General features: G+C 42.0%; 6 protein-coding genes across 14 annotated transcripts in view; 1 reads left to right on the forward strand and 5 right to left on the reverse strand.

Annotated features, from left to right (window-relative positions):
* Nucleotides 1–2699: 2699 nt before the first annotated feature.
* Nucleotides 2700–57743, forward strand: PPP4R1 (protein phosphatase 4 regulatory subunit 1). Of its 5 annotated transcripts, none has more exons than XM_032181542.1 (20): nt 2700–2759; nt 2954–2998; nt 15166–15301; nt 22649–22755; nt 32576–32718; nt 34173–34319; nt 35896–36003; nt 36760–36825; nt 37699–37857; nt 38817–38947; nt 40451–40971; nt 46053–46228; nt 49565–49660; nt 50930–51115; nt 52416–52577; nt 53108–53208; nt 54217–54337; nt 54432–54566; nt 55549–55690; nt 56697–57743. In XM_032181542.1, the coding sequence occupies exons 1-20, from the start codon at nt 2753–2755 to the stop codon at nt 56858–56860; spliced, it is 2853 nt and encodes a 950-aa protein (XP_032037433.1). In that variant the 5' UTR covers nt 2700–2752; the 3' UTR covers nt 56861–57743. The 5 variants fall into 5 exon arrangements, with proteins under 5 accessions (XP_032037433.1, XP_032037435.1, XP_032037431.1 ...); XM_032181544.1 differs by having other exon boundaries at nt 15217–15301; XM_032181540.1 differs by lacking the exons at nt 2700–2759; nt 2954–2998 and adding an exon at nt 3192–3268.
* A 3462-nt stretch (nt 57744–61205) lies between these two features.
* Nucleotides 61206–89603, reverse strand: RALBP1 (ralA binding protein 1). Of its 2 annotated transcripts, none has more exons than XM_032181761.1 (10): nt 89523–89603; nt 75678–75971; nt 68724–69182; nt 66744–67093; nt 65619–65780; nt 65240–65371; nt 64563–64670; nt 63764–63885; nt 63228–63351; nt 61206–62962 (listed from the first exon to the last, which is right to left on the reverse strand). In XM_032181761.1, exons 2-10 carry the CDS (start codon nt 75919–75921, stop codon nt 62699–62701), a joined length of 1965 nt encoding a protein of 654 aa, XP_032037652.1. In that variant the 5' UTR covers nt 75922–75971; nt 89523–89603; the 3' UTR covers nt 61206–62698. The 2 variants fall into 2 exon arrangements, with proteins under 2 accessions (XP_032037652.1, XP_032037653.1); XM_032181762.1 differs by having other exon boundaries at nt 89489–89597.
* Nucleotides 89604–92468: 2865 nt separating this feature from the next.
* Nucleotides 92469–109070, reverse strand: TWSG1 (twisted gastrulation BMP signaling modulator 1). Its single transcript, XM_032182602.1, has 5 exons — nt 109013–109070; nt 108000–108202; nt 103666–103765; nt 99901–100167; nt 92469–94466 (listed from the first exon to the last, which is right to left on the reverse strand). Exons 2-5 carry the CDS (start codon nt 108126–108128, stop codon nt 94285–94287), a joined length of 678 nt encoding a protein of 225 aa, XP_032038493.1. The 5' UTR covers nt 108129–108202; nt 109013–109070; the 3' UTR covers nt 92469–94284.
* Nucleotides 109071–111904: 2834 nt separating this feature from the next.
* On the reverse strand, nt 111905–175488 carry ANKRD12 (ankyrin repeat domain 12). 4 transcript variants are annotated; one of them, XM_032180754.1, is made up of 12 exons: nt 175466–175488; nt 154359–154496; nt 146343–146490; nt 136802–136948; nt 135433–135630; nt 132526–132668; nt 131068–131215; nt 124237–128915; nt 118043–118141; nt 115836–115979; nt 112845–112940; nt 111905–112436 (listed from the first exon to the last, which is right to left on the reverse strand). In XM_032180754.1, the coding sequence occupies exons 2-12, from the start codon at nt 154443–154445 to the stop codon at nt 112251–112253; spliced, it is 6075 nt and encodes a 2024-aa protein (XP_032036645.1). In that variant the 5' UTR covers nt 154446–154496; nt 175466–175488; the 3' UTR covers nt 111905–112250. The 4 variants fall into 4 exon arrangements, with proteins under 4 accessions (XP_032036645.1, XP_032036643.1, XP_032036644.1 ...); XM_032180752.1 differs by lacking the exon at nt 175466–175488 and adding an exon at nt 174315–174477; XM_032180753.1 differs by lacking the exon at nt 175466–175488 and adding an exon at nt 168444–168742.
* A 2414-nt stretch (nt 175489–177902) lies between these two features.
* On the reverse strand, nt 177903–191453 carry NDUFV2 (NADH:ubiquinone oxidoreductase core subunit V2). Its single transcript, XM_032182543.1, has 8 exons — nt 191334–191453; nt 189807–189872; nt 186320–186382; nt 186115–186231; nt 184302–184470; nt 182736–182845; nt 179688–179764; nt 177903–178837 (listed from the first exon to the last, which is right to left on the reverse strand). Exons 1-8 carry the CDS (start codon nt 191373–191375, stop codon nt 178744–178746), a joined length of 738 nt encoding a protein of 245 aa, XP_032038434.1. The 5' UTR covers nt 191376–191453; the 3' UTR covers nt 177903–178743.
* Nucleotides 191454–282026: 90573 nt separating this feature from the next.
* Nucleotides 282027–288358, reverse strand: part of MTCL1 (microtubule crosslinking factor 1) — a 103277-nt gene continuing 96945 nt past the window's right edge. Inside the window, exon 16 of the mRNA XM_032181120.1 lies at nt 282027–282413. Within this exon, the coding sequence (XP_032037011.1) occupies nt 282204–282413 (210 nt within the window). The 3' untranslated portion in view covers nt 282027–282203. The remainder of the gene's footprint in view (nt 282414–288358) is intronic.

Genomic DNA, 288358 nt, shown 5'->3' on the forward strand with positions numbered 1-288358 from the left:
ATACAGATAGCAATACAGGTGTCTTCTGTCCCATGCAAATAATCTTGCCAAGCAGTTTTCCGTCTGTGTCTTTGCATCCATAGCTTTGGCGTCTGTCCCTTATAAGTGTGTTTTTCCATGAGATGCAGTGTGTGAACGTGAGTTTATCCGTTTCTTAAATTCTGTATTTTCCAGCGCCTGTACAGGTACTCAGCTGGGTTATGAGAACTCCAGCACAGATCTGTTAGAACATTTTGGCAGGTGCTGTAGAGTTTGTTCCTTAACACGTCTCGTCTAATAAAACAAGCCTGCTACGAAAAATTTCTTGTATAATTAGGTAGCTTATTTTTGAATGACAGTTCAGCACTGTCGGAAAGAGTGGGCTTGTCACACACTTCCAGTGTCTCTGCCTGCCTGCTTTGTGACCCGTGGCAGGCAATCTTATGATGGCCTTGAACTTTGATCAGGCCCCTAAAGAGTGCCAGGGAATTCACAGGTCTCCTGAGGCCGAGAAGTTTAGAAACATCTGGTTACTTATTCATTAAGTGGGATTTTACATTGCATAGTAGCTTGAAGCTAAATCAAAGTGATTTTTCTCCATGTGCATGTCACTGTATGAGCCAAAGGTTTTGCCACAGCGTTTGTGTTCACAGACAAGAGACCTTTCGCCATGACTGCTAGCAGTGGTACCAGGACCAAGAGCATCTGAGGAGCTGTCTAATATTCTAGGGCTAACTTGTACCAAAAAAAAATTGCCATTCTTGAACAGTTGCAATTTGTCTTGCAAGGTTAAATCACTCTGATCCTTGTTATCTGTGCTATTTACATCCTACACACTCCTGCCTACGGAGAAAATCACTAATCACTGCTTGAGAAGATCACATGCGTATAGGAAGAACCAAAATTAATTTATAGGAATTTATGTTAAGTATGATCTCTTGCAATCATTTACCTTGCTTTCTTGCATAAATTGTGCACTGACGATGATTAAAACTATTAATATACTCTTAAGAGCAGTAATTCCGACGTATTCCAAATTATAAACCCAGTTGCAGCATATGTATCTCATTCAGTTTGATTTCTCATTCTGGCAATAACAGTCAAGTCAGTTTTGCTGCGCTCAGACCACTGCGACCTAGTGTGCATTAGCACCTTTTTATAGAGCTGGAAAGAGAAACCAAAGCCCTTGATTCTTTCTGTAAAACTAAGCACGTAGCATTTTGAGGCTATTGCTGTTGACTTCAGAGGACGCAAAACTGAGCCTTGGCTGTGGTGAAGAATGTGAAGCAGAGAGGAAAGAAACCTCCTTGAAAATAACTTGCAGTAATAAGAGATAATACAAATTTGGTCTTCAAGCATGGTCTGTTTTTTTTGCTCTAGGTCTACTGCTATTGCATCCAGCATTACTAACTATTTGCACTGTCAAATATTTCCCCTGAATCTTCTCTTTGATTATTCTGGCAGAGAATAGCACAGTTCATGTAACATGCTCATCGTGGATTTCTTTGATTTACTCAGATTTTGAGGTCATATATCTGAATAAAAGCAAGTGTTGCATGATCAGTACCTAGTAGGCCCGAGTGATTTCTCTAAAGATTGAACGTGTATGAAACAGGGCAGAGCTTGTACTAGAGGAGTGCATGGAAAGAGATGTTTGCACTTTAAAATATTGCACATTTTCAGCCACAAAGGCATAAAAAAAGGAAAAACTCTTTGAGATTTATTCCTTATGTGACTTAAAAAAAAAAAAAAAAAAAAAAAAAGAAAGCAGCAGTATGATGTTAAAAAACAGCTTACGAGGCGAGGCGTGCTGTCAAACATTAAGTTAAAAACTGAGCAACCAAAACCGCATCCTATTTGGAAAAACTGGACAAAAATAACCTATTTTGCTCTTTCGCGCAGGAACAACACCGCTGATTATTACAGAGATAAAAATAAGACTGGGGAACGGATAAGACTCCCTGGTAACACTGGTATCTATAATGTTTTTTTTTTTTTCTTTATCGAGTGTTGTGGGTATTAAGTAATTAGAGCGTTTGTTTTATCCAACATTTTTCAGCTTCCCGTGTACAGTGGAAAAAGCGTCCAAATGGTTGGGAGTAGCAACAGACGCCAGCGCTGACTGCGAGGCACAGCCAGCAAATGTGGAAAAATGAGGGATACCTTTACGTGTACGTGCAACTAAACTTTTATAAAGTGAAGCAGCAGCAGCGTAGGGAAGCTGGTGTGATTTTAAGCGAGGGGGGCAGCTCAGCGAGGCGCAGCGCACCCGGGGAGGGTGCCTGCGAGCACGGCCACCTCCTGGGGACATTCCCTCTGGGTGACCTCACAGCGGCTGGAGCAGGGACTGGTGCGGAACCGACCCTTCCCTCCAGGCGACCCCCTGAAGCCCCAAAGCCGGGATTTGGCTACCCCAACCCCCTTCAGAGGGACCGGGGAGCGAGATCTGCGGCGTCCCAGGTGAGCGGGCAGGGCCGGGCGTGAGGCAGGGCGAGGGGCGGGGAGCGCGGCGAGGCCGCCCGGCTGCGAGGCGGGCGGGGGCAGCGTGTCCGGCACAGACCCCTCCTCCCCGCCGCCTGCCTCCGCCCGCCCGCCCGCAACGCTCTCCGGGGGACGCGGGGAGAAGCCGCCGAGGCCCGGACCGAGCGCCGGGGCCGCCCCTTTTCTTCTTCTCCTTCCTCCTCCTCCTCCTCTTCCTCCTCCTCCTCCTCCCGCCGCCGCCGAGCCCCGCTGCCTTCCATGTAGCGCGGCGCCCCGCGGGGGCTGCAGCAAGATGGCGGGTAGGGAGCGCCCCCCTCCCCCTTTCCGCCGCCTCCTCCTTCCTCCTCCTCCTCCTCCTCTTCCTCCTCCTCCTCCTCCGCTCTCCCGTGCGGGTGCGGGGGGCTGCGGGGTGGGGTCGGCACGGAGGGAAGGAAGGGAAGGAGGGAGGCACAGTGTGCGTGTGTATGGGCTGATGGTGTGCGTGTCCCCGCAGATCTGTCGCTGCTCCAGGAGGACCTGCAGGAGGAGATCGACGGATGTGAGTGGGGACGGGGATGGGATGGAGGGGACGGGATGGGGAGGGGAAGGGAGGGGAAGGGAAGCCGCGGGGCTGCTGCCGGGCGAGGAAGTCGCTTCAAATGTGGATGCCCGGGGTGCATTGTGGGAGGAGGAGGAGGAGGAGGAGGAGGAGGAAAAGAGGAGGAGGAAGAGGAGGAGGAGGAGGAGGAGAGGCCATGCTCGGCGCTGCCCATGAAGCACGGCCGGGGCTGCGCGGGGCTCCGCAGGGCTCCCCCGCGGCAGCGCCGGGGTGCGTGGGGCGCCCGTTGGCGGCGGGTAACGGGCGGCGGGGGGCGCCCGCAGGGGCTGAGGAGGAGGAGGAGGAGGGATGAAGGAGGAGGAGGAGGAAGGAGAGAGGGGGTCAGGGTGGTGGTGGGGGTCGCCCCGCACGCCCATGGCCTCGCCTGGGCAGCCCCGAGGCGAGGAAGGCGGTGGGGGGGTGGGTTGGGATCCCCCCACCCCGCCCCATGTCTGTGGGAGAAGGGGCGGTGTGAGGGGTGGTGTGAGGCGCTGTGTGAGGCACAGGACCCAATTCTGGCTCCAAATATGAGCTCGGAGGTGCCAGGTGCTGCTGTGCATAACGTTACCCAGGTGAGGCGGCGTCTCTCGGCGGGGCCAGCGCCCAGGCAGCGTTGGCAGCACGACGAGCATCAGGTAGGGAGCGAAAATGGAGGCAGCAGCCCTCTCTGAGGCGGCTCCTGACGTAGGATCCTGCCTGGCAGCCCACAGCGGGTGAGCAGACCCTTGCCACCGTCTGGAGGTGCGTGTCTGCTGCACAGCATGCTCACGAGGAGGCCAGGCTGCGGGAGAAACCCCCCCTTCTTTTTGTTGCTTTTGGTTTTTTTTGGCTTCATTTGTATTTCTGGGGGTGTTATTTTAGCTTATCAGAGCCCAACCGAACGTTTTACATCTCCTTCTCTCAGTTTTGGGATGTGATGTATGAAAGCTTTTTGTTGCGTGTTGCCTCACACAAAGAGAGAGCCTTTTTTGCCAGGCTTCGTTTTTTTTTGTTTGCTTTTGCTCGGACTGAGAGCAGAGCTCTTTGGAAACTTTCTGTGATTACAGGAGGACTTCCTCAGAAGTGGTACGCTTTGAAAAGCCAGTGCCTTCTGAAACGTCTACTTAGGTTATGATTTTTCGTGACTGTAAGACAGGAGTTGGAGGAGGATATGACTGTAGTCATCGGAGGGATGATTCTGAATCTATGGTTTCCCTGGTGGTGGTTTGAATGTTATGATCTTGCCTTTAAAAAGGGAGAAATTATATATGCTGGGATCTATATGACTCAGTCCAGATGAGAGCATTCTGAAGGCAAGAGCCAGAGAAGTCTAAAAACTTGCAACCTCATTAAAAATGACTGAGGTTTTGATGGAAGCAGATAAAAGTCAATAGCTCGATATTTCAGTGTTTTACTTAAACGCGAGAGGAATCGGTATGAATCAATGTGCGCTGTCTGGGCATAAGTCAGTCACGCGATGTCTTTTATGGCTCTTAATTTCATGTGGTTTTGCTCTTGTGAGGTGGGCGTGAGCTACCAAAAAATGATGATACAGAGCAGGGAGACTGTACGTCCCTAGGGACAGTTTTTGTACTTGTTTGAAATAACCAGATCTTGTACCCGTGTACAACAGGTCTCAAGCGATTTGTGAAGGTTTTTGCAAGTGATGCATTATCTGGGATTACATTTCATGGTTGCAGGGATTAAAAAGACAGTTTCAAAACAAAAAAAAAAAAAAAACAGAAATACCACAAAAAGCCACAATTTTTGCCTGGCATTACCAGACCTGAACCCCACCCTACAGGACCTTGCTGTAAATATTTCAAATGGTTACAGCTCTTCTGAGCAGAGGAGTTAGAAACTGGTTGAGAGGTGTATTCCTGCATGCTAGAATGCAACTGTGAGAAAATTGGGAGTGCTGGCAGCTTTTACGCGTGTGTGATTCTGGCAGCTGTGCTCCTGCTATGAAACGTGCTGCACAAGGAGAAAGAAGTGAATTGTGTGAGAAGGCTGAGATGAGGCCAGCTGATAGACTGTTGAGAAAAGCCAACTGTGTAATTTCAGTCCTTGTGCTTCTGACTGATCTGGTATCCACCGACAGCGAAACGTCCGTGACGTTCACTGGAAAAAGCCAGGAGGAGTGATACAAAAAGTAAGACTAGATACGTGTGTAAAGATCTGGACTGGGCATCTGAAGCTGGGATCCACTTAGGCCCACGCCTTGGTGTGCTTCAGGAGGTTGGGCCTTCAGTTGTAGCTCATCTGCAGGTCCAGGTTTGATGCTGAATCACAAAAGTGTATATTTTATGGTGATAATTCCTAAGGTGAGTCACCGTTTTCTAATGCAGTAAGAGCATTACAGGAAATAAGGACGTGGAATCAATAAGGTAACTAATAGATAGCTTTTATTGGTCGGGTTGTAAAACAGTAGGAGAAAGTCCCGGAGCTGAGCAAACAACAATAAGCAGTTGGTGCTACAAGTAATAAACTAGGCATCTGTACAGCTTCTCAGAGCTGGCAACAGCTATTTTATGGTCTTGGTGTTTAAGGCCTGTAAAACAAAGTATTTTACCAGAAAAGTGGCATTTAATGAACAACTTGTACCACTCTACCTTTTGTGCCACCCCTCGGTTCTTGTGCCTGTTCACTGCATGCTGATTGACCTGGACTAGCAAACAATAAATTATCTTTATCTTTGCAGTGCTGTTTCAATGGTTGCTCGTAAAAGAAAGTTTACCTTTTCCTAAAGAGGGCTTGATAAATATTTAAGTTCACTGTAACTTTTTCCTAGATATCAGTAGAGAGTAGTGATCTGCTTTTGGGGTTGGGGAAGATCTTCAGGGTGCATGCGGAAAGCATCTATTTAGAAATTGCCGTTTGTTTATTTGTTTAAGAGGTCAGAGATTAAACAGGAGCTCTTATAAGAAAGGCTTTTAGAGAGCGGCTGACAAACCAGCTGGATTGACTTTTAAATAATTAATTTTGGCTGTGGTTTGCTTTTCTATTTTGAAAGCTTCGTATTTTCTGCTCTCGGTTGCTTGGTAACCACGGGAAAGCTCAGATTTTTATTTTTCAGGTGAACGCGTGCTTCACACCTGACAGGACATTACCCAGATGATTCCTTGAAGTAGTTGCAGAGCTTGACAAATGGTATTTCAGTGCTTGAATTCCAGCTGATATTTTGTGTCTGTCCAGGTAGCTCCTGATGTTAAAGGCTATGATAGTAATTAAAGAGATCCTGTTTCTCCCGTGGTCAGCCAGTGGCTTTTCCTTGTTTGAGAGTTTGAAGATTAAAACAAAAAACCTCAGTGGATGTATTCTAGCAGGATGTACAGAAGGTTATAAAAGAAATTTACTTCCTAAATGTAAGTTCTTACTGTGAAAAGCAGCTTTGCTCTTAACTATAGTCGTCATCGTGTCCTGCCCCCGCCCGGTTGGTAACATTTGGTTGCATTTTGTCTGTGTGGAGGTGAGCCTAACAGAAATCCTAGCGTGATATCCATGAAGGTAAAAAAAAAAGGAGGGAAAAGAAATCCATAATGGTAAGAGGGTGAAAACTCAGAGTGGAAGCCTGCAAGAAGATTCCCCATCCCATCTGGCCACTATGCAGAATAAGATAGCAGCTCAGTTTCAGCTGGGCAGTTACACTACTTGAACTATCAGTTTTGGTTTTCCATTGGAAATCTTGTACAGTACATGCAGAGACGTCTGGAAATTTGGCTTTTGTTCAAATACCTGTTTGAGGCATTCAAAATAGGAAGTGTAGCAAGCTAAGTGGAGATCAGGAAAGAAAATAACCACGACCAATGATCGAAAAGTAAACGAGGAGTGTAGAATTACTTATTTTTGCTGATAAACAAAAAAAGCCTTTATGATTCCTCCCAGATGTATTCTACCTCCCTCCCTTCCCTATGGATGCTTCTGAAGATTGAACTGATCAGTCCAGCTAGATGCAATCAAACGTACCGTGATGCTTGCTCCTTTCAGTCTGCTCATCGATGTGTGCAGGCTGCGTGCTCTGAAAAAGAGAGCTATCTGTAACCAGGATTCAGGTTGTGAAACAGGATAGCTCGATTTCATTCAGGATTTTAATTGTGATTTAAATCGAGGGAGGGGAGAGATTCTGATTTAATAACTTTAATAACTGGTTTTACTATTTTGCCTTTTTTTTTTTTTTTTTTTTGGAAAAAGTTCATTCTCACTGATAACTGACAGCTACGTTTACATACAGCTTTTGGACTTTTGACAATCACAAGTCTTACATGCGTGCTTGGGTGATTTAGGAGCCTAACATCCAGATGCTGAAGCTTGACCATTTGTCATGTTGGCAAACAGTGATAGTTAGCGTTATCTGTACAGATAGTGTCCACGTGATTTAAAAATAAAGGGACTGATATTTTAAAATGTAATTTAGACAGGCTATAACTTTTAAACAAGGCTTTATAGCTAAATATATATATGTGTGCGTATATATAAACTTGTTTTCCTTACTATTAGACTTTAGCATTAAGATGGTATCTTTTTGTTAAATTTTAACACTAGCTTCATTAACTGTAAAAACTAATTGGATTTTACTGGTGGATAGAGCAGTCCTAAAGATTTTTTTTTTAAAAAAGGGTCCAGTAACTTTAATCTAGTAGATCTCTGCTTTTGGTATCTAGTTCTTTTTTCAGTGATTGGAAAAGGAGGGCAGGTCTTTTTAGCCTTTTCTCCCAGTGAATGAATGAACCAGTTATTTAGCTGAGCTGAAGAAAATGCTCTTTGTGCATCTGCAGATGTCAAAAGCTGGTTTATCACTGGCGTTTTCATGTTCCAGGTAATCAGCAAATCATCTGGCATTAGCAGTGAGTTTGTGTTGGTTGAATGCTTTTAATTAAATTATTCTATTAGACTTCGGGTCGTGCAGAAGTATCTTCCCAAACAGGAGCTTATTTCCGTGTGAAGTATTTAATTTCAATAGCATTTTTTATTTTTTTCGGCAATACTTAAAGTCAAAAGATATTTTTTTTTCCAATTAAATAGGTCTGCCTTTCCCTGTGGTGTCAAATCACAGTTTGACACCGTGTTTTAGCTCTTGTTCCCTTGCAGTGAATTGAGTATTGTGTACTGAGACACCGTGCTATGTTAAAATTCACCTTTGCTTTCTCGCAGCCGTACATGGTACCAATGTGATGGTCAAATGCTGTGCTGCCATACTGGCCTCTTGGTCTCGTCAGAGACAGCTCTGGTGAAGGAGCACCAAGATATTTGGAGTTAGTGGGCTGGCGTTTCAGTAGCATGCCACCCGTAATCTCTGCACTGCAAAAATTAACAGCAATTAATGGCAGACATGCTGTAGTGCTCGGGATCAATTCTCTGGCGTGACTGAGGTTCTGGTCAATTGGGAATCTAATAATCAGTTTTCAACGCTAATGAAGCGTACTTGTTCAGTCTCTTTTTCCCCGGAGGTCATGCTTTAATTCTCCTGACTCCTCGGTTCATTTCTTTGTCTTTTAACTGACCCTCACAGAAACTGGGAGACTCAGGTGCTTGGCTGTGTCCCTATGGAATTAGAGTTGTGGGGGTCTCAGGTGGGTAATAGGTAGTCTCTCTTTCTTGAGAAACCTCTTAGGATCCTAGAGAGGAGCTGATGATTTGAGGAAAGGGTTGTGCTTGAATTGATACAGGCTAATGAACCTTCCTCGTGCAGCTGCACGTTTTCTCCATTACCCCTAGCAGAAGATTGAAGGAGAGGTAATTTTCCAGGCTTTCAGCTTCCCAAGGTCAGTAGCATCACTTTTGATGTGGAAATACGTTTTTCACCAGCCACCTTTTATGTTCCTGGCTCTGGCAGAAATCCTCGGTCAAGGTTGCCAGCTCCTGTTTTTTTTTTTTTTTTCCTTTTGATTTTCTCCTAGGGCTACAGGTATTCTCCGCCTCTTCCCTTCCTCTCCCACTTGGAGAAAAAGGGGAAGGAGGGGAGAGAGTCAGGACAGAGATGAAAGTTACCAAAACCTTAAGATAACGTGAAACCTCGGCGTTCGTGCAGTTCGTTCTGCTGACCTGTTGTGGAGGTGGCCGACTGCAGCGTGTTGAAGATGAAATGCCTCTTTCCTCTGTGTGGCTTTTGCTGCTGAGACTCTCCCGCTGTATGGGCAGAAAGTTTTCATTCGAAGAGCAGCTGCTGCAAGAGGTGGCTTGGGCAGGAGCTGAACTGGCTGAAACGGCAGCCTCTGCTGCGAGAGCTGGAGTAACAATTCTGTTTTCAGAAGGCTGAGCCAGGAACAGCTTCTCCTGAAGGAACCAGGGAGGACAGCAGGGCATCTCTGCCTGCTTCGGAAGGTATAGCAGGAGAAAAATCAGCATGGCTTTCAGGACAACTGCACTAAGAGTTGAAAGCATGGTTTGTTTGGTTTTTCCTACTATCTTGAAGGCAAAGGAAAATGAAAGGTAAATAGCACAAAAAATGTGCTGTTCCAGGATACAATTTTCATAATAGCTAGAAATATGAAGAAATGAAAATGTCGTTCTGTAGGAACCCTAATGCAGCCTGTTGGAATGTTTTTCTCTAATAAACAAGCCTGCTTAGGTATTTTTTTTTTTCCTTGTCGCCATGGTGCCTAAATAGCTCCCAAATCTTTGAATGTAAGCGAGACCACCTTTTCCTTCCTCTCCGGCCTGCAGGACAAATAGCTTGATGTATCCGTGGGGATACTTCATGTGTGTTTGCTTGTGTGTGTGTGTTATTAGAGGAAACGGCTTCTGATAACGTTGAATTTAACATCCATGGTTGTTCTTACTTTTTCTGTGAGTCCAACACGTTCAGTGCTACTTCATCTTTTCCCCTTGACCAACTTTACACTTTGGGCACAAACAGGAAAAGTGTGAGGAGCTGCAGAAACAAGAGGAGTGTGAGGAGTCGCAGAAAGAATTTCCTCCTGTGAGTGCTCAGGAAACACTCAGGCTTATCCCAGCGCCCGTCTTGAATTCTGTCAAAAAATAAAAGTCTGCAGAGCAGTTAAGTGGAGAGAGAAGGACAGCTAGGAAGTTCAAGTGGTTGATGCTGCAGAGTTGCATTTTACGGACTGTGGATGTGGACTTTGCTGCTTTTGGCCCAAGTAAGCACGTTTGAGATACTGTGCTCGAACCAGCAACATAACTGCACAGAGGAGCAGTGCTTGAGCCGAGTGGAGCACTTGGGTTTGTAGCTGATGTGCTATAACGCAGTGTCACGTCATGGCAGAGCTAGCACAAGCCTTTAAGCTTCAGCATTTGAGCTTCAGCTGCTTGCTTTGGAATGCTCTCCTGTCCAAGCTTAAAACACAGTTCGAGCTCGATGGTTTCGTGTGTAACAGCTGCCCAGCTAGGGGCAGAACGTGAGTGTGGCTCCAGGCACAGTCAATGTGGGCATCCTATAGGACCAGGCAGAGCATCTTGGTGGAAGGGGGCTTCTTTCCACAACGCCACAAGACTCAAATAGTCGTGCAGACGATCAAAAACCCCAGAAGCAGCAGCGGGACACGTTCAGAGGGCGGATACCTTTGACTGTAAGGCACTCGGAGCGGAGGAAAAAAAGTGCCTTAGAGTAAGTTCCTGCTTGCACTGTCTTTGACTTCGCTCCAGCCTCCTTCCAGGAGCCTTAATTGCAGGCAGTGCAAACAGCAAGGGACACGGATACCATGGGGATGGGTGTGACGTGTTCCCTGCAGGAAACTGGTGGACGAAATATAAACTGCTGATTGTTTTAGCTGGTAGCTTGGATGTCCTCTTTGTTTCAGTTTCCTGCGGACTAGCTCTTGTTGCAGGTCTGGCCGTTAACCGGTAGAAGGTCCATTTTGCTACTGTGCTGCGTAAGGAGTAGTGGGCAAGAAGAGACGGAGCTTTCGTTCCTTCAGTTGGAGCAGATCAGGATTTGCAGTGCTGTCTGCGTGCGCCTTGAAGAGACAAACCTGTTTGTAGCTGCACCTGTCCTTGGTGCTTTTAAAGGATTTTGTATCACCCCTCATTTTCTCTTCTGTTTGACGAGAAAGGCAACTCCTTTGGCGTACCTGATAACTGTCTTTTTTTATTTTTGAAGGCTTTTGCTAGACGAAAATATTCCCTTAGTCTGTTATGTCTTAGTGGCTCCTTTGTATTTGCTGTGCACGGGTTCTGTGTGCAAACAGCTGCTGATTTGGATTCCTGCATCTTTCTTTCATCTGCTAAATGCTCCCCTCCTGAAGCCTGCAGTCAGGTCTGATTCTAACGGGTTTGATCTGTGCGTCAAGCTGTTCGCAGCCTTTACTATGAAAGTACTGATGTGGGAAGCCTTGCTGGTAGCACGGCAACTTGGGATGAGAGCTGCTTTGCGCTTCCCCCTCGTCTTCCTTGCTTCTGCCTCTCTCCCCTTTCTCTCCCACCACCGAGCCTGGAGTGCAGACAGGGGGGTGTGTGCATACAGGTGAGATTTAACACAAACGGGGCAGGAGCTGAAGTGGGGATAACGCTTTGTGCTTCACAGCAGAGTTGGGGTGAGAGACAGAAAAGGGGAAGTGTGGTTCTTATTTCTACTAATAGGTGGCCAGACAGAAATCTCCAGTTACCACCTGCACATCCTTTCTATACTTCCACTCACTTGTCTTGTATTTTGCCAAGTGTAATCACTCGCTGTTCAAACTTGTATTTCTCTCTTACAGTGTTTACAAAATCAGGGTAAACTTGTGGCACCTTACTTGCATTTTCAGCCTCTGAAATCTACTGTCTGCTTTTCTGCTGTAGTATCTCATGGACAAGGCAGCTCCCGCGTTCTGCGATCAGCAGTGAGTAGTATCAGGCAGGTGAGGTGGTGGAACTTGGCGTTACACACACCTTTTATGATATCTATTTCGTTGCTCAGCTCAGAGAAATAAAGAACTGCTCCTATTCAGAATGCCTCTCTGCTCATTGCTGACTTTCTGTGCACAAATGGAGGCCGTGTTCGTGCCATGGAGCCCATAGCAGATGCAGAAGAATACACGTGACCTTGCTACTGAACAGTCCGTGGTAGAAAGTCATTCGTGTATTATTAAATATAAAAAAAAAAAAGCAGTGATTATTTTTTCAAACGTGATCTTTTGTGCCTGCCTGTGAAGACATGACATGAACAAGACCTTTGTGAACGATCTTAAGAAGATGAGACTTAGAGTAGAAAAATGAGCTCCCTTGAAAATTGGCCTGCAGGCAACAGTTTTATAGGGGGCTGAGCTGTAAATGGACTTCGCTGTGTTGCACGTAACTTCTCAGCCAAACTTGTCACTGGTTGACTAAGCGCAATCTGTCTCAGCAAGATGGCTTTGTAGTGTTAGTTAATAACTGGGGCAAATAATTGTTGTATCCCTGCCATAAAACAGAGAACTTAAGGCAGGTGTGTGTCTTTATATATTCTTAGTGTGGTGTGGACGAGATACAAGACAGAGACAGGCCTGAAAAACTTGCACAAAAGAGTCAAACAAATGATGGGGCAGGAAAACAAAGGCAGAGAGGGGAATTACATGGCTTGTGTCACACATGTCAGTGACAGCCAGATACTAAAACAAAATTCAGTGCTTCTCTTGTTACTTTGTACTGCCTTGTGTTTCATGGTGGTAGCGTAGAGTTTTGAAGAATGGAGAATTTCCAGAATGGCGAAGTTTGCAAACTCCGAAGTACAAACCCAGGGCATCTAGATAAATGAATGCATCTATTAATTTTGCACTGCTTGGCTCGTGTGGACAGAAAGTAGTGGCACTGCGATTGCTTTTCATGCTGTTGGCTGGTGAGTGTTCCTCACCCCACCACCACTAGCGACTTCGAGTTAATGGGAGAGGATGTTTTTATAGAAACCCCTAATTTCCTAGGGGTTCCCTTCTCTGCCCTGTTGGTGTTGGTGTTGCTTTTACCAGGATGCTGCCATTTGAACGAGCTCTCCGGCTAAAAGCTGAGGTGCTGGGGCTGAGTAGTGGTGCTCACTATCAGTAGCAGAGGCAGATCTACAGACTTTAATCTAGGAATGTAAGATCCTGTTACAAAATTAATTTCACTTGAATATTTGAGTGATATTGTCCCCACCAGTTGATTATTTTTGGAGTTTAGAAATCAACGTGAGTGCAGTGGATTAGCCAGCTAGTGAAGGTAATGACTGTAGTGATTAAAAATAAATAGTGCAGCTCATTTCTTGGGATGAGGACTGTGCATCTAACTTAATTCATGTATGGGTGCTGCAGAATGAGTTCATAGCTTCAAAAGCATGTCTTATATCAGCCCTGTGAAAGCAGGACCTCTCCTACAGCAGTAAGACAAGTCGGTGTGAGAAAGGTGTGTGTGCAGAGGTGTCTTGGCGTACATACTAACACAGGAAAACCTCTGGTTTCGGTTGAATTCGTGGGTTGAATTTGATTCTGTGAAAGGCTGTAACCTGCTTCTTGTTAACTTACCTAATCCGAACTTGCTTTGTATGTTTTTACCTTCCCTCACCTTTTCCTGAGAAAATAAAACCGGGTCTCGAGGAGGAGAGGAGAGAAACCAACCAACCAAAACAAACCCAGCAACACCCAGAAAACAAAATAAACCCACAAACCCGAACCCTTGTGCCTCGGTCCCCTAAGGTCTGGGCAAACAGAAGTTCAAACAGTTGTGTAAACCCCGGGTTGCTAAGTGCTTGCCCTTCCTGCTGCAACAGCTTTATGCAACTGACCTTTCTTCAAGCCTTCCTCCTCCTCCTCCCCCCGCGGTGTGTTCCCCTCTACCTTGGGCATATCCGAGAGCACTAGTTTGTCTCCCAGAATTGCTCTTCCAGCTGCTTTGGGCTCTCTCTACATGTTTTTTTCCTTGCTACTCTCTGATTCCTCTTGTGCCCTGCTCTTTTTCCCATCGCTTCTTTGCTTGCTCTCAAGGATTTGCATGTGCTGCCAGCAACTGCAGGATTTGGACCTTCACCCAGGCATAGGATTTATTTATGACCACTTAAACGATATCACTGTTTCTCTACCGAGAAGATGGAGAATTAATTTGCTGGTAAACGGATGCTATTAATTCAGTGTAGGTGTGAAAATATTACTCCTGTAGAGACCTTTGGTTGTTAATTCTTTTAGCATTTGAAATATGATGAGGAAGACATTCAGAAATCAGTAGCTGCTTAGGTATTTGGGATGTCGAATATTGAGGTTAATGATGCCATGTCTGATAATCAATATACTATAGCTGTATGGAAGGGAAGACGTGAGTAATCTTTTTCTCCACAGATTTTACTTTTTTCAAAAAAAATCATCATTAGACTTCAAGATCAGTTGACCTATCTATGTTTGCCAGTTTTCAAAAGGCTTTTCAGATAAAAGCCCAAAGAATAAGTTGTAGCATACTGCAGTGTCGCATTTTCAGGGGTGAAGCTGGTGACCTGGGATAGCCCTTGCACATAAGCAATTGCATTTGCCGTTCTTGCAAATAAGTTGTTGCGTTTGCAGGCTGGGTTTGTTATCAGTCTGCGGAGTCGCGTAGCTTAGAGGGCATACGGAAACTAAAAAAAGGTGGTAGTTCAAGTCCTAAGACTTCAAGCAGCTTCGCAGAGCAGGGCTGGACCCCTTTTCCAGTTCGTTGTGGTTTCTGTTCATGTGAAGTTGTCTTCTGACAAGCTGGTTAGTAATTGTGCCGTAGGTGAACTGTACCTGGTTTTTATTTGGTAGTCAGATAACAGCAATGCGCCTGAACTTTTTAACATGCTTAATTTAAAAAAAAAAAAGATTTTTTTTTTTTGTTGTTGTGCTAGATGTTGCGTTACCTCTGGACTAATTGCACCTATGATTTTAGTCTGTGTATGTTCAAAAAGCTGATTTTAGAATTAGCTAAAAGTCACTTACCTGATTCTGTATACATATATATATATATAGTATAAATGTCAGATTAAAATAGCATGAGCCTCATGTGTTTAGTGAAATGTCATGGTTGGGAATTTAGAGACAATACCTAAAAACTGGATTAAATGAATTTTGAGTAAATGACTTTTGTATAGGAAAGGCTTCCTGGGGGCCGGGGAAAGGCGGGGGAAATGATTTAGTGCAGCTAGTAAATATATTGTCATCAGAGCCTTGCCTAGACTTGTGTATTTCAGCCCAACAACAGACATCATTTTAGTGTTAAACTACTGTGATTATAAGGAGTATTTCTGATGTCTCTGATAGTTGGTGTGGATGACTACAGCTCAGAGTCTGATGTGATTATTATACCTTCAGCCCTGGACTTTGTCTCACAAGATGAAATGTTGACGCCTTTGGGAAGACTGGACAAGTACGCTGCAAGTGAGAACATATTCAACAGGTATGCTTTTTAAATGTCTGCCTAACAGTGTGCAAACTATTAATCTGATTCAAATCTGACAAGTTATTTTGCATGAAATACAAATAATTATTAAATATATATATATATATTTAAGAATTCTTCACTTTCCACTCCTCCTTTTGTTTGCTGATGCTTCCTCTACTTACAGCTAGCAAAATGTTCTTCATAACAGAAACTTACCCATTAATATTGTAGTTAACTTACCCGTTAATGTTGTAGTCTGCATTTATCCACTTTTATTTCGGTAATGCCACTGAGCTAATCGCTTCACTTAAAAGCACAGGTATTGTAGAATACTTCACAGGCCTGCGCCCACACACAGTTCTATTGGAGGAAGAAATTCAAACCCAACATTTAATTGTAACTGTAAACAGATCACGGAAATGTGTAAAACTACTTTTTCTGGTGTTTTATTTTAACATAGTTTTGTTTGGTCTCCAAATACATCTTTAATAAAACCTGCTTGCTTTTACGTTGAATTCTCTGGTTTAGTAGCATACGGAAGATAAATCTGTGATCAACCACCCTGTGGACTAGCCTCTCAATTTTTGTTGTTTGTGGTCCCTTCTGTATGATTTAGCCACATGCTTCAGTCGTGAAATATGCTTAAAATTCCATACTGCATACATGAACATATCCCAGTTTGGAAGGTTGGTTTATTTTCCTTCTTACTTAACTGAAGCTAAGAAGTGTATTACGGTTTCTCTTACAGCCTGCAGAAATCTGTCTGTATAAATTAGTTCTGAAATGACCAATTTTAAAGTTTTTGTTTGTTTTCCTGAAATTCAAAGTTTGTAGCATTTTAGAATTTGAGGTGAAGTCAGTAACTTGCCACCCAGCAGGGTGGGTGTTGTTTGTTCAAATTTTGTGGGGAGGGAGGGACGAGGAGACAGCTTTTAGATTTATAGGTATTTCATTGTGACAGTCACCTAATAAAAGCCTGTGGAGTGGAGAATGAACTTGGAAATTCAAGTTATGTGAAACTTGAGTTTTCATCAAGAATAGGAGTCCTAATGTTTTACTGGGATGTGGGGCATGCAAAAACTTGAAGTCTTTCAATGCTGCTGCTCACCTTTAAGCATCCTGTGCTTACCTCTGTCTTTCTGCAGGGGAAAGTGGGTGGAGAAACTGTAATTTTCTCTGTTTTTTGTTTTGTTATAAGTGTCTTGCTTAATCCTAGCTGTCTTTGTTAGGCCTAGGTGTGTTATGTAGCATAAGAAAATATAGGAAATAGCATATGGTAGTCATTAGTGATAAGACTAAGTAGCAGTTCAACTTGAATGAGTGAAGTATTACAGACAGGTTATGATGACTTAGCATCAGTCAGGAAATATGGGAGAGATTTTTGCTCACTGAGGTGAATTGGAGCATTTCATAGGCAGAAGATTGGAATAAACAGCTTAATTATAAATTAGTTTCTGTCTTATTGAAATGGTGTAATCACATCCAATTACTTTATGTTCAGATTCACTTATATTATGATTAAGTTAATAAAACTAAGTTCCTGTGACCTTGAACCTACATTTGTGTTCAGGCTTCAAATAGTAGATTCCCAAACCCTTGAAACTCAATCATTGAGCCTAAGTAAATTTGAATAAGGTTTTTTCTTTAATTAAATGGATGAGTTTATATACAGAAAAATATATCTTTACATGTCATTTTAAAGTATTTTTTTCTTTTTGCATTGTTTTTATTTCCATTTTCTATCTGGTTCGTCATCTGCTTCTGTATCACATTTACGGTGATGATTATATTGAATAAATTGAAATTATTTTTACTGATTACTACAGAAGCCTAGTCTTTGGGTGGATTCCTGGAGCACTTGCAATTTCTTAGTTGGTTTCTGAAGGTCAAAGGTAGTTCCTCTGAAATGGAAATTGATCTGTCTGGATCCTAAGAATTATTAGCAGATAAGACTTGAATTTGTAAAGAGGAATTGCCTCTTTATTTAAATATATTTAGCTCCTGGTGGGATGAACTGGAAAAGGAATATAAGCTAGGTTAGGGAATCCTTTACCAGCTTTCCAAATGGCAGGAGTGGTTGCTGTAATAATTTTTAGCATATTGTGGTCTGCATCCTCACTCTTTGTACGGGTTTTCTGAAGCTTTATTGTCATTAACTTGTTTCTGCTCATCATTAAGAAGGCTCAAAGTGCACAACAGTCATTAGCAGGTCTATCTGAATGGCAAGATAGTACCTGAACAACAGACCCATTCCTTTTGATCAGCTTACTTGCTGAGGAATTGCTGTTGCCCTTTCTCTCTGTGGCGTATGGGCTGCTGCAGTGGAAGTTAACATCCCAGCCAGACCCGGTACATTCTTCAAACCAAAGTGGATCTTGGTGGCAGACTTCCATTCATCAGTACGACCAGCCCGGGCTATCAGTGAGGATATTTAAAGTTACCTTCTTGCCACAGTGCTCTGTTTTCTGAAGTACTTCTTCACTTTTCCCTTAGAAAATAGTACTTAAGAAGTTGCAGAAGAGTCCTCTTGTGTACCAGTGTAGGAGTTCCAGCAGAGCCTACCTACTGGCCAGACTTTCTCAGCTGTGAGAAAACCTCATCCATCCATCCATTAGAAGAATCCACCTTGTGACTGAATAGGGAGGTCTGGAAATGCTCTACCCGTCTCTTCTCTGTAGACATCCTCTTCTTTGGATGAGGCTCATTTAGGTCCCAGAACTGGTGATAGTGACTTCAGGATGTTTTAGGATGATTTCCGGTTGTCTGCTTTTTTACCAATTCTATTAATACCTGATATTTTTTGAAATATTAGGTCTTTTTTTTTTTTCTCCTTTTATTAGTAGTTTAATTTCAAAAAATAGTTTAATTTCAAAATAGTGGTAGAGCAGCACTCAGTGGTAACTGAAGATATATTAGATCTCAAAGAGGGATTATGCGTAGGTGTGCTTGCTCATGTACAGTTTATCAGTAGCACTTCTGCTGTCTACAGTATAGGTGAGGATCTGCCCTAAAGCAGTCTGGGTGATTTGTCTCTTTTTGCCTTCATGGCACAGGTATATTATTTTTGATATAGCCTGTGGAAAGTAGTCTTCCTACTTTCTGGACTCCAGATGGACTTTAACATGGCTTTTTGATTCCTGACTCCAAAAGCACAGTATCCAGTTTGCTTTGACATTTCTGTGATTCTGGAGCCAATCTCGAAATTTGTAGAATATATGCTCTACTGTGGAGTGAGGCTTTTCAGGAACTGAGAAGTCCATTTCTTCCCAAAGAATTAAGGGTAAGGATGAATTTTTAGAAATCAGTGTCTCAGGGCCTTAAGAAATGTTGATTGTTGAGAAACACTATCAAGACCTTCCATGAGTTTCAGAAATTACCTTGCCTTATTTTCGTTTAGATCAGATTATAGCCAACAAGCTGATTCAGAGTTTGGTTATCCAAAGCTACCCCATCTCTTTTTCCTCACCACACTCCCTTTCCCTCTGTCTGTGCAGCCTAGCCTGGTGTAACCTTTCTGTTTTCTGTTTATTTGGTGAGTACTGACAATAAGGAAATGCATGGCTTTTGCATAAGTTTTCAAGTGCCATTCATTCTGACTAGGATGTTTCTCAAGGAACTTGTCATTTAGGATAAATCAGGTTATTTTTTATAATTTCTACCATCTCTTCCCTGCGTACTGATGTTTCAGTCCTTCTGATCCCACTGTATGTCACAAAATAAAATGTAGTAAAAATGAAACAACCCCCAAAACACAGAATTGCAGATACATACATACCAAATTAAAATTACTCAAATTTAGCTTAGAAGTGTACATTAAAGTTATACAAGCAAAACTATTACACGTCATAATTTTCCCTAAACGCTAAAAGTAGTCTTCATTACTCCTGATATTTATAATAACAAAGGGAGCATGTACCTCTGTGCATTTAGCCTTTCTCCTTAAGAAAGGTGTAAAGATGTTCATTTTGAAATTGGCATTTGATTCAGAATAACTTCTGAGATAGTTCTGGGAAAAAAGTGTCATGCTAAGCTACTACCACAGATACTCATGTAAATATAAGAGGTCCTCAATTCTTAGCTTAGAACTTGTCTGAAAACAGGCAAAGAAATATTTTTCTTCTTCTCTCACTCTTTCTGTCTTTTATTTTTTTGGTAAGGTTGGTAAGGAATTCTTGCTGGCTAAATGCACCCCTTCATGCAGATGAACTCTGTAACTTAAATTTTCATGGTGTAAATTTAGTAAGGGGCTAATAATGATTGGTACACAGCAATTACATCAGTCCCAGTACTGATTCCAAATAAGGGCAGTGTATAAAAGGGGTTTGAATGAGCCATGCAAAGGTATTTATAGCTCTTCTTGGACTGTATCACTGTATATCCCAATTATGTCCCTGTGCGCAGTTTTTGAAATGTCTGTGCCATGCAAGTGGTCGTAAATAAAGGCAGGGAGTTTGTAATCTATCCACATTTTCTTCTGCTAGTCACGGTGAAGTAGAGCCTATGAATATCCTAAGTGCAAGTCCATCGGTTTTTCTAGTGTTTTTTGAGCTCTCCTTGTGCATGCTGATTTAAAAACAACAACAACAACGAACAACAACAACAAAAAAACCTTGAACAGGTAAAGTTGAACTTCACAAATTATCTTGCTTCTCTTGAGCATTGAGCCTGTTCACTTACTTTTGTTTTCATATCCATGTCTAGCTCAGACAAGTCATCCTTCAGAGCTCTGTTACAATTTCACCAACGCTCACCTGGCAGCTGTTGGCAGGCATGTGCTATGCTACTATCCATGAATAGTTCATTCTGCTGTAAGCTTTTTGTAGCTAGCCCACCAGTGTTTGCATGAGCAGAAGGATTAGGCTGCTCGGGCACTGGGGCCCTTTCCTTACTCTCTACTCTCCAGCTTGTGGCAAATGTGAGGTAGATTTAGCTCTGTCTCCCCTGTTTGTGCTTTGAAAGCACCTGGAGAATTTGGACAGATTGTTGGGGGTGGTGGCAGAACTAAGAGCCCCTGATGTTTTAGGGGACCTGAGTGAACATCGTCTCCCAGAGCACTGGGCAGATGGAGGTAGAGATTACCCTGTCATTAGAGGCTGCTTATACCAAGCTGTGTTTTCTACAAATAAGCCTAACTTGCCCTGTTGCCTTCTCTTGTAATGCTTTTTAGCAGAATCTGCTAAAAGCAAAAGTAAATGCATTGATTCCTGTACGAGCAAAGGAGAGAAGTATCGCAATATCTTCTACCTTCAGTACATGAGAAAAGTTGATTGTCTCTTTGAGTGGATTTAACAAGAAGTCATTTCTATTTCAGGTTAAGTTTTGTGTTTTCATCTCTTCTTTAGCAGAAGGTTTGTGGCCTTCAGTGTACAGGGTGGTTTATTCAACACAATTTATACCTCTTCTGTGTCACCAGGGTAAAAGGTTATCAACAGGATGCTTGATTTGGAAGCATGTTGCTCTAAAACTCAGTTCTGTCTCCAAGCCCAGCTGGGAACAGTGTCTGGGGTGTGTGTTTTTGTTCGATTGTGCCAGGAGTTGCTGACCACCATCTCTTACAGCTACATGTGGCATCTGTCCGCCCTCCAGTCACTGTTCCTGTGTCTACATCAGTAGGCTGAAAATCCCAACCCGGTGGATCGGCTGTCACGTCTCTTTTGCTTTTCAAGGTTATGCGTAATGTGTAGGAGAGACAGGCATCCAGGCAGGCTGGTGCATGAAATACGCTTCATATGTTCCTCTTCTCTTTTCAGAGCTGTCCAGCCCTTTAAAAGACCAAGCCAACCCTGCTTCTAGGTTAGTCTGTTTCCCTCCATTAGGATTTTGATAGCTGAGCTTGCGACTGAAAATCAAGATCCCTGCCTAGAGACATTGCGCTTTTACCATGTTGAAGAGCAAGGAAAAGGAAATCTGTTAAAGGCAAAGAGCGTTTTTTGAGCTTGTTTGGTTTAGAGGATTTTGTTCATCTGTGTGTCAAAACAGTTTAATTTAAAAGAGTTCTGCAAGTGGCCAGTGTCAAACACTTTAAATTACTGATTTTTCAGCTTGAGAAAACTTAAATATTTACTTGACGTGGGGAATTCATGAAAGCCTACTGCGTTTCTCCGATGGCGTAGGACTGTGAAGTTCTCAGGCTCCCCTTGTAAGCTAAGAATCCAACCATCTGTTTGTTACCAGCTTGTGGCAACCGCTCACAGCCACCACTTGTTGTGAACACGACCACGTTTATTTATGTTTCCGTCCTTGTTTACAGCACTGCTGTTTGTCAACAGTCCTTATATCCAGGCTGCACCCTAACAGTGGTTCTGTCAGTCAGTCCTGGAAATATCTGGCACTTGACCCCTGCTGCTGCTTTAGCGTTTTGATAAATTGCTCAGGGGCAGTGCAGGAGGTAGCAGCACGTTGGGCAGGGCTCCTTGGCCCATTCTGCTGTTGGGATTATCCTGCTAGCTCTCTGAGCTGATGTTCTCCAGCCACGTTGCCCCAAAGGGGGAAGAACAGAGTCAAGATGGCCATATGTCATGACAGGCTGTTGTTGAGAAGGGTTGCTCACTACACTGTCAGCTGCTTTGGTTAAAAACTTAGGGTTTGGAGCTCTCTGACTGATGCCTAGGACTTTGTAACATAGGCTACAACGGATTGGTAGGGGAGAAAAAACCACATTTGACTGCATCTTGTCACTGAGAAGTTAACCCTTAGAAAAAATCCTCATGAAGTAATAGTAACTGAGGTGATTCTGACTCTTTTCCTGTTTCCCTAATATTTCATTTGCTGCTTTGCTTAACCTGTGTCCCAGGTGTATGTGGGCTTGCGTGTGTGTTCTTTTTATTAGCACAGGATGTGCCCACTGCTCGCTCTATCATTTGAATGAAGCTCAGCCTTTAAATGTCATCACTGGTATGGAAATCTTCAGCTTAAAGTTTTCACACTTTAGTTATAAAAATAAGTTCGTAATTACGACTGAAACTGTTCTGACAATGGTGGTGTTGTCATGCTTTGTATGAATCAAGTGAGGGAATTCGGAGGTGAGGATGGAAGGCTGACACTGGCTCCTAACTTCCCACGCTCCTCTTTGCTCACTTGGCAGATGGTTTCCCATTGCTTAAAGTTGTGGCTGGTTTCTCTTACTCTTGTAAGCTGAAGAGAGATTTTTTTTAATGTTACATTTAAAGTAAACAGTTCTTCAGGGTTATGCTGAATATTGGAATTGATAATTCCCAAAGCAGGGCTAACTAAACTTACTGAATTAAAAGTGAACTTACGCAGAATTTTATTGTTTAAGAAACATGCACAACTTTTTGATTTGGCTGTGTTTCTGGGCTCAAATAATTCTATATTTTTTTTTATTTTTTTCTTGTAAACTAGGCAAATGGTGGCTCGAAGTTTGCTGGACACTTTGAAGGAAGTCAGTGATGATGAGAGAGATTGCATTGCTGTGTTGGAGAGAATCAGCAGATTAGCTGATGATTCAGGTAAGTAGCATTACATATTTTACTGGGTTAATGAGGGAATATCAGATTTGCTCAAGTTGGACCAAAATCTCTTCATCAATATTCAAATTAGGTTTCTACAGAGTGTAATAATGCCATAAAATTGTATTTTCCTCAACCACCTCTCCCCTCCCCTTCCCCCAAGACAACATTTTTCCTTACTATTTTCCTTGACAAAATTAAGTCCCTTCAAGGTGTGTGACTACCACTTTCCATCAGTATAATTTAAAAGAATTTTTATGTATTTTGGCTACTCAGCAGATCTACATGGTTATTTTAGATTTGTAGATAAAGAAAATTTCCTTGCTTTGAAAAGGATCTTGCAAAGCATCTGTGCAAAACTCCCATTATTTTTTATAGAATTTGAGTGCTGAAGTTGTTCTTTTGGTCCCTTTCGGGCAACCAGTGGTGAAGATGAGAGGCAGCAGGAACTGGTAGGCAAGATGCAGATAAAAGTAGTGAGTAAGAAGGAGATGTGCTTCTACTCATGAATTTCTTGAGACTGCTGGGTGTTTGGAATAAAATGTAGAAGTAGGAGAATAATGAAAAACAAATGTGAGAGGAAGGAGGAGCTCTTTAAAGAGGGCTGTCCTGGGGAAAGGGTTGAGGGGAAGAATGGTGTGGACAGAGCTGCAATGAAATCCAAGGCTGAAGATTCTCTGGAAAGAATTAAAGGATTTGACTGGAACAGTGCTGATATGGTTGAAGCACCAGAAGAAAGAAACAAAAGGCTTTAGCAACAAAGCATCAGAGAAATGCATTTGTCATTGGTGAATGCTATGAAGAAATAGAAAAAACTTTTTGTTAAATTTAGTAAAAGATTAAAATTTGTTCCTTTTGTTTAAGGTGTGTTAGTTCTTCTCCCTTCCAGAATTGCATAGCGCAATGCTTTCCAAAGGTAAAAGAAGTACTCTGCAAGATCCTACTGTTCTCAGTTGAAATGCACATTTTTACTTTTGTGAGCTAATGTCCTTGTTTAGCCAGGAAAAACAGCCTGTCATAAGCATTACCTAATTGTATTGACTACTTCTCCAACAGTTCTTGAAGAGGAAGAAAAAGTCACTATTCATTTCGAATGAAATGGTTTTAATCATGAACAGGGGCATGCAACTGTTCCAGAGTGCTTAGCTAGCTAAGCTCTGCTTCTCTACACATTTTGTGTGGTGTTCTTAACAGCTTTGAGCACCAGGAACTTGCTGAAGTTTCATTTCGGCCTTGGAAATAAGACAGATGTATGGAGGAGAAAATGACTTCATGCAGCAACTTCATAGCCTTAGGCTTTTCCTAGGTGATCAACCAAGTGTGTCAAAGTCAGGCTTGTTTAGGTAGAAATGTAATGATTGCCAAGAATTGAGCTCGAATCAATTTGTTGCCTTTAACAGGGGTGGAGTACATTTTTAGTCAGGGTTGATACTTTCCCAGCGTCAGTAAAAGCAGCATTTCAGGCTTTTCCTGCGTTGTAGAGGTTGTCTTAGCTCTGCCAAACTAGTAGCGCTGGATTCTGCAGCTGCTCCACAAATTAAATTTCTGCAAACTTAGCTGTGAGTTTCACGCCTCGAGCAGTTGCAGTGTTGGACTTGGTATATTTCTGTACCGGGGTGATTAGAATAACCTTACGTCTCTAACCATACCAAAATTCGTTAGGAAACTAGATCTGCTTTGTAGCCTTATAATGTGTGTTCTTTCATACTATTTAAACGGCAGCGTAGTGGGGTTGTTTTGTTTTGTTAAGGTTGCTATTAATAGAATTGTTTTTCATTTTTCTCATATCTGACGCTTTTTTTTCCATAATTTTTCCTACTTGCTTTGTAAAACATAGAAAATAGCTGAATTTGGAAGAAGAAAACATAATATCAGCCGTGCATTTTGACTTGCTTGGTTTGAGCTGTATGTAATATGGTCAGGGCCATCCTGGAGTCAAATCATGTTTAAATACATAAATAAAAAACTGCTGGGAATTCAGCCTAAACTGTGTGCAGGTCTTCTCATTTCTGATGGCAAACAGGCTAGTAAGTATCAGCTAACTTGGGGGAGTGTTTTCTTGTCAAATCAAGTCAGAGAAAGTATGACACTTCTTGTTTTTTGACAGTAGTTGATATATTAAGGTTTGAATTGAAGAATGCAGCTGGGATATACAATATCCATGCTGTCTTTGTACTGCTGGTGTTATCTAAAACACTGTGAAGATATCTAAGCAGTCCTTTGCCCTATTAATACCTTGTAACTTCTGAAGTCCTGTTGCTGGGCTGATGTTTTTCAGACACGTTCTTTGCTCCTCTGCCTGAAAAATGTTTCCTCCTGTTTTTGGACGAGTTGGGACTACAATAAGACAGCTGTTTCGTGTTGTGTTTGAGGGAAAGAGAATTTCAAAACTAATTATTGTTATTGTTGTACTGTGATAACGCTGTATGAATCTAAATGACATCGTTGTTGTGCTAAACACTGCATTCATGTGAAATAAAAATCTTCACTAGAAGATCTGCATTCAAATATGTGATTGCAGGAGGGAAAGAACAAAAATCCATGAGATGTATGTGTCAGTATGATATTAATATCATGCTGACACATCTTGATACACCAATCCCTATACAAGCCTATCTTGATAAACCAATGGGCTAGCCGTGATGTAAAGTTTTGAGGGATCGTGACAAAGGCAAAATATCAGCTAAAGCTACTTATAAGAAAACATGATGATAAAAAATTGTCAGGTATCTTTTGGTAGGAAGTCGTTTTCAAGTGGTCTTGTTAGCATCACTAATTTATGGAAGTTTCTTAATTGGGTGTGGAGGAAGAGAAGTAAGTATTGCCTATTGAATAGTGTTTGTGTCTACCGTTGTGTAGTTACACGTACAAATTGTATGAAGTGGGTCTCTTCCTGGCAGGGTATTTTGGATGTTTTCTAACGGAGGGATTCCACACTGTGGCTTTGCAGCTTCGTGTTAGATCACTAGTATCCACTTGAGACAATGCTGAAAATGAGGCGCTGCCAGCTTTGGTGTGCTGAGGGAACGCAGGAATTGCTGTGCCCTAGCATCATACCCTGCTGTAAGTGGCATCAAAAAATACTTATTTCACTGGAGGAAAAGCATCAGTGACAGTTTAGGAATAATCTGCTGCTTCCAACCCCTCTACTTGCCAAATAACCTTTTTCTTCCCTATGATCTTTGGTAGTGAGTTACCTAGCATAGTTCCAGCTGTGCTGGGAAGGTGATACCTTATATTTCTTTGAAATCTACTGTTTAATCACATTGTAATTCCTCTCTTTCTTTAGGGTTGCTAGGTATTGCTTCTCACTTAAGTGTTCTTATGGTGTCTTTGAACCCATGCAGGCTTGGTGATTGGCAAATGTGATTTTATTCCTCAAGAAACCCTTTCTAGTGTTAGGAACAGCTGGGCTGTCTTCATTCTCAAGTGTAGACTAGTCACAGACTTAACATGAGTTTGAACAAGGCCCTTATGTCTTTTTCACTTGTATGAATTTGTATTCATTTCTTTTTATACCAGCCTGTGAATGGATTGTATAATGCAGGGCTTCATTGCTGCGTGCACAAGTACCATTAGCTTGCTTTGAAAGTTAGCCTCGGCCAGAATTGAAACATTCTTGGCATTTTGCTTCGTGTGACTGCAGTGCTGTGCACCAAAAGCTTCCCGTCTTTTGCAAGGGTTCTTTTAGAGGGAAAGCCTGGGTCTTCATTTTTAAAAATGGATGTGGTATTTGAGTGTCCTGGGAAATAAATACACACAGGTATTCTAAAGAAATGCTGCAAAAAGAAAGTGACTTTCTGGAGGAGTTGTACTTATTTGCTTGAATGTAACCAACTAGAAACTTTTCTCCTGAATAAAAATAGTCTTTTTTTTCTTTTTTCCTGCATAGAATCAGTTGTGGATGCAGTTTGCAGAGCACCCTGAGTTTTAGAAACAATTATTAGCCTAATTGGTCATTAAGCTTCGAAGCTGTGTAATCAGCCTTAATGTGGATGGCCTTGCAACCTTAATTACTTAATAGCGTGTTTAACCTGTGTTAGCAACACCATTCAAATCAAATTGCAGTTGTTACAGTGAGAGGTGCCAACAAAGTCTGTCTGACAGCACATAGTACGGCACTGTGTTCAACGAGATCTTAACATTTATGAAATATCAGTGGGAGCAGGGAGTTCCCTTTCCCTGCTGTCAGCAGCTACCCTCATACCTCTTCCCCCACCTCCTGCTACATGAGTTTTTCCCTTCTGCTGCTGCAATCCTTTTTCATCTCCCTGTGCTTCTAATTGATGACTAATGGGGACTTTCCTCTCGCTCGTTAGTTACTGTGCTTCACTCCTGGTCTGTCAGTCAGTAATGAAATTGATTTCTAGTTAGTAAAAGAAAATAACCTGACTAGCGAAGCAGCACGCAAATCGGACACATCAGTCTGTCTGATGGACCCTGAAGCTAAAAGGATGGGCTCTGGGCACACAGTGGATTTTCACTTGTCTAGGTTTTCTTTTGTCTTCAAAAAAAAAAAAATGGTAAGAAAGGTGGAGGGATATATGAAATAGGAAATGAGAGAAATCGAAAAGAGCAATGTAGTTAATGCTAGAAGAAGAAAAGAGGGGGAAGGAAACTTGTATTTGGGAACAAAGAGGGTGAAGTTTGAATTGGTAAACTGCAGAATTTATTTAATTTAAAGCTTATTTTTGACCATGCAAATGACTCTTTCCATTACTATCTAAAATGATGTTGATAGATTTTCATCTCCAGGATGTTGTGGACTTCATACTCTGGCTGAATACATCAAGTGAGCATCTGTACAGGGGGATGGGTATGAAGGTGTTTTCCACATGGCTTGTTTCTCTCTACTACATGCAAATCAATATTTTCATTTGGTCTTTCACCAAAAGATTTTTTTAAAGAATGAATGTGTAAATGGAAAGCTATGAATTCACACGTTTCTTTCTTACTCACAACCCTCTATCTATGAAAATAAATATTAATACTGAGGTATACTTAAAACATGAATCATAGCTGTCAGTTGAGGCAGCCTTAACATCACCAAGTCGTTTTGTGTTGGTAGCAACACAAAAACATCACAGCTCCTCACAGATGCAGGGGAAATTGGTCATTTTGGGATAACCAAAGCTTTGCAGAATTTCTTCCAAATGCTGTATGTGTTGCAGAATAACCGATTGTGAAATAAGTCTAATTGTGAGTTGGCTCTGGAATAATGACTTCATTTTAAAATAACTGTTCTGGAGCAATTAGTCTGCAGTAATCCCCTTTTCATTTCCAGTATGCAGCTCTAACCATGGTGCTTCACTTCCTCATAGCTGAAGAATACAGTAAGCATTGCACATTTATATAGGAAATTTGAGGGAGGTAGAACTGTATCATTTTATTATGGCAACTTCTTTATGAAGTTATTCCACAAACAGAAGAAACAGAAGTTTATTTTCACTTCTTCTGTCATTCTTTTGGATTGATTTCTAAAACTCAGTTCAGTAATTCTGTGTCTAGAGAATACAAGGGAGCTGACAGAATGAAATAAAGTGCTAATGAATGAGAAAAACGATTGAGTTTGCTCCTGAAATCTAATCTGGTGTTAATGTTTCTTTCCAATTTTTCTTTGTTTTGACAAGTTGCAGGGTTTTTTCAGTAGCCTGCTACTTTAAGGCATAGGCTTGTACCTTCAGGAGATAGGATTTTTAAATGTGCTTTTCAAACTTACTCTTCCAAATGGAAATAGTTATGTTCTGAGCAAATGGTGTGGAGAACCTAATCGTACATGGTAATTTTCCAGAGTGCTTAGAATAGAAACTTTTAATCTTGACATGAAGTGAAATTCTGCATCCAGATTTGGTTTGGATTTTGTGAAAGCCTGGTCCTGACTCTGTGCAGTGTAAAAAAAATAAAAACAAATAAAAATTATGTATATATAATAATATATGAAATACAGATGTGTTCCCCAGCTGGATAAGCTTCTAATTTAAGAAGCGTCATGTAATAATTCTGTTTGATACTTCCACAGTTCATTTGCTGTGTTGATGACCGAGGCATAAACTACTGAGAAGTTAAAACTAAAATGGCAGGCACTGTTTTGAAGCCTGCTGACGGGCCTTAGAAGCTGCAGCCCAGCAAAGCTGAGGAATGAATTACAGGAATGACAAAGTGCAGGATCTTTAGTAGAAGTCTTTGGCATTGAGTTGTGTTTCCTAAAGACCCAAGCAACAGCAAGAAAAAAAATTGCTCAGCTGTAACCTTGTCAGACTGCAAGATTAGACGCTATTCAGTACACACTGGAACATATGCTGCAGTGTTTGGAAGAATTGAGGTCTTATCTAAATTGGGAAGCTTACAGTTCAGGTTCTTGCACAGCAGCAGTAACTCTCTGGAGCAGCACAGAGCCTTTTTGGTAGTGGATGACAGCGTTGCTTTACAGAGCCAGCGAGGCACAGTGCAGGTTTGTTTGCTGGTTTTAATTGAGCTTACTAAGATGTCAGAGCCACGTACGTAAAAATTAGGAGATGTACGAACCAAGGTGCCTTTACAGTCCTAATTCATTCCTGGGCATGAATTTTTCACGTCTTTAATTGTACCATCCCAGCTGTTTTACAAGAGTGCTTCATAAAGAAATTTGTGAAGTCATTTCCACAGCAAAACCAGTCGGTTTAGGGAAAAGGAAGCGTTGTTGTGATGCTGTCAGTGGGCACGTAAACTGCAGAGGTATCAAAGTCAAAGCAGCCTGCCCATTGTGAGTGCCTGGTGTCTGGAGCTTCAGACGTGGCTCTGGGTACGCTTCATGTGGAGCTCTTGTTGGGTTTGATTGCAGCAGTAGCCTTTATCCAGCAGTGAAGCCAGAGTTTAAGGCTCCAACTGAATGAAGTAGCGTGCAATTACTGCGTGAAGGGTTTGGCTTAAGCATTTCACACAGCTTCGTGCTGGACAAAGGAGCAAATCAAGCTCCTCTGAAGTATTTTGCTGCTCCTGCTCTATTCAGATAATAGTGTCGCAGTAAGTAGTCCCTATGCCCTCTTTTACTCTCTTCTTGCTTCTGTCATCAGAAAGTTCTGCTGCTTGACAGAGATGTGATTGCAGAGGGAAACCAATCCAAGTGCCAGTTCTTTCTGTTTAATCATCCTCGTGTGGTGGGGCAAGAGCTGTGTCAGCCAGATCAGCCCCTTGATAGGGCTTGTTGGCTGGCTGCATTGGCATAATGGAAGGGCCAGCTGCAAGGTTGGGGTTTGGGAGGGTGGGAACCGCCTGAAGCAAATTCAGGAAGAGTTTAAGAAGCGCTGCTGCCAAACACGAAGCCTCAGCTGAATTTCTCCTCCTCTTTCCCACTCCTCTTCCCAACCACCCCTATCCCCCTGGTAAGTATCAGTCATCTTCCTTTTGCCACAGGGAGCGAGGCAGGGGTCCGATGAAGTGAGAAGGAGATCCTAGTGATAAGTGTTGTGACACAAGCCTGGTGTACCCTTAGATCACATCCTGGACGTGTTTTGAAGTAGCAGCCTTATGAGAAAGGTGGGAGGAAATCCCTCCAGCCCTGGCGCTGGGCCCTGCTTCCAGTTTCTTGTCCAAAGTAAAGCTAGGCCTTATCTGACGAAGGGAACAGAATTCAACGTAGGAAGAAATCAGATGGTCTTGCCGAGTTCAGTCTTGAAAACAGCTGATCTGCTTTTGGTTTTTCCTGGGAAAACCTCATCCAGTGAAGATCGGCAGCTTATGGTGTCCTGTGTGCTAATAAATCTTTGGTGAATTTTTGTAAGGAAGTGAAAGATGAGGTACTATGTATTAGGCAACTTTAAAGCTAGGAGGTGCTGCAAGCTTCCAAAATAAAACTAAACAGAAATGAGGAAAAAAACAGACTGAAGATGGTAACTTTTTATTTTCAAAGCTTTTTAGAAAAATAATAATAATCCTTTTAGCAAGAATTAGTATTTCCTTCCCTTATGTTAATGTGATACATAGGGTTTTTTTTTTTTTTTTCTTTCAAAAATTAATGATCTCATTAAAGATTATATGCAGGTGCTTAGTTTGGTTAACTGTTATGTTTAATGTTAACAAACACTGTTCAAACTGAAATCCAAATCTTCTGGTATCCGTTCATTTTCATTATTTCAGGTTTACTAAAACTTGCATGTAGTTTGAGTAGTATTTTTCAAGATCTGGCTTCTTCAGTACCAACTTATGTGTGTATACATACGTGTATTGCTTATGGAGTTCAACCTACACGTGTTTCAGAACAACTGAAATTAAATAAGAAAGCATTTGTCATATATGTTCTTATTTTATTGTTTTAGGAAGAGAAACAAAGCAGACTGGGAGACTTTTTCTTTATTATCATGAACAGCAAACCTATTCAGTATTGATTTGTCTGGGATTTCATTTTGTATTTTGAACTTTGTCAGGAGGTCATAAACTTTACAGAGCTTTTTTTTTTGTATTTTTTTTCTATAGGAAAAATAATTTAAGTCTATAGTCAAAGAAATGGAGCAAACAGACATTTGGTAACTTTGTGTGGTATGATTCTGTTCTCGTCCTCAGTGAAGAGACTACACAAAGCATGGTACTTGCTTTGTCTTTGTTCTGTTTTATTCAGTCTTAAGCTGTCACTTCTAACTAATGCTCGAGAAAGCTAAGAGCTGCATGCATTAGCCATGTTAAATACAAATCACATGTTCCTATTTAGCAAAAGGTTATGGTTTTAATGTTTCATGTTAATTCCAGGTGTATCCTAGGAAATATGGTTTTGTCACGCCATTGAGTTTTACCTGGACAATTGCTTAGTAAAAATATAGTAAGGCACATGTATCCCATGAACAGTATAATTTTCAGTATTTTTAAAATATTATAAATCAGTTTATTTTCACTTGAGAGTAATTGATGGGTTTTCAGTATGTGTTCTTGTAGGTAATCAGTTCTCTAGCAGTAACCACAGATGTAAACAAATTTTGAAAGGAGAGAAATACTTAGTACTTAGGTCTGAAATGATTTTATTTTATTTGTGTGGATAAGTGGACTATTAGGCATGTGGTAATGCCCTACTTCTTCAATTGAATATGTTCTTTTAATGCTCAGTTGGAATTTAATCCATATTTAATTTTTCTTCTTGTTTTTCCTCTCATTCCCCAAATAGACGAGCCCGTTCTGCAGGGATTAGGACTCATTCAAGCAGTGCAGCGTTTTCTTAATTGAAAAAGTAAATTAAGTATTCTTGAACCAGTCACCAACTCTGATGGAAAACTTACCTAAAAGGTTTAAGAAACAAATGGAAGGACTCAGGACCATTTCTATGCGACACGAATCGGTAGACTTAAAAAGCATAGAATGAAAAAAGCATCTGTGGTTGTGGCTGGTTATCCTGCTTAGTGAATCTTTCCCACATGAAAGGCTGCAGCCAGGACAGTTCGAAACCAGTTCGTTTCTTCCCATAGTGGTAGCAGTGTTGGGATAACTTAGCATCTGCATAGCAGTTTTCTTGGAAGCAGGTGATGCTTGTAGGGAATTTGGATGGATTCTGATACTCAGTCTTTGATAACTTCCTCTTTTGTGTCTGTGTTGTTGGTGGTGTCTTATTTATTTATTGTAATTGATAATATGGGCCAAGGCTAAATATTTTGTAGAAGTTAGGAGTACAGAGTGTATTTGTGCCTGGTTGTGCAAGAAGATGGTGCTTATTGAAATGACACTCACTGTAAAGACACTGAAATGAGCACTTGAGAATGCAGTTTGTATGTACAGAACTGTGAAAAGGCTTATCCTGGCAATATCTGGCAGTATGTTAACATTTACAATGCCTTTTTTGGTTTTATTTTGACCCTGACAGAGCCTACAGTGCGGGCAGAACTGATGGAACAGGTGCCTCATATTGCTATGTTTTGTCAGGAAAATAGACCTTCAATCCCATATGCTTTTTCCAAATACTTGCTACCTATTGTGGTACGGTACCTTGCAGACCAGAACAACCAGGTAAGTGTCTTGTAAAAACAGTTTATAAGCTCCTTTACGTAATTCTGTTGTGAGGTTTTTCAACTTAGCTTATTTAGGATCATATAAATGGGTCATATTTTTAAGTGAAAAAGGTTTTGAATGACTTGAAGTACATGGTACTCTGAAATCATTAAGAAAACTTTGAATATTTTTCACTTAATGTGATCTCTTCTGATCTTGGGGCTTTCATATGGTATTATGTTCTTACGGACAAAATCAAACAGTCATTTTTCTAAGCTAACATAATTAAATTCTGGCAAAAAGGGAATTTAATAGTTACAAAAAAGCTGACTTCTTGTTGTAATTCAATTTTTTAAGCACTGTTACGTACTTTCATATCCAGTTCTTTGTATAATAATCCAGTAATTGCTGTTTTATAAGCTGAATTTGCACAGAACTTTGTGTGGTTTTTATGTCTTCATGTATGAATTATCTCATCTAAACTTTTCTGTAGGATTCTCCAAGTCATTCTAGAGTCAATCCTAGCTGGAGTTTTATCTCAAGTAATTTAGAACTCTGAGCTTTAGTCATTTTTTTTTTTAACTTTTGCCAGGTTTTCCATAATTAAAAGTAGGTATCAAAACCAGGCATAATGCTTTTCTACTGATACACGTGACCTTGTGTTTGCAAGTATTAAGTTCATGTAGTATAAATGAGCTTTCAATTTATCTGGATTGTTCCAGTTGACTCCAGCAATTTCTGAATCATCTCCAAACTTTTTATCAGTAACTTTGGATTTTTTTTTTCCCCAAATGATAGCAAATGCATGATGTTACGTTTGTCAGTGCTAGGTAGACAGATACTGAAGAGCACTGACGACTAATTCCCCTAGAAACAGTTATATTGAGTAATTATTATCTCCATCAAATTACTTTTTGAGTGTCAGTAGTTAACTACGTATGAAGTCCAATTAGTAGTGGTCATCCTATTTTTGTACTTTTTTTTTTTTTTTTTGCTAGATGGAACAAAACAGAATTGACTCTAGGAATTTAAAGCATGGTCAAAATAAATGCAGTTATTTATTGTCAATCAAACTCAGTAATCTCAGAAAAAAGAGGATTTGTTTAATGAACCTCATGCCGTAGAACTCTGTTACTCCCAATTAGCTATGCTGCTTCTCCTCTAGGGCTTTTTTTTTTTTTTTTTTTTGGCATGGCAGTCATGACTTTTGGGAAATACGTAGGCGGACACTCTTATAATAGCATTGCATTAGTATATAATAAGCTGGCATTCTTGGATCTGATGTTTTGTTTCAAACACAAAGTGTTTGCAAAAGCTTTTTTGGAACACTTGGCTCCTCTCTCTGAGTCCCACAAAGAGTAGGTGTGTAGCAGTGGGTATGTACAACTCCCAAAATACTAGAACACGTTTTAAAAAAAAAAAAGCCAAACCTCTTTAAACTCCTTGGTTTGATTTTTGTCGTCTTCTGTCAGGTAAGAAAAACAAGCCAGGCAGCATTGTTAGTTCTGCTGGAACAAGAACTCATAGAGAGATATGATGTGGAGACCAAAGTATGCCCTGTTCTGATAGATCTGACAGCTCCAGACAGCAATGATGATGTGAAGACAGAAGCCGTGGCTGTAAGTAACAGCAGCGTTGAACTATACAGCATAGCATTTGCTTGAATGGTTGGTGTTGCAGTGATGCTGCCATGTTTCCAAAGATGCACGTCAATGTGGTGGGAGAGAGAAAAATTTACATTTCTATCCGTAACTAATCCATAACTTTTTTTCCATGCTGTCTTACACAAGTCAAGCTTAAACTTGATAGCTTGTATATGCTATGAAGAAAAACCCAACTGGACAAGCTGAGGAGCAATTTTATTGACTCCTAAAGCATCTGCTATTGATGGTTTCTGTTTTTTTTTGCAGGTTTCTTTTATGGAGATTTAAATTGCATATGTGGAAAATTTCCACCAGTGGAAAATGTTTAATCCTTGAATTCTTTTGGTCTTTATATTTGCTCTTTTTATTGATTTTTTTTTTTTTTTTTTTGATCAGACAAAATAAAAAGCATTTGAATTGACTTCTTTTTTGTTTGTTTTTGCATTGGATACAACCTTGATAATTAAGAATTCCTGTGTGCCAAATTAAAATAGAAAGCAAATTAATAATTCATAAAGGAGAAAGGGCAGAGGCTGTGTGTGCAAATGCTTCTGTTTAATTATTTTAGTTTGTGTTGATGTTTTTTGCTGGATGAATTTTTTGTTCTGAGTGGATAAGAGAAACCTCATTAATATTTTACTGTCATAATGTGGCTGGACTACTAAACTGGCTGGGTATTTGACACCAAATTTACAATACTTTCGTGATGAAGCTTGCAAATCTGTAAGGGAATAGAATTCAAAGCAGAGATTGCTTTACCCATCTTTGTTGTTTTGAAGATACTGAAACTTGAGAAAGGTTTCTGTACTAAACTAAGTATTTATTAGTATAAAAAATGAATTTAAGTAGGTATGCTGATATGACTAGGGAAGTTAAAATTCTTCTAGACTACCTTCTTTTAAAAAAAATTGTAAAAATCAGAATGAAAGAACAAGGTAAAGCTGGTATGATATGATTCTTTGTATGATATATTTGGTATGGTATGATACATTTCTTTGGTATGATACAATTTTTCTCAGTAATTTTATGTTAAGGAATTAGAGGTAACCAATATCAACTACTGTAATTAATTTTAAAATCATACAGGAGATGTAGAAGTCATTTAACCATATTAATTGTCAATACTTTTATGTTAACTGTCAAAATTCCTCAGGTACTGGAATAGTGAAAGTGTTGTAGTTATTGATTTATTTGTTTTTGACTTTATAATTCAGTTTGGAAAAAAACACATGTAATTTCTGAGAGCTCACTTATTTTAATTGGTTTTCATTCTGATTTAACTCATTGAAAGGCCAATGTCTCCTACAACTGCATTGCATTATAGCAGGGAGAAGGTTAAAAAAGAAAAAGATAAAAGGAAGGGGGGAAAAAAAAAAGCTTTTTTGTAGGAGTGGCCAAACCTTTTCAATTCAAGAGCTAGATTTCTTCCAATATTTTTCACAATTCTCAGTTTTCTGTATCAGAATAAAAAGTAAATGTAAAAAGGCTCTGCTTAACTGACACGGAATTGTCTTGTGCAGTCATTCCTAATTATTGTCTGTCTTGCCACTAGATAATGTGCAAAATGGCCTCCATGGTGGGAAAAGACATCACGGAACGGCTTGTTCTTCCCAGGTTTTGTGAGATGTGCTGTGACTGCAGAATGTTTCATGTTCGTAAGGTACGAATTATCAGCATCTAGTCTGGTTTATCTGTGAAAGGAGTGTCATCAACTTGGGACTTGCCTTTGTCTAAATGACATTGTCCTGCTAGATTTCATTTGTGACATTTGTAAGTGAAAGCTATGAGGTTTTTTTGTAGCTTGTCTTTCCACAGATTGTGTATTTGACACTTGAGTTTTTTTTTTTCCAGAGTACTTACTTTTATTATCAGAAACAAAGAAAGAAGCCGTATGTCCTTATGATTGTGCAGGTAGCCATGAAAATGTGACCCAGCTGTACCTGATAAAGCATCAGCTACCTGAGCTCATAGCTTTGTACTTAGAATTAAAGATGCTCATTAAGATGAAGCAAACCAGTATTTTATCATGGAACTTAGGTGCTGAGGCTGTGTTTTGGTTTCACCCTGCCATCGTATAACTTCTTTTTTTTTTTTTTTTTTTTTTTTTATAATTGCTTGGGGTGTTTCATCTGACAGCACTTTGAACATATTTAATCTTCCTTCGCTTTCACTTAAGTTTTGGGGTGCTCCTTTAATGATTTTTAAAAGGCTGATTAAAGTTGAAGATTTTTTATTATTTTATTATTTTTATTTATTATCATTATGATTTTTAAACTGTAGAAATTGATGGATTGGGGAAGTGGCTGATTTTGAGTTAGCACCAAAACTGCTTTTATGGTTTTAAAAGCTGTTTAGGCTTTTAATGCTGTATTAAAACAATTGTTTTAGTAGTTATCTCTTTCATTTTGTCTGCAAGGTATGTGCAGCCAACTTTGGAGATATCTGCAGTGTGGTTGGGCAGCAAGCCACTGAAGAAATGCTGGTAAGCCACCATCTCTGAAAGGTTTTTTCTTTTTAATAAGAGTCCATAGTGGAGTTAGACAAGGTATACAGAAGGACAACTGAAATTATTAGGAAACTGCTATGTTTCCATGGTAAGGAGAGACTAAAATGCTGTTAAACTCTTAGTTTAACTGATAGGATGTTTTGACTGAGGTTTGCAAAATCTTTGAAGACTGTTACCATGAATACAGACCTCTTACTTGCCAAATCACACAGTCTAGAGCTTAGGGGTACTAAACCTAGAGGGGTATTAAACCTAGGGGAAGGGTTTAAAACTGACCAAAGAAAATACTTCAGGTTGTAAAGACAGAGTACCACCTAATTCAAAAAGGCAAGAAGTAGGCAGGAGTGTGTCTGCTAATGTCCATAATGCAATGAGAGATTGAGAAAATGAGACCTAGTCTGATCCTCAGGAGGTTTCTTATTTTCTTATAGTATTTGCTGCATTTTCCTTAGGTACTGTGTGATTCAAGCCATTTGATAATGGAGTATCTTTGCTCAGATTTACATCCTACGTGCTTCTTAAGTAGGGACGTAAATTGATTTCTTTTGCACAGATGCTGTCTTAGTGATACGTGTCAAGAATTTGGATTGGAGTATTAAAAAAAAAAGTGGTTATTAGTATGTCAAAGCAATATCATGTAGCTAGACTGTTCTTAAAAATGTCAGGAATCTCTTTCCATAATGAAAAACGCTGTTTTGCGTGTTCTTTGTCATGTGAAGTTAGTTAAGCTAATGCATCTGCTGAGTATGAGGGCAGAGAACTTGATGAAGGAAGTGGATAGGAAAAAAGAACCCACTTTGAAAGAAATATTGTCTGCTAAGACTTGCAAACTTGCTATGTCCTGAACAGTTGCCAAGGTTTTTCCAGCTCTGCTCTGATAACGTGTGGGGAGTTCGAAAAGCCTGCGCTGAATGCTTCATGGCTGTTTCTTGTGCAACATCACAAGAAGTCCGACGGACGAAGTTGTCAACCCTTTTTATTAATTTGATTAGTGACCCTTCACGATGGGTAAGAACTGCTTTTTATTTCTTGAATAACTGTTACGGTTTAAGGTTTTTACTGTGGTATTCCGTGTGTAACTTCTCCCGATAGGTATGGATACCACAGGTTTCACACATCTTGAGCAATTCTTGTTGGAATGCTTAGTTTATCAATAGGCATAAAGATTTCCTCACATTTCCACTGTATGTAAGAAAAATTATGTCACTAGGACAGCTTTTCTTAGCCACAGAACTACCTGTGACTTCACGTTGCTAAAAATCATCAACAGATCTAAAAAACTAGATGCTATTTATCGATATTTCTCAGGTCCCTATCACCATCTCCTTTTTGTCCTCAAGGTCTACTCTTCAAACATTCAGGTTGTTGAGCAGACTACTTCTAAAGAGCCAAAAGTGAACTTTTACAAGCTGTGTTTAAAAAAAAAAAAAAATCATGCAAGGTGTGGCCCAGCAGAATTAATCTAATAATAGATATGAACATAGATAGGATCAGTGGTGGGAGGGGAAGAATAAATAGCAGGAGAAAGGAGAGGAGCAAATGAAGGATGTAATGAACTAGAAAGGGAAAAAAATACTAAGCTTGTCATCAGTAAAATTCATGATACTGAAATGTGTGTTTGCCACACCACAACTCTTTCCTTCCAGGTCATTAAAATTCTTAACTGAGCTTTCAAATTCATACTTCTGATATTTAAATAATTTCTTTGGTTGTGGGGAATGGGCCTGTCAACATACAGTTATTTGTGATTTAAATGTTTTTATGCTGGTTTTTCTTAACATTTTTCACCTGTCAGTCTAGATATACAGCTGGCTTGCTTTTCTAGAAAAGAGCCTCTGCTGTTGCTTTCCTTCAAAGACCTACAACCCTTAGGTCCTCCTAACAGTGATCTCTTAGGTTTTGTAGGACAGCACTATTTATAAAACTTTTTTTTTTTTTTTTTTTTTTTCTTGGACCCTTTCCACTAGGTCCGTCAAGCTGCTTTTCAATCTCTGGGGCCTTTCATATCAACTTTTGCCAATCCATCCAGCAGTGGTCAGTATTTTAAAGAAGAAGATGGTAAAAACCCAGAGGACCATGGTTCTTCACAGGAAAACAGGTAAAGAATTTCCTAAATCTACAGATTATTTTTTTTTTCTCCTTGTTTTTCTTCTATGTGAACTGCAAGTTCAGAAAGTTAACTTTCCTGCATAAATCTTGGAAAAATTGGGAACTTCTCATCTTACTGAGCAGAATTTTCAGTTATTTACAAAAATACGGAATTATTCATTAATTTAGGATGCCTGCAAATACCTTACAGTACACTATGATGAAGTAACTGACCTGGTAGAGGAGGGGAGAGCAGTGGATATCGTCTACGTAGAATTCAGTGAGGTTTTTTGACACCATCTTCCATAAGATCCTCACAGAGAAGCTGTTGTTGACTTATGGGGCTGGATGGGTGGACAGTGAGGTGGATTTAAAATTGGCTGGAGAGCCAGGATCAGGGGCTGGTGATGAGTGGCATGAAGTTTAGTTAGAGGTAACTATCAGTGTGCCCCAGGGGATCAATACTGGGTCCAGTTCTGTTCAACATCTTCAGTAATGATCTGGATGACCGGGCAAGGTGCACCCTCGGTGAGTTTGCAGGTGACATAAAACTGGGAGGAGCAGCTGAGACACCAGAGGGTTGTGCTGCCATCCAGAGGGATCTTGAAAGGCTGGAGAAACGGGCTGGCAGGAATTTTGTGAAGTTGAGCAAGGGAAGTGCACAGTCTAGCACTTGGAGAACAACCCCAGGCACCAGCACGTGGTGTGAGCTGCCTGGCTGGAAGGCAGCTCTGGAAAGCAGAAAAGGTCCTGGGGGTCCTAGTGGACACCAAATTGAACGTGAATCAGCGTGCCCTCATGGTAAAGAAGTCTAATGGTATCCTGGGCTGCATTTAAGAATGCTTCTGGCAGGTCAAGGAAGGATCATCCTTGCCATCTACTCCTCAATGGTAAGGATGTATCTGAAGTGCTGTGCTCAGTTCTCGCAAACCTGACAAAGACTGAGCAACTGGAGGAAGTCCAGCAAAGGGCTGGAGGATGATGGACTGGAGCATCTATCCTGTCAGGGCAGGATAAACAGAGCTGGGACTGTTCAGCTTACAGATGAGAAGGCTCGGGAGGGGATGTTATTCATGTATAATACCTGAAGAGAAGGTATAAAGATGGTGAAGCCAGACTCTTTTCTGTGGTGCCCAGTGCCAGGACAAGAGGCAGTGGGCACAGATTGGAGCCCAGCTTCCCTCTGAACATCAGGAAGCATTTCTGTGCTGTGAGCACGACTGAGCACTGAGACAGGTTGTCGAGAGAGGCTGAGGAGCTTTCCTCCTTGGATTTCTTCAAAACCTTTCTGAATGTGGCCAAGGTGTCACTGCTTGAGCAAGGGGCTTGGACCAGATGACCTCCTGAAGTCCCTTCTAATCTCAACCATTATCCTTTGGTTCTGTGATGAATTTTGCTATGCTGTGAGTAAATCTCATGTGATAAATAACAGGCTGATAGTATTTTTATAAATTTTCAAAAAGTTTGCAACAAGTTTATTTTTTTTAAATAGTCTGTTTGCTTTGTCACTCAGCAGTGAACAAATCAGAACCCCAGAAGATGTCACAGCAGAGGATGAGCACAACAGAGCAGGGGATCTGTCTTCACGCGTCGATAGCGATGATTTTGCAAGAAAACTTGAAAATGCTGTGGGAGATCAAAACGCAGTGGCGAATCACTCCCAGCGGGAAAGCGATTTCCAGGCGGAGTCACCCTTTCATTGCACTTCATCCTCAGAACCGTGCGGGGAAATGGCAGACGAGAACGAGCGAAGTTCTCATCGCTGTACAGCAGGACTGCGGGAGGCCGGGCGAAGCTCACAGGAAACCTCTCTTTCAGAGCAGGAACTGTACAACTCCTTTCATTTCTGGAGGACTCCACTTCCCGAGATAGATATTGACTTTGAGCTTCAGCAGACCTCCGAGATAATACTCGATAGAGAAATTCAGGAACTCACGATGCCAGTGTCTCCAAACATTCCTATGGCAACAAGGAAAGAGCTGGAAGAAATGATAGAAAATTTGGAACCCCACATAGACGACCCAGACGTAAAAGGTATTGTAAAGATACTGAAGCATTTTTAGTGTTTGGAGATGTGTATGTGTGTTGTGTTAGCAGTTTGGGCTTGAACCTTGTCTCAGAGTCAGCAGAGCTACTTTCTCCTTGTCCTTGAAGAACTCATTTCTATTTTGATTTAAGTGGGAGAAGCGATGATGTACCAAAAGGGAACTTGCATTTGTGTAAAAATATTTCAAGGTAGCATAATCCCTTCCATAAACTGAATACACCTAGCACTATAAAATTTTAACTGCCTGTTTTGACAGTGCAATCAAATAGATGGCTCAGCGGTATAAGCTGTAGGTTGTGATATGATTTTGTAATTAGCACGCATGCAAAAACAAAGCAGATAAAGGTTTTTTGCAATACCAAAATACGAGAAACTTGACTTTCATTTTATGAGTTGCCTATTTTGTTCTTAATGAATCAGTCTCATCCATTTTTCTGTAAGATCTTGATTATTGCAGTCTCATGTTGTCTACTTCAGCGTGCCAAGTGGAAAATTGATCCAAGATGAGTTTTTTGAAGTGAACACACATCTTGCATTTTAAAAGCTTGACTGGCTGGTACGGTATCGCCTCAGAGATGCCTCCTGGGCTAAAACGATGTGGCTGTTTCACGCCTACCTCCTGGAGATAGGTGTCCTTGGAACTCATATGCTGAATAAATCTTAAGGCACGTCAACTTTGAGGGTTACAGCTAGAAAAATCCAGAGGACTGAGGAAGAAAGCAAATGGTTCTGAAGCTGAAGAATCCCTAGAGGAAAGCATGCATCTATACAAGAAAAAGTAGGAAGGAAAAAGGGGGGGAAGTTTGGAGTGGGGAAAACCAGATGTTTTAGAACAAGCTGTTACTGCTTTGAACTGCTTTTTATTCTGTTAGTTGGGTGATACGCTAAGAATATGATTCAGATCCACTTTGGGTTACTTCTGGCTGATCTATTGTAAAATCAGCAGATTTTAAAAAAAAAAAAAAAAAAAAAAGCTTTTTAAAACTTTAAGAATGCTGTGGGCAGTCTGTCTTTCAAAGGAACGAGGAAAAATAATCAGCCTTACTGATGATCTCAGTCTTTAAATAACCCGTCTCTGAAGCCCGCTGTTAAAACTCTCACACATCTCTGTCCAGTCACAAAACACACCTTAAACAGTTTTCATTAAGGTTGATGTAGGCAACGTGTTGTGTATCCAGACTTGTGTTACGGGGTTGTTTCTGTCGAGTGTTCTCACGTCTTGTCCCAGAGCCTTGTTTTGTAGCTCTTTTTTTGCCCCTCTGCCGAGAGGTGTTCTGTCTAGCTGCTGACCTGTGCTGGTGCATTTCAGGAGAAGGAAACTAGATTGTCAACACCATGAGTGCCAAGTGCCCACGAGTTTAGGAAGGCTTTGAACTGGGGTCACCAGGGCCATTTATTCTGGTTTGTTTCTTTGTTTTGGCCTGAATTACTCAGTGACCCTTCAGAACCGCTGACTTGGTCGAGGCTGTGTACTAAAGCCCCATGAAACACAACTTGAACACCTTGCACTCAGTGCAGAGCTGCTTGGTTCACTTCTTTCCCTCGCATGTGCTCTCATAATTTCGTCCAAATACTTCAGAAGCCAGAACTTCACAACACGCCTGTTTTGACTGGGTAGCGTTGCTTTTAATTTTACACTGCAGTTTTAATTTAGCAGTGCGTTGAGGCATAAAAAATGAGACCAAAACTGATAGAATGAGCACTGAAACACTGAAGCATACATAAAGCGATGGGTGTCCAGACCCGAATCTGTTAGTAGCTGACTTAATGCCCATGATTTGGGACTTACACTCTGCATACTGTGGTAACGGGGGGGTGGACAAGAAGTTTGGAGCCCTGCCCCTGCCTCCTTGCTTCTGGCAGTACAAGGAGGAATACTTCTATCGTAATCATCTGAGGCTGTTTTTGCAAAGCAGTGCTTTAAATATTCAGTCTGAAGTTTATCTCAATTTGTTATCCTCGTGGCAATATTACAAAATTTCTTAATTTCACAGGTTACTGTCATCTTCAGCATCACTTGTCCTCCAAGTGTTTGCCAAACAGTCCCGGTCCCAAGTGTCGCTTAGGGTTTGTATGTTTTTCCTCTGAGACCAGCCACTGCTTTTTTATGAGCTTTGTGCAGTGAGGCGGCTGGTTCTTGACAGCAAAGACTGAGCATGCAGTGAATTTCCTCTTCCCTTCCCCCTGACTTCAGTCTGTCTGTCTCTTTTCTCCCTGCATACCCAGCCACAGGAACCACTGGACATTTGCACTTGAATCCCTTCCTCCATACACGTTTCCCCTCCTGCTTCCCTTTTTCTTTTTCATTTCCCTTTATTTCCCTTTCTTCCTATATTCCACGTTCCCCTCTACTTCACACCTCGCCCCTGTACGTTGTGTAGAGGTGCTGCTTTCTCACCTGCTTGCACCTTCGTGGGGGAAGGCCTGAGAAAGAAATACTTAGAAATACTCGTGTCTTCTCATGAAACATCAGGAGAAACATACAACAGCAGTGCAGTATATTGGAAGGGGCAGAAACTCCTGAGGAGCAGAGAGTGTAATAAAGCCAGGTAAAAAAGGATTTCTGAATTCAAAGGTTGTGCCAGTTGTTTTAGGATGTGGGTGCAGTAACCAAGAGTAAAAAGTTCCTTGCTAAAAAATGCCTGAACCTGAAGTCAAAGGAAAAAATAATTAATTAGAGGATGGTTTAAGTTCCAGTGAATGCTGACTGTCTTAGCAGTGCAAACTCTTTGTGAAAGAAGGGGAGGAGAAGCGGCCCCTGCAGTGAGAAGGGGGTGTGATACCACAATGAGGGGATGTGCCCCAGCAGAGAAGACAGCTCATCAGGATGCTCTTGAGTTTCAGGATCTTCAAGGCCTGGAGCCTTGCAAACATGAGCACATATTCACACAAGCAGTCTCTGTTTCTTGTCCTGCTTTACTCCACCATTTCCTAGTCTTATGTGGATTTGGCTTTTTTTTTGGCTAGGACCTTAAGACATTTATGGATTTCAGGTAATTCACTTTCCAGTGAATTGGCAGCCTTGGAGTTGCCCTGGGTGTGACAGGACCTACGGAGGAGCATTCAAAAAAAACAGGGAGGCATTTGGTGCCTTCCACACATACTCAGGGTTTAAGCAGTTTGTGGTGTCCAGTCAAGGTAAGGCTTTCTTTACTTTTAACTGAAAATGAGAGGAGGATATTTCTTTTCTTTTTTTCTTGAACTTGTCCTTTGTGAAAGAAGCCTTCATGAAAAATGCCTCCTCGATGTGTGGCAGGATAGAATTCCATTTAATTTTCTTGTTTGGTTTCTCTAAATGAGAATAAACTAGCAATCTGGCTGGCCTTAGCAAAGGCTCTGAAATGTTCACCTGTTTTGGTTGGTGGATTTTGGGGTTTTGCTTTCTGTATGTGACGTTTTTTTTCTCATTTGATTTGTTTTGGAGAAATTTACTGACCTTGATCCCGTTCGCTCTCATGGACCCTGAGGTTCTGAGGATTATTGTCAGTGAAGTAACACTCGAATAGAGAAGTTGGAGCAAGCTTTTGTTAATCTTAAGACTTATACTGTGAAATTCCCAATGCTATGCTGTGATTATACATAAAAGATGTATTATTATGTTAGGAAATGGTTTCTTTTTTTTTTTTTTTTTTTGTGGAATTATTACTGTGATGTTGGCTTCATTTTCTAAGCATCTAATTTGCCCTAAGTTTTTCCTGTTGAGGTCAATTAGAGTAATTTTAGGGAAAGAAAATCTTCCAGATATTTTAGAAACTTGACCCAGCTCTGGAGCAGGCATTGCATATCGAAAGGAATCATCTTTGCTTCTGCTTGTCAGACCTCACCTAGACTCACCAGTCAACCAGCTGAGTGTTTTACAATTTTTCCTAGCTGAGATTGTGTCGAGTTACAACTCAAGAAATGCCTTCTATCTACAGATGAGCCCAACTTTTTGACTAATTCTTGTTGGTAACTATCAAAAAAACTGGAGGAAGAGATTCTGTAACTTGGTCTGGCGAAGTGAGATTGGACACGAGCGTGTTGTTTGTCATTTAATGAGCGTAGCCTTTAAGAAACCTTAGGAAAGCCATTTGTCTGCTGAGCAGAGCTGCTGGACGGCTGGGTAAATGTAATGGCTCGGGAGGTGGAGGAAAAGAAGACAACATAAATCAATCTGCACTGAACTTTGTGCTGCTTGCAGGGAAGGTTGCTCGTGATACCGATCCGCTTCAGTCAGGCTATACCCAAGGAGCATTGCTCAACAGAAGTTGTGGGTTTTTTTATCTTATTTTTTTTTAAATTAGCAGGAAGCAGAGGGTTGGAAAGCAGCGGAGTCTCAGAACTGCTGGATCTCTTTCAAAAGAGTGGATGGCAGAGGAAGAAGTGCTATCACATCCTTTGATGAGAGGACATCAAGCAGTGCAGCCTGCCTTAGTGGTGTGGAGGGCGCAAGGAGTATAAAGGGTCCTGCACAGTTTCTGGGGTCTAGGGCCTCCCTACATAGATCCAGCTGGCATTGCTATGGGAACTTGAGAATTCAGTGGTCAGAGAGAGAGAAAAAGACAGTCTCTTAGAACCGAAATCTGCAGCTCCTTTCAGTATGAATAAACCTGTTCTCAACCTTTGTCTCAATTACTTTTCCCTCTCTTATCCCCAGTTCCCACAAAGTACCCTACACCTATGTTGGTATTCATGTGCTGTTCTGTCCCAAAGACTTCACCTTTAATATGGACTAAGATTCTTACTGCTCCTGCTGCAACAGCAGTTTCCTGCTCCTGGGGTTTTTGGTTGGTTGTTTTAGTTTTGTTTTCTTTTTTTTTTTTTCTTTTTGCTTTAAAGACACAATTTTACAGAACTGTACTGTTGTTTTTCCTGAGGAAAAGAATGGAGCATTTATCAACCTTGTCTTTTACGTTACGTGTCCCCAGAGCAGGACTTACTATCGGTCAAGGATCTTGAATTCGTTGCCTGTGTAGCTCTTCAGCCATTCTTCAAGTTATTAGTCAATGTCTAAAAGTTGCTTTGTGGCCTTCCTAAAAGCTTATTGCAGCTCAGCCCCTCATGTTTTCTTTTTTTTCCTATGCTGCAGCACAAGTGGAGGTGTTGTCTGCTGCACTCAGAGCATCCAGTCTGGATCCTCAGGAAGAGACGACGGGCAGCGTGGGCAAGGGAACAGAGTCCCAGGCTGAGCTAACCATCAGTGACCAACAGAACTTTAAACCTATCCTGGGTGATATCGTGCCTTTAATCGGTGACGCTGTTGAGGTAAGATGCGTGCTTTGTGCTTCTGGTTTTTTCCCCACTCGGATTTCCAGGGCTCCAGTAATAGGGCTGGATTCTCTATTTGTGCAGGAATTGCAGTCAAAAGCTTCCTCCTTTGGCTGGTGTGATGTTTGGTTTTGTTGGCTGGTATTGAAACGCCAGCTACTAAAATAAAAATGAGTCGCTTGGGGGATTTTTATTTTTCCTGGGTTTGTGTTTATCCAGATAAATTCTTGAAATTGTTTCCATTAACATCTTTGTTGTGACTATCATAATTTAAGATGTTTTAATACTACTGCAGCTTATTACTGTGCAAGTGCCTTGCTTAAAACAGAGTCCTGCTTGACAGTAAGTGAATGTGCCCACTGCATTGCCCTCCCTTGCTCCTTCTTTTTTTTTGTGGTGTGCAGAAAGAGGTAGGTTGTTTCCACGCTCCTTGGAGAAGGGTTTTATGGTAGTTTAGAGAAGTTCAGGACCTGAAATGTGGGATGTTGTGTGGATGGTGGAAAGAGAAACTATTCTAGCAACTAGAAAACTTTTGAAGTTTTTTTTGGTTGTTCTTGCACCTCTTTCTTCACCATTCTGCCACTGTCCCCTGCCTGCCTGAAGTCTGTGGTATTTGATACTACTACTCTTAATTTTCTGTTACCTACAGTGTCAAAAACACTACGTCAAAAACAACTGGTCACTGCAAGTAGTTCTGCAACTTGTAATTAAATAGAAAGCAATGGTTCCCAAATACAATTTCCATTATCTACAACAAGTGATTTGTTGAACCGTGTTGCGTAAATGGCATGTGCAGATGACATTTTGATAAGTGTCCGTGAGAAGTCCAGGAGCTGACGTCAGCCCAGTGCAGACTTTTTCTGCCCTCTTTAATTAGAGCAGTGTTTCTAGATGATAATTAACGTTTCATCTAAGCTGTTGGACCATAGAGCCCAAAAACATTTGGTGAGTGGAGGAACGTTGTGTTTGTTTGGGTACTGCTCTGTATACACAGTCATAATGTAATGCTACAAACCTGTTGTGTCCTTTTTTTAAACCAAAAGCACACGCCCCAAATCCTGATACCCTGCTTGATGTGTTTCTTTATCACTGCATCCTTTGTAGTCAATTTTTTAATATTAACCTGGAAAAGGACAGCGTGAATGAATCTTGTCCTTCTGATTTTGCGGAATAATGAGGGTAGTCTTTGTTCAGAGGGACCTGTGCTTGCATTTTAGTGCTTTACAGAGCAGGGTGCTGACAGAAAGCGTAAGAACGTGTCACGTTTTTGGTATACGTTGTTTTCACATGCTTCAATTTTGCTCTTTGAAAGGACGCTCGTGATCTGCCAGTTCCTTGTTTGTTTCTGGCCCTGAACCAAGTGCTCATTTTACAAGTGAAGGGATGTCACAGAGGTGACCTAGAATTTGGGCATCAAGCTGTGATCTGTTGGGCGAGTGGCCTGTTGCCTCTGGCAGTGAAGAGAGCTCTGATTTTCGCAGGTGGCTGAGGTCTTTTTGTTGTTGCTTCGTTTTGATTTTTATTTTGTTTTAGGTCTCGGTGCAGCGAAGAATCGGTAGGGGAACTGAACTGGGAGCTTTAGAAAAATCAGGCTAGAGTATTCTATATTTGAAAGCAGCCTTCACAGTTCTGCACACAAAGCAAAATCAAACTGCTTGTCCTCCTCCAGCTGTATAGGCTCCTGAGTGAGTTAGAGCTAAATCTTAGAGATTCTCTATTTAAATGAAAAAAAAAGATATAATGAAGATAGCATATAAGGCTTTGGAACATAAATGTAACGTGTTGGTTGAGCGTGAGGTTCCTCCTTTCATTTTTTTCTTAAGAACAGCCATTTTAGTTTTCTTTAGGTTGTCTGCTCTCTGTAAGATTTCAGAGGATGAGCGTGGGCATCCCCTCTTTTTGGTTGAAGGCAGAGGGAGCAAGAGGAGGCGAATAAAGAGATAGGAAACTCGAATACAATCAGCCCATCTCTGTCGGGCTCACGTACCTCCCTCGAAGAAGAGGGTGGGTGCCACGAGGAGGCTGGGGGCTCCAATCTGGACCCCTGGGACTGGCCCCTGCTCTCTGTGTGTTGGCTTTCTGCCCTGACTGTTGGCATCTCGGAGGTGGTTGCTCACCAGTTTGGGATGCAGAAAGCTTAAGACTAAACCCTGCTACATTCTCATGTCCTGGCTCTGCACTCTTCAATTCAGTGTGTGCAGGTAACACGGAGGAAATAGAGGTTAAATTGCACCTGCAGGAACAGAGGTGATGCTGAAAATCAGTGCTTGGATGAAAGCAGGTCATGGATGAGGAAAAAGCAAGTGTGTGAAGTCAAAGCAAGGAAGGCAGGTGGTATCCTGGGTGCTTTTTTTGAAGATGCTTATAGTTTTTTTGAAAGGTCTTGTTATCAAACAGATCTGAACAGCTCGCAGAGCTGGCATGCTTTTGGAGCTTATACTGACCTGAGAGCTCACCCTGCGGTGTTTATAGATAATCTGGATCATACCGGGCACAAAGGTCTTTGCCCTGTTCTACCAGACAGCAGCCTGAGCTGCGTTTCAAATATTCTTCTCATACTTCTTGAAATTCACAAGCTGATGATGCAAAGCTCACTGCATTTGGAGGACTCCACTGATCCAGAAAGTGACACAGCTGATCATAGCACATCAAACCTTTGCATCATATTCCAGTTCTGAAACAGACCTGGAGCCTTCGTCTTTATCTTTGAGGCACAGATATGCACCCAGGATGCTCGAGTGATTGCCAAAAAAAACCAATTTGCTTAAAAAAAAACAACTGCTGAGAGGTTTGAAGACTGGTGCCAACAGCCATTGTCCACTCGGGCACTGCTTTATAAGGTGAAGCTCATCTGTGGAGATGATTATAGAGTAATCACCTCCAGGAAAGGAGCAACAGCGTCATCAGTTTCCACTCCTGTGTGTAAGAGTGGCTTTATTTTGACCTTTTCCTAGCACAAATGCAAAGCACCAAATCCAACAAAATCCACTACAGATGTTTTCTCGTTTTCCCTTCGGGGAAGAAGCAATGTGACCCACATGTTGTTTACATTTTCCTTAATGCAGTTTCAAAGGTACTCCTCTCCTGTGATTTTTCCTTCCTTCAGAACCAAAATGGAGCAGATTAGGAGGAGTCCTTGTTTGAAATTTAAAGCAGAAAGATTTATCTAATAAGACTTTTGATTTCAGGCTGCATCAAAATTGGACTTGATAGTAAAACATGCATTTCTTTAATCTAAGACAAAGACCCTGAGCTGAGGGTAGCAGTGCCTGATGTTGACGGTTTTGTTTTAATCCTTAAATGTATTTCTGTGATTTTGTCTGTTTGTAATAGAACATGGATTCCACACTTCACTATATCCATAATGACTCGGATTTGAGCACCAATAGTAGTTTCAGTCCTGATGAAGAACGAAAATCCAAAGTACAGGTAAATGACTGGGATTTCTGTTTTTCCTGCATATGTCAGAGTAGTAGGATTTTTAAATAAATGCGGAGACTTCTTTTATGCTGTCAGTCTGAGGCAGTCAGTCTCATTAAGTCATTTTGTATGTAATTTCTCTAAAATATGGCAAACCTCTCAAGTAAGTAATTTAAAAATACTCAGTGTTTCCAGAGATAATGGCTTAATTTGGCAGTTGCTTCTGTTTTAATTAAGTATAAGAGATGACAGTGGTTTTTTTGATGCAAGAACTAACTATCGTAGGCTTCCAGGTTCTGGTTTTGTTGGGTTTCTTTTTCTGTGGGAGCCGTTCTGTCACGGAAATTAGGTTATTGAGGAAACGAGGTTTTTTTGTTAAATGTTTGGAGTGGAACCACCCTCACCCCGTGACAAGCTTTTTGAAGAGAAGGTGTGAAAGCGTTTCATTAAACTCAAGCTGTCTCTGTCATTTTTTTCTGAGGGAATTTTTGTTGTTCTGGAGTTCAGTATAACGTGCAACACCCCGCACACCGCGACTCTTTGAGTGGGAGCCTCAGTCGCTCCGGCTGCTGCTGGGAGCTGAGCTGCTCAGCAGCTGCGTGCTAGGGAAATGCTCCTGGGCAGAGTCAGTGCCTGAGATGAAGTGACAACAGCTGAAGCAAAGACGGGGGTGAAAACAACACAGAGGCTTTCAAAAAAGTTCATTTCAGATGCTTTAATCTCCTCGGTGGAGAGAAAGATGGGTCTTCATCAGGGTTCTCTGCCTCTGGAGAAACCTTTTCCTTCATGGTGACTATACTCTGTCTCCCAGTTCCTCCCAGCCATAGGATTTTAATTTGTGTTTCTCCTCTTCCCCCAAAAGACAAGCTTTTGAGAGGAACAGCAAAACAATTTTTGAGCTCTTCTGCTCATTTTACGGATGAGTTAAAATAGGCAATTTGTACAGCCTGTGAGACTGAGTGTTTGTGGAAAGGTAAAATGTAGTCTCTTCAACCTCCTGCTTTGCTGAAGTAGACAGTGATCCACCCACCACTCATCTGTTCTGTCGGTCTGTATATTTTCTGATAGGCCCCAGGCATGTCATCATTTCTTGGGAACTTTTTTGGTGGAACGTTGTACGAAATATAAAAACTTCTGCGTTCTTATTAAGAGCCTTCAGTGAAATAATTCTCTACAGTTGTGGAAAAAATGTTCTGCTGATGGTGTTCCTGGAATCTCAATCAACTTTGGAGGTTGTGTTGAAAATGATACCAACTCTCTACCCTTCTCTTGCTGTAGGATGTTGTACCTCAGGCCTTGCTGGATCAGTATTTATCCATGACCGATCCATCTCGCGCACAAACAGTTGATACTGAGATCGCCAAACACTGTGCCTACAGCCTGCCAGGCGTGGCGCTGACATTGGGCAGGCAGAACTGGCACTGCTTGAAAGACACCTATGAGACTCTGGCGTCTGACATGCAGGTAAGCTCAAAATCTGAAAAAAAGAATAACAGGAATTTTTAGGATCATCTCTCTTGTTTAGTGGGCGTTGGTTGCTTTGCTTTTTATGTGGAGCTCCCCGTTGCTAACGTTAGGTGTTCATATAATGAGCTAAAGTATAACTGGGGGTGTGTGGTGCTCGGGCAACAAGGAAATGGGGCAGTTGGAGTGCATTGGTGGAGCTGGATCTCTGTTGGAAACGTGAGGAAAGGTCTTGGATCTCTTCTGCTTGCTTGAGATCTCACGGCAGTGCTTGTGATTCTCCTCGGTCTGAGAATCCGGGCTGTGGGGCTGTGCGTGAGCAGCCATGTGCCCGTGCGGGCATGTCTGGAGCTCGGTGAGTCAGCCTCACGCCAGGATCTGGTGGCCTTTTGATGCTGCATCCAGTTAGTCATAAGGGGGATAGCATCACTATCACAACGCAGCGTCGCTGGTTTAAAAACAAAGGCTGGAAATAGCAGCATTTTCCTTGTCAGGTGGTGAGGAGGTGGCTTTGTGCATTTTACTGTTTTGCAGTTGTTTCCCAGTCCTCCGTTCCTTCCTTTTTTGGAGATTGTCTCTTTCTTTGAGGCATTCTCAGACTACTTCACCTCTTTTGAACTTGCTGCTTGCGATGTCAGAGCAGCAATTCTCGGTGATACGTAGTGAGTAATTTTATACATGGCTATTGCTCATATTTTCCTAACTGTTCTGCAGCCTTTAAAAGCAACCAGCTAATAAATTAAAAACATACATAAAAATAAATTACTCTCTTTTCAAAACTGTTCAGTTTCATTGCCACTCTCATCTGGGTTAAGACTGAGTCACCAAATCCAGGTAAAAGGATAGTACCCATAATAATTGGAAGGTGCTAAAGAAGAGATGTTACTTAATGGCACAACTAGATGCTTTTAAAAATTATAACATGGAGCTTTCACTCAACAAATTGAGTGAAAATCAACTTACCAGTCCTTGGACTCCTGGGCACTCTCTGTGGGTGAATCTTTACCTATTAGGGAAGCTAAAAGATGCCAGCAGAAGTAGCGTGGGCTATATTTTTTGTTCTGTTTTGTAAGTTACACAAGTAAAAGAATGGTAGCGTGGGACTGATTTAAGCAAAAAGATTTGAGACGAAGAATTTCGAGATAATTCAGGTGCAGGAAACAAGACTATCATTTGTCTTGGATTTGTAAATACTCTCTCTTAAGTCCAGCAAAGATGCTGACTGTCAGTTTGAAATAGAACATACCAGATGATCCATAGATGAAAATTATTTATCAATTTATTCATTTCTTTATTTCAGTGGAAAGTTCGGCGGACGCTAGCATTTTCCATCCATGAACTTGCCGTCATCCTTGGAGACCAGCTTACAGCTGGAGATTTAGTTCCTGTGTTCAATGGCTTTTTAAAAGACCTAGATGAAGTCAGGATAGGTGTGCTTAAACACTTGCATGACTTCCTGAAGGTACGTCTGTGTCCATCTTTGGTCCAATGAAATAATTTTTGTGTGTGCCTGCTGTTTAACATAACACCAGTATAACTCTCGATGGGAACCCAGTCAGGTATCTGTTGAATGCTGGGGTGTATTTAGCATCCGCATCACAAATCTTCTGCATTCTTTTCTGTTTATTCAATGCACAGGTGCTAGGGGACTCAGTTAAATTTCTTTTTGCTACCTCTAAGCTCTCTGCAGCAACTGAATTCTCAAACTTTTCTGTAAAAAGTTTTTAAAACCTTAAAATATCACTACTTTACCACTTACCCGTCTTGGTTCCTAGAGTACGAGTAGAGATGAGATCAGATTTTGCTTTCATAATGCCCCATGCGATTTTACTGACTTAAGCATGATAGAGCTCAGCCCAGAAAGCAACACCATTGCTGAAGATTAATTATTTTGAATCAAAACAAGTGGTTCATGACTTGTATTTTAAAGCTCTTGTGCCTGGTGGTTCGTAAGCTCCATTTCTCAATACAAACTTACATTTCCTGTTACAGCTCCTTCATCTCGACAAAAGACGAGAGTATCTTTATCAGCTCCAGGAATTCCTAGTGACTGATAACAGCAGGAACTGGCGTTTCCGTGCAGAGCTGGCTGAGTACGTGGTTTTCTGGCTGCTTGTTTTTATTATTGGGGGTATTTACACATTTTAAAATGATAAAACTAATGGAAAAATGACACTTTTAAGACATTTATTTTTACTTCATGTAAGCTGACTTCGGTTTTTCATGGAACTGGTAGGTGGAATCTTATGGGAGGCATCTCTGAAGGGTGAGGTTGCTCAGGAAAGCTGAGAGATTTTTAAGAACAGCGTCCTGCAAATGAAAGGATGGTCCATCTCGGTGCTCAGAAATAAAGAGATTTATCAGGAGCCCAGCTGGGCTAAGAAGGGAACCCATAACTCATCTTGAAAACAAAAAGAGATTATCCGGGAGGTGAAGGCAGCAACAGGGTGCAAAGGAGGCATTTAGAAACGTAGCCCAGGCATGTGGCGTGATATTAGGAAAGCCACAGCTCATCTAGAGCTGAGGCTTGCAAGGGCTGTCTGGGGAAATGAGAGTTTCTACAGCTATGTGAGCAATGAAAGAGTAAAGGAAAGGAAAATAGAGCTGTGGCTGAAGAATGTGGGTGGTTTAGTGATGGGAGATGCAGAGAAGGCTGAGGTACTGTGTTCTGCACCTCAGTCTTCACTCAGAAGGTTTCCCAGGCCTCTGTGCTTAGAGTAGGACTCGGCGGTGGTTCATGATACATCCATGTCTAGAGGGGCTGCAGCTGAGCGTGCTGACGGAGCTGGCCCATGTCCCAGCAGGGCTGTTTGCCATCATCGTGGAAAGATGGTAGAGTTTAGGGCAGCTCACCAGGAACTCCTTGAGGTTCTGTCCAGCCTGAAGTTTCTTAGGATCCCACAGTTTGCTTGACGAAACAGGAGTGTGTTGACAGTGTTTATTACAGTAGCGTTCTTGAGTAGGAATGATGAAATGAGCACACTGTAATGACTCATCACAGGGTCTTCTGAATTCAATCTTGAACATATAAATGACTCTTTTTGCAGTTAAAGTTGTCATTATTCTAATATTCCCTGCCTGGTGGTTCTTCCGTCCTGCAGGCAGCTGATCTTGCTTCTAGACCTGTACAGTGCCAGAGACATCTATGACTACTTGCGACCTATCGCGTTCAGCCTCTGTGCAGATAAAGTGTCTTCTGTCCGCTGGATTTCGTACAAGCTGGTAAAGTAACCTGAGGAAATTCGGGATTTCAGACTTCTGAGAGCTGGTGGTCAGAAATAAACTTTATTTTTTCCTTCCTTCCCATTTCTCCTAGGTTAGTGAAATGGTAAAAAAGCTGTACATGGCTTCAACATCAACCTTTGTGGTAGATCTCATGAACGAACTTGTTGAAAAGTTCTGTAGATGCCGCAAATGGTCTGGTCGGCAGACTTTTGTCTTCATCTGCCAGGTGAAATGTCATTGCTTTTTTTTATTGGAGGAGGGATTATTTTTAATGCATTAATAATAATACGATTATTATTTTGATGGGAAGAATTATGGGGGATGAGCACCTGGAACTCTTTAAGATGTCTGACAACTTTTTTCATGAATGTTTGAGAACTTGTTGCCAAGGAAATGGATTTGATGGCTGCATCCTTAAGCACTGCCCCATAGATGAGCAAGCATGCATCTTCAGCTTAGCTGTCGGCCTCAGGTTGTCAGATCTGATATTGGATGTAAAACCAAGTCATTAAAATAATGCCTGAGTTGGGAAGCTGCTTTGTTACTCAGCGTGAAGTGAGATTTTATAATATGCTTCAGCAGCTGGACACCCTTTTGCATTATCATTCAGAAATCAAGTGCTCGGAGCTGCTTGTACCTCTGTAGCCAGCTAGTGTAGGTTGGTCAAAACCAAAGTATTCTCTGCAAAATAAGTAGAAAGAAATGATGAAATGTAGAGGCTGTAGCAGAGGTGCTGTCCGTGAGCCAGCATGACTGGTGCTTAAGTAGGGCAGTGCTTTGAAGCGTTTGGAGAAATGTGAGCGTTGAGCTTATTTAGAGAAGCATGTTTGGATACAGTGGATGTTTATTGAGACAAACTGTTCTTGCCTTAATATGACACCTAGTTACAACGAAGACAAAATTCGTGTTAAAAGATAAGGCAGGAAGCCTTTGACTTTTTTTCTCCTGCTTTCAAATGTTAGAGATTGAAAATGAGTTACTAGACTTGATACAAAATAAAATGAGCCTCTAACGAAGCCTGAATTTCCTCAGCCCTAATATGCTGCATCGTTTATGACTTGGTGCTGTACCACATTTTAAAACCTAGTGAATACTCCATACTGTATTCATGCTAGGAAAGTAATAAGATCTGTCAGCTCTGGTTATGTGTTGGGATTTTATCTTCACGGTGCTGAAATCTAATGAAATTGCCTCTGTCTCCTTGCCAGACTATCAGCGAAGATGACTGCCTGCCCATGGACCAGTTTGCTGTGCATCTGTTGCCACACTTGCTACACTTGGCATCTGACAGGGTTCCAAATGTTCGAGTCCTGCTTGCAAAAACATTAAAGCAAACGCTTTTAGAGAAAGGTTAGTGGTCAGAAACAGTTGCAGTGGGCTGACTGCTTAGCTTTTTGTCGCTTCCCTTCCCTATGCTCAGCTGGGAAAGAAGCAGCAGCGTGAGATGTGGGTCAGACGAGCTTTTACAGCCTGTTTGGTGTGGGGTGCTGCCTTGGCTGAGATAAAATCATAAACCTTGTTGTGTTAACAGAGCCACTGTTCCATAAATCTGGAAAGTAAAGAGTTCATGCTCATATGCCAGCTTTTTTTTTTTTTTCTTGCACTATTTTCCCTGAATGAGCTAGTTTGTAGGGGGTGATCAGGGTACAGTGAGTATGTGTGAACTGTGAAGCGTATAAGGATAAAGAAGAAAAATCCTTCCATACAAACCTGGCATCTGTTTTTTCACTGGGGTAGAAGAGATGGCTGCTGTTTGCTTTACATTTTATGGTAGCAGTGAGAAGAAAGTTTCCCTGGAGTGCCTTCATTTGCAGGCTTTGCTTAGGAGAGGCTCCTCAGTGCACAGCAGATGCCAGAGGAGTCAGCAGTGCTCAGATTCCAAAGCACCGCAATGGAAAATAGCATTAGAAATGTTGTGCCATTTTGTAGAGCAGCTACGTTTACACTTGAAATGCTTTGTTTCGGGTCACTTCCTTCCTCAAAACATACACCAGCTCGAGGACTGCCATTGCTAGCACGGAAAACTTTTGGAAATATGGCAGTGGTATGAAATAAAATGCAAAATGTTTAAGATACTGGACAATGCAAAGGATGCATACTCCGAACTGGGCTGTTGCTAGCTGTCACGTGTGTGCTGGAGGCTCTGAGTAATCATATGTAGACAGCTACCGTGGATCAGCTGATGCGCAGTGATTTGTTATCCTCTGTTAACCGTGCCAAGGCTGTCACCATTCTTGCTGTTATCGTGTAGTTTTGGTGGTTGTCCTCAGTATTTTTGTGTTCCCCTCCTGGATCCTACAACTCCGTTCTGTATCTGTCTCTTCCTCCTATAAGTCTTGCGCGTTTTCTCTTCCAGAGTATTTTCTAAATTCTGCCAACTCGCATCAAGAGGCCGTGGAGCAAACAATTATGGCGCTTCAGATGGACGACGACAGTGATGTCAAGTATTTCGCAAGCATACACCCTGCCAGTACCAAAATCGCAGATGATGCTATGAGCACTGCTTCATCAACGTATTAAAAACTTCCTGAATGTTGCTATAATTAAAAAAAAAAATAATAATAATAATTGAAACAAACTATCCTCATGCTTCTAAAATGGTTGATATAGGACAACCTCTTTGGAAGGAGAGTTTTCTTGCCAGACTTAACAGGTGGATGTTATCTAAACCTGATACCAGGGATTTTAAGTCAAGAAAAAGTAAACGTAATTATGTCAGCTTGACTGTAGAAAAACACTGCTCAGAGGATTATTTTTGCCACCGAAGCCTTAAATCTTCTGTCTTCCTGAACAAATGAAACTTGAATTGGCAGATCATTTTCATTGTAGAAAGGATGGGATTTCCAGACACCTGCATTGTTTCTCCTGAGGAGTTAACTTAGCAAGTATTTTCTATAGCAACTGATAGCTGAAATGGCTGGAAAGGCAAATTTATGCCAGGATGTAAGACCTCCAGTATTAGCGCTCAGAGTTTTTATCGTTCAAGGACTTGATCTGTGTGCAGCTGGGCACACCCTTAAGTGGGAATAGCTTTGATGTGTGTAAATGGGGAAGGTAGAAATTTGGATTTCTCTTAAGGGCTCAGTGCTAACACTAAACTAGAATTTGATTTTAATCCTTAAATGCAGCATATTGCTGTACCCATTAGCAGAAAACTTTGCTGAGTACCTGTGTCCTAATTATTTTCATGCTGGTCATGACCTAAAGGAAATTTATTAGCACATATACTTTAAGTCAGGTATTTTTAACTTGATCATGATCAGCTCTGAGGTGCAACGTTTTTCTTCATTTACTGTACATATCTGTGAGCCTCCTTGGAGTGCTGCAGTCTTTAATCATGTTGTTTAAAGCTGTTGTGATACAAGTTGTTCTCTACTTGTCCAAATAAAATTTATTAATAAGATTGAAAGCAATCTTGTGACCTTTTTAAGACATTAAAAGAATAAGTTTGAAATTCGTGTCCTTTTTTTCTTCTGGTTCTCTGTGCTTTGATGAACGTGGTGGGGAAAAGGGATTGCGTTAGGATTGTGAAGGGATCTGTATTCGGAGATGGCGTGGATGCACTTCGGTGTGTCATTGAGGTTTTGCTAGGTTCTCTTTCCAGGGTCCCCGTTTCTCTTGGGAACCTGCCCCTCCAGTGTGCAATGGCACCTCTGGGTTGCTGAAGCGAATCCAAACATCCGCCTCAGCCCTGACTGATGGGAAGCCGTAAGCCCCAGCTGCCCTTAACCTGTGTTCAGTCCTGTGGCTGCTTTTCTTTTCCCTCGTTTGAAATGACTGATGCAGTGCCTGCTTCTGTGTCTTCTGTGTCGCCTTCCCTCTGGCCTGTGGAACCTGCGAGTGGCAGCGGGTTGTCGGAAAGCTGTGACCTTCAGGCAGGAGGAGTCCTGAGCTCTCCCTGCTGCCATACAGAGAGCAACTGGGAATAAGTAACCACTCCTCTCCCAGGCCAGGTGATTCCCATTTCAGAAATATGCGCTGAAGTCCCATCAACTTCCCCGTTTTTTTGGGGGGAACATAAATCCCTCCCTGTCTTTCCTCAGTGTAAAGGCAATTGAGTTGGTGCTGGGTCGTGGGTATTTTTTGAGGTGAATGGGATCGGCTGTTTGGTCAGAGCAGAGCATCCTTCATGTAATCCTGTAATTGTGAGCAGAGCCTAGCATTCATGGGAGGAGTTTTTTGGGACTTCAGGTGAAATCCTAGTGTTTGGAGTTAGGAAGTGTGTCCCAGCCTTGTTCTGCTGCTGTACTAATGCAGTGTTCCACTAACCCAGTAAAATGAATCTGATGCTTTTAGGTAGTTTCTATTATTTAGAATTAAGATGCCTTCAGTGTTTGAAACAGTAAGATTGGTCTTGCAGATGCTTTCTGAGGGGAATCCTGAGGGTTTTCCTAAGGCAAAGCCCCGTGTTTTCAGCTGCAGCCTGCCTTAACTCCCCTGACTTGTAGCAAACAAAGATCATCTGCATGGACAAAGAGGAAAAAGCTGTCCTTCCCCTCTTCCCGGCACCCAACATGTCATTTATCCCTCTGCTTTTCTGCTTTGTTTGGTGATTCCCAGGAAGTGAAGGGGAAGGAAGGACTTGCCTTATTCTCCGAGCTGCCCCAGAGCACTCAATCTGCAGCTGGGGGGCTTAACTCTTTGCTTAACTCCGACAGGGAGTTTTCTCAGGCGAGCAATGCCAGAAATGTCAGACGTCCCTGAGGGTGTGGGGGCTTGGGGAAATGGAGATCTCACTTTGGAGCGGTGAAAAAGGAGCTGCCTCTTTTTCTGTGTGGGGCAGCGTCTGGGAAGGCTGCCAGAGATGCTGTGACACTCCCTCTTGTGCGTGCTTCTCCTCGAGAAAGCCTGGAGCTGCGTGGCTGCGTGCGATCCTTTGCTGCTCGGTGTGTCTGAGCAGACACGGGGGGAGCTCCCACGTTGTCATCTGCTGCTCCGGGGTTGCCCAAAGCAGTGCCGCAGTTCTGCCCATGCCAAGTCAGTCTTTAACTGGGAAACAATGAGAATTGTTCGTCAAAGTCTTGGCTCGCTCATCTTGGAGTATTTTTGCTGGGAAATATTTTTTTTTCCCCTATGTCCTGGTTGCAGCAGTGTCTGCATTTCTCCCACACGCCGTGTTTCACAGCGGGGTCCCTGTCCTCTGTTGTGCCCTCCCCAGAGACCCGTAAGGATTTGGAGGGCGTTTCGCCACCGCGCTTCTTTGCAGATTTCACGCCAATAAAACCGGTAAATGCGTAGAACCATCCAGAGGGGGGTTTGCTTTTAACCTAGTCACGACTGATGCCTGCAAATAATTTCTTTTTTCCTATTTTCAATGTCCCCAGTGGCTTTTGCACAAATTCCTGGCCCCCTGGGTATGATCCTGCTTTCATGAGGACTGCAGAGCAGCCGGTTTGATTTCAGCCCCGCTGAAATAAATGTTTGTGTGGGTTCAGCAGCCTCGGTCAGAGACCAGGGAACCCCCTGGGCAGGCGTAGGTCTGGTGGTGATGGTTTTTGCATCAGGTTAATCTGATCGAGCTCCCTTGGTTGTTTGTTACCTGTGTGTTGTTGCTGGCCCCTTCTGTCTGCAGTCCTCAGAGGTCAGGCGCAGGGGTGGCTGATCCCAAAGGGGCAGGGCCAGAGGGAAGTCCAGGCTGTGGCTCGGGATGGATGTTTTGGTCGGGGCTCTTCCTGCCAGCAAGGCTTCCTTTTGTTCCCTTGGCCTTTGTTAGGGAAAACTTGGTTTAATGCTCGTGTTCTCCAGACTAATTTCAGCCTAATTTCACCTCCCTTTTGTTAGGATGAGGAGTCTGAGACTGGAAGGTGGCTAAAAACTGAGGCTGTTCTCACATGGGTTCTCTCTGACACTGATGTCAAAGGCTTTTCTTCCTGCCTATGCTGGCATTCAGGCAACACACAAAATGCATTTAAAGTGATTAACCTCTTGTTTGGATGCAGAGTTGGGCTAGCCTACCAATCGACCACCTTAAATATATCAAACTATGACAAGACAGCTCATTTAGCATGCGTGATGTCAGCTCCTCCCTTCCCTTTCCTCTCCTGGTGCTGATTAAACTCCACTGTGAGGTAGCAAAGGTAAGCAAACAGATTTGGAAATGTCTTACAGCTCTGCCATCGTAACCAGCCTGCTTTGAGTGCTGTGACCTCTTTCTGCTGAGATAGAGCCATGTGGCTGCACGTGAGGGACTTCAAAAGCCTGCAGGTGCTTCTGAATGCCAGTTGTTAAAAGTGGAGGTACCGAGTGTGTTTTTAAGTGTTTTACCAAGAGCAGAAGAGATGCAGTGTTTGAACGTCAAGAGAAACTCCAGTTGTCTTCCATCACTCCAGGTTTCTCTCCTCTCCCAAGTCCAGCAGTGCTGCGGGAGGTGCTCTTCAGAGCACGGCAGCCTGGGTCTCTTGGTAAGAAGGCACCTTGGAGGGGTAAGGCAGCCTCAAAAACATCACCTGAGCACCCTCAGCTCCTCACCTGCTGTTCATTAGACAAGTACCTGGAGATAATTTGAAAGAAAATTTTGAAGAAACGTTTCAGCTGTTTGGAAACTAAACTTCTGCTCACAGCTGCTGTGTGCCTGCAGAAGCAGCAATTCCACCTGTGTCAGATCTGACTGGTGAAGGCAGCAGGAACAAGCACAGCTGGTCTTGTGCTGGAAGTAATGACATGAGTAAAATGGAATGAATCTCTAATAATCTTTAATTTGATCAAATTGAACTTGATTTTCAGCTTAATTGTGGAAATTGTCTATGAAATTTGATTGTGGACAATGTTCTCATGTTCGTATCAGGTGCAGGGAGCTATCCAGGAAGGGTGACTTGTTTGCTTTAGAAAAATGTATTACACCTTACGAAGCAGATAAACTAGAAACTTCTTTCAAATGGCTGTTGAATTTATTTGCTTGATAAATACAATCCTAACAAAATAAAAGTTAACCAATATTAAGAGATTTTTCTGAAGAACATTAGAAAAATCCATGACAATTCAATAGGAATTAGTGTGAAATAAACAACAAAAAAAAAGTTTAAATATTGCCAGCAAATATAAAATGTATGTAACGAAGGCAAGGGAGAATGCTTTAGTTTACATTTGTCATCTGACCACATTTTTCTGTGTTTATAAACTTTTTTCCCCAAATTTTAAAAAAATACTATGCCGTTTTCTCTAACATATCAAAGCATTATTTGTACAAAATCAAATCATGGCCAATGATTCACAACAGTGCAATAGATACAGAATATAACCACATCCGACAGGTGCCGAAAATAAATACCCAGATTTAAAAAACACGCCAGGCTCTCTGCACGCTGTGGAGCTTGCTGTCTGTCCTCGCCATGACGGACGCGTCTCATGAGCATCTGCAACATCGAATGGCCCTGAAGTGCCGCCTGGCCGGAGGCTTTAGGGGGGTGGAGGCAGTGAAACAGCCAAACCGAAAGCAAGTCCCAGGGTGGTGGGGGTTAAACAACAAAAAGAGGCTCTCGCTGAACCCTCGCTGCCTCCAGCAAGCACAAGTGCAGCTGGAAGTAGGTATTGCTTGGTTGGGCAGGTTTCCCTGTTACTGCCTAAAGCATCCGTCAGTGGCTCACTCCGAGGGACCGGGACACGAAATGGGTTAAAAGAAAGCTGTTGGCTAAAGGGCAGCAGCAGGAGCACGGCCTATCCTACACAGGTACGATGAGGGCTGGTTTATAAATGAGCAAATGGGGTAACTACGCTGCTAAAAGAGGTGAGCGGCTCTCACTGAACGGTTCATCATACAGAGACATAAATAACACCTGTAAAGTTTTACATTTATTCAGTACATCTTAAAACAAAAGAGAAATTTAAGGGCATGTTAGGTAAACATGATACCCCCCCAGTCTCCCAACTTTTCAGCCAACCCAGAATAAATTTAAAGCTCCCGTGTATATAATCTGCATCAGAAAGGTATCAAAGGCACAAGCAAGAAGTGACTAGGTTAATAAGCAGAAATGATGGTGAATGAGAATGAGCAGATTCACAAGGCAAATAATAAGTGTGGGTGGGTTTTTGTTCAGTTACTGAAAACGAGATCTTCTGTTCTGCTCTGATGAATGTAAATAATGGTTTTGGTTTAAAATAAAACTGTTACTGAATTATTTTAAATCACCTGAAGGAAACCAGTCTTGAAATAATCTGATACTAACTGGAAAACTCTTCTGGCCTTTCTCAACTCACCTGAGTCTGATGAGTAGAAGCCACAAGTGCTGGAGACAAAAGTCTCCAGGGCTTAAAAGAAGTTTCTTTACATAATGTACACAGCCAGCAATAATTGTGCAGTTTGACTCAAGTTACAGTAATTTGCACAGTTCAGTTGATTTTAAGAACCTCCAAGGAGCCTGATCAAATGGGAGTTTCTTTCCTGTCTTTACTGGGTGATGGCTTGACTTGCTGCTCCTTGCTTGCTTTTGGCTGCTCTTTGGCTGCTTTTGTCTCCAGGACACTGTCTCTGGGCTGCTGAGAAACACCCCCGCGTTTTTCCGCCTCTTCTTCTTCCTGCACCTGCTGCTCTGATTTCGCTCGCTGCAGCAGCCGCAGCTGCACGCGCAGTTCGATGATGGCCTCTCGCTCCTCGTGAATTGCTTGGTTCAGGTGATTGTTCTTTATCTTTTCGGGAAAGAAAACAAACGTCAGCGCTCCTTAAACACAACTGCTGCAGCCTGGGGAGGCCAGTAAGCGTTGCACAATGAAGCTTTGCTGCTAACCCAGACAGCAGCGTGGCCTCGCACGCAGCAGTGAGTTAAAAACAGCGCATGTGGGTTTCATGCCGAGGCATGACCGACACAACACAATCTATTAGCAGTGCAGGCACCTCTCCACAGCAAGTCACCAATGAGGAGAGCACCCGTCAATACTAAGCTTCGAGTCTTACCTCCAACTCCTCGTTCTGCCGCTGCAAATCTTCCAGGATGACCTGCAGCTCCTCCTCATCTTCGCTCTCACTCTCGCTCTCGGAAGAATATTCCTCTGTTTCGCTTCGGCCGTGCTGCTGGCGACTGGAAGAGCAAGGACACGCCCAGATTGAAACGCTTCCTCAAGTTTGCCAGAACGGTAGCAAATTAAAAAGGTTAATTTATGGCTAGCAAATAATCTACAATGGTTTTAAAAACAAAATCAGAATTTGGTTTAAAATCCTAATTTAACAAATCAGTGATTTCCTGTGGGGGAGGTTTTCTTGGTGCAAACGCCTCGTTCTCTTTGTATTGTCACTGCGTTGTTATATTAACAGAAAATATCTGGACAGGTGCAAAGATGGGAGGTTTCAATAAAAGGAAGAGGCTTTCAAACGCACTGGTGTGCACAGGGTGATCTTTTCAGTGTGGCTCAGAGTATTGTTTCAGGAGAGCACACGTGCACATCAGCGTGCGTGCCTGGCTGGGGATCTGAGCCGAGCAGTCTGCCTTTTACCTTTGTATTTCTGCTATTTCTGCGCGGAGGCGATCGATCTCTTCCTTCTCCGAGGCAATTTGTCTCCGCAGAAACTGCTCCATGGCCAGCAGTTCTTCTTGCTCCGTTAAGATCTCGTTCTCCTGCAATGATCAGTTAGTTCACTCAGAGCCTTGCCTTTATGCTCTGTGGGAGCACAGGCAGGGGCTGCTCCGCTGCTGTGCCCTGGGAAGCGCTGAGATAGGCAGTTCTGGAACCACCTCCAGGAGAGGTGCTCAGCCTGCCTGCTTTGAACTGAGTCACCTGGACCTCAAGCCAAATCCAAGTTCCAAACCATCACTGCCTGCTCTGATTCCTCAAGGTGATCGCTGCACTGAATAGTTGTGGCGACGATGCACCAAGTCCTGGCATGTTTGGCTGTTTCCTTAAATCACAGGGGAAAGCTCTGGATAACTAGAAAAACTAAATTCTAACAGATGGCTTTGAAGATGGATATAAAGAGGAAAGTGCAGAAGAGAGAAGATCAAAGCAACTGCAGGCAGAGGCAGGCAAAGAAGCCAGAAGAGTTGCCTTATTTCCTTTGATCAGCAGTAAAATCATTAACAGTACTACAGCTGGTTAGATTTGGAGTGCTTTCTAAACACGTAACCAACACAGCCTGCTTTTGTTGTTGCAGCAGCTCCTTTCTGCCCTTAACAACAGAGCCCAGCTCCAGGCTCACTCTGGCAGGTAGCATTCTTCCCCTACTTTATTTAGACTTAGTACCTGAAAGACACAGAACAAGAAAATACCAGCAGACAGATCCGTGCTTGCCATCTACCTGTGCAAGTAGAATATTTATCACTTCTTCATTCTCATTCATTTCTTCTTTGGAGACATCCTCCTTTGAAAGGCTAGCAATTTCTTGTGCAATCTTTGTTTCACACTCCTGCCAGAGAAAAACACAGTTTTCAAAAGTCACTATTTACTGTTTTAAGCATGTAATGACTCCATGCTCTGTCGCACGTTGGTTTTAGTCATTCACTGTTTTACAAACGGCTGGAGGGTCACGGTACTGTTCCTCAGCCTTTTAAGAACTAAGATGAAAAAGCCTGCATGGAAAAGACTGAAAGGCGGTTTGATCTGACTGGGTTGCCTTTGCACGTTATCAAAATTTAGGGAATGCTCAGACATTTTGTTCTGAGTCATATGAATTGTAAGAGTTTCAAGTAAGAAAACTTGAATGCACAGCAGGAAATCATACTGAAACCCCTCGGTGGCACCCATGCTTTCTAAATCCACATTACTGCCCCCAGCATCCTGACCTGTACCAGAACCATCTCACAGCATTTTCAACTGTAAGATGAAACAGTAATGCCGAATGATGCTACCCAATAAACAGGGGTAAACAGTGAAAAACCTATAGCCATGGAACTTGGGAGGAATGGATGTTGTTAAAAATACCCTGACATAATTTTCATCTGTGATTTACATTTGGCCAATAAATAGGTTACCCACCTGCCTCTTAGCTTCTCTCAGTTTCCTCTTAAGAGCTGTTAAAATTCTTTGCACCTCCCAGAGTCTCTCTTCTTTGGATAAGTCTTTTATCCCTGCTTGCAAGTCTCGGTGTAAACAGTTCAGTAGGAACTCCTAGAAATATCGTCAAAGCAATTACGTGTCTGTAAGTATATCACAGCAGGGCAGAATGGGAAAAAAATAGTTCTGGCTTCATGACAAAAGGCTTGGAGTTCTGCTTTTCAAAGCATTACATGTGGTAACCCGCACAGGACAACTGTGATATAACCACAAAGTGCATTATTATATGCTTATAAGAATCTATCTTTGTCCTGGACTTGCCACATTCAGTAGAAACAAGAACACTGAAGTAATCACCAACCTGGCGTCTGATTTCTTCTTTGATGCTTTCTTGTGTTTCTGGCAGTGCCGGCATGGTTGCCATATTTGACCAACGGAGAGGTTTTGTCACCTGTTTTAGGGTCACGTTCCCAAAGAACTCTTGGACATGTGTAAAAAATACATAGAGGACACGGTTGCTGATCTGCAAAGAAAGGTCAGGGCGGTTAACAACACTGGTTAAGGTGATTTCTGCACATCACCTCTATCTGTGAGGCGTAACATCTTTCTCCAGAAATGCAACAGCCTTTAGTATCTGTTTCTGTAGTCTTGGTTTGCACAAAAACATTACAAGCTGGGTTAAAAATTCTACTTTAGATGGCCCAGTACTGGCCTCAAGGAATCGCTAGGCTGTCTCTTATCTTTGCAGCCGAGGTGTTTTCATGCTAAGCTTGACATGTTCACGTCTCACCCTGCCACAATTATTTCCATCACTTATATTCATATAGAATTTAAGTTATACAGAAATGAATTCATTTTTTCTTCTTGACCACATAATGGAAGTTAGTGATAGCAAGAGGTAAGAGGGGAACACCAACCATACTGTGCTATGGCTGGCCACCTTCTCTCCCCTCCCAAAACCTCTAAGTATTTTCTACAACTTCATTCTCCGATGATTTAAAATAGTAGATAAAAAAGTAGTTGAAAGGAGCTATTCCTTGCTTTAACATGAGGCAGAAGCAAATACGGATTCTGATACGACCTCATCCAATAAAATTTAAAAGTTTATCCTGAAAGAACTAGAATTGTCACTACCTGTATTTTAATTGCTAAAATCTACTTCACAATAAAGCGTGATTGGGCCTGCACCATTTTACATTAATTGTTGCTGCTTTTGTTACCTAGAAAATGACTGGCCCAGCAAAACAGCAGAGAATAACACCCAGCCCTTTTGCTGCTGGGCCGCCACCTCGACTCTTAATAAAAAAGCAAAGCTTTTCTGAAGCGTGGTTTTTCTTCTAGAAGCCCCACACCCCGTGCCACATTCCCATTGTGGACAGGACTGATTCTGAGCTGCGTTTAATTCTCTGCAAGAGAATTCCTACAGAGAAGGCTTTTTTGGGGCTGACGTTCTGCCCTAACGCTCGCTGTGTGCTGCTGCACATACCTGGACAGTAGGGCTGAGCACTATGGAAATATTCTGGATGTTCATCTTTGTTTCCAGCTCCTTTGCAATGACGTGGTCCATATGCACAACCAGCCACGAGATGAGGAGGTGGTTACACTCTGGCAGCTCTTTCAGCAGCCTCTGGCACTCCTGAACCTTCTCAGCTTCTGTGCTCTTGCCACAAGCGTCCTCGAAGCGGGGCATTAGCTCTTTGGTAAGCAAGTTTTCAGGCAGTTCTCGTAGGTATTGTTTCAGCAAGCTGGCTACAGTATTGGGCTCGTATTCTTCCAGGTTGGGAGATTCTTCTCGATCGTAGGCTGCTTTTAGCTCGTCGACTTTTGATTTTATTCCTTAAAATATTTAGATCAAGAATTAAGAGAAATCTTCAACCGTAAACATGCAATAGTTAGAACGGTCTTTTTTTTTTTGAGATGCACCTCTCCTTACAAATTAAATTAATTGAGGAATACCTCCAGAAGTTATCTACATGTGGCACAGTTAAAATCATGACTTGAAATTACCTGATTGATGCATCTGAAAGCAATGAGCTCTCCTGAGAAGCTAACCCAGAGCATTTCTGATGTTCTGACTTAGAACTGAAGTCAGCAGATGCCCTTGCATCAAGGAACATGAAATACACAAGGAAGGGTAGGGGAATGTAAAAACAATCATTTATCTGACTTCTTCCAGGCTGCTCAGTTCCACAGCCCTAAGCCAGTTAGCAAATACGGCCTTATCAACTCCAACACCATGTAACGGGTTCTACCTATCGGTGTTTTTATAGCTCAGTGATACTCACATCTTCCAAAAGTCAGACAAGTTTCGTTCTGAAAGCTCAAATGCTCACCTGACTTTCACTGACTTAACGCACTGCCATGGCTTGGCTCATATCAGGAAACAAAGCTAGGTGCAGCTAGCCCATGGCTAATGCCAGGTGAATTGTGCTCTGTTTCACGCCCAAATAAGTTGTCACAACTGCTAAGCCACTGCAATCGTCTTTCTGAGCTCTCTAAACAATCTTACCCACACCAGAGGGTGCTATTGCACTGGAGAACTCGTAGGAAGCGCAAATGTCAAAAACGCCTTACAGCAAACAAACCTTCCGTGAAAATTCCCAACACATCATGCCTTGAAAAAAAAAACACACAGACAGGCTGTTCCAACAGGCAATACCAAGAAACTGCTTAAACCACCGTGGCATTTATGCACCCCTACCAAATACCACACAAATCAGCAGCATACAGGCAGCTTAATGAAGCCTTGAAAAATTGTTTGATTGCTGCTTTGCAGTGCTGGATCGTAACTTGTTTCCAAAGCTTCTCCTCGAGTTCCTTTTCTCACTAAACTTTCCCCTAAACGTTCACACGGAAGTACTTACATGAGATTGAGGGCATGGGGAGTTCACAAAGGGCCTGTTTTGTTTAACGTGGCTAAAACTGATTGCGATTTATGTAAGCTGCTGTTACACAACTGCCGTGGTTAATTACCCTGGCTGTGGCTAAGGCTAAATGCCGAAACTCGCATTTTCTGCCTATTAGTGGCTCTGCACGAACAAAAGGAGTTTTTATGAAAAAAAAAAATACAACGGAAAAAACAACACTGGGAAGCTTAAGTAATGAAAAGGCTACTTCTCTTCTCTGCCCTTCCCATCAATTAGCAGAGTAATTCTTAATGCAGAAGTAAAAAATAAAAATTATGTACAAGCTTGCCAACCCAGTGAGCTTTATTCATAATCACCATCCTCTCAGGAAAGGCCCAAAGCCGCGTATTTTTACGGCCATTAGCGGTACCCTCGTGTTAGCAACTTCTCTGCTATTGCAGCCCGACGGGTGTGCTGAGCCGGAGCTACCTGATTATCTTTGAGATAGCTGAAATCTGTACCAAGACACTATAAGCAGTGTCTCGAGGTGCTGGAAGTGGTAAAAACAACGCGAAACGTGCAAGACCTTAACCGTCTGCACGGCCGCGTGCCCGCAGTACCTGACACTCGGTAGATGCCTTCGCACTTCATGCCGTACTTCTCGACGTAGTCTATACATTCACGGAACACGGCCGGCAGGCGGATGCCATCGTACATCATGGTCCTGTCCACCGCGTCAGACAAAGGAATGCCAAACACAGGCCTGTGACTGGGCACATCCACTTGAGGTATCTCTGGCTCCTGAATTGGCTTCTTCTTTTTCTTCTTCTCCTTCCACTGTTTTACGACGTCCGCTGCGGTTAAGTCTTTTGACTTCTTCTCTTTATGCTTGTCTTCCTTATGCTTGTCTTCCTTGTGTTTTTCATCTTTGGGTTTCTCTTTTATTTTAAAATCCTTTTCCTTCTTTTTGGAAAAGCTGGGCTTCTTGAAGACGTGTATTCCCTTGGACCGCTTCAACTTGGAAGGGCTTTCAGCCTCGTCACCGGAGCTGTCCTCCTGAAAGGCAGCGTAACCTTCGGCTGGTAGGAAAGGGGGGCAAGAGGAAAAGCAAGAGGACAGCTGTGAGTTTGTTCTCTTTCCAGACTTATAACTAGGAGAGAAAGGTAATATATAAGAAGGAGGGAGCAGTTATGTGTTAAAGCAGTGCCTGCCTGACTCTTCAAGATGGTTTTCTACAGCTGTTACACAATTAAGTGGACAAAGACTAAATGAAGGTCGCAGTTGCATCAAAGGAGCCTCAGGGCTCCTGAACAATCTAAACAATTAATGCTTCGTGTACTTACTCATAATGGCAATGTCCATCCTAAGGGCTAGCTTCCCATCTAATAGTCAAGGAAATGCAAAATAAAAACAACTGTCTGGCAACTTCTCTACGGTCCTGTAAGCAACAGTATAAGAGTCGCTGTTAAGGATAGGCCACCACACGCACGGAAGGCTAACAACAGACTTCAGACCAAACTACACGTCAGCCCCAACCCCGCTCCAAAGCGTTACGCATTTGCAGATGAGCACGAAATTCATGAAATTTCAGCCTCCAAAAAAAAAAAAAGGAAAAAAAAAAAGGAAGAAGTCCAAGCAAACTTACTTTTCCGCAGGGAGGATAAAACAACTGCAGTACCACTAGCACAATACCTGCCGGTGAAGCCGTGTGTTTGCCTTAACAAGTGTGTGGGAGAGCTTCAAACGAGTCCTTGGGCAGAAGGCACTGTCTCAGCAGCAAAACACCAGGCGTCATTTAAAGCACGGGCACCGGGGCTTTTACTAATTCCGCCTCTGCAGCTGGCCCTGCCTAGCCTCCAGGCAAGAACGAGGAAATCTTTCAAGGTAGATTATGACAACAAAAAAAACAACCAACCCACCCCAACAACAAGCACGACCTAAACCAACCTACAAACCGGAGCCACTTCCAATCAACGACTTGTGATTTTACATACACAGAGCCCCGTGTGGGGAAGGCAAGCCTGAAACCTGTTCAATGAAGAGACATTTTACCCGTCTCTAACACGGGACTACCATCAAAGAATTACAGCTGTTTGACCAACTTTCTCATCCTGGACTCTTCCCCAGGCCTACCGAACACACGTGCTTCCAGGGAAGAAATTTCCTGTCCAAGTGAATTTTTAATATAAAAAATATAAAAATGCAAATGTTAACTGGAGAACGACCAGCAGCCAGGCCTCATCTTCCTACTTTACTGGCTGTACCATCGCTGACTCTTTTTGTAAACTAAAAACTGGAATGGGAAAGGAGTACAGACTCCAGTCCCACTGTGATAAGGAGAGAACTGCTGAGAACATCACCGCTAGGTTTTGTAAGATTGAGATGGGGCTGGCACTGAGAGTAAGACAAGGTTCACAGATGTCATTCCCCAGCAGAAAGCTAAATCTTCACCAGACAGAGCCCCAGACTTCCCAGTGGCTCCCCCAGCAGATCAGTGTGACCACTACTGGCACATTCTCAGCACCAGCAGAGGGAATCACGCTCAGAGGCTGATGTCAGCAGCAGGCAAAGTGCCCCTGTCGCCTCTTTCCACGCTTGGTGTCGCAACGCAGGCCTTCTAGGGCTCTGCCAGATCTTTGGTAATGTAACACCAGCAACGGCCGTTCCTGAAACTGGTATTTCTTGACTTTGCGAGAAGACAAGAAGCAGCAAGTCACAGACATAACCAGTCTACCCCAATCTGTCCCAGCAACGTAAGTTTGGAAATACGTACTGAGTACAGATTCACCGGGAATCTCTCACCCATACCATCAGGGGGCTTCTACATCCTTCAGAGCAGGCTGACTCCGCTTAGAAATAACCACAGTTCTGGTAATAAAATCACTCCAGCTGCTTCATCAGAGATGCATTTTCTTCTGTATAAATTTATGTTGTTTACCAAAAGCACTCGATAAATAAGAACAATTACCTATCACTGGTGAATGATTTCTGCTCACTGTTTACTCAAGACCCTCGGCACTAACAGCCTGCATCTCCCACCACCCTGTAATATGTGCCAGAGATGTTTTCCTGCACTTACAGGGGATAAGTATCAATTTAATAAATACTCCACTGCCACAAATGTAACGGCTGGGCTACCTGCAGCTCCGTGCTCCAGCATTGTTAGAACTGCCACAGATGTGTTACTGAGTGCTTATACTGTGCATGATGTTGCAAGTATAGCTTTTGGCTTACTGAAAATAATGAAAATCTCTTCAAAATACATTAAAAGACTCAGTGTTACTCTGGTAGAATCTGATTTACAGAACTAAAAGCTTTGTCATGCAGTAAGGCCACTGCAGAAGTGCAACACTGCAAACCTACTGTAAGACAGATTTTGTGCATCAGGTTTCGGATGAGTTTCACATCATTTGTACTTCTCTATCTTATTTTGGTTCCCTGGGGATCTGCATGCCTCTGCAGTTAGCTCACTAGAAGAAAACACGGACTGTTTTTACACACAGAAGATCAGTGGGTGAAATGTGACTACAAAGGCCAACGAGCAATGTTAGTATCGGTTATTTATTCCGTTTGTCAGAGGCTTTGCCACCAACTTGTACACCCTTTCTAAATAAAATAAGAAGGACACACAAGCATAATGACTTTCAATTATATCGCGTTGCTTTTAATTCACGTTCAGCTCAGCAATAAAATCCGATCACTCCCAAACAAGTTCTGCACTCACATTGCTTCGTTTCCCCTTGCAAGGAGAGCAAACGAAGTTTGCCCTCATGTGCATCACAGGCAGAAAATTCCAGTGATGTCTTATTCTGTAGACCTGGGAACTGCCTTCAGAGCTGCTCAACACATGAAATCAATAAAAATAATGTTTTCTTTCCAATGGCAGCCGCTCGGTTATTGTGCAAGATGACAATGGCCTCCTCACAATTTCTAACAGCCCTCTCTCTGAAGGGTTGGTCTCCGCTGCTAGGACTCATTTCCATCAGCATTTTGCACAGAACGGAAGGATCGTAAGCACAGAGACAACTCATCATCTCAGGGCTTTATCTGGAACAGCTGGGAATACCATGAGCGCTTTTGTGTGGCTGCCAGACAGCCACACTACTGATACATTCCCGAGCAGAAAGCAGTTAGGAGAAAAATCCCACAGGATGATGACAGGCTCCTGTCTTCTAGCTGTTGGTGCCCGTCAAAAAGAGCTGCAGATTCCTAGGACCCCACACAAGATAGAAACTCCGGAGAAGAAGATAAAGGTTAGCACACAGCTGGGGACCAAGCAGTGTTCAGAGCAGGTCCCCAAGTCAGTAGCAGGAGTATTTATGTTCTCATCTACATCCCCCAAAACATGGGGAACCTTCCCCAGGACATTAGGGATTCAGACTTCAAAAAGACTGCCTGAAAAATTCAGAAGATATTGTTATCCCTTCACAAGACAGTTTAGTTTACAGTCTAACCAATTCTCTATTTTCTAAAGAAATATTTAAAGAAAATGTTAACAAATAAAAAAAAAATCCTAGCTCCATACTGAACCCACCCTGCCCAGTGGTAAGCTACAGCTCTTTCTTCATAAGTATTTCTTACAATCTTTTGTAAGGAATTGCATCTTTTATGCATTTTTTTTTTTTTTTTTTTAAATCAACACATGATTACTGAAAGGAGGTTAAATATTTATTTTGTAACATCAGTTCTTCTGGTCACTGTCTCATAAAAACCATTCCTGCTTCAATAACAATCTGGTTTTGCTCTCATGCTGCACAAGTTCTTGCATGATGCACAAGGGTTGTTTTGAGCCAGGAAACAGATTCAAATTAAAACTATCCCCATAAAAAGAAAATACATTTTAACCCCTTAAGTCACCTAAAATAACTCTACAGCTGACCTCCACTCTGGCTACCACAGAGGAGTGGGGAATAGAAACTGCAGGCACATGAAAACCAATACGCCATTTCATTTTTTTTTTTTTAAACCATTTCCAAAACATCTTTAGCATTTTTTCTTAGAGTAGTTGCTGTGTTTTATTAGGTTATTGCCACTAACATTAAAAATATCAAATCACTATATTATCCATATAGAATAAGTGATCCCTTGCAAGCATACTTTTTTTTTTTTTTTCAATACATAACACTACTGAAGTAAGGAGTACCTTGCTCCTCCTGCAGGTAAGATTTATCTGAAAAACTCACCCAAATAACCATGGGGTATCTGTCCTTCCCTCTCCATATACCCTCCTGTTCTTAAAGCATTACTGAAATTTATACTTAAGACTATTAAAAAAAATACCTCCACATCTTTGTAGGATTAAACTTGCATACAGTTTCAGGAGTTTGGATGACAACGTCATTGATTCAGTAATATTTTAATTTCAATACACATTCACTCTGTCATCACGTAGTATAAACACTTGTATTTTTTTCTCAATGAAATGTTCGATTGTGTTTGTTTAAATCCCAAATTACTTGACCACAGCAGGCTGTGTATTGCCTAAATGTCAAAGCATGGGGCGAGAAAAGCTACCAGAGGAAAGAAACAATCTGAGTGCATGCAACAGAATAAGGTGGAATCGAAAGTACAGAAGGAATAACAAGAGCCTAAGCTGGAAGGGGAATTCATGAAATCAGCCACGTTAAGCAACCGTAAAGAACCCTTGTTCCCTTACATAAGTGGAATGCCTCCTCAGAGTACATTTACAGAAACGTCCATGTTTGGATTGCATGAGAGATACCGAAAGCTTTCTAGTTAACTTACTCTTGTATCTGACTGGCAATTATAGGACTTGTGTACAATAGGGCTAAGATGTGCTGAATGTGTTTCATATTACAGCTGCAAGAGATAATTTGATTCTTCCTGCAGTTTGCATTTTTGTGGTTTTGATGATTTTTCCCATCTTTCAAGCTTCAAAAATGCTTTACATCAGCTACACAATGCGTTATAATCTCTTGTGGAAGAAAGCAGTTACTTTGCTAATGTGCACAGACCCGCATTTACTTGCTAAAGAAGCATTTTTCCTCCTCATTCTTCAGTTTGCCTATAGGCATGAGACATGCCGAATTACACCACAAGGAAACCCACTCTGTGTAATGCTGACCTCTAACAATTCTAAATTTAGAGGCATCTCATTGAGAATTATAAAAGAAAGCTGATGTGCGAAGAAGACAAAAAAACAGCTAATGGCTTTATTTTAGACCCATCCAATACAGTTTTTTTTTCTACCACCAATTCAGTATTAGCATTAGGTTAATGTCATTTACAAGAGGAAAAAAAACCACAAAGGTATCAGTTTTCTCAAGTACCAACTTAAACTGCTAGTTTTAACTAAAGAATAACATATTTTTGAGTTACAGTATCCTTTGGGCACACAGCCATTAGTTAGTAACAATAGCCCTCCAAAACTGTGTCAGAAGCAACAATTCCTGCATTCCTGGAAATTGTTTTGATTTATAGTGCTGTGGCAGCAAATTCTTCACGAGTTATTATTTAAATATGTGCGTGCTTGTTACAAATAGTCACTATCTTCATTCTAACATGCCAGAATATTGCCTGCTGTCTCACTGGTTTTGATCTTCCAAATTGCACTTTTAGGAAGCAGCAAGGTGCAACGGCATCCAGAGCATCCTGCCTTCTGAGACACGGGCAATGCAGAACACGAATATTATTTTGAAACTCTGTTTAAACAAATAAATCACTGAAATTCAGGCCGTGATACTTGGGTTTTAGAGGGTTGGACAGTAGGGATCTTTCGGACACAGAGTGCTCAGCGTCAGCTCAGTATTTCTAAGTGCTTTGTTCTTTCAGATTATGTAGGAAAATTATAGGAAAAAAAAAAAAGCAATTTCACGTTTCCAAAATTTTCTACACCACTCAAAGTCGGGAATGAAGATTTCTCTTCCGTTACTCTGGGTGGTTGGGTGGGGGTATTTCCCTTAAAGGAAAGTTTCCAGTTTGGATACAGGTACACTGACAAAGACCAACTCTTACAGTCTTTTACTTTCTTTCAACCCTTACTCTGCCAGTTCCTAATCCGATGCTGGCTTGCACGTTTTTGAATTCTTCCATAATACCTAGGTAATACTGGAGGACACCACATGGTTAGACTAAACTAAGAAGCTAAAGGAAAAAGGACCCATTTTATGACTCTTGTCATAAGATGTAAAATTCAGGTCAAACTTACAGCTCTATTTCAGCTAGTGTTTCAGCTAAAATGTCAAACGGCACATATTTCGAAATCCACTTCAAAATCTCTACTTAGGATCAGAGCAGATAATGAGGTAAGAACCCCGTGCCAGGCAATTACTAACACTTTGTTAAAGATGTTGGATAAACATGTTTATTGGTAATTCTGGCATGTGCTTGGCACCTGTGCCCATATAATCCTTTATGTGGTTAGGGGATTTTTTGGAAGAGAAACAGGTATTGCATACAAAGTCTGTTTGAGTAAGCTCACTTCCTTCACAGTTAAACAGGTTTAAGGAAAAAGAAACAACAGCAAACCAGTGGGAACACTGAGCAATTTTGAGAAAGAAAGAAAGAGAGAAAGAGAAATGGGAAGCATGAAATAAGCCAAGTTGCCTACTCACTTCTTTTTTCTTTCTTCTTAAATTTTCCTTTCTTCTTCCCATGCTCCTTTTCATCATCAGATACTATATCTGGAGGCTCATGCAAGCTGTCATGAGGTGGCGAGGGCTCACCGGTGCGGTACAACCCCGGGAATTTTGTAGGACTGATTTCTTCAGAGCTGGGAGTACGAGCAAGACCCCCGCTGTGTTCTACCCGACGGTGTTCACTGGGGCTGCTAGTGGGAGGCAGGAAGCACTCGGTCATTCTGATTCCCTGATATCCAAGTGAAAGCTTCTGCTACCTGTCCATCACACCTGGAGCAGGGAAAAGAAAAAGAAAAAACATCACAATTTGAAGCAATGCTTTTCAAACACCTTGTTTAGAACTCCGTCCAGAAAATATTACAGACAGCATTTGCAATGAACACTGAAAGGGACGTCACGAGGCAGGAATATAACAGCAGGTCCTAAGCTCAGTGTTTGCAGAACCTGCCCATTAACTCCTAAGCCATGTTAACAGAGTAAGAGAACTGCTATTTCGGCCACCTCTGCTTAATATGTAATGTTTTACACAGTATAAAGTCTGTATTTTTACATTTGAAGCAACTCTTACAGAACGCAGAGGCAGTTTGCATGCTGATTGTTAACGTTTATTATGAACTAGTCAGCTAACTTTAAATTTGTTACATAAAATAGGGTTGTCTGGAAGCTTGGGGTGTTTGCGAGCACTGCAGCTGCATGAAGATCATTTTCATCTTTCCCAGGCATATTTTATAGATGCAAATAAGAACTTGCTTAGCTTGTTGCAGTAAGACAGAAAAAAAGAGTCTTGAAGTCAAATCCATCTTCAGATCATGCTAATGCAAAGTAAAGAAGGTAAAACAAGAACAATCAAGTTTTTTAATCATCTACAGCAATCTCAACTTCAAGTTTGAAGAAGTTTTATATTGGGTCATCAGCACCCAGATGCTGGTATGTTGTTTGCTTGGGAGCTGTAGCAAAATAAAAACCAAAAAGCAAAAAATATTTCCATCCATGCAGCTGGATGACAGCTCAAGTCACGGTCAGACACTAACTCTCATCTAGCTCACGTCTGTGCTGCTGTTTAAAGGAGTGCTTAAATCTACTGGAAGACAAACAGAAGGGAGAACGATGATTTTTAAAGCTCCATCAGCTCCATGACCCGGCTGTCTCTGCAGCCATGCAAACGTCACGGCAACTGACAAAGTCATCGAGGTGGCTGTGGGGCCGCTGCCCCAGAAAACAGAATTAAAGCACGTTACGATTGCGCACCAGGGCACACCAGACCTACCTCCACGAGTATTTGAGGTACAACAACAGCACATCCAGATGTAATAGCTCTGGCTTCTGCCCTAGCCATCAGCCTCTAAAGCACTCATGCTGTTTAATGCAGATAGGGAGATCACAAGGAAGGACAAAGTAGCCAAGACTTTGCTAAGCTAGACAAATGATCACGGATACTCAGTATTTTATGAAATCCTCATTCAGGGAAACAAAAGATACCCACTGGCTAAGCAGGAACTCAACATCCAGGTCCCTAAAGCTTTAGGCTAAGGAGATATCCAAAAAAAGGTCAATATTTGCATTTACAGAAGCACATTCACTACCACCAGCAGCATGGTCATACCTCACCTGAGTATGGAAACGAGCAGTACACGTCCTACGCATCACCTCTCTCATTGCATTCACCAAAAAAACACAACCTCAAAAGCTGCTGAGCAGCAGACACCATATCAACAGTAACTGATGGAATGAAATTAGAAAGACTACACATCATTTCTTCTAGTGAACAGGATGCCCCTGAGCCTCTGGTCTATGTCTAGAGTGGGCAAGACAGGTAAGCGTGAAGAGGGAAAGGATAAGGTCGCTGTGAAGGATGGAAAGAGCAACCTGGAAAAGTGGTGCCTCGCTTCTAGCCTCCAGCACATTACACAACACCCTACAGCAGCGTTTTACTCAGCTGCTCAGCTCCTGGGGTCTTATTTACAGACTGGGAGAATACAGAAAACAACACTGAATTGTGTTTTGCCGGGTTAATAATCTTAAACGTATCCAGCTAAGTGGCGGTGGTGGTTGTTTTTTTTTTTCTTCCATTATTTTTAAACCCCCATCCTTCAGTTCTCTGCAGGCAGACCAGAGCAAGAAATTCATGACGTGAAACAAAGTAGCTCGCTGCAGGAGAGCACTCAGGGAGTGCTTATGGAAGGAGCAGCTCCTCAGCTGCGGATTTGAATAGGGCACAGCGAGACACGGGACTGGGAAGGGAAACGAAATATTCATGAGATCTTTTATACTGCTCATTCTTTATTCTAGAGACACTAAGAGAAAGAAGAAGGGTCCTGCTGGGAGGATCCTCTCTCCGCCGTGACCCTTTCTTCCCGGCCTGTTAGTGCGTCAGTGCTCTGAAGCCACCCGACCCCTCTCTGAGCAGCTCAGGGCTGTGGTACAGCTCCATCACCCGCACCGCACTTCGTTCTCTGCATTTTCCCTGTCCTTTCCAGCTTTGTTTTCTTTACCGCCCGCTGCTAGTGCTGCCACGGCTCCAGCCTGATTTCTGTTTCATCCTCAGCAGGTCACACACAACATGCTTCGGCCTCTGTGACCCGCTCCTTGCTCAGGCTCACGTTTGCTCCTCCCTTGTTCTTTATTCCGTCGGTTCCTCCCCTCCAGCTGCACGCTGCTTGCTTCCAGATGCGCCTGCTCAGACCTACCTATCTCCTCTTCAGTTCTCCCAAAAACAAGGTTCAGGGAAAGTCCTCCTGCCCAACGTGGAGCTGAGCATGCAGAATAACTGTGTCACAAAAATTGGCAGCAACACATTAAAGAGGCCCTGTTTGAAGGACCAAACTCACAGCCCTCTTTTATTCGGTACAAAAGGCTCCTTTATTTCTGTTTCGCACTGAGCCTCTATTAGGATTTTAGGCCTCATAACAAATTGCAACAGCTGAAGTGAATTGAAGCAGGTGACTGCAGGCACAGATGCTGCTTCGTAAAACCGCTGAGCAGAGTAAGGGACACTGGGAATTCTGCTGCAGGAATTACACAAGACCACAGCTGAAGTGTGGAGGACGTCCCCAGGTCACCCCACTTGGCCACACACTGAAAATCCGGATGTCCCACTGAAAATAGCCCCAGCAGAGGACGGAGGCAGAGTGGGAACCCGCTGTCTTCACTCCGCGAGAGCAGGGTCCAGACCACAGCCGTGTTTCTCATCATTGGTGTTCAGCCCAAAACACCTGGCCACACGTGAAGAAGTGATGTTACTCAAAGACACGAGGACGCTGCTCTGGGGGGAAATCACCCCAGTAACAACCACAGCTCCACTTTGGAAAGCAGTGAGACGGAAGAGGAAAGGAGAAAAACTACCAGCTGTGGCCTACGCACGTCAGAGCGCTTCAGAAACTCTGAGTGGTGCTCCCTGATACGACGGCTGGTGAAAAAAGATGACTTGGAGGTGAGAAGACAGAGTCTGAAGCAAGTTACTTACTGAGACTACACAACACCTGAGACGTGGCTAAGTTCTGCACCTAGCTCAGGCTGCTGCAAAGCCGTGGGCCTTCCAGGATGGCACAGCTTAGGAGGCCCCAAATGAGTCATCTTGTATCTCCAGCTATCTGTCAGCTACAGCAACAGCTTGGGCAAAGAGCAACATTTCTACTTGCTCTTTTAGTCACCCACCAGTCCCCAGGTGCACCAACAGCGCCCCTTTCTCGGCTGAACAGGGCAATGTGAGCACGGGAAGAGAAAGCCAAGTGCATCAAGCAGACGAGCAAAGCAAGTTTACAACTTCACCAGTCAGAGCAGTCACACAAACAGCATGAAGTAACCCTCGTGAGCCATTCACTTTCCAGAACTGGCACTAATTAAAGCTTCAGTGTACTAATTTCTCGTTCCATGGTGTAGCCCCACAGCTTCCAGGCTCAACCCTTCTCCTTTAGTTTCTCCATTCCCTCTCCAGCAGCCCCGTTCCTCCACCACCAGCCCTGTCCCTCTCCTCTCTCACAACCTCCTTCTCACCACCAAGACCCGCACAACTTCGGTTTCACCATTCCTCCTCTCCACACCCAGTGCTTCATCTAATCTCACTTCTTGGCTGTTCGCCGTTTCCTAGCTTTTCCCTTCCCACCTCCTGTTTCTTCCACGTTCAGTCCTGCTTAGGGCTTCTGAGAAGTACACTCCAGCCACAAGCAAGGAAATTTTGGGAGTTCATGTCCTGCCAGACTTCGGTTTCCCCTCTACAACACAAATAGCATTAACAAGGTTAGCCTGATTACTGAAACACTTTTTCATTACAGAAAAGGGATTTTCTTCCCTGCTAGCTTAATTCTCAGAAGTAGCTTGAAGGATTTGGTTAGTGCTTTTTAGATTTTTGAACACCAACTACTGGTATCACTCACTCACACTCCAGTCCCTCCACTCAGCCAGCTTGAAGACAGCAGTTCGTGCGGTGGAGCCAGTCTGAAAAAAACAAGCAAAACCAAAAATAACCCCCCGACCGGCTGGACTGAATGTACTAAAAATGCTACTCAAAAAAGCGAATTCTAATCAACTGAGCGAAGAAAAAAATGAAGCAGATTAGAAGCTGACAGAATTGGCATCGAATACTTTATGGACGTGCTGCTCCAGCTGCATGCATTTAAGTCCATGGGGCCCGATGGGATTCATCCCAGGGTCCTCAGAGAGCTGGCTGGTGTCACTGCAAGACCTCTCTCAATTATTTTTCAATGGTCTGGGGAATGCGGAGAGGTCCCGGTTGAGTGGAAGCTGGCAAACGCTGTTCCAATTTGCAAGAAGGGCAAGAAAGAAGACCCTGTTAATTACAGGCCTGTCAGTCTCACTTCAGTGCCTGGTAAAATTACGGAGAAGATTATTCTGGGAGTTACTGAAAAACACCTGAAAGGCAATGTGGTCATTGGTCACAGCCAACGTGGGTTCATGAGGGGAAAGTCCTGTCTAACGAACTTAATTTGCTCTAATGACAAGGTCACCCACCTAGCTGACTAAGGGAAGGCAGCTGATATCTGTTGGGATTTCAGCAAAGCTTTCAATGCTGTTTCTCATGGTACCCTTCAGGACAGAATGACCAGCATACAGACAGACAGAAACATAACGTGGTGGGTGAACAACGGGCTGACAGCTCCAGCTCAAGGGGTTACAGGAAATGGGGTTACATCAGGCTGGCAGCCAGACACTAACAGGGTTCCACAGGGCTCCATTTCAGGGTCAGTTCCCTTCAGCATTTTCATAAATCACGTGGACGCAGAACTATAAGATACACTGAATATGTTTGAGAACAACATTAAATTGTGAGGAGCAATTGACTCCATTGAGGGTAGAGAGGCCTTGCAGAGAGATCTGGACAAATCAGAGGCAGGGCAATCACCAATAATATGGAGTTCAACAAGAAAAAGTGCCGGATTCTGCACCTGGAGGGGAAAACGCATGAGGAGCAGCTGAGGTCCCTTGGTTTGCTCAGCCCCGAGCAGAGCAGGCTGAGGGGAGGCCTCATGGCGGCCTGCAGCTCCCTCACGAGGGGAGTGGAGGGGCAGGCGCTGAGCTCTGCTCTCTGGGGACAGCGACAGGACCCGAGGGGACGGCATGGAGCTGGGACAGGGGAGGGTCAGGATGGGGGTTAGGGAAAGGGTCTGCACCCAGAGGGTGGTCGGGCACTGCGACAGGCTCCCCAGGGATGTGGTAAGGGCAAATAGCCTGCAGAGTTCAAGAAGTGTTTGGACAACACTCTCAGACATAGGGTCTGGTTTTTGGGTGGTCCTTTGTGGAGCCAGGAGTTGGACTCGATGGTCCTTGTGGGTCCCTTGCAGCTCAGGATACTCTGTGATTTCAGTTTCAAGCATTTCTGAGATCATTTCTAGAGCACCTACAGACTGAGCAGGGTGGATCACGCAATGGAAAACCAGAACCCAGTTTTCCCAACAGGCCAGAACTCCGCACCCTCAGTTCTGTCACACAACTCAAAAACCTAAGGCTATGTATGGCCCAGAGTCTAAATCCAACCCTCCCGCCCCCCTTTCTTAAACACTGCAGATGACAAGCGTCAACAGCAAGTATGACAGACACTTTGCTTTGGCTTTAACCCTGGTAACAAGCCTGGGACATGCCTATTCACCAGAAATACGCAATAGCACTCTGGTACGGCTGCAACAACAGCGATTTGCCTGGCAAAAACAGCAACAGCAACGCGATAGCGCCCCGAGGCCCCTGCCAGCAGCTGTGTGGAGCCCTGGGAACCCCCTCAGCTCACACACAGGCAGACCCCACCACCACTGCACGTGCACCACCACCTTTCTTACCCATGCCAATCACTCCCTGACAGAGTCCCTCCCCAGCTTTCCTGTAGGCTCCTTTTAGGTACTGGCAGCCCAGGGTAGGGTTGGCTTCTCGGGCTGCTGGCACACGCTGCCAGCTCACGTTGAGCTTCTCATCCACCACCACCCCCAGGTCCTTCTCCTCAGGGCTGCTCTCAATCCATTCTCCACCCAGCCTCTATTTGTGCTTGGGATTGCCCCAGTCCAGGCGCAGGACCTTGCACTTGGCCTTGTTGAACTCCATGAGGCTCGCACAGGCCCCTCTCCAGCCTGTCCAGGTCCCTCTGGACGGCATCCTCGCCCTCCTGCATGTCAGCCACACCACTCAGCCTGGTGTCATCGGCAAACTCGCTGAGGGTGCACTCGCTCCCGCTGTCCCCTGTCACCGACAGAGATGTTAAATAATAATCCTTTAACTGGCAGGCCAGCGTTAATGTTTGTCTTACCGTTGAATGAATATTCAGCTCTGAGGCCTATCACTCCCAGAAACAAGCATTTCCTAAAAATAAAAGTAACACCATACCAACCTTTTGTGTTAAAACTGTAAAAAGTAAGTTTCCTGAGCCTTACATTCCATTTTTGCCACCATGTATTGAACACAAGAAGAGTTCTATAAATTACAAGCTGTCACTTGAACTGACAACTCCATAACCTAACGAGAAACTAAAAACAGCTTTACTTGGATGCCTTCAAAATGTGACACATGACACAGATGATCAGTTCCTATAGATGATTTTTTTCGCCTTGATCCAATATAATTCAAGCAAATCACATCCAACTTCTGGTGAACATTAAAAAAGAACCATGGTGGTTGCTCATTCTGTAGCAGCAGAAAGGAAAAGCAAAGAAAGATTTCGATGCAGCGACACTGGTTGTATAACAGCTTCTCTGATCATTTTTTAAAACTATTTACTCATTACTTTACCAAAGATGTTGCAGAGAAAGAGTCCTGCGTAGTAGCAAGGTAACACCAGTGGCTCCTGACCCAGACACCAAAGTTAAAAAATCTCCGATCTGCCTTCACCAGGCATTGCATTACCCCCGTATCCACTACAGATGGGGTTGTATTCAAATGTTTTCCCAACCTAACTGGAATGGATAGCTTGAGATTTTTCTGCACTCCCAGCAGAGCAGTTTTAGCAAAACCTTATTTTCTAAAGCAGTTTTATCCACCAACATTTTTTTTTTTTGCTGGTATAGCTCATTGCATTTGGAGATCTGCACTGAGTCACGCCAACAAAGCAATTGTTTCATCGATCCATGTTACATCCACAGGAGCGCAAGCTGCTGAAGTAGAGGCCGATGCCTTTCACACAGATCCTATATGTAAAAGGAAATGATCTTTTTTAATTAGTTTGGTTTAGGAGTTTCTCCACAAAAAAACAGGACCACACAATCTCCTCTTTTCAAGCATATTCCCATTAATGCCAGCGTCAGCTCTTCATCACGACCACGTGAAGCATTTAGCCTTTACGTAAACTTAAGTTTTGTCATTTTGTTCAGTATCCTAGCTAGAGTTGGGCCTGATGAATTCTGTTTTGCACCTCTGCCCCAGATCTGCCCACCACCCAAGAGGAGAGTCAATTTAAATACGTATAAGCTCAGCAGATTGTTCCTTCTGATTAACATCACCACCTCCAGGGCAGAGATGTTGCAAAGTGCCGGGCAAGGTGTGACACCCGCGGTGTGGGGCAGCACCGGGGCTCTGCACTACCTGTAGGGCCAACAGCCAGTGGCAGGGACCAAACTCCACGGAGGGAAACTGGGAAGGTGCCTTGGGCCCGTTTCCCACTGCTCAAACAGCTGCCGTAGCCTGCAATACCCACAAGTCTTCATAGCCAGGCAGCCTTACAAGAAAAGGCATACGAAACACCATCTTTCTACAAAAACATAGAGGCATCTTTAGAATTTCAGGTTAAATTCACATGCATTTGCTAAAACCAGCTTCCGAGTATCATTAAAAACAAAAAACCAAAACACATTACCCCACAAAATGCACAACAACTGCTGTTTTCAACTTGATTACTAAATATAATAGAAATGAACGGAGTAACAACACAAGCAGACGCTAAAACAGGGCACGTGCCACCTCTGGCCAAGAAGTTCATCATTGCACAGCACAGAACAAGGTCTGAGTGCCCTCCCACACCTGCTGCGTAGCCCTGCCTACACAACAAGAGCCGTGTTACTTTAAATAAAATTAGTGTAGGGACTCTAATGGAAACCCTGGTGTACACAGGCTAAAATAGTGTCATCCTCTCCCCACCTCTAAAAGAAAATAAAACTGCCTCAGCTTGTATGAGGCATTTTTAAGCGTGGTAAAATCCTTGCTGTTTAGGGCTAAAAAATACCTAACGTAAACTACCTGTGAAAAACACAGATCTGAAACTGACTGCTTCAGTGACACACACTAGCTCTAAGCTTCATCGATGTACAGTTGTGGATGTGTTGGATGCTTTCAAAGTCTGGCTGAAATAGCATATTAAAAACTTACTTGTGAAAGAAGAACTTAGAGAGAACCGGTGACCAAGATAAAGCTGAACCATGACAGAGAAAGGTAAGCCAGGCCGCCATAAAACTGTCAGCACAAAAAGACTCCTGAAGGGAACAACAGATGCAACTTTTTTTTTTTTTGATAGAGGATTTTGGCACATTCAAAGATAAGCTTGCAACAGTCGTTGCCAGAAAATTAGTTCTTTTTAATTATCTTTGTTGTAGAACTTGATTTCAATCTACGCCTACATGTGACAGTCACATTAACGCACGGAGCCATCTTGACAACAAAAATCCCAACTGCATATATGCAGCAGTTCCTCCTTCACCTGGAAAGCTGAGTTTCGGTTCTTTTAAAGTCATTTTCAGAACAAGACATAAAAACCCACTTGATCACATGAGCTAAATACGTTTTGGAGAAGTGCAAACCAAAATTTCAGGATTAAAACTTCAGAAGCATGACCTGTGAAAAATCTTTTCGTTTAAGATTAACTGTCTTACATTTCTAGTCCATTCAATCAATTAAGATATCCTGTCAAATATGAAAAGCTCTTTATACTGTCTGAAAAAGCATCATTTCTGAAGAAGCCTCAAGTGAAAATTAAAGAGGAGGGTATGAGAAAATACTTTTCCACATTCAATTAAAAAAAAAAAAGAAGATATTTTAGCCTTTATACAGACTGGTATTGTGCTTTTATATAAGTTTGTTCACAATATTAAAACTACAAACACAGTAAAATATCTGCAAGTTTACCATGTTAGATCAGGCAACATTACCGAATACACTAACGTAAGTGAAAGCTGCGTATTGGAAAGAGGAAAAAATAGTCATGCAGTTCCATAGTGACAGGGTAGAAAAACACTACTAACACCATGAAGTAAGGGAGTTTTGTTGCTGCCATGTTTACCTTTGGAATTTGCATTTTGCATTCGATGCACTTCTTGCTAATAAAAACCAGTGAAAATTTGTTTCCATTGCAACATCCGAAAAAATGTTGCTCCCTGACTGGTGATGTGAATTTATGTTTAAAACGCACCTGGACAGGCTAGAAGCACAAAGAGAGCAATAAGCCTAATTACCAGGGTAAGTTAAATATTAAATTTCACAAGTTATTATTAAAATATATATATATATTAAAATTATAGCTTCTAACGTGAGGTGCAACTTCCATTTTAAAAAGTTAGATATGGTTTTAAAGAGAAGTGATGCTCTTGCAGAAATCTTACTACAATTTTTGAGAGAAAGACAAGCTGCAATTTCTGTCAGTCTGATAGCTTTTTCCCAAGGTGCCAAGTTAACAGTACTGCTATCATATATGGTGGTTTTAAAAACCCTTTTTCCAGCTCAAGTTATGGTTGCACCACAGCTCGATGTTCAGGCCCAAGAGCTCCTTCCTGCCAGATGTCTTTTTTCTAGCGAGAAGCTCAGTTATTCTTAATACAAAAGCCAAGGGAAGCAGTCAAAGCTGTAAAACAGGAACTGAATTTTGTTATCAACTTCATCTAGATCATATACACAGAAATGTGACATTTTTCAGACAATGCAGGACAAAAATATACAGATAAAATGCATTTTTGTTTCATAGCTACATGAATTAAGTGAGTAGTGTTTCACTGACTGCTATCAAATGTACAAAAGAGCAACATGAGACCAGATTTACTTGGCTTAAAATCGTTTTCAGTTTGCTCCAAAGTTGTGCCCGCTCTGCACTCCTCTGCAGCAGCTGCCTGGCCCCGTCCCTCCTCACACAAGCAGCCAGCGCTCATCCCTTTCTTCCCTTGTACGCCTCCAGAGACCAAACCAGCCAGTCCAAAAAGCTCAGCTCCTTGCGAGCAAGGTGAATAAAGGCAGCAATGTGGAAATGAGAAAGCTGCTGCTGCTACTTCCAAAGCTGCCCCTTCCGTTGCACTGAAGCAGAGGGCAGCAGACACTTGTACAAGAACACCTTTCCCCACAAGTTAGAATTGTGAATCTTAACACACTGAGGTGAGGGCTTCCCCAGCTTTGGTAGCGAGCTGGGGACTGCCCACGAGGTGATACCAAGAGCTGTAATCCTTCTTTTGAAGAAATTGCAGAGCTGAATCAATCACTTAAGGTCCACATGCTTTCCTAGCACTTAAAGGAAACGCACAGATGACAAACTATTAAGGGTGCACCAATGAGGATGAAGTGACTTCCTTAAATTATTATAATAATATAATACTAACAGAATAATGACACAATTAATTCCATACTTAGAAGACTACTTCGCTTGATTATTTAAAACTAAACATTTTCTCTACCAACGCTAACTACGTTACCTACCACAATCATCTGAACTATTCTAATTATTCAGACTGATATTATTATTGCTTTAGCAACTGGTAAGAACCAGTTTCTTTCTTCACTATTTCTCTCTTTATTATTTTAAAATTCAGTAAGCAATTAGTGCTATTTTTTATTCACAATCTTATGTCAAGCTGCTTCTGGAAGAAACTGCAACTCACTCAAGATGATAACTGCTTATCATCTGTATTTTTCTCTGCTTGGTATTACAGAAGCTATGCAAGAAAAAAAACAACAACCACGTTCTCTATTTAAATACACCTTACTTACGTACCAAAGGAAACACTACTGGCCGTGAGCTGATTGCTCCTGAACATTGCGATCTCGTGTCTTTGAATTGGCAGATCTCAGTCTCGCACACATACTTTGAATATATAGATAAGATAAGAAAAACCAAAGCTGCTGCTTTTTTGATTCACACGGAATAATAAACGACACCTAGAACTCCTATTACGTCTCCCAAAGCTTTTTGTAGGACACGTTTTGTTTAGCTGTTAACTTCGGTTTGTATCTCCCCAATAAATTACACCACCCCCCGAAGTCGCTCTACTTTTTCTTCATCTTTTTCACAAAAGCTTCCATGCTAGTTCAAAACTGTCACGATACTTTACAAAACCTAACCCAACGATGCTTCCTGGTGCACTATCTCCTTGTAACAAAAGAGAGGAGTCTCTCGTTTCTCTGGATACCTTCCAGCTGAGCTCTGCACACGCCTCTGTGCTGGCTCTGGCTCCCCTCAGGTCCCGAGGTGGTTGTACATCCCTCCAGACACCGCCCCAGGGACGCCCCTCTCACCGCCACACGCCTGGGGATCCAGCCTAAGCACCAGCCTCTTGCAGGTCACTCCCAGCCCAACGACATGCTCGGCTGATCCCGTTGTCGTTGGCTTGGTTTTTTAAAGCAACAACTTGCAAATTACAGTCCGCGAGACACTGGTAAGTTGAAGAAAGCTGACGAATTCTTTAGGTGAAAATCTGAAGCCGACATATGGCAAACCAGGACTATTTTTAAGGGTTGTGAGTCATTCACTGATTCAAAATAATCAGATGCGCTAGTTCAGAGAAAAGCTTAGCAGATTATACCAAACATACAATTAAATGGAGATAAATGTCATACTACACTTTATTTTGACATTTTGAGGCCAGCTACATGACACCAAGCTTTACAGAAAGAACCTAAATTTGCATTTGTTGGTATTTACTGCTAGACAACAGCATCTTCCCTTTTTTCTCCCAAATAGCTTGTCAGAAATAGCGGCGTGTGCTGAAAAAACATTCTAAGCCTTGCTGTAAGAAAATACAGCCGAAACATTTTAGGGACGTGCCTAAAAGACACACGTGAGATCAGAACCCCGAAGTGCTAGGTGCACACGTGCACCAGTTGAGCTTCACCTGCCCCTATGCAGCATACAGAAACGGAAACAAGGCACCCTATTGAAGAAACCTTTCCCCTGTACAGCCATAACTGCGTAACGGCTTCTACAGCGAAATCGTTACTTTTGGAGAAAAATAGCATCTCCTCTATCCCCCCAAAGCACCTTCATTCACGATGGAATAATGCCAGAACGACAGTGGATTAGACCTCTGAGGCAGCTACTCCCACCTTCGGTTTCATATATGAGAATATTAGGGAACACAGCTGATTTTCCCAGTCAGAACCGAGAACCCTAGCACAGACAGCTCCAAGCTCCCTGCTTCTCCTTAACAAATAGCCTCCTTCCAACCTAGTTACCTGAACACTGCAGCAGGGCTGTTTGCTAAATTTCAAGCACCCCGAGTAGCAAACACTCAAACCCCATGACAGCTTGCAAGCTTTTTTTTCCCCATTTCACTTCTCTGTAGGGGAGAGCCCCTCAAGAGCACGTGCTGCACTGACTGTACAAGACGATGAGAAGCGATCTGAAGGAAGCCTACACCATGTTTCATCAGCAACCGTGTGTAACAGCATAAAAAAATCTATTCGAAGGGACCTCTCCCCAGTTTTTTTAAGCTCGGTGATGAATGTGAATCGTTACAATCCTGGATCGTATCCCCCAGGGCCTTACTATCGCCCTTAGAAGGGTGTATGACAGGTGGAGAGTCCCAGTGAGCTGCTCACAGAAAGGCTTGGGTTGGAGGGGCGCTTAACGACCGGTTGGCTCCAACCTCGCTTTCCAGGTGAGAAACAGTCATAGGGGATGCTGCCACAGCTGCCTCCCTGCGCTGGAAGGCAAAGATCCACACAAACCCACCTCTTTTACGCGACTTCCCCAAAGACCTCTGCCTATCATTACTCCATTTAACGAGAAAACCACCAACCCCTGGACACCCAGGGGAGGGCCACGCACAACATATTCAGGGACAGATCCCCTACAGCCTGGCTTCCCCTCACACAAGCACCCCGCAAGCTGCCCCCCCAGCCCCCCACACCCCCTCAGGGCTCCCCCACCCCAAACCCGGGCACTGAGCAGCACCAGGGGCACCCCCGACCCCACCAGCACCCCCCTCATCCCCCTCACCCTCCCCACCCCCCCACAGTCCCATGCCGCCCCCCCCCTTCCCGAGGACGCCTCATGAGGCGCTGCCCCCCCCCTCCCCCCCCTCAGCAGCCGTTAACGGCCGGGGGGGGGCTCGCGCCGCCCATTACCCCCCTCCCAGCCCCAAAAGCGGCTTCCTCAGCGGGGTTACCGGCGGTAGCGGGGCTCCCCCCGCGGGCACTGACCGTCGGGGTCCCGCTCGCCGGCGCTGCGGCTCCGCCTGCGGTGCCCATCCCGGCCCCGGCCCCGGCCCCAGCCCGAGCCCGCAAGGACGCCTGAGGAGCGGCGCGAGCTCGCCCGCCGCGCGCATGCGCGGGGAGCCCCCCTCTCGACGGGTTGCGGGGAGCTGCGCATGCGCCGCATAGGGGAGGGGGCTGAGGGGCGGTGAGGTCCCGCGCGCGGTGCGCAATGGGTGTTGTAGTTCCACGGGAAGGGGTGCCGGAAGGGGAGGTGGAGCGCGGCTTCCGGCCGCCGGACTACAACTCCCAGCGGGCTTTGCGGTCGCCTCATGCCCACCGCTCTTCTGTGGAGGGGAAATTTTTTTTATTTTTACAAATAAACGTGTCCGTTAGTGACGGTTACAGCGGAGCCCGCTGTGATTTAACGCCCCTTAACGTCTGTAAAGGCACAAGCACCCAGCACACGGGGCACAGCCCGACACAGCCCCGGGGGCGCTGCCCCCTGGTCCTCCTGTGTGGCAGGGGGAGCCGCCTCCCTGCGCTCCACCTCCTAAAACACAGTTCATAATGATATAACCTGGGTATAACATTAAAAATTGGGTTAAATTGGGGCATAAATTGCCGTTTGGCAGGACGTGAGGTGACGGAGAGGCGCCCCGTGCCAAGACCCGTCGCCAGCTGGGCGCACATCCTGTTTACGGAGACATTTGGGGCAATTTTACCTTCTTCGCCTCCTAACGCGAGTTTCTGTCCCGTTAGGCACCTGCGGGTCTTGAACCCTTTTCAGGATTGCTGGCCCACAAGGGGATCTGCCTCAGTACGAAGCGCCCCGGCTCGTTCCCGCTGCTGGAGCCCCCGGAGCATGAACATGGTGGCAGCGTGCCACCCACTCCCTTCAGCCGCTCGAGGCTCAGTGCCGCTCAGTCCCTGTCAAAGGGGCGCTTTGTGCGGCCTCCTGGGGTAGTGGAAGAGGTCCCCCGCAGGAATTGGTGCTATTCAGTGGGCAGCACAAAGGGGAGGGCTGTAAACGCTCCGATTAGCGCTGGAGAGCACGGGGATGTTGTCCCCGCAATATTACATACTATTATTACATAACCACGCGGCTTCCAGTTCTCCTCCTCCCTTCCCCGAGAAACGCTTTACCACCAAATTACCTTCTGGTTTATTTAACTTCACATCGCAGTTAATGCTCTGGGGGATTTCCGTCGGGGAAAGGCTGGACTGCTCCTGGCAGCAGAAGAGAGGGAGGTTACTTGGGTGACATCCGAAGGCCTCCGGGATGATCGCCTGTGAGGAGCTCCGCTTGAAGCCACAGTCGCCAGAGGCTCTCAGCTCTGAAGAATAAGCATTATCAGCGGCTGTTGCCAGCACAAGTTTGCACACAATGGGCCCATCAAGCTAATGAACACGGAACGAGCCCTCTCCCATTTTTTGATGAAGACAAACAAGAGATTGTGAGCAGAGCTTAGAAGACCAATTTCCTGCCATGTGAAATACATTTGGCTGACTCCTGACTTTACAAAACTCGTTGTGGTCTGAAGCCTGCTTACACAGACAGAGGCACGTTCTGACCCTACACACCCTGCATTTACTCCTCCTAAACTCGTACCGTTTTAAGGACAAAGTCAAGCAGAGATGGCAAGCTCTCTGCTTTGAAATTTGTCTTGCTGTTGCATGTGAGCCTCTTATGTGTAACGAAATAATAATGGAGATACAGAAAGCATTTTTGTCAGGAAAAAAAAATGGGAGAAAAAAAGCACAGTTGTGTAAATGAGTAATTCCCTGCCATTTTCTCTCAGTTGAAATACCTCTTCAAGAAAGCCAGCTCAATGGTTGAGGTTGTCTGTTTATTAGTGAAAGCTAATAACTTCTTCTGATCGTCAGTCTAAAGTAGCCCCTCAGAAGCCATTTTAATATCTCAGCTTCTAAGTTTGTCCAAAATTAGAAAATAACGCTCCTTTGAACAAGATGGCTCCTGCCAAATATGATCAGCTCAATAGTTAAAGCATGTTCAGTAGTTCACTGGCACTCGGTCTATGTGGTTGGATCTGCTGGTACCATAGATGAACTCCCCAGGAAATAAAGTGCTGTGAAGTCATTTTTTGCTTACACAACTAAAAGAGCTGTGCACACAATGGAAAGTACCAGATAACTTCCAGAAATCAATTCCACGTCATGACCAAAGGCCAAAGCAAGTACACTCATTTTAGTGCAGAAACCATCCATCTTCCTTCCTTGACTAGCCACATAATTGAATTGAGAGCTGAACTTGGTATCGTCATGAAACACCCGGTCCTTCAGAGGTGAAGAAAAACTGGCAGAACTTGAAAAAAGGGCCTGCGCTCCCCATGGCCTCCGTTTCTCCCAGTCCTGACTGCACCACGACTTAGTTTCAGTGGGGAGAGGGAGAGATGAAAAATGTTCTCTCAAAACCCTCGACGAGGGTGGGTGCCTGTACAACTCCCTTGAGAGTTTTGGAGGTACACTATTTTAAAGTCTTTGCACTCATTCAGATTAGTAACTTTCATACTGTGCTTCCTGGTAACATTCACCTTGACAAAACCACGAGAATGAAAACACAAGAAACAGTAATGTCTTTTTATTAAAATACCTCTTAAAACACTCATCGTAATAAAATACATTTGCTATTGCTGTATGACATTAGCATACACGCAACGCTTACAGCAAACTCTAGACAGCATTAAGAATTACAAAAATAAGGCAAGCCCCAGAAAGTGTGCATCCTCACTACCTACTCTCAGGCCATTACACAGACTGATCTATTTACAATTTTATGCTGTTCCCCCAGGGTTTCCCAGACACGTGTTAGGCAAGTCTCCTCCACCCTCGCTGTTTCTTTGACTTGACCTCAGTGAAATCCTGGTGATGTGAGTGGAGTCGGTGTCCCAGATCCACGACAGCATGTGCCTACCCAGAAACATCAGCCCTGTGTTTTTTTTTTTTTTCCTCTCATGGAAGATTCTGAACTATGATAGCGTTTCAAATAATTTAACATTTTGAAGTCTTAAACATGCTAGCGACCTGCAGGAATGTTTACTACGTGCCTTCTGAATTGGTGAAGAACAACGCATCGTCCTCCAGCCAGAAGCGGGCACAGCTGCTCCTAACATATTCCTTCTCTCATTCATTTTAAGGAAATCGGGAAAAAGAAAAGATAACATGAATCGTCAGATATGCAGAGATCAACTCCTTCATTACAAGCTAGGTTCTTCTATTCATATCTACGACTTTTTATCACTTAATTGCAAGTTTAAAGTATGCCGGTACTCCGTTATCTACTAGTTCAAAACAAACTGTCATCTTTCAAGTACTTCTTTACAGCTGGAAAAGAGACTGAAGAAAGTAACGTTATTTCACAAGAGTTATTTATATATTGGCTTGTTGAAAGAGCTGTATGAAAAAACCACCCAGGCAACCTTTTAGTAAAATAAATGTAAAATGACTGCTTTCATTTGTACACGGTACAGATACACAGGAGTGACTAGAAAACAGTGGAATCCCTCTGGACTGAGGTTAGTGAGAGAAACAGGACTAGCCAAATTCTTCGTGTGTGCATATAGATATATGCATATATGCATTAAAAAAAAACAAACAAGGAGTTAAAAAATACACCATTATAAATACCAGAAGCTGATCCTTAACTACTCACGCACTTTATTCCTGTACTCAGTACCATTATCAGTGGAGACTTCATTGGGTCCTAACAATCGCCATGTAACACATTACAATTTTTTTTACAGACACGGACAAGGTTCTGTACCAGAACACCCTCACTTTGCCTTTGAGGACACATCTTCATTGACAACATCTCATGGAAAAAAAAAAGAATTAAGTTTTGGAATAAATATTCAGAGCAAACTAAATGTGAACGCGTCTGCTGCCAACTGCTCAACCGTAGCACCTGCTAGTTCACGCTGTTTCGTTCTTCTTTATTCATTTAGTCATTAAATTCATAATGAACTTTCATGTTCCCTTTGCTGCACTGAATGTTCAGAAATTAAGCGACCCTAGAGAACAGTGCAAAAAGAGGGAGATGCAACTGCACCTAACGTATTCAAGAAAAGACTGAAAAGATTTTTTTTCAGTTCCCAACGTACTGAAAAGTGCAGGGCAAACGAAACTTGTAGAAGTGTCCCATACAGTGTTGTGTTGGGCAGCCCTTCTAAGAAGCTAGGATTTTATCCACGACAGCCCACATTTTGAATTTGAAGGGAAAGCATTACTTATTCTTCAAATACCGTTTTCACAATAGAAGGCTACGCTCAGAAACTGGAGGGTAATAAGGTTTGAAAACAAAAACCTAAAGAACTCTCCCTCTTCAACTCAGTATCCATTTAATTACTTGTTGAACTCAGACGATGGGAATCTCATTACCACGTGCTTAAGGTTTCCCTACTCTAACTACTAGCTCTAGTATTACATCCTGAAAACCAATACAGTCGATAGTTTCAAATCAGAGGAAAACAAAATCAGAACAGCAAGGATGAGCACGGCTGTACCATTCAAACAGAAACAAAGAAAAATAAACTTAAAACGTAATGTCGAAACATCTACAAGTTAGCCTTGCTTGAATTAAAAAACAAAAAAAAGGAAAAAAGTTTCAAATTTTATACATCTTTTTTTCAACCAGCTACATTTAGTTGCAACCAGTAGGCACTCCACCACAAGGCAGTGTTTTCCAATCCCCAGCTCGGAACTGCGAGGGATTCCTTTGGCCTCCATAGTACTGCATTTCACTTTTCCTGCTTCAAAACATACAGTTCATGCATTTTACAGTTTTGCTGCCGTAGTCGATGCATTCCGGCCCGATACACTCACAGCAGGCGTTGTGAAACCATCGGTACTTGGACGCTCCCATGGACTCGCAGGAGATCTTGCACTGATGTATTGACATGCAGTCATCAAAATACACCACAGTACACATGTGCTCTACACCAAGAGGGGGAAAAAACGGTTTTAAAGGTCTTAAAGTACTTTAAAAGGTCAGTTAAAAATTAATTACACATATAGATTTCGAGGTAGGAGTGCAATCATCATGACTGTGAGGCATAAAGGAAAAAAAAGGGTGATAGGGAAAGCAGAGAGAGGAGGCAGAGACCCTAGGGGAGTGAGATCTGTCAATTCTAAGTTCTCAGTGTCTGCAACTCAGCCCGTTGTCTGCTAGGATGAGCTATGCCGAAATACGTTATCACAAAATACTTACATTTCAGAGAAGTTATTTTAAAAACATCAAACCCCACTCATTTAAGTATAAGCATTTTCTCCTCGTCCCCCTGGTTCAACACTGTTCTCACACCACATTTAATCAGTGCGTCTAGAGCCACGGAGTCTCATTTTCCTCAGCTGAAACAGCACACTCTTTTAATTATTATCTTCAGCAGCACCAGTTTTACTACGACGATTAGGAAATCCTCTCTGCCTTGTTGTCTAAGCGCTCTCTTTGTTGTTCAGTTGCTTGTAAGGCCCTGAAGTTTGGCGGTGTAACCCAAAACCGGAGCTGAGGCTTTTACCACAGCTCCAAAACAAAAAGCAGCCCTCCACGGCCGGCTTCCAAGTCCCCGAGCTGATGGCTCCCTCCAACTTTTCTCTCTGCTGAGCGTGTGATTACCCCACAGATAGCTCTTCATCCTCCAAAGGATCTTGACTGCACCACATTTATCCCCAGGACTTGTGAGCTGGGAGCGTCAGGAAGCTTTCTAGCCTCCTTCTGCTTAAAGTGTGTGGATCCAGAAGAAACATACTGCCCTACACCCCAGGTGGATTAGGAAAATGTGATCCAAACGGACATAATAAATCAGACCGTGTTGGTTTCGTTGTTGTTTTCCTTTTTTTATAGTGATTATGGAGAAGAGGAAGCAACCAAAGGATGCCAGGCGCGATGCAGCTGTTAACCACAGCTTTCATGCTGCCAGCCCACTGAAAGCAAGGGAGTGTTGGCTGCTTTGTTCAGGCTCTGAGCTGACAACCTTCTCGCAGGCACCACGCGCAAAGCGAGAGGCATAGGAGCCTTGAGGAGGAATCACAGAGCCACAGCCGAAGCAGTTCTCGGCTCCCAGGAAAGCTGTGCTGTGAGTAAAGCTGCAGTTATTCAAGAAATCTCAGAGAACTTGAAGTACTGCTGGGAATGTCAACAAAAAACGCAGTGGCTGCCTAAGTCCCGTCCCGTTCTTGGCACTTCTCTTTCTACAGCCCTTGAAAATAAAGCCCAGCAGGCACCCTTGTACACCAAACAGTGCCAGGACACCGGGGCAGCCCCATTTCTGTCCCCCTCACTGCTCACGGGAGGTGCTCAGGCATCAAATGGAGGCCCAGAGCTCCTGCCACAGGCGCTCCTAAATCTTCCTGGATTAGCTGGGATTAGAAGAGTTCAGTAGGAAAGGACCTACAAAGATCTCCGAGCCCGACCGCCTGCCCACGTCAGGGCTAACCAAAACTTAGGGCATATTACCCAGGGCATTATCCAAATCTCTCGCTGCGAAATCAGCTTTGGAGGCGCCACCTCCACCTGACTGCCCCTAATCTCCGGACTGGCTGCAGAAGGCACAGCCTCTCGTGGCTGAACAGCAGCAGAACAACCTTGGAAAAAAAAGCTGGAATACGTAATTTTTAGGCTGCAAAAATCAACGACACCCAACTACCCCTGGCTGAAGTTGCCGTCTCCTGCTCCGTGCGACGCAGCCCACGCGTGCTCTGCATCGGTGGCTCAGGACATAGGCACAGCCTGTGGAAAAAGCAGGCTGTAACCCAAAGAGCAGAGCACACGGAGCTACACGCAGCTGCATCTCCCTGCTCCTCCTCAGCAGAGCCGGTGTTTCCACACAGATGCCGAATTTCGGAAAGAGCTCCTCATGCCAAGCATGAAATCCCTCTTTACAGGCTGCAGAAACAGGGTCGTAAAAAAATAACTTCGACCAACCAAAAGTGCTGGCTCAGTGGGGATCTGGGGGAGTATTTAAATTGCTGAACAAACCTCATTAGGCAGGCACTGCTGCCTCCCTGGGCGTAGATAAAAGGGATGGATGGGGAAGGGGAAGGAGAGTGGCAGGAGGCTGCCAGCTACCAAGCTCTTTTTTGCCATATCACCTGTTAGAAGTCAAAAAACCAACAAAAGCAGCATTTTTTTAGTATCTTCTTGGCACAGCTACAGAGGCCGATGCCCTTTACGGCCCTGCCAGACTTTCTTTACCTGGCTGGCACTTGCAGGAAGCCCGGGCCCAGAGCTGCCGCCCTGCGCCGTGTCACCGAGCAGTTTGAGTCGGAAACCCTCAAACTACAAAGCAGATTTTGTTTCATCGGCTGCCAAAAGATTATCTGACTTCCCCCTCTCCCTCCTGCCAACATCCTGTCATCATCTGCGGCGCTTCGGCTCGTTCAACCATCCGAACCCGCTGCTCAGAGCTCCGAGGGCATCAGCTAAAAGCAAAGCCAAAAGGAAGAAGAAGAAAGCTCAAATGCAACCCCAGATTCATAACCACGGCGAGCAGTGGCTCCAACGCCTGAAGCCACCGATACAAAGAGCTCCACCTTCACCGGAGGAGAGGGAAGGCACTCGTTAGGGTAATAATAATAATAGGGGAAGCTCGAGGTGGTGGCTGTGGTAGGCTGGGGCAGGGCAGGGATGCTTTACGTCCCGCTGCATCCCCCCTTGGCGCTGATCCGCAGCCTTCCTCCTTCTTTTCCTCCTCCTCCTCCTCCTCCCAGGCCCGGCGGCTCCCCACCGCCAGGCACAAAGGCCTTTGGTTCCCCAAAAGCCGGCGCTGCTTTTCCTGGCAGCCGCCCAGGGGCTGCAGAGAGCAAGTCTGGTGGCCCACAGCAGCTTCGCGCCGATCCCCGCGCGAGGGCAGGCTGAAATTAAAATCAGAGGCGAGGGGTATTTATAGGCCGAGCCTCTCCAAATTTGGGGATGTTTTCCAGAGGGCAACGCGCAGCCTGCTGTCCCCTTCCCAAAACCTTCATCTCTCCCTTGACAGGCAACAAAAGAAGAGGGGCTGCTGGCAGCCCACCACGCTGGAGCAAAGCACGCACGGCTCCGCAGAAGCAGCCCAAAATAGCGAGGGAGAAAACAGAAAGCATCTGTGTTCCCGCTCACAGGGGGGATTTTTTTTCAAAGCCCCGAATGCCACGGCCTTAAAGACGACCGCCATCCGGAAGGCATCTCCATCTGCAGGATCTGCCGCCAGGACTAGCAGCGCGTCTGGCAAGCAGGGAAGGGCACGGGGGCCGTCTGCAGTTTCTTCTGCTGCAGGCGAAATTTGTGTTTACTGCGACTGAGCAGGCGGCCCCGCGTGCACACAGCCCCGTCCTCTCCCACAGCGCTTCTTCTTCTCCCACCTGCTGGCTTGTTAAACCACAGCGACGCGATTGTGGGACTCGGCTCCGCATGGGAAGCAGCCGCCAGGCTCCTGCAACTTCCTGGGCTCCCTCCCTCCTTCTAACCAGGCTCTCGGGCACTTCACCTCCTACCCCTCCACCTTTCAGTCATTGCTTCCCCCGGCAACTCAGCCAAAACGTTTTAGGAACAGGGTGACGTATTTAAAAGCGTAAGAAATTGAAAGCCATTTTCTACCTTTTCCTATTCTTCACTGATCCCGAAGATGGAGGAGGCAGAGCCAGAGGTTACAGAAATGGCTCTGACATTTATTTCTCTTCTAAGTGTCTCCTGAAGCCCCAAAACCAGAGGTATTTGGTAGCTATTTCCAAATATAACTGCTGGTTTCGGAACGCCATCCTTCCAGTGGAAGCTCTCCCAGCCTCATCTCTACCAGGTCCTTAGCAAAAGAGACGAAGGAGACTTTTGACTGCGAAAAAAAATTGCAGTTACGTATTTTCTGTGCTGTTAAACTCAGAACTCCTCCACACCCTCGAGATGCAATCCCGATTCCAAGTTTAATCCAAAGCTATCATTAGCCCGTCCTGCTGGTGCGGGAGGAAAGGACTGTTGGGGAACGGCCATCCGGCTGCTCTACCTAAGTACAGCGGGCTACATTCAAGGTTGTTCCAAGCACAGTTTTTTTTTTTTTCCCAAGTATAATTTACCTCCTGAAATACTGTCGTGTTTGCACACATGGCTTTTTGTGGCTTGCCATTTAACGTGGCTTTCTGCACCGCTCTCAGAATGGTGACCAAGCGTTTTAATAACGTCAAAGGCTCACAAATGAGATGTTTGCTGACCATCTGGCTTCCCGGTTCTGGAATTAATTTCTTTTTCTACCGTGCCTTAACCAAAGGAAGTTAGAAAAGTTGCCATTACGGTTCCGTTTAATCAATAGCAGGCCTGCTCGGAGACATAACTAGGTCAAAGGTTCACGATGGCATGGAAAAGCAGCGCGTCCATCAGTATCTTGCCTTGATAAGATAAAAGAGCCATCACAACAGCGACACGTGGGGTTACTAGTACTTAAAAGTGTGTGTTGGGAAGGAAGCGAAGCATTAATTACACTACAATAAAACAAATCAGATGCTCTTTTCCCCTGTTAAGCAGCAATCTTACTGAGAACTGTTTATGAGAGTCTTTTAAGTCTGATATCATGATTTGCACGAAAAAGTATTTCAGGTTTGGTATAGAAACCGAGAGGCACTGAGAATTTTTCTTATCCCACTGCTGTCATGCCTCAAACTTCTCATCTTTTACCCTCTCACCCAGCACACAATACTCTAGAGCATGTCCTCCAAACTGAAGGTGGAAATATATATTAAATGTATATATAAATAAATATAATGACATATACATATATATAAAATAAGGGCAGGAAGTCCTTACATAAGTTGAAAACCTGCCACCCCCAAAGTACTTATTTTTAAAATTCTCTGTTAAATCCCTCCTCACCTTGCCAATCTTACTCAGGTTTACTATAAATGCTGGATTTTCCACAAACCTGAGTTCAAGTTATGCCAGCTCAGACCTAAAGGAGTAAACACCCAGCCCAGGTGCCGTGGTTTGTGGCACGTTGCTTCCTCAGGCTCTGAAGCCACGCATTTCAGTCGCCTAGCGCTGCACTGACATGGTGAGGAGGGTTCAATTTTGGTCTGTCCCGTCTCCTAAGCTCCAGGTGTCTGCTTCAGAGGACATAACCTGCTGGTGCCCGTGAAATTATCTGAACAAACTGCCTCATGCCACAGGAGGAGCTACAGGGGTGACAAACTCGCATCGTTCAGTGTGTCCTAAGACCCTCGGTCACTTTAACACCATCCTCCAGGTTCCTCAGTGCTTTTGCTTCACTCTTTCTTATGTCATGTTCAGAATTAGCCTCAACTTTTCAGGTATGTTATATGGGAAAAGCAGCAGCTAGCACCGAGCAGCACAGAAGATGCCCTGAGAAAGCTCCTGGAAGCGCCAGGAGTTTCAGACCCTCTGCTCATTTACCTTTGTCGCTAGAGTAAGGTGCGTGGACGTTGTTGCTCGGCACAGAGACGTTCTGATGCTGCGGCTGGTTGACTGTTTCTAAAAAGGAAACGAGGTTCTCGTGGTGCGACAGTTCTTCTGCAACGGGGAAGGAAACAATATTCCAGTTCAGCTGGGTATCCCCTTCCGTCAGCGCCCGGAACAGCGAAGGGATCGGTTCGTGCAGCTCCTCTACAGTGCTCTTGGACGTTGGCGGCGTGTCGCTGTAATTGCGAGGGTTGCACATGCCTGCAGAGGAACGAGAGAGCGAGTTACACAAAAAAAAACACGCCTGCGACCTGTGAGATCCAAGAGAAAAGAAAAAAACCTCTTTTTCACTTCTCTTTCCGTGCTCTAGCATTACACATCAGACCACGAGGAGTTCAGCGGAAGGTTTGTTCCCCCTGGGAAAGGAGACAAAGCGCGGCGTAATCGATAGCGGCACGAATCTGGACTGGAAGCTCCCAGCTGAACCCAGATAGCATCTCGACAAGGCCGGAGGTACACGAAACTTTTGATCATGATTCAAGTATTCGATCTCCTTTGCTTCAGCAGCGTACTAGATCTTACTAGTCACCTGCCAGGGGTGCAAAGATCAGTATCAGGAGCGAGCAGGAGTCTGAATTACTTCACCTGCTTAGCCACGGCTGAGGTGTTCCTGGCTTTTCTACTTAGTTGGAGGGATCGCTACAGGCAAAAACGTTTATTTCCAGCCTACCTCTTCCACATTTTTCTCCATCTCCTGGGGAATCTTTTTTGAAGCCTATTGTCCACCTCTGCAATCCTCTTTGACAGTTCCTACAGAAAGGTTTTGTGATGTGCAATGCAGGGGCCAGTTTTTCATTAACCATTTACGCACTGTTTACTACCAGCAAGGAAACTGCGGGGTACCTTCGTCTCATCAAAACCTTGAAACCTCCAAAACTGAAAATAAAAGTTGTATCTGCAGAGGTATTTAAACCCAGAAGCCATAAAATACTATCAGAAGTCACCTGGCAAGAGACAGAGAAATCTATTTTCCTCACATACATCTGGGTATCATTTTGGGTAGTTTCACAGATACAGTTTTAGCCAGCTACAGCTGCAGAGCAAACCAGTCCTTCACTACTCTTCTTTCAAAGCCATGTGGGATGTACATGTTTGAAGTCCACCTGCCCCACACGCTCAGAAAAGCATCTCTTGCCCCATAGACTCATCAGGAGTCCAGCTTGAGAACTCATGTTTAACCAGAACCTTACACAAAACCACAATCTTTTCAATTTCAGTCGGCGTATTTCCCTCATGGACAAGGAGCAAAGTTTGCCTGTCACAATTTCAGCGTGAGGTCTGACAAGACTCAGGCGTGCTGTCAGCATTACCAGCAACATCTAGCAACAGGAACAGCACCTGACAGGCAACTTCTGTAGAAAGGTGAGCCAAGCACTGGAAAAAAAGGAAAAGCCTCTTCCAAAGAACATCGGGTCACACTAAAAAACAATTCCACTTAAGCCAGCTTCCCACTGTGAAGGCTTTATTTTTGCTACCCCTCATCAAACAACTTGTTATTCGCAGATGTTCCTGGACTCCGTGCTTGAACTAAGCATTTACACCACTGCATTATCACTTTTTAGGGAACCCTTGGAATATTCACAATCAACTTGTAATAAGGAAAGCCCACACAAAATTTAATGAGGAAGGAATCGACGTGGCACAGACCCGTCAAGAGACACTGCTGTGAAATGGAAACCAACGAGCTTTTCCAGAAGCCACCTCTGTCAAGTTAGACTTGAAGGTGGGTTTCACTGATAAGAAGGACACATGGGGAGGAAAAAAAGCATAAAAGCAGGAAGAATGTTTATCAAATGATTGCAGTTTGTGTGTGTATCAATCCAATAAGAAGATACAATCTTATAATGAACCAAGAAACCACTGCTCATGCCATGGGTAATTGCTCATTCCACAAAGATCCTTCCTCTTACCATTTGTTACGGTGTTTTAACGTGTAATTACAGTACGGTAGCTTTGGTTAAAATGAAAATAAAGAGCTGATCTTACGAGCAACTGGGAAGGAACAAACATGTCCACATTACTGCTTTGGAAGGCAATGATTTATGACAAAATACAGTAACTGGATTTTAAAACATAACTGAGACACTATGCTAGAGCTAGGTCTCTTGTCATGGAAGGAAATGCAGATGTGTTCCACTGTAAAAATAAAATAAATAAAATATTCGTGCCAATTTAGGTACTTTCCTTTCTTTCCTGCCTTCCTCTTACCCAACTCTCTCAGTACAGACTGTTACTGAAAATCCAAGTTCCGGACGAGCATCACAGCTCCCCCGGGGATTTCAGCCAGCCACAGAGCTGTACCCTGCGTTCCCTGCTTGGGCACGGATGCAAAGATGCAGAAATGGACTGCAGAAACAAGGGAAGCAAGAATGCCAGGGAAACCTCTCACCCCCACCCTATGTTCAAGGGAAGCATAATTCCTGCTGAGCAGGACCACGCCACGCAGCCAACGAGTTTGGAAGCAGCAGCAGAACCATCAGGAGATGTTTTTGGCTACCCAGTGATGGGAAACGGAAACTAAAGCCTTGCTAACTTCTCTCCTGGATAACACTACAGGAAACAGCAGCGGAACAGGGAGTAACCTGTGGATTTGGAAACAAAAATCCCCATGTGTAGACTTTTTTTTCTTCTTCACAATCCCAATAGCTAGGTTCTTCCTCCTCCTGCAGTACCTCTGCATGCCGAGCCTTGCTTCCTACAGCAGATGATGCATTGTTCTGGAGGAGGGAAGCCACCTCCTCTCCTCCCCACCCTCACGACTGAGCATGACCACAGTGCTCTTTGGTATTTCATTACAAAAAGCAAGAAGACATTGGAAGGGCAAAAGGGATGGGGAAAAAAAAAAAAAAAGAATATATATCACTTTTTAGTGAGCCCATTAAAAGATTTCAGCTCAAATAAAAAAAAAAAAAAACAAATTCAAGACCTCCTAAATTTATAGCCAGCACAGTTGCAGGGGCTGAAAATACTTTGTGCCATTGGGGAGAATGAGGTTAAGGATGGGAGTGTGCCACACCGCTGCTTATTGCAGGACAGAAAAGCACAAGTAAGCGAGTGAGAACCAAGCAAGAAGCAATTTTGTCATATTCACATCGTGATGGAATGGGAGAAGCAGAGAACAGTAAAAAAAGAGCACTTTGAAGCTCATCATCCTCATGGACTCTGAGAAGAGCCAGCAGGCAGAGAAGCTGAGCTCAGGTACAGCAGTCAGGATGCATCCCCCTCGTGGGAGCCAGATGGATTGTGAACAGCAGGAGACTTGCAGCAACCACAGAAGGATGAAGCTCTCAGCACATTGAAAACCCAAGGCAGAACAAGAACATGCCCTCCTTCAGCAGGGGCAGCTTTCACTTGCAGAAACCTTGGGGCTCTGAACACAATCTGCTACTAATAATGCTGTTCTTGTCAGGGCTGTCATCTACCACAGCACAATGCCTCTCTCTCACCTTCCAGAAAGAGCTCTTTTGGCAAACAGAAGAGCGATCAAAGAGTTGGGCCATGCATATTTACGACTAATCCCAAGGATTCACAGGGGAACTCAGAGCTAAAATTGTCCCTGCGTGGTACCTGTCGGTCCACCTCACAGTCAGAAACCTCCCTGCAGTGTCCAACCCCACGAAGCAGGTGCTGTGTGGTGGCAGCGAGATGACAAATTGACAAAAAGTCTGTGTTTTAGAGGCAAAACAAATGCAAACTTACCAACGCAGTCACAGCACTCGTCCCAAAGCGTGCCGAGGCAGAGCATGCACTCCTTGCAGCAGGAACAGTTCCCTTCCCCTGGGCGGCACTGACACAGCTCCTGAAAAACACATCAGCGTGTTACACCACAGCAAACCCAGACGTGAAATGCCAGCAGGGCACAACAATTCCTCCTCCAGCTCAAACTAAAAGAGCTCAGGACACTCACAGAGTGAGTAAATGGTGAAACACTTGTAGCCAAAGCAGCAATCTGAGTTTACAAAAGGATCTTTTGTGAGTTTTTTTTTTTAAAGATTAAATTCTAAACAGAGACCTGAAGTAAGCTAACAAGCATTTAAAAGAGAAAAACTCCTATTCATGGGAAGCTGTGTTTGCTTTTTTGTGCCTGAACCTACAAGTTCTTTGAACGCTTTTCCCTCTTCCAGAGGAAATTCAAAAAAGGATGTTTCTTTATATATAAATAGCGTGCAGGAGTTATAATTTAGCTAAAAAAGGAAGTTACCATAAGCAGTGCACATACTTGGAGGACGTGCAAGCCTGCCATCACACCTATCCCTGGATGCTGAGAGGAACTTACTCGGTTAAGTCAGCTGGACAAAACCATTTTGTGCATCCCTGGATGCTTGCTACGCCTTGCTCTCCATCTGCAGGGCCAGTAACTGTATGGGAATTTGTTATCCCGGGTCCAGCTGATTCGCTTTTTGCTCTGAAGGAAACAACCTTCTCCCTCCTCCTGCAAAATGACACCCTGGGCACTTCAAAGCCTTCAGCAGTCTCCAGAAAGTCGAGCAGTGTGCACGTGTGTTTTTCTGTAATCACAAAGGCCTGGAAGCAAGAAGACAACCCCCGTTTTCGTATTACCCAAACCTGAAGGCAGAGGTTTAGCAGCCCCGCTGAAGGCGTGCACTGGAAGCGTGGAAACATCCTCCACGTCCAGAGGAAATCTAAAAACCAGGCGGTGTGCTTCCTCTGGCTCACAAGCACGTAGCAGCAGTTCCAGTTCGGCCAAAAGACGGCGGCTAGCGGGCGACAATCCACGGGCTTGGATTACCCTGGGCAAAACCTCACTTTTTAAACAAAAATCCCTCATTCCGGTATCATTCTCTTTGCTTCACTGCAGCTTAAGAATTACAAATCTTAAAGACAGCAAAAAGACCAAATGCCCAAACTACTCTGTTCTGCCCGATGCTGAGAAGCTATTGCCTGGGTAGTTTAATCAGAAGTGTTTGCACTTTGGGGGGATCGAGCGTGAGCTCTCTGTCCACATGCGTTCCTGCGATGCGCAGCCTTAAGCCTTCTTTTATTTACAGAGTGGAAAAGTACCAAGGCTTCTGACTTCTTCACTCTCCAAGTTTACTCATGTCACCTATTACTACGCTGTTTCCAAGCGAAGGATGGAAAACAGGCTCATTAAGGAGATATCCAAAGTTTTCCACAAGAGGAGCCGCCACAGCCTCCGAAAGATGACTTATGTGAATGAATGACGCATTTCTAAAATATTTATCTTACAGCTCAACAAACAGATTGTGTCAGCCTCCGGAATAAAAAAGCCTGCATAGAGCAACTTTTAAAACCAGCCCCGAGTAGAGTACGGTTAGATGGGCCAGAGAGGAATATTAATATGTATTAATGTTGAAATAAAGCTATGTATTTGTGCTTCAACAATACAACCAGGCAAACAACCTCACACTCATTAAAGACGTTGCAACACCAGCGAGCCAGCGTGTGGGAGGAGGTAATTCTCCATAAACCATTAAATGCAACATTATGAATCAAAGACAGAGAAATCACCGAATTCAAGCTGTTTCAGCTCTAAAGACTAGCACCGTGAGAGCCTAAGAGAAGAGTATTGTTACAGAACCAAGTCTAACCTTAAATTCTGTACTTGCAATAAGAAAAAAAATCATCTTGGTGTCCATGTGTCCGGACCACCTATCTTACCGACCTTATTTTTACAGGGAGGGCTCACGAACACTGCGATTTTTAAAAATTTAACTCTGGTTTGCTTCTTTGTGTTAGTTCGGAGGAGGAAGATGGAAGAAGTGGCAGCCGTGCTGGTCTTCCACGGGCGGTCTCCGTGTGTTTTTCCATAGGCACCTTCCTCGCACGGAGATGATTTCCTTGCACCCCTCCTGGGCTCCTCCGACTGACTCACCCCCTGGACACCCGCACAGGACACATCTCTGGCAAAAAAATGCTTGCACGGGCCGGGGGCGAAGCGGAGCCGAGGAGGAACGCTCCCTGTCGATAGCCGGGGGTGGCGAGGCGTCAGTGGAAGAAAGCATTACTCATGAGCGGGGCTGGCAGCCGCCCAGCCCCAACAGCCCAAGGTGCACCAGAGAACCTATTTTGCTGGGCAAGAAATAAGCCTCCCAGCCTAAAAATATGGCACTGCCTAAGAAGCAGATATGTTTGTACAATCGAGATATTTCTGTTCCGCAGAGCAAATAAAAGATTATTATTATTATTATTTTTTAACATCTGCATTTTTTCAAAGCTTTCTTGAAGCGACACAGGCTATTTTCTCGGCGCGGTGAGAAACAGGACCTGAAGGCATTGGCAGCCTCTTTGCAAACTGGAGGGGGGAGCAAAAGAAAAAGAGCTAACGTGTTTTTTCTTTTTTTTTTTTCCTTTTTTTTTTTTTTTTTTTTCCTAGAACAGTTAATAACAGCAAATCTCCTGGAAGCAAACCAGCCGGAATAATGCTGTTAACCCAACTGTGTTACGTACTACGGCTACAGAACGCGGGCCGGCAGCAAGCTTTAGATACGTCAGCCCCGAAGCGGAAAGGGGGTGTTTATTTCATACCATGGGGCAGAAAAAGAAAAAAAAACAAGTCTTGGAAACGCTGAGGAGTTTGGGCCTGAGATTCCCAGGAGGTGAAGACCCTGAGGAAGGGAGATTTTAAGGAGAATGAGGGGCAGAGCCTCGCGCTCCACTTCATTAACCGGAGGGATCTGCAAGATCCTGGAATGCAGGCACGGGGCACAGCCAGGGTCAGCTGCCTACCTGGGAAACGAGGCAACAGCCACCCTAATCCTAATCCTAGCCCCAACCCCAACCCTAATCCCAACCCCAAGCCCCAGTCGCTGGGGCCCAGGAAGGAGCTGCATCCAAAGCCTTGGAGGGAACCAACTTTGTGGTCCCTCCCTGCCTACGCTCTCCTAGGTCCCACCCGCAGCTCCTCCACCAGCTGCAGGGAGCTGCAAAGTTTCCGCGCAGGCTAAGCTGATGTGGAGAGGTGCCTCCAGCTATTTTCTTGCAGATCTTTGCTTACAGAAAACAAAAAAGCACAACACGAAAGCACCAGCGAAGCCAGGGCCCTCCAGACGCAAGCCGCAAGCCGAATGCGTGCAAGCTGTTGATCTCATGCTCCATCCTGGACCTAACAAAATAAATATTTATGTAGGGACCACCCTTTACGCAGAGCAGCTCGCGAGGAGTGGCCGTGAGGACTGTGCTGACTTCTAGCAACGCTGGCAAGAAATATTTACGTTAACCGTGTGCTTTTCAGGGCGCTTTTTCTTCTGCCTCCCCGCTCCGCTCAGCCAGGCACAGCCCCGCGTCCTGCCTGCAGCTGGCAAACGCCACGTCCTGCTTGCTCCCCTCTCGGCTGCAAGCCGTGGCTCGTGCCAAGCTGGGAGGGTTGTGAAAATAGGACAGGGAACCGCGCGATGCGACAGTCGAGCGAGCCCCCTTACTTTGGGCAGGCTTCACGCCTGGAGCTGGCATGAAAAAACACAAGGGAAGGATGGCTGGCACATCTACACAAACACCAGCACTGTCTTCAAGGAGAAAGTCAAAAGTTCCTCTCTCGCCCACACATTTAACAACTCTGTAGACAATGGCTGAGCTAGAAGAAGCAGCATTTTTTTTTTACTATCCTTATTTATTTTTAATTTAAAGCGACGGCGGTGTAGAAGCCACAAAGAAGGTGGTTCAGCCAACAGCCAGACTTCATTCTGCTGGGTGCGCTTGTGAATCTGGCAACTATTTTTATGCACAAACCAGATAAATAACATTTATACAGAATGAAGAAGTGCACATGGAGATGCTTCATGCCACCTCCGCATCGTTTTTCAGACGGTAATTGTATATTTACAGTATGATTTACTAGCATATGGTATCTGTGCTCTCTGCTTTTCCTTTCCCAGTCTACCAAGGGGTACTAAGAAATGCTTTAAAGAAGCTGGAGCTGACCATATGAAGGCTGGACTCGTGTTTAACACCCACCGCCCCCTCGTTCACCTCACGGGCCCATTCTTAGGTAGCCCTGCCTGCTAATCCAGCATCGCTAACGAAGAGGCAAGGCACCGAAAACCTACCGCCCCTACCTGGATGAGGCATTTGCTGACATCGCTGGCGCACAGGGCCTTGTTGCAGCCGGCGGCCGGCTGGGCCCACAGCAGGAGCAGCAGCAGCAGCGCCGTGGCCGTGGGCGCCGCCACGTGCCGGGGCCTCATGGTGCCGAGAGGGCAACCTCGAAGGGCTGCTGGAGACGATGGTCAAATCTCAATTCCTCTCCCCCTCGCCGTTCCTGGAAAGAAAAGGAGATTAAATATGGCATTTTTGGCAGCGTAAGGGAGGTCGGAGCCCTCCTCCCCAAGGATCAAACTTCTTCATCCGGAGCTTTCTGCTGTGGCGAGGCTGGGGCGAGCGGCCCCGAGCTCGCCCTGCACCCCATAAGCAGCAACAAGGAAAAAAAAAAAAAATTAAAATTAAAAAAAAGGGGAAATCCCGACGGGGACACCCATAGGGCTGGCAGATAGCCCCGGGTGACCACAGCGGAGCCAAACCGGTGTCACCCCCAATTCAGCCGCCGCTGCCGGGGGCACGCAGGAAGCTGTTAAGTTTTATTTTCGGGCTGAAAAATAAAAATAAATAAATAAATAAAATAAATAAATAAATAAGAGTTAAACGGGGCTAAAAAAAAAAAAGCCCCAAGCCCCACGGTGCCGATCCCGGAGGCTTGGCAGCGCGGCGCGGCGCTCCCCATGGGCGCTGCAGGTGGCCGGAGCGGAGCAGCGGCGAAGCGAACCCGAAGAAAAAGGACCAAAAAAAAAAAACAAAACACACACACACAAAAAAAAAAAAAAAAAAAAAAAAAAAAAAAACAAAAAATAAAAACACACAAAAAAAAGCCAAAAAGCCGGGACCGGGACGCGCCGGGCTCTCGGCGAGGCCGCATTGTTCTCACAGTGGGGAGGGGGGGGAGAAAAAACCCCGGGCCGGGCCGCCTCCCTCCGGCTGCCGGGGCACCAAGGCCCCGCTCGGCTCCCCCGGCTTCTCCCCGAGCCCCCCCCGGCCCCTCTCCGCCTTCCCCCGGGGTCCCCGGGGCTCCCCTCACCGCTCGGCGGCGCCGCGGGCCGGGGGCAGCCCCCGCGCTCCAGCGGCGGCGGCTCCGGCAGGGACGGCGCGGATGGGCCCGGCCCGGCCCGGCCCGGCCCTCGCTCGGCCGCGGGCGGCCCCGCCTCGGGGAGCCGCCGGGACCCGCCCTCCGAGCGCAACCGGGGCGGGTTTGGGGCTGAGGGGAGCCGACGAGGAGCCGGGGAGGGGTTTTTTGGGGGGTGCTCGGAGGAACAAAGGGGTCGGGAGCCGGGCGGGCGGCAGCCGCTAGGGGCGGCGCGGGGAGCAGGTGGAGGAGGAGGAGGAGGAGAGGGGTAGGGGGATGAAGGCTCCGCGGGGCTGTGAGGTGGCATCTGCGGGCAGCCCTCGGGGGGGGGGAATGGAGCTGCCAAGTCGTGCCCCGCCCGCTGGCTGCTGCTCGGAAATAAAGCTGGAGACGAGGGGATCTGAGCCCCAAAACGGCCACGTGGCGCTGCTTCACCCCCCCAGGTGCCCAGTCCCAAAAAAACCAAGCTCGGTCCCTGGAAGCCAGGGACCAAAAAAAAAACAAAACAGGAGAAACCCAACAACCCCCCTCAAGGCTTCCAGGAGGCAGCCTGGCTCTTTGGAGGGGATCACGGCCTTCTCCCCAGCCGTGATTTGCCTCAGCCCTCCCGGCTCGCATGGCGTGGTGGAAATGCTGGAGGCACGCGCTGGGTGTCCTCACGCAGTGTAAACGTGCACAAACGGGGCTGGAACACAATCCGGATTCACACCGGGGAAGGTGGGAGCATTGTCCCTGGGACTGTGACGCTTGAGGCTACCCCGTGGGCAAGGCAACGTTTACTGATTGGTATCAAAACATAACCTGTTGTGTGACACCAATACCAGCAAGGCATCTCCCCGTGTTAAGGCTATGCCTGAGAAAAATCCATCTGCGGATCTCCATATAAGTTGTACAGTCAAAATAATTTTAATTCATCCAAGAACGTGCTGAAACTCCCAGAGCACTGTGAACAGCTTGAAGCCTTGCCCCTGCTCAGCCCTCCTGGACCCGCTCGCTGCCTGTGCAAGCTGTGGCTCCGCTCGATTCCCCCATCCCAACTCCACATCCACCCCATCACCTCCTCCAAACCCTCCTCCAAACTTTTTGTCACTCACTTCTTGCCTAACACACCCAGCACTCCCACAACCCAATGCAGCTGCTCTGTTCTTCACGATGCATTCACATCCCATACTCCAAGAGACCTATAGTAGGTTTTCCCACTTCCAGATTTGTACGTTTACTTTTTATTACTCTGTGAATAAGCTGATGGAAATAAACTCACACCCATTTACTAGTTGCAGTTTTATCAGTTTTTCCTGTCTTTTTCAGCAGGTGACAACCCAGATTTCTGTGTCATTTTAAAAACTCATCCGAAAGCAGCTGTGAAAATTTGACTTTCAGAATAATGCTGTTTGCATTTTCCTTACTCTGCTTTCAATTCTCTGTGACATCAGGTAGGCAGTCCCATATAAAAGCACAAACAACTCCTTCCTCCAATACCTAGCAAATTAAAAGTCAGGGAAAAAAAAAAAAAGCACAGGGCAGGAATTACATATGAATGTATGCTTAATCCAGTTTTACTGTGCTTGAGTTACTGTCACTATTCTTGACTTGAACTCGCACCGATGTGCATACAGGAAGGAGTCCGCTGTCCGTGTAGTCTCTCATTCAATGCTCAGTTTGCTCTCCATCACCACAAAGGTACCTGGGCATAAACACATACGTAAGGAGTGAGTGTTCTTTCACCTGGTATTTAAAAGTCAGTTCAAACCAAGTGCTGTAATCTCTTTTCCAGGTAACTGCCTCTCTTGCAAAAGCCCCATTTCTTTCAAAATGAATTTCACAGACACCAGATCCCAAGCATTCTTGAATAATTTATGGACTAGACGGTAACAAATCTTTTTCATGAATATCTATAACCTTCTCATAGTAAATAATTAACTAACCACTCACGGTTCTAAGGATTAAAAAAAAAAAAAGCATAAAATTTTGGTTTTGGTTGAGCCTCCCTACATACATGCTATAACAGGAATGATGACATTTCATAATAATCAAATGTTACAATATTAAGAAGAAATTCCAACTAGTAACATGACCAATAAAATTTATTAAACATTGTATTTACACATATTTACATATCCTTCCATAGATTATTAAAATAGACAATATACAATTTAAGAATTTTCATTCAAAGGCATTTTGTTGGAAAAAATAGGCTCTATTACGAGACCACCATATAAGAGAATTTTTTTTTTTGTTGTGTTTTTGTTGTTTTTGTTTTACACAAAAATATTTTCAGCATAGTAAGTCATAGGTATGGCATTACAACAGCAGACTAATATGAAATATGTTTTTTGTAAATGCTACAGTTGTTTAGGTATCAGTTACTGAAGTAAAGGAGTTACGGGTTCTGTGAAGCATGCAATACAGTTCAGTTTCAATTCTTTTACAGTTATGGTGATGAAACAATCAGCTCAACTCAAACACATGCCATATTAAAAAGAACTGCCAACCAGGAACACACTACACTTAATAAAAACAACAACTTTGGTCCAATAAAACATTAGACAAAAACAGTTTTACAGTTAAAATATCTATATTATACAGGTTTGAACATTAATTACAAGACTATTTACATTTGCACAATATGTATAAAATAAATTATTTAAAAATGAAGACAATATTACATCTTTTTTTTTCCCCAAAAAAGAAAACTGTACAGTAATTTACAAAATATAATAAGATTAATAGACTATTTTCCTCCAAGTCATATATTGTCTTCCACAGGCTTTTTCATCATTTTTCTGTGGGAGTTCAACTGTTACTGAAATTTCATTATACAAAGCTTTATAGCAGATTTTAGGTATCTTTTTTTTTTTTTTTTTTTTGGTGGCTGTTTTTGTTATTAACAGCTTCCAGCGCTGTTAACTCACCATGTTTCGTCATCTTTTTCAGCAGTAAGCTCAAAAGCTGTAAGCATTTTTAAAATACAGATAATGGTATTTACTGGGAAACTGACTTCAAAATTAGCATCCGTCTTCTGTATTGCGAACAAGACCCCACACAACGTTTTTCTGAAGGAATACCCAAATTATTAAGAAAGGCAGTATTCCACAGAATTAAGTGCCCCGTCTTAAACAAACAAACAAAACCTTGTGTATCACTGCACCTCAGTCTCTAGTTTTCCATGGGAAGAGCCAGAAGATACGAGTTGTCATATTGGTGTCAGTTCAAAGTCGTCATTAACATCAACAAGAGGAACATAAAACTCTTGAATTTCATAAATGCTGATAGACTTGTAAGTAGCAGGATCAAGTTCTTGCAGTTTAAGCTGCCACTCCAGTCTTTGTACTGCGTTTAAAGCTGCTGCTTCATGCTGCTGCCTCATCAAAAGGCACGTCTATTTTGAAGTTAGAAAAAAAATATTTCAATATTTGAAAAAAAAAAAAAACACAAAACAAACATATTGCAACAAAATTTTAAGAACAGAAAAGAGATCTATGAGCCTCTTTGGTGGTAATAACTGCCCCACTACATATTTAATAAATCACAGATTATTCTCTGAAGTTATATGGCTACAAAGGTGGGTTTTGTTGTTGTTGTTGTTGTTTTCTTTTTTTAATACTACTAGACCTTCATTCATGTTGCCCTTAACACATTTACAGTAACTTACAATTTTGCAAATATATACAAATATATATATAAATCTATGGTTTCTTAATATAGTTATTAATCTCATCTTTATAGTTTGTAGTGACATTAGAGGCACTTTTTTCCCCTAAAGATATGGAGAGATGAAGATGCATACCTTTAATTTGTCAAACTTATCGTCAACGTCCTGTAACCACGACATAAACTGTCTCGCATTGAATCGATCCCTCACTGATGTTTTGCTGTCATCAGCCTGCCAAAAACAAACAAAAACAAAGGGTAAGTTATTTGATAATTCATCTTAGACATGCTTTAAAAACATAAAAGCATACTCTGTGGGAGCTTCATAAACAGTGTTTCAGATGGAAAAATAAACTCCAAGTCAGAGAATCAAGGTTTGTATGTACATGAGAGCAGATACGCTGACCACCAATCTCACTGTCAGCCAGCTACTCACTAAAAAAGGTTATTCCCAGATTCCTCCCAGCTAAAGCTTTCCTCTATTTTTAAAATTAGAGTAGGAGGCTTCAAGATTTATGCCTTCAAGTCTTAATCAGTACAAGGCAGATCTTCCACAAAAATTGCTATCTCTTTTCTCGTTCCTTTGAAAATTCAGTAACAAATTAAATGAATGTCCCCTAGGGGAAAAACAAAACATTAATCAAGGAAAACTTGAGCAATCTGACTTCACTGGCTGCACAAGTATTCAAAAGCAATTTAAAACAAAAAGTTACCACAAAAATCTGCAAAAGGGGATTTAAAAAATGTCTTATTTGTCCTGCCCAATGAAATCTTTCAATACTTCAAAAAAACTATTTCATAAGAATCTGGAATATCACGTTCATCCATTGTAAGAAACTAGATATTGCACAGCTAGTCCTAAAGCCAGACTATGTCAGTTTAACATTTAAATAACCATCACTAAACAGCACAAGCTCCTGTTACATTTTTAGAAAAGAAAGCCACCTCTTTTGCAAGAGTACATGGACTGCAGTAATGGGCAAGAACAGGGGGAAAAATGCAGACGCTGAGATCTCCAGAAAACAGCTGTCTGAGATTTCAGATGTTCCTCAAGGGAAACCTGACTGGAACAGAAAGAGCCCTCAGCAACACTGGTCTTGTGGTCCCACACTGTTCAGGTGAGCTGTACCCAGCTAACAGTCTGATCTCCTCAAACTTGCGCCTTTTTCCTCCCCCATCTTTGGTCTGGTGCATATGAGTACAAGGAACAGTTCTCAAGGTCTGCATGAGATTAGAAGCTGCAAAGGCAAGCCCTGAAACATCAAGAAATCTCACAGACACAGCTCCCAGACAGTCACGTTCCTACAAAATAAACCAGATCTTTGCTTACAGATCTTTCCCAACTATTTGCTCAAATAAAAGTTGAGTTAGAAATGTTTCTTCATCGTAGAACAAGAGTTGCTAGATGGGTAGCAGGAAAGCATCAGAATGAATTACAAGGGAATGATTTCTTATCTGTTTATATTCTTCCAGTGAAGATTTGAATTAACACATCGATTTCAAGCTGGCAGCTTCACACATTGTCTTCACTGATAATTAAAAATAGATTTAATACTTTGGTGAACATTATGTGCAGTATTTTCATTTTCTGAGAAAAATTAGCACAGAGGTAAGGAAAGGCATTTTACTACTATTACTACCATTACTGCATGAGGATAGTCAAAACAGCAGCAGCATGGTGAAAAAAACTTCTCCCCCTATAAAGATCCTTTTGTCTTATATAATGATCCTATATTTGAATCACATTTAAAATCAATTGAAAAATGTTAATAATAAAAAATGCAGGTATATGTGGAACACAAACGCATCTCAAGTTCTAAGCACTAATAGTAATAGCCTCTGAATTGGGGCAAAAAAATGATTCTGAAGTTCAGAACTAACAATGACTGTATTTTGACTGTTAGGAAAAGAGAAAATTCTCTTTAGAAGATGATGACTTAAAAATTTGTCGGTATAAGGCTTAAAATGGGAGAAAAATACAGCTTCCATAAAAGTGGTATTTTCTGCTGAATCACCTTCTTGTCCGCAGCTCGTTTTTTAAAGATGGAAAAAATGTAATGACACAGATTGAGGAAACGTTGAAACCTGTAATAAATGTGTAAGGGGTTCCAGGTCTCAAGTAAAATTCCACATGTCAGAAGTGTAGGTGTTTCATTTAAAAATGCCCACCATTCAGTACCTCAAAACTTTTATTACCTCTATAAAAGCCAATTTCTTCCTTGCATTACATGCTTCTCAGTCACCGAAACAGGTACTGAATGCAGTTTCCACTGCTGTTAGTAGAACCATTCACAGAATACTGACACCATGAAATCATATTCCCTTTGAAACATGGCTGTGGTAAACTTCTGAGTGGTAGCCCACACAAGTTATGCAGATATCTTTTTTTTTTTTTTTATCTTTTAAGCATAGCGCTCCCCTTATCGTTTAACCAGAAACTAAATACTAACACTGAAGGTGTAAACAACATGGAGCATGTAATATGGAGCTTGAGATGATTTTGAAAAGACCCTACTTTTATCTTGTAGTGTTCTCCATTTCACTGCTGGTCTTTTTTTTCTTTTCTTTTTTTTTTTTTTTTTTCATATAGAACAGTTCTAACGCCTGCCTTACAGAGAAGAAGAAAACCTTACACGAGTGTCTCCACAGACTATTTCCAAATCTTTCAAACCAGTCTCACACATTGCTTTTGTCACTAGTCCAGAGAACTGGGATGCAGCAGTCTTATTTTCTGACATTTTTTTGTTTTGCTTAAGATGTATTTGTGAGCTTCCAAAACAGGTTCTATTTGCAATTTAAATTTGACTTCATAAAAAAGAACAACAAACAAACAGCAGTCATGTTCCTATTTTATCTTTCACATCATTTGTGGAGGTGAAAGAAAAACAGACACAGTACAAAACAGAAAACCAAGAAAACCAGTGTACATACCTGTGCCCTCTTGTTATTGCACACCTGACTTGGTGTGCAATATGAGGCCTGATCGAAATAACCTACAACATGCAAAGTCTTGATCCCAAGGAAATCAATGACAACTTCAGTATGGGAACAGAATTCTCTCCGAACGCTCAATTTGAGTCAGACTAGAAAGGTTTTTTGTTTGAAAATCTGAAATGTATCTCTTTACCTGAGCATCCAGAGGCACATTATACACCTCGGCATCCAGCAGAACAGTGCAGGCACTGAATGGTAGTGTTTGATTAGCTAGAGTTCTTGCTGCTCGATAATGAACACGTAGAACTTCTTGCTCATTAGAAACAATAAGCTTTTCCTAATTGAAAAATGCAAAAGGATATAAATACATGGTGATATATTTGATATAAATTAAGTATTTCAGTTTGATTCATAAAAACATCTATGCATTTAAACATTTCTCTTTAAGGCTTACAATTCTGAGAGGTGTGAGAGGTGGACTGACAGGGAAAGGGGTAGCTGTTTATCCAATCAACTCCAAAATTCCAGTTTATTGATGCAAAGAATGTTCCCTGCATCTCAGAACTGGAAACATTCCCTCCTCCCACACTGCTGGGTGAATGCTATGCCCGTATTTTCCACTCAGTGCTGATGAAGCAAGTTGTAGTTGATGAAGGTGAAGGATGAAAGGTTGAGGCACAGGACTGGGTTATAGGTTTGCAAATCTCAACTGTATGAAGAATTTTACACATAGTCAGGTCAGGTACCAAGGTCAAGCAATATCCTTTGCAGATTTTTTATTTTTTATTTTGTTGTTTTTAATTAATAAAACAACATGCAGAACTCCCTAAGTTCATAGCTAGACAAAGTTTCTTGTCTCAGTTCAGGAAAGAATGTGCCTCAGCCTATCTTGACATACAGTTGTATAAAAGTGGATTCTATCTGAAGAGCAGTTTATTTGAGCAGAATAAAGTATTTTGTATTTAAGACATAAAGGAATTTACTGCTCTGCAACATAATGGCTCTAATTTTTTATCAAAATAAAACACAGTGGATGAAAAAAAATAAGCCCAGAAAACAGCACCTTTCCTTCATTTGGTCACAAGTATTTCCTTTCAGAAGTCAAGTCAGAACTTGAACCATATTGACATTCTTTGTGCTTGTTATTTTTTACCTAGCTTTACACTGTAATACCAAATTCAAGTAGAACGTCCTCCCTTGACTGGTTTGGTAATCCACATTAAAATTGACATAATCAAAAAACCCTACATTGTGTTTTAATGAGCCAGCTGCTTGTGTAAACTGTGTGAAAACCCTTAATACGCAGTCCGCATGAAAAAGGGGCCCTGCCTGTGTCCACAAGCAGTGTGGCCCACAATACTGACCAGACACCTAAACCTAGGCTGCCTGGACAACACGAAGAATATTCTTAAACTAGGGATATTGTCTCAATTTCTGTGTTTAAATTCAGTGAAGCCTACACATGGTGTTCTAAAATAATTTTAGACAGTCTATGGAAGCAGAATATTGCAAACGGTGTTTTAGTCAGAACTTAGGAGAATTGCTCCACCTCCAGGGGACTGGAGCACCTCTCCTATGAAGAGAGGCTGAGGGAGTTGGGGTTGTTTGTCCTGGAGAAGAGATGGCTCCAGGGAGACCTCATAGGCCTATAAGTTCCTAAAGGCCTTCTATAGGCCTTCCAGTACCTCTCAGGCCTATAGAAGAGCTGGGGAGGCTCTGTCAGGGAGTGCAGTGAAAGGCCAAGGGGGAAAGGCTTTAAACTAAAAGAGGGCAGCTTTAGATTACATATTTGGAAGAAGTTCAGCACCCAGAGGGTGGTGAGGCACTGGCACAGGCTGCCCAGTGAAGCTGTGGGTGCCCCATCCCTGGAGGTGCTCAAGGCCAGGCTAGATGGCGTTTTGGGCAACCTGGGCTGGTGGGAAGTGTCCCTGCCCATGGCTGCGGGGTTGGAAATGGGTGATCTTTAAGGTCCCTTCCAACCCAAACCATTCTGTGATTCTGTGATTCTAACTGTGTCTTCTACCAATACAGAATTTACTGTTGCTTAAATTCTTTTAACTGAGTGACTTTGGTTCTGAAGTCTGCAACGATTATTAGCCTTCACAACTAGAGGCTACTCTACTTCTTCCCCTAGGGAAAAATCCGAGACACATCTTAGAGCAGTAAAGAGGAAAAAGCTGCTGTCTTACTGACTTGAGTATTCTGGTAACAGTTGTCCAAACTATCCCATAATACTGAACTAGTTTTATTTATTTATGTATTTACAAGTTGCTCCAATTCACAGATTTGGTTAGAAGGCAGTTTAGTTCTAAAACACTGTTAAATTGAGCAAAACCGTGTATCTATTGAAAAAAAAAACCCCGAGGTTGGGAAATAAAAAAATAACTGCTTTATTCTTACCCTTTCAATACTGTGCTGTAAGCGTAGCTTCATCCTTACAACCTCCTGTTGTTTAAACAGTTCCTTAAGAGGGTCCGATAGCGAGGGAGGTGGTGTAATCTATGGAAAAAGTTTCATAAATAGTAGAGTGAATATATATTTAATGTATGTTTAACATCGCCTTGAGCAACTTGAGCATTTACTAAAAAAGCACAAGGTTATTTTTTTTAAAGGGAAAATGAGTTTTGTACATGCCATTAATTATATGACATCAATCCATTTGCAATAAAAGGTTTTAAGGTTTCTTTACCATGAAGTTAATGAACCTAGCTGAAATCGCATTTCAAACCACTGAATGCTTTTAACCTACCATTGGAAGCATGTAACCTTTCTTTAAAAGACTTGTACATTAGAAGATATGCAACATACAACTTTCTTTCAATTTTAAAGACATTTTAAAGTACCATTATTCATTTTGAAAAAAATACAGATGCAAATACAGATACAAATACAATACAGATCCCTCAACTGTCAAAAAATAAGAAATGCATCATGAAAACATAGATGTTACTAGTTACTTTACATGTTGTATTATAAGTGTCAATCTCGCATCTATACTCTCCAGTAACAAAGTGATTTATTGTTTGGAAGATTATTTCAGGACAATTTTTCTCCCAGCTGGAAGTTAACCAAGGTTTTTGGAATTAAAGAACACATTGGTTAACTAACTGTGGTGTATTCTTCACATCATTATGTAGTATAAAATTAGATGCAACTCCATGTTTCAAACCTCTGAACGACACACACTTCACTTCTCTCTTAATGAAAACTCCCCAGCTCTCAAAACACTGAGTTTATGGCATGTGCTGTTTTATTATGCAAGTCATCAGTTTTTAAAAAAAACACAAGAACAAAACAAAACACATGCACACATAAAAAAACACACCTATGGCACTCATCTGTCTTAGTTATAGTGGATTTCATTATGTTTGAGTTTAGCATGAGGTATTTTGCAGTCTAGATTTGCCTGGAAACTTTGTATTTATGGCACGCTATAACATTGCTGCCTTATTTTTTCAGTAAAATAAGACAAGATGCTCCTAACTATACCATATCTTGCAAAGATCTCTCAGAAAGCTCAGTGCCTTTGTTAATAGAAAAGCATACAGCACAAGCAAAATAAACAATCTGTCAATAAATGTTGATTTTATGCAGCTAATTTATCCAGAAACAAAAATGTCAGAGTTGACAAGCATCCATATCAGCTGAACAATTTAGAATTGTACTAACAAATGTTTTTCTTTTAAATTCACATACCATGTAATTTTGCAACATGGTAGAAAATAACTGGAAAGGACTGGATTATTTAGACAGTGAACTTGTATGCACTTTATTTAAATATAAAAGAAAACTCTCACCTCTGTAAAGCTGCTATTGCACAACAGCTTTTAATAAAAGCGTTTTTCAGATCCCAGAACTGTTTTATTAGATTACTGATTGGCCACATGTGTATTTTCTAACCAGTATTTATAAAAGAAAATGAAAGTTTCATGCCACCTAGTAGCTAGCAAGTTTTCAGTAGCCAATCTCACGAAGATCCATGGCACAATAAAGTCATTTCAAGCAGCAGGTGGCACCCTAAAACCATAAATCAAAAGGCACTGAAGTTTAGCTCTTGCTGACAGATTTCTTTTGCAACTCAGGATGTTGATTAACTATGCCTTGACTCTGTTTCAAAATCGAAATTTCATTTCCTTGTAGGACACAAATGTGCATTCTAGAGATCCAACCATGCTAGAAGAACCATGCCACCAGGCTGAGGGCTTCTGAATTGCAATAATTGTGGCCTTCCAATGAAGGTTGAACCCCAAACACTCCCTGCAAACTCTCAGCAACTCTGTGTAAACACTACGAGCAGTATGAAAAGCAACGAGAGATGTTTACGATCCCAGAGATTACTACAGCCTCTGGATAAATTTCTAAACACTTGACTCCAGTAAGCCTTACCTTGTCTTCCAAAACATAAAGCTCAGTACAGGACTGAGTTTCTTTCCTGTAATCCCTCCAAATAATTTCTCCCCCTCTTTTTGGAAAGACTGGAAGAAAGCCTCAGATCCCCAGATTCTGCAATCTGAATTCCAGTAGTCTGACACCACCTACTGGAAATCCCAGATTGTGAACTGACGCCGGATTTGGACAGAGGAAATGAACTTTCTGGCCTCAAAGGAAACTGAAGTAAAAGGTTTCAAGGGAACCTGAGGACAGCCAGAGGAGTCTCACTGATCCTCTGCTCAGAGAGGCCGCCAGTAAGAAGACAACCAGAAGTGTGCAGGGAAAAGATGACCACATATGTTGGCACTGCAAGAAGAGAGCATGAAACAGGATGCCACAAGGAAAAAGTGACCTCAGTTTCTTGTATAACCCAAGTAAATGATCAGACCAGTTTCTTAAGGGGCCCAGGCTCCACACAGACCACCGGTGGACAGATGACCCCTTTATTCTCACACGCTCTCTAATCCTAGGCTGAGCAGCTACCAAAGGAATCTGGGCAGCATCCAGCCCTTCACCTCTTTGCTCCACAGCACTAGCAGGCAGACACCTGAACGGTTTTGTTTGGTAGCAGCTAGGGATCAAGACATACCTGCAACACCTTCAACACATGACAATAAATTACAAAAGTTTCTTGCATGCTTTGCGTCCTTCTTAACGACTGCCACAGGATTAATTCTGTAAACCTTCAGTTCTCATTTGTGGCTGCTACGAGAAAATCTGCTAGCTGAAGTGCTGCTCTAACACAAACACAAAATTTCCAAGATTATTTGCATACAGCTCTCTCCATCTCTATCTCTCCTGCCAACTGGCCTGCCCTGTTGCTGTTCCATCTCATTTATTTAGGAAGCAAGCTTCTGGTAACATCACTAAAATTAGCTTTACCACTTAAGTTTCTACAGCAATGCCAGGGAGACTGGACAGAATCCCTTTTATTAGAAACATATCTGCTAGATAGCCAGGGAAACCTGGAAATGAATAACCCTGGCACCTCTTCTCAGGAGGCAGTAGAGATAAAGGTGACTGAACCCCACTGAACACACCAACGTAGGACATCATAGTGAAACAGGATTTAAATTTAGTCTTAGAAGATTCAGATTTGTTTCCTTCTATTTTGAACTAACCCGATATCACCTCTCCTATACTTCACATTTGCACTGCTAAGAGGGAAGCCACAATTCACATGTGACTGTCATTACAGCCTTAGGTGATATGGGTCATAAATTGCGGTATATAAACAAGGTAGTGGAAATCAAACTTGAACACACCATCTCATGCTTCCCACCTACAGGATGTTTGAAGTTCATCAAGATACACAGCAGTGTGTCATTAAAATTCCAAGGCAGAGAACGGTACGTTACACAAACTGCTCTGAGTCTCAGAGCTAAATATGTTGTCTTCATGCAGACATTCACACAGTGATACCTAAAATACAGGAATGCTTTAAGAACAAGTATCTGTCTTCCCGTAGTCTATGTATGAGTGAGGCAGGAATGAGGTTAACAGAGAATCACCTAAGGAAAAATACAGAAACAATCCCAACAGAAGGGTCATTTTACTGTTGCACGTTACATTATGCATATAATAATGCATAATAACACGTGCAGATGACTCCAAACTGGGAGGAGTGGCTGATACACCAGAAGGTTGTGCTGCCATCCAGAGGGACCTGGACAGGCTGGAGAAATGGGCTGGCAGGAACCTGATGAGGATCAAGAAGGGGAAGAGCCAAGTCCTGCACCTGGGGAGGAACAACCCCAGGCACCAGCACGTGCTGGGGCACCCAGCTGGGAAGCAGCCTGACCAAAAAGGACCTGGGAGTCCTGGTAGACACCAAGTTGAGCATGAGCTCACCTTGCTGCTAAGAAGGCCAGAGGTGTCCTGGGCTGCATTAGGCCGCAGTGGGGTGTGGGGTCCAGTTCTGGGGCCAAATGAAAAGACGTTTTAATCCAAAATGTCTATTCCTACAAGTGACAGTAATTAAATAAAAGAAGCATTTAGATGATGAAACAAAATGAAAATGCTTAAAATATCTTCAGCATTTTTTCCTTATGTTCCTAACAATAGGAAGTAAAAAGCTTCACCCGTTCTTAATGCCTGAAGGGAAGAAACAGCCCAGAAATCTAAACCAGATAAAAATCACTAAATGCAATCCTTCAAGTATACAAATCACATTTTTGTTAACCTGTTAAAAAGAAAAACCTTTTAAAATTAATTAAAAGCCATGAGAATGGGGAGCATGTGTTCACCTCTGATATTTACTGGACATAACCCGAGAAATTGGGCTACACAACCGCCTAAATTTATCCTCATGAACTACAGGATCCCTATTAGACACATCAAGAGACAGGAAGGGAAGAATGAGGTTGTTCTAAATACCAAGTCATCACCCTCCCTTTTTTCTAGTGCCATTTATGACAGGGAAATGAGCTCCATTGCCCAGGTAGAAGATGGATCATGGAAAAATGTAAGCTGCATTTCTTCACTTTCCAATTATCCCAAATTAAGCACTGAAGTTTGGTGCCAGAACACTCAGTTGTAGCTTGGAAACAGCAGCTGCTAGTCAAGTACATGCTATAAAAAATAAATCTTTGCCTCTGGTGATAAAGATATACTCCTGTGGCTGCAACAGCTACTTAGAAAGTTTTCTAGGCCAAGGACGGTCTGGTACGTTGTAACAAAACTCATCATACATTCTAGTTTGTTAGAGACCAAGTAAAATGGTCATCTTACCCACATATTCCCTCAGATTATAATGAGCTTCCTAATTTCAAAAAACTCTGGTCACCACCAGATGAGACGGAACTCAAGGTTAGAGTATGTACATACATCCTCTCTCAGGAAGATGGAGGGCATGGGGGACAAAATCAGAGGAGACATCTTACATGGAGATTATGACTACTTCTGGAATGAAGCACAAGCTTTAAAATGTACTTTTATGTATGAAATTTGTGTTCATTGCTTGATCAGAAATAATCTTCAACTCAATTGGAGAAAGCTCTACAGCATCTCAAGTAGGAGCAAGTTATCTTCACTGAACCAACACAGTAACACTATGCCATTCAGAAATAGAGACTGAAGACTGGATGCTTAGACTGTGCACATGAGATTTCAGATCTACAAAGAAGCTCAGGCATTTTTGCCATTAGAGGATTAGGATAGTCTCCTCATTGCTCCTAAACTCAGATTTCTCCTTAACTTGACACAGTAATGGGCATACAACCAAATCCTACTGAATTCTGACATTATCAAGCTGCTGTATGTCAGCCAAACAACTATTCTGGGAAATCAAACACACGGTCTCAGCCTATTTCAGCTATTAAGTGTGTCAGCTTAAACCATTCAAATGGGTTTAAGCTAGTATGCTTTACCTCAGAACTAGACAAGTTTAAGTGTAGTCACAGTCAGTTAAAGAGCATCAGATAACAGATGGAAAACTAGAAAACTTCCTTCTACTCCCAGGAGTAACAATACTCGAAGGCGGCTAGCAAAAAACCCTCAATGCACAATGTGCTGGGTCCTTCCTCTTCCCCCACCTACACGCAGTATCAGGTCTGCTGAGGAGCAAGGAAAGGAAGTTTGAGTCGAACGCTACCAGGATTATGCTGACTTCAAAGTAGAGCCCAGCAGTTCCAGGTTATTGTCAGATACCTTGAGGGGCACCTCCACAGCAAACGGAGGTATTAACTGCACTTCTGTGCAGGCAATTCTGTGCTGCCTTGCACACAGGAGTCCCAAATTATAAGCATCTTCTCTGCTGTCATAAGGAATATGCCCATGCCAGAGCCACTGAGAGCTTAGAACTGAATATTTTTTAACCAGATTATTTCCAGCAGACATTTGGAGAAGCTCTAAACAACTGACCTTACAACTTACTTTTGAAATGGTAGTTTCTACAGTAATAAACACTTTGAAATATATTTGTTTGCCTCTCACAGATTTCATGCATGATGGTTTGTATTGTAATGACTTTGACTCTACTGTTTGTATTTCCACCAAATGGGGCTTTTAAATACGACATTACTAGTCAATGTTAATTTGACATATTTCAACCTTATTTTCTGCACAAGTATTCAGAAGCGAGTTAGGAAATACATGCAAGTTACAAAAATAAAACCAAAACATGCCTTTCCTTGTACTGCATAATTAAAGACCACGTTACTTACAGTTGGAATGCAGATCTTGCTCAAGGGATTGCCGTCCAGTAGATACGATCCATTGAAGGTCACATATTCATCATAATATTGAGGTGCCTGAGGAATAACACTGCACAGTAATTTACGCTTCTCTTCTATCTTCTTCCTTATGTGCAAGTACTCAAAATATGGATTTGCTCTCTCAGAACTGTATGGCTGAATCTCTTCAAGTTTCAAAGAATCAACAATAGCTGCCAGCGACTGCTGGGTTTTCTCTTTAGCTTGCAGTAAAGAAGGGTTCACTTGCACAGGCTGAGGCACACGAGACACCTTTCTTTTACGTGGATGATGTACCTGAGCATCTTCATCTTCAGTTAACCTAATCCTTCCTTTCAGAGATGCTGATGAGTCAGTCTCTTTTTCTAATGTCTGCATGCAGCTGACAGGATTCTGCTTGCCCTGGTTTGCAAGCAAATTTGCTCTGTTTCTCGTGATTCTTTGAGGTACTTCTTGCTGTTCCACCTTCTGATCCTCAGCAATTTCTTCTTCTAGTTTAACTATTTGGCTGTATTTATGCACCTCTTCCTGTATAATCTGTTGTGAACTACTTTCCAAGTTGGATAAAGGGTACTGTGGTGGATCATCTGTCAACACATCATCTCTGTCTTCAGTGCAGGGTTTTTTATTAGCCGATTCGTTCCCAATTCCTGACATTCCTGAACTTAGTTCACAGAGATCGGTGTCAGCTTTATTATTAACAACATGTAATGAAACCAAATTTTCTTGCTGTCCTTTTTCATTTCTAATGTCTGCAATATCTGCTGTGTTACCATCTGCTTCAATCTGAGCATTCTTGCAAACAACTTTATTGAATGCATACAAATTTACATTTAATTGTGAACTGCCATCACATTCAGGACTATCTTTTTCTAACAATACCACAGGTAAATCATTCACCCTTTCACAGCTCTGTGAAGTAGCTTTCACAGAGCTCTCAGAATATACAGCAATAGGTGCATCAGGCTTCTTACTGTTTGAGGGGAAGAAACTGTTTTCCATCTCTCTGGTACTACTAGCATCTGTACTCAAAGCAGAAGATGCAGCTTGAACTACACTTTGTTGTTGTACAAATAATGAATCTTGACTGCTATTGCCTGGTAAAGAAATGTGTTTAGACATATCTGGGAGTGGCTGAATAGGTAAAGAACAAGGCGACTGTGAAGGAAAAAATGATGCAGATTCTTGAGAACCGGAATTTCCCTTGCTTTCAGCATGCTGAGGCAAAAATTCAGATACTTTTTGTTCTTTTAAAGTCCTGTTTTCAGAACTGTGCATTGCTATAACACTATTAGTATCTTGCTCTGATACACTGTAACCTGAGCTGTTATACTCACTGTTTAATGAATTAAGTCTGTCAAAAGGCACATCCCACGGTTTGGCTGGCTGAGTCACACCACTTTGACTACATGGCTCTAAATGCGTATTGCGTTCTTCTGAAGGGCTCATCTGAACAACATTTTTAATGGTACTCGTGCCCACTGTTACCTGCTTGTTGCTACCAGTTCCAGCTGGGGATGACTGCAAACCAGACATACTGCACTGAAAGTCTCTCTCGGGCACGCTACATGGTAGTTCTGGTTTAGGAGAAGCGCTCGCGTATGTCTGAATCGACAGTTGAGGGTTCTGGTTATTTTCTTCTGCTATTCGAGGCTGTCTGCTGTGTTCAGGCACAGCAGCGGGCATGCTGCATCTTCGAACCTCTACGACAGGTCTACACTCATTTAAAACCAGTTTGACATCTTCAACAGATGCCGATCTAATGTATGCTGGTGGGAGCCTGTTTGCGAAAGGCGGCTTAATCCGATCTGGCAACTCGGTAACGCCATCGGTCTCTCTTTCAAGAAGGGCTGGTGATTTGGCACTTGCCAAAAACGGCGATTGTGAAAAAGACATTTGGGATTCAGAACCTTCTAGCATGACATCTGAATCATATTCAATTACAGGCCTCGGTGTAGTTACTGTTGTATGGCAAGAATCCTCAGAGCTCGCAACTGAAACCAAGGACACCGATCTGGAGCTCAGGCCCATCTTCTCACTTTCTGATTTGGGGGATTTATTCAAATTATCTAAAACCAACAAAGGCCTTATGACATTTACATTTCTTGTATCTACTGACTGGGACCTACTACTTGTAGCGTCTTTCTGCTGTTTTTCCTTTGTGCAAACATCTGGCAGCTCTGAGCTTTTTGAACGAATCAGTTCTTTGCTTTTCACTTCAGCTAATGACTGTTTGGGTTTTTCTTTCATCTTGTTGAGTTCTAAACAAGTGCGGTTTCTTAAGCGCTCCTTCTCTTTCTGTTTTATTTTTTCTTTGTGTTTTCTATGCCACTGCTCTATTTCCAGATCTTTAAGGCTAAGCATTCTTTCAAAACTAGTCTGCATTAAATCATCATTGACTAATCTTTTCTCTTTAGGCCGAGCATCCTTTGGTGCAGGAGATGGTTTAGGCTTAAGTTTCTCATGTTCAAGTTTTAGCTTATGTAAACCACTTTGATGCAGTTTATCTTTATGTTTGTCTCTCTCTTTGTATCTGTCTATGTCTTTATCTTTTTTATCCTTCTCTCTACCGTCTGGAGTTTTCAACAAATCGTCTTTTGGTTTTTCTTTCAAAGACGACAATTTGTCATGCGTTGTTTTGTTACCTTCTGTAATACTACATCTTCTTTCTTCTTGCACGTGTTTTGAGTTTGCCACTGCTGAGCTCTCTTTGTCTTTGGATTTGTCTTTTTTTTCAGATTCCTTTTCTTTGTCTTTAGTTCTATTTTTTTCTGACTTACTATATTCAGATTCCTTTTCAGACTGTTTCACTTTTCTTTCAATGCAGTGTTTTTCTTTGCTGTCAGCCAAATGTTTTTCTTTATCAACTTTTTCTTTGTCGTGCTTCTTATCAGCCTTTTCTTTATTTTTTTCTTTGTCATCAGTTTTTTTAAGAGTAGCTGTGCTTTTAATTTTATCATTTTCCTTATGGCATCTTTCGGCTTGCTGGAAATTGGGCTTTTCCTTTCCTTTCTCTACAGTTTCATTTACTTCTGCTTTCTCTGTCTTGTATTCATGTCTTACTTTTTTCTCTTTTTCTGCATTTTTTCTTTCCATCTTGTCAGCATCTTTTTCTTTGGCTGAGGTTCGCTTTTCAGTCCTTTCTTTATTTTCCTTTAAATTCTTTTCTTGCTTTTCAGTATCTGTTTCCTTTTCTATTAAGTGCATGCTGATCACCTCATCTTTAACACTAAGGCAGAACAATTCCATTTCTTTATCTGCAAGCGTAATTTCCTTTTCTTCTTTTGTATCTTTTATTTTTTCATCCTTAAGAAACCTCTCGTTTTCCTTTTTGCTCTTCTCTTTCTCTCTTTCTTCTCTAGCATTTCTCTCCTTGTGGAACTGTCTCTCCTTAGCTAACTTGTCTTCTTTTGACACAGCTTTTTCCAACTTTGATTTTCTGTCTGAAGAAAGAGATTCATGTTCTATATTTAACAACACATCATCAGTTTCATCACTTTTGAAAAAGTTCTCTTTCCAAAATTCTCTGTCAAACTCAATACTTCTTTGGACTTCTTTATCTTTGTGTTTATGTTTTTCCTTTTCCCCATCCTGCTCCTTCTTGTGCTTGTCCTTTTCTCGTTCTTTGTGCTTTAATTTATGCTTTTTAAATGCTTTACCTTCCTTGTCAATCTTTCTCAGGGTATACTCTGAGTTCTCAAACGTTGGGCTATTATCTTCATCTTTAATTTTAGGACTAGATTTTTCACCAAATTCTAACTGAAAATCTTTCTGATGATGCTTGCTTTTTTCTTTATGCTTGCAAGATTTGCCACTAGAACTTTCTACCAGATAGTCAGAATCCGTGCTGTGATCATACCGAACTAATTCGGATTGCAATGTTATTTCAGAGCCTCCTGGTGATAAGCAAGTTTTGGTGTTTTCTTGCTTTAATGCTGTTGCTTGCTTTTCACTTAATCCACAGGGATGCTTAGGAGATTTGCCAGCAGTAATGTGAAATAGGTGTAAAGAAGAATCTTCTTTTGGGCTGAAAGACTTCTTAAAAGTTTCTTCCTCTCTAGTTTTATCTAAAGAATCTAAGACAGAAGCAGCTATATTTGTTACTCTAGCATTTTCTTTTTCTTGCTTTAGTTCTTGATTCTCTTTATTTTTACTCTGATTTTTTACTTTCCTTTTAACTTTGCCTTTTTGTTTGTGTTCATTTGTAACAATATATTCCTTCTTCACTCTTACATCAGAATTTGATGTCTCTGAAATAGAGCAAGGAGAGACTATCTTCTTGTCCTGAAGTATTTCTTCATCTGAACTTTCAGAACTTGAATACAAAACTCTAGATGGTTTCTGTTTCTTGTTTTTAAGTGATTTCGAGATGACAACTTTTTCCTGTTTCACAAGTAAGTTGTTCTTTTCAACTTCAGGCTCATCCTCTTTCCTTACGTCTTTTCTAAGAATATGTCTGTCATCAATCATTTTTTTCATTTCATCTTCATCATCATCTTTAAACTCATACTCATCATGAGCAGATGGAAGTGGTGCCTTACTAGGGACCGTTTGTGTTTGTTTGCTTTCGTTGGCTACAGAGTCTTTCTCTACTTCTGAATCAACGTTCCCCTCTACACTGGAAGGATTTACAGATGGAGCTTCTTCAGATTCTAGATTGAGAAAAACAGAAATTAGTTAAATGTTAATTGGACATTTTTCTACTTCAGTTCAGGACAAAAATGGAAATTTTATAGAAAAATATATAAAAAGAATATCATTAGGAACATGATCTATTCAAAAAAGTGACCACCATTGCTGCTGTTCTTGTCACATAATAATTGATCCTCACAGAAACCAAACCAAAACATACCAAGATTTTAAATCGCATAGTTCCTACCAATATGCTCAAATATCTTAAAACATGCTCTTAAATCCATTAACTTTTTTGTATGAAGCAAGATTCTTAGTGTTTTTTTTTCTATAAGATTATGAATTTTTCCAAGTAAATATGAAAATAAAGACTGAAGAGTGATAGACATACAGAATTTTTAGCAACAGAAGTCATGTCAGACCATTAATTCATGAGTTTCAGTACATTTTGTAAAAGCATTAATCTTATTTTAATCTCCATTTGTATCCCTAAGAGGTCTACCATATGAACAAAAGGGTAACGAAACAAGACATCAGTCATAGTGCTAAATAACTGAAAGAAGAAAACACCCTCGAAATACATAATACACTTTCTTACTAGAATTAGGCTTTTCAAGCAAAATCGAGAGAAACCCATTAGCTCCTCACACTTCACAGGTGTCACCCAGGTACATAAAGACATTGATTACCGTTCATATCCCAATCTAATACAAGCAACTCTTTAAATTTAGCAAACCTCATCTATTATGTGCAGTGCCTGCAAAACCTTTTTCTCAAGGGCATCCTTCAGCGATGATTCATTCCCAGAGGAATTCATCAGCTCTCATGCTCTCTAACAACTAAACCACGTTCTCCTCCACATGAACTATTTCAGTCAAAGTACCTTGTTTCAACAGTTGATGAGTTTAATTCTTAAAAGACAAAGAACTGCTGGTGTAAAGAAATTACCTTATGAATCTTTAAACACGTGATGCAGACAGCCTCAAGTAGGCTCTGCTATAATTCTCTACAACTGATCTCTGCTATACGAGTGCACAGTGTGAAGCAAGTATGATGTCCTGGGCATCCTGACTTGCAAGTCAGGAGCACAAATCTCTCAACTGTTCCTCAAGTTAAACTTTACACAACATATGCAGTGTTATCATTAACTGATCACGTGAAAATTTAGAACTCAAAAATCTTTTAGAAATCTTTCTGGATGTATTGCTTCCAGAAAGATAAGGTCCCAAGCCAAGCCTCTCCAGCTGAATCTATCCATTTGTTTTTTTAAAATAATTGAATTCAGTAACATTTAGTACTATGTCTAGAGAATTCACATACCAAATAAGAAGCAACAAATGAGTTTGAAATAATAGCATAAGGAAATAATGAAGCAGTTTCAATGCATTAGAATTTTGAAAGAAGTAAAAAAAAAACATTCTGCTGCAAAATTCTCCCTCATTTCCCATAGCATCCTCTGTGAACCAACTGCCAGTAAGCAATGGTTAAGAAGAATATCTTGCTAGGAAGCTTCTCAGCTGCTTTGTATTTTACACAGTACCAATAAAATAGAACCTTGCAGTCACCATTATTTTCTGCATTATCTTCAGCATCCAGAATATATTGCTACTTCACGCTATCAATTTTTTATTCCTCCCTCCCCATCTCTAATATGTATGTGTCATCCTCCTCCTGTCTTTAGCTCTGATCACTCTTTGCAGATTGTTTGTGCCTTCCCTTTACCCTTTTCCTATAAAGCAGTTGCTGCTTCTTTCTTCCTTCTCCTTATATATATCTCTTAGATCGCAATTCTTCCACTGAGGATATGAAGTGACTTCAGGGGATATTTTTCCCCAAGGAGACCTCTCAGGAACCTCCTTGTATTCTAGTAAATACAATATTTTCCTCTGTATTTTTTCTCTGATATAACCACCACGCTGAGGTAAGGTTGATTTGGATGGTGGAAAGGGATTAATGAAGAAAGATGGAGATAAAGACAAAAAAAAATGGAGAAATCAATTCAACGGAAAAATTTGAAAATCACTTCTAAAACTTAAAGTAGAAAACAACCTTAAAAATTGCACTTGCTACTTACAGCAATTCTTCCTAGCTAACACTATGCAAAAGATTAAAAACACCTAATTTCAGATGAATTGATGCACTTTAATTATGCAGTGAAATGCCTACTTTTACCTGAGCAGCTGTCCTCATCATCAGAGATAGGCACTTCTCTTTTCAATAGCATTTCCAGCTCTTCAGTTTCAGCGACATCAACAGGTCTCTCCCCATGCTTATTGGCTTGAAATGGATTTCCGCCATGTCGAAGCAACAACTTCACAATCTACAGCATTAAATAGAAGAACTTTGAGGTTTTCTACAACATTAATTTACCAGTATAAAAACCTTCCATTGGACAGAAAAGGCAGATCATGTGCCACATAATTCCAAACACCTGTCTCTGAAGTTGATACCACAAAGCAAGACTTCAACAACTGAAATGTAAAATCCAAGTATGTAATATGCTTGTTAAAAGAGCTTATGGGGAAGACTAAAGAAAGTTGTCCGTGATCACACAGATACAATATCATCATAAAGAACAGCAACACTGACATTTTTCTCACTGTTCTGGCATCAATTTGTACCATTTACCTGGTTCCTCACCTACCAAGCTCTCTAATCCTGTGCACTCAGTTCACCTCCTTGCTCCAAGTTTTATAGCATTTAACTATTTAACAAACAGGAAAGGTTTCTCAAGCAGCAGTATTATTGGTTTGCATAGCATTTCAGAAAAGCCCTGTTGGAGATTTAAGTGTCACTGGAGGAACAAACTACTCCCCATACCCAACTGTTACCATACTGTGAAATCACCAATGTCTGTCATCATGGCCAGAAGTGTTAAAAGGCAACGATAACACAGCCACTGCATTTTCATGACAGTATCCAGTATCAGTTACTTTTTTTTTTTTTTTTTGTCCTGCATGCTAAGAATGGGGAAATCCAGCAGACAGTGACATGTTCACAAGAAACTTCAAACTTTTCTGATACATGTTACTGAGATGGTCACAGATATATATACCAAGACCAGATAAGCATTGACATTCTGTTCTCCAGACCTCTACTACAATTCTATGAGCACTCCACCTAAAGACCACTTCCGTTTTGATACCCGTAACAAACCATTACTAAACACTTAGCGGAAATTTCACAGATTATTGTGTATATGAATAACACAATTATTCATATAATAACATCACAATAGACAATATCAATTATTATACTGTACAATACTGATTATATATTCTGTAATAAACATAAAATACAAGTATTATATGAGAGAGAGTTTGGAGACATTTTCTTATTGAGAATTCTATACAGTACAAGTCTTAAAGTTCATTAAAATGTGTATTTATTTAAAATAATGGGAAATTTTAAATATTTAAGAAGCAGATGCTAGCACAAGGCATCTTGCAATAGCATTACAGTGAAGAGCAAGATGTAACAAAGCAAAACAAAAAAAATTAAGATGTCCCTAGAACAGCAGAAGCAGCATTATAAAACCCTGAGAGACCGATCCAGACAGTTAGGATTTGTTGTAATGACTGAGTATTTCAAACAACTTAGATACTTCCCCTGCTCTCACAGCACACTCACATTTCTATGCCCACTGCTAGCAGAATCATGAAGTGGAGTATCATCATCCAAGCCCTGCGTGTTCACGTCAGCTCCTGCTGCTATCAGGACTTTAGCAACATCATAGTAACCAACATTGCAAGCTTCATGCAGTGGTGTCCAACCTGTAAGGAAGAGTGGTCAGTGTAAGTTTGAAAGGTCAAAGTTTTGTTTGTTTGTTTGTTTTTGGTTTGGTTTTCCACTGTACTATCAATCTATGGCCTTGAAACATTTCAATACACATTCATACACCAGTTCAGAGGAAAGTAATGCCATCTGTTTAATGAATACGTGCTTTACCAATCCTGGCCCTCGCAGCAATAAGTTATAAATTTTACCATGAATACACTGAACAGAGAAATCAATAATCAAATAAATGAAAAACCTGGCATAAAATCCCCCGAGTAAACATGTTAGAAATTCTTTTACTAATACATATTAGATTGCATTATTAGGTATATATAAATAACATCATCATATATAGAAACAGATTACCAATCATACTATTGGGAAATATGGAAATTGCTACAACCAGTGTACATTTAGAGCCATTGAACATGTACCAAGTATCAGTAATAACATTCAGCAACTATTAGTCAAGATAGAAAGCTGTTAACAAATACTGGCAGGGAACTTCCTCCAGATACTTCTTAGAATATTAGTCCTTCTTAGCAATTTTGATTTCACATTGATAATCTCAAGCTCACTGCTCATTTTTTTGCAGCAGAGTCTCAAGTGAAGATGATGAGAAATCCAAACCCACACATACTACATTCCATACCTCAATCTCCTCTTCCCAACTGGATGCATCCCATCATAGCTATCCTGAACTTCCAGGCTATTTTTGATGACTTTCCAAAGACTAGCTCTGGAAAAGGATTCAACTTCTGTCTTAAATAACCGGTGCAGGTCTGGAAGAGTTTACTCACTATACTCCACATTTCGTAAGTAATGGTCTTGTACCTCTGTTCAGAAACCCATGATTTATCCAATACTTCACCAAGGAAATCCCTCATTTTCATCTCTTACTGAGATGTTCTTATTGAACTTCTGACCTTCCACTTGTTTAAAAAATAAAACTGACAGTAGCAGCAAAAAAACAAACAAACAAAAAAGCAACTTCTAACTTACTCTGTAGCAAAACACTTCCTATTATTTGTAAATTAATTTTTTTTTCTCCCATCATCATGTGGATCATTCACTTCCAGCACTGCCTGGCTACCACCTTCTTCTTTCCATTTTCTTGTCATCTGCCCCTTTCCCACTATCCCACAGTGAAAACACTGTTCTGCTTCCAGCCCTTTGATCCCTGCCTTCTTCCCCCTAACAATGACATACTTAATTTTCTCCATAATTCATTCTTCCCCGTGTTTTACTGCTTTGCCTTTCTATCCTATCAAAACGTCCAGCCGGCCAACACTAGTCCTGGCTTGCTCTCAACATCTGTTTCCTTTACTCCTGTTCTCACACAGCAGTATTGTTCTGGCAGATACCCCATGAGCAGGGTTACTTCCTCCATTACTAATTCATTTTCTCCTCCTTTAGTTCTGCCAGCTTCTTAGCTAAAAAACTCTAATTCTCTAAACTTCACTGCATCCTAAATTCATACTTTTTGTCCAATCGTGACTCACTTCTCAAATCCTCCCCCTTTTCTTTACTTCTTCCTTTGCACAGTATTTTGAAGCTCAGCCACCTCTGCTTCTCCCTTTGGATTACCAATGGAAATTATCTCATTTGATCCCAAACACCTCGTCAAGAGTTCTGAATGAAGCCTTTAATGACTTGCTCTCAATCAACTCCTGGAACCAGCTCTCAGCCGTTCTCCTCATGTTTCCATCTACCTTTGAAACCGGTTAAGTATCTGTACTGGGCCTGCCTGGGAAGAACTTAAAAAGTTAATTTCTTTCATAGCAGCCCATATGGTGCTCTGTTTTCCAGTTGTGGGTAAACTGTGTTGATAACACACCAGCATTTTGGCTACTGCTGAGCAGCGCTTTAAGTGTCAAGGTCTTCTCCCTCTCTCCCTCCTTTGCCCCCAAGAAAGCAAGCTGGATGAAAAGCTCAACAAGAGCCAGCAGTGCGTGCTTGCAGCCCAGAAGGCCAACAGCGTCCTGGGCTGCATCACCAGAGGGGTGGCCAGCAGGGGAGGGAGGTGATTGTGCCCCTCTGCTCTGCCTTGTGAGGCCCCACCTGGAGTGCTGTGTCCAGGGCTGGGACCCCCAGCACAAGAAGGATGTGGGGCTGTAAGAGCAGGTCCAGAGGAGGGCCACAAGGATGATCAGAGCTGAAGCACCTCTCCTATGAAGAAAGGCTGGGAGAGCTGGGGATGTTCAGCCTGGAGAAGGCTCTGGGATGACCTCACTGCAGCCTTTCAATACTTTAAATGGGCATATAAGAAAGATGGAGGGCAACTTTTTGCTCAGGCAGAAATGACGCGACAAGAGGGAATAGCTTTAAACCAAAGAGGGAAGATTTAGATTAGCATTAGGAGGAAGTTTTTCACTCAGAGCATGGTGAGGCACTGGCACAGGTTGCCCAGAGAAGCTGTGGGTGCCCCATCCCTGGAGGTGTTCAAGGCCAGGCTGGATGGGGCTTTGGGCATCCTGATCTAGTGGGAGGTGTCCCTGCCCATGGCAGGAGAGTTGGAACTGGGTGGTATTTAAGGTCCCTTCCAACCCAGACCACTCTGTGATTTGATTCTATGAAACATGATACTATGTACCAGTGTCTAAGCCCAATCATTTTCTTCAAAAAAGAAATCTGAAAAACTCCAATTAATTTTAAATTATATTTTTTCATTTAAATATAGCACAAAGTGAACTAAAACCTGTTAACAACATCAGTATTAATTTTGAATTCATGCAGTTAAGCAAGCATGTATCAACTTACCTGCAAAATCTTTTACATTCACATTTGCACCTAAACTGATTAGTTCTTTAACTTGTTTAACATCCCCTCTAATTGCTGCCATATGTAAAGGAGTTTCCCCTCGTTCATTTCTTTTGTTAACTTTGTCTTTTTGTCTTGAAGAGGAAGTTGGAGTTTTCTTCTGTGCTGGTGTTTGTAAGGAATGATTTAAGTTGGAATCTACAAAATAAATTTTTAAATGGTCATTACAAGTTATGTAACAGTATTTTTACTTCATTATAATGCTTGTATGAAAAGATGATAATTATCAGTGAATAATTAAATAAAGGACGTGTTTGACACTTCACGTGTATTAACACAACACCTATTTGCAATATAAAAATGGTGTTTTACAAAGTCTTACTGTTTTTAAAATAGTTTTCAAGAACGGACAAATTCTATCCAAACTACAAAGTTGACATACTCTGGCATAAATTGTTCTTAAACAAGACAAAGCATCACCATGCAGATTAGTCTCTACTCTGCTTCTCTCTTCCTCTGGTATATGTCATCTAGATCTTTAGTGCAAGGCCAGTTTAAGGAATTACTAGCTGTGTGTTGCACCCTGCACTTCCTTAGCTGTGCCAACACAATTACTTTGGGGGGTGGGGAGGTGGGTAGTGAACTAAAATTTCCTCAGAAAATTTTCAAAAACGAAAAAAGAAGCTTTAATAACACATGACAGGGAGCTACGGACTATCCGTCTGGTTATTTTCACCTTCATGATTCCTTAGGTTTAATTTCTCAAAGAACACACGCCTATGAGACAGAGACTCCAGTGTTTTATATATGAGGCAGACTTCCCTAGTATGAGAGAATAAACAATATCCCTTTTTCCTCCTAAATTATTTGAGAGTCTCAAGAGCTTTTTAAAAGATACTTCCTCCTTCCATGAAATTGTCTTGCCTTTCTCTACACAGATTTAAACACAGCAGGATACCGCTAACCAATACCAAATTCTTAAATAAATGCAGACATTCACTTTTAAAAAATGCAGATTTTGTAAAAACACATTTTTACAAACAAAAACACATTTATAAAAACAAGATTTTTTTTTTTTAAATACAGCTGGAGCAAGGATAGTTTGAAGTTCTGAGTTAAAAACAAGGCATCTCTCATTAAAGAGGGTGTCCCCCCCCCTTTAAATCCTAAGAAGTTGAATCATTTTCCTACTAAATGGAAATCCCACTCCAAAATAGAGACAATGAGACTGTACTTAAACTCCATAAAAAAGTAGCACTTCAGTTTAAATAAGTGCATGGAACAGTGTCTGAGAGGTAAAAAATAAAAATAAAAAAAAAATAAAAAAAAAATGGCAGGAAGAAGAAAACTGTTAGCTATGTAAGATCACCTGGACTGTTGTCTCTTGCTGTCATCTGCATGAGAAGTGCCATCTGCTTGCGCTCTGACAGAGGATAACCAAAAAGGATGCTAACTGGTGCTGATTTCTTGTTTGCAGCATCCTTCTTCGCTTTCTTTTTCTCTGGACCTTCCTTCTCTGGAAATATGAACATTGTAAGGCTCAAATTGCTATTCTGCTATAAACTTTTTCTAGAAGTAAAACCGTATTTTCAAGGTACGTGAATGGTGATTGATGACAGAAGATAAACAGAAATTGCATCTCTAATTTGCTGCATTTGCATTAATTTTGGTTACCTTTTATATTATATTAGGCTAAAAGCTACCGAGTTGAACTACTCAGAGCTGTAAGAAGGAGTACTAAAAATTCTGAAAGATAGAAAACCTGTTCCACCTTGCAGTAAGACTCACAATTTCAAACCTTGGAGAAACAAGTCAGATCCTTAAAAAGTGCTTTAAGATCAGCCAGTTCCCTTCAGCCTCTAATCCAAATTTGCGACTCTTCTCTCAAGACCTCGTGTTAAAAGTTAGGAAAAGACTTCTTAATACAGATATTTGTTAGATAATGGAATACAGGATTTCTTCTCTCATTCTGTTACTTCACCTTAAAAGCACTTTCTTCTTCAAAATTCATACCCTTCCAAAACATACACCTATTTCATATATTTTACATGTATAACTTCTTTTATCAATATTTACTGAAGATATTTGATACTCCACGTCCAACTTTTGAGCCAGGAGCTAAAATTACACATCTGAATACACAGATAATTTCTAAAGCTATCTCAGTACCTAAGAATTCTCACAGATCTCAAGATCAGTTAAGTGCGCTCTGAAATCAGATAAATTTTTAATATATTACAAAATTTCAAAACGAATATTTTATTTGTATAACTTGGAAAATTTGTTTGATCTATATCTTCCATCCTTTTCAAACATTCTTCCTTCATTTTATTATACCAATATTTCCTAAACCAAACACAAGCATTCACCTTGAAATATAACAGAAAACAACCGATTTGTGATGTAGTGACTAAATTGCTTTTAACTGGAACAATCTTTAATGATCTCAATATCAGACAAGTACAAACTTCCCATATATCATATTTCTTTTCCTACAACTATTTTCCATACACCTCCCTACCTTGTAACTATATTTTCCGGAGATGTAATAGCTTGCATTTATGCATAGTGAAGACCATTCACTTCCTGTTATTATCTCAGCTTTCCAGAAAATTGTTCTTTTTTTGTCTGAGAAAGTTCTTGTCAAATTTAGCATTTTCTATTTTGTAAGTAGCTTAATATTACATGTTAGATATGTAACATCTACCTTTTTCTTCAGCCCCTAAGGTTACTGCTTGAAAGTAAACATCCTTGGTTATTTCAAATTAAACTTTTTGAAAGCAGTACAAAAAAAAAATATTTAATTGATACTACCAAAAAGGAACAGCCTGTTTTCTAAAATAGGCTTAAATTAACAGAACATCTCAAAATTCTGAGCAAATACTTCCCTTGGTTCCCTTCCCTAGAAGCCCAGGGTCATCATGAGATTCTAATTCTGCCGCACCCTCTCCTTTTGGTAGATTCCCTGCCTTCCACGTTCCTGACATACCTTGAAACAGTCAGACATTGCTCTGCACCCTACAGTCATGGGAAACCCCAATTCACCCTCCAGACTAGACTACTGAGCACAGAGATAAGGGAAGGATTCAAGAAGGAGGAAGGTCGTCTGTTGGCTGCTTTCTCCTCTGTGACTAGCTGACATGCTAAGCCATAAACTTTGCTTCATGTTGTTGCTTGAGATCTAAAAATTACAATCAAGAACATGTAATAAGAGAAAGGGGAAAAAACGCTGGACTGATGAGCTGGGTTTGACTCTATGAAAATGCTAAAATTTGGTCAGGGATTGTTACTGTTAGTAAAATAAGCTTGGTTGCCACACTGATGACTTTAGTTCTTTGTGCAGCACCTTCTCACATCTTACCCTTACTGTAATCAATTATCATCTGATGAGGCACTGCTCATCCAGTTTTAGTTAACCTTAGTATTTGGGGACATATTAAAAAAACATGGAAAGTGCAGTTAAGGTACAGTTGGAGGGGAGGGGATGGATTTTATTTCATCACTGTCCTTGTGATTATATTGATCTTCCAGTTTCCTTTCCAACATCTCAACCTCAAAGCACCCGTAAGATAAAAGCTTCATTAAAAATCTGCTATCTGCAGAAGATGAAAATCTCAAAAGACTCCACTGAGGCAAACTTCACTTCACTGCAAACTTTCTGCAGAGGAGCAAAAATTAATAAAAATTACAAGTAAGAAGCTTAAGTCCCACTGAAGTTCCTAAGCATGTACCATTCCACATTTCATTAATCCCCAAACTGACCTTTTTTATCTTTTGATATTCTCTACTTGTTTCCAGCCCTCTCTCCGGGCCCCTCCTCATTTCATTCATTTCCTCTTAACTCATTTTCTGCCTTCCTAGCCCTCTCTAAATCTCACCTTCTAGGTTTGCTTATATACAAAGGCTCCAGTAGCGCAATGTTCTAAAGGCACAGAAAGCCATGCAACCAGTGTACATTTTCAATTCCATACTGACCAAATAAGAAATATATGCTTTTACAGACTGAACAATTATAATAAGATTATTTTAAGAATGGAAAGGAGCAGACATACATATAAAACCTACAAATTTATCCATGTTTAAAAAGGAAACAGGGAGATCCCTTTTACATATGTAATTGTTGAGATTTTTCTGAACTGCATGCATCTCACACTTCTGAACATCTAAAAATACATACGATGTCTAAATCAAGCCTGCTTCCCTGTTTGTAGAAAGTCTGCATATAGGAAAACCTAAAGAAAACCTACAATGAAATTTTACTTTCAGCTTTTCAATGCGATTATGCTGTTCTCTCTCCGAGGAGAGCATACTCTGTAACCTTCATTGGCTAATTTAGTATTTCCAACAAAACAACATATTTCAGTTTGTCTGGCACGATTTGCTGTTTCTTAGTTTATGCTATTTACCACTTATGATTCTTTTTCACAACAAAACAAAACAAAACACACATTCATTTGCATTCTGAATCATTCATAACAATTTTATAACTATATTCAGCTTGGGAAAACAATACATCCAAATGATAGCGTGGGTTTTGTTTGTTTATACTTTTATTTTTTTAAAATCATTTTACTAGAAATACCTATTAAGCATATGAGTGAAATTCAATCATGTATCATGTTTAGTGTTGTGAAACAACACCGAAGTCCTACCCAATATTCCAAAGCTTTTCACTGGTGCAATAGTGTTTACAGAGCATTTCTAGGTCTTACCAATTGCTCTCACCAAGTAGATGCTGGACTACGTATGGATTTTCAGAAAATCTGAACAGATCAATACACAAAATGAGTATGACCAACAATAAAGCAAAAAAAAAAAAAAAAAAAAAAAAAAAAAGTGTCTTGGGACTACAGCAGGTGCACCTAATAATCCATTTACTGGAGTACATCCGCAAAGAAGCTAGTAATTTTTCCCCAACTCCAGTTCTCAGGCATATGGCCTAGATTTAAACTAGAGGATAAAAACAAAACAAAACAAAACACAGAACAAATGTGTGGAAGGAATCGAAGGGGAAATAGTAGGGCATATAAAAGAGAAATTTAGATAAACTAAAAAAAAAAAGACTACTTTTTTGATCCAAGAAAAACAACTCTACAACTGCTGATAAAGACGTTATACAAAGCCACAGAAAAATCTTACAAATGATTGGGAACTCCCATTGCGCTTATTGCACAATAGATTATTTGTTTTCACTGCCCCAAGATTATCATCACACTACACTTCATTTAGCAGGAAAAAGACTAACTTAACAATCTAAAGCCTTGGCTATTTAATTATTCTTTATCTGGTGTTAAACAAAAAACTTTTCACAGCCATGTTCTTGATGTCCATACAATTTGAACGGTAATAACTTCCTTAATATAGAGATAATATCAGTTTGAGAAATTAAGGTCATACAAAATTTCACTTATAAAACTGTTGAAGTCAATTTTTAAAAAGTTTTTTTTTTTTTTTTTTTTAAGTTTTGAATATTTTGTTTTCAATGTCTATGAAGTGCAAATATCTTCTTTCATATTCACTTTCTTGTCACTTTTTGATATTCTTCAGCAGTTAGGACATCAGGGAATTTCTTACATGTTATTAACTACAATCCAAACTCTTCATATGGATCCATGTTTGATTTTCTTTATTAAACAGCCTTCATAATATGCAACTAAATCTATTTGGACAACATTCCTTGTAATATTTTCCTTTTGCAGTGTAAGTTTTCCACATAACACTTAAAAAAAAAAAAAGTTCAAAAATAGGTATGTGAAACAGTGCTATAACTGCATGTAAGCACTTATTTTTATATAAATTAATGAAATTCACTCACACTTTTGAAATGTACCGGCAGCAAAAACATCATCAGCAATTACTTTAAGAGAAAGTATGCTTCACAGATAATGTCCCAAGACAACTGATAATGTACCTGTTTGTTTTGGATTTGGATAAGTTACAAACACTGGATCAACTTATTTCTAAGTGGTTTAGGAAAATAAGTTGGTAAATAAAATTACATATGGATTCCTCAAAACAAATCATGCCAAACTGACAGAGTATATCATTTTGTAAAATAATCACTTTGGTGGATAAAGGAAAAAGCAAACAGAGCAAATTCCAACTTCAGGGCTTGTTCCAATTCTACTTTTACATCGAACTCCTGTCAGTGCAAATTATAAGGAAAAACTGCACCAAGAAATAGGACCACATGAAACTAAAATATAAACTGCTTGACATAAAATAATCACGTCTACAGAAGCTAAATCATTAAGTGATGTAGACCAAGACACTAATATCCTTATTACTGGCAACAGTAGAAGACAGGTCATGGTGATCAAATCTGCAGATGAAGTTATTATTTTTAAGAGAAACACATCAAGATTGACTGCTGCTTCCTACACTCAGTTAAAGACTAGAACGTGATGCAGGGAACTTGTTGTATACTGTACACTTTAGAGAAATTTAAGGTACTGTTGTGATGCTTAATTAAGTTAATAGCAGATATTTACTGAAACTTATATACACATGCACAAAGACACATCTACTTTCCTGTCTCTGGCTCATACATTAGGTAAAGAAACTTGTCACGGTTTTAACAGCTGAAATCCAGCAAGTAGTACCACAGTTGTCCAAACAGCCCTTTTAGCAGCCCCACTAGCCTGTCTATAGGAAGCACACATATATGCACTGTTAGGATGAGGTACACATGGAACAGTCTTCTCTGGATATCTATTACATGCTAGAAGAAATGACTGTGCTATGCTTGGACTATGTTAAAGGCAGGAATTGCTGAGGTCAGATAACAAAACCAAGGTATTACTACAAACAGGAAATCTGGAAGATGTTATTTCCAAGGAAAGTGACAAATTGGTGTGTAACTGTAACTCTTACTGTTCTTTGTGAATAATCAACTATGTAACAAGATTAAAAAATGCCTATGCTTAAAATTCCTATACTTACCTTCACCATGAAAATATTTTTCCAATCTGCAGTTACATGTAATTATATAGAGAAACACAAATTTGTTTCTTCAGATTAATAAGGTGGTGCAAGCAAACAAACTTGTCCTTTAAAATAGTAGCACTTGTGTGCTGTGTTCTCACTCAGATAATCTATCACAAAAATGAATTATTTAAGAATAAGCAAATCAATTAAATTACTGAAATTTAAAGAATGCTATTTAAGTACTCTAAATAAGTAGTCTTTCATGCAAATGGTGATTTTGGATTGGGAAACTTCAAATCAGGGAACTTATTAAAAAAAGTTACGAAAAATGTTTCTTGTTCCACCATCAATTCCACCAGTCTTATGCAAATCTTAAATGTAAAATCCTCCATAAGGTTATGGGAAATTAACTTCAATAAAGGTTAAAGCTACACTGCAATTAAATTTGACACACACACACAAATATATATAGCATTAGCTTTTTATGGTTGCTCTTGATCAAAGAATGGGGATGTTGTAACAGAGATTTCAGCTTAGGATAAGCATCCAAACAAGGACAGCACACGCAAGCCAGATCTGCTCAAACAAATAACAGCAGTATAATAGACACACACCTGCACAATAAAAGAAAGTAAGAATAGGGTTCTGTTGATTAAAAATTGGCACACAGTGCCATTCCAGGTGCTGGAGCTGTCCCATAACAGATCTCCCACAGCTCATGTTACAAATCAGCTTAAATCTGCAGACTTAGCTACCGCAGGCATCTCAGCTGGCATTGCATGCCTACATTTAATCAACAGGATTAGGTCCTAGCCAGTATGAAATTATTAAGAAAGGAACCTACAAGCTCGATATGAAAATATTTTTCATTAATTTAATGCAGCAGTTTCTTAGGCAAAAGCTAATACAACTAATTTAAATGCAAATCTAAATAAACAGCAAGACTAAGCATTGCTCTAGACTCTTACGGGACACTACAAATGCAGTTTGTTTTCAGACTTCCCAAAACTGACTGGACTTAACATTCACTTTATAACAGCTTAGTAGGAATCAATTTTTTAAAATACATTTCCAAGTGAAGTTAACATCCTTTTGGATGTCCATGTTTATCATCACTTATATAGTTTCTTGACAATAGCTGAATGAAAAGAAAAAAACAAAACACAACAAAACACCAAACACAAAACCAAAAACCATACCACAAGAAACCAAAAATACCAGGAAGAAGAAGCAATAGGTGGAATTTAGGGGTAGGGAGAGAGGCTGAAGCTGGTGAGAGAAACATGTCACAAGAGGCAGCATTTCAATCCAAAGGAGAGAAACCGGATAAAAATTAGTATTTGTCATATAAAGGTGATTAAAAAAAATATAAATAAAAAATCTTAGTTTATGTATACATATTCTGGAAATAGAACTGAGACAAGTCCAATGACGTAGTGCTCTAAAAATAAGATATTCCCATTTTTCCAGTAACTCATTTACCTTCCTAAATAGGATGGAACCCAATTACCATGGGGTTTCTATCATCAGCTAGCAACCCTATCATGTGTCTTGGAGATAAACCATTTATTATGAACAGTTGTTCACTAAATTAGAACTCTTACCCTAAATTTACTTTTCATGGCACTCCTTGATTTTTGTTCACCCAGAGATGTTTTTAGATGACGCCAAGTCTTTAAAAACATTTGGAAAGCAAACTCAATGGTATTTTATTGATTACAGATAAACTATTTAGCAAACTAGTGAGAACATTTTTACTATACTTAACTCTGAAAAAAATATATTGGAAGTCAATTAAAAGTAAAACAACAAGGAAAGGATAAAATACATCCTGGAACTATAATGGACAGGGTGAAGAATGCAGTAGTTCCACAATTTTTCTGAACTTTTCTTATTATGAATTGTGTACATAACCTCTGATTATCTTCCGTAGACTGCTTCTACAGATTTTCAACATGTACCAAAAGAAAACAGAATCCTGCCCCCCATTTTTTTTTTTTTTTTTTTTAATAAAACAACACCCCTTTCATCCCCCCAAACCACTAGTACTACTAGCTAACAAGAAGCATTTCATCCCCTCTTCTTGATTCTATGTCTGGTCACTCTGTCACCTCCAAAACTTTTTTCCTTCCCAAATAATATTTGCCATTTTCTGTACTTAGTTAGCAAGGAGACACTTCTGCCAGAGGTAAGAGTTCAGTAGCTTGGCAGCAATATATAAGTGGTTAATGCTCACTGGTCTAAGCCAATTCGTTAGGTACAGAATCATCACAACGAGAACTGTTCTTTGTTGTTGTTTATTTGGTTTTGGTCCCAGTAATGGTCCCAGCCTCTATGGCCTTTGGAAAGCCTAGGTACCAAGTTCCTCACCTGTGAAACAGGATAGTTATCTTGCCCTCCTTCCTCAGCAGTAATGCACACAGAAGTTTGCAACATGTCAACAATGAATCAGACAATAAGCACTGATGTTTGCTACACAATAATTAAGAGTTATGTGCCTTCCATTGTTCTGTAAAGTATTTCTTGCCCCTACTTGAACCGTTTCCATCATCCCTCTGCTACAACTTAAAAAGGTTTTGTAGTGTATGCACTGCACTGTCTGTGCTTGTCTAGACAGCTAGACTAATCCATCTTGTTTGCAGCAACTGTGACAATAGATGCTAGAGCAAGAGAAAACACAAAATTTTACATTACCTTACAAGATGTTGTGACAATGAATTAAAGTTGATGGAGATGGTGAGAAATGACAAAAGATTTCCAACACAGAACACATTAAATAAGTGCTAAAGACTATTTCTAAATACATTTAATTCCACTACAAAAAAACAGTTATGGTATAACACCAAACAATAAAATCAACAAAGCAAATGCTGGGAGCGTACATATATAACTTACACATGGTCTTTTCAGAATCAAGTGGTATTATGAATAGGATACGACTGTAGAATTCTGTAAACACACTGAAAACTGAGCTTTAAATCCAAAAGTTCTGGTTTGCAATGCAACTATTTCAAATTTGGATTTTATACCACGTTCTCTTTACATTAACAAAAATATGTTTGTAACATCCAAGAATCAAATTGTCTGCAATAAATCAATCCTGGACAAAAAGTATGTACGTATTTAGGTACATAACTAGAATTAAATACAAGTATGTTAATTAATTAACTTTTCTGAAAAAAAAAATGTGTTAAGTACTATATGAGAAACTGTCAGACTGAACCGGTGAGAAATCTGGGGAGCAGACTTTCTGGTGACCATCCAGAAGTCTTGGATACTGTCTTGCTGGCAACATAACTATTACTGGACTACTGCATATACTTAATTAGGTTAATTATACTCTTGGAATGACATTTAGATTCCTCCATCTTGATTCGAAAAGAGCCATGTTAAGAATGATATTTTGAAGTCTTCAAATCAGTTGTAATAGAATATGCTTAAGTCAGGAAAAACTACCAGCCTGTGCAGAAAAGGCATCCTGAACAGATCAGAGGAGCTCAAACTGAAAGAAGTTTGTTCTCCATAGCTAGTTCAGTTAGTTCCATAACCTTAGCAACTTTTATATATAGGACAGAGCACTCCCCATCTTCCCCCCCACCAACAACAGGCTACGAAAGGCTAAGATCTGTGCCACAAATCAAGGCACTTATACATCTTTCCATCAGTTTACTTGCTTTAGCAAATGGACCTCTAGAGATGACCATGAAAATAAAGACTTAATGACTAAAATGGAAGCAAAAGAACAAGGTTAGGAAAGATCTGGAAAATGTAGATAAACTACGATGGCATGCTAGCTTTTGGTAACATCTGATAGGATGAAAGCCTATCAGACCGAGATGCAACAATCAGAAGCAAGCAAGCAACGTTTATACTTAGTATCCTTTTTAGAGGGAAAAATCAATGTAAAAACATAATATACAATTAATTAAAATAGGATGTATTTTACCAACAAATAATTAGTTAAGGAAATAAAAAGGTTCTACCTGTGTCTGAATTGCGATCTTCATTTCTGGATGGACTAATAGTAAAAGGAAGTTTACGTTTCATGGAAGACTTTTCTTTCATCTCCTTCCCCACATCACTCCTATCCACTTTTGGAGTTTTGCTGTAGGATGCAATCTTGTCCTTGCTCTAATATAAATAAAAAGTATACTAAGTAATTTTTGCATAAAGCAGGAGAGTCTCATAACGTATACAGACTGAAAAGACTGCTATGTGAGAGCGTATGTGCAAGTACTTGTATCATTACATAGTAGCTCATTCAAAACCTTTTAAGGTAACCTTACTGAAAATAATCAATAGCATTTCTTTCCCTTTAAAGTGAGAATCTTCTGTGTTATATCTACTTCCAGGTACATCACTGTAGAACTGTTGTTTGCTACTTGAGCCTTCATTAATGGTCAAAGGAACAACACCAACTGGACAAGACTTTGCTAAGTCTCAGAACCTTTAATGACCACGCCAATTTGTTTCTCTGACTATAGCACAATAATCACATTAACAGTACGTTAAAAGCCCACACTGCCGTTCAGACTGAACAATAACACAATAACAAAACCCCCTAAGAACCTTCCCCTGCCTCCTCCCCATCCCCAAACCCATCCATACAGAGAGCTTCCCTTCCATTTCAACAGGGATAGTTAGTGCATCATCTTCTGAAGCAAAATTTCCCCAGAACATAGATAATCTATACTGAAATTTTATTTAACTGGTATGAAATTCATGAAAAAATAGGTACAATTTGGAATTTTTAGGTGCATAAATCTAGTATTTTTGCTTATAAGACATTTTACAACAAACAGAGAAAAACGGGATGGACTCAATAACTTACGATCAATTGTTTGATAATCTAGGAGCTTGAAGTATGGAAAAGGCAGCAAGTTAGTAAGATGAATGCTTAAAAGATCCCTCTGCAAAGCCCAACATTTTTGCATACCAATCAAGAGCCAATGCAGAGAAATGACATTTTCTCTTCATTATGTGCTGTAGAGGTACATTATTCAGTTACCCCAACTCCACAGCTCTGTATTATTCAACAGCTGATTGAGTGAAAACACTAGTAGATTCATCTTCTAAAGGTAGAAGAGGAACATACACTTACTTGCCAATCAGCGCAAAACTAAAGGCTGTTCCTTCGTGCTTTTGAAGCAAGAAGTTAAAAGATTTATTCTGATTAGAGGAAACTAGCAAGCAACGCCAAGCAAAGGCACTCAAGAGCACTCATCCTCTATTTTAAAACATAGGCAGGTAAGAAGGGTAGCTTGATTATATCATCTGATGCTCCGAGTTTAAACTGTCGCCTAGAGGACAGGCAGCAATGATTACAAAGAGAACCCACAAACATCCCCCCTACGTGGTTCAGACAACAGATGTCCGTACCAGGGAAGTCACAAAGAAGGGTAGGAATCAGTCTATTTAAGGAGAATTCCTGAAGTAGCGGGCTGATGCCCCCAGAGAAACCTATAGTCAGTCCAAGTTTGGAAACCTGGAAAAAAAAAGCAAAAAATACACCCCTTACCCATCTCTCCCCCCAGACCAGAACAAGCCAAAACAGAAAATAGAACCCACATACCAAAACCACCCGTCTCCAAAACCCCAAAGAAAGCGAACACCTCCCCAGGCCTTTTCCTTAAATGCTAGAAGAAAATCTAGAAAACCCTAAGATTCCCCTGAGCTCTTGGTAGGTAAAATGTGAATGTTATTACCTTTAAATGAAGCTAACCAATCTAACAGAACTGATCATTAATGTCTGCAAACACACATATCCATTGACAAGGACAGACCCAAACTACATTAAGTCCACTCTGAGCTCTTCTACTAAAGTCTTCCACTTCTGCCCAGTCTCACCAGGAGCATTCTTTCCTTGTGCAAACAGCTCAATCCAGTTATTTCTCATACATACCTATAAGAATCTCCCACAGCATGATAGAATGGCATTACATTTTTATTGCTGTCTTTAGGATATTATCTTACATTAGGTACAAGGCAAAAGAAAGCATCAGTTAAGGTTTGTAAACAAGAAACACTCAAATAACTGGTTTAACTTTGTTTTGTAGAAAAAAGACAAGCCTTTCCCAATTGGAAATCCTTAAAAAGCAACATTTTTTTTGAACTGGTTAGTTCTAAAACTAATTAGCAGGTGTTTAAAGAAGCACAAGCTGCTAAAATAATTTGATAACTTTGCATTTATTCCTGTGTACATGCATTATGTGAAACCTGATTGGCACACTACTTTTGTTTTTGTTTTGTTAATCACTGAATATTCATTTGTATGATTATCTACTTAAAAGGAGAGTGTGCTCAAAATGTATACTTTCAGACAAATAAAAATGCAATGAAGTGAAAGAACAGGCTGCACACAATACACAGAAATTACAGGACACATCTTAGAATGAGTATTTTGCTCCTTAGCTATTGTGGAAATAAACATTTATCCTTTTCAAATGAGAAGTATCCTAAAATTTGCACCTCTTTACGTGGTGTTCATTGTATTAAATTTACTTGCTTTGAAAGCAAGCAAGTTTCCCACTCTGTGAGAAATAAAATATATTAAAATGGTATAAAGCAGAGTACTCGATAAAGCTTTAAATCAAGTAAGCTTCCAATAAGAATTTGGCAGTGACCACATACAAACAATAAAGCACACCGAATAGGCTAAAGGGCTACTTAGAGTGTCATGAACAACCAGGGGCTGCCTTTCCAATCCGAAGGATGCAATGAACAAACAGCCTGTTTGAGAAGTCAGTGCCAAACCCAATACTATTTAGTATTTCCAGTGACAACGCTGAAAGAGATGCAATTAGGTATGCAGACAGTATCACGCCTGGGCAAGAGGGAGATGCAAAGATCAATAGCAAATTAAAAATATAATCACTAGCGAATTTGTAGAGCAGTCTTCATTTGATAATAGTTTAAATACAAAACAAAAGGAAAAGAACGGGATAAAAACAAGGTTCTTCAGACTCTTCAAAGACCCCACATTAAAATTCAGATAACTCGTAACAGCCTTCTGGATTCAACTTCAAGTAAAGGAAGGCAAGAGGAGGCAGCACGCCCTGTGGGTTAGAACAGGTACTTCAGCTTAAAGAGCGAGCATTCCCTGTTTCACCTACTCCTGGTCCCACCTACATCTTTTTCAGGGTCCATGCAGGGTTCAAAATTCAGCCTGAATAAGTCTGTTGATTAGCTTCCTGTGATCCACAAATGTAAACTAAAATGAAGCTGACACCTTTCCTTCAGGGGCCTATAATTCAGAACATCTGTGGATTTTCTATGGCAGATCATTCATCTAAACTACCAACTGAATAAAACATTGAATAAAGACATGATAATGTTCAGATCCATAAACTAAAAAAGTGCTCCAAAACAAAATGCATTGCATATTCTCCTTGTCCGCTAGACTTAGAGAACGCTTAATGGCTTTAGACTACAAGAGGCAAGTAAAGGTAATTTACCTTTCCACTCTTTCCAACTGCCCAAGGAGACTGTGGAGTTTCCACCAGTCAAGGCTTCAAAGCAAAGGTCTGGCCAAGATTTGTCAAGAACCGCGTACAGCTTGGTGTGCTCTGGGGCAAATGGATGAACCAGAGCTGCGCATCTCAACATCGAACGCACGCCTCACTGGGAGGTGTAGTAACGAGAAGAATTTTCTACCTCAGCAAAACCATACTGGTGTGCTACCATGAGGCCATTTGTAATCTGTTCCACAGAAACAGTCTCAGGAGGCTAACAAACAGCAGCCTGGACAATCTCTTAATATCCCATTCCAGCTCTATTTTCTGCTATGTCTGCAATCAATGACAATACACAAAAGGAGACAACGCAGTGCCATATAATTTATAATCTAGCAGATGTACGAAACCTCAGTAGAATGAGCATTTCTTTCTGCCTATCAAAAATAATTACATACTGAAGCACGTTCTGCATGGTACTAAAATGGCTTTGGGAATAACTATTGTTGGAGCCTTCTAAGATGAGATTTACTTTTTACAAAGCGAAAATGCATTTCTCCTTTGAACCACAGATCTACCTTTTACTCGCAGACTTTCTGCCATTGAAGATATACATTCAGAAAAATTAAAATTTCCTTATGTTTATAAAATACCTCTTGCAGACACTGAAGGATCTACCTGTTGTACAGTCTTATCAATTTTTATGTTCATAGGGCAAGCAACCAAAATAGAAACACGTACCCTACAGCATATATGCTAGAAACTCGTTTTATTAACATGAATATTACTCCATGCATGTTCTTAAGTTCTCAAAAGAAATAAAAAAAATTAGCTAGTTCACATAGCTATTTACTGGTTATCAGAACAGCATAGTAAATATCAACTTTCACTCAACAAGTATGAAAGATTAAGTCCTGTAGCAACAGTAACTTTAGGACTGTTGAATATAGGAACACCTATAATTAAACTACCTATCTTCCATCCATTTAGTCAGAGAAATTAAGCTCTACAAGTAGTTCAAAAATACTTCTGCACCAACAAACTTGTATTAGTGGACACAGAAGTAAGAAAAAGTTTACATGTCGAAGTGCAGAAGTGGTCCGATTGCACTCTCCTACCAAAATTTGATTTGAAAAGAAAGCCATAGCTACATGAAAAATAGAATGCATTTTTTATACTAAGGACCACTAAAAATTTTTACTTCTGTATTCTTTATACCTGCAGCATCATCACCTCCTTACGGTATTACATTAGGTTAACTAATCTAACTTTTTCATAAGAGGTTCTAATGCTTAAAATACTATTGCTTTTAAATCCATGGTTGCAGATATGTACATATTACATATCTGAATACATATCTTTATCTGCTTTACAGAAATTTCAACCACTTTCTAAGGATACTTCACTTTAAATAATCACTATCCAATTTTGCCTAATCCATCTTCACTTTAGTTTCATGTTTGTGCGATACAATTTTGCCCCTTGATTTACTTTGTTTCTAGCTCAAATTTTAGTGTTACCCTGTTGTCTGTTGAATTTCAAGTCATTTTCCAGGCTGAATCCAAATGATTACATTTTGGCAATATTTTGTCTATTTTTTTCCTAATACAGGAGGAGAAACTGCACATTATTGAAGCGCCAGCTGAACACTACTGCCTATTGCTTGTTCTTCTGTTGAAGAACAGTGTGTGTGTGACTTATGTGACTATTTACTATCTTAATCATATATTCATTTTTTCCTCGAAATAAGGACAAAAGTAACCAAACTGCACTTATGCTAAAAACGTGAACACAGGAAGGTTAACTGCAATGCTTATGAAATTCTGTAACGCTATTGAGGATCTCAGTTTTTCAGCACTATTTATTGTTATTATTGCCGTACAACCCTAAACCAAATCCTACATGAGTCTCAAATTACATCTCAAACAACATGCCAAGGTAGATAGTGAACAAGACTGAATGCAACAAAGGGAGCAGTTTGTCAATTTATTTTTTGGTATCCATGTAATTAGTCCACATAGCCATGTCCTTGGTCAAACTTCCACTTCCTCCTGGGCTTTAAGATGCCAGTGAAGGCTGGATTACTTGGGAAAACTAATCTCAAATATTGAGCAACCCAACGTGTTTGTCCATGCTTCTAATTAGTGCGCTGTACAGTCTTAGCGACATTCATTTCCTTGTTAGAGCAACCAGCTACGGACAAACCACCACCACAACCAAAGTGACAATGGAAATGTTTCATGTGACTACTCAAAATAGGAAGTTAATTTAGTCCTTTCTAAATCGAATGAAAATTTGCCATATTTCCACCTCCCCTACCTGGTGCTTAAATAAAGGACACCGTGTTCAGCTTTCTCTTTCCTGGAAAAATTACTAACTTCATTCATAACAACTACTACCTTTGTACAGCTCTTTTGCCAGAATGTATCTGCATTTCAAAAGCTTACCCAGCTTTTGCAGAGATAGCAGGATATGGGTGTTAAATGGCTCAGCAGAGGGACCGGTTTATAGCGATCAGAGACAGGAGATTACTGCAGAGAAAGATCTCAAGGCAACCAGCAAACACTGAACTGGGCATAAGGGTCACTGCTAAGGCAGCTCCTTTGGCAATGGCTGCAAATTCACCAGCCACTGGCATCATTTTTCTGCTATAGTAGCATGCAACAGGGAGAGGAAAGTCAGAGGTGGGGCATGGAAGAGGAAAGGAGGCCTCAACACTAAACACTTGTTTTGACAAGTTGATTTATTTTTAACTCAGACTGCAGAGCTCTTTGTATGTAAAATTCAGAGCTTATGGATGAAGAAAGTAATTTGAACTATAAAAATATGAACATCTATTTGTATACACATAAACCTATAAATAAACGCATTCCAAGCATTTCAAGCTGTATCTTTAGCATAGAAACAAGAAAATTTAGAACTTGACATATTCCAGAAAACCCACTATTTCTTTTTTGATGCAAGTGAAAAGATGAAAACATACTTTAACCTGTTCTAGATTTTTTTTTTTTAAATTAAAAACACATATAAAACTTGAAAAAAATAAAAATGACACAGGTGGTTTCCTAGAATGAGCAGCCATTGCTTATCAAAGATTTTCAGGTGTCAGAAGTTTTTTTGCCCAGAAATACTGTAGTGTCAAGATGCGAGTTTATTAAGCCAGAAAATATTTGTGTTAGTTAAATAAATCATCTAAAAGCTTTAGAAACTCTAACTTACTTACAAGTAAATACTTAAAAAGGCAGTACTGAATTCTGCTAGATTTCACTGCAATACCCTTTCTGTTCCTCCTGTTTCTACGTCCCACTGATTCCCCCCTCCTTTCCAGTGTTGAATTTCCCAGTATTTCAGTTAACTTGACTATATGCTAAAGAAGAACAAGAAGGAAAATAAATACACATATTTTTTTGTCCCTTTACTATAAGTCAATTTCCTCTCCCCATTTCACTCTAACTTCTTTCTCAGCTATGTAATTTATCACTGTTAGCAGATACCAATACTTTTACCTCACTTTACTGGGACCCATAAAAGAAACTGAGAAGAAGCTAAAAAGTCTAATGTTTTGTATAGATCTTTTTGGAAGACATACAGTTTAAAGCAGATGCTGGATCTTCTATTCTCCTATTTTCTCATCTCCACATGTCTTATACATCAAGTGGTCTTCCAGGAAAGACTTCAACAAAATACTAAGTATGAGCAACACACCATCTCCTTTTCTAAAGGAGATAGATTTAAACATGATTTGGGAGATAAATGGATTCTGTCTCCACAGGGCAACGTACAGCTTAGAATAATATTCTGTATTCTAAGTTATAACTGTTACTATTCATTACAGCTAATTACAGTTGTCCATTTTACAAGTGTACCATGCAGACAAAACTGAGAACTGGGTTATTTATGACTTTCCTCTAGAAGTTAGAAAATGAAAGGATACTTCACATTTATGAACAGACCAGCTTTTAGTACCACTGGACCCTGCATATCCCTTTATTTTCCAGCACTCAAATGTGGATTGTACAGTTTTTAACATGGCTTCACTTGAGTTACTCTCAACCCCTCTACAGCATTTGGCTTTCGAGTCCTCCCAGAGGGGAACAAGTACCTGTGTTACAAAGGATCCTAAGAAACTTGTGTTCGCTCACTGGTCTGCACTGTCACAGGCCTTCAGAAATGTTTCACGTGCTTGTTACGGAGACTAAGACACTGTAAAATTAAATTAAATATGAATCCTTGCTCTTGTGAGTGTATAAAGACTTCATATGATCTAAGATACGGAAATTATGCACTAACTTGCATCAAAAATATCAGCATATCCAGCTTCCTTTTGATCTAACTTGTAAGCTATAACAAAAGGCATAAATTCTGTTCCCTAATTTAATTTAGGCATGAAAGCATGTAAAAAATTGCACTAGATTTTTTTCCTCTGTAGGTAAGATTTCAGACTATAGTTTTTTATTTATTTCTTCCCATTACAGCAACAAAAACTGTGATACAACACATGCTTTTAATTTCACCAAAATGAAAGGAACACGAATATAATTTTATTACCTTTCTTGCAGTTGGTTTTTCCACCATGGTGCTATCACTGTCCGAATTTTCTATTTGAACTGGTTTTGTAGATGCAAATTTGGGCATTTTATAGCTGTTTAGCTAGCTGTATTTTGTATCAGTGGGTTCATCGTGTGTCTGAAAAACAAACAAAACAGCAAAACCAACATTATATAAATATACAAATTAAAGTGTCGTATCAAGACAAATGTTCTTACTGCAGATGGTAGCAGAGCTGAATTGTACTCCAGAAAGTAGACTGACAATAATAGCAGACTTCAAGCATCCTTCTCACTTACAGCTTCCGCCCTGGGGTGAAAACCTAAATGCTAAACAGAAACATGGCTACTGCTGGGGACAGCGTCATTGGAAAATCACAAAGTCACCCGCTGAACTGCCTCATCCTTCCAACCTACGTCTTTGGCAGACTTAAAGCTTTCAGGTATTTGACATCTCATTGCTGCTCACCATGTCACTTTGTTTTATAGGTCATAAGACTGGGAAGATGCACAAAACCATTTCCAGCAACACTATCAACAAAAATTATTTTTCTAGCCAGGGAAACTGAAATATTGTCTACCTAAAATATTTCAGAAAGGCAGTCAAATCTTGGTGACGTGCTATCCATCTGATAGAACAAAAGAGATACATTAGAAGAAAAATCTTTTAAAGGTTAGGCCTGGAAGTAGAAGCCTTAATTCCTGCTATCTAGTGAATCAACCACATAAGCCATCACTAGAGATGTATGTATACAAAACTCAAAGAAGTCTGTGGTGTTTCATCTCTGGGGCACACCGAGTAAGCATCATGACAGTTTCACATAATACGACTTTGATTTTCCCATGTTACTTCTGGTTGCACTCTTCTACTTCAAGACAAGTGAAACATTTTTAATACCTGACAGTGAAAGTCAAGGTCATCCCAAAAACTTATTTCAGGAACATAGAAGAAGACTGCCCTTCACTGCCAGCAGTACACAGTTTAGTGATTTCTAGCATTATTTGTTTATCATCCTTTTAAGAACTACAAAGTTCTTACAACAAATAAAGTAGTTATGATCAATTAAAAATCCAAAATACCCTGTCAACACACCAGAATTTTTACTACACAACCCGTTAGGTACTACAACATGCAAGTTTAGACAGAAAATCTGCAAATGCTATTGATTCTGAGTATCAACCAAGCGAAAATAGCTAAAGTTTCCCTTCATGTTCTACATTTAGGGTAATTGTCAGAGCAGGAGCCAAAACAGGATGAGAATAAGCAGAGCACACTCAGCTCACTACAGTGAATGAGTAAGAGACTGAAAAAGAAAGGCAGACAGATGACATTAGAAAGTTAACCTAAAGAAGTCTGTATCAACAACTTGCATTTGACTCGGGGAAGCTCATGAGCAATCATCTTCAAGTCTCCAAAGGCATGCTGTTGATTTACTCTGCTCTGGCTCGTTAGAAGTCAAGCACATTGCTAAGGCACTGTATGCTCAGGTTCCTCATAAATCCCAAAATCCAGTAAGAGATTTGTGGCTTAGCTGAGACTCAGAAGCCAATTCCCAGCTCTGGGTGAAAACCAAGAGATCTAGACGAAAAACATGGTCTATAGCAAGAACAGTCATAACCAAAAATCCCGAAGTCACTCACTGAACTCATCCGTCTTGCACCTGTAAAAGTGCCTGAGATGAAAAGGTCATGTGAAAATAAAAACTGCATTTGACTTCAGTTTAAAGCTCGTGATGTCATATTTATCTCTTGGAGCTGATGTGTCATGCTACGCACATTTACAAGATCACAGTCTTACTGACTCTTGCAGTAATTTTTATTATTATTATTATTTAAATCTCAACTAGCTTTTGTTTCAGGTGTGAAGTTTCTATTGCTACTTTACAATTAAGATTTTGGGATCATCATGCAGAGAATTTGCTGCTGTTACAGGATCAGGGCCACTGGTTTGGTTTGACACCAGTAACCAGCAGACTAGAGCAGCAGAAACTGCTGGTTTCTCTTTAGTGCACACTAGTCCCGACACCCAAAACTTTTAAGATTCAAACAAATTTCTCCCTCCAAAAGACTTAAACTTATGTGAAATTATCATACAGAATCCTTGGTTGAGATGAATACTGTTGCACACTATAGAGTAACATCTTACTTCCTTATTCTTCCATAGGAGGAAGAGAAGAACAAGAGAGGAAGAAAAGTTCAAAATGCCCAGTCCCAAAGTCAGCAAATTAGGAAATGCCAAACTAAAGTCTGATCCTTCCCTCCCCCTTCCCCTACGCTGAAGTATTTTTCTTTTAACATTAACCACAAGCTTATAAAAAAAACAGGAAGAGCTTAATTAGAAACTCTCACATACAATAACCTGAATCTTGTTTCCACTGTTACATCAATATAAAAAAAATACAATACTGTGAAATTCCTAATATTCTACTTTTGCCCAAGACACAAGAAACAGTAGCGTATTCCCTCACTTCGAGTAGGGTCAATAAGATTTTATCAGTGTCAGTGCTGATATAGAAACAACCATTCATTTTTAACTGACACTGAAACACGTTTATATGCCTGTTTGTTTTCCTTGTTGTTTTTTTTTTTTTTTTTTTTTTTTGTTGCAGAAAGAAAAAAAGGGTTATCAAGTCAACAAAGAGTGTTTTTGAATTAGTTTCCTGTATTTTGCAGGAAACATTTTTTAATGCTAAAATAAGCAACGAGTTAGTACCGTCACAGACAGCTAATACCACGCTGATTACACCACACACGCAGTCCTGCCACTAAAAACAAATATTTCTGTTTTGGTGGGTTTAAAAAAAAAACAACTCCCCTAAAACAAAACAACAAAACCACACACACCACAAATACGCTTTTGCTCAGTTAGCCTCCCCGATCCTACATTTCAGTTGCAACAATTCCCAAGTTGAACTGTGCCCCAGTAAAGGCTTTTGTAAAAATTAAAAAAAAAATAAATAATAACTTCAGCAGCAATGATGCTCATAGACTGAAATTGTCATTCATTGCTTTATTTTGAAAATACAGCAAAACAGCCTGTACGTTCTTCCTGTTACTATTTGGGTACATCATCATGATCACAACTACTTTAAAACCGATCGACAACATGTAAAAACGATGTTTGAATCAAAAACTGTCATTATTTCAATCAATGTATTTCTCATGGCACGTTCAGCCATTTTCTTTCCCTCCTTTCTCTCTGATGCTTGACTCCCTGAAACCACCTCTGCCGCTGCTGAGCTTCTCTTCCTGCACTGCATGGGAACGTGCCTGGCTCTGGCAGCATGGAGCCCACCTCCACCAGCTCCAGGAGGTCGAGCACCAGGCCTTGGCTCCTGCCTCGCTGGATTCACCTGCATTTGGTGAAGGCCAGCTTCTCCTTTGATCAAGAAGAGAAGGCTCCAGGGTGATATCATTGCAGCCTATCACTACCTTAAAGGGGTCTTATAAAAAGACTGGAGAAGGACACTTTACTTGGGTAGATAACAATAGGACAAGGGGGAAGGGTTTTAAAGTAAAAGAAGAGAGATTTAGATTAGAGGTTAGGAAAAAATTCTTCACTCAGAGGGTGGTGAGGCACTGGTACAGGTTGTCCAGAGAAGCTGTGGATGTCCCATCCCTGGAGGTGTCCAAGGCCAGGTTGGATGAGGCTCTGGGCAACCTGATCTAGGGGGTGGCATCCCTGCCTACAGCATAGGGGGTTGGAATAAGGTAAAACAAGGTGATCTTTGAGGTCCCTCCCAACCCAGGCCATTCTATGATCCTATGATCATACAATGGCATGAGGATGACGGAAATGCTTTCACAGTAAATGCAAACTAAAAGTATTCTTTAAATAGACATCAGATGATGTAGTTGTAAATACAACTTTAAAGTTGTATAATCACAGAAATCTAAGTGAATGAAGAAAGCAAGGGTGTTCCTATTTTGTTTACCACATGATCAAAATCCAAAGTGAATTCATTTGGTTCTTGACCCCAGGCTAATCATGATTTGAAGAGAGAAAGGCTTTGGGAGATCACAGAGTTAGTAATCCAGTATGTGATACTAAAGCAGGTTATTAAACCATTCCAACTATCATCCAGACTACAGCTGCATTTTCATTACATGTTTTATATACCAGCTTGCTATTTCACAATTCAAGGGTAAAATACTTTTCAAACACATATCCCAAATACTCCAGAAAAAATAAAAGTACATTTTGTAAAAAGGTAGAGTTGTATCTTTCATGACGTGGCACTACAGTCTAGAAATGTAAGCAAACTACTCAACCTATGATCATGTAGTGGATACTACTGTAAAATCCTAGACTGACGAAGTGACTTCACTAATATTTTTACTTTATTTACATTTGCCTGCAAGGTCAGTGCCATTTTAATTCATGTTCTGAACACAGGCCACAGACATTTGCATTCCCAGTTGAAACATAGAACATTATCAGGTTCTTCTAGGGAAACCTCAATCTCTCTGCGTAGAGTTTCCTTCAGGGGTGTTCCTTAAGGCAGTTACTGGTTTATCAGGAAGCCTCGATGGCCTGTTTCAAATCAGCAGAACCCTAAATTGAAAGTTATACTCTTTACATTTAAATTATTTTCCTTTGTCACAACACTGTCAAAACAAGCAGTTTCATCGCTTTGTCTGACAGACAGGCACAACTGTGCTTTTCTTCTAACAAATGGATCCATTTCATGCTTTTAGTGAAATGTAAAAACTGCTTCCTGCTAAAGAAACTTCCCCACGTATAACAAAGAGTGAGTACTCTGACTTCTTGCTCTTTATATTTGGATGTCTTTCCTGTACATTTGTTATCAGTCAATACCCTGATAACACACCTATTATTCAATAGGTGTGTTCAAATAACACACCTATTATTTGAAATGGTGTGTTAAACTTTTCTCAGTCATTTTTCACTTAAAGCAAGTTAAAATCAATCCTATTTTGTCATTAAAGTAACAAAGGCATTTTTGACAGTTCTACAAAGAGTAATATAAAAAACTAGGATAATGTAATCTAAATACACCAACAAAAATAAGATTTCAAGTAACTAGCTACAGAGAAGGATGGTTACATTAAATCCCTAATATGTACAAGTTACTATACTAGATTTGTTACTATACTAGATTTGTACCTGCTCATAGCTAGCTGTAATGAAATGGCATGCCTTCACACACAAAAAAACAACCAAGAATTTATACAGTACTCCAAAGTCGCTGTCATTGTTGGTAAATCCCTTGGTACAAGTCCTTGCTTTCAGCCCAGTTTCCTGAGAAGCTGAGGCCTGTGTGATGAAGTCGATGCATATGGATGATTCACTGATGGCTTTCAAACCTGTAGATGGTTTTGCTGAAAACTTCTCTTTGCTGTCAGACTTAAAAGGTATTAAGCAAGTTTCGTGGAAAAAGGCAGTTGGCAGAGAATGATTATAATTATCTGTCACTTTTCCCTGAGGGAAAGTTTCAGTATGAGCTTCATACCACGCAGCATGTAAGAAAAATCCACACAAAATGGTCTTTATAGACCACTTTTCTTTCTTTCCCCCATTTGCAGGGGAAAGTTTCAACTGAGACTTGCATGCTCCCTGTCAACCAACCGTACGGCAAATCTGTGAGAAATTAAGCATCGCTTAATTATCCCAGGATGTCTTTGCCCTAACACATACAGCAAGAAGTTAAAGGATGCTTAGGGAAGGTTTTCTTTAGTAGCCCTGGTGTAGAGCTGATCTTGAAGGTTTGCTGACTGCCCTTGTAGCAAAGCAGTGGAGCACAAGATTGAACTTCTGTAAGACTGAGAGCAGATGGGTTCATTTCCAGGATACTGAATTTATCCTTGGGCTCTAGAATGCATTTGCAATTAAAAACGCAGGGGAGCTAGCATAAGGCAACCTTTTTAATTACCTTCATTCTTCAGTATTTCCCTTATCTTTTTATCTGCAGAAGAAAAAAAATATCCCTCTCTTCCAATAGGGATTTACTCCAGAGTGGGAAACAGTGAATCAACTGCACATTTCTGCTATAAATTACTTGACAGGAGTACTTCAGAATGTTTTGCTAAAATTAAACTTGTGTGAGTGACAGCTAAGGCTGCATCTACATTAGCAAGAAGTGCAGCTCATCAAGAGCAGATCTGTGGAGTACAACAGCTGGTAACAAAAATCCAGAATTGACACTAGTCACATTTAGCAGTTTTGCTCCAAACTACTCCTATTGCAGCCCCATGTGCTAAAGGCACTTCAAAGGCTGGAGCACATTCAGCACACTCCTGAACACAGCTCAGTTTCGCTTTAGCCAAGAGCAATCAAGCTTGGGAATTGAGCAAACTGAACTACGGCAAGGAGAGATGATGGGGACAGTCACTCTACAGGTGTACTGCTGATTCAAACTAAGACACTGATGTACATATCTCTTTGACATCTCCTTCCTCCCACACCCCAAACTTTTCTTTCAAATATTTTTAGAAATGACTGGTCTGACCTAGATCTCAACAATATTGAACATCTGTTATGGGAAGGAAGAAAGAAAGCTGGTGGATGAGTACGAGAGAGAAACCTGAGAGCAACTGAACTGAGGGCGAGGGAGGCAAAAGCCAGCGGTCCACATTCTGCTCAGAGAAAGCCAGCCCGTACGTGCACATCAGCAGCTCCAGCCTCACCGTGCCCAGTGTTATCTGTACTCTGGTGGGAGCATCAGATGCAGCTGAGGCTAACACATTGGTCAAAAAGGAATGGATATAGTACAAAGGACCAAAATGTACAGAAAATTGGGTATTTAAAAGAGAAGATAGTGGTAAAATGCAGAGTTTAAGAAAATGGATATTAACAAAACATATTCATTTAACTGAGTTAAATATTCTGTAGCATTTTTTGGTTCTCCCCATACCTTTCTTACCAAGAAAATGCAGATGGCTTCGTACTTTATTTTACAGGAAAAGCATCTTAAAGCAAACAACTTTGAGAAGCGATTTCTTTCCAAAAGAGAGGTTAAAAAAGCTAGCAGTGCCAATGACACGTGAAACTTCATGATGGGTTGTGTAGCAGCACTGACTTTTTTTCCCCCTCTTCTTACACGAGTCATTACCTCTATAGTCAAACTCAAACATAAGCTTTGGCTATACAATGACCCAGCTCCCAGTCAGACTGCAATGCATGTGTTATCTGAGATCAGCATCTGCTTTTTCACCTACAGCATCCAGTAAGAAAATGAATGGCTTGAGGTGAAACAAGAGAATTACTTGGGATATTTTGGTGTGGGGTTAGAGACATGTAAGAGGCACAAGACCAGGAGGCTGGGACCTTGGGGAAAGGGACCATTCAGGTCTGAACATGCAAGATTCAACACAGACTAAGAGGTAGGAAAGTCCAGCAGTACAGTACAGAGCTGGGCTTTTCTGGCTCAGAAGGTTAAGCACCACATCTGTGAAAAGAAACGCTGTATTTTGATCTGCTATGTCCCACACAGCATGCCTGTGGATGAGGAGTACAGCCTCAGATGAGCTTCTTCATTTGTGAGAGAATGCAACTGTGATGAGGAAACAGCAGAGACACAAACTTGAGAGGACAAACATGGGGAGGAGATTGCACAAGACTCTGTGATCAACCCAAGGCTTCTTTCCCTCCTCATGATGTGGAGTACAAGCCAGAAATACCTAAACATTGGCATCCTTCTGGCTGTGTAAAAAATAAAAACACAAACACTGCAACTGCTTCTAGTTTCAACTGAGAATGACAAACTTACTCCTGTTGTCAGTTTCCCACTAACTGCTTGGAGAGACACACTTGGAGAAACAAAGGCTTAAACACTCGCTGTCGTCTCAGGAGAGCATCAAGATGAAAGCAGAGGGCAGGATGTTGCCCAGGGCACGCTGCATATTTTCCAGTACCAGAAGAACTGGAGCAGGTATCCATCACAGCTCAGAGCTTATGAAGGGAACTCATATATAGTTCAGTGCTTCACACCCAGCAGGCTCCATCGGGGTAACTGGAAGTGGACTTCTCATCAGGACCAATAAACGCAGCTAGCAGGAGGCAGATGCTGTGAGAAACACCGTGTGGGCAGCATTGTCAGGAGACAGTAACAGCATTGGGAACAGAGCCAGGAAGGAGGCCGGGGAGAAAAGATACAGAAAAAGATGGAAGCCAGGCCTGCTTTAGGAAAGCGCCAGAAGGGGCATTATAGACAGAGCTCTGCCGGTTCCACACAACTTGTCCTTTTCTGTCTCTTCCTATCCCACTCCCCTGCCCATTTTCTTCAGTGGGAGTTACACCTCCCACTCTTATCTCACACTTCTTATCTCTTTGCCATAGTAGAGAAAGTTCAGATCCCAAAATAAGGTGTATGGAAGAACATCTTCCAGATGAGAGGTATAATTTCACTTAAAGGCATACTGTGACATTCTCACAACGTGTATATTTATTCTCTGATCACCTGAAAATTAGCAAGTTTTGCAGAAGGAGGGTGCAAATCAATATCAACCTGTCAAGAAACAGACAGGTGCCCTGAATTATGCTCTGTAATACAGCTCACTGCAGCAAAATGAAAGATTCTTCCAAAAGATGGTCAAAGCCTTTTCCTCCTTCAACAGAGTAAGATTCATTAAAAATGGCCCTTTGAAGAGAAAGCCTACTTACAAGTCTCATTAGAATATTAGACAAAATTATATTCTGTAATTTCTAAGTGAATGGTGACTGTAACCACAGAAACATTAGTTTCTGTACCAAGGTTTTCATTGGAGGACTGCATAAATACAGCTATCCTATCATCACTGCACCAGTTTATTTGGTATTCGCAACAAAAAACAATAAAAGGGCTACTAAAGGCCTCATTTGAGCAAAAGTAGCTCTAGGTCTTTGGTGCAAAGTTCTGTGCAAGTGCTACTGCTCAGCAGTGTTACTCAACACCTAACCTCCCAAACTGCTGAAGTCAAAGCTGGCTTGGTACAAGATCTCTATAGTAATAATTTTTTTTTCCCCAAAACTGTTAATACATTAAATATACCCAGCCAGAATGGCCTAATCATACACTTAAGTACATCTGTGCTGGCAAGCCCACCTCCTGCTACAGGCCAGAAGCACGCTGTCCCTTACAAGCTTAAAGGAAAACACATTTTGGGTAACAGGAGGTGAAGTAAGAAGCTATTTGCATCTTACACTATTTAAGACCACATTTTACCATCATTCGCTTCCTGTACGTAGCGTGCACTAAAATACCAGCTACGACAAGCAGAACAATTTACCAGGCACTTTTTGCCCCTCACTCCGTGCCATCTCACCATGCTCGCAGTCACCAGCAAACAAGCCCTGCCGCCTTTAGGTAGCCCACAGGTTTGTTATGTTGGAAAGAACGGTGTCTGAATGCTACACGCGGTGGCTTTTAAAGATGAAAGACGACGAGAATGTTATGGTTTCGAAAATATCCACAAGCTCTTTCACACATGACCACGACAGCCCAGCCCATGCAGATTCCAGGGTGAGAGCGATGGCGAGATCTAGCGCGTACTCTCAATCTAACGCTGCCTAAGGCAACAGTCTGTTGTGGAATTAAGTGCAAACGCAGTACCCAGCGTGGACATGAGTCACAAGTTTGGCAGATTCTGCGGCATTTGACGAGAAAATATGACAAAAACACTGCTGGTCCCGAAACGGGGAATTCTTCGTTCGTAGAATTTTCCTTTAAGCCTTGCACGGTGCTCGAGGTGACTGTGGCTACAACACACAACACCAAGATCAGTTTTACTGCTCTGCTACAGCTATTTTGCAACCTCATAAAAACTGCCTGCCCTCCGCAGCAATTCTCCCTCCAAGGTTTTAGATACATTAAAATCAAAGAAAAATAAAAAAACAGCATAGACACAAGCACGCCTTCTCGAAATGCCATGAGAAGACTGGGATGTGTGTGCTTTGGAGACTCCCAAGGTCCTAGCTAATACACGGAATGGATTACAGGAGTGTATTTCTACATTTTATTTTGAAATGCAGAGATACTCGAGATCCAAATACATTACAGGAAGATTTGTACAAGAAATCCTTTTGGTTTTGAAAAAATATTTGAGCCTCATTTTCCAGAGGTGCCCTTGCAGAGTGAAATAGGAAGGCGCAGCGACGACTCAACCTCCGGAACAGCTTTTAATACACTCCAAAGTACCTACTCATAGCATGCCAGACTGCACTACACAGGGATAGGATGAAGTCCCTAAAAAACAGCTGACATTCAGGCAGCAAGAAAGATTTTCCAGTACTTCAGCTGGAACTCACCACTACTTCCTACCAAAATAAAGAGCGTACCTAATAGTCTAGGAATTTCTACTAGGAAGAGCAAAAAAATGGGAGGATATACAACTCTGTCCTATTCAGAAAGGAAAACTAGGATCTTTGCAGGGATCTTGTTGTACTTGCCTAGATTCCTACCCAGGACGCCTCATTTTAAGAGCCTGATTTTACCTGTGCTTGGTTTCATGTTTCAGACACTTCACAATGCTCTCCCATTTATTTTTAGTGCTCACAGCAGGACCTAGACTTGTCAGCCTCTTTCTAACAAATACACTCTTTTAAAGGGTGAAACTGTATCCTTGTTTTCTGATTGAATTTTAGCAAGTAAGGAACTTACTTAACTAAACTTACCAAAGAATAAGCTTACCAAAGAATACAAAAACTTCCAGAATTATAAAATAGCCAGGGTTGGAAGGGATATCCAAAGGTCCCATAGGTCCCTTCGTTACCTGGTCACTCAGACATTTTCAACTCCCCTCCTACCTTGCAAAGAGCAGGTCAAGTTCATTACGTGAACAGGAAAAAAATGGTAAGAGAAACCTTGGCAAATACAAGCCTTCCTGTTCTTGACCAACTGTAGATACCTATAATTTATGCACCAGGGTTATAAGCAGCACATTGTGAAAAAAGAGAAAGCTTTGGCCCCAGATTTAATTTACAAAATCTTATTCACCGATTTGAAATACCACACAGCAGCATGCCTGTGAGATTTGTGGCATAGATTGACTTGAATTTTAAAGGTACTCTGCATAGATCATCCTCCAATAATGGCTGTATATGAGCAAGAGATTGCTCCTCTGTCACACCACATCTCATCACTAGAGATGACTCCTTCGGTTTGGACAGCTGTAATGTTTTCTTACGACTACACTTACAATAAACACCGACCAAAAAAAGAACAAACTCATAGCACAGTAGTGCTGGACGTGTCTTGCCTCATACCAACTAAAACTCCATTACCTACCTGTCAGAATGAAACCAACACACTGGCACTGATTTGCTTCTGAAAGTAAAAACAACGTAAAAAAAGCAAAACAGTTTTACAACTCTGATTTTATTTATACTTCTTCGGACTTGTGCAGTATTTTCACTTGCTAATCACTCCTTTTAATCTGAGCCACTACTTGAGCCCTGAGAGCTCCTGCTGCAGTGCTAAGTTACACTCGATACAAGAAGTGGACCTCAAGCCCCTGCAATCACTCTTACTCCTGGCAATCACAGGCAAAATGCCGCAGCACTTGAGGAAACTTGCTTCTTTTGCTGTACCAAAGTTTTTGACAACCTGATGAAGTTCTGAAGAACCACTGACCAGAAACACATAGGAAGGGGCTTCATTTGCTTCCAGAGAAAGTTAAACCTTTTGCCACTCATACCATGAGTATTCCCTATTTCAGCTTGCCTTCACTTCCCCCTTAGGGAGAAGGAACCAACTTCATTTTTTTTAAGTAAACAAACAAAACCTTTAACAGAAGGGCAACTTATCTTGGACAACACCCCAGAACCTACTAGCCATAAATTAAAGCTTGAATTAAGAAGGTTTAGGCTCCCCTGCCTTCATAAACATTATTTTCATAACATTGATGGAAGATGAGAATGCTTTGCTTCCTTCATGTTGCAGATGGCAACTTAAGTTAAGAGAAAAAGTAAAAGCCAGGAGTTTTACTAATCTGTTGTAGCCATAATACATCAAGGACCTGATTTTTCAGAGCATTTCACATTACTTAGCACTTTGTACTTGGTTAGACCATAGCTACTAGTGGCTAGTTTCAGCTTCCATCAGCAGCTCCTCTACCCCACCACTGCTAGAAGGGAAAAGGTAAAACAGTCTCAAAGCAATTAGCCACAAGTGAGGAAAACACACATCAAATACTCCTATAAAAAGCCTGTATCTTACAATATTTCCATAACAGATGAAAAAGCATTAGTTTTTAGAAGCAATACTCAATTTTCTTCAACAAGGGATCCTCTCCTGGCAACCTCTTCCTGAAGTAGAGGACTTAATCCAGCCTCTGCAACAGGGCTCCTCTTGGAGCAGCCTCCTTGACCACACAACTGTACTTTACCCCAGAGAGCTCATGATCCTCCTCATTATTTAACGTGGAGTCTCCACCAAAGAAGAGTCAGGTCTTGATCCCATTCTTCCACCAGCAGAAGGGCAATCAATGCTACCCTAGTATACTGGGTATACAGACAGCATTTCTGACACAGCATAACATGAAGTGACACTGAAGTACACAGAAAAAGGATATGCAAATATGGACGAGAAGCACTCGTTTCACTTTTGTAAAACACTCCCATTTCCTTCCTTTACTCTCTTCAAAAATTCTAAGCCTCAGAAAGATAGCAAGATCCTCCCACTGCAAGTGTCACCCTATGCATCATTTTAGTTATGAAAAAGCTAAAAGCTATTTGTTGATATCAGATGTCCAAGCTCACATGGAATTAATTACTGTTTAGATCTTGCCAAAGCACTGAAAATCAGAAAAGCTAACATTTTGACAAAATGTCCTCGTAGGTGCTATGCCAAACAATCTAGTCTTGCTCAGCATACAAGAGCCAAAAATTATAAACAGACCGCGACAGAGGAAAAGAGATCTACAAACGACCTTATGCTTTTTTTGCACAGATCAGTGAATATGGAAGAAAAATAATATGTTAGGCTCTGGTTGGTTCATTTGTGCTTTAACATCTCACAACAGAATATAAAATACTGAAGCCCAAGTATCCCAAAAGGCGTCCTTTTCAGAGGACTGGACACTCAACAATTCTTCTTAGTTATCTACTGAAAGAAATATACAGCATCAAGGAAACATCTGTAAAATAGGTACTCTGATTTATACCTACAGTTCAGAAGGTGAGTCCTACCAAGTCAACAGTAGGTTACAGCACTATCCATTACTTCAGAGAGCACTTTGAAGGGATATGTGTTGCTGAATAATGAAGCACGTGGACTATATATATATAGATACACACACGCACATTTACACACACTACAAATCAACCTGCAAAACTGTAATCTTAAGAAATAAAATTTTCACAACAGAAGTGGAAAAATACTAGTTTCAAAATGGTATACCAGATTGTTCAAGAATGGCAGAATCAGTACCAACAAGCCAGTACTATCTTACTAATTAAAATAAATAAATAGGTTCTATCACCAGTATCTCTTTATTCCCTCAATTTACTTTTAATATCCAAGAAAAATGCTGTATTCAAAGCATTTAAAGTAATGTTTTCTGACACGACTGATTTTAAATGAGGCAGGTTAAAATACTAAGGCTGAAAACGTGGAACCTGCGTAACATGGATCAGATGGCATTTACATCACAGAATAGCTTGGAGTGATTCAGAAGCAGAATATCCTGAAGGATCTCTGTTGAAGCTTCCTTTTATGCATATTGGTAGGCACACGTCCTCCCCCTAACTGGGAGGGACGAGATGTAAGAAGCAGCATTGAAAAGAACAGGGCTGGCTCCTGGCATTAATGACGGTATGGAAACAAACCCAGAAAAGCATTCCCTCTCCCCAAAACAGCAATAAACCTGCCTTCCAGAAGCCATGGCTACCGACTCCCCTTTTGGCTGGGCTGGAGCAGCTCCCAGGCAGCAGCGAGGAGGGGACACCATTCCTGCCGCACCGCTGACACCATCGCCAAGGCATGCCCCGCATTCCTCCGCGTGGGCCAGCACCGAGCTGCAGCCGGCTGCCAGAGCTGGCGAGGAACCCGAGGGGTGTTTGTCAGCGTGGCCTTGTTCTCCAGCGCGCCTCCCCGCTCCCAGGCTAACCCTTTGCACGGCAGAAATGAGGATTGGTGTTTCTACGTACGGCTGCTGCTCTGCGAGGAAGCGCTGGCGAGGAACAAAGCAGGTAACGACGAGAGGACAGACACAACTGGTTGGAGAAATACTCGTTTTGCTGGAAAGGAATTCTGCCAGACCAGAAATATCCCAAGCTTCTTTTCAGATGTTATCGACAGTCAGATGATCATATCTGAAGAAATGCTCTTATCAGTGTGTGTGCTCTAGTTATTTTTCCTACTGCTTCTTCCGCAGCAGAAAATAAGCTCGTTTCACTTTCAGTTTCCAACTCGCAAGCTGAAGCCCGAGTTGTACGCTCTGGAAGGGACTTTCTTCAGTTTAGTTCCAACACAAACAGCATAGAATAAATACATGCATCTGTCTTCTTTTTTTTTTTTTTTTTTTTTAAAAAAAAAGTAGAGACCGCACCTTTAAGAAGTGAGATGAGTTTCAAATAAATCTTATTTACAAAGTAACTTTTTTTTTTTTTTTTTTAAATTGAGAATCCCTGTAGCAGAACTGGGAACACACCACAGCTTTACAAGACTACCACACACAGGTAGTGCAAGAAGAATGCATCCTCTGACTCTGAAAAAAATCAAGTCAGTCAGGGAAAATACATTACCTACAATAGCTGAAAAAAAAATGAATAAAAATGTATCCCACAATTGAAAGAAAAAACGCTTGACATTTTTTGGATGTACCCAGCTTTCAGCAAGGGATCCCGTCAGGCTAACTAGCCTCAGCAATATTTTTTTCATGTTATTAGGCTGAATTCCAGGTTGAGCTGGTCATGGCTCCGAGCAATCCGCTCCAGCCAGCCGGGCTCTGAGCAGGGGGACGGACTAGATGACCTCCAGAAGCGCCTTCCAACCGCAGCCAGGCTACGGCTCTGTTCCCTGAATTACAAATGCAGATGTTCTTTAACTCGCAGGCAGCACGTCCACCAGCACTCCTCTCTGCCTGCTGATACATTCAGCATACAAAAAGGTTTTTTTTTTTTTTTAAGTCTTTCACGTTCTCCAGCAACTTACGCCGCGTAGTTAGGACAGCATTTATTCCAGGAAAGAACACAGGTGGCTAGAAAAACCTGCAGAGCTTGTGAGTGCTGATGTCAGAGTCAAGTTAAATCGTGTCATTAAGCCAGCTGTGCAGAATACACGCTGGGAAGCATCCTATTCTTGCTGAGGCCCATACCTTGCTGTCAAAATAAACATCTGCATGGAAAAAAAAAAAATTTCATCTCCTTACTCAGAATTAGACATCCATAAGCTTCCAGAGTGCCAGAAGGGACCTCTCTTTATTCTAGAGAATCTAGAATAAAGACATACATAAAATATATACACTCTATAAAGGAGATTCTTGATCCTATAAAGGAGAAGCCTCTTCTGGGAAAGAAGAGCAAGCCATGCTTGCCCCAGTACTCCGTCAGGAGCTGAAGGCACTTATTGCAAAATCCATGATTAGTCCTCCCTTTTAATCTACAAGTCTGCAGAACTTGCACGTTCACAGGTGCTTCCTCTCGAGTCTTTTTTAGGATGAGCTACGGGTTCAAAGGAAGCACCTGCACAGATATTTAACATAATGATACTCCCTTGAAGCCACACGGAGAAGTGGAGTTGGAAACCTCAGTTCTGATCTGCTGCTTATTCCCTAAAGATGCAACAAAAGAAATCTTTGTTGGCTAAGAAACACTACTCCATTGGTACAGGGCCTACCAACGAACTCGGAAGCAGCAGCCCCAAAAGGAACACCACCTGAAAACACGCAAAGGCCTTTCATGGGCTAAATGCAAGTGAAGTGCCCAAGCCTATTCATAGTCCTTCAACTTCAGCAGGATTCAGCACAGGTAAGTGGTTTCCTAGAGTGCTGCTGTTGGTTATTGAGACCTAGAACAGCAGATGCAGAAAGGAAAACAAGCGTCTGACTAGACTTACAGCTCCCCGAATGGACAACAGGGATTTTGTCCTGGCTGCTTTGTGAAGGTGTGCCAAGTACACAACGGTCTTCATGGCCATCCCATGGCCATCACCACGTATCACAAAAGGAGCAGAACAAAGTAACACACCAGGTCCTTTACAGAAATGATTTTGCTTTGGGAGAAGAGAGCGCGGCGGAACAGATGGAGTGGAACAGGGAATAGCAAGAACCACGTTTGCATACAAGTGTAACTATTCAGAGCTGTAAAACTACACTAAGTACTGCGATTAGCACGCAATGTTTTAATGAGTCAACCTGTTCTTTACTTTTCAGCCCCTTCAATTTCCAGATATTTTCGAGATAAAGCTCTTTCTTTTTTAATTTTTAAAATATGGTTGTCAAGACCACATTAGGAAAAGAACAGATTAGCATTAGGTCTCTCACGAGAGAACAGCAAGGAACAAACTTTCCCTTTCCTTTACCTATTAACTCGCAGTAAGAACCCAGATTACCACCGTGCCGACAGCGTAGAGCACTGCAGAAAGTCAACTTCTGTGCTAGCACTCTTTGTTGCAGTTGATCTTACAGCAAACAAAAACAAGAGAAAGATGTTCCTGCAAACTGGGTAGGGAAGCTATCTGACCAGAGCTTGAATAGTTTGAAAAGGCAGACGCCTATTAACCAGGATACAAAGGGCTCTGAAAGAGAAGAGAAACTGTAGGAAATGTCTTAATGCAAGTAAGCACATTTCTGCTGTCATCAGGTGATGGAACTTTCTAAGATTTCTCTCACAACACCTCTCCTGGAACTGCAAAACATGACTTGGTTTCTGTTGCACTTAATACCTTCTGAAGCTCAGAGAGGGGGGTGAAAGAGCTTTCTACCTCTTATTTTCCAGTCTCATGAACGCAAGACAGCACAAGAAGCGGTTCCAACATTCTCCATCAAGCTACTGGTAAGTGGAAAGCATGTGATAGGGTCAAAGAAAATACCTTAAGCCTTCCTCTTTGCCTCCAATTTGAGATTTTGCCTCTAATATAAATCGTATTTGTGTCTCAAATATTGGCATCAGCGTAAACTCGTGTGAAACCAATCACCTTGCAACCTTGTAGCTACCTCAAGCAGGCTGAGTAACACCCGTGAAACCGTGGAGAGTTTCTTCATTTGCTGCTTGCAAAAGATAAAAAAGCCCTTGCAGCAGATAAAAGGACTTCAGCTTTGCCAGATCCTGGGAGATAACCCAAAATAAGCCAAGGCAAAGTCACACTAACTCTCAAGGGCTCTTTAAATGAATGTTTAGGTTTTACAGAAGGTGGCAATAAAAGTCCTCAATTGCACAGATAAGCTACAAAGTCTGGCTCAGCAAGCTTACGGAGGAACTTTCCAAGACTTCTCTGGGTTCTGGAACAATAACGAGCTGGTAAGGAAAAAGAGTACGTTAGCAAGGCTCTGACTTCTGTTATTCTGTTAACAAAACTATTCAGTGTCATAACACAAAATGCAAGACAGAGTTTGTGCTACTATTTATTTCATACCATCTGTCACCGGAGCCTAATGATGCAGTTAAAAAACATAGTCTGGAGACTAAATGACCAATCAACATTTATACTGCTCCATCTGCAATAGAAGACGCAAAAGAAAAATAAAAAAGCCAAACACGCAGAGGTGGGCTGGGCATGAATAAGATCAACAACAAAAAAAAAGTCCAAACTAAGTTGTTCTGAACGTGCACGTTAACATTGCGGCGGCGGGTTAATCATTACACATTTTGTGATCAATAGCTCGTTCCAATTTTACAGGGGATCAACTACGCCAGTCTTCCAGGCAATTTCACCAGACTAAGATTGCCCAAACGTGGCGAGTCGGGTCAACAAACAGAATTTACTTTCACGTAGCTGCACGCTCAACATGCAGGAGGACGTTCCAGCTCGGCCGTTCGTAGGTGCAGTCCTTCAGCTGTACCTCAGACTCTTCCAGCCAGTTAAATTAGAGCTGCAACAGTTTCTGGGGTTTGTAGCAATTTGAACTGACTCCAGTGACACAAATAAGCTGCTGCTCCATCCTATAACAATAATTACTGTTCGATTTCAAGTTTATCCTTTTGACCCTAGCATAAATGGTAACGCAGTAGTATCCCCCCCCCAGCTAATGTCAAATAAGCTTCAATGCTTCATGCGAGCAGTCACTCTGCCTGCTTACTCAAAGACCTTCTCCTCAAAGAAGCCACCTATTGTGCAAGCCCACTAGAAGAAGCCATAAATGAACTTAGCTCATTGCGTAGAGCCTGCTCTCTTACACAACATCTGTCATAAGTTTTGCTGCCTGTAGCGTTCAGAGCTCACCAATAACTGCGAATAGTTCTCTCGGGGGGAGAAGAAGGCACAAGGAGATGGCAGCGGAAGGGCAGAAACCCTCACATCTCTCAGATTCAGCTGTCATCTTGTCGAGACAACCACAGGCCCTCTGACCTCCACTGTCCGCTCTCCAGCCAGCCCCAATGAGTATTTCATAGAATATATCTGAGAAAAGCCAGGCAATCAGAGAAGGGACTTGCACGCTGGACAGAAAACACTGACACCACCACAAGCACAGTGCCATGGTCCTCTGAGTGCTGAGGAAAGCATTGGCACCCCTTGACTTTTCGCGTTCCAAGACACCTGACAGGGAAGTCAAAGTACATGGGGGAAAAAAAGAAAAAGGAGAGTGAAGGGATTTACTGCTACCTTCCCAACGTAACACTGTGCTGTAGCTCAAAGCCTGCAATTTTATCTGAGCAGACAGCTCCTCAAGGTTGCACAGAGACCTCCTGAATTCACATGGAGTGAGAATCAGGTCCCCAGCTCATCAAGACCAGCTGAGGATCTGAGCTTTTACCTAAAGAATGACGAAAAGCAAGTGACACCCAACATCTGCACGAGCCTGAAAGAAAACGCCAACAGGTGAAACACCCTGATGCCTTTTAAAGCTCTGTCACACCGGGGACTCCTAACCCCTGAACCAGGGCAGAGGGTTACAGGGGAAGGGAGGAAAGCACGGGGTGCTTACCTCTGCCCAGCACCTGTGGGGGCTCCAAGCATGTCCCTACCTCAGTGACAGGCGTGAGGAGCAGGCTGCCATCGAGGTGCACACCAAAAAACCACTCACACTCGAGAAGTATGTCCCCATCAGACCATACACGCTGATAACAGGGAATTATTTTAATGAAAGCTAACGATTTCTCAGCCGGGGTGATCTCAGCCTTCCCCACCGCTCCAGGATTAAACAGTTTTTTCCTGGAACGTGAGCACCCTTGGCCCGCTCCGCATCTGCCCGACAGCTTTGTGTTCCCGCAGGCACCACAGCTCGCCCTCCACGCTGCTTTATCCCATAAACTGTGGGGCTGTCCAGAGGTGGTCAAATAGAGGTTCCCCGCCTCATCCCCCAAAACAAAGGTGCGGGGAGGGCAGGTGACAGCTGCCACACACCACACGGCCGGGTCGCACCGGGGAGGTGGGAAGGAAGGAAGGAAGGGGGAAAAAATGGGATGAAATGGGGGTAATGGGGGATGAAATGGGGTGAGGTGGAGTAAAATGGGGTGGAATGGAAGGGGATAAGGGGGAGGGGGGTGGAATAAAACGGGATGAGGTGGAGAGGGGTGGAATAAAAGGGGATAAGGCGGAGTGGGGCGGAATAAAAGGGGATATTGTGTTATAAAACGGGCTGAAATCCGTGTGTTTCGCGTCAGCCCCCTGCCGGTGCCCGCCCCGCCGCCCTTCCTTTGTTGCCGAGCTCCACCTGCGCCGCCCGGCACCTGGCGGCCGCTGGGTGCTGAGGGAAGGGAAGGAAAGGGAAGGGAAGGGAAGGAAAAGAAGGGAAGGGAAGGGAAGAGAAGGGAAGGAGGCGAGGCCATCCCGGCGAGCAGCCGCCTCCCCGCCGAGCCGCCGTGCGGGCGGGCGGTGACAGCGGCGGCCATGGCTCCCCCCGCGGGCCGGCTCCTTACCTCCCCCTCGCCCAGCAGCACCGCTCGGGGCGCCTCCCTGCCGCGTCCCCCCCCAGGTCCGTCTGTCTGTCTGCCTGTCTGTCCCGTCTGTCTGTCCGTCCCTCGGTATCTCGTCTCCGGTGGCCGGCGGGGTTTGAACGCCGCCGCCCCGCCGCCTCCCCCCGCTGCCGTTGCCGCCCCGCCCCGCTCCCCCCCCCCCTTCCCCTCCCCTCATAGCCGCGCCTAGAGGAGGGAGGCGGGGAGGGGAGGGGAGGGAAGGGGCGAGCGGCGCGCACGCTCCCTGCCGGCCGCCCGAACTTTCTGGAAGCAGCAGCAGCGGGCTGACCCCCATCCCCGTTAACCCCCATGCCCGTTAACCCCCTCCGGGCTCCGTTGCCCCCCCCTCCATGCTCCGTTCCCCCGGCGGGCGCAGCCCCCTCCTCCCGCCGCCCCCGCCCCCTCCCCGAGGGGGGGGGGTTCCGGCGGTGATGGCGCAGTGAGTTTTAACGGCCGGCGCTGCGCATGCGCGGCGGGACGCGGGCCGGCCCTGAGGGGAGAGTTGGGGGGGGGGGCTGCGGGAGCAAAGCGGCGCTGGCGCTGTTCAGAAAGGGGTCGGCGCCTGGTGGTTAAAATAAATACACAGCGTGGCTTTAACGGCGTGTCTGCGTGGTTTTGGGCCCGGGGGGGGCTTCAGGCGGCGCCCCCCAGGGTGCTCCTGAGGGTCAGAGCGCTGAGGGGGCGGCGGAACAAAGCCCTGCAGGCGGTGGGGCTCCTGCTGCCCCGCTTTCACCTGTTACTGCGAATAAAGCAACAAATCCTCGGCATTTACCAAGCCAGAAACATCAATTCTTCCCATTTAAAGGATATTGGGACAACGAAGCATTTGCTTCCGTTCAATTAGAAATACTCTGACACTTACTGCTTTGGTGGGTGACTCAAAATATTACCCTTGTTTCAGTAATCAGTCCACTGGGTTTAAAAACAAACCAAAACAAACATGTTTCTATGTTTAAAAAAAAAAGAAAGTGCTGTGGTGTTCCCCTTTATAGAAACAAAAGACATGTGCTGTGCCTCGCACCCACCATCTTTAATGGTCAGAGATGCTGGAATAAATAAGGTGGTTAAAAAATGGGTGCTAACCTCTTTTCTGTTCCATACGCTACACGTAATACCTTATTTTGATGAAGAGTAGGTATTCCGTGGACAAGGTCCACCACGAGTAGAGATGGGCATCACACATCTTGAATATCCATGCTCCGCATGCATTGCATGGTTTAGGTAAACATGTCTAATTTGCTTCCCAAAGTTTTTTGCAGAAATCAGGGTACAGCTCATTTCTTCTGCAAAGCAACTGCTGCCATTCCCCTTTGACTCCATCAGCATACCTTGCGTGCTGTCGGCCGCCCAGGAGCAGGTGCGCAGGCACCAGTGACCGCATGACGAAGGGAGCCGCATCTACTTCACCTCCTTTTACATCCAGCCAACCCCAGAGGTCATCGCTTGAGGTGGCGAGCAGGTTGAAGAGGAGGAAAGAGAAGTGTTTCCCAAGGCAGAATATTTGTTCTTCTCACAGTGCTTAACAGGGCAGATGCTGATGATTCACCCCCTAACCATGACGGGCTGCAGGTGCAGTGCGGTGCTGTAATGCTGCGTTCCCATCCTTGTACATCAGCGCAGGCAGTTCCAGGATCCCTGTCTCTGTTGGTAGGTGTTCACAAACAGCAGCTGAGATAACACGGAAACAATTTATATCTTCTGCAGCAGATGCTAAGAGTTGACAATAACATCAGTAACTAAAGAAAATCCAGTTCCTTAAGCCTCTTGGGAGAACTCTAGTTCGGACTCTTAAAAAGTAACACTTGTTGACCGCTAACCCTACGTTAACATCTTCCCCTTGTCTCCAGGAGTCCCTCCTTTTTACACAGCACTGCTGCAAAGCTCCCTCGTAGCTGTTTTGTGCTCACTTTTGTAGTACTTGCTGTGAGCCACCTTCGCTAGTGAAACATCTCGTGCCATCAGCTGTGTGAGCTACACTGGTCTTAGCAAGATAAGCACGCACAGCAGCTGGTTCAGCTCTGTCACTGCTGAACTTCATCTAGTAACTGAGTGACTGACAATCTCAAACTGCAGGAAAAAAAGTATCTAAAGATAGGGACTTTATTCCAAGAAGTTGCAAAATATGACGCTGGTGAAAGCACACGTGCAAGCCTCGGGAAGGCAGGGATGGCACTGACCACCAGATCAGTCAGTGGGCCCACTTCATGCACCGTACGGACAGAACTGAACGTCAGGGCTGCTTCCTTCTTGACAGAGCAGTTCCAGGTAACATTTTTCTAGCAGTTCACGGAGGACATGGAAATCCTTTCCGACAACAAATGCATCATTGGGCATCTAGTGGAGTTTCCCATTACTCCTAACTTTATTCCATCTTTACCAAAGGAAAAAACCACCACCGGTTGGACAGCGTTGATGGCCATGAGATGGACATCAAAACATTTTCTTCTAAGACAGAACAAACTGAGGAGACAACTGAAACAAGGCAAACAAATGGCCCTGTCCACCTTTATGGATGGGAGGAGTCAGGCATTGCAGAGCTTTGTTTTTAGATACTTCTTTAGAAAAGTTCCAAACGTTGTAGGTAGGAAACTAAGCAGGGCTAAAACTCCCTTTCCCTTCAAACCAATTGTGCTGCTTATCAATTTCACAGCTGCAAGCAAACACATGAATAGTAATTGTTAACACAGGATAGCTCCATACCACATAAAAACTTTGCAGTTCTCTTCAGTGTGTACTTCAAAAGGTAACCTTGCTTGAAATGAAATACCACGTTGTTACAGTGGAGCAAGGAGTTTAGCTACAGACTGGTACATAAAAATTGTCTCTGCATCAAGACGTAGCATGCTATTTCCTCATTCTATGTTACTATGGAAGTACTGGAAGGACGCCTGGCCTGCTACAGGAGTGTAATCATTACAAACACTCCAGTAACCTTTTAGAAGAGCATTCAGCAACTTTCACTTAAGCAATCTTCAATCCACGTACTACTTTCTCAGATACAGTGCCCTGTATCAGTTGCACGCAGGATTTTTAATGCTTACTGAGTGACCACTTAACGACTTTTATCTGTATTTATCAAACTTACTTTTCCATTCGTATGCAATTTCAATATTTTATAAGCTTAGTAACGTAGTGAGGATATCAAGTCTTGCACACAAGTAATATACACACTACTACTGGTGCAACTACATCACAGAGCCTATGAAAGGAAGGTAGGGCATGAACAGGCTACATGAGGTTAGGATTATGCAGGGACAGCTGTAGACATAAAACTTAGCTCAGGAAAGGGAGAACAGCTTCGGGAAGTGCTGTTAATCAGAATGTCAAAACAAAACAAATTGAATAAAGAATGCAGTATAAATAATGCAAATAAGCTCCATCTATCACATTAGTAATAAGTATGTAGTACCATGAGATATTTTAGAAGAGGCAGACAACTCCCATGATTTTTATATGGTCCCAGTGATGGACACATTCGTTTCCTAACATTTTAAAGCAACTTTGAGTATTACTTGTAATATTTTTATATTATAAAAATGCATCTTCCAGATCTACAAGCACATGTGCCGACTGTCAATAAGCAGTCACTTTATTTTTTTTTTTTAAAAGGAGAAATACTTCAATTTCACACTTTTAGATTTTCTTAGAATTAACCGATACACAGGAGTAATATCAAAGAAGGGTCTGTGAATCACAGTTCCACATATTACACTTAGCCATGTATTAAACCGTTCTGGTATACTCTAGCTCCCCTCCCCCCCAACTGCATACTTTGGCTGTGTTAAATAAATTTGTAGAGGAAGTGGTTTCTTGTTGCTCATTCTTTTAGTAGAGTATTACTACTACTACTTGTTTTTTTTCTGTAACATGGCAAAAAGACAGTTTTCACGCTCTTCCTGAATGATAATAGGCAGAGTCAGACATGAGAAGAATCACCAATTTCAAAAGAACAGGAGGACCTTTTTTGTTTTTGTTTCGTTTAAATTGCCGTTAAAAGTAACGTGCAGTAAAGTTTTCAGAATCTGCTTTCACTTTGTTCCTTGGGCATTAGCCAGACTTGAAATTTAGTTAGGTTTGTTGCCTCTTTAAAGACCCTTTAGTCAGAAATAGCTAAAAGAATTTTCAGTGATAGATTAAAATTGCATCTTTTTATCTACCAATGATCACAAATAGACACTTTACAATCTACAGAATCACTTTTGTCCACTTTTTTTATAATCTGAATCATAATTAGGTTTTACTGTAGTTTAGACCACAGTAAGCTAAACACTCTAATTCCTATTGCTTCCCTTCATTTTAAAGTATTAAAACATAAATCATTTTACTGAGATTAAAGTTACTTTATTATTTTCAGACAGTTTAGCATATATTACAAAGATCTTTAGAGGCATCTTTAGAGGTCAGCTCGAACTCCAAAACCCGGTCCTTTCGGTGGTTCGGTCAGAGATGTAAGGCCACCAGCTGGCTCACAAGAAAAACGTCCACTCCTGAAAAATGACAGCAGATTTATTCGTTGCTGGTACTGTTATAACCAATGTTTAATCACTGGATAGAAGACCTTAACAAAACTGCCTCGAGGCTGAAGCCACTTGTTTCATTCATGTATTCATCCTTCAGAAATGTGGGATGCCACCCGTTAATTAAAAGGCTTTCAAATTCAAGTAACAACAAACAGCTTCATAACTCAAATGCAAGATGTAACTGTTAGGGTTTTTTATTCACCTATTTAAAGGCAGACCAAACAAAAGTGATGTTGGTACCACCAATACTAAAGGCAACATTCCAATTGTATTAGTCATGTTTCTGCTAGAGATGTATCCCTGCACTCAGAAACTAGCTTTTAACATCGTTCTCTTATTCTGAAAAAAATAGGAAGAGATAACACACTACAATCGAATGATAGTAATTAATTACACCATTCACACACCCATTGGTATATTTGAATTAACAAAGAATAATGGGAAGTAACAGGTGATAACAGTTCAGAAATAAACGTTTCACAAACTTCCCCCCAAACAGGTACTGTTGATTTACATGAAATCAACATGTAAAAAACAGGTGACACCCTTCACCTGTTAGATACTGAGCCAAATGAAGCTGTGATTTTCCCATTTCACGGTCCTGTAGTCATCAGGAACATGAAATTTCTATGCTCAGTTCTTTCCGGCTTTGAATAAATAGAAAGGCACTGAATAAATACCATGCTGTTCAGTAAATTAATTAACACTGTTTAGCTGCATGTTGTGAACTCCTGGAGTTGTAATAGGAATTACAATTTCCTTCCTCAAAAGGAGAAGCCTTCAAGTAGCTGCACTTTATCATACAAATACAGCATACCTTGGGCCAGGTTTGGGAACTTTGCCAGCCTTTAGTTCATCGATTATCTCTTCGATATCTTTGGGTGTCAAATCCTCCTAAAAAAAAAAAATAAGTAAAAAGTCAGCAATTATGCTAACTGCAGCATTTACAACTATCAGTTGTGTGGCCATCTAAACGGGGATCCTAGCACAGGTAATTTTGATCCTGTTATTGACATACATGTACCATTTTAAATAAGGAAAACTAAAAAGCCTAATGTAATTTTAGTAATAAAATCTCTAATTTACATATAGCTGCAGAAATTATGTTAAAGCTAACTATGTTCACTCTAGTCATCAATCACTTGGGTTTGTGGCTTCAAATTCCTTAGCAAGCTAGTGGGTGCAGTACAGGAGAACAATTCTTAAAAAAGAATAAGTAAATCAGATTGTGATAGCATCACAAGATAGTTTTAAAATAAGTTTTAGATGGCATTTAGAGACTGCATTTATTTCAATGCATGAATTCTTTGGGCTGATGGCAGCCAAGCGAGCCATAATTCAAAAGTCTGAAAGTTCAAAAATAGTGTTAAGCTAGACCATACTTTCCAACTGACTGTTTTAATGTGGTTTTAAAAGCTTACTGAGTACCCGTTTGATTGAAATTCCAGATTTATAGGCAGGCCACTATCAAAAAATGCAACAGCACAATGAAATGAAAAATATATGAATTCTGTATTATCTTGTTCCCTTCTCCTTACTATGCCACAGGTTTTGCTTCTTGATACCATTCTTAAGTTCCCTTTCTCTTCCACAGGCTGCAGTATTTCCCTCAGGAAACTTTAAGAACTCATCAAGCAAGTTAAGACAGCATTACACTAGCAGTACTGTATATTTTAAGTTAACAGCTGCACCAACTTTAAACTAATTCATAGTTATGGGCTTTCCAAATACACTGTCATGCCTCTGATTCCAGTTTTATACAGAAGAAAGAGAAGCCAAACAAGGAAGTGACTGCATTGAGAAGAACTTGATTTTCAAAGCATTCTCCTTTTTCAAGAGTATTTCCATGTTCTCAGTCACAATCATGGCGATGGACAAAACTCAAGAATAAATGAGAATGTGACAGTGGGTAACACCAACTTTTACAACTTCAGATACCACTTATGACTCTAATACAAAGAGTCTCATACTAAGATGCTGTATTTACATGAAATATGAAGCGCAAAAGACGAGGCACTAATCCCCTTGACAATTATGATTTTAAAAAGAAAAAAAGTCTTTAAGCTACAGCTAGTACCTTTTTGACTACAGTACAATTTCTAGCAAAGGAAAATCGAAAGAAATTCAGGCAAGTGAAAAAGCCATTTTTAAAAGGACAGTAAAAAAACAACACTTAGAAGGCTGTTAAGCAAATTAAATGACTGTGGATGAAAACTGCATTAGAAACAGACTGAAGCAGAAAAATTGTGCTTTTTCTACGTAGAAGATAACGAAATGCTGTCAGAAGAATTCTGTACTGCAAGTCTACATTAAATGGTTTCAGAAAGCTGGTTAGGAAGGTTGCAACACACAGGTCGATGCTGTTCAGGTTAGTCAAAATAAATGAAGGCAAACGTGAACTAGGAACAAGCTGTGACCAAAATCCATACTGCTGAAATTAATAATCTGATACTAATACACTGGAAAGAATGTTTCAACCTACCTACCACATTCTGTGATAGCTTAGCAAAAGACTGCTACTACATCAATAACATACTCCCAGTATTTCTCTCTGCTCAGAAGGGATCATGCAACAGATGAAGAAAGCACACTTTTTTTTGTTGTTTTTTATTTTTTGCATTAGGAATAGTGGTTTTAGTAGAAGAGTAGGAATAACTATTATAGTATCAGTGACACGTCATCCAAAACCACTACGTAAGGCTTTGAAGAAGTAGCTGGTAAGGGAAGACTTCCATATGAAGAACTGAAGAGCCTAGCACTGGGTTCAAACAGGCACCCAGAACAAGGAGTGGCCATTGCTGCATTCTTCACAAATGCAGAGAAAGGAAAATTCTGAACGTGCTTTCCATCATTCTTTTCATCATAGATCAAACCTGGACTACACAAGAATTAAGCCCTGAGCCAAGGACTCAGCAATTCTTCAGCACAATCAATCACTTCCAGCTAATGAGTATTAAGAAGAGACTTCCTAAATAATGTTGCAGCATTTCAGTCATTTCTATTTTTAAGCCAGAAAGTCAAAAATTACCAGGTTCTTGTAAAGTTTTTTATACAGATAACACATTGATGTAGTGAAGAGGACTGAAACTTCCTAAGTTTTTATTTGGGGGGGAAAAAACACAATAGAAATAATATTTTACTCTATACCATCACAGTCTGCTGCTTTTTGGACTTTCTCCACAGTGTCTATAGAACCCCATGCTGTACATTTTCTTCTTCTTTTCCATTATATACTACTAAATGACAAAACCAGGCTGTTTGTGCTTCCAGATTATGAACTGTCTGCATTACTTCAAATGACAAAGCACACCTCTGAAACAAAGCCCAAAGCAGAACACCTACTGAACGTATTTATTTAGGGGAGGTAGTTCAGTGCTACTGTATGGAAAGGCAAAACCTGGTAATTAAAGCAAGCTGACTTTTAGCAGATGATGCATCATCTTAACTTGCTCATTAAATGAGAAAAGGAGAAACTGAGAACTACTGCAACCTCAAAAAGGCAATGATGCAGAGTTTAAAAAAAATCTAAAGGAAAAAAGCATTCTTTCTCAATCTGAAAGCCACCTGTGAAACTGCTCATTGTACCGTATGGATATGCCAAAACACCACTTCCATGAGAATCTCTATCCATGATCTCATCACCTCCAAATGAAAACGAGAGCATTTACAATGTGTGTTCTTACAGAGACCAGGACATCAATACATTATCGTACAGATGAAGTGTTTCAGGAAGAGGCCGAGAAAGTAAAATATGTTCTAAGCTATCCCTGCCAACAGCGATTTGAGTAACCGACCAAAAATTCAGAATCAGAAAGAATGAAGATTCAGGTAGCTCAAAGAGATCTAGTTTCTTAAAAATACTTACATAATAGTTGTCATTTATTTGTACCATCGGTGCATTTACACAAGCACCCAGACATTCCACTTCAATCAATGTGAAGAGTTTATCAGGTGTTGTCTCCCCAACTTTTATACCTAAAAAAAAATAAAAGAATATTAGGTTCAGCAATGGTTATGGATCGAGATTAATAAACAATATTGTAATTACTCCATAATTTCCTCATTACGTGTATTTTGGCCGTAAAAACATTTGTACAGTTAAATCCTCTTAAACGAGTCTAAGACTGTGAAGTTAGTCTTTGGATACATTTTGAAGACCTGATTTAGTTTTGATTTGTTGAAAAATAACCATGAAATGACACTTCTCAGAAAAGCTCTACTCAGGAACATTTTTAGGAATCGGTATAACGTAATAGAAAAATTTGGAAAATACAGCTCTCCTATGTTGATATTAAATGCGTTAATAATCAGCGTTAAGTACTGAATCCCCAAATTAACCAAGAGCCAAGTATTAGGAGTGTTGGTCCGAATTTGCAAACAGCTTCCAAGTTCCTCCGCAAGAGCTTATTTCCTGAACAACCCCATCATACGCATGCTTAGCTTCCATGACGTGTTACTGCTCCAGTGATATAACCAAAAAAGATACAGACCTCCCCCAGAGGGCAGGTTAGCCAAAATAACATCTCAGAGTCTTAGCTTGCCAGAACATTCTGTGGAAGGATAAAGGCTAAGATGCAATTTCCCCCCATAGTTAACAGGGGCAAAAATTAGTAAAAGTTTAAGCGAGGCCTGTGTCTCAGTACAATCTACACAAACACTCTTAATTCCAGGAAACAGTTGCTTTTCCTTTGACTTCTCAAACTAAGTTTGAATTAAAATCAAGCCATCTTTGCAGCAACAAAACCAGGACAAGCTGAATCTAAAAATGCCTTTTCCAGACAATGGAACATGAGGGAAGCAAGATTATAAACAACTGGTCTTAGCCCTTATCACTGTCGTTTTTCTGAAAGGTCAGCATAACGTGACTGCATAGGATGGGAAAAGTTAGTTGTTGACCTTACCCTCTTCTCCTCATAACACAACAAGGAGAAAAGCAGAGAAAAAGTACACAAAAGCGGTGAGTTCTCCTTACATCTCACATGATGCAGAACTCTCAACTGACTTTTCCCATGAGAAATTTATAAGTCACCTTATTTAAGGAGAAAAAGCCTCACTAATAATTTCGTATAGCGTATACCTTAAAAATCTTATTTTACATATAAAGAAGTGCCATGACATTCAGAGTCCTCTCCTGTATATGAGATAACTCTTGGATTTCAAATTAAGCGCTATATTAGAATAATTCATTTCCTGGCAAATTGCCTTTAAGATCACTTTAAGACCACTAAATGACACTCCTGACTTTTGTTCTACTGTACTGAAACATTTGGACTTGGTAGTCCTTATTTTCAAAATCCTACAGTGACCTCACTCTAAATGAGAAGCATTTCTGCACTGTCTCCATCATATAAAGGATTTATTTTTCAGTTAGAAAACAATCCATCATTAAACCAGGGAGGAAAAAAAAGCATATTACGAATTTGTATCATACCAAGCTTCTTCTTGATGGCTTCTAAAATGCTATCAGAGTCCCGCAGCATGCAAGGCGTGGTAGTGCAGACCTGGATATGGTATTTCCCAACAGGCTTACGGTTATACATGGTATAGAAGGTTGCTACTTCGTACACTCTCATGGGAGGCATTTCTAAAACTTCAGCAACCTATAATAAGGGGAAAAGAAGACACTGTATTGAATTCTCACAGGGCACCAGTAAAGATATTTCAGAAATCATCTCAGTCAAGTCACCTGTCCTGTATCTGCACTATGAGGCTTAGGTACTCCAGATACACAGGAAGAAGGGGATGGATTTCAAAGTGTAGCTATTGAAGTGCTAAGAAAAACCACTCGAGTTACTCTGACTGGAGTTGACCTTGTTTGAACACAAGCTCAACTAAGCCAAGGATTAGCACAGCGAGGAGCTGCAGTCAATCCTCCTCCAGCATCACACACAAGCTAGTTTCAAGAAGTCAGCTGGGTCCCAGCTTTCATTATTAGCTCCAGCTCATACTCTGCTTGCACTCTTGCTGCATGAATGAACAGACTCGCACGAATCCGCCCACGCTAACCCACTTCAGCCTTCTGGCAAAGGGAGCAATCCAGGCTGGTGCTACGCTCCCCTCATTCAGGTACAGCAGGCTTTCTTGGGTCCCGTGATGTACCAGGGCTGGCCCTAAAACCACCACTACTACACCTGCAGATCGGCATCCCAGCTAATAAATACAGTGATGCACAATCTCCACACAGTCAGTTCTGGTGGAAGTACCCCTGACCTCATTAACCTGGCACACTGCTCAGGTTGAGAACTGACAGCTTGCAAAAGCGTGGCTGTTCTGTATTCCAGTACCTATAGCAGCAGGCAAATAACAAGCCACAGAAAATATTTGCTTGCTTAAAAATCTTAAGGTCATTTAAAACATATCACTTTCCAAGTAAGCATAAAAAGACTTTTCCCATTTGGCATTAATGGAGATTTGAGGCTTTATCCTACATTATTTGCAGTTTTATACGATGTCTACCACTGTTTCTAAGCATGCACTTTACTCTTACTCAGTAACTTCTATAATCCTCACAATCCTGCTTTTAGTTTATCTTGATTGAATTTGAAACACTTCACTTTAAAACTGATAATGCCAGTTTGCAACGCAAAATGCGAGATTAAGTTGTATGAATAGAAAAACTGAGGTGCAAATTTCTTGGTACTTGATTTCTGTCGTGCAACCTATCACTTTGGAGCAACGTAGCTCTTTGCTTATTTTGAAACATTTTAATTAGTAACTTGATAAGAAACCAGTCTTAAGGACACTTGCTACGAGGCGTTACGAAATACTCACTGTACCCACTACGTTGCCACGTGCTTTGTGGAAATCGTTACAGGTGCAGAGATTAAGTACGATCCTGGCCATGTGCGTAGTGCTACTGAGGTACAGGAGAAGAGTAAAACATCATCATCTTTTTTCTTTCCCCCAGATTAAGCAGTGAACAAAGTCTTTCAAGTTTACTCCTACTTCCAGGATGATTCTGGGAGGAGTCTGTCTAACTAAGGCCCACGTTGTCTTTGTTTTGTTCAGCCCGTAGCTGCTAGCAGTGGGCTAATATTACACAAACAGAGGCAAGGTTCCTGCAATAGTTTTCTTTTTTTTTTTTTTTTTTTTTTTTATTAAATGTAGTCTCATAGTGAATACTCACAGTTCTGTGCTACATGTAAATTCCTGCATTAGTCCACTTTGGTAAAAGTGCTAATATTGTACTATTAAGAGTTAGATTTAAAAAAAATATGCTTGCAAAATAAGTTAGCACTAAATACCTTGTTCATAGCTGAAATGGGCAACCATCCATGCTGTCTTTGAGCCAGATCTAGTACTGCCATCACAGCTGCAGACTTGTGTCCCCCTGGGTAATTGTTTATGATTGCTTCTATTCGCTTTTTAAAGGAAAAAGAAGAAAAACATCAGTACTGAGCTAAAGACAAAGCTTGCATGCTTATGGTGGATTTTATTTTATCTGCGTACCTTTTTGTTCTCAGGTGTGAACTCAAAGGGAGTATCTGGATTATTTTCGGGACTATCTCTGTGCTTCAAGAAAAGTAAGAGAAATAATAGGGTTGTCAGGGAATTATTCAAGACAGATTTACTGTTGTAAAGCATTTTATTAGACAGTTACAGTTGAGTTGCTTGAATAAAACTGATTTGATACATTCCAGATAAAAACGTCATAGTACTCTATCATAAACAACTAACCATCTCTCAGAAAGTAATAAAACATGTTGGTAATTATTTCATCACTCTGAAAAAAAAAAAAAAAAAAGACAACTTATTCCTGTTATTTCCTATTCAAGTAATTATTTCTTCAAGAACTTGGTATTATTTACAAAACAGACATTTGTAACAGCTGATACAATTTGGCAATTATGGTCAAACTCATCACAACTAGATGAAGAGTCCTCTAGTTAATATTTAGTTAATACCTTAACAAACAACAAAAGACTAAAACAATAGCCCATTTTTTTTTTGTTTTCCCATGAGACCTTTACTATATAAACATTTTAAAGCTTATCAAGAAACCTTCTATATAAATGTGTCCACATTTAAACATACATTATTAACCAATTTTTACATTTCATAAATTTGTAAGAGATATCAACGTTTCACATACAATTCTGAATCAGAACAGAACAAGCAGAATTTCCAAATTCCTATTTCCAAAATCAGGTATTTTATCATAATATTTCTAAGTTTTTCTTGGAAAACATCAAATTGAAATTAGTTCTAATCTTTATTTTCAGAAAATACAATCTTGAAGAAAGTAGCAATCTTGAAGAAAGTGATTGTTACTGCAATAAAATCTCAGTTCTGATAAAAGCCCTTACCCCCATAAAAGCTTGCTGCACAAAACTTCCAGTTATCTCAAAGTAGCTCATTATGACATACTCATAGCTGAGTTTGAGTCCAAGCTTTATGCTATTTTCAAACTGAGAACGTTTCAAATTAAAGTGGAAGAGCACACAAAAATTCAAGTTATACTCAAGGGCTGAAGCTAAAAGTCATCCACAACCAATAATTAAAGGAAGAACCCTACTTCTCTGACTTTCATCACCCTCTCAAACAACCTAGGATGATTTTACAGTTTCCACACTACCTTTGAAGGCCAGGCTGGATGGGGCTTTGAGCACCCTGTTCTAGTGGGAGGTGCCCCTGCCCGTGGCAGTGGGGCTGGAACCAGGTGATCTTTAAGCTCCCTTCCTACCCAAGCCATTTGGTGCTACCTTCTTAGAAAGTAGGGAAGGATTTCATGAAAGATCGAACGTGGCAAGTCACTAACGTTGTGAGCGACTGTTGTCAATGCACAACTTAAAACGTGGATGATTCACAGCCATTCCTGGATTTAGAAACTTTAATACAGAAACACCAAAAGGTCAAACACAACTTCTAATCACAGCTGGTGTCCTAGTGAGAGATTCCCTTTGCTCATCCCATCGATACGCTGGAGCAGCCAGTACTACTACCACTGTCAGTTCAAGGGCACAAATATCCCTTTCCTAGTTCCAAGCCTAAAAAAACCCTACAATCAATACGTACTTCTCCACTTGGGATGACTTTCCCTGTAATAACAGGAATTACAGAATGGTAACTGATTTGCTTTGAACACACTGATCTTTTAGCAAGCATGAATGTGTTGCTTGTCCTGTCTAGAACATAAAACAGCTCTCACGAACAGAGTTGCCTCTATTTTAGTCCGACCCAAAGAAAGGATTTCACTCATCAGATGTATTGTTGGAGAGGGTTTTCTACCAAAAATCAATGAAAGTTCTTAAAAAGAGGCTATTGAAGGAAAAAAGAAGTGACTGGAAATACCCTGCAAGTTTTAATTTCTTTCCCTTACAGATCTGCTGTAGGTCATTGCTGCTCTGATAATCCATGATTCATGGTATTTCCATAACTTAACTTTTCCTTCTCAAATCTGCACGCCTGCTTTATTTCAGGCTACTATTTTGCCTTCCACTGTTACTTGCTAGTTATGTTTCTACTTAATCTCAATTTCTTTTGAAAATAATTTTATTTTACTGAATTATTACCCCCTCCCTGCATCTAGAGCAGCTGTTATTTCTAGTGTATCGTCTCTAAAATGATATCCTTAAATATTCTGCATGCGAGTACGAACAATAAAAACTTAATAAAAGAACAAATAGCCCATTGCCAAAAAAAAAAAAAACAAAAAACACCCCACAAACAATTTCCTATGCTCTTCTAGCAAAAGTTCTGTTGGGGAATAAAAATAAAAGGAGTTAATGATGCTATTAAACAAAACTCACACGAAATCACAAAAAAAAAAAATCACAAGAAGCTAACTAAAGCTCACAGCTTTTCTTTTCTAGCTCCCTTTTGCTATTTTCATTCTCCTCGCTCCAGCAAGCCACTGAAACAATAACGTAAGTCTTGCAAAACGCCTGGAGAATTTACGAAGCTGTCTAGCTTCATCTACCTGACACCGCCATCCATTAGCGTGTCAAAGCCACCTTTTGCCTGTCTTCACCAATCTCAAACTACTCTTGGAGTTTCCTAACTCGTCAGCCTACACTCATGTTTCCTGTATTCCTTGAGCATCAGCTCTCACTCCATAAATCACCAATGCCTGTTCAGGTTGCTGGAAAACTACACGAAGCATGTACTGTAATCCCATTAGCTTCATCCAACGGGAAAGCTGTGGAGACAGCAGCAGCTGCAAAAAGTCAAAAAAAAAAAAAGTCTGTCCAAAAACACTGAGCACCTGCTACCAACAAAATGGTCAATTCTCTAGAAGAGCGCTGATTTCCACCAAATGGTGGAAAAATGCCAAATTACTCAGCTGTTGGGCTGAAGTCTGGATAAAGCACTGAATGGAGCAGAATGGGACAGAAGACACTTCTCAGAGATGCTTCAGGTTCTCTTCGTAGGTAGACAGCACAGCTGCTTTAGGTGTTTAAATCTTGAGTGCTTTTTTACTTATGCAATCACTATTGCTGTTTTTATGTATTGCAATAATGCCTGATGGACTCAATCATGAACTGCTACTCAACTTATTGTACGTCATGGCGCATGAACCAGAACTGCATTTTTCAACTGCTAGCAAACAGCTAGACCCAGAGCTATGGTTAATTCTGTGGCAAATTGTAGAAGCCAAGAAACTGGGACCACAAAAAGCGTCACAAGCTTCAATTACAAATTAAATTAACTACAGTAAGAAAAGGAAACAAGAACTGTTTTGCAATGAAATACATTTAAACAAAATCTCACACAATCACACACAAATGCTAATATCACCACTACAGGAGTTTTCATTACATAAAGAAATAATACCAAAATAAAACCTTTTGGTACTCTTATCACAACTCTAGTAAAAAGATTTCCACTCGCCTTCCACAGCAAAGTTCTGCACATCAGAAACTTTAGGCAGATTTAAAAAAATTCACATGCCAAACTCTTGTTACACGCCCCTTTTCCAGAAGGGTAAATTACTTACCACAAATAAGGCTCCTCCGCTGGAGCTGCATGCTGGTGTTCCATGGAAGTAGCGGATTTGTCTTATCTACAAACAAAATAAAGTAGTCTATAATAATTATATATCAACAGTCTATAGTTTGTATAACTGTTTTCAGAATGAGCTTGATTTCTTTTCTAATTGTAAACCATTAATTCTTTTGTCATCAATAAATTTAAATCGTGTTGAGAATAATACAAAGAGCTCTAGGATACTATTAGGAGAGCACAGCTACACTGTCTGAAATGGTCAAGGTACGTTAAGGGGAGTTAAAAGATTTAACTTCAGACTGGTGATGTTCTAACAGCTTAAATCTGCCTCGAGTACAAATCCTCATTAAATATTTCATGAAGAATTTTGCAGGGTGTTACTTTATAGCATATGTGCTTCCCAAAGTTTGCCGAGGGTACCATTTCTACTGAGGTTCTTCTCAGTTAGGTGTTCCTTCAGCTTTCGGCTAACTGAACAGCATGACAAAAGACGACAAAAAAATTAAGCACCTGAAATTCCAAGAGAACACAGACCTGTATGCAAGCTGTTTTCAGCTATTTTCTATAGTCTATCACTAAATCAGTCATGCCAAAATAAATTGAGAATGCTAGATTCAGGCTAATACTAAAGTCACCTTATGATATCATCTTGTCACAAGCAAACATTTTGCACAAATTTCATCTTAAATCAATATTAGATTAATACTGAATTCTAGACTAATTTTGAGAGCTCTTAAAGTAAGAGAAGGATTAAAAAAACAGCCCTCTGTAACTCTTTGTGTATAAAATTTGTTGGATCTCAAATGGATCGGCATCCAACAAGCAAAAATAGAGGTATGGGGTCAGAGCTGGGATCAAAACTGAACTACCAGGCAACTACAGGCCCTGCTTATCTGAAAAAAAAAAAAAAAAAAAAAAAAAAGCAGTGTGCCAGCTTCTCAGTGAACGTGACAAGAAGTAAAATTCAGGCAAAGGACTCAAAGTGCAAGCAGGGCACACGAGTACAGCAGAAATCCTGCAGACAATGGGGTTAACCCTACTAAATCCTAAGCAAGTTTAGTGCACTCACATACAGCTGTGGCCGTGCAGGGTCAGCACGGTAAGCCCCGGGTGCCTAATTTTAGGGTGTCCCGCTGTGAGGGGCAGCCTGCTTGCAGGGGACGCGCTCTGACCCCATTGCTTTAAGGACACCGCTCTGCTTCCCAGAGCCCAGCCCCCGGCTCCAGGCCGAGGCAGGCTAACCCCTGCTTTTCAGACAGGGCCTGGAGGATTTCAGCCGGCGTAGCCGGTCCTCGGCATGGAAAAACAACGCCAGAAACCAGCCCCTCACCCCCAGCCCCACACAGCGCAGCGCCCCACGACCCCACAACAACCCGCCGGCCGCCACCAGCCGGCGGGGACGACCCCGTGAGGGGGCGATGCCCTTCCCCGAGTGCCCCCCCGACGGCTCAGGCCGGCCCAGCGCTGCCCCAAAGCCCCGTGTGGGGCAGAGCCGCCCCCCATCACGCCGCCCCCTTACCGAGCGGGCGGCCGCGGCCCGCAGGGGAGCGCAGAGGAACATGGCGGCGGCGCCCCCTCCCCCCGGCCTTCTCCTTGAGGCCTGCGCTCGCCCTCGGCGCTGCCACAGCGGGACGGGACCGCCCCGCGCATGCGCGGCCGCCTGAGGAGAGGGAGTCGGCCCTCACAGGCCGGGGGTTGGGAGGAAAAAATAGGAAAATAAAAAGAAAAATGTCGGTGTTTTCGCTCCAGGCTGCCTCTCCTCTAAATTGTGAATTCCTGGCTGGTTGGGTGTGAAAATTTTGTGTCAAATTATCGACCCACAGCATCTATATGGGAATGCTCTGTGGATTGCGACCTTTTGTGGCATGCGCCACTGTAAATAAAAAAACAAACACAAAACAACACATTTGAAAACAAGCCTAAAAAATCCCTTCGAAAACAAGTACAATTAAAATAATGATAAAATAATAAATAAAACTGGGAATATGTGGAGAAACCGGTGACATTGTTTGGTCTTAGATTTTCCTTCTCATCTGTCTACCCAGCTTGGCTGATCGTAACAGGATCGCCAAGGATGTTAGGACTGTTTTGCACTTATGTTTTGACATCTCTTGCTCAGAAAAAATCACCACCTTGGCCTTCAATAAACATTTTCACTTTGCAGTATAATTCAGTACAAATTGCTGGAACTGAAAAAAAAAAAAACAAAAAAAAACAACAACAACAAAAAAAAACAAACAAACATAACCAATTGGTTCTTCCTTGGGTGCAACAGAAACTTTGGTCACAGTTCATCGTTGTGAAGACCCTGTATTGTTCAGGTTGAGCAATGCAAATTTATCTTTCTCACTGTAAAATAAATTCATGTTTTTCAAATAATAACTATGGAGAAGGGATAAGGACTCAGCATCACAGATTTGCCAAGCATCAGCCAATGTCCCAGCATCTCTTACCATATTCTCCTTCCCTCTGAGGAAGGAACTCCCCTGCACGCCCCCATACTGTGGCCCTCAGTGATGCGGCCTTATTAAATGCATTCCCTTATACAGAGCCCAGTGAAAATTTATCCATGTATACTTTACATAAATTGATTTTTTGTAAAAATTGTGGTGATATCTAGTTAACATTATGAGTACAAAATACTCTCAATTCATTCTTTACAGTTTTTTTTCCTTCATCCAAAATGTTAATTAATGTTTTTCATGTCCTTATTGATGTGGGAAGATCTTTTTTTCCTTCATATAAGCATTGAAAAGGAGGGATGAATTACACTAGAGCAAACTGAATTTTACTAAAAATATTTAATGGTTACATTATGGATTTATATGGATAAAAGACCCACTGGGTCACGATGCTGGCACAAAAGGCCAGGGCAGGCAGAACCATACAGGCAGTGGTTCTGCCTGTGCTGCTGGACCTGGAGAGCTCCTCCAAAGAAACTTTGCCTCACTTTGTAGGCAAAGTGAGACAAGGGCCTCAATGCACCTCAACAGGTAGTTCCAGAGAAAGCCAAAGACACTAAACAAAATGGTACATATTAGAACAATTTCAGATGCTTAATTCATTACTCTTTCAGCTAATTGCGTATATACGTACAGACATATACATATGTAGGTATATATTTGACCACTGTCAATATAATTAATGTTCTTTTAACAGAATAATTTTCATTTCCACAAATCAGATAGGATATAGTGCTAGTGTTCTGGTGAGATTGTTGCCTTTTGCATTTGGGTTTACTATAGTCAATGGCTGTCTTCCTTCTCCTTATTCTTCATTTCCTCAATGTTGAGAGCTACTATCAGCATTTGTAATTTAAGTGCTGCTACTAGTATTTGATCCTTTCCTTGATTTGCTTTCACTAATTACTTAGTCACTTATAAACCCCATTTCTGTAGCCATCTATTGTCCTGAGGTAATTATTCAAACACCTAAAAGACAGCCTAAAAGAGAGCAACTATAGCAGTGCAGCGATGTTAAGGAACAGACTAGAGATTGTGTTGCTAAGCCAAATTTTTATATCCTGTTGAGAATCTGCCCTAGGCATACAATCTAAGAATAGCAAAAGCCTTGGATAATTGGACCCAGGGACTGTTCCTGTGCAGATAAATTTATAAACATTTACTTGTACAATATAAAATATAAAATCATAGTAATTGGTTAATTATATGAGTTAACCCAATGCGCATTTTTCAGTAGGACTTCATGAATGTGCAAATAGATGAGAAACAAAAGCATTTGGAAGTATTTGTAATTTAAACTCAGGCTATTTATCAGAAGGCAATACTAAAAAAATAAATTGGAAATGGCATGACCTTGAATGGGAGTCCGGTATCTGCCGCGATCTGAAGACTTGCCCATTGGCTTTGTGCCTCCAGCCTGCTGCACGCACTGAAGTGAAGTGCCAACACACTGTCTGCTCAGGACCTGATGCATCATGGGATCACAGAATCATTAAGGCTGGAAAAGACCTTCAAGATCATCTGGTCCAACCATCCCCCTGCTACCAATGTCACCCACTAAACCATGTCCCCAAGCACCACGTCCAACCTTTCCTTGAACAACCCCAGGGACGGTGACTCCACCACCTCCCTGGGCAACCCGTCCCAGTGCCTGACTGCTCTTTCTGAGCAGAAATGGCTCCTCATTTCCAACCCAAACCTCCCCTGGCACAACTTGAGGCCATTCCCTCTAGTCCTATTGCTAGTTACCTGTGAGAAGAGGCCAACCCCAAGCTCCCCACAACTTACATCACAGAGCACATGCATATAACTACTCAGACATAAGTGATACGTAAAACGGTTTTTATGGACCAGAATTAAGTTAGACGACTCCTCTTGCAGTGTGACTTGCCCATAAGGGAAGCTGCATAAAGGGAAACAAGATTCCCTGTGTTGACACTTTTGATAAGGGTCTGGAAATTCAGCAGATGGTGTACACTTGCCCATGTCTCCAGTAGGGCAGGTGTGCATGGACTGGTCAGAAATGGCCACGCTGTCCCCTTCTGTAACCTCACACACTGTCCCTAGCAGCCGTGCAAGTTCTAATTGCATGGACTGTTACAGAAGAGATGGAGAATGCTATCATTTGCTACAAATATAAGCTAGAGAATTATTCTTGCAATCAAATAATTATTTACTGTGTCATTGAATTTCTTTATTAGTATGCATTATGGCAAATAATTGCCTTCAGGCTTTTGTTTTAAATGGAAACATACTAGGGATGTTTAATGACTGTCACGCTACTCTGCATCCTGAAATACAAAAATAAACAAATCAGCTTTAATTAAGGTTCCATCCATTATTCATGTACAGGCTTTCGTTGTAAATTTTCTGACATTCAAAAGGAGTACTTCCAGACATAGCAGTAGAAGTAGTATTAACCAGTCTTTGAAAATGTTACATTTTAATAATTTTGTGATACACGCTCTAAAATTAAGTAATATTAATAATAAGCAATTTGCAGTATGGGGACTGTTAATGTTGGCAGGTCATTTGAAGAGATTCTTCTGAAAGCAGGTCATCTGGAGAGAACACAAATACCGTCAAATGGTATCACAGACTTCCTATCACGCTGAAAAATCAGCTCCGCTGTCAACTGTGTAAGAGAATAAATAAATAAATAAATAAATAAATAGGCTATTAAGCTCTTTCTAAAAGCTGAGCATTACACACTAGTATGCTTGTGTTTGACCACTACAGTGATCTATTTTATGACGTGTGAAAACACAGGGGGCAAAGAGAAGAGATAGCATTCCATAGTGGAGACCTACAAACACTGCAACACAAACCATCGCCAGCTGCAATCTTCACGTTGCAACACTGTGCAAAAACCTGGTTTATTTGTCCAGCAGTGTTTCAGCTATCCTTGTGATAGGTTAGATTTAATTCATCAATAATTTACATGTACTACAGGGCAGAATTAGTGTAACATATGATCTGAGACCTTTTTCTGAAAGCAAAATTGAAGCAAAGCAATGCCTGGTCATTTATGCACTTCACATCAGAACTTTAAATATTAGAATGAGTATTTATTAGCATCCTAGAAGGAGCTCTTCCAACAAAAGATGATTGTATGGATAGCGTGAAGGTTTTACATGGAACTGACTCCATAAAAAAAAAATTCTTCACAGAAACAGCTGCAAAAGGATTGAGAATGGAAAGAAAATGAGAAGGAATGTGAAACGTAAAAAGAAAAATGCCAAATAAACAACCACCAACAACAAAACACCAGAAAAATGGCAAAGGAATTGCTCAGCCGCAGCACTGAATAAGAATTAAGAATCAAACTGGAAGTGAACAGTAGGAAATATTGCTGTAGGGGGAGGCTGTCTGGGATGTTAATAACTCTTACTATAACAGGGAAAGCTGGCAGGTGTAGTAGGTGTTACAGCATCTGAAAAGACACTTCTAAAGAAGGGGCACAATGCTGCAACATGCAGCTGACCTGTGCTGGTGGAAAGTGGAATATTTCCACTGAAGGAGCAAGAACTGAAGTGATTTTCCTCATCTGAGGACCTGGCTCACTGGTTTGTAAGATATGAGCTTTCACAGCCCATTATGTACAACAAATATATTTCCATTCTTTTGTTCATGATCACTTTCCTTCCATGGCTTGAGTGCTAAATTTGCATCTTTCTGCTACAGTTCCCATGGAGCAAATGGTGTCAGTACCAGTAAATGATGGAGAAAGATGATTGATGAATACAGCTCAAGCAGTATTGTGTACCTAATGTGAGTAAAATGCTTGTAACCTGGGCTTCCTTTTTACAAAACCCACTGAAGGAACAGGAGGAAGCTTTGCATTATATGTGCAGACATCAATTCAGTGAAATATTGATACATGGTTTAACTAGTTACTTTATCTGATATCATAAAATATGGGATACATTTAAACATAAAAGTCATAAATATATGTGCTTAATCTCAAAGTGGGCTTCTTGTCATTTCTTATTTTCTTAGTCTTTTCTGTATACAGATGACATTTTGTATGATTAGCAGCAACACGTTATGTTTTATCGTTACAGTGGGCTTCTTTTTTATGACACTGCGCTATGTGCAACATGCCTACACATTGCTGATGTTCCCAGATGTTGTTTTAGTGCTACTGGGGTCTCATGAGCAAGCCCGCAGTGCAGTTGGAAACATTCTTCCACTGACAGAATAAGGAATGATTCAAGATATCTTAATGATGTTTACTATTTGCACAAAGTCTTTGTGCAGTCTTGTATGTCCCTTGGATAGTTTTGTGCTTTCTGCAGATTGCAAGCACAGTTGTTTCGATAGGCTGTAGCGGTTTAAATATTACCTTCACGTGGAAGTACATTTCATATTTTGTATGAAAGTGGAAACGTACTTAAAGTTAAACAAGAATCTTAATTTGAACTTTGTTTCTTTATTTCTACTGCTCACATTATTTAGAAATATGGAACAATCACGTAAATGTGCCCATACAGGTATTTGTCCTGAGAAGTAAACCTAGCTGATATATAATTAAGACTTTGTTATCCAAAGATGAAGACCTTTTCTAGAATGTGATTAGGAATTTCCTATCTTTATCTAACCGATAGGAAAATGTGAGGCAAATGTACATGTATACTGGCCAGTGGTCAGTCACAAGAAGTTCACCGCCTTATAAGCTGGTGTCCATGGGCCATGCTTTTACCATAGTCTGAGAGAAATTCCTGGGCTGAAGCATGGGAAGGGCACTAGGAACACATTATTCTTAATTAAACTATTAATAGTTTAATTATTGATTTTATTTAATAGTTCATTTTAAATTATATTAAAATATTTTATATACCAAATATAAATATAAACTAAATAGAAATATTAAATATACTAAAATAGCATTAATATTTTAGTTTAATAGTTCAATAATTTAATTTAATTAATTAACTTATATTAATATTTAATTAAACTATTAATAATTTAATTTGGATGAGGTGGTGAGTGTGTTCACACCTTGTGTTAGACACTTCCATGCCCAGGCGAGGAACCTGCACTCCTGCAGTTAGCTGAGTGTCTCCTGACTGCACAGAGAGCATGAAGAGCTTCTTTCCTAAGTCAGCCTCCCAAGTCAGGTACCAAAAGCTGTAAGGAAGCCCACCCTCCAAACAGGCTACACAATTTAATCTTACATCTCACATTGTGTCTGCATTCGGGTTAAATATTAATTTAAGCTTAAAAATGTTTTGATATGTAAATAAATACATTGCTTTAAGAGACGCTGCTTTTCTCTTCAAGAAGGCTGTGAAAAGCTGGCATGGCTTCCATTGGCATCTCATGACTTTCTCATGTTAATCATCTGTGAGGTTCAAACACCATTCAAAAAAGGGATGAACATCTTTGAGCAGCAGCTTTGAACTTCCTTTATTTGAAAGGGCAGCGAGAACTATAATTAGGTGCAGCTAGTTTTCATTATTCAGCTCATTTATTATTTATGTATGCCTTCCTCCCACAGTGCCTGGGAGCCTCACAGCTCGTGCTGGCAGAGATGGGAGCCCGAATGTTGCTCCACTTGTTTCCAAGCTCCAGGTAATGCAGCAGTCACTGTGGCATGCCCCTTGATTCACGAGCTGGGAGCAGGGTGCTGACCAAATGCAGGTGATGTTGCAGCCCCTGGCATCCCAAGCAAAAAAGATATGAAGACGTTCTCTGCCTTTTAGGCAAGCAGAGATGAGCTCCTGCCTTCACAGTCACTACCTCAATATATTATAATTCTTGTCACTGCCTCACTGCAGTCTCTCCCTACCTCATGCTGGCTAATTTTTTTTTTTTTTTTTTTTGACATTTTGCGTGTTGCTTTATTACCATCCTCTGCAGGTCTTCTGGGGGATTGGAGGAAGGGAGCTATGATTTTTAATGGAGATAAAAGCAGGAAGGACATCATGGGATGGATTTTTGTCTGTTTTCCTGTAAGTTCCTGATGGTCAGTATTAAGGTTTTTAAGTATGGTATTAAGTTTTTTTTTTTTTTTTTTTTCTCAAAGGTTATGCATGACCAAAATGGTGACAGCTTTAGTAACAAGCTGCTTTGCCTTGCCATACTCTTCAAGAACAAGTTTCTTCTTTTCTGCAATACACAGCTTTCATCTTTCTGGAATTCCTTCCTCCTTGAATCCTCTGTGAAGGCCTAGCAGATGGAAAGGCAAGAACTTGAGAACAGCCTGGTGGGTTTTGAGTGGGTGAGGTTAAAGTGGGGTACAGTAGAATTGTTAAAGCGGATGGGAAATTTCTGGAGTGCTTTTTTATTTTATTCTGAAGAGAATAAGTAAAGATTTAGACTACAAGTTGTTTTAGAATGAGGGCAGTGCAGAAATGGGAAACCGGTGACCTACTTAAAAAGAAATTAAAATGCATTAAACCTCTTGGGGTTGAGGTTACGAAAAAAAAACCTTAATAACAACAACAGAAAAAGTAACACAATGAATGTGTGCATGAAAGGAGACAACATCTTCATTTCTTCCCTAGAGGCAGCAAAATTCTACCAGGAAGAGTCTGACTTCTAGTCAAATTATTATTATGCAGTTATTATTATGCAGTTTAAAGGGATATTTTTACTTTGCTTAGACTTTTAGGGCACTGACTCTCTAATGTGTTGGAATCTTGTCTAAAAACAAATGCCTCTCACCCTGTCAGGTATCCTAGGGCACAAATAAGTTTCTGTTATCCTTGTCTATTATCCTATTTATTAGGACAGTTATACTGTGTTTCAATAACATTGTTTTCTTTTTTTTTCTTTTTTCTTTTTTCTTTTTCTTTTTCTTTTTTTTTTTTCTTTATTCTTTTTTCTTTTTCTTTGCTTTTACATAGTTAGTGCCCACCCTGGATGACCAGAAGCTGTTTTTTGTTTGTCCTTTAATCACTGATCTGTTCACCTTGGATGGTCCTTCCAGGATTTAATGTTTCTGTTGGCATAGCTCTTGCTATCTCCAGGTTGTATCAGCCTTTCTGTGGCATCAAAGCGGGTCCCCAGGGAAGGAGTCTGTTGTACCTAATGCAAATCAAAACATGCAGACCTTGTCAGAGCTACTTCCACAGCTCTATGAATAATAATTACAAGCACAGGAATGACATTGGTCTCGTATCCAAAGCTTTCGGAGTAATTAAACTTGCTGGGAACAGACAGGCTAATCTGATACCTCTGTGGGTTATTAGATCCAGCTGTTTCCACACTTTGGTACCCACGAAGGAACAAATGGCTGCCCCACCAACAGGAGCATCCTGGCACGTTGATTCTGCTTAAAACACTGGAGTTTCCCACAGCTGTGTCCCCTGCACCTTTCCAGGACCCAGCACCAAACCTGGGCGCTGATAGCATCACTGCACCAGAGCCTGGGTCACTCAGCACCAACCAAGTCGATGATTCAACATCATCACGCTGTAACAGGAGGCAGAAACTGTGCCCAAAACCCAAAACCATATGTGCCCTTACCCATCTGCAGTTCACTCTTCCTGCCATGGCAGACACTCAAGTTTCACATTTCATGTTTGTTTTCTACTGCTGATTGTGTCCCTCATGAATTAATTTCACCCTTTTTTTCCATTTCTTCTACCCTCTCTACCACTACCTTTACTTGTCTTCGGTCTTCTCCTTACTGCCTCACGTTTTTTTGCTTTGTCCTCTTTACAAACCCAGGCATGATTTAACCTCTCCCATCTTAATCAAAGTAGTGCCCTTGAACTCACCTGCTGTCCCTGTTTACTGCCTCATCATCCTTTTTCATTTAATCTCTCAGCACACTTAACAAAGAGTTTACAGTTGCTATCTGGTGTTCCATCAAAAACCCACTTTAATGCAGCTTCTGCCCTTGTACTTCCCTGACACCTAAGCCTATTATTTATTTCAATAACCATCACTTTCTTTTCTCTGCCCTGAGTAAATGCCTTAGTGATTCCAATCTTTCCCCTTTCAGAATATTGCTGCAAATGCTGTTTTTCCAAACTTGGCCACAAAACACCTGTGATTACTTTCCTTTATATTTCAATGACTTTGTTTCGCTTCCAGGGTCTCTCTCGCCTTATGGAGCTGCATTAGTAACATTCTGATTTCTACTATTCACTCCCCATAATTACTATGATTCAACTGTACAACAGCTATTTCTGTGGCAGGAGCTGGATGACAACAGCAGCTATGGGACCAACAAATGCCCCAGGTGCCATCTAGCAGCATAGACCCTGCCTGACAAAATCCACGGTCTGGTCTGCACTATGCTGCCAGCTGATACTCCTCAAAGATAGGCAGGGCCAAACCTTGATGCTAACTCATCAACAGAAATGCCCATCTCCACCACAGGTGTTGTCATACAGAAGAACTCTCCCTCCATCCTGGACGTTGTCCTCATGCAGGGTGACAAGAGGCTGCTTGGCTTTGGCTTGCCATCTGACGTTTGCTGTGAGTTCCAACCATCTCAGCTGCAGGCTGGTCCTATATATATGAATATCTAAAATACCATTTCCAGTCCTCGTTACAGCTCTTCTTTGCACTGATATTTAAAAAAACACCCAAGGGTAACAGTTAAGACTGCTGGAATTGATACCAGCCATGCTGATGAATGCTGTTGTGTCATTTCCTTGTGCTTCCCATCTGTCCCATATGTACTTCTGTCCCCACTTGTTTAATACTTAGATTTAACTTCCTGGGAACAAAGATAGGAGTCAAGAGGGGCATTATTCAGAGAAACTGCTCCAGTGGCAGAAGTAGTCCTGACAATATACATAGGTCCTTGCAGAAATTAGGTCTATTGGAAATCACTGCAAAAAGGCTTGGGTGGAAGAGTGGTGTAAAGGAAAGGGAGGAAAAGAGAACCAAATCCCAGTCCTATTGCAGATTCGTTCTCCTCTCTCACAGTTTTGCATCCATTTGTGGTGTGGATGATTCTGAAGTGCCAAATGTAATATTTATAATCTCAAAATCTGCTCAAATCAGTAGACGTTCAGCACTCTGAATGCTGTCTGCTCTATTTTGCATGATGTAACTGTAATTGGTGTTAAGATATTCCTATTTATTCTGGAAATACAAAATGTGTTACTTTGTTCTTAATCTGCATAGACTGGAACCATCTGCTGTGATTCACAGTTGAAGAACAAGAGCTTATAAATTCTGTCTAGTACTTATATCCAGCCCTCATTAAACAAATAATCACTCCTGCTAACAAGTTGTAAGGCAGAGGAGTGTCCAATTACAGTCTTACATTTAGGCACGTGATTGATGCAGTCCCTTGAAAACAAAGCAAAATCAAGCAACAGCAAAAACAAACACAGTTAAATGAACTTTTATCTTTTGCTTCCACCTGATGGTCAGAAAGGCAGCTTTTAGTGGCTCAGGTAGAGGATGAGCGAAGGTTGTCCTCAGGTGTACCAGTGGCTCTGATGCCTGTGTTGTGGAAAAGGTGATTTGACAAAAGAAAGAAAGGATCAGCTGGTTTGCCTCCAGAAAAGCAGAAAAGAAGAATCAGCAGGAACAGTTGTGCAGTAAGAAGACCTAATCATGAAATATATCTTGTTTGCATTGCACCCAGATATAGAATCACAGAATCATTAAGGTGGGAAAAGACCTCCAAGATCATCTGGTCCAACCATCCCTCAACCACCAGTGTCACCCACTAAACCATGTCCCCAGGCACCACGTCCAACCTTTCCTTGAACACCCCCAGGGACGGTGACTCCACCACCTCTTTGGGAAACCCATTCCAATGCCTAAGCACTCTTTCTGAGAAGAAATTTATGAAGAAATATGCCACAAGCCTGCTTGATTTAAATGAAGAACATGAGGCATCCCATTTGCCTTGCACCCAGACATACAACGAGACTGTTTGATTTAGGTAGGAAGTGAAATATTGTGTAATATCTGTTTAACATACAGTTGCACAAAAATAGTAGAGCCAAGATAGCTGTGTCCAGCCTGTAAAAATTTGAAGGAATCAGACGGCCAGCATGCGGTTTGCAAACGTGCAGCACCCATCTGAAGACTGGAATGGCACTCAGAAGAGTCTGAAGCCTGTCTGACAAGCCAGAAGAGACGGGACCTGACCTGTGGAAAGAGGAAGTAAAGCTTTCCACCAGACTGGTCTTGATCCATGGGAAAACCCTATGTAAATACCCATGTAAACACCAAAGGGGCTTGGGGGTTGAGAATATGCCCCCGTTGGTTCTGGCTTCCCTTTGTGGAGAGCTCTCCACGTCATCCACCTCAGTGCTGGAGACCAAGAACTGTCAAAGGATGTAGCCATCAGACACCTCGATGCAGCGTCAGTCTCGTGGTATTGTAAACCCAAGGCTTGACTTGTATGCTTAATTACTGCTTGATTTTTGGTTGTTTACAGATGGATTGTCTAAAGGGTGAGCTTAAATAGGTACCTGCTTATAATGTTAACTCTCTCAGCCCCTCCAAACTCTCCTTTCATGGTGGTTTCAAAGTCCCTAATAAGAGCAGCTCCCACAGCTGGCAAAAAGCAGCTGCTGCTATTGACATCAGCTTACACAGCTTTGCAGAGGCTAAAAAGAAATTCCTGCCAGGAGGAATAAAACTGCCTAGAAGCCAAGGACAGGAAAGGATATCTGCAGATCCAATCGACCATTTATCCTGTGCAGGTAGGTAATGAAGAGCTTTTGATTCATGCACTGGACACGAAGTATTCTCTGTGGTTTGGGATGTTTAAGGTAGATAGATAGAATTGTATCCTGCCCTTCAACCGTGCCCAGCGTTTGTCATCCTTGGACACTCAAAATGCTGATTTGGTCTTGGTCTTAAATCCTGCCAGATTGTACCAGAGGGGAATTTGATAGGTACATAGATTTTGTTTCTGTCTTAAATAAATAAATAAGAGAAAAGAAATAAGAGCAGCAAGGCTCAATGTGTTAGAGCAGATTTCAATCTTTATTTAGCTTTTTTTCCATGATGCAAGTCTTTCTTCAGCCCACTATCTACCCTTATGTCTCCCAGAACATATTTTGAGTGATGATGCACACTTTCTGGAACTGTTTACTCAACTTATTTGTCATATTTGCGCAACATTTTACAAACAAGATAGGTCAAATTTTTTCCTGTTGACATAATTCAACAGACTTCACTTAGGTTTGGCTAGAAGGAATTTGGTCCAATTAGTTTTGTTTACGGATTTATCCAAAATTAGGAAATGCTTTTAAATGCCAGGCCTGCACCTAGCTTTCTGACTGGCTGACCTTACGATCAGAAAATGCCAAGGCCCACTTTTCGCTTGTGAAAAATGCCTTTTATGAATAAATGTAGGAAACTTCCAGCTCCTTATCTTGAGGTTTTTGTTGTAGGCTCTATATAAAATCTTTCAAAGTTTTCCAAGGAAGAGTTCTCTTCCCCATCCTTTTAAGAAAGCAGGTTTCCCCATGATCACAGTGGTATGGCTTTCAGAGGAAGCAATAAACCAGTATCTAAACTGTTGAAAGGAAAAACCACAGACCTTCTCAATAAATTCAACCTACAGTCAGTTTAAAGACACCAACTTTTCCTGTCTTTAAATATGGGACGTGACAGATGTTTTAGCAGAAGGGGATGATACAACAGTGTTGTAACTCTCTGAATGCCCTGGAGCAATTTAAACGGTTTAAGTTAAAGGCAGATCTCCTCGGTCCCAAACCCCCTTCAGAACTAGGCAGGTGTAAAACTATCTTAAAATTGAAAGGTCTTGAAAACACAGCATGAAATCTCACCTTGGCACTTCATATCACTGTAATTCTTACGTCTCATTTTGAATATAACACTTTCTTCTCTATCTGGAAAGGCCTGAGATACGGGGCTTTATCTTCACAGCATTTTAATGGTTGGATAAACTTTAGGCTAGTTTGCTTCTAAACGTCTGAGCCTTTATATCTGAGCCTTCAGAGGAGAAGATACAAAAAATAATCTCAGCTCCTTTTATCATATTTGGTACAAGTAGCATGTTTGGTTAGGCAGCCCTCATATCCGATATACAAGCGTAAAACTTCTCCTCCATGAGTAATACTGCAGCATCATGCTTGTATACAGCAAGACTTTTGTAACTATATGAAAACATACCACAGAATCCCAGGCTGCTCCCAGTCTGTACTGGTGCTTGGGGTTATTTTTCCAAGTGCAGCACCCTGCATTTGCCTTTGTTGAAATTCATGAGGTTCCTCACCGCCCAATGCTCCAGCCTGTCAAGGTCCCCCTGAATGGCAGCACAGTTCCTGTACAGATAGTACAGAATCACAGAATCACAGAATTTCTAGGTTGGAAGAGACCTCAAGATCATCAAGTCCAACCTCTGACCTAACACTAACAGTCCCCACTAAACCATATCCCTAAGCTCTACATCTAAACGTCTTTTAAAGACCACCAGGGATGGTGACTCCACCACTTCCCTGGGCAGCCTGTTCCAATGCCTCACAACCCTTTCGGTAAAGAAGTTTTTCCTAACATCCAACCTAAAACTCCCCTGGTGCAACTTTAGCCCATTCCCCCTTGTCCTATCACCAGGCACGTGGGATACCTGTCTGGAATGGTCCTGGTCACACAGCTAACCAGCCACGCATTACAGAGGAATTCTAGAAACTGGTGCATATTTTATATATATATATATATATATATATATATTTTTTAAAACAAGGAGCTGAATGATATTAGGATGATTGTTACTGTTTTACTTGATGAGGTACATGATGCACCAGCCTTCCCAACTGGCAGTACTGTTACTAGCAGTGCTGTAACAGTAGTAGCATTGCTGCTGTTAGGCAGCATCTAAAATGATCAAGGGGCTGGTTCAAAATGGAAAGAGCAACCTTTTTGAGCAATGTATATAAAAATGCAGAATTTACTGCCATGAAGAATCATCAATGCCAAAATAATATACATGTTGAAAAAGGCAAATGAGACAAATCCATGAAAAAAAAAAAAAAAAAAAAATCCAGCGTAGGCTGGTAAACCCAAATGTCACCCCTGGGCTCACAAAAGCCTGAGATTCAGGCTGTTAGGAACTGTTAGGATTTGGCACCAGTATTGGTTTGCCCAAGTACAATGTGTCCCAGGCTCTACTACTGGCCACTTTTGGACCAGGAGGATCATCAGAACTGACTCCTGTAGCCATTTCTATAGTTGTACGTTATGTTTCTTTAACATACAAGTGCAAAGCAGAGGCCTAGGCTGATGCTGTATTTTTACAGGAAAAATCATCATTACTGAATCTGACTTAGGATTTTCATTAAGATGTCCAGTTCCCTTCAAAAACAACAAGAGGGAAACTTTTAAAAGCCTTGAGGTTGCTGTTTCTTAAAAGACTGGGCTTGGGACCTGAGGAAAGTGCATGTGTTTGGAAAGCTGACATTTGTAAGACTGCACTATTAGCTAGTAACAGGTGTTACCTCTTCTTGGAGGTGATGCTCCTTACCTTTCTTGTTTCTTCATGGTGAAGAACACGGCATTTAAAACAAGGTTTAGTCAACAACCACCTTAAGAGCTTCTTGGTGAAGACCTGGCTGATTGACTCAGCCTGCCTCGTTATTATAAAAGGAAAGGATGAAGCAAATAGCAGGCTTTAACGTGAGATAAATGGTCACACTGAGCGAACTGCGGGTTTCTAAGAGTCAATATCTTGCTTTGTCACAGCTTCGCTCTCCATCCTGTGATTTTTGGCATAGCAACAAAAGTAGTAGTGCCGCACCTGTGAATTTTAAAGGCCAAATCGATAGAAGACACACAGCTAAAATTCAGAACATTCATCAGAGGATGCACAAATATGCCAGTAGCATCCTAAAACCTTTTAAAGCAGCAGAGCTGGCTAGCTTCTGGTACAGGGTTTATCTTGTGCGTGGAAGGATCGCTCCCCAGCCTTGTTATTTAGTGCCACCCCGTGGACATTTATGTCAATTGCTCGGGGCTGTGGTTATCTCCACAGGATGCCAAATTTTAATACACCAGACCAGAGCTAAACTGGAGCCTTAGCTGACAGCCACCTTCATTATTAATTTTACCCTGGCGATTGAGCTTTGCACTGAAGTGAAGGGACAAGCACAAGTTATTTTATTCATTTTTTAAGCTCTGTGGCAGCATCATATCCAACTATGTCTTCCGTGTTTTCTAAGTAAATGCGAATCTTCGTTCCTCAGAGGTGTAGAGAAAGAAGTAGCCCTGGATACATACCTACAGAGCCAAGGCATATTGGCTTGGTAGAGCTGATTTGGGCAATATTTGGACAGTTGCATTTTGGATGAGATGTGCAGTCACATGGCAGACACAACTCTTTTTTTATAAAAATTATTTTAAATGTAAGCATGCTTGCGCAATTTTAGGAAACAAATGGTAGCATGAAGTACTAGTCAAATGGACACCAACACGAGCATGAGCAGACTACTTTGCTCTGAGTAGTTGTGTGAATTATGCCTATCATCTTAAAATGAATGCCAGGGAACCTTTTGAGCTTTTCTGTTATGTACGTGCTATACATGCTATAGGAAGAGAATTCATTTTCTATAGATCTGTGAATGTCCTAATTAAACAACTTAGGACTATTTTTTTTTTCTTTTTTTTCTTTTTTTTTTTTTCTTTCCAGCATACCTTCTTCTTCCCCTCTTCTTCTGAGGAGAGGAGTTGAAAGAGCAGTTGTGGTGGAGTTCAGCTGCCCAGCAAGGCAAGACCACCACAGCTTGATGTCTCCAGACACATACAAGAGATAGCAAGAGGTATCATTTACTTATGCTTAATAAATAAAATTTCTGTGACGTAGTAGATAATTCTGGTGTGCAGTATGCCTTTTATTACATGCATCTCAATTTTTCATTAGTTAGCTACTAGGTCAAATACTAGAAAGAACTGAAGTCAAATATTAGGAAGAAAGCACTGAAAGGCCTGTTTTTCTTCACTGCCCCATGTTTTAAGTCAAATATTGGGAAGAAAGCACTGAAAGGCCTTTTTTCCTTAACTGCCCTGTGTTCAAGATCACCATACTTAACACCCAAAAGAAGCACACTCTTGAGTTGTGGGGGGTAGGTCTTTACCCTCTCAAGAATGTGTCACTGATGTATGACAGACCAAAACAGTAGCCTGTGAACAATGCTGGTGTTCTGAAGAAGATGCGTAATTTCCCAAACTCCCAAAGCATGTTGAATGTCAGAATAAGTTGTTATTATTATTATTATTATTATTTTGTTACAACCCAAACGATAGATGGCAGTGCTCTCTCCTACTCTGATGCTGTGAGAAGGGCCTCCTGTCAGTTGGTCAAGACTGAGTTCCTCTGCATTGAGGAAAGACTGGTAAAGGTGGGAACTGTCCCAATTCAGTATTAGATCACGTCTTGAAATGAAAAAGATACACCTGCAGTGGTCATTGAACAGGGTTTCCAAGCTTCAAAACATCTGTCATAGAAGGAGGGTGGAGACAATACTGTCCTCCGTAAATCTGAAGTACATCCTGAAAAATCTTTGTTTATAAAATTATTCTCTCGTGACGATGTGCAGGATGAAATGGACAAGGCCCCAGATATTCTTCCTGATCCTGTGGCATCCTTCTTTGTCAGAATAGTTTGAATTGTTTCTTTCATGAGAAGTGTTAGGAGAAACTTCTGGAAAAATAAAGAACTGTTTGCACAGGTTGAGTTCAGCCAGGGAAATTAACCTCTCTTTGCTTATTCTTTAGCCAACGAGGTGAGATAACTTTTTCTACAATCCATAACAGCTGAAATATCATGTAAAGGAACCTGCCTGCCCTGAATAACTAGGAAAGAAGCTCTCAGAAGTCTTTGCCATGGGAAAGAGGTAAGAAAACCACTGATTATTACGACCAGACTTTGTAATTTTGAAGAAAATGTGTGCATATTTTCCTCACCCTGCAGAGTCCTGGCAAGTTTTACTGAGGAAGAACTGAGTAAAATGTAAACTGGTATATAAACTTGTCCACAAAAGGAAGAGTTATGCTTCAAATATGTGCCTATTTGCAAAGCATATTCCTTTCCTATTGCCTCCTTGTGACCAGAAAGATAATCTATAGCTGGTCTTTGAGAGGAGCATGCAGATGGGTCCCTGCAACAAATGCTGCCTGAAGCAATCCAGTGTGTCTTTTTGTGATTCAGGGAGTGCAATGACACTGCAATGTTTTGGGCCAGCATATGATGTTTGGGTGTCTTATCATGCAAATGATAAGTAGTTTCTCAACAGTAGAGCCTGTATCTCCCACTTGAACGAGCCCGAAAGGAGATAACATGTCAGTAGATATATTATTCATATAAATATGAATTCATATGCTCAAATCTTTCCAGGAAACCGAGGCCTATAATTTGATACAAAACATACTTATGTTTTTACCCTCAGTGACAATATTTTTTCATGCAAATAACAGATATCAAAACATTCAGCTGCAAGCACAGCTTTGGGATTTGCACGTGTAAGCACAGATGTATGTGTACGGAGCTCAACTTATTGAAAACATGGCCCAGTAAATGCTTTGGTTCTTCTGGGAGGAAGAATTAAGAGGCACCAATTTGTGTGTAAAATTCTAGGGATGTGCAGTTCCACATAATAAAAATGTGAAGTTAACTAAATAATAGGAACATATTGCCTTCATTTTGAAGTCCTGTATCCCCAGGAGAAGCCATAGACATTTTCTTTATCATTCTGACATGTCAGTGTCAGTGACTCCCATAACATCTGAGTGCATCCACAAAACTTCAAACACTTTATCATCTGTAAATGTTCTTTTCTACATTTTTATTTTTTAATTTTTTAATTTTTTTTTTAAGTTTTGGAAAGTGAAGTTTTGTCAGGAAACCATAAAACCTGGGAGAGCAAGTACCTCAGTGTTAGCTCTTACTGTCTTTTCTTTCTTCTGTTCTGTAGGTGACCAAGTGGATGTCTTGCATAAAGCTGGAGAATGAGTACTGAGCTCCAGCACTGCATTTACTTGCCAGGCTCATGAAATTCTGGTTGCCTGCTATCACAATCCTTTGTCCCACTTACTCCAAGGAAGAACACTCATCAGCAGGCCAAGCTCTCTGCATAGTTGTTGGACATCTGCTTTTTGCCAAAATAACTTGAGTTTGTCTAAGAACTGGTAATCTTGACTCATTTCTTCAGTGCTGTGTCCTGACTATCCTTGGAAGATGCCTCTGATGAAGTATTGCCTGTGCATCCCAATACCCACTGAAAACTAATTTTTCTTAAGACAAATGTAAGTATTTTAAGCTCTTTCTCTACCTTCACAGCCCCAAGAGATTCCTAAAATTCTCCAGGCAAAGCTAAGTGATTTATTTTCAGAGCTCAGCAGTTCCTCTTTTTTCTATATATGTGAGGACACTCCTGGATGAGTAAGAAATCTTAATGTAACCAAATCTTCATTCTCCAAAATGAGAATGAAGAATCCTGCCTAAGTCAGCAGACATTTTTATAAGCTAACCTTTGCAAGGCAGTAGCTTGTGAATAGCAATTTCTCATCTCCCTTGCTATGCTGCAATTTATTCCTCTGGAAAGACATTTTAAGTAAATTTACCAAAGGCAAATGTAATGATGATAATATATTAAAAGCTCCCAAGCTGGTTAATCTTTAGAGGCAATGGAAAGTTTATTGAGAGCAATAGAGCATCCTGTGCCAGCCTCCAGTCACAAGACATGAAGGTGTTTATTTTTAAAAACCTGAGTGTGGGTTGCACTTCACAGTCTATTTTCCACAGTATCACACTGAGGCCAAGGAATCTTCGGTGCTGGGTAGGGAAAAGGCAGCAGCCACAGTGCTCCCCAAACACTATTAGGGTCTCGCTGTCAGAACTGAAATAAAAATCCCCAATAAGTAGGTAGGGGGTTAATGTTCCTCTGAGATGCTTTTATTCAGGATTGGCTTGATAACACATGCAGATACACTACACTGCTGGTTTTAACATGTTGCACCATGACTATCAATGGCTTATATGACAGTGCTTTTGTGTTTTACACACATATTTTCTTGTTGTTAATGGGGGAGAAAAACCTCTATTACGGAACTAAAGAGCTTATTTAAGGATGTTTTTCTCTGGGGAAGTTTATCATGTCTCCTGGTTTAATTATATCACTGAGAGTATGCTAATTTTAGTCCCCTTGTGAAGCTCTATGTGATTTTAAATGCTTTTTCATTTTTGGCTTAAAATGGTTTTGAAGAGACATATGCAAAACTGAAAAGAGACGTTCTAAATCCTAAGAGAAGCTACCTACATAAGTTGTCACACTGCTTCAGTAGTAGCAGTGTAACGATTTCCTATAGCTGTACGGATGCTTTCCCTTTCACAGGCAAGTCTTTGCTCTATAGCAGCGACTCTAGATCCAAAAATACTCCAATTTTATTTCCCTGTGGTAGCAGTGCTATGAATTTTGTGCCTGCTATGAGGTGGGGAGGGAGCGGAGTGTTGATCCAACACATGCTAGATAGCTGTGTTGGCAACATAACTAATTTCACTAATGGAAATTTCACTAATGGAACATAAAATTTCTCTAATGGATTCCCACCGGAAATATGTTAATAGGCAGCAGCGCCTCCATAATGCACCATTTCTGACTGAACAACTGTAAATTGCAGAAGTGCTGGAAAATACACTGGAACACCTGATTCTCTTTCATCCTGAAGATATCCAACACAATTACTGTATATAAAAAAGACATAAACACAGATGCAAATACAACTTACCTTTAGATAGAGCCTTTATTCCACCAGAGTGACATAAGCAGCCTGAGAGCAGGAAGAGCCAAGTTTAGAGCAGCAATGGCTGGGGATAAATAGAGCAAATATGATATTACTTGGGAAAGAAAGGAAAGGAAAGGAAAGGAAAGGAAAGGAAAGGAAAGGAAAGGAAAGGAAAGGAAAGGAAAGGAAAGGAAAGGAAAGGAAAGGAAAGGAAAGGAAAGGAAAGGAAAGGAAAGGAAAGGAAAGGAAAGGAAAGGAAAGGAAAGGAAAGGAAAGGAAAGGAAAGGAAAGGAAAAGTGTTACTCAGGAAGTGTACCCAGCAAATTAAAGGGATCCAAAATGAACACACTTGCTTCATATTGTTGTAATAGTATTTGCTCACTAAATTGGAATCTGCAATTACTGTGAAGATTGAGTGTACACAAAAGATCAGCGTGTGAAAACGATAATTAGTACTTTAAAAAGTGTGAAAAAAATGAGCATCTGAGGCATGATGTTGCAAAAACTAGTTTAATGCTGGAAAGGGCAGAAATTTAAAATATCTCATCTATAAAACTTCCAAGCATTACAACTTCTAAGCAGAGAGGCAATCTCCTATGCCAGATCTCTGCTAAGCCCTGGAAGAAAGGAACTACCTGTCTGGCAAAAGGTACATTTTACTGCCCCTAGTTTGTGACTGGGTATGCAATATATACATATAAATATATACAACAAGATACGATAACATATATATGTATATTTATGTGCCCAATGATTATACTTCACAAATAAATAATATTTTATTATTATTATATGACTTATTATATAAGTAAAATTTGGGGTCAGATGGGAGGAAGGATTGCAGCAGCACGAGTCTGCATATAAAAGCCAAGGGAAATGCAGCTTCTAATGACATAAACATGGGCTGTGCCATGGGCAATTGCAGTGGCAAAAATTATGGTGAATGCAGGCTAGCAATACAGCTGTTTTCCATCACAACAGGGGGGGTTCAACTGCAGTGGCTTCAAATTCAAACACTCCAGAGATTTCGTTGCTATAGCAGCATCAGCCATCCACTGAAGTCCAAACAAAATGTGGTACCATTCCAGGTCTTTCACACGTGCCCATTTTATTTCATAACAAGACCTTGGAAAGCCATCATGTATCGATACTAGAGCAACCACTGCACTGGGCAGGGGTAAGGGTATTGCTTTCAGGAAATACATTTCACAGCACTTAGTTTGATGAGAAGCATGAATCATAACACTGAAAAATGTTTTTGTGGCTAATAATAGACTGCAATTATCATTTTTCCTGAAAAACAGTTTCTACTGTTACATAACTCTGCAGTTAATGGTCTCAGGGACTATATGATATTTGCATTTCAGTCAGATGAGACAATATTCTGTAAGAATAAACTGTGCTTTATCTATACATACATGAGTCCTACTACTAGAAGAGCATCTTTAGCGTTTTCATCCTCTCACTGTGCCATAACAACAGGTTGCTCTGTTCAAAAAGTGCATCTGAGTGCTGCTGCTCTCTTGTCAAATTTTACAGGGAAATCAGCAGGCCTACATCAGTTTCTTGTCATGCCAAATTCAGTGTAACTTCAGCCAGCCATCTGTAGCCAGTTGAATTGCTTTGCTTGCTGGGCTGAATGAGTTAGCACTGGGAGCTCTAGGGTCTGCCCACCCCAAGTGGCTAAGACCAGGAGAGGTCCAAGAGATCTTATGTACACCTCTGGGGCTACAACCTTCCAGCAATGTGTGCTGATTCATGTTTCACACTGTAAAACCTTGCAGCAGTAGGGACCAGGATAAATGTCTAAGCTATGTAAAATAGAGGGGCAGAAGAGCTTCTGTACAAAGTCAGAAGGCTTCTGTATGAAAACATCACTTTCATTAGATCTGCATGAGATATGAGAGCTTGGTCAGGAGGCAAAGCAATGTGGATGAAGAGACTTTCAAATTTATGTGTAGGAAATTCTGTGAGATGTCTCAAGCTTAGAGACACTTGTGTATGTTTTTCTCTGGACTGTGGGGTAGGAATACATAATTTGTACCTACTTGCTAGTAGCCTGGAGGCATCTCTTAATTAATCAATAGGTCACACAGTCCTTTGCTTTTAGAATCAGACTTTTGTAATATACATTTATATTTTTTCTTTTGTATAATGATTTTTGTTCTGAGAGGTTTTTGTGAATGCAGCAATGATGACATGGCATCTTAGTGTGTTCACATTAAGACTGTACCCCACATTATTCCCATCAGTTTCCATTGGAGAAGAATGGCACTTGCATTCAGGTTCTGGTGGAAAGAACTGCTTGCAGTCTCCCTCCAAGACGAGAATTACTCAGCTAAAGGGAAAATAAATCCCCATGCACACTGGTGTCACCCTACAGATACTATTCTTCCATTGAGGACGAAGTCTGAGACCCAAGAGAAAGGGAACTGAGGAGGAGTGGAAGAAGAATGGATGGTTGACGGAAAATCATTGCTTGGTAAGGGTCTATCTGAAACTTTTTTCCAGTCATGAAGAGTACAGTATCTTACTGGTTAATTCATTATCTATATCCTCAAATCTGGACACATTTAAGCAAATACAAAGCCACTTGCATCCAGAATACTGAAGGCCTTTCTATATATTAAAAATAAAAGCAGATGCTACACTAGTCTTTAAAAGAACTACAGAATTTGTTCTGAGGCCAGTAAATCTGACTTGGATGCCAAGCAAATTTGTAGAAACTATAATGGAGACTAAAATCAGTGAGTGAAGTGTAAATATGAGCTATAGGGGAAAACTCAGCACTGATTTGTTCTTATTCACAATTTTATTACAGTCTTTTGAAAGTGTCAATGAGCAGATGATTACAGTTGTACATACATACGGATTTTCAAAAGTCTTTTAAAAAGATTCCTTATGAAAGGCATGTAAAGCTGTCATGATCTAAGTCAGAAGATGTCTCAGGGATTAATATTGAAAAGCAGGGAACAAATGTTAAGAATTAATATTCTGTTTTCACAAATGCACATTTCATGGAATTCTTGTCATTCACCTCACAGAGGTTGCACTTGAGCTAGGAAGGATGCTGAGAAGAAAGGCAAGATTGACCTGAAAAGTGAAATGACTTCCCAGTGAAGAGCAAGTAGCTCTTCAACTTGGAAAACAAACTGTGGGAGGGAACAGGGAGATGTGATGAATTGTATAATATCATAAGTGGTGCAGAGAAGATGATTAAGGAGTGGCAATTAATTATTTCCCACAGTATGAAAACAACAGAATGCTCAGTGAAATTACTGGGAATTGGGTTTAAGAGAAAAAAAAAAAAGCAAGTTCTCTTTTCATGGAGGACATAACTAAATCATTAACTCAATTTTTTCAGAATGTCATGCAGTCCAAAGTTTAAATGTCTATAAAAGGATTTAGAAACATGTACTGGAGACCCTATATCATTACATCCTAAATCCCACAAGTTGCAAAGTGAAGGGGATACACTAGAAGAAAGATCCCTCTACATAAGCTATCATTTTTGCAGGCTGGAGTGGCAAACAGGAACCTTGGCTAGATGAGCCTGAGCATCTATGGCACTTTGTACATCTGGAGCCACCTAACAAAACAAAGGAAAATCAAGCTCAGAGGGTCCCAAGGGAACTCGGCATGCAGGAAGAGCAAACCCAAGTCTCTGTACACAACCTCCTGGCATAAAATGGTGATAAGTTGTTATTTATGTTTTATTTCTGTGAATAAACAAATATATCTCTCTTGCTGAGCAAAATTTCGCACGGACATCTTTTCACACAGCTACGTGAGAGACATGGTGTGGATTCCTGGGTTATTCATTGTGTGCATGAAATACTACATGCCAGCCTAAACTTTTTGCCAAGGGAAGGCTGGCTCATTTACCACTTTTTTGGCCAAGAAATGGGACCAAGAAGTTTCAAAGGCAGTCTGTACAGTGTCTTTTTTAGGCGGAGTAGCAACAGTCCCCTTTTAGAGATTCATAGCAAATGTTTTTTATGCTTCTGGAGAGTAAAATGTCACTCTGAAAGGCCGAGGCTAGAAATGTATTTAAAAAAAAACACAACAAACTGAGGCTTTTTTCTTCCACTCTGGTTCTGCAATCCTTTTTTCCCTAATCTAGTCTAGTAAAATGCATTTGCAGTTTATTCACTTAGAAAAATTATTAATACCTAATCTGGAAAAAAAAATGCTGATTTGAAATCATTTTGATTCCTGGTGCATCCAGTTGAGCTGCTAATTTGATGAATCACCTGCAGTACATGATGCTGGGCCTCGCATCGCTTTGCATTCAGCCTTATCAGTCTGATGAAGTTTGATCCTTTAGCAGGTATCATCTTATATGGGCAACACTCCCTCCTGTGAAGTGGGTCATGTCTAAATAAATCTGAATGCACCATCTGGCATCTGAGTTAGCAGCAGGTATTGGCTTCCTCTTAAGGGAAAATATATCATTTAAAAACAGCGAGCACTTCCCTTGTTTGGAGGGTAAAATTGAGGGAAGTCCATGGATTTGTTAAGGACTTAATGACCAAATTAGCTCTGGCAAGTGAAAGAAGGCTTAGAGTAGGATTAATTTATCATGTGTAGTATGTACATTAGGACTCGAATGATCTCATCACAGGGTATTTTTCTTATATATATGTAAAAAACAGATAGTTCCCTGAAATATCTGTTTTCTATCTGTACTCAGACTTTCTTACTTTTCCCCCTACTTTTTGGTTGCCTGGCTTTCTTCCCTTGCAACAGAGTCATGCTTTCCTCTTTCTCATCTTAGACATTTATTCTTGACCTTATTTGTTATCTCCTTATCTCCAACCCCTTTCCTGTCTTATTATACCTCACTAAAAGTGAATCTGCATCTTATTCTTATTATTAAAAAAATATATATTATTTTTATTTTTTCCAATCTCATCTGCTGCTCCTGATTCTTAGATATTTTGTCCATCCTATTGCCTTCTTCCGAGTCATATCTCAGAACCAGTTCTCCTTCATTCTCCTCAGTCTGGTCTAGGGAGGTAGACTAAATTTCTTGATGGTTGGGATGTACACATGTACAGGGGAGAGAGAAAGAGAGAAAAGTCCACATTCACATTGCAAAGCTTGCTCCCAGAAACAGGCATCATGTGTTTGGGTGCAACCATAACCTGATGAAGTATCAGCATACTGTAGTGAGTCTGAATAGGATGCCTAAATACCATAAGGTCCTGGTCCTTCCTCACTGGAGGGACAGTAATCTTATTTTGCTTTGTAAAGCAGAGCATATGTGTCACCGAAATTATTTAGGGGTATCTGATGTGGAACATCAATCTGTTGTTATTAGTAACTTCTTAGGCTGTCATTGACATTGTGAAACCCTTACACTGTTGATTATAACAACTGTTAAGTCTGCATTTTTTGTTGTTGTTCAGAGAGTCATCAGTGTGTTTTCAAAGTGGATTCAGGAGCTGATCACTCCATAGTTGTTTTATTCGTCTCACAGAGTGAGAACATGTGCAAAGACAAAGAGAAATACACTGAGTTCTCTGGAGAAGAGGTGGCCGTACTCATTTATCACCTGCAACCCATAAAGTGGGAAGCCTGCCTCCTGCACAGCCTGAAACAAGGACAAAACTGGTCCCTAAGCGACTAGCAGATTAACTGTAGCATGCTGCAGCAGTGCAGAGTTTATGGGCCTGCAGCCTCAATAACCATCATCGCAACATGAGACGGGATGGGGAATGAGAGAGCTGGCAGAGGAGGAAGAAGGCAGGGTGTTGTCCTTGGGTTTCTAATTCTCCCCCAGCACCCTTCACTGCCTTTCTCCTTCAAGGGTTTTACATGTGGAACATGTTTTTGATGAAGTTGTTAGTGCTGAGAAATTAGCCAAAAATTGTTAAGCATTCCATCCTGTTACGTATTAGCTTAATTCCCCTACACTTTTTTTAAAGCAAAAGTCCTCAGGTTTTCATCTTGAATAAAAGTGACACAGACGAGCTTTTATCCTTGGGCTGCAGGTTACAATTCAGGCTGCCAGCATGCAGGGAACATAAGAATTGATTCTTCCTTCTGCCTGAACAATTAAGACTTATGTGCAGGGCAAAAGCTGAAGTGCCATCCTAAAGTGAGGCTAGGAGCTGAACTACTTCCATCACCTTGAATTATAAACCCACAGGGCAGATGCCCAGCTAATCCCTTGGTCATGGTATGGTAATCTCAGATATGAGGTCTGATTAGCCACTTATTTCTTCTGCTGTAATTGTAAAAGGCTCTGCCAAATTTTATACAGGTGTAAAGTGCATACATATGAGAGGAGAAATTAGGATGTAAGCCTGTAATATGGAAAGGAGGTGTTCTGGCTCACCTTGGAAATAGGTACATGGTTAAAGTTGTGATCAAGGAGCTAAATGAATGATTTGCTTCCTTGGTTCTCACAAGCGATTTTCCTAATGCATTTCAAAATAATTGTTTTTGACCCGTGGTGCACAAATCTCACAGGAGTGCCTCAGAAGTCAGTGCTGCCCCCAGATCCTCTCTGACTTTTCTTAATTCTGTTACTGCTCTATTCCGAAATTAGTATGCCAGTTTTCTGAGCAGAAATCCAGGACTTAGAGATATCAAGATGTATGGGTTCACATGGCAAGGTTTTGGTAGCAGGGGGCTGCAGGAGTGGCCTCTGTGAGCAGAGCCCAGCAGCTGCCCCATGTCAGAGCAGAGCCAGCTCCTGCCGGCTCCAAAAGGGACCTGCTGCTGGCCAGAGCTGAGCCAGGGAGCAATGCTGGGTGGGACTCTGGGAGAGCAGATTTAGGAAAGGGAGAAAACTGAAGTGCAACAGCAGCTGGAAGAGAGGAGTGAGAAAATGTGAGAGAACCAGCCCTGAGGCATCAAGGGCAGTGCAGCAGGAGGGCAGGAGGTGCTCCAGGCAGGCAGCAGCAGTTCCCCTGCGGCCTGTGCAGGGAGAGGCCCCTGGTGGAGCAGGCTGTCCCCCTGCAGCCCATGGGTCCCACATGGAGCAGATCTCCAAGCTGCAGCCCCTGGAGGAGCCCCTGGTGGAGCAGGTGGAGGTGGCCTGGAGGAGGCTGCGGCCCATGGAGAGGCCCCGCAGGAGCAGGCCCCGGGCCGGAGCTGCAGCCCGTGGAGAGGAGCCCACACAGGAGCAGGGATCTGGGGGGAGCTGCCGCCCACCTGTGGGGGACCTGTGCTGGAGCAGTTTGCTCCTGGGGGATGGACCCCGTGGGACAGAGCCATGTGGGAGCAGTGCTTGAAGAGCTGCTGCCTGTGGGCAGTGCCTGCAGGCTCAGCTGGGGAAGGCCAGCATCCCGTGGGAGGGACCCCATGGGGAGCAGGGGCAGAGAGGGACCGTGAAGGAGCAGCGGAGGTGAAGCATCAGGGACTGACCGCAGCCCCCATTCCCTGTTCCCCTGCGCTGCTTGGGGGAAGGAGTTGAAGTAGGGGGGAAGGTGTCTGTAGTTTGCTTTTAGTCTCTCACTCCTCTAGTCCGTTAGCAACAGGTAATAAATATTAATCTCCCTATGCTGAGTCTGTTTTGCCCATGACAATAATTGTTGAGTGATCTCCCTGTCCTTACCTCAGCCCATGAGCCCTTTCCATTGTATTTTCTCCCCCTTTTCCTTTGAGGAGGGGGAGTGAGAGAGTGGCTGTGGTGGGGTTCAGCTGCCCAGAAGGGTAAAACCACCACCGGTATGCTTTCTGAGCCCCTCCGATCCTAATTAAAAATCTACTATCCTAGACTTGATTTGAACGCACTGTTATTAGGAAATGTCCCGGCTTATAGATACATGAAAGTCAAAACATGTACCAAGTAAAGGGATCAAATCTTGCTCTCGGTTTCATCTGTGTGACATCACTTGCTTAATTGAAAAACCGTAAGTACAAGTTAAGCCATAACTTATCTTGCCATGAGGAAGGAGAGGATGGTTTGCTGAAGGCAATTGGAAGTTAATGAAGTCCTGGAGAGATGGGCAGTGGATGGGTGTTCACTCTGCAGCTTGCTGTGCTGATGACAGGCTGCTGCTGTCAGTAAGTTGAGTTTTTCTTTAAGCTAGTCTACACCTCCTCCTTCAAGGGGCATGATATGACCTAGGTATGTTAACCATACTCTGGCACCTTATACACTGAGCCCTTCAAGGAATTCAGACAAGAGAACAAGTTTGTTTTCCGTTCTTGTTTTGACTTGAGTTTAATCTCAACATAAAGACCTCTGGGCATTGTCCTGCTTTCATTTTTCTAGGAAGTATTCATGAAAATTCAGATACCTGGCATTAACCTTGCCTCTTCTGGATGCCCTGTTGGGCTTTTGCAACTTGTCGTAGAAATGTAGCAGACATCTTTACATTCATCCTCATCTGTTCCACATGTAGAATTGATGACATGCAAGCTTGCCATCACATCTCAGCCTGCAGTCGAAACAACTGGCATGTTGATTCCTTTCTTCACCAAAGGATTTGGGCTGGGGAGAACCAAAATGTTCAGATAAATGCTTCAGGTCACTTTTCACATTTTAAAAGCAGCTCTGAGTGAAGAATTTGGTGCCTATTAATAGTCACATTTATTAATGATCACATTCCTGAAGTTTGAAATCCTCTGTCTATTGGGACAAATTAAGTGCAAGTCAAACTGTCCAAAATCACTCAGTCAATTACTTTTTTTTTTTCCCTGGAGATGGATGGGCCACCTTCAGAAATCAGAGAGCAGTTCATTTCTATGCCCCTTGGATTCTTTGTCTGTTTACTGAAATAACAAGGATCTCGTCTGGGATATATTATTGTAATATAACTATAGTATCTGTTGTTTGCAACATTTCTACTGCAATTTATCATCTGCCATTTGTGGTGCATCACAGCAAAAAGGAAATGATGGAATTATACAAGAAAATGAAAGTTAGAGAAATGGAGAAATATAATCAAAGAGCTGTTCAAAACTGTGAAGGTCACTCATTTTATTTTTCTTATTTGATAACTGTGCTATATTGTCTCATTTAAATGTCTAAAAAAAGATGGTGATGAGAGAGAAAAGAAGATAACAAAATCTAAAGCAGCGATGATTTTATTCCAGATATTTTTACTATCTTATTTCCACAGTCTTTAAAAAGATCTACAGCTGAAAACTGGTCAAAATCCAACGTGTCAAATGAAGCAATAGTGAAGCAATTTTAACATGCATTATCTTGACCAACTGGGCATAAAGCCAGGTGCTTGCTATACACATATGGCTATCAAAACGTATCATGCCTTTAGAAAACAATCACGAGGCTTGTTAGCCTCATCATTTAGAAAAAGGGAGAAATATAGAGAGAATTAAAAACAGATCAGGTTTAGAGAGGGCAGAAAATGAGACCTGTTATATCTTCTTTTTTTTCTACTCTTATTTCACTGGAAGGTTATGGCTGTAATCTAAGCCAACAGGAAAGTAAAATAAATAAAAAAAAAAGGTAGTGAAAATTTTCCACATTAAAACCCATCTTTACTGGAGACAATGCCCAAAAATCAAGATGCAGTATTTGGGTCTACGCTCAGGGATGAATAGGCTAGACAGGAAAGCCTACGATGACACGTCTCTGCTAGCATGAGATGGTTCCCTATGCTGTACCCCTAAGTGCTCTAATTTCACCTTGAGCATCCCAGGCAATGGACTTTCACCATACTCTGATCACTTTAACAGTATGTTAACATTGTTGGTTTATAATTCTTGTGTGATTAAAATGGATATTTTTCCTCTTATACTGCTTTAATCTTTCTTCAGCTTTTACATCCAGTTCCCCAGAGTGTTTTGAAGTACTTCTGTCATTCCAAACAGCTCTTCTTTCCTTGGTATTTCATCCTTTCTAGATGAGACTGTCAAAAACTCTCAAACTTGGCTTATTGCTTTTCTTACTGAAGTCAATAGCTAAAGCACTTGGTTTTACAGCTTTCCGTCTGTTGAAGTCAGTGGATGTGACTGCTTTCCTGACAGGTGCTATGGAAAGTCTGAACTGTCGCTTTTGGATTCAGCGTTGTATGGAAATTTACAATTGCTTGCATTTCTTGGCTACTGGAGCAGCAGAGAAGCTCTCACTTGGATACAGAAAAAAATTGCTCTGACTTATTTCTGAATTTAAATCAGAATGGCACAAACTTGTCAAAAAGAAAAAGAAAAGGAGAAAGAAAACCTGCATTGCTCTCCTTCCATACAGTTTCACAAGTAGCAAACACCATCTCTCCCACTGTAGTGGCAAGGTGAATATATTAATTATGTAGAGTAATACTTATTTTCCACCATTAAAGCTCTTGCTGATTGTCAGTCAGCACAAGATATCCCAATAATATCCATAATTTAGCCATTTTAAAGGTATTGAGCTCTAATTCGATTGACTTCCATGTAAGCAGTTACATTGCCTCTATACATCCTGACCTCAGCCCACTCTGAACTCTGCCTGAGACTTAAACTATTAAAAATTTAGCTATTCCCACAAGCATCATGATTTAGACTCCCAAGAAAGCCCCCCTCACAGACAGAGAGAGCTTGCTATCAAGTGTCTTTTCACACTGCTTTCAGAAGCCTTTTTACAACCTCACAATAGCATTGTGTCTAAGGTTGGGAGAATTTAGCAAATTACTTCAAAATCTGTAATCCAAAGGCCTGGTCCTACAAATGTAAAACACAGATTTAAATTTATTCCCCCTATTGCCTGCTATAATAAACGTTTTGCTCATAAGAATAATACCCTGCACCTTTTCCTGTGTGCAAGCTCAGAAAATCTTGCTAGTTGAACCAAACCCTGAACAAAGGGTGAAAATTCAGTCTTTCTCGTCGATGGTACATTATTTAAGTTACTGCTAAGTGAAAGAATGTAGAATTCGATTGCTATGACCGTTACAATGAATTTCTACCTTAGATTATCTCCTGAGATGACCAGTTTATGATCATTCAGAGAGGAAAACAGCACTTTTCATTACTTCTGATAATGACTGGAGATATTGAGAAGAGACCAGAATTCCCTTTTTATACAAAGTTTTCATGAGAGAATGAGAAGTTGATCACAGCTGCCTGGACCAATAAACAATGTACAGCAGCTAGAAATGTGCATCATTTCCTCAGAGGAGACCCAGAGGATTCAAGAACTGAGCTCTCCCAGGAGCTTGGTGGTACTTGTTCCAGTGCTAACCCAATGCCCCTCCGAAGCACTTCCATCTTTCATCAGCAATTTGATACCCAAATTTGATAGCCCTTCAGTAACTGAAGATGACCAAGACAGCTCAGCAGGATCGCCTGGTGCAAGCAGAAGTTGAACAAGACCCCATTCATGGTGGCACCCTTCACGGTGACCCCACTCCAGTCCCTAAAGCTGTTGGTGGTAGCACGGGGCAGAAACCTGGCAGTGGAATTTGTAGCAGCTGAAGGCCCAGCTTTGCTGGAAAGAAACCGAGATTTTAAACATCCATGCTAGGAAGTTGTGTCAAAGCCAACATTATTCAGTTGTGTCTGGAGAAGGAGAAAGACAGATGTGCACACAAGAAGCAGGAGCCATGAGCTGAAAAAGAAGGCCGGTAATGAGTTCAAATTGGATTACATTAAGGAATGCAAACTAATGCATTGGAGAAAAATAATCCTACCTATACATGCACAGAGATAGGTTCTTAATTACCTATTACCGCTGGGAAAGAGATCCTGCAGTCTCTGCATTTAGCTCTTTGAAAACATCAGTGAAAAGTGAATAGCAAATCAAATGACGGAGATTATTGAGAAAGGAAATAGCGAAAGGGGGAGCATCGTTATGCATCAATCCACGAATACTCTGTGCAGTATGACAAAAAAAAAATAAATAGAAAAAAAAATCTTCTTCTTGCATTAGCCTTGGAATGGTGGCAAACATCTTATGTGCTTTTTTCCAGTGGCCCAGATATGCTTTTTAACAATTGTTATCCCTTTGAAGCTGACTGCTATAGCTGTGAGTGGCACTTTGTGTTGAGTTTTCAGCTCTTGGGCTCTTTCTTTCCTTGCAGGCCATTAGATAGTAATACTTACAGTACTCTAGAGGCAATTCTGACTAGGCTGTGTTATGATTAGTGCTGATTTTGGAAAAAGTAACTCAATCATAAAGCTAAAAAATAGTTGCAATCATCTGTGAAGTGTCAGCCACATAAATTTCCAATTTTTCTTTTCTTTTGCTAGCGAAACATCATCAGGACACAAACTTATCCTATTTCATGGTACATGAGGCAAAATTTCCGAGCACTGCTAGATGGCTGAAATTTCTCAGAAACCCTAGTGCCCAGTGCCAGGACAGGAGGCAGTGGGCACAGGCTCTGAGCCCCAGGCCACCCTTGTGTGCTGTGCGGGTGGCTGAGCACTGGCACAGGCTGCCCAGAGAGGCTGTGGGGTCTCCTCATGGAGGCCTTCAGAAGTCGCCTGCCCGTGGTGCTGGGCACCCTGCTCTGGGTGGCCCTGCTGGGGCAGGGGGCTGGGGCAGGGGGCCTCCAGAGGGCCCTGACAGCCTCAGCTGTGCTGGGATTCTTATACTCAAGCTAATGTACTCATGCACTTTATAGGAAGGATGGAAGGAAAAGAAAAGAAAAGAAAAGAAAAGAAAAGAAAAGAAAAGAAAAGAAAAGAAAAGAAAAGAAAAGAAAAGAAAAGAAAAGAAAAGAAAAGAAAAGAAAAGAAAAGAAAAGAAAAGAAAAGAAAAGAAAAGAAAAAAGAAAAAAGAAAAGAAAAGAAAAGAAAAGAAAAGAAAAGAAAAGAAAAGAAAAGAAAAGAAAAGAAAAGAAAAGAAAAGAAAATGAGAAGAGAAGAGAAAAAGAAAAAGAAAAAGAAAAATTAGAAAAGTTCCCTTTTCTAATGCTCAACCACCAAACCCCACTGTAAAACAGGCCAGATTTTCCATCAGCTGTTCTGCTCCATCGCACAGCAACCTTCCAAAGAATTCTAGCAACAAAAGATGGGAGCTCATATTTCTGGCAGTCAAAAATCAAGTAGTTTTAAAATGTTTTAGGGAAAATATTTTATGAAGACACTGCTCTAGTATGTATGACAGCACAATAGGTTGCAGATGTTTTCTTTCTTATGTATAACACTGAAAAGTGTCTGTGTACGTGGCCCCCTTGTTACTGTAAAGCTGTAGCTGTAACGAAGCTAGAATGACTGTGCTTACATCAGAGATACCTGTGAAATGGAAAGTAAGCAAGACCTTCACTTTTGGTTTTGCCAAGTCAATTTTGCGTGACATATTCACATATTTCATACTTTGCTGATAGACAATGTATACTACAGAGTACACCTCCTTCCTTTGGGAATGTCATCACTTAGCAAGCGGCTAAAAATGGCTTGTGAGAGGATCTAGCATCACTACTGCACTATTTTTTCGTCTGTGTGCATATATGTGTGACAGTTTTGGCAGCTGCTTTGGAAAATCTACTGTACGTTTTTCCTTGATTATCTTTTTTTTTTTTTTTTCTCCCAATTGTTTTTTTAAAACAATGGTATTCAGTCAAAATTAGCTCCACATAGGGCAATAGCCTGTGTGGGTTCAGCTGAGATAACACTGAGAAAGTAATGCTTTTTTTTTTTTTTTTTTTTTTTCTCTGCTTACTGCTACTGGTGCTGAAAGTGCCAAATTCTGCTCCCCCTACTACTCTTACCTCAGCCACTTTCAGGCATTGGGGTCACTGAATTTGGCTTTGTGAATTAGAGCACTGCAAATCTGGCAGCACTCAGATAAATAGCAGAGACTGAGGGGCAGAGCCACCAGGAAGAGTGATACCTGCTGAACTGCTCATATGCAGATTTCAGAAATAGGTATTACTGGATATGTGAAAAAAAAATCCCCTTTGAACAAAGAGTTTAAATGGGAATGCAGTCCTCCTGCTGAGGGAATTTCACACTATGAAAAAGAGATACAGGTGTAGGGTCAAATAATTATACCACAGTTTTAGGAAAAAAAATGAACAACAACAAAACACACAAAGTGGAAGCAATGTAACTGAAAAGCTCTTTTTATAAGCAGCTAAAATATAACCCCAGAATGGAGTGAAAATTGCTGCTAGCCTAAAAGCTATATATTTAAAATAGAGTTTAAATAGGACAGATCTGAACTGATAGAAGAACAGGAAAAAAAACAAAAAACAAAAAACAAAAAACCTAAAAATAGCCAGCCACTATTAGCAGTTGCCAAACTTGCCTTGGAACTCTGATATAATTCAGCATGGCCTGGAAGACAACCTGCACTGCAAATCACAGTCCCCAAGGTAAAAATGGGATACGTTAGGTATCGTACAGAAATAAAAAGTCAGCTACCATGGGCACATCAAGCAGATGCAGAAGAAATGACACTTGGAGGACTCCATCTGAGGATGCTTTCTGCACACCAGAGAGCAGCACTATGAAACCTCCACCTGATGAACCAGGTGTTCAGCACCTTTCGTCCACTGGGTCCCAGTGGCTCTGTGATCCTGGGAGCCGGGGGGGACTTGAAATAGCAAAGTCCTTCTGTGAATGTGCTGACAGGCGTTTTCCCTGAGGGTAGATTTGCTCAGCACCAAGGCAGTAGGTTTGATCTTCTCTCAGTAGTGGGGATGGGTTGAGACCAAGGCCCTGACGTAGGCCCAACGTAAGGGAACAGCCCATAGTCTGAATTGTTACAGCATGGCAGTCTCCAAACAGAGATGGAGTTGAAGGTCTCAGTTCAGGCCTCTACTGCCAGGGGTCTACAACGTGAGTGTCTTTGTGTGAGTTTGTTGGTGAGGGTGTCATTATACACGATGGGATTCGGCTGCCTGGACATGGACTCCTGATACAGCCTGAGATGGTCCATCCCCGCAGGACTCTTTGTATGACATGGCACTCATGGAAAATCCCTCTGGAACAGCAAGTGGACACAAAGCAGTATTTTTCAGTCCCAGTTATGGACTTAGAGCCAGCTGAGGTGGCCACGACACATTTAACTGCCATTTCAGTAGGGCACAGCTCTCAGAGGCTCTGTGCCATGTCTTCCAGCCTTGTGCACACCTTGGACATCCTAAGGCATCTCAAGCAGTGATAGATGCCCATGGGTGAGCAACCAAATCAAGCCCCTAGCCCAGGGACTCCATGCCTGGTCTCTGACATTGCTTTTGCCCTGCAGCAGGTCACAAATTACCCAGGAACTCTGTGTAATAGCTGCCCTGAGAGTCCCAAATGACACAGGAAAACTATGATTTAGGGCACTGAATTGATTCTTTGACCTGCTTTATGACAGCAGTGCCACAGAGAGCTGCCTCGCCATAAACACCTACATTGTGTACACCTAAATATGGTGTCTGAATCACATCCTATATATGGAGTCTAATCCATATATATGGATTAATGTAGGCACGCACGTAGAAGAGAGAGTTTGGAAGAGAGGCCAGGTCTGTGAGCATGTGGTTCATGCAAAGCTGGTTGCAATCAAAGAAATTCAGGAAATATTTCTCTTGGTTAAAAAAGTGCAGCCTTTTCCTGGTATTGTCCCACACAGGTTATGAAACAAACGATTAGGAAGAGCTTCATGTAACTAACTCACAGTGTAATACTGTGTTGAGACGTGAGCTGTTTATATGTTTCTTCTGTATTTTAGAAAGTGTTTTGAAGGTACGTTCTTGACATTATTATTCATATGTGACAAGAAGGACATCCCCAACCTGGCATGCTGTGTTTCCTTCCCTGGAGATCTGTTGGACAGTCTTCCAGCTGCTCTTGTCCATGTGCAGCTCGTGGTGGTGAGAATCTATTTCAGCTTAAGTTTGTAGGTGGTGCTTCCTGAAACTTTTATTTCTGACTTTTATTACTGCTGCAGGAGGGACCCACCTCTCACTGATGGGAAGGGCACTCGAGGTACCAAGAACTCGCCCACCACAGCTGAAGGGTAAAGGCCCATGAACACTCTCTGGTTATTAGGAACTTTAGCTTTCAGAGCAGTCCAGCTGGCAGAAACACAGCCTGGTAGAGGAAGCATTGGTTAAACTCTTCTGCTGCCATAACCTCAATGCCACACGATCAGCTGTGGCTGCTCCTAGAACTGCTCAAGCACACAGGAAGGACTCGGAGTCGAGACCTGTGCCATGTGGGTATCTAGGCCCACCTAACCCAGCAAGATGCCTTTTACTAACCTAACTACTTCTCTGAGTGGAAGGAATAGGTCACTCAGTCTGCTCAGCCTCAGCCGTGGCCAGGAGGACTTGGTCCAGCAGGGCGTCTCACTGCAGCTGCTCCTACTACCTTTGCGTATTTCTCCAGTTTTGGGTCCCCAACAGGCAGATGCAGTCTCTGGCAGCTGGTCTGACACTCCCACAAGCTATATGTTTGTGGGAAACTCTATTTTTAAAAAGGATTTCACAGGAGGTATTTGGAACTTCTTGTGGTGTTGAGCAGATGACTGCGTGATGGAATACAGCTCAACGTGTTTTTAACACAGATTTTGGAAGGTTTCTGTTGGGGTTCAGAGTGATTTCTGAACAACAAATGAGCTTATAGCAATAGTATGAAGAAACAATAACCTGCAGCTGTCTTGTTACTGCTTACATAACTGTTCCTCCAGCTGCCTTGCTGATTTAGCATACGAAGTCAAATGATCTATGGAAAATCAAATCCTTAAGGTTTCACATTCAATCAATTCATTTTCAAAACTTAAACAAAAAAGTTTATGAAGGAAAATACTTTGTAAAAGGTATTTTCTAAGCCAGCAGAGCTATCTAGGAGCTGGATAGTTAGAGCATACAACTTTGCAAAAAGATTTCCAAACTCCATAGCGTGTGTAACCTGCTGTGTCTGTGCAGGGATCACTTAAAACTCTCTCAAGACTTTCAAAATCCTCGCCATTTCCCCCTGCCTCTGGTGTTTCTCAGCTCCCTGTGCACAAACGCTGCCACTTCTGCCTGCAGGCATGGAACTGGGGCAGAGCTGGAGGCACAGGGCTTGGGCTGGGGCTCCAGGGACGAGGAAATGGAAGAAGTGATGCAAAAGGACAGCATGACTCCTGTCTGCTCTGCAGCTGGTGGCATCAGGAAGCCTGAGATGTGCAAAAACGGGGTTCTCTGTGTGATTTTTCTATAAAATTTCAAGAAACTCACTGTAGTTTTCTAACTGGGCCATTGAAAACAATCATGAAAAGGCAACTGGATTTTTTTTTTTTATGCATTTCCATTTATGCCACAGAAGAAAAAAATCTTGGAGATCAGCTTTGGGGACGATTCAGGAGCTGTATTTCAGGCTTCAGAGGTTTCAGCACAAATGGAATTATTTGAGTCAACATTTGAAGCCACTCCCTCACAAATGCACTCCAGATTTGTGAGACAGACAGACAGACAGACAGAAGGGTCTGTGATTTACTTACTATTGCTAATGACCTCTTTTAAGAGGGAATGCATTAAGTTAATATTGATATAACTTCCTTGCCCTATTGTTACTGTGAAGCCTGTTTGCTCCTGCATTAAACTTTGCAGAGAAAGATAATTTTCTGTTCTTTGCTTTCGGGTAGGAAAGTTTTTCTTTTTCTTCCAAGTTCCTTGAAAACTTAACCACTTCAGTATCATGAGAGTTGCCAGATGGTGTTTGTGCAGGTACTACCTGCAAGTTCAATTTCAATGACAGTTTACTCAGACCTCAAGGAAATAATAATTCTATTTGGGCTACAGCTGCTTTTAAAAGCTATATTAAGTTTCAAGAGCCAGTAAGGCAACTGAAATTCTTTAATTCATTCTGCCCATATTTTGAAAATGATCTTCCAAGAATATATGTAAGGACCACTGTGACTATAGGCAGGCTGAAGCAAGTGAACAAATGCTTTCCCAGAGCTGAGCCTGTTCTTCTTTAATCAAATCCTTTTTAGGGACAGTTCTGTGACTGCATCCCATAACCCTGCGAACAAACATGCTCTGAAAGCATGTGACACTGTAAGTTGTAATATTACTAATTATGAGACACTTGCAGTAAATTTTTATATTTGCCTTTAAGTGGCTGTTTGCCAAACTCAGCAACAGTTATAAAAGGCATGCATAAGAGCCAGAAATCTTCCAAATAGGCATGCTCATATGCACATTGAGATAAGCCCAGAATAGTTATTAAACTGGGTTTTTGTCAGTTATGGTTCTAAACCACATCTTTCAATTCTCGCTGAAGAAAAAAAAACACATAAGAAAGCAATGGCATACCATAAATAGGACCTTTGGATGAACTTTCGGCACCCAGGATTACATGTTTTAGCCTCTTATTTCCAACATCTGCTTTAGATTGATTAGCAGAGATAGTCAATACTAATTATACTGAGGTTCAGCAGCTACGTTAAACATAATTGTGAATCTTGGTAATTTCATGGCTCTTATCCTTCAGTTTCTGAGCAGTTAGTAACCCCAAGGCATTTAGTTGGCAGCTGGTATTTGATTAAGTTTAAAGCATATACAGATTTGAGACGACCTTCTGATTTTCTTCCCGATTTTCTGCAGTTGGATTATTGTTTGCATTGCTTTGCCCACTGGTGGGTGACATTTTTTGTGTTCGTCACCTGAGTAAAACCCAGTGCAGAGAACTCTGCCTGAAGTTGACATCAGGAAACATAGGTGCACACAGGAAAATAGCAGGTGAATTTACGTGCCCTACTGATCATTTCAACACCTCTTCCAGAGCCAAACCCCTTTTACTTACAGAGAGCAGGACTCACCACCTTTGCCTGCCTCCTGCTCGTCTCTGCTTTATGATTCTGAGCCAGATCCACCACATCTCTCTCCTACAGCTGGCTGTCGGGCACCCCGCAGCTCCTCAGCCCTGCTGGCAGAAATGACAGTGGTGCATACAAGGGCACGATGACCTTGGTGTCAGGGATTGTGTTCACCGAAGATGGGAGGCATGGCGAAACAATAAGTTTTGTGGCTTTTTGCCAGCTGGCAAATGTAAGCTATTATGGGACTTGATCCATATGGATGAATGGGGAGCTAAACAAAGCAAGATGACACCCGGCCCTGCTCTCAGCTAGATGAGGGCCAATATGATCAGTTTGATCAGTGCAAAAAGTTGTACTAGAAGGTAAAAGTGTTCATGGGGATGTCTGAATCCCCCCCTTTAGCAAGCACTCATCAAATTGGAGAGAAGTGTTGCTCTGTGTGTCACCTCCTGGAGCTTGCGAGAAGCAGATCCTCCCTTTCACACTCCACTTCTGCGACACCTTATTTCTACTGATTGTCTTCATATAGATGAAGACAATTTTGCAGATCCAAACTTGTAAGCCCTGTTTCTCAGATGTAGCCCTTGGATATGTAGGATGGCTTCTCACAGCAGAAGCATACCCGTGAACAAGGAGTCACATTGCTGGTCCCAGTATGGCTGGTGATGAAAGAAGCTATTTAGGGCTTTCCCCTCTGTTGGAGGGGTTATGGGCTACAGATTCAATTTCCTCTTTCCATCTGTCCTCTGAACCATGTTTAGGAACTCTCTTTAGCACCACTACCTTTAAAATCATTGGTGGTGGGTATGAGGTGTGGTGATCGCATGCTTCTCCGAATGACACCAGACGTTGACTCCAGGTCAACAGTCCCAAGAGCTGAGGGACCTCAAACCTCCCGAGCAGGGAACAATGCACCTCACACTCAGGAAAGAGAATGCAGGGGCATAGACTGGTGAGGAAATCTGTGTGCTCAAATACAAGCATCGTTACTTATGGAGAAACGGCAGCTAGAGGCAGAAACAATCAAAATTTGTATTTAATATTTATACTATGTCATAACTCCAGTGTTCAACATTATAACTCTCTGCAGAAGATCTTGTATATTCAGCATATCTGGCTAGTAAATTAAAAGAAAAAATATTTTAACTCAAATTAAAGCTCTCAAATATATTTAAAACATTTTTCTTTTTGCATAATTGCATATTAAGGCCTTGCTTTCCTCTCTAAGAAAGAGAGGGAACGTATAATTAGATGTCATGGAGCTGTGATTGTTTCTAATTCATTGGACAGACTAGCTGTCAGCAGGATAAATGAATCATCCGTAGATAACTCACATTGCCATACTTCTGGGAGTGGGATTTACAAAAGAAAAGCAGTCTATAAAAATGAAAACAAAAATTAGAATATTGTTGCAGGACAAGATTCCAAATGCATACTACGAGAGAAAATAAGATGTGATAAAAAGTGAAATGTGAAGTCCTCTTTCTACTATTGTTTGTATGTGAAATGTGAAGTCTTCTTTCTATTATTGTTTGTATGTTTTGTTGTTTTATTGTTTACATGCCAAGCACCAGCTCGGCACACACAGCATGCTGGCTCACTAATTTAATCTGGTTTTATTTAGACATGAGATGAGTGATGTGGGTATAAAATGGGTAGATCTTCCCAAGAAGTTTTACTAGTTGTAGTAGCAATGGGGAATTAAGTTTGTTAAACTGAAGCAAGACACATACTCTGAAACAGATGTATGCATTTACACCAGATATTTTGAAAAAAAAGAGCCCATCTCCTCAACAGAGAGTGTGTTATTTAAAGGATGAGGGAAGGAGAAAAAGAGATGTTCATAATGTCTAAACTAGATTAACTGAGAGATGTTGAAGAGAAGGGTGATGAGCCAGACCGATGAGAAGGGAACAAAGTACTCATGCTAGAGTAACAGAAAAAATCCCAGCTTCCCCACTCCGTGATATGAAGGAACCATAGGCGAGACCTGCACAGTGCCACATGGGTTGTACTGTGTACGTCACATCTTTTTGATTCGATTTTCTCTTCCAAGTTTGTTTTTCTCTTAGCAAGTTTGCTTTGCTTACAACATCAACATTTTAGGCTAGTCTGAAAGGCCTGAGATGATACACCACATAAAATAACCGCTAATCAGAAATGAGAAGCTGGAGAAGAACTGCTACATACGCCTTTGTGCTAAAGACTCGGGACTAAGAAATCTTACGTGTGGGAAGGGTGTGGTGCTCCACGGACATGGGAAATGCTGAACAGCCTCCAAGTGTGATAGTCCGTGGACGTATCCCTGTAACTTAGCGGCCACCTAAGTGTGGTGCTGAGCCAGAGTCCAGAGGAAGCAGCAGAAGGGGTGTTACATTACAGTTTGTTGCCCATGAGCCCTGGAGGAAAGGGTGTGGGATGTCCAAATGCAGAACCCTCCGTCAATAGCAGAACTTTAAAAACACCCTGAGACTAAAATCCCTCTGCATGGATGAATCTTTGGACAGCAGCAGATTTTCTGGGGGTACTTCTAATGGGTAGCCTTGCAATCACAACACTGAGTTAACTTGCTTCAAAAAGATATGCCCTTTGTATAAAGAATACTGTCTACTCTAAACATAGGAGGCCCGAGTCTGATCCCACTCACAGACGTATGAACTGGGAGCGCTGCTGGCAAGAGCTGCAAAATTTCTTTAATGAAGAATGAGTGAGTGACAGACTGTGTCCTGGACTCATCCTGGGAGGGGAGCATGTGACCCATATTTGAGTCTTATTCTTTAATGGTAAAAGGTTTTTTGAAATCCATTTAAGTCGATTAGTGCTCCCAGAAAATTGTGCACTCACTCATTTTCTCAAAATAAATATCCTGGGCTTAATGGAGCATAGTGTCCTTTTACTACCAGTACCCAAGAACACCAATTACGTGTTATTAAGCTATTAAACCGAACCGAACGAAAAGAACTGGCACTTACTGGCAAGATCGCTGCTCTAAAATGCTCTGCAATGAGCTACGGAAAAATTAGCAAGCGGTTATAAAAATGCCGTCTCCTACCAGCTGCTATCGTTTTGTTTTCTCTGACGGTTACAACATATTTCTGAGCACAGCTTATGCATGCACACATATATGTGCACACAGAGGTCTACCTGTGCTCTCACGCACTGAGCTGGCAGGAGGGGTTCAGCAAGCCAGCTCACCCTTGAGCATGTTGTAGGCTGAGTCCTTACTCTTGTAAGGACTGTAAACTTGGGGTTTCCCAATAAAAAGTTGATGACAACATTATAAAAGGCTTCAGGGATGGGCAAATGCCAAAAATGATCATCTAACACTTCACCTGCTCAAAAAATTAGAGAATAACTAAGTTATTGTTGACTTCAGGGATAACTTACACCTGCTTTATGCATCTTTGAGTGTGTGATGGCTGCATAAGACCAGTACAGTGCTGTCCAAAATCCATGGCTAACTTTTGTGATCCTTGCTTCACACAACAGATTTACGGTAAGGCAGTGCCTTCATTGTTTTGTCTGTGCAATGCCGATATCCATTACCGCATATTCCATTTCTTTTATTATTCTTTCTATTTTCTGAGATTGATTTTATAGGTGACAGACATTCCCTTGAGTTATGACTGACCTGCCTCCTCTTTCCCTAATGCCTGCATTGACAGTACATGTCTATACCTGCTCGCTCTGAACTGCCACATTAGGGACTGAAAAGAGCCAATAAAAATATTAATCAATTAAGCAGAGATGATGGCGGAGCCAAGCCAGACCTACTATCCCTCCCTACATGTAGCAGCACAATGCAGTTCATCTCCACGGAGTTTTATCATCAACGAGCCCAAGAAGAAAATACAGTCTCCTGAATGGTTATAACAAAACAGAAGTCTATACCCCACCATATAAGTAACTTGTGAACTGTAAGAGTTCACAATGGCTGTGCTGATTGCACCAACAAGCATGTACAGATTTATGATTGCAGAAAGTTTTTTCCACTTACTGATGAACTCAGCACCCAAGTGTTTGTTGAGCACTTATAGCCTCTTGCCATTATTGAAATGAAACTGCCTTCACTGCATTTTTTCATACAAATCAAAATGCCAGCATATTTGGTTTGGGAGAATGACTGAGGCTTTCAGGATGTGGTTGGTTGGTGCCATTCTGGCATGGGGAATGGGATGTTGGCTTGTGCAGGGAGCATGTGGTGAAAGACCCAGTGGGACTTCTCATCTTGTTCCAGCAGCCTTCTATGCTTCTTTCCTAGCAGAGAATCAATGAAGTGCATTTGATACCTTTTAAAGCAGAAACTCCTGATAATCATAACCTGGTATCATGTAATAATGGAAATTATATGTGGTCATTTCAAACTGGTACAAGGTTAAATGCACTTTCACTTACTGAGGAATGTGGAATTACTGTTCCATATTCTCAATCATTAACACCATGAAAGCAGAAACCCTCTAATTTGGTCAAAACCATGCAGCTATTCTAACAGCTTTTATATTTAATAGGTGCTAGTTCAACTGAAGGTATTGACTTTCTAGATTGCAAATGAGAATTCAGGGACATTATAAAAGGGCTTACATTTTTTGTTATATCCTTTGTACCAATAAGCACAGGGCATTATTTATTAAAGTGATAAATTCCCCAAATCCTCTCAGAGACCTTTTATTACTTGGCGTATGACAATGTTTAATAGTATGACAAAATCGTTTAGTGTTACAGATGTTTAAAAATACAGACTAGCAAAAGAAAGCAATATGTCATGAACTCTCCTGAAGACCATTTAAATACATGGGAATTAGACACATGGAATTGGTTTGGTTACACTCTTTCACCTTCTTCACACTTGGTTCATCTTTTCCCAAGCCTGTTTTTGCTCTCTCTTGGAGGAATGTAGGAGGCAGATATATGCAAAAGTTAGTGGAAATAGATAAGTGTATTTTGAGATAACCTCTAAAGCAGAATGATATCATGACAAAACTGCATTTCCAATTGTCAACCATATGACCTTTGATTAAGAAGGGAAGAAACTAAATAAAAATACTCATGATGTTAAAATAGCCCTTCACCTTTTCTGTAGAGTTGTCATTTACCCTGTCCTTTTTAACTTTTTCTTTTAACAGATATTTCTGTGTTCTTCAGTTTCCTTCAGTTCATTTTTTCCGCTGTCAATGTTTCTCCACTTTACTGAATTTACTGAGGGTTTTTCCTATTTTTTTTCCTTTTTAATGACCAGAAGTCTATATGTATCAACTAACAATGTATGTGTTGTTCTCAGTGCTGCCTTTTTTTTCTGAGCATAGTTTTTGCTTCCTCTCTGCTATGCCACTTCTTGAAATCTTCGCTTCATTGAACTGGCATTGGAGAGTTCATCACTGACTTGAATTGTGCAGTTGCTCATGCTCTGTAAAAAATGTTTCCTTCATAGCAAACTTGAACTGCTACTATTAGGTGCAAACAGTGGAAATACTCTCCACTGAAGATGTCTTTCCTTGTATCTGGTTTCTGGCACTGTTGCACTTACAAGTTTATTGGACTGAGATACTGCAAAAGTGGCACGGAGCCTTCCTAAAGAAGTGTCCATGCACCAGTTTAAGATCACTGGGAGTGTGGAGAATAACAGAGAGACCACTGCTGGTAATGAACCTGAGCTTTGCAGCCTGTGGCTTTGCATCCACAGGGTATCTATGTACATGCACATCTCAGTACAAGAGTGGCTACGGAGCAATAGGCACAGCTCATGGGGTTCAGAGAGCCTGAACAATTCATAATTATAGAATCACAGAATCTCCTGAGTTGGAAGGAGCCCACAAGGATCACTGAGTCCAATCCCTGGCTCCACACAGGACCACCCAAACCCCCAGCCTGACCCTCCCCTGTCCCAGCTCCATGCCGTTCCCTCGGGTCCTGTCGCTGTCCCCAGAGAGCAGAGCTCAGCGCCTGCCCCTCCGCTCCCCTCGTGAGGGAGCTGCAGGCCGCCATGAGGCCTCCCCTCAGCCTGCTCTGCTCGGGGCTGAGCAAACCGAGGGACCTCAGCTGCTCCTCATGCGTTTTCCCCATCCAGACCCTGCACCATCGTTATAGCCCTCCTTTGGACACTCTCTAGTTGTTTTATGTCCTTCTGACATTGTGTCACCCAAAACTGCACACAGCACTCGAGGTGAGGCTGCACCAGTGCAGAGCAGTGCAGGACAATCCCTTCCCTCGACCAGCTAGCAATGCTGTGCTTGATGCACCCCAGGATGTGGTTGGCCCTCCTGGCTGCCAGGGCACACTGCTGGCTTGTGTTGAACTTGCCATGGACCAGAGCCCCCAGATCCCTTTCTTTGTGGCTGCTCTCCAGAGTCTGTACACACAGCCAGGGTTGCCCCATCCCAGGTGCAGAATCCAGCACTTGCTCGTGTTGAACTTCATGTTGTTGGTGATTGCCCAGCTTCTATTTTATCGCTGCCCTTGAGGGAGTCAACAGCTCCTCCCAACTTAGTGTCATCTGCAAACCCTGCGCGCACTTGACTCCCGTGTCCAGCTCATTTATAAAAACCCTGACGAGAGCTGGCTGCAAAATGGAGCCCCGGGGAACCCAGGCTCCTGCAAAGAGCTCACCGGAGGGCGCCGGACCCCAGCCAGACGCCGTGCTGGGGCAGCAGCTCTCCTCCCCCATCACCACCCCCCTTTGGCCCCTCTCGGGTCTCGAACCCGCGTCCTCCCCCGCCGCCCCTGCCCGGCCCGGCCCCGCGCGGGGCGACGCGAGATGGCGCCGCGGCCCTGCTCCGGCCCGCGGCCTGCGCCAGTGGGGCTCGTACACACACACCCAGCCTGTACAGAGGGACACTGGTGGGATTTAAATGCAGGGGAAAAAAATAAAATATGATGCTCAGAAGGCAGGGTCTTTACACAGAGGAGAAGCAGCAAATTAAGAAAGCGAGTAAATCAAGCAGCCGGCCATGTAATCAGTGCATAATGCCAGAGCGTGCCTGTAACTGCGGTGCTGTGAGCATGCAGCGAGGGCTTGCAGGCAGAGGAAGCTGACGCGGTGGGGATTATGAGCAGCTTTACCTCATAGCAGCTGCACTGAGCCCCAGCCAGCCCCAAAGTGATCCTCAGCTCCTTGCGACTTCCAGCACAGGCGAGGTGGGGCCTGACAACATCTTTCGAGGGAAATAAAAGAGAAGGAGCACCCAAATAAACATCTGCACACTCCCCTACACTGAGGTTGCTTTTCTTAGGTACAAAACCAGGTTGTAAGCGGGTCTCTGCTTCTCCAAAACCTCGCTATTACATCTGTCGAGAGAAGGAAGGAGCGAAGAGAAGCTGTACAAAGGTCCACATTGACAGGGATAGACTGTGGGCACAGGGGTTGCAGTAGGAAGGGCAATGTATATACATCTTTAACAGAAGCTGTTTGTGGTGCCCCTGTTGCTGCTAGGAAGCAGGGAGCAGCTGCACCCTGGGCGTGTGATGAGGAGGATCTACATCAGATTTCCTGCTGCTGAGTCACTGCTGAGCCGCCCTGGCACTGGGTGAATTCATAAACTCACAGAGGACACCAAGGCAGTACATGCCTCTGGTAGCAGCCTGGTCAAAGCTGTTGTCCTAAAGGCCCTTTGGCAGCCAGCTCAGAGAGGGACACTTCGTTTCCAGTCTGGAGATTCAAAGAAATGTGATAATTTCATGCAGAAAGGCCAGCATTAGCTGAAAGTGGCCACGAGCAATTTATTGCTATGGCCAAGACAAGCCTGGCTCTTATAATAACATTCTCCTCCTCCCTGCCCTTCTGCGATTACAAAAATCTCTCACTCAGCTGTGCACATCTCCAAGTTGAAGCCAAACCTGGAGGAGCTGTAGTGGCTGCAGGGATGTTCTCTGGGACTTCTGGCAAGGGTGGAGCGAAGTCCAGAGCTCGGTTATGTCGGTCGGACTGACAAAGCAGAACAAAGCATCACCACAACAAAAAGCTCTGCCCTGGCTTAGATGAAGGGTTGCTTGTTTGTAACTGCTAGGCTCCCATTGTGGAGAAAACCCCAGGAGAAACTTAATAGCCCTTTAAGAGAGTCCTCAAAGAGGTTTTTTTTTTTTTTTTTTTTTTTTTTTTTTTAAGCCATGCAAGTTAATTTCATTAACAGGCTGCTTGTACATGTTGGAACTTGCCTACCAGTAATTTGTTTATTAGGTATTACTGCTCTACTTTGCTGGAAAAGGAATATGTAGAGACTCATATCTTTAATGATCTGGTGAACGGCTACTTACGTGGTGCAAAACCATGTGGTCAATGAGACTATAAATCACGGATGCATCAGGATTTCATATAAGGCCTTGTCACCAAGCAGCCCTCTTCTCATCCCTCTCAAGAGCTTCTGTTTCATACGTAGCTAAAAACAGGGAACAACTTTGTAGTGTTTTCTTTCAAGACATTGTGAAAGACTTCCAATGCCTTGTCAAAGGAGGGCACTCTCACGCAAAAGCAAAACACTTAAAAAACCCAGCCCTATGAACCTGTTTATGAAAAATCCTGATGCAGATGCTGTGTCTGATGCGGAAAGGTCACTCTCAGTAGAACCCACAGTTACATTTTCTACAGCCATAGAAGCGATGTGTTCTTCCCCTCTCTGAGTGCTTTTATAGAAGATGGTGAAACAACAATGCAAAATCGTAATGGTTAAAGCCCGATACATTGCAAAGGGCAGAGATGAGCTGGTATTCTAGTGAAAGGAGCAGTAAATAATAAACAAGACTATTAAGAAACATGAAAAACTCAGGCTATTCTGTAGCTAATAGATAACAATGACAGTACCCTGAGGATAAAGTAGGAGAAAGCAACTACAATGACTCTTTTCATAGCAGTATATCTTTTCATAGAATACGAGGCACCAAAATACAGTAAAAAGCCCTCAGAAGACAAGTTGTCTGTCTGTGTTATTAATGCAGGAGGAAGAATTGAAAGTGTCTTTGGCCCCAGAGAGAGATCTGTGTGCATCTCCAGTCTGCTGAGAATAAGGGCAAGAAAGGCAAACCGAATAGTGCAAGGAATAATGGATGAAAAAACAAAACAAAACAAAACAAAACAAAACAAAACAACAAACTAGACATAAATCTGTTAGTAGGATGAAGTATGAGGCAGTAGTGTCAACTTGCTAAAATTAAACTAATTCATCTAAACTGTAAATATATAAACCATTAAATGTATCTCTGGTGCACCTTACTTGATTCACTGAGAATACACTTGGGATGCAGTTGACAAACAGTGTATATTAGTGAGCAAATATACTGAATCTGAGCACACAGAAATAAAATAAACAAATGATGGACAGCACTGAGCATTTTCTCATTGTAGTTTCTGTAGGACACAGTGACTTACTCTACCCATCCCCCACATGCAGGTTGCTCAAGTCACCAAATACTTCATCCCAGGAGGCAACATAACCACTGCTCCAACCTCATAGGGAACAGCTGCTAGAGCTATTCCAGATTTTTGGTGCACACTGTACTGTGCCATCCAGCAACCACCTCACTTTGTTGTACAGAATCTGGGAATGACAGAAGGGTTGAGGTTGGAAGGCACCTCTGGAGGTCATCTGCTCCAACCCCTCTGCTCAGGCAGGGACACCCAGTGTAGGTTGCCCAGGACCGTGTCTGGATAGACAGTGACCAGTAGAACCTGAAGACCACAAATAATTTGACCAGCCCCAAACAAATGTCATATTTTAGGCAAGATTTATTTATTTGGTTAATGATAAATCTATTAATTTATTTTATAATAAGTGCTTTGTATAGTCAAAAGACCAACTTTAATTAAAAAAAATGGGGCATGGATGAGAAAGCAATATAGCCCAGGGAAATGCCCTAATGCAGGATGCTGAAGCCTGTGACAGCAATTCAGATTTTATCTCAAATAGATGTAAATAGTCAAAGCCTGCAGTAGGTGTAAACAAGCTTTGTGACGTGCCTTATTTCTTATATTGCTTCTGCTAAAGATGACATTGAGAGACAAGAAAGTGAACAAAACCAGCTGTTTCTGAGGATGACCACATTCTCACAGCCATACCAAATGTCCTTTTGTGGAGGCAGTCAGGGTGGAACCTGTTTTTTGTGCAAACACACCCTGGTGCTAATTGCATGCAGCTTGGCTTCTTCTGTATAAAGTCCCCCAGACCTGAGCACTGCTTCTGTGTGGGGTGGTGATGCCAACCTGTATGAATGTCCTGAGCTTCCACCACACTGCGCCCTCTCTCTGTATCTCTTACCTAGTGAGGCAAAGTTTTCCATCCTGGCTTCCATGGGAAAGAGAGAGCTAGAAAGTGGGAGCTTGTAGGGAAGTCAGGTATCTAAAGACATTGCTCTTCTGAAGCCTCACCTGTAGAATAGTGGTTTGTTGGTGCAAATAGCTTGCCTTTTTTTTTTCTTTCCTTCTCTCCCCTTTTCTTATTCCTAGTATTTACAGAAGTCTTGGGCTTTCATAAGTGGTTTGTGGAGCAGGGCTCCAGCACAGCCTGGCTGGGATGCATTTAGTTCCTCTCTACTGCTGCAGCAGAGCATGAGAGCAGGCCAATAGCCAGGTGTGCTTTCTGGATTGCTGATTTCCTTGAGCCACTGTTAAGAGCCTGTTGCTGCTCAGTACCCACCTGTAGGCATTTCAAGTGAATGGAGGGTTTCAGAGCTTTCACACCCCTGGACTGATCACTTCTATCATGTCCTCTGGGCATCCATGACTGTTCCAGTGGGCCAAAGAAGGGAAATTGTTTTATCTGCAGCCTCTGCACTACTCCCTGTGATCTGGGATATTTACAAGTATTTGAAATGTCAGAGTGCCTACAGGTCGTCTTTGATTTGTTGCAACACCTTGAAATCAGTGCAAAGAGTTTAGGTCAGCTGAGAAACTGGCCACAATACCCCTGTGATGTGTTTTCTATGCTCCTTCAGTTGGCCATTACTTCTGTGATGAAAGAGAACCTCTGAATAAAACAGGTAAAAGTGTGAATCTGCAGGACACATGTATCGCTTGTATAAATCCCATTAAAAAATAAATCAATTTGTTCTCAACAGCATAGTTTCTGAGCTCTCCACAAATCTTCATACATTTATCCTCACAAAGTCCCTCCGAGAGCAATGCGACTGTCCTTGCTCTACATGGTGCTTAGGAACAGAGAGATGAAGTGAGCTGTTTGGTGCCAACCATGTCTGTTAAGCACCAGACTAGTGTGTGGACCTGAAGATCATTCTCTATGCCAGGTATTAGTTATTTTCATTAAGGATACACATTCAAAGTTCTTGAAGTTCAGTCGTGATGAGTGAGATTCAACACATTTCTCCTGCCTTATGTCCCACCGATGGTATGCCATGGGCCTTCACCAGCCTGCTGTTTACTTCTGCTCATCTGGTCTGTAGTTCCTTCTCCCACATCAGGTGGCCGAGGCAGTGCTCTAATATCCCAATAAAGGAGAATCCCGAGAGAAATTGTGATTTGGTCCTACAGACTGTATCTGCTCCTGTGATGGGCTATCTATAAACACATTTTGTCCAAAAGCCAGATCAAGCCAAGCTCACTGGGGAACATGCTGTCAAAAAAGAATAAACCTAGCTCTGTGACAAAATCATAGGTATCAGTTTAAGAGAATAAAAATACAATAAAGTACTATTTTTAATGGTGTTTTTATCATTTAAATAAATGGTGGGCAAGCGAAGGTATGACACCCCAAACTACATTTTTGTATGCTATCATGATACTTCCATTTCCACATTGCAATGGAGTGTGAGCGGACATGTCCCTCAGACTATCTCAGATCAGTAAAGGACTCTGTGAATCTTCATGGGAGTTTTTCTGTGTAAGTAACCCATGGCAATGATCATGGAAATTTTCTTGCGGAAGAGCATTCACACTCTTCAGGTGTGTGCAAATCTTTCTCTTCACTGCTATCTGCATTGCCAAGGGTCCATTGCTAGTTTCCTTGGCAACTAGGTGAAAAATGGCAATAGTTTCTGGGAAAGCTCTGAGAAATGCTCCTTCTCCGAGCACTTTCCATTACAGGAGAGCAGCTGCACAAAGTCTATCTTCTTGGAATTGAGCTAGATGGAGCCCCTCTCTCTGCAGGAGATCTGCAGAGTAACACAAAGGAAATCTGATGGGGAAAACATCATGATGTTACCTTACAACAGTTACCTCTTAATTAAACAAAACCAATTGTCCTTACCTGTTCCTTGTGTAAGATTTATTAATTTCCAAACAGACCTTTGTAAGAGTCATTGATGAGGCTGCAAGGAAGAATTATCTGCCTGGCAGTTTATATCAGTGGATTTCAACAGGAGAGAAGACAGTAAATTGTTGTGAGGGGGTACAGTGCTGTGAGCAGAGGTAAACAGCCAGCCCACCGATGCTTCAGAGCACACTCGTTGATTAGTGTGCACTTTCTCCTGCTAAGGACACTGGTTTGTGAACAGCTGGGCATGGATTCTGACATTCGTTACCCTTCCAGTGACTTGAAGGGACTCAGCTAATTTTGCCCTTGACTTCCCCCCAAAATCCTTAGTGGCCTATAGATATGAGTTACTGTGTCTGGAAGTGAAGATGAAGGCTGGTACCTAGCATTGAAAATATGAACAGCAGCTGTGCGTGAGATGCTGAGCCTGTTTGTGTGTACTTAGAGAGTTTGGTCAGTAAGAAGAATAAAGTATGAGGAATAAAGGCGGACAAAGCCTCTTTCTTCCCTGTCCGTGCCCAAACCCACACAAACTCCAATCATTTTGCACTCTCTTTTGTGTCTTGAAAGAAGTCCTTGAGCTGTCAGCCAGCATCTTACTCTGCAAACTGCTCGGAGAAGACAGGCTTTGTGTTTCCATTCCCAAAGAAAGGACGGCGTTGCTCCCTTATCACTAATAATTAACAGCAGAGCAAAGACATTAAAACAGCCCCCACTCTCCAAAGTCTGTGGGCTGAGATCAGAAGCAGTCTGGACAGGGCCCAGACAGGTCATGTCCTGGGGCTGGCTGCAGCTCGCCCTTGGCTGGCAGAGGGTGTGCTTGCAGGAGCGCATGCTGAGAAATGAAAGGTGCTGGGGGAGTTTTGGCCCAGCTCTGAGGCCTGTTTGTGCCAAACGCTTCATCTGGAGGGCAAAGGATGGAGAAACCAAGCGGGCTGAGCTGTGCCCGCAAGGTGGGAGCAGGGCTTGGTGGGCAGGAGGTCCGTGAGGTGGAAGAAGCTGAGCAGGTCCTCCTGGCCACTTGTGGGACTCCCTCAGTGTGCTGCATACAGAATAAAGGCATTTCTTCAGGCCATCCATGTCAAGTTGTGAAGCTGTACGAGCCCGAAGGTTTGTTGTCTGGAGAAAGAGGAAAATCTGTGCTGGGAAAAGAGGAGGCATAAAGCGCACTTGTTAAAACCCACCACCAGTAACAGCTGCAAGGTGCTAGACAGTGCGAGGAGCTGGCATAACAACTAAATACACGGAAAGTGGATAATAGCTCCTCTTCTGGCACTTTTCAAAATCTTTTAAAACTATTACTTAATTTTATGCCATTAAAAAGGTGAAAGAGATCTTATTTTGTCACTTACAGCCACTTCAAACAACCTTTTTTTATTTTTATTTTTATTTATTCCAGAAAAAAGGGCTTCTCTCTCTCTTCACAGAACTTCAAGTAAGTCCAGGAGAAAAGAAAAATATTTATTCTCACTTGTCATCACTCAGGACTTGCAAAAGCCTGAACATCGATTGACCTCCTCAACCTCGCAAATTTATAAACAGAAAGCTTTTTGTGTTGAGAGCAAGCAGACTTTCTGGGAAGAAATGAGAAGAAAAGATTGCTTTTATCCGTGTTATTAACATGGTCACTCCTTCCCAAAATGTGTTCTTCTTTAAAATATGTGGGGATGTTGAGGTGTAGAGAGAGGTCAGAGACAGCTGAACATCAGAATAATGAGAAAAAGATGAAGAAATCTCACTTTGTCATCATCTGCAGTTTCCCAGGTACATCTCCCCTGTACCTAATGGCTCTCAGGAGCAGAGCAAACCATGGTGTTTTGTTTTGTTTTAATGAATAACCTTGCTACTAGCTCTGTTGAATGAGAACAGAAAGAAAAGGAGGAGGAATAACAGTGTAGTTACATGAACAGAAGTTACCCTTAGTGCTGTGTAAGAGCTGACCAACTAAATGCTGATACCAGAACGAAAAGCTGCTGAGCCTCCATGGGCATTTCGAGCTCAGCTGAATCTGCCTCAGCGTACATGGGAAGAATCTCATGCAGTTTTTTGAACACAGAAGGACACATCCTTAGGGAAACAACAGCTGAAATGATGAAGCTTTGCGGGAGTGAGAATTTATTACTCATAAAGAAATCTTGATGAGCCACCCAGTCACTCAGGAACTTAAGGTCATTCTTGTTCCCAGTGAGAGCACATATGAATTTCAAAAACATGTGAGAAGAAGCAAATGTCGCAAGAAGTGGATGTGAAGAAGGGAGTAAGTAAAGGGAATTAATGTTTGGATTTTCAAAGTACATTAAATCCCCCATTGCACTAGAAATCTGACACCTGAATGGCACAGCAAGTCAATGTGTTTGCCTTTCAAAGGCACTTCTCCATGTTCTTTTGGTTAGTCCCAAAGGGGGATGCAAACCAGCATGCCCAGGCTACTCCCCACACTAGGTGAAGTGAAATGTGACCACAGGACCTGCTTGTCACACTCGGGGCTATGGGCTAATACAGCTCACAAGTCATGATCCTGTGCCTGCTGCCCTGTACACAAGTTGTTCAGCACTGAATTCATTGCTTTGCTCAGGCAACTTGATTGCTTGGCATGTGTCTTTAGGACATTTAAAGCAGGCTGATTCCTAGGTGGAAGATAAATCATGGGCAGAGTTCGAGGACATTCGTTCTTAGTTCTCTTTAATCAGATCTGGCCAAACTTAGGCAAGCGTGCTTCACAGAAAAAATGTTATTATTTTGACATTTGGTTTTGTTCCAGTCTGAAATTAAATCCATTTTGTCAAAATTTCTAAAAAGAGAGGAATTCCAGGAGAAGTAAAATTACACAGCAAATACCAACAAGGAGGAATATGCTGCCTCAAGTGGTGGACATGGAAAGACATTAAACAGGGAAATAAAGAGTTTGTGGTGATCCAGGCTTGAAGCAGTCTGCCTAAGTGGTCTTCCCTGGACCCAGAAGTTAATCTCAGCTTTAGCTGGGGCTCTAGAGGCTCTTTTGTCTCTCAGGCTGCTGCTTCCAGGACAGAAAATCTGGCTGTGTTGGTGTTGAGGCCTGCCCTGGGGTACTGTGCACTGCGGAGAGCTGGGCTCTACTGCGCCTATACCAGCTCACCGAGTAACTTCCTGATAGCAAAGTGTGATGAGGTTTATGAATCAGAGGTTTGGGATGAATTTTTTACCCACAGTTACTAGCCAGCTATGGTTTTAATCACCGTATGTCTGCACAGAGAGAGCCCTTCCTTCTGAGCAGAGGAAGTGAGTGGACCCGTTGGTTCTGCCTTCGGGGCTGAGCCAAAATGTGCAATTCTCGGTAGTTCCCCACAGCAGCAGCTTTAAATATGTTTCCTCATCCCACGCTGATCCCATCTGCTCTGCACAAGGGCTCTCCAGGTCTGAAGCACCCCTCCCCATGCGGGTGCATGGCTCCCTTTCCTGGGGCCTGACGGGTGGCAGGCAGCCCTGAGTGGTGCATGGCATGGCTTTTGTGATTGCACTTTCCAGAATCTCCATATCTGGATGCATACGGAAAACACAGCTTAATCTTTGTAAATATATATTGCTAAAATGAAAATCTTTGTGTGTTAATTCCGGAGTGGGCATGAAGTGAAGTGATTTTTAACCCAGCTTGCTAAGAAAATGTAATTCAGGAGGTTGTAATTATGTATGTGCTGTAGTATTTGAATCCACTATGCAGTTTCACTCAAGTCTTGCAGAAGGCAGCCTCAAGTTCTTGATTCTGTTGCTGTCTGCTGTCAAGAACAGGTTAGTGTGAGCTAATTCTCATCATTTCGGAGAGAGGATGGGAAGGAGGAAGGAGGAGTGAGGGATAAAGTGATTATCAGCTCCCTGACTTGCCCAAGGCTACAGCCGGCACTCATTCTTTATTAGACATTAATGAATCCAAGCCTTGGTCATGCTTAAATGGCTTTGGATTTTTGAGACAGACATGAGGGAAAAATTATGAATGCTACAAATATTTGGTGTGTTAAGCAATGGATAAAGTGAGGTGGTTGTGATGAGGTTTTCTGGACACGCTTTAAATAAACTATGATATTAAGTGGTGTATAGGGCAGTCCTCTGAATCCACGTTTAGTATTTTTATAATATGTAAACATCAATTTCCTACATTTATGGAAAAATGTATTGAGGGGAATCAAAGCTGGCAGATTACCCACCCCGTTTACCAACACAGCAAGTGGTTACACACACAATGCACAATAGTCAGAAAAGACCATACAGCGACTGCTGCTCTGTCCATTACATACATGAGTAATGAGATTTCAAAAGCTTTTTGCAGGCTCGGTGTTAGCCTGGAAGATCTCCTAGCCACTCTTTGTCTGCTGGAGGAGGCACACTTCTTTTAATTTACGAAATGATTTAATGCACTGGGGGCTTTGAAAGAGACGGGCTAAACATCAGTAACGCCAGAGAGAACTGCAGGCTGCAGATAGCAGGGATCATTGGAAGTGTTCCTGTTGCACAACTTCCCAGGCATTTATTTCTTATTAGTCAAACACACCATGACAAACAATTCTGCGAATTTGCAATTTTAAGCAGCGACACGTGGAAAAGCATTCAGAGTTTTCCAAATGCAGACAGGGCAATAACATATCGCTGCATTTTGATTTCACTTGCCAGCGGTGTACGCGCCAGATAAAGAGGGTGACGTGTCACCTCTACACCCACTGCCAGAGCATGCAGAACGCACTTAACATCCTCTGCTGTGACAGACGAGCCCTGGTGCCTTTGTGCTGTGCCTGAGGAGATGGGGGCCCACAGCCATGCCCCTGCTTCCTGCACTGGTGGCAGACGTCTGGCAGCAAAACCTGCTGGGTGATACCTGCCCATGGAGCTCAGCCTGGGGCTCCGAGGTCCCATCTGGTAAAATGGTGGTGTGTAAATGCACCAGTGGTCCTGCTGCCCTGAGGGGTGGTGGAGAAGCAAGAGGGTCAGAAGATGTGAAGGTCTCATCGAGTTTAAGTTTGTGATTATTCCCGTCATAAATTGCAGTCACATAGAGCCTTATGTTATGTTCCGAGTTCAGTTAGAAAGTTGTCCTTAATTTAAGGGGAGCCAATACAAGACTTCAGGGTGGAAGAGGACCATAGGTCCATGCAAAGTGACGCTTTGGTCCCATTTCACTCAGGGTGCTCATTCTGATGTTTCCTGTCCTCATTTTCACCCCTTTTACCAGGGTCGCTAACAGAGCTGCTCCATCTCACTGGTTCTCCACTGAGACCTGAGGTACTCCAGAGCATGCAGCAAAATAAATAAATAAATTAATTAATTAATTAAGCTTCTAATTTTAAAATAAAAGATTTCTTTATTATTATTATTATTATTCTTTTTTTTTTTTTTTTTTTTTTTTTTTTTTTTTTTTAGCAAAAGCTTCTGGGAGAGTAAATTCTGTAGACAAAATTAGCACTATGTGTGTGACTGGCATATAGGTGTAAATGAGATGCTTGACAGAGGCTGAACCCAAGGCTGCATCTGGCCTCACTCACCGTGCCAGAAATGCTCAACAATGTTGTAGGGTCTGTTTGTCTTGGGGTATCTCATAGGGTCCATTGATTGTGGTGGGATTTAAGAATGCACATCATTGTTTTTCTCATTAGAGTTTAATTTAGGCATTATTAGAACAAGGCAGTTAGAACAATAGGTTACGTTTGTCCTTGAGTATTAATTCGGCTGAGATGTGGTGGTTGAAGAGCAGTCAAGTGGACACCTGGGAGAGAGCTGCGTTCCCCAAAACCAGCCCTGTGAGCAGCAGGGAACCATCCTGGTGCAGTGCCAAGGGCAGGAGTGCTCCTGAGGGGCTGCTCCTGGCCCTGGCTCAGCCAGAGCTCTGGTATGGGAAGGAGATTAGCAACAACTGCTAATGGCTCAGCCCCTTTTGGGTCATTTCTGATGGATCTGTGAGCAGCAGCACAAGCAGTTTATTGCACAATAAGCAGGGGGAACAGTGGAAAGTCCAGTTTATTATAAGTCCATGTCTGGCTTCCAGCTTTGATCCCACTGCAGTAACTGCAGCCTCCCCAGCCTGTCCTATCGTATCACCCCCAGCATACCTGCAGTTCCCTCTCTATTTAATATCAACCTCTTCACGGTATCTCCAGGCCCTTCCCCACCCACTTCTACCAGTCTGAAGGAGGCAGTACCTGGCTGTGGCTTGCTCTGGACTGCGTGTGTGCTGCCAGCTGGCACTCTCAGGATGATGGAGGTATGTTGAGCTTGGTGCTGTGGCCATTAACTCAGCAGGCAATGGATTTTCACAAATATTATAAGAATACAGGGCAGGCTTCAGGTGCCTAAACATTTGTCATCACCTGAAGTTGGTGTGCTGCCCTAGGGATTTCCATGTAGGACCGGAGCTACAATAAATATTTTGGATACTTGTGCATTTCCTGAGCAGCAGATGAAGGATGCATGTAGACATCTAAAATAGCACTAGATGCTTATGGTTGAGCTATTAAATTGTCTGCTATTATCTATTAAATCCCTTACTGGTCTCGGATGTGATGGAAGTCAGCCAACTACTAGTGGGACAGATGTGCAAATGCTACAGAATAGGTCTCATTTCCTCAGTAAATTGAACTAAAAATGGTAGTGAGTAGCCACTGAAAGTAAAAATTTGAGGCACCTAAATGTATCATTGCTTGGTAACTACTTAGAGAAGAAAAGTAATGGGTTCTGCAAGTCACTGTGAGCTGCTACAAGCATTCAGTCAATCTGCAGTTATATACTGGAAAAGGATCCCTCCATCACTCCACATTTATTCACACCCCAAACTAACAACTTTTCTCCCTCAGACGTCTGGCAAAACACAGGTATGTTAATAGTCTCTCCAAAGTGTGTGTATGTCTCTAGACAACTAGATGGGGAACAGCAATGTTCAGAGTGAAATTAAACTGAGATAACTACTCTCAGTCTTAAGCTTAAAAGGACGGAGTGATCTAACAGCAAGGTCTCTTTCTTACCAGATTCCCGAGCCAGTCTTCCCAGAAGCACATGTGTGTAGTTACAGAGTTCAGTATGCAATATCTGTTCTTCTGAATGGTCCCCTACAGCTTGCTCAATTAGAATGATAACTAACGGGGGGAAAAATATGGAAAAAGGAGACAACGTCTGCTAAAGTATAGGTTAAAAAGTTAAATGTAAAAAACATGGTGTGAATGCTGCAATGTGAAGTCTATCCTTCATATAGGACCATGGAGCAGTCTCCTCTCTTTCTCCTTGTGGGAGTAAAGTGGTTGTAGCCTCCACCCAGTGGAGATACTCCTGTTGTAGCTCTGTGAGCTGAGCTGAACACGTGGCAGGCTGTTCTTCTGCTTACTCTGTGTGTGTGCCTGACTGAGCTGGATGAATTTCTTCATCTCATGAAATTGCAGAAGGTACTTGTAAGTGCTTTGTCCCATTAGGGCAGGACTATTAAAATGCAGAAGTGATTTCTCCAGGGCTATATATTTGTGGCTGGCCAGGACACAGGGATAGGATTTATTAGTATGCAGTGTACAATAAGTAGCAATCAATACTACAGTCTTGGCACAGTTTAGCTCTGCAGAGCGGTCTGAAGATACAACTCATGCCAAATAGCAGCATAGGATTTAGTGCAGTACAGATGTATTGGAATATTTTATTAAAAAGAGGGGTTATGGAAAACATTTGGCAGTTTCTTGAGCATGTAGCAAATATTCTACTAGATACCATCTATAACAGTGTAGCTGTGTATGTTTAATGACTAAAAAGAAGTCTATGTCCTGTAAGAAGTTTCACTTTCCATATAAAGGTGCCTATTTTTAAGGTTTCTAATTAGCCCAGATTTGTTTGGCATCACATTTGTGCTAAGCTCCACTTATTTACAGTCCCTGAGATAAGACATAAAAATTCCTAAACTCTTATTCGCAACACTTTTTGCAATCTCCAGTTAAAAATGCTCTTTTCTAGGAGAGCAGAAAACTGAATTCTGGAATCTGAAGCCCAAATGTTTCTGTTTTCAACTGGGGCAGAAGGAAAAAGGATTTTGATTCCAATTAACCTCCTTTTAGATTAGGCAGCATTTCAAAGCCTGTCACCATCATGATGAAATTGCCTCCTGAGTTTAGTCATTAAGCTAATGCAACAAAGAAAACATGCATATTAGAGCTAAAACTTAGCTTATCCCTTAGAGTAGCACTTAGAAGAGCTTCTGCATTACAGAGTAGGTATATTCTGCTCTGCTCCACATTAAGCTCCTTGGGCCCCTCAGCAGTATGGACTTTTGTGAAGAGATCCACATCTGAGAGAAATCCCTGAGCCACTAGTGATGAAGAAGACTGCTGATTGTCACTGCCTTCATTCACACTTGAAATATGGTTGGTTTCCTCTTTTCAGGAGTGGGAGCAACAGTAAATAACATTATAAAATCCCAAATAAATGTGCAAATAGAAAATTGAGCAGAGGAAATGTCTTCTTTACCAAATTCTGTTATACCCGGTTGTACTCTTCGGCCAGTCCTTTCTGCACCAGACCACTGCTGAAGGCTAACAACAGAAGTCTATTGATGAGACGTAATATCGTGTCCCCTTATTCTTTGACATACTGCAGCCCTAAACATGTCATTCTCACACTTGCATCACTGCATATACACAAACAGGAAGGCTACAGGGCCTAAACATTTCCCTGCCCGCTGTGGAAGTCACCGGGGCATTGACCAAATGTTAACGTCTGAAGGAAGAGAAAATGGTGACCCCAGAAGGACGCTGAAAAGCATCAGCTCACCACCAAAATGATGTACTGTGTAGTGTGTTCTGCACACACTACAAAGATTGGAAGTAGTCCTGTATGTCTGTGATAAGATATAGGGGTGATTATGGCATGGGGATTGATTATGGCATGAGCTCCTGCAGTAACCACTGTGGCCAGACACTGTGATCCTTCAGGTAGGACTGGGCCTGGGCCTGACATGGATCTTTCTCTTCACCTAGTGCCCTTTGCAGTGTCTAATGTCAAAGCTTTTCCAATGGACAAGCAGAGTCGGATTTCTAGGCATGTGAAAACCTCCAAGAATCAAAAAGGTCTGTTGGAATGATCCTTCATGGTTAAGAGTCTAGATTTGATTTATTTATTTATTTTTCTGACTTGTCAGCAGTGCACACAGTCATCTGCAACAACTATGCCAAACTAGTCATCTTGTTCAGTTTTGGTTAAAGGACAATTTTTCCCTCAACCACAACAAAAAAGCTGCATGGCATTGCTATTCCAACTTCAGTGCCTGTAAACTAGTTTCATATTTGAAGAATGGTAACCAAAGTCTGTCTCTTACAGTATTTACAGAAGGTTATGTTGCATGATGTGTTCTGGATTATGTCATGGTTTTGTAGCTGTATAAAAGCCAATGAAAGGCATATAAAAAATGTTGGAAATACATTCTGTAAACCACATCACTCATTATAGTGGAGGACTAAATTATTTAAAATATAGTAAGACAGTGGTATCTGTAAGATAGTGGTATAGTAAGACAGTGACTGCTTCATAGAAACCTAGGAAACAGCTCATCTTTGACCAGCTGTCAGTACTTTTTACTTGTTAATTTTCAGTGTTCAGAGTTGGCTTGCTTTTCAAAGTGTTTGTTCTGTCTCAAAATATTTTCTCTTGGAAGCCCTGTAATAAATACAGTGGGGAATTTTGTGTGTTTTTAAACTTTTGATGTTTGGATGAGATATTACTAATAGTAACGTTCTTGAAATACATCTTCATGGTAGCGGTGTCTTATCTAATGGTGATAGAAACTTTCAGTGCTCTTACTGGAAGAAATTAAAGAACAACCACATTGCTTGGACATGTTCCATTTGCCCATGTTATCTTATGGTATGCCATTACAAAAACTGTTTTAAAACAAAATGTATGTGATGACATATCATCTAAGAGCCCCTCTGGGACTTCAGTAGCATTGAGACAGATGCTGCTTCTGATTATAAAAGAAAGAAGTATTGCAATATGTAAAAATGGAGTGCAATAAGTAAAGGATGGAAAAGGAAGAGACATATATTAGTTAGTGTGTGTTCTGGTGGACACACATACATGCACACAAATACACACATATGCATTCTGTGTGAGCATGTACCAGCAATAATTTGGCCGCACCCTCTCATTTTCGTATCAAAAACCTACCGTACCCTGGTATTAAGACTTGAATTTGATGTAGGACAAGAGGGTGCTGATGTGGCAGAACCCCCAGATGCAGTACCCAAAGTTGGAATTAATTGAAGGAAGAGGATGAAATATTCAAGAAGTGAGCTGACACTTCCAGCCAGGACCCTCCTACCTGTGCAAACATAGAAAGAAAGATGAAGGAAGAAGGTATTAGGTAGGAAGAAGATAGCTCAGTGTACTTACTGTGTGGTACAAGAGCTGAGCCAGAATTAAATAACGCCATCGGGCGGCCTTGGCTTAGAGCAACAGGAGCACCACACCAGTAAAAAAGACACTATTAACCAGGTGCCACTACATCTGCTCTAGGCTTTGAAAAGGGCCTGTACTGGGAGTTGTGTTCCTTCAAGCCTTAAAAACAACCTTGAGAGAAATGTCACTAAATGCTTCAAGTAGCATAAATGAAAATGAGGCTGGGAATGCCAGTTTATGTACTGACTCTGAAGTAGGCTTTTATGATCCTGTTGTATCACTGCTTTTGTTCATTATTCCGCTGCATTATTTTTCTGAAATGTCACCATAAACACAAGCACAACAACTCTTTTGGCCGTAGGAGGCTGTTTGGGATGTTTGACTGGGGAGTGCCTACAGTTACTCGGAGTAGGCTACTTAATAGTCAAATCTTTCTGAGAACAGAAAATTGCATGAAAATTGTATTAATGGTATAGAAACATGAAGATGGTATTTCTGTGTAACAGGAGCCGAATTGAAATGGCTTCCCCCGCACCATGCATCTCTTCAGACAGACACATTTGCTGATCTGGGCTCACTAGCACATTAGACTGGTAAATTAAACAGTGCCAGGGAAAATTTCTTGGCAGTAAGATCTGATCTTTCATGCTATTATACGTTTGAAGCAGTCCCTGTCACGGCTGTGATCCAAGTCAACTAGCATCCCCCCCCACCCCCAGTTTTTCAGGCACATTTAGCAGGAAAGTTCCCAACAGGATTACCCTGTTTTGAGGGCTCTCACACACACAGTTTAATAATGTGGGTGCAGGCATTCAGTTTGGGTTGCCAGAGGACGGTCCTGGGGACGTTTCATTATTTTTTGCAGATGTAACATGACTGGAGTAATCTAATCAGTTCTGGTACACATCTCCTTTTCTTAAAAAAAAAACATATTTATTTATTTATTTATTTATTTATTGCGCATAAACATGTCCCGGCACTCCTTTTAAATTAAGAGCAGCTTAACCGTATGTATGATATTACCAATGATAATTCTAAGCTGTTTGTTCATCTGAGCAGGTGTCTGACTCATTAAGCCCTTGGTGCACGTATTTGCTATAATGCACCCAGATGGATGTGGTAGGTACCCAGCAATTAGGCTAACGCAGAATTAAATGAAGCTGTGCCTAACTGTTGTGAGCATGCAGAGATAAAAGATAGTCCAAAGCAGGTCTTTAGTGTCCTATTTTTAATATTTTATTTCCATAATGTACATTGACATATTTTATTTAGAAGATCTTGTACCTTTTCTTAGGAAAAGTGAATATCCAGCACTTTATTATTAATGCTGAGCATAATGTGCATCCTAAAAATGCTCTGACTGAGTTAACTTGGTTAGCCTTACAAAGCCGCTGTGAGGAAGGGCAGTAGCATCAAAGCTGAAAAGTCCAAAATTCTCATAGGATTTAGCGTAGGAGTAGTGAGGTTAAAGCCATTAGCTCTGCCACTGAACCCCTCAGCAAAGTAACCTTCTTTAGTTTGGCAATCCCAGTCCAGAACTTCTTCCACAGATACACAGCATTGCAGGCTGGAGGATGATAACGTTTTTGCAGAGAGCTCTAACAAAGGTGGCTTGAGGTGGTGTGAGTGCAGCAGCAGGTACCACTTTCTGGATCACAGCTTCAATGATTTTTTTCCTTCCCTCACCCTACCTGACATATGTTCCTTTTTCAGCACATGGTAAATACAACAGTAGATTTTCTAGTATCCGTGGCTGGAGATGCAACAAAAGCTGGTTATTGGTTATTAAGACTGTACTTTGGATTGAGAGTTGTACAGTCTTGAAATAATGTGTGTTCATGTAAATTTTAGTCAAATAAACCTTCTGAGAAGATTAAACAAAACCTGAATTTTTGCATTGGAAATAGATTTTCTTCAAGAGTTTCCACAGGTTCTTGTGAAAAACTCCATAAATGTCAGTCTTTGATCCTGCCAAAAGACGTCACCTCCTATTTCAGGTTCAGTGGGGGTGATATGTTCAACAAAGTGCAATCAGTGTTAAGGCAAGAAAGTCAACGCAGGGATAGATGGAGAGACTTTTTTTTTAAAAGCTACATAATGCTTTTTCAGTGGGGTTTTTAATATCAGGCAATTGTGATAGTGCTGGGAAGAGCCAATTCTCTCCAGAGCAGCTGCATAAGGTGCAGGTTATGCAGCTGCTTCCCTGCTCACCCATGAGCTGCTTGCCCATCCAAAGGCCTTGTGCATTCAGAGAGAAAATGTGGACTGTGGTTATTTTATCCATGGTATGTGCTAATTATCACAAGCAATGCTGGTAGGCAAATTTCTCCTCTTAACTGAGTCCATTTTGGCAATGAACAGAAGGTCACCACTAGCAGATCCATCCATCCATCCATCCATCCATCCATCCATCCATCCATCCATCCATCCATCCATCCAGTGTTTGCAACAGAAGTAACAGAGCATTAAAAAGGAAGAGGAAAAGGTCAGAGGGTTATGAGAGTACCCAAGGCTGTGTGGGCCAAACCTGATCCTCAGAAACACCTGGACATGTGTGCTGCAGGCAGCGGGATGAAAAGGGTGGTACTGAAAATAGTTTGTGTCCTCTGTGTTTGGCATGACCAAACATCTTCCTCTTGTACTATCATCCTGGTAGACTACAGGAGGCCCCATCCAGCAAGTGCTGGCTGAAATTATCTTTCAGAGTTATTTTTAAGGTCCTTAGTTTGTCTATGTTCTCCAGGCATACCACATTTGTTTTATCTACAAGTAGAAGAACACACAGTAAGATATACCATGGCATTGCCTTCCGTGGAGGTCAGCATACCTTAGATAAAAGTCTTAGATAAGACTTTAAGGATGCAGTATCCCCACTTATGGGCTTTTTATTGAGGACATATTTATTTATTTATTTATTTATTATATATTTTTATTTTTTTTCATGAGTGGCCCTTTCTCTTAGGAACTTAGGCTAGAGAAGAGGGAGGACCCTTCTGTTCATTAAGCCCAGGCCTCCACTTTAATGTGGAACTGCATCACACCATAACATGCCCCAAATTTAATCAAACTGTGTCTTAATGTCGCTTCTCATGCAAATAGCATTGAGTGCAGTTGGAAGGCACGGGGATATAGGACAGACTAGAGCCTTAGTCTTTCCATGACTGTTTAACATAACAAAAGCTAACTGGTCAAGTAAGCTAATGGACAACCGTGTGCTCAGAAAGAGAAGGCAAACAAAGAGTAAAGGCTTCCAGGATACGGTGTGATTCTATACCATTTGGCACAGTATCTCTGGTGTGATGAAAACAGAGTACCTCCCATTTCACAGAGTCTCAAACTGCTTTTTAAAGGGAATGCTTATAACAAACACTTGTATTACACGAAGAATGACTCTTTTCTTATTGGAGTAGGGGAGATTGTTTGAAAATGTATCTTCAAAGTGAAATTCTATACTCCACTGGGAAATGGAGCAAATTTTTTTTCTGACAAGCATTTCACTGAAAAGCCTGAACTAAGAGATTCTGATGCAGATAGATTAGTCTTTGAAGCTATCCCTGATTGTACACAGCAGTGAAATTGGACTTAGAGAATCTCAGGTAGAGGGATTTTTTAGTTAGATCATGTTACTTTCACGTCTTATTTATCTCTCAATATTACATGTAGGGAAATAGGAACCAATTCCCCCTGAATGACACTGATAACATACAAAAAGGAGAGGTATTTTGAGAGTGCCTTGTCTGTTCATATTAGTGAAAGAAAATATTTGCAGAATTTAATGAGCTGTTATGGGATGAAATGACAGCGAACTGGAGAAGTTTCCCAGTCTGGTGGCTTAGCTGTGTGCTTGCCACCAGGAATTATAAAGCAGATTTTCCTCTGCAGTAAGGTCACTGGCTTCTGCTGCGTGGGAATGCCTACCTTGCATAAATATCTCTGTGAGAGGCTTTTGAGCAAGGCTGGTGCTGATTAGCCTGGGCAAGGCATTTTGCTTCCAGCTCGCAGTTAGCTTCCCACACAACAGCTAAGGCATATCTGCCTTGCCCTGCCTTGTGCTACGCAAACACGCACCAAGCAAAGCTGCGCTGAACTTAGCTAGAATGATGTTTTAGAAAGCCATTTCATGTTAAGGCCTATATAGGCTTATTCAGTTCAGTTTAAGCTGTCTTCTCTCACTTTAGGATACGTCTCTGTCTGAGGCCGGCTAAGGCAATATAAAGTGTCTTTAAAACTACACACACACTTGCATTAAGCTTTGCAGTGCTTTAGCTGAAGTGTTTTTAAACCAATTTAGTTAAAAGGCTACAACCTTTGTGTTTTGACAGGCAGTGAAATTCTGGTGCTTTGAAGTCGACTGGACTTCTGCCAGTGTAGCCAGTATTATTTGGAGAATATTTATGCTGTGCCAGTGCTAGAAGTGGCATATAGAGAAAACAAGTTATAGTCACAGAAGCTCACCTATAAACTGGAAGCAGGATCTGGATGAACATTATTGATCAGCAACCTGTGTTTTCAGAGTAATTAACACGTGTAATTTCAAGATTCACGATGTCATCAAACTCCCCCCAGTGCTGCTTCCTTATGAGCGTCTGATAAAAACAGTTCAAATTCTGCAGACGGAATAAAATCCACAGCCATCATGAAAATAAAGGCAATCAAATTTTGTGGGGGGAGGAAAAAAATAAAAAGAAAAGCCTTGAACTATGCCATCTGCCAGTAAATCATTGATCTAGACATGGATAAACCACAGGGCAAGAATGAAATATTCATAGTAATTAGTGGTATAGACAGAATAGAAACCTCTTCTTTGCACTTGCTGTTGTTATGGTGATTCTTCCTCCCAACACTCCCCCCCCCGCTCCCAATGACATTGGCTCTCTCCATGGCTTTCCATCTGCCTCTTGCTTTCTTGTTTATCCCAATGAAATTAGCTCGACTGCTCATTTGTCACCTTGGAGGTGTAGTAGCTGTGAACATGTGCGGTGCGAGAGAGCAGGACAAGCAGATGGTACTTGAGAATAGATAAACAGACAGATGCATTAAAGAGACAGCAAAATTGTTGGTATGAAATAGCGTCTGGAAGATGATGAATTGGATTTTGTGTGTGGTGAGGCATGGCCAGCTACCGTATGCAAAGAAGTGTTGTTCCCCCATCCTTGTTTTCTTTTGGGCTGCTGGCACCCGATGGGGGCTCTTTTTTGATTGCTGAAGCTCATGGATAAGAAGAACCAGGGATACCAAATTTCAGATGGTACGCTGAGGCTTTATGTGGATTGCTGGAAAACGTGACACATTTTCCTGGCTGCTTCTCCTTTGCAAAATGAAAAACACAGCTCCACAAATCAGCACAAATCACTTCCATTATTAATGTGCGCTCTTTGTCCTAGAAATAGCTCGACTCAGTGTGCCATTTATGATTTCTGTGGTATCTTATTTTTGGTTAATATAATAATATTACACAAAATAATAATATATGTGCATAGCAAAAACAATAATTTCACTATACATACATTTAACTGCATTAAATGCAGAGTTGATCTGGATTTATGTCACAGTAACGGTGACCAAAATCTATTGTCCAGAAGGGAGAAGTGAGAGTTATTCTAGGAAACTTCTGAAGAATTAAGGACACAAGTAGGCAGACAGCATAGCATAGGAGTAGAGAAAGAAGACTCATCATCTATAAAAAGGTGACCTATTTGGCCCTATTCCCTTTGCAAAAATCAATTTCTGGCAAAATCAGATTATTAATGATAACGAAAATGGCGTATATGTGCGCATGGCACAGGAAAACTAATTATTAGAAAAGAGTACCCAGACAAAAGCCGGGGAGTATTTACCTTCAGGAATTAACATGACATTTGTCTTAGTTACTGAGGTCAAATTTCTCTTTCCTTAAGCACGAATGGAGCCGAGTTGGATACTAAAGTCCAATAGTTAACCAACTTTGCTCTGTGGAGATCTCACAGCAAGATTGCCAAGTTGCAGCTGTCTAGACTTATACACAACCACTCACACACACATACACATAGCCTGGATTAATGAAAAAGCAACTGTTTAAAGAGGCTGATGGTAGCAAAGGAGCCCAGTTCCAGCCCCTGTACATTGCGGGGAGGGAGGGATGGGTTGGGGCTGTATGGACTAGTTGGAGGGGAAGGGAAGTGTGAGCCCATACTGGTACAGCTCAGATAAGGAGAAAAAAGAAAAAGAAAAAGAAAAAGAAAAAGAAAAAGAAAAAGAAAAAGAAAAAGAAAAAGAAAAAGAAAAAGAAAAAAGAAAAAAGAAAAAAGAAAAAAGAAAATGAAAGAAAAAGAAAAAGAAAAAGAAAAAGAAAAAGAAAAAGAAAAAGAAAAAGAAAAAGAAAAAGAAAAAAGAAAAGGGAAGGGAAGGGAAGGGAAGGGAAGGGAAGGGAAGGGAAGGGAAGGGAAGGGAAGGGAAGGGAAAGGAAGGGAAGGGAAGGGAAGGGAAGGGAAGGGAAGGGAAGGGAAGGGAAGGGAAGGGAAGGGAAGGGAAGGGAAGGGAAGGGAAGGGAAGGGAAGGGAAGGGAAGGGAAGGGAAGGGAAGGGAAGGGAAGGGAAGGGAAGGGAAGGGAAGGGAAGGGAAGGGAAGGGAAGGGAAGGGAAGGGAAGGGAAGGGAAGGGAAGGGAAGGGAAGGGAGCAGGTACTCTATACATTGCTCACCTGATGAAGCAGACATGCCTCTGCCTCAGATAAGTAGTTCAGCACTGTCAGTGTGAAGTCCTCCACCAGGAGGCTTAGACGTGTGATAACATCAGGTTGTGGAAGGAGAGGGACAGAAGAAAAATCCCTATCCCTTATTGACTTCCCTCTTACCCCACAAACGTTTTCCCAATGCACCACTACAGCATGTTCTGTTGCAAACAATGAGGACAAAACAAATCATGTAGCTACTTTCAGCTCTCGGAGAGACCTGGGAGTCCTGGTAGACATCAGGCTGACCTTGAGTCATCAGTGTGCCATTGTGGCCAAGAAGGCCAGAGGTGTCCTGGGCAGCATTTTGAAGAGTGTTGCAAGCAGGTCAAGGGAAGTGATCCTCCCCCTCTGCTCAGCCCTGGTGAGGCCACACCTGGAGTATTGTGTCCAGTTTTGGACTCCCCAGTACAAGAGGGACATGGAGTTACTGGAACAAGTCATACAGAAGTCAGAGAAAATCAACATGAGTGTAATTATAAGGATTAATTCTTTCAGAAGAGATTCAATATTGTCAAGATCTTACTGATGGACTAGGGAATCTTACAGGTTTTCCATGAACTTGTCTTATAAGAAGCAGTCATCTGTGTCATTCCCCATGGCCAGCACAACAGTCAGCACAGGACAGGCTCCAGGCAAGGCCACAGCTGGGCCTGAAGCACATGTTTGCAAGCGAGGATGTTTCAGGCTTGGTTTTATTTTGCTCCTTGATGCTGCCATGGGAAGGCTGCCAGGAGCCAGGCTGCAGCAGTCTGTGTGTTCTCCACAAGTTGCAGACTTTGTTTTTCCTGGGCCAGGAATGCTAATCCAGCTTCCAAAATGTTCAGTGCATATTTCAGAGCAGTGAACGCCAGAGGAATTACCAGGTGAACACCCTCACTTAATCTTCATTTGTCGTCTCAGGGGTAAGCATAAACTGCTTCTCTGACCTCAGCACAACACACAAAGTGCAGACTAAAGAGTCCTGAAGTGCTGCTTTTATCCCTTTGACTGACTTCTTTCCTGTCTTTGGTTCATATTTCAGGGAAGCACGGTGGATTTGTCCACATCTGAGCCATGATGGTTCCTGTTTCCCTGTCATAAAATAGATTGTCTGTTCACTTTTTCCTAGAGATGAAAGATTTTGCAGCACAAGGAGAAGTTGTTCTCTTTTACCACTTGCAAAATGTCTCTCTGCTTTACGGAACAAAAATAATTGAGGTATGTAGTGAATTAGAAAGACTTGATGAGGGGCTAGTCTGTTGTCTCAGAGACAGCACCTTGGCATTCTGGACACCTTGGGCCCCAGAGGGACTAGTCTTGTCCTCAGATTGGTTTTGAATAGTGCATATTTCCACCAAGTCTCACTTCTTCAAACACGAGCACATTCAACACACTGGTGGACCTCAGTCAGCCAGGCCCAGAGACACCTCAAGTGCCTCCAAGTTACAGGAGCCACAGTGAAGGGCACAGTTCAGCCTCCAGCCCTGGCCCTAGGGAGATGGATCTGGTACTGTCCTCATCACCTGAGCTCTGTGCTTGGAAAATGAAGCACAGCAGCTCCTCTTTCCCTGAGATGCTCCAGGTCTGGTGTTCTGTGAAGTGGATCCTCACACCTCTGTTTAGTTTTGCAGAGAAATTTCATTTGAGGATATAACAGTTACTGAGCTAAATACTTAATTTTCTGTTTCAGCTGGCAGACATATAAGCAGAACTGTACCTCTGAGTAATCGGGAAAGATATGTTTAAAATTCATAGACCATAGCTGGTTTGTTCGGAGACACAGCATTGTAACTGTATGATGGGAGGCCAGCATGCTTAACACGTATGGTGCACAAAAGGAAAAAAGGAAACTCAGGAAGTTAAATCCAAAGTTTGTTTTAAAATGCAAATGTAGTCAAGTTCTGTTGAAGTTCCAGTTTTGTCTCTTTCTATAAAAGCAGTGGAATATAGAAAAAATGTCATACATAACATACACTGACTTTCTTTGTAAAGCAGATTAAAAAAGTAGAAAAAAAAATCAGGGAAAAAAAGAATGCACTATACTAAAGGGATTTGCATACATCATATCTGCCTAAGTGGGTTTACTGGCCCACAAATGAGATCTCCTAGCACTCAGACAATGAGGAGCACAGGACAGTGGAACCACAGTAGTATCATTATGTTGATGCATTTCAAAATGGAACAACGTGCTTTTAGGTTTAGGGTCATTTTTTTTTTTCTAAGGAATTACAAGGACATATTAAATGGGATGGAAAGAAGTGAGGAGATGTTCAGGAAGAACACAACCTCCAGATCACTTTGCTGCAGGGCTGAAAATGAAATCCAGGATTTCCAATGTTGCCTCAGACTTTGCAGGACAAATGGACTCCATTTCTCAGAATAAGTCTCTATGTTTCTATATATTTATATATTCCATGATGATACTGTTGGCCATGGCCGATGTGTGAAGTGAACAAAAGAGACTTCAGTAGGAATTTAGAATATTAATCTCTAATAAACCAACAGTTATTATTTCTTGAGTTGTAAGAATACTAGCTGCTGTTAGTAGCATGTCCTAAACTTTTAGGTAGGCCATATGACAGAAATATTGATTACTTTTGTAAAACCAAGTAAAGCTTAGCAAAGGGAAAGCAGACAAGGTATTTTCCCTTATTCTACTGAGAATCCCCAAGGGTGGTGCAGCATCCTTACATCAGTCTGTTGGCCCCATCTTTTCTTGCCAAACAGAACAAGAATTCAGGTGCATTTGATGTAATGTATTTTACCCCAGGTACTGCAACATGAAGACAAACATAGTTCTAAGAATGAGAAATGAAGCTTTTCTGTAGCCGTCACATTTAAGGAGGAAACAGATCCTTGTATATTCCCAACTACCTGTCTTGCCTGTCAGCATTCAAGTAGTTTAGATTCATGAACCTAACAGTTCAACTTTAAAAACTGCCACTGCAACAGGAAGAACACCAGGAAACTCCCAGCTTGTCTTTCTGCTGCTGTATACCATGCATGATTCTATACATGGACAGAAAATAAATGTACAGTGTTGGTTGTACACATGCAAATAGTGTAAGAGCAGAGGAAAGTCTGTCAAATGAGACTTAATCAGAGTTTTTGCATGCATGTTCCCTCTCTCCTGTAAGGGAGATTCGTTTCTTTGTCATAAGGATTTGTTTCAATTTCATTAACCTGTCTGAGCATATGATAAAACATATGACGGGGGTCCATGTCCTGCTACTGTTTTAAACACACTGATGTTTGGCAGATTGCTCTGTATTCCTAAGTGCTTCAGTACTCAACAGCAGCATCTGAAAAAAAAAACCACCACATATTAGTTTTAAAATCCTGATTTTCTTCAGGTACAAGCTCATTCTTGTACTAGTACGTTACTTCTCTGTAAATTACATGCCAAGTTGAATTTGTATGTGAGTGCGAAAAATAAGAGGATGTGTCATTAGGTCCTGTGGAGAGCAATGTACTGAGGATAGCAAAGGCACAGGAGCAGCCTAATATCAACTGTCAGGCCCAAGGGTCATAGTCACATCCTCTTATCATCTCTGATTTACATGTCTTCTTGGCCCTTTCATCTTCTGAAGAGAGAACTGACAGCATCTGGCAAGTGCTGAAGAGTACTTGTGAACACGGATTTTGTCACACTGGGTAAGGAGGTTCATCTACTCATGACCAGATATTCTCTCTGAAACACATACGTCAGTTTTCTAAAATCATGCCGTACCTCATGCATCAGAGGTTAGAAGTCTTCTACAAGAGCTGTCTCCATGGGACCTGAACAACACTGTGAGGTTTTTACTGGCACAACTGATCAGTGGCTGACTCACATGAATCATCCCAGTTACTGCAGCTGCTCACCATTATGAGAAAAGGCTTCCCAGTTTGACTTTTCCTTTTTTTTTTTTTTTTTTTTTTTTTTTCCATTCCTGGTTTATCATGCAGTATGTTAAATCTTTCAGGTGAATACAGTACAGGGGTGGTGTTATGACAGCTCTTCATGGAATAAACCAGGAAGGGCAAAATAAACAATGCTGAGGTATCTGAATATTTCTAACGTGTTTGATCAAGGGCTTAAAGCAGCAGTTCCTTACAGCACCGCCAAATCATTTGAAAGATAGGAATACTGAGCTAATTGAGAGTTTACTGAGTCACAGTCTTTACATCTGCAGAATATCTTTTTAAAATGACTGCTCTTTTTAATGAGTAGGTGTGATGCTAGAGCCTGAAGGTACAGCAAGAATTAAACCTACAGCAATTAGTCCAAGAAGACAAAAATCTAATTGGGAGGATATGAGGTGGGAGGTTTCATTTCACAAAAGCACAGAATCCCAGCATGGCTGAGGCTGGCCAGGCCCTCTGGAGACCCCCTGCCCCAGTCCCCTGCCCCAGCAGGGCCACCCAGAGCAGGGTGCCCAGCACCACGGCCAGGCGGCTTCTGAAGGTCTCCATGAGGAGACCCCACGGCCTCTCAGTTGTTCTGCAGTGACAAGCCCTTTATTTCCACGTGGAGAGTGTGAAGATAGAATGAGGCCAAGGGTTGCCTAGTGTGAAATTTGTGTGTGGAGTGTCCTCACCTTTAGCCTTTTCACTATTTCTATTCCATGTTCCAATATTTTGAAGAGCTACTGAGGCAGCATTTACTTATATGCCTTCTTTTCTTCCAGTCAGCAGAGCTGGAATGAACTTGGGGCTACCTGAGAAAAGGGTTAACATAAGAGTGAGACTAAGCTAAGAGTAGGATGCAGGGAAGTAAGCAAATTTTCTCATCTTTTTCTGCTAAATAAACTTGCTCAGTGTTCGTGCTTTACAAGTTTTGCTGCAAGGTCTGTCCTTATTGAATGCTTAGATACAAGGTGGAAATAAAGTTGTTCTTGGTGATATCTATGGTTGACCATAATGAATACTCACCAAAATTCTTGCTTTGGCCATCTTCAGGGTAGATTGCTGTAATGCTGCCTTAGATGGAACTATTTCTGAAGACTTTGAATGTAGTTTTGCCCTCTGCTAGTTTATCAGAGATAACTAACGGAGGAGGGGTTACATACTTCTAACTACGGAGAGCAGTACATCTCAATCCAGGAGAAGCATGGCATAACATGTCTTTACTGGTTATGCACCTGACTTGCAGTTGATAGTTTCTAAGTATAACAATCTATTAACAATCTATTAGTTGCTTTTTGCTTCTAGCTGTCCCAGGGAATACTCTCTCCTAGTGTAGTTGCACCAAAGTAGAAATTACCTGCAGTACTTCATTGTTCTAACACAAGGAGCACTTTTCTTTCAGAGTTTCTCATGCTCTTATATTCAGATAAGTTTGATACTTTACATTACCAGAAATGCCAATTACTTTGCCCTTTCCTAAGGATTTGGGTTGAAGAATAAAATAGGTCAATTTGAAAGTAGTCTGGAACACAGAGTTTGTAACAATAGCATGAGATGATGATAGTCTCCTTAATTGCATGCGTGCCCTTCAGCAAGAGACAAGATTTTTAAAGCACTCAAAAAAGACAAATCTGAAAACTTGAAAATGCCTCGGATGCATATAACTGGTCTGATAACTCACTATTAGCAAATAATTCATGGCTTAATCAAATCAAGACACTTTTTTTTTTTTTTCAAAAAGAAAATTTCCTTTCCTTTTCAATGTATCTTCACTGAAAAATTCTTGGATGATCTGTAAATTCTACCCACTTAAATCTTAGATGGGATCATTCAAATGATGTACTCTCACATGGAAAATATGTACTCTGTTTGTTCCGTTCTATTGCTCATATATTATTACTGCTATGTCTTCACTAGGTGAATCACTGGCATCTATGAATTTTGGATTAAGCATAGTTTAGAATTCATAATTATAAACCTGCTCTGTTAATGGTTACCAATTTAATTCCAGGATGTAGTCAGACACTGTTCAAGTACTTGTGCCAAGATTTAAAACAATATATCAAGGTTATTGTACAAAAGAAAACATTCAAAAAGTTAAAAAAAATAAATTGTATAACTTTTTTCCTCTCACTTCTTTACCTTAGTGTACTAAATAAAAAGAAAGGCAAAATAAACCCTTACATTGAAGAAGACATACTGGAGAAGAGCCAAGAAGAAATGGGAAATTGGATTAGAGACTTTCTCTTGGAAATAAATCTTTGCAGGACCGTTATGTCTTCAGAGTAAGTTTTCTTGTCCCTCCGAAAGAGTACACGAACAATATCTCTGCATTTCCCAACTGCCTTTGCAGTAGAGATCGTGAGAGTGAAATAGCTCTTGGGAATTGTAGGCAAAAGTACCCTTTAGTTTAGTCTAGCTTTTTTTCTAAACAGTCACTGTGTAGGGCTAGGCTGTTCTGCAGACCAGTCCGGAGTGTGGTAAACACATCAGCTGAAATGAAAGGAGAAGAAAAAGCCCAGCTCACCCTGAGTCATCCAGGTGGCCAAGCACATAGTAAAAGGGAATGAGAAACACCTTCCCCTGTTTCGCACAGGGGAGAAGTGCACCGAGAAATTGGTGATGATTAATAAACATTATTCAAACATGAGGTAGGAAAACAAGCAGCTTTCCAAGTAACTCCCTTTACTACGGTAGCCAAGTGGAAAGCAAGCCAACTTCTTTAATTAGGACATGATATCTTGCTCACTTGTTACCTCATCAGCCAGCTGCAACTTATCATAACCTAGTTTATGAGCTCCCAAGGACGGAGAGCATATTTTACATGAGAGTGATGCAGTACTTACTGCTGCAGAATCTGCTCTGTAGCTGACAGTGAAAACACGAGTACTACCGCTAAACCCAACAGAAGAATATGATTTGGAGACAATATTACCCCCAGGAAAATGCTTTTCCATACAGAGCTAACAAATTAGCCTGGTTATATATGAACTTGATAATAAATCTTAATAAAATCAGATTCAAGAAGAAAAGGTATTTTCTTTTAACTCATGTAGTAGATGGGGGAATGGTGACATGATGTGTGAAGAAAAGCATGCTTATGCTAGGCAGACTTACCCACATCACTAGTGTTGAGAAAAAAATAACCCAAACAAAAAATAAAAATGTCTTATGGAATAGACATCTTGTGTGCATTGCAGAGAGGTGCACTACCCTTGCGTTTGAGACATATTATGCATTATTTATTGCCCATAAATAATTTGCTGGAGCAGTCCCCGTGCGCCTTCTGTTGCACAGGCAGCACCGTTGCCGAGAACATTTCACCACATAATGTTACCTCCTGGGATATTTCCGGAAAGGAGCAGGTACTCAGTCTGGTACCGAGCTGTGGTTTTTCCTTCCTCTCTCAAAGAAGTAAAATGGATAGAACCCAAAACGAGGCCAAACTGAAGATAAACATTACTGCACACAAACTTGCAAGTCTTTTGAGATGATCTCTTTGAGTGCTGTCCTACAATTCTTACCTCATCTTTCTTTCTCCCTGTTTTCAAAGAGATTTCACTTCACACTTGCATGAGAGAAATTTGGCACACCTTCTTGGCACAATCATTCTTGTGTTCCTGGTCAGTTTATAAAGACTACCTGTCCTTATTCTGCAGGAAATGAGATCATGTAAACATTTCTTCAGCTCTTCATCAAGATACCTTCTTCTAAGGGTTGGATTTGTCCTTCCTTCATTTCTTTCCTGCAGCTTCACAACTCAGGGACTTGAAAGTCTCAGGGCTTCTGCATCATCCAGTTACCTAAGCTTTCCTCAGGAGGTGAGCACTATATGACATGATGCCTATAAGCTCTCTTGACTCTATTTTGAAGAATTAACCATTTCTTATTTCCTTTGCAGCTTCAGAGGATTAGTTTCCTAACGTGTATCCAGAACAGAAGCAGCTTCACAAGTTTCTAGTGCTAAAAATGAATGGTTTACCCATCCGAGGATGGATTTTATCTTTGCAACTATTTTTTCACACAGTCTTTGAGACAACTTACAGGACCCATTTGTTTTTTAGTATTGATGGCTATTCAGCCTAGTTTTGATAAGCAGCTAATGGTGGACATGATAAGCTGAGATGATTTCCAAAAGACCAATTCATCCTTCGTGGCTGTCACTATGTCTCAACAGCTCTGCAAATATCTGTCTCATTTAATATTATTTTGGGGCTGAGCAGTGATGATTGTCTTGGGAAAACAAGTCACCTACGTAGCACCTTCTGGAGACAGATATCTGATTAACACACAGGCTAAGGTTTGAAAAAAATCATGCCTTGAAGTCCATGTTGCAACTTCATGAATTTACTTGACTGCTGCTTCTTGGCTTTCTGCCCAGGACTTTGATTCTTCTCTTTGTTAAATGAGCCTTCACTCTGGAGAATTTGTTCTCTCTCTCCCCCTCTTTTAAAATAGGGCACCGATATTCATGCAACATTTGTATTTTTATTGTTTTTTCTACTCATTCTCACAGCCATACAGTGAAAATAAAAATGATCTCAGATGATCAGTAGATATTTACTGTACGTACTGCCTTTGATAATAGGGAACATTACAGTTTAATCTTTGTGATGAATCTTGAGGAGAGAAGCAGACAAGAGGAGAATTTTCTTTCATGTCAAGAAAATCAGCCAGTGGCAGGTTTGCTCTTAAGGATCCTTGGGCCTGAAGAGAACCTGGTAGGGGGAGCATGTTAGACTTCTTCAGAAGTAGGACTCACAAATATATTCTATATATATGATCCTCTACATTATATACTGCATACTCATTTCATCTGGAAATATGGCATCATCTTCTTTAGTTCTAGATGCCTTTCTGCTGAAAAGAGTGCCTAAAGAAGTTATTACTACACGCTATAAAAAGCACCAGCCTCGTCCATTCTCACTGTACAGAGATTGTAGATTTGGTATATATGTAGATATACATTGATGAAGGAGGAGGAATATACAATCTACATATTGCAGCACTCATACGACTTCCTCAGGAAGATGATGCTCTTGAAGTCCATTGAGTTTCTTTCTTATTCATCTCTCCCCTCACTCCAGACGTCCTGTGCAAACAAACAAAAACTTCATTTAACAAGACCCAGAGACCAGGTTACAAGTAACAAACCAAGCCTATCCTCAGTGGAAGTTCTTCCTACCTTCTTTGATATATGTTACCCAGAGACCCTGCAGCATCCTTCAACCTTGTGTAGCCAAGGTGCCAAGGTCATCAAGGGGGTTTTACTGTGTTGCGATTCAGTCCAGCTGGAACTACTAAAATGTTCATATTGTTTTAGTTGATAGCAATTGTACATATATTCTGCGCAGCTCACAGTCCCAGCTTGCTTTGCCAACTTTCTGTAGACCACACAAGAAGTTATTAACTTGAGAATGGGTTGTACTACTTTTCTGTGTTACAAGTTTATTGATGCCAACTGAGATCTGTCCCCTTCTGGGATGTTACCTACCTTTTTCACAATAGCTGAGACACAGCAAATTAGCATAGGGTAGAAAGAGATATAGTGAAACTGCTGATGGACTAGAGCTTGACTGCAATTACATAAATCAGCCCAATCAACGTGTAAACAAACACTCAGGATGTCAAGGCTTCCTTTCTAAAAATTTGGAATAAACTCCTTTAACATCTAGTATATGACAAATGTTTATAGATCTTATGTTATATATGAAGGGTTTGAAACAAAGCCTAAAGAAAACAGCTACACGATAAACAATTTATTTTATAGTGGTGCTGGCACTTATTTTTATGAGAGCATATGGTGAATATTTAGAAGACAAATCTATGCAATACAATTTCACCTCCAATATACATATTTTCCAGTGAGTGGCTTAAGGCCAAACAGGATAATATCCCTTGTGGGATCCCCCACACCACTCTCAATTGATTCAAGACAACAAACTCAACGTGGGCCGCCAGTCATCCATGGATTCTGTAAGCTGAGTGCTTTCCCAGATGTTAACCTCAGTGGGGCTAAGCACTCCCCTCTCTCTTCTTCACAAGGGGTGGCTCCTGTGATAGCTAGATGTAGTATTTTCAATATGATGCTATGGCTTTTATATTCTCGGTGCATAGAGCCTCTGTGACATCTTTCTATTTAAGAAATCCCTTCTGTATATAGCAGGAAACTGATAGCGTATTAACTCTTATCAAGTGTTAAGAAAAATCAAAGCATAGTTGTTTTTAATGATATTTTCTCCTGTAATTCTGCCTTATTCCTCCTTGAAACCAGAGTGCTGTAACGGGATCAGTATGAGTGGGTGCCCATGAAAACCCTTCCTTGGCAAAGTTGATTGCAGAAACAGGATTGCTCTCTACCACTGTTTCAGAGCTTTGGAACATCTGCTGGTCTTCAAAGCATTTTCTTGACTATCCTTGACTAGAAGGATCAGTTTGAATCACCCCCTCCCTCCCCCATTTTTTTTTTCCCCCAGTGGAAGTTAATTTTTTTTTTTTTTTTTTTTTTTTTTTTTTCTGTAAACAAAGGAAAATTCTACCCCTGACAGAATACCTTCCATTCCCGAGGCACCATATATTTATTGGGCTAATGGCCCAACCATAGAAAAACAGCGGTTGTCACACTGTATTATCATGTTATATTCAGCATAATACAGCTGAAATAATGCAAGGCTGCTAGGCAGTGAGCAGCCTAGGAGACAGTTCCTGGAACAAAAAGCCTTACAAATCAGATGCAGTTTGTCCCTGGTCCTAAAATCCCTCTTACCAAAACCTAACCTTTTAAGCATGATGAAAGCAGGGGGAAGAATTTTTCCTCTGGCTGTTTCAAAATCGAGTGGAAGGGAACAGACCCTTGGACAAATCCTTCCCTCTGTCTGCAATCCAGTTCCTGCAGGGGTGGCTGGCAGTGCCCCATTCCCTGATTTAGGGAGCTGATGCAGGATGTCCTAGAAACAGAATGACAGCTGAAACTTGGGCTGGAGATAGAATCACAGAACCATGGGTTCATTTAGAAGATCCAGCTTAAGTGGTCCTACCTACAGATCCAATCTTGATGATCTTCAGGATCACCAAGTCCAACCATTAACCTGACCTGCTGAGTCCCATCACAGCCATGTCCCTTATTGCCATAGGGAAATGCTTAGGATGAAAGTTGTGGAAAGTCTTTTGTCAATGTGTGAGATGCCTGCACCCACGGATGGACAAGAGGACTGCATCTGAGAGGAAGAACAGTCTGCAGATAAAGATAAAGCTAGGGTCTTAGCTTCATCAGCTGTCCTCAGATCCTCCAGAGGCAGAGTTAATCCTCCACCACTGTACTCCCTTGAAGTGCTGTCCTTCAAGCCCAAGCAGTGTTGCATTGTGTCCTGGCCTCGCACCGCTGCTCTTCTGGAGTAGGGATGGATCCTTCCACATGGCTCTGTCACGGTAATTGATCTGCTGCCAGGCGGGCTGCACATGCTGGCTGCTGGCCCAGTGGAAGCGGGTTTCTTTATTCCCTGCAGCCTCCAAGGGCTTGATCTTGTATTCTCTTCCTGGCTAAATCCCTGGAGTGTTTGGAGACCAAGTGGAATGGAGAATCAGGGTCCAAGAGCACGGAAGAAAGGGAAACCTAATTCCGTGAAGAGGATTGAATTAGCAGTAATTCTAGAGCCCAAAGAGTGTGACTGGCTAAAGCTACTGAATCACATGAAGAGATGAAGGGGCAATCTGTAATACTCAGTGTCTGCCTTTTTCTATCCCTAATCCGATTTTTTTAAAACTTCAATGAAGAGTAATGAAGAAACACAAGGGTGATATTTGAGAGGAATAGGGAAGATCAATTATTAATAAACTGTGCAAAATTAGATATGATAATGCACAGTGCTTTACGAGTGTGACCTTTCCACCCTCCTCATTCTTCAGGGCAGAATGCAGGCTCCTGGTGTTGGTGCTGATGAGGAATATGATTGCAGTGGCACAGCAGCTCATTCGTAACCATATCAGGATTATTTAGAGAGCTCTGTCTTTTAAAATTAAAGCTTGAAATTTTGAAACCTGATCTTATGAAAAATGCACGAAGGAATCATTTTAAAGAGAAAGTCACCCTCAGACATTGCTGCAGCCAACCTTCCTCATTTCCTAGGAGAGCACTACATTCCCAGGAGCAGTTTGGCCAACATTTCCCAAGAGGAATGCAGTGCCCAGACAACTGACACTGGTTTCACAGTGTTTAGCAGACAAGGGGCACCGCAGGAATCCTCCTTTCCAACTCCAGGCCCAGATGAGCTGAGTAAAGAGGGGACTGAGGAGAAAGCAGCTCTGTAGGTGTTGGGGTCTCACTGGGCACCCCAATAAGACCTAGCTGCTTTGCTCTGCTAGTTCCCATCACAGAAGGATGTAGGCACAGCTTCTGGGCTCAGGCAAGCAGGCAAACACCAAAACTTCATGCCATCCACAGAGCTAAGTGCAACATCCAGTAGAGACAATCTTTTTTCATTTCTTCCTTATTTTTATTTTAAAGCCTGGCCTGTCTCCACCCTCAGTGCGGGAAGCAGAAGGCAAGGATGGTGGCGGTACAGGATGTTGTTTTCCCAACCTGCAGCACCACGCTTGCTGTACAAACAATCCCATACAATGCCCCTGCTGCTTGCCCTGCTGGCTGTTGGCTGTGCTGCGAGATGGCAGGAGGCCAGCACCACCTCTGAGACTGGTGTCACTGCCAGCCTGTGACATGCCTGCAAGTAGCACATTTCTGTAAGGATCCATGCCCCTCATTCGCCACTCAGACCGGTTTTCATTTGTGTTAAAATCCCTATATATGACAGGGTGCCACCTGAAACTCCCAGGAAATCCTCGAAGATGCTGGCTTGAGCCAAAAGGCGTTTTCCAAGGTAGCAGCTAAACAGGCACGTTTCACACTCCCAGGTTGGAAGTGGCTGAAACAAAGTGTTTATTACGCTGTTGTTTTGTGCCGTCATTCTTGGAAGAAGCAGGAAGGACAAATGCAGGCAGATTGTGAATACTCCTGCTCTCACTGCCCTACTCATCCTGCTCTGCTCTGCCTTTGTGCCAACCACACTGTGCAGCATCCTGATGGGAATCCCACGGCCTCAGTCCTTGCAGCAGGAGCTGCTCTCTTTGCATCCTCTGCTTGGGTGATTTCTCGTTGACCAGGCAGCTGTCCCCTTGCAATGGCTGGAGGTCACACCCGTAGCCATAAAGCCATGTCTGTTCTCATTTCAGGCCACATGAAACCTGTCTCAGCAACTTTTCTTAAGGTACTTACCAGCTAAAATGCTCTGCAACACCAAGACACCTGCTTTCCTCCCACAAGCTAGTCTTCTCAAGCCCGATGGCCCCTTTGCGTTTCATGGAAAAACATGTAGGATCTGTATTTTTTTTTTATTAAACCTTGCTATCGATCTGCTCCAAGTGTAAAGGCAGCCTAGCAAAGTCAACACAACCCTGGCAGGAGCAGGAAGGGGGTGTTTTCCAAGCCTTGCCACACCTCATTAAATATATCATTTAATTTCTACATCCCTCAGTTTCCCAGCTGGCCAAACAGCAGCCATCACAGGAGAGGAAGTGAACCACCGTATGTTCCCAAGCAGCAAATGTCCTTGTAAGCCTTGTCTGGGCTTATGCAGGGTCTGAACAGGAAAAACAGTTTCATAATTCCAGCAGTTACTGAGAAAAGAGGCATAACGTCAAGTGCAGTCCTTCCGGGTGCTGGTGGCTTGCATCCTTCTCATCTCCAGGCTTGGCCTGGAAATGGGACAAACAGTTGTGGTTTCTTATGGCAGCTGTCCTTTATCCTTGCTGTGATGCTGCCCGATCCCTTTTGCTCCTAGCTGCTGGCCACTCCAGCCCTCTGGATGAGCAGCTTTCCCACTGCTGAGTTCCCCATCCAAGTTAAAACAATGCAAGGGCATCTTCACAGAGAGCACACGCCTTTGTGAAAATGGGCAAGAGTGCTCCTGCCTCTGTCACAGGACACAACCACCCAGAGGGCATCCAGACAGCATTACAAAATGACCGTGAGTTGTCCTTTCCTTGCACAGTTCTGTTACTGCACTGGTGTGTTTCCTGAGAGGCTAAGGTCTTCCTCTTCAAAGAGGCCAAGTTCCCCAAACCTCCTTGTAAATTCCTTTCTCTCACTTCCAGAAATGGAGAGACAAAGAAATTCCTTTTTCCTGCCTCTACTTGCCCAAATTTAATTAGTGCTATGGCTTCTTCCCATGCCAAGGAAGCAACTCCTTTTTCTGTAGGTGGCTCCAACAGAACAGCATTGTCTGGAGGTTCCCTCACTGATGTGAAGACAACATCCCACTGAAACGGTGCTGTTACACTGAGAAAACTCTTTAAAACTCTCTGAAGAAATCCTGATAAGTCACTGCTGGTCAGGCTTCACCCTTCAGCACTACATCAGCAGGCACTACCTGTAACAGCTCCAGCTAAAACCCATGGGAGAGGCTCCAACATTTCCACAGCCTCCTCAGCACACCTGTGGCTAGAAGTGTCAGGTCGCTTGTGCTGCTGCAGGAGACACGCTGCAGAAGCTCAGAGGCAACAGCAAGCACCTTTACCCAGGAAATGTGAGGAAATGTGAGGAAATGTGAGGTGCCTGTGCAGCACAGAGCCCTTCTGGGGGCACCTCTGGCCCCGCTGCCCCGTTCCCACAGGAACCTCGAGCCAGCTCAGACCTCAGCACGCCCTCCTCTAACTCTGAGGCACCTTGCCTTTCATCTTGCCCTCTCCAGCAAACTCATACTGGTGTGTGTGTGCTTGTGTAATTAGGTATTTTTGTGTGTATACATAATAACAAGAGCCTTTGCTGTGCACAGGCCTTTCCCGAGGGAGAGGGTGAGCACACGAGTTACGGGACAGATGTTAGTCATGATGCTCATTAACCCATGGGGTGGTCGCCTTCACATACTGGTGTGGGAAGTGTGGCAGGACTGAGCAGAAGAGAGAAATCCATTTTGAGGTGCCTGCCTCTTATAAACACATTTTCAGAGTAGATGGGCACACAAGGCCACCTTTATTTCATCTGGGAACATAAGATTTCATTTCCAATCCTCATCTGAAAAATGCTGGGTTAGCTGAGAGCACCCCTGCCCCAAGTGTGATGTGCCCTTCCAGAGCACCTGCTCCAAACAGATCACCTCTGGGCTTCCCAAAGTCTCCCAGAAAGCAGCAGAGCTTTTCGTCTGATAATATTTTTAATCTTACTGCACAAACCAGTCCTCAGCAAATCCAATCAATGACCTAAACCCCAGTTACCTTGGTTTAAGTTGAGATCCGTGCTTGTTTTCTGATTGCTAATCCAGTGTGAAGCATCCGGAGGACTAATTGCTATTTCTGATGGCTTTTGAATATACTGCTGAGGGTATAGGTTTTGCAGAGAAGGTTTTGAGGAACATATGCTCTCTTCATGGCATGGGTGGCTGTTTTTAACAGCCATAGTGCCGTAGCTCTGCCGTATTTGACAGATGTTTTATGTTTTTACAATCCAGTGGCACATTATAAACTGATCCTTCAGTGGGAAAGGATTTGCATGCTGTTTGATGTACGTGCCAGCTCGTGGCCTGCTGCTCCCTAAAGCTAAGATTTATTTGCATAAAGCATGCATCAAAAGTAGTTTTACATACATAGCAGCACACTCAGATTCTCCGTGAAAAGAAGTAAACTCACCGTGAGGAAGGTTGAAAGCCAATGTACATATCTTTTGATAGTGCCTGTATGTTTCATCTGATTGGGCTGATATGGAAACGGAATCAAAATTTATCAGTGTGAATGATTTAGAAAGAAAAGCAACAACAAAATATAAACCAGCCATGACTTACACGATATTCCCTAGACATTTCCTCAGTCACAGTCTTGCCTGGTTCTTCATTAGCACAGAAAAAAAAAACAACCCTAATCACAAAGACCTGCTAAGTAGATTAAAGGACAATTTTTGCTGTCCATTTAACTTATCTTTAAAGCTCTGTATTGTATTTATCTTCTTAATCTGAGTTGAGCTTTTATGCACAAAGGCTGTTTAAGAAAGGGGGAGCAAACACTACGTGGTGACTCAGCTCTTTAATTTCCAAAGACCATCTTTGCAGTAGTCTGGGGTTAAAAGTTGAGTGATGCTGATACAGGATAGGAAGAGATGCTGAGAGGTGTGGAAAAGTTCAGCCAGTCTGCTTTAGTACTGGTCTGAAGAACACCTCCTCTGTCATGTTTTGGGAAAGGCCATGTTAGACACCATGCAAGGGCTCTGGTTTTTAGCCCTGTATATATACATACATAGAATAGAGAGTCCTAAAAATAGGTATAAAAGCATATAGCAGACTTTCTCCTTTAAAGATAGATATCATAGAATCACAGAATATCCGGAGGTGGAAGGGATCCACAGGGATCACTGAGTCCAACGCCTGGGTCCCGAAAGGACCACCCAAAAAAATCAGATTATAGGTAAACAGATAGATAGTCAGATACGTCTTTATCTGTCTTTCTTTAGGAGCCTGTTTTCAAAATATACATTTGATCCTGTTATCTTCAGTGACTGTATCAGCTGTTTGTAAGTGGTTGCTCTTTAGCCTACGTACTTTTAGTAAGATTAAATACTCAGTGTGTTGCCTGGTGTAATACTTGTGGAGGTCCTGCCTCTAGGCAGCTGGCAATGAACTTTCTGCATGTATTGCATTATTTTCTGTTTAAACAATAGTTTCCAGGCTGTAAGTTCTGTGTCTGCACTGCAGTATGCACTAAGGCTAATCAGTTCATCTCTCAGTGTTGTCTACTACCCTGACAAGAGACTAAAATCATTGCAGGCCTGCCCCAATAGATGCCAAGGTTAAAAGTGTCTCACTGTTTCTTCAGATTAGTTGTTCTCTACTGCAAGACTGATGCAGGCTTCAGAGGAGTGCGTGCGAATTTTTAAACTAGATTTTACTGCGTGACCTGACTCCCACAGTAAGAAGTATTTCCAAATATCCAATGCTTTCTGGTATGTAGGTCACAGTAAATTTAGTTAACTTGCTAAGTAGCTCAAATGATAATTTAATTTTGGGGTAGGTTTTAATTTTTTTTTTTTATTTAATTCAGGTCAAAAGTGGCCTCAGGTGACAGTGGGCTTGTTCCTTACTTTGCTCTTCATCCTGGCTCCATCTGGGTTTCGGAGTCGCCTCTGCCTAACCTGAAGAACCAGCACCGGAGGGATCCTCCACGCTGGCTTTGGGGTGGTTTCAGGTTAACTCACTTAGCTGGGAGAAACCAGAAAGCCTGGTGGTGAGGCCAGCTTCACAAACCAGTTCTGTCACCGGCAGCCAGGGTTGGCTGAGCAGGGCTTATAGCAGAGGGTCTGCAGTGGGTGGAGGTTTTCCCAGTTCTCCAGGAAGGATTAACGTGAGTTATGAGGCTGCTAATCACTTATCCCAGAGCCCTTCCGACCAGGAGCTCAGACAGATTCTGCTAAGCAGGGCAATGTTGCTACTAAATTATTTAGCTCTGTGCTGGGAGGATGCACTAATTATTTGCTGAGTAAAAGTAACCCACGGACAGGGGGAGATGATTAATGTCGACATGTTATACTATAAAGCTGCAGGTGCTGAAGAAATAATTCTGCTTCTGTTCTTGATGTGCCAAAGGTTGTATAATTGGGGAAATGGTGTCCCACCATCCCCCCTCCATTGGGCATCACTCTGCTCTTCAGGACGTCACTGCTTGGCGGGTCAGTCTGACAACTGGAGGGCTTGTTTGACAAACGCAGTAGAGAACAAGCTCCAACTGCTTTGGGTTTTCCTGCCAGTGAAAGGGGCTGATTCTGGGAGACGCTATCAGTGTCATAGGCAGATGAGGTCTATAACCTTGTGAGGCCTCCCATACCACAGCATAACTCAAGGTTTGCTTCTGCCAAGGCATGTTTCCAGGCCTGTTCTCAGGGAAAGCAGCATCAGGCCTGTTATTTACCAATAAAGATAAATACTGGGTCAGATGCTGGTTTCCAGGAGTTAATTCTATTGTTTCTGACTTGTTATTGATGTTTTCTTCCCAGCTACCTCATTATACTACCACCTTATAAAAAACACCTTTTATTTTTATTTTTTTTATTTTTTTTTTTTTATGACTACTCATCCATTCCTATTTGTAAAACATTTTAAATGCCTGTACAACATGACAAATTCAACTTGCATTTTATGTGCAAGGAGTGAAGCTGTGGTGTTGTCAGAGGCATCACAGATTGAAGGGAACGCAGATAATTTGTGAAGCCAGGGCTTTGATTTTGCCTAAGAAGTGATTTCCATGACAAACCATGGTGACATTGTACTAAGAAAATACCCTCTCAAAAGTCTTTGGTTTTGTCATGGAAATAGCTGTGACAAAATCATGGCCTTCATTGTTCTTCCTCTCATTCATATATGCAAAGTAGATTTTTTTTTCTCCTGTCCTACTAATACAATGTGCAGAAAATCTAGCAAAGAACAACACAAAACATGACTTCTCTAAGACAAAGTCAGGAATGACGGCCCTATTTTAAAGGCACACAGTCTGGATCCATAGGCAGAGGCTTGTGATGAAAGCTCCCCATGTGTCTAAGTTACCTAAGACTCTTACACGAGAAGGAAATCAATGAGAATTATGTTCTTAATTGCCTAAGCATTGCCATAGCATTACTGAGAATAGCATTACAATTCTCGGTAGCCAAAATATATGGATGTATATAATATATGGATATATATAATATATGGAGTAACCAATGTGGATGACTCCTCTCCTCTGTAACACCAGTGGCAACTTTTTCAGCAACCCAGAATTGTGCCCTGCTGCCTATTACTGCAGGATCTGGTATTTTGGAGCCACTTTGTTTCCAACCAAACCCATCAGGAAGATGTGCCCGCTGAGCAATGCCTTTGGGATGAGCCTGTCCACGTGCCCTTGCCTCTCTCTTCTGCAGCCTGATGCAGAGGGATCACAGCAGGGGAGAGAGGCAGGAGGAGGATGGGGAGAGTACCAGGGTCCATGGCAGTTTCTGTGTATACCTAATCTAAAGTCTTATTGTAGGGATTAAAACATCCAATTAAGGTATTAAAAAATAAATAAATCAAAAGATTTAACAAGACAAACCAAAATTTACTGTTGTTGGCATTTAATAGGATTCACATTGCGTAGCCTAGCAGCACTTTTCCCTTTCAGTGCAGTATCCGCTTACGCTGCTCAACCAGACTTACTGCCACCAAGAGACATATAAAACTCAGTACCCAAACTGCATTTTTTCTTCTCATCCAGATATCCATATGCCTGCAGCTGCTGAGAACACTGGGTTTTATTTATTTATTTTCCGTGACCTTATCTCCTCAGATCTCAGCCTGTCACCCCAACACCAGCTTGGGGACGCAGGTGGCCTTTGTCCAGCTGAGCGCCGGGGGGCATTTCTGCCACCCACCCCTTGACCTCCTGCAGCTCCAACCTACAGCTGATGGCTGCAGACCAGGGGGCTCTGAGGAGGTGCTTCAGGTCTGTGCAGCCCCAGCCCTACCCAGCACTCTCAGAATTTCTCTCACCAGTTTCTCCTGGGATGCTAATATTGGCTGGAGCCTCCAGAAGGTATTTGTACACCAGAAAAACAGAAAAAAAAAAAAAAAAAGCCATCCTGAGCCACATATGGTGATATTTTTAATTCTAGAGACATCTATAGCAGGGCAGTAATCTCTCTCTCACTCTGACCTGAAGGCAGTGTGTCTCATCCTCCTGCAAGATGGATAAGAAGATGATAAACAGGGACGGGAAGCAGACTTTGCTCAAAGCCATTAAGCCTCTGCAGAAAGCAGGCTGGGCTATGTGGAGACTGAAGACATTAGCTGTCATTTCATATGAAAATTATATGTACTCAGCGGCTTAATAGTACTCTGGCAGGTTGCAGTGATTTACATCAAAGGAAGTCAAAACAGGCGAACAGGGAGCAAACAAGAGATGCTGGTGCCTCCAAAGAGAGCATGAGGGATCTCGATGGCTCCAGATACTCAAGGAAGGGGGAAGACGCATGCCTTGGGGTACCCTGTGCGCAAGGGGGTTCCTCCGCGCAGAGGGAAAGGGTGATGGGGAAGGATGGTCCAAGCCCAAGGTACAGCTCCCCCAGATGCCAGCTGGCCTGGGAGGGATGCTGTGGATCGCAGTCCTCTCCAGGTCCCCAGTTGTGTTGCAGGACCAGGTGATATCCCAAGGCCATCAGCTCCGGCGCCACAAACCCCTGGGTGAAATCCAGCTATATCTCTTTCAGCCTCATCAGGCGAAGCTATGGCAGAGGCATTCACATCCCCTTAAACTAATTTGTGTGGCAATCTTCAAGGCTTCTCCTGCCCTGATTATTCATGAGGTAATAATTCAGCTACCCCACAGACACTGAGTGAGCCACAGACCTTCTGAAAAGGCTTTCTATTTTATCTCAGAAGCTTTTAAAATAACCTCAGATGGACTATAGGCCCATTATTTATTTTATGATTTATGTTAGTAATTATGGAATGCGATGGAGTAATGGGAGGGGGAAAAAGTCCCCCAACCCCACCAGCTGCAACAGCAGAAGATAAAAGCCCTGGTGTTTCCAAAGAGCCAGTAGAAACATGTGATATTTTTGATGTCGCTGTTTTTGCTAATTAGACTAGAAAGGAACTTATGTTTAATTAATGTGATTCTTTTTAAGATCATCCACAGAATTTCTATTTGTGCTAAACCTCCTCCCTGCTATGTGCTGTCGAGCTCTTGCTTCAGCAATCCCTGCTCTTTCATAAGCAGTTTACCTGTCAGGCCACAGGCAGCTGCTTATCCTCATATCCCTTCCTATTTCGGGATGGCCAGCAGCTAATTCTCCAGGCTGGGGTATTCTCGATTTGAAAGGCAAATGCCATTTCCTGGTATCAAAGCTACAAATCAGCCACCTGAATTTTCTTCTACATCATTAAAAAAAATTACAGCTGTCAAGAAGCAGAACAACAATTCTACTGGCTGGTGACTAGCACTGCTCCTTCATTTGCAACTTTAACTCGCTTCATCTAGGAGAAACAGCTTTTAAGGAAGCAGTAAGCCCTCCCCCTCTGTCTTCAAAGCTGCTCCCAGTAATTAAGATTTCGAAAAAAAACAAACAACCATCTTTCATTTGTGGCTTAAGCCTTCTTTAATAACCATTGCGACTCTTCTTTGACCTTCTAAAACAGTTCTTGTGCATGCTTCTCCTTCCCCTCCCAAGCTGAAACTTTGGCATCATTTCAGCAAAGTGTTGCAGCTAGAAGATTTTCAAACATTGGAAAAATAAGTAGGGTGACTTCCACGTACGATTTTAAGGTCCATACCTGGGGAAGGGTCAACCTAATGCTAATTAAAAATGCTAACAGTGAGGCTTTGAGACCTCTGTGAAGGGAATTAGCAGGTGATATGACCACTGCTGCTCAAGAGCAGCACTGGACACTGCTTGTTTTGGCTGGGGCACCAGGGCCATTAGACAATAGGACTTTTCAGTCACTGCTTGTCTTGGTAAGGGGCATTTTTCATAATGATGACCCTGTGGTGGACATCTCAACATTGGCTTAATAGCCACTTAATGTCCTAACTGATGTGGGAGAAATAAGACCTCAACCAGCTGCTATTTGGGAGCTGACCCAAGAGCTAGGGAGTTTGTTCTCATCCAGCAGCTGGATTACGGTTCCTAGAAAGCCAGCCACAAGGCAGCGGGACAGGATGCGAGGGACTTATCGCTCAACAGAGCTAACCAGGAAGGCTTCTAGGGATCCCAGATGGTGCTCTTAAATAAATGAGCCGAAGAAAGCCTCAACAAGGGAAATCAAGCGGGAAGAGCCACTTCAGCCGTGGGATAACAACTCAGAGCATTTCTGGGGCTCCCAGAGAAAGCGTGTGGCCAGACAGATGGTACCAGGCAAAACAGATCGGGAGGCGTCCACACCTTCGGAGGGCACAAATTCTCAGCTGCATTCAGTTCTCAATGTTAGCCACCAGTTTTATGCAGGCCCTTGGTCTTATTGGTCTCTGTGCACGATGCGGATGAGACATAAGCCTGGATTAAGACTGGGTATTTCATATTTTTGACATCATGTTTAGCTTGCTTTTTCTCATTCACACAAACAACTGAAAACAACAAAACATACCTCCTCAGAGGGACTGAAAAGGTAAGATCTGCTCTCTGTGTGAGCAGGCTGTGTTGCAGAATTCAGTGAGGAAATTAAAAGAACCTCCCATGGCCTGCTCCAGTACTTACACAAGCCTGTGGAGCACAGCCCAACATTTGGCTTTGCCTATAAAGAAGCATTCTTTTTTCCCTTATGAATACAGGCAGAGTTTGAGGGCTTCATTCCCCAGCTACATGAGCCTGGGAAGTACCATCAGAAATAAGCATCATTAAGCACTCAGGCAGTTTGTAAATACTGAGGGTTTTATTTCCACTTCACATGGTCTCCAACAGACTCTTAAACAAGACCAGTTACAAGTCAGTATGCCCAGAGTTCTCAAGGGTTTTCCCCAAAACAAAAGATTTCAGTAAACGCTGTACATAGCCAGTTGAACTGCTAACAATAATTTAAAAACTCGTTTTGTATAGTCAATGCAAGAATACCAACAATAAAAGTACAGTACAGGTAAATTCACAACAATATTACAGTGGAACAGGTTGACTCACATTTATGTGATGGTAGAAGTACAGTAGCAGTATGTACATGCACTAAAGTGCGAGGACCCAGAGGCATGCAAGTCAAGTATCGTAGGTGTATTTTACAGCTAACTCTGTAAGACTTTCTGAGGCTTTCTTTTTTTTTTTTTTTTCTCACTTTTTTTTTTTTTTTTTTTACACTTTTCCTTGTGTTTACCTCTATTCCCCTCCATCTCAGTTAACACAACTCTAGTGAACTAGCTTAATGGCTTTCTTCACTACTTAAAAGGTATTGCTTCAGACAGTTGAAGCATCTTTAAGAACCTTACGTTTAAAAACTGATAAACACTGACATTAAAATAGAATAAAATTAACTTAAGACCCTAGTTTTACATGAAAAACAAAAACAAAACCAAAAACGACCCCCAGAACCCCAAACCGAAATCAAAAATGTAACAGTGCAAATATAACCGAAAGGCAGTCAGTATTTGGAGAGAGCGCGAGCACGTATTCAAATTCCCTTAAAACTTAATTTACATTTTATTTTAAATCTTAACTTTATATCATTTTTACCTTTTTTTTTTTTTTTTGTTAATATACTGTGTGTAGAAAAGATGGAGACAAAAATAGTTTTCTCAGCTATGAAAAAAAAAAAAAAAAAAGAAAAAATTAAGTTATTACAGGCACATTAACTGTTTCATTCCAGAAACACCTCTGTTTCACAGGTCGGACATTCAGCAGCTGCGTTTGAGAACATTCTTTGACCTCCACAACGGGACCTCCCCTTTGGGCCGCCGGGCGAAGGCCGCTCGGGGTGCCTTTGGCCCATGGCCGTTCATGCTGGCGGGCCTCCCTGGCCCGGGGTCTCTGCTGGCGGCTCCTTGCCTCCGCTCTCTTCCGAGGAAGTCAGGTCTCCGGTTGACTGCGACTGTGAGGCAGTAGGGGAATGTGAAGCCCATCGGGACGGTGGGCGCCGGTTCGCTGGTCTCTCTGGCCGGGAGAAGCAGGGTTCGAGGGACGGGGCTAGTGCAGAACAAGGCAGTTCCTTGGCAGCCAAGAGAGCAAAACAGAGGTTAGTGACTTGTATTAGAGGCCGTCTGGCTGAGCAAATAATTAAAAAATAAAAAAAAAATCAAGCTAAAGCTAAGCATTTGTCTCATTACAGTACAAAAGCAAGCAGTGAACCTCTTTCTGTGTGTGGGCTCCGGACACCTGCATGTATGTCCATGATTTATGGAACAGACAAGGAGAGAATGAAAGGAAGAGGTCTGGGATGAGCTGAAGCAGCTGACAAACTTCCATTTGCTAACTCTCCTTGTGCTAGAAAGAGAAGAGCTGAAAAAATACATTTGCATGATAATTCAGGGAAATCCACTATTCACTGCATTGATTTAAGTGCTGGCCAGGCATTTGCAAGAGAGGTCAAGATCAACCACTGGCTCCTTTCATCTGCTTCAGAGTGCAGACTGACTTTCAGGAAAGTCTCGTTAGCAGAAAAATAATGACTACAGCACTAGTTATGACCTTCAGCTGGATTAAAGATTCAGATTTCATTTTTACCTCCAGATTTCAACTTCTGGAACATCACTCCTTACTTCTAGCTGCTTTTGCTTGAATTACAGGAATCAGCGACAATGTGTATTAAAGATGGCATTCACCAAAATGGAGGAAAACTGAACTTTTATTTCTCTACTGATTTTCCACTGCTCGGGCTTGGTAGCCTGCCTGTGCTACCAGAAACCATCTGCACTTGCGATTTTTCACCCTGGCACTAGGTTGATAATTGCTTCTAGTATTTATGGACTTTGCTCATCGCACAGCTAGACTTCCTGCCTCGCTCTGTATGCTCACTATATCAAGACAAATGACTGGGGGAGCAAGTCTGTCTTGTACTGCCAAAGCAAAAATTCTGGATTTCTCTGCACACTTCAGAGTTTATAAAAGCAAATCAGAGGAGTTTGTCAACCTAGAGAACTGCATACAATGAGCAGTCCCTGGAGAGTTAAGTAAAAACCTTTCTCAAAATCAGAACACAAGCTGGTGATAAATGGAGAAAGAGATCATAAGCGATACAATGCACAGGACAAGCTCTGGCATGGTAAACCAACGGGAAACAAAGGGAGCAGTAAAACAACACAGTAGGAAGCAACACAGTCAGTGCGGAGTTTCAGACGGAGAAAGGGAATGGGGAATATTGGGTTAGGTAACATGATATGATGGTGGGCAGTGAACAAACACGGTGACATGCCGCTGAACGTCTCGGTTGGACTGGGATGTTACATGACAGAAAGACCAGAGCAGTGGTACTGGAAACGGAGCTTGTGCAGGCGTGTGTGCTTTGGAGAGAGCACCAGAGGTGAAGAAGCCTCCGTGAAGGGCGAGACCTCGGAGCCTTCAGGCAGTGGGCAACCAGCTGGTGCTCAGCAGCTGCCCTCCACCAGGACAGAGCACCACCAGGGCTCATCTGCCCTTGTGGGTGGGCGCAGAAGCTGGGTGGAAGCTTTGGGGCCTACATGTGTGCCTCTGTGCAGCCTCGCCCCCGCCCCGGCCCCTCGCTGTGAGCCCTTGACCCCCGAAACACAAATCGGTGCTAACGAGCAGATCGACTCCGTGTCCTCACTTCACCTGATCCCGCCGTGCCTGGGGGACATACGGGCTGTGAAAGCTGCCACTCAAGATTTGTTCAGGGAAATCCATACGGACAGCAATACTTACAGGCAGCACAGCATGGTGAGGGGAGGCTGTGTGATTTGTGGGCTTTGCCTTTCTGAGCAGCAGCTTAAAGTGGTATCTTTATAGGGCTGCTCACTTCTGGCTGCCTCACCCTAGTTTAACAGGAGTACATGGGAGTCAGCACTGCGATAAAATTCATTTGCACTGCTAACTTCCAGTTGAAAAGAGTCTCTACAGCACTGAATCACAGAATGGTTTGGGTTGGAAGGGACCTTAGGGATTGCCTTGCTCCAGCCCCCCTGCCATGGGCAGGGACACCTCCCACCAGACCAGGCTGCCCAAAGGCCCATCCAGCCTGGCCTTGAGCACTTCCAGGGATGGGGCAGGACCACAGACGTTGGCCAGCTTGTCCAGAAAGGCAGGACTAAGATCGTCCCAGTCTTATCAGTGCTTTGTTTGCCAGGGCAGAGAAGGGACCGGCAGCCCAGCCTCGTAGGGCACTGTGTTGGACGCTGAGCGGGTTACCCATCTGTGGATGTCAGCTTTCTCAGAGCGTGTTAAGGAGAGCAAGCCATTAAAAGCAAACTGTCGGGAATGGTTTCTGAAATCCCAAATGTCCTCCCTTACCATATGCGGCTGCCATAGCTAGAAATGTTTGGAAAAACCGACATCCTGTGGGTAATTTACTGTGATGGCTGCCTGGGGGCTGGGTGGAGAGGCAGCACTTTTTAGCCTGGATGTGGGAAAGGAGGTTTCAGCTTTAGTCTCTAGCTGCTTCCTAGGCCAGGCTGCCAGCCACTGTGGCTATGCCTGTATTAATAGATACACAAACCAGGCTGTTTTCTGGCTCTGAGGCTGAGTGCATGGTCACAGCTCCCTCCTTCCACTGCAGCAGCCCCAGACAGCTGGCTCTAGCCACAGTGGGGCTGAGAGCAGCTTTATGGTGAAACGTGACCATCAGCCACAGGCTGGTGCTCGAGCCCCTTCCCCAGCCCTCTCCAGCCTCTGCTATGGAGTAGGCATGAGGGAAAACAGCCTGGGGCAGCCAGAAGCCCTGCACAGTAGCGTGCAAAGATCCAAAATATATTGTTTCTGTTACATTTTGGGATAATTACGTGTTCTTGAATTTTGCTTTTTTTTTTTTTTTTAAAAAAAAAGTTTAATGAAAAACCCAACCACACACATTTTGAGTTGTGTGACCTCTCCAGAGACCACGCGTGCTCACAGCCCATGAGGGAACAGGTTGGGCTCCTACCCTGAGCGCTTCCTGACCATCGCATACAACGGGCTACCTGGGGATGCATGGAGCTGTGGTCATTTTATTTCCCTTCATTAACCCACGCGTTCGAAGTGACCGCTTTCGGAAAGCTCTGGAAACAAGGTAGAAAGGACTTACAGCAGTGAGGCAGGCAGGGTTAGAGTCCCCAGGGGGCAGTTAATAAGACAGTTTGGTTCTGGACAGAACAGACAGAAAAGAGAAAGAAAGCAAGTAGGTTGGAAAGAACTGTTTTAATCTTTTTTTTTTTTTTTTAAGTGAAGATTTCATGCCAGCAAGGAAGAAGTCTCCAGATGTTACTACCCATTCAGATCATGTTACCGCTGTATCAGAGGGAAACTAATAATAAAAGATAAGCCACCAGCAGCAGAAGATTCAGAAAGGAAGGAAGCAAACAAACCAACCCTTCACAATCCTAGCACAGTCTCAGAAGGACATAGCATTAAACAATCCAAACATTTCTATTCAGCAGAGAAAGACATCCGTTATCCTTTGCCAACCATGATTAAGGCTGTGGAAAAACAACGTTACTGTGAAAGAGGAAAAAAACATTTTTTTATTTTTATTTTTTTCCCCTTCATTTGACTTCAAGAGATAAGTTCTGCTTAGGAAATCTCTAACAAGAAAAAAACACACTGATATTTATATCTCTCAGAAGCCCACCTGAAGGTTTCATGAAAACTCTTTGCCTCACCCCTCTTTCTTCTTCCTACTTAACAGTGACTCTGGCAGGGAGACTCAAACCACAGCAAAAGCCCTTTACTCCTGGCATCCCCTTCCCTTCCTTGCAACATTCCCCCTCCAACCCCGAATGGTTCAGCTGCAAATGTGCGGCCACTGCTCTGCCCTGAGGAGCAGAGGACGCTGCAGCTGCCCTCTGCACGGGTCCGTGAGGGTGGTCCTCTGGCAGCGCTGTCTTCAGAAGTGGGGCTGAGCCCTCTGTCCAGGACAATTGTGTAACCTCTGGGATTGACATCCTTGCTAGTTAGAGAAGAGCACTCACACTGCTTTTACATTGCTAGTTAGGTAAAGTTAATCTGCATTTTTCAATGGTAATATTTGTAAATCCCATGATATGCAAGTAAGATAGTGGTTTAGTGCATCAGCAGAATAAGAGACTTCTAGGCTGCGTTGGGTGGATATGAATTTACTTGTAAGCAGCTCTGGGCAAGTTAGAAAATACAGAGTTATTACTACTATGTATGCATATACACTCACACGCACACATACATATGTACGTGAATATATAAATATATATATGAACTAGATTTCATATGGCAGCAGTAATATAAAAGTAAATTGCGTAACTAAAGCATCCAGAAGCTCAAATTAAAGAAAAGCCACCAACAGGTGCTCCACACAAGTTTAAAAGTCATTAATATACCATGCTATGCCTGCAGAAAATAAAAGAAGGCGTTCCGTGGTAAGAAGGTCACTTGTCTTGGCCAGAAGCAAACAGGTGATGGGGAAGCAAGAGCAGGGATCTGCAGGAGGGTGGCAAGGGCAGTGCTGACATTGACACTGCCCCAAGCTCAGCCTTGCCTCCTGCTAGATCATCATTTGTTGTTCTGCTGTGCCTTGCTTTGTACAAAATGTGCTAAGTGCAATTTTGGAAAATTGTAATTTGTGCGGCCAGGATAATTCATAAGTAACCCAAGGCATTTGCAGAGTCTAAATATATTTGTGGCTTTGTTTTCAACAGCGAACCCACATTTCATTAAGAACATCTTGTAGAGCTCACATAAGAAAAGCAAAGCCCATCATGCAAATGTTGCCCACCAATTTCCTTCTCAATGCACCTGTGCATCTAGACAGCAGCCTTAACAACTGGGCAAGAGCTACAGGGAAGAGCTAGTCTTAGCTCTGAGGCTTGGAACTCAAAAAATTAGGCAAAAGATGCTGAGAATTCATGAAGAGAGGCAATTTTCTGCCGGGCTGATGGTCAATGAGTTTTTACTAAACAGCATTGACGTAGATCTCTCCATGCATCAAACTCGGGTACTGTCGCCAGCTCAATTTTGCCAGCAGCAATTTATGAAGGTGTGGGATGACATCCATTTACTCATACTTGAAATCTGCTGAGACGTTTAAAAGATGCAGGAGGAAATCAAGAATTTTCAGTGGTGCCTTGAAGGCAAAGCTGAGTTGAACCCGTAAGAGTCCGACATATACTTTCTAATACAGAATGGTAGTACAGGCCCGGTATTGCAAACTAAGGACAAAATACAGAGATGGCTAGACAGAGTGAAGCAAATGAGGCTGCTTTCCACTTTAATTCATTCTGAGGTTTGTGCACAAAACCCTCTTTCATTCACTGTTTTTTATCATGTGCATGTGGTTTCTTTTTTATATGTGCAAACTCCCTTATTTACATCTGTTTAAACAGCTTATAGGGAATATATCCTCAGCTTTGGATGCTCTGTTAGGCAAAAAATGATTGTGTCCTCTCAACAGCACCTACAAAAGAGGAACAGATCATGCCCATTGCAAACAAGCTGCTAGCGCAAGGCAAACTGCAGAACAAAAGCCTCAGTGCTCAGGTTCCCACAAATCCTTCAACACAAATGTTGACGAAGGAAATGGGTTTTCTACATTCCCTTGAGGCTATGAGGCAAGAATGGTAGTTGCAAACTGAGGCAGCATGTCTGGGGCACATGGGGGTCAAGGAGGAGCAGCTGCCTGGTGGCTGGGACCCCCTGCAACACCAGGATGCTAAATGGACAGCACGGGGCTGAGGGGCTGGGGGTCTCCTGCCCCGGCCCTGGGGAACACCACCGACCAGCAGGCTGCATGCCATTTCTGTGCTGTGCCAGGACAGCAGGCACCGGTAAGTGCTGGGAGTAACTCGGCTTCTCCAGGCCTTCTCAGGGCAACGCTCTCTCAGGCACAGAGGTTCACCAGAAACAGGCTTAGACACTGGTAACTGGAAGAGCTTTTGTCCACCGTTACAACCCGTTTATGGTTGCTTGCTGTAGCACGTTACTGTAAATGAAGATCTGACCCCTGGTGCCTGGGCACACCTGCTGAGACAGATGATGACC

The sequence above is a fragment of the Aythya fuligula genome, chromosome 2 (assembly GCF_009819795.1).
Source record: "Aythya fuligula isolate bAytFul2 chromosome 2, bAytFul2.pri, whole genome shotgun sequence".
In the NCBI taxonomy this organism is placed as follows: Eukaryota; Metazoa; Chordata; class Aves; order Anseriformes; family Anatidae; genus Aythya; species Aythya fuligula.

Excerpts from the sequence above, each read along its gene's own strand:
- PPP4R1 (XM_032181540.1), top strand. The coding sequence starts at position 3,211 with ATGAAGCACGGCCGGGGCTGCGCGGGGCTCCGCAGGGCTCCCCCGCGG. Across the intron at positions 37,858-38,816 it reads TTAGTGACCCTTCACGATGG|GTCCGTCAAGCTGCTTTTCA; the intron begins GTAAGAACTGCT and ends CCTTTCCACTAG. Across the intron at positions 52,578-53,107 it reads ACTTGCATGACTTCCTGAAG|CTCCTTCATCTCGACAAAAG; the intron begins GTACGTCTGTGT and ends TTCCTGTTACAG.
- RALBP1 (XM_032181761.1), bottom strand. The coding sequence starts at position 75,921 with ATGACCGAGTGCTTCCTGCCTCCCACTAGCAGCCCCAGTGAACACCGT. Across the intron at positions 64,671-65,239 it reads TGAGAGAAGCTAAGAGGCAG|GAGTGTGAAACAAAGATTGC; the intron begins GTGGGTAACCTA and ends TTTCTCTGGCAG. Across the intron at positions 62,963-63,227 it reads GGCAGAACGAGGAGTTGGAG|ATAAAGAACAATCACCTGAA; the intron begins GTAAGACTCGAA and ends TTTCCCGAAAAG.
- TWSG1 (XM_032182602.1), bottom strand. The coding sequence starts at position 108,128 with ATGAGGCCCCGGCACGTGGCGGCGCCCACGGCCACGGCGCTGCTGCTG. Across the intron at positions 100,168-103,665 it reads CGAGTGCTGTGACTGCGTTG|GCATGTGCAACCCTCGCAAT; the intron begins GTAAGTTTGCAT and ends GTTCCTCTGCAG. Across the intron at positions 94,467-99,900 it reads ACCTTACTCTAGCGACAAAG|AGCACATGTGTACTGTGGTG; the intron begins GTAAATGAGCAG and ends CTCTTGGTGTAG.
- ANKRD12 (XM_032180754.1), bottom strand. The coding sequence starts at position 154,445 with ATGCCCAAATTTGCATCTACAAAACCAGTTCAAATAGAAAATTCGGAC. Across the intron at positions 112,941-115,835 it reads ATGTGCCTCTGGATGCTCAG|GCTGATGACAGCAAAACATC; the intron begins GTAAAGAGATAC and ends TGTTTTTGGCAG. Across the intron at positions 112,437-112,844 it reads ATAAGTTTGACAAATTAAAG|ACGTGCCTTTTGATGAGGCA; the intron begins GTATGCATCTTC and ends ACTTCAAAATAG.
- NDUFV2 (XM_032182543.1), bottom strand. The coding sequence starts at position 191,375 with ATGTTCCTCTGCGCTCCCCTGCGGGCCGCGGCCGCCCGCTCG. Across the intron at positions 182,846-184,301 it reads AGCCATCAAGAAGAAGCTTG|GTATAAAAGTTGGGGAGACA; the intron begins GTATGATACAAA and ends ATTTTTTTTTAG. Across the intron at positions 178,838-179,687 it reads GTTCCCAAACCTGGCCCAAG|GAGTGGACGTTTTTCTTGTG; the intron begins GTATGCTGTATT and ends GTCATTTTTCAG.